Source organism: Acomys russatus, chromosome 2, assembly GCF_903995435.1.
Source record: "Acomys russatus chromosome 2, mAcoRus1.1, whole genome shotgun sequence".
Taxonomy (NCBI): Eukaryota; Metazoa; Chordata; class Mammalia; order Rodentia; family Muridae; genus Acomys; species Acomys russatus.
Genome location: NC_067138.1, coordinates 42,681,606 through 42,969,963, shown reverse-complemented (window position 1 = coordinate 42,969,963; position 288,358 = coordinate 42,681,606). Strand labels below are relative to the sequence as shown.

At 38.8% G+C, this 288,358-nt stretch overlaps 3 protein-coding genes and 2 pseudogenes across 6 annotated transcripts; 1 reads left to right on the top strand and 4 right to left on the bottom strand.

Annotated features, from left to right (window-relative positions):
• Positions 1–86: 86 nt before the first annotated feature.
• Slc7a13 (solute carrier family 7 member 13) lies at positions 87–13,409 on the bottom strand. The gene is made up of 4 exons (XM_051160623.1): positions 12,681–13,409; positions 7,874–8,005; positions 2,829–3,190; positions 87–370 (listed from the first exon to the last, which is right to left on the bottom strand). The coding sequence occupies exons 1-4, from the start codon at positions 13,369–13,371 to the stop codon at positions 116–118; spliced, it is 1,440 nt and encodes a 479-aa protein (XP_051016580.1). The 5' UTR covers positions 13,372–13,409; the 3' UTR covers positions 87–115.
• A 4,924-nt stretch (positions 13,410–18,333) lies between these two features.
• LOC127206855 (heterogeneous nuclear ribonucleoprotein A1-like) lies at positions 18,334–19,289 on the bottom strand (annotated as a pseudogene).
• A 112,012-nt stretch (positions 19,290–131,301) lies between these two features.
• Positions 131,302–278,183, top strand: Cpne3 (copine 3). Of its 4 annotated transcripts, XM_051160594.1 has the most exons (32): positions 131,302–131,385; positions 138,772–139,099; positions 144,579–144,674; positions 145,572–145,746; positions 146,908–146,962; positions 147,048–147,132; positions 147,248–147,376; positions 148,510–148,585; positions 148,685–148,756; positions 151,819–151,907; positions 155,771–155,930; positions 158,420–158,553; positions 158,656–158,796; positions 163,239–163,359; positions 166,925–167,029; positions 169,993–170,089; positions 170,887–170,955; positions 240,509–240,648; positions 241,404–241,583; positions 244,152–244,226; positions 245,759–245,830; positions 251,621–251,704; positions 254,569–254,658; positions 259,821–259,919; positions 261,172–261,258; positions 263,018–263,077; positions 263,575–263,708; positions 270,032–270,086; positions 270,164–270,215; positions 274,356–274,489; positions 275,472–275,708; positions 277,439–278,180. In XM_051160594.1, the coding sequence occupies exons 2-32, from the start codon at positions 138,819–138,821 to the stop codon at positions 277,547–277,549; spliced, it is 3,495 nt and encodes a 1,164-aa protein (XP_051016551.1). In that variant the 5' UTR covers positions 131,302–131,385; positions 138,772–138,818; the 3' UTR covers positions 277,550–278,180. The 4 variants fall into 4 exon arrangements, with proteins under 4 accessions (XP_051016551.1, XP_051016556.1, XP_051016562.1 ...); XM_051160599.1 differs by lacking the exons at positions 131,302–131,385; positions 138,772–139,099; positions 144,579–144,674; ... (9 more) ...; positions 158,656–158,796; positions 163,239–163,359 and having other exon boundaries at positions 166,979–167,029; positions 170,883–170,955; positions 277,439–278,183; XM_051160605.1 differs by lacking the exons at positions 131,302–131,385; positions 138,772–139,099; positions 144,579–144,674; ... (12 more) ...; positions 169,993–170,089; positions 170,887–170,955 and adding an exon at positions 223,957–224,092 and having other exon boundaries at positions 277,439–278,183.
• Rmdn1 (regulator of microtubule dynamics 1) lies at positions 183,321–217,451 on the bottom strand. The gene is made up of 10 exons (XM_051160613.1): positions 217,271–217,451; positions 210,299–210,416; positions 204,496–204,583; positions 202,857–203,016; positions 194,225–194,314; positions 189,845–189,900; positions 188,439–188,526; positions 186,874–186,904; positions 183,929–184,062; positions 183,321–183,425 (listed from the first exon to the last, which is right to left on the bottom strand). Exons 1-10 carry the CDS (start codon positions 217,397–217,399, stop codon positions 183,387–183,389), a joined length of 933 nt encoding a protein of 310 aa, XP_051016570.1. The 5' UTR covers positions 217,400–217,451; the 3' UTR covers positions 183,321–183,386.
• Positions 229,581–230,551, bottom strand: LOC127205670 (60S acidic ribosomal protein P0-like; annotated as a pseudogene).
• Positions 278,184–288,358: the final 10,175 nt, after the last annotated feature.

Sequence of the window (288,358 nt, the reverse complement as noted above, 5' to 3'; positions counted from 1 at the left end):
TCCCTGGGTACTTTTCTATCCGCCATTTCAGTTTCTGTAGTTCCCGTCTTTACTCTCCTAGCCTCCACTTAACCTTTCTGTGGAACATGCTACAGTTATAAAAGGCTATTCTTTTTCAATTTTCTACTTCCCATATGGGATCATCAGATGCATCAGGGATGCAAATATTAAACAGCAGCTGCAGAAAGCAAGTCAACTTTTGAAACCAAACCAGCTTCACTTTAAAGTGTATAAATGGCACATACAACAGCAGTCCACTGAGGAGGAAGAGGAACACATAGATGTAATGCATCTTTGGAGACTTGACAAGGGGAATCAAAACCAAGCACAGGGTGATGGCCAGGGCTGCCAATATTACCGGTAAAAACACCTGGAATGGAAAGATAACATTGAAGAAAGTAATCCACATGTGATGGCTGAATGTTCACAAAAGTAAAAATCATGTGAAGCTGATGATAGAAAGTGGGCTAAGTCAGCCTTTGTGTTAGGTCAGTTTTCTCAGGACTCAGAATGTCACAGTGAAAGGAAATGCTGGAGATTCCTCAGAGAAGGTGCTGGCTGGGGACTCATCAGAATCTACTTTTGACTCTTCCTGAGTGGAGATAGTCAGAAGCAGATGCTGAATAGTATGGTCACCTGCAGGCACAGGTGGTACGAAGGTATTCAAAATGAGTGTCTACACCCACCCACTGGGGCTCCAGGCAATCTGCTCTAGACATTATTTCAAATGGGTGAGTAAGTTAAGAGAAAAGCTTCTTTTCTCCTCTGTTAACCAAGTTATTATCAACAGTTAAATATTAGGATTGCATAGGTCTCACAAACTAACAAAAACAAAAGGAAGAGCAAATTCCTTGTCTGAAATAATCCTATTTTTGTTTTGGCCAAATCCTAAAGATTGATCCTTGGTACCTGGATTATGCTAGAAATGTAAACATGCAACACCTAACATTACAACATTATCCTTGATTTTTTTTTTTTCCCTCAAGGATCCAACTAAGTAGCTCAGTTGGCCTTGAACTCATAGTTTTCCGGCTCTGGGTTCCCAAAAGTCTCTAAATTAACTTGAATTATAGACATATACCATCTGGCTCTAGGCAATCAATTTTGAGATATCGGTAGAAGACATGAATCTATACTCAAATTATATGATATAGCTAGTTGAAATTTTGAAACTTTTTAGTGAGAGGGTTATTCAGTTGAGTCTTAAGTAACAGTTTCCTTTTAATTGTCTAAAGGCCATTAAGAAAGATAGCTCACCACCTCACAGATCATTTTTTTGTCAAATACTTGGGGGAGAGATATGAGCATTCATAATGGCAGATAAGAAATATTTAACCATTTGTTCTTAAAGTTGCCCTTACCATCCTTTTTAAGCAAAGATAAGTCAAATAATAATAATGTAATGATAGCTATTAATGTTGTGCCCTGGATTTTTGCATGCCTTCACTTATATAATCCACACAAGATTCTTAAGAGGCAAACATTAACTGTGTTCATTGTAGATAGGAAAGATATGTCAGTAGTGAAATGAGAGTAAGCTTAGAAAAGGATATGAGGAACTAGACATGAGCCCAAACTCTTAATGATTACCTTGTATTTCTTGATGTGCTCCAACTCTATCAAAATGCATAACTTCCCTGCAATTGTGCCTATCCACGGTATAAGCTTGGCTCAGAAAACAACAAAGAAGCAAAGGATTTTAAAAGTATACAGATGTGAAATTCAGAGGACAGGACCTCCCAGGAAGGTACTCCAAGCAGATAAGGAACACAGCCTTACACTAGATACACATGGGTGCTCTCTGATCATCCTCTGGTTCTCACTGTCAGTGCATTAGTTACCATTCACTGAGTGTCTAAATAGGTGACACCTTGCCTAAGAATGAGGATAGAGTTTCATTTATTTCAGTACCCAGAGAAGAGATCCTAACAAGGTACTTGAAATAAAGTCACGCCACAACGTGTTCTCAAATATCCAAGAACTTTGTGATGGCTGAATGGAAGAAGCAGAAGGGAAGACTTAAAAGAAAAGATAGTGGTACAAAGTTGGTAATGAGGACATCACTTCCTTTCACTCTAGGTTCTTATAGTTTATACTTAGTGAGAGTCAAACTCTCTAAAGAGACTGCTGACATTTGGATATTGGCTTTATTTTGTGCTATATGAGCTTTGACAAGTGGCATACCTTCTATAAACCCATTTCCTCTTCTCTAGTATGGGTATAAACAGGAAGTGGTGTCTAACTTTTCTAGGACAGAAGATTCTACAGCAAAGCTGTGAACATGCTACCAGGCAATCAAGACTATTCCATTATGTGCAAAGGCTCTGCCCCCCCAATAATATCCTCTTATGAAAGAATGCTCTTCTTTTCCATGCTATATTTTCTCCCCTCGAGTTTATAAGCAAAAAGTTGAGGAGAAGGAATCTGTTTATGATCTAAATAAATAAGCTAATATTTCAGGACAGTAAATATCATGTATGACTTGACTTTCTGTCTCCTGTCTATCATTTGCTATATCTGTCTTTACTGTAAAAGACACAGTGTGTGTAATAGCTATATAAGCCAGCTAGGCAACCTCAGGTCAAATGGCCTCCAGTGGTCTGTTCCACCACCCCAATACACCTGCCTTTCTCACTAACAAATCCTTACATTGAACCTTTGAGATTTCATATTAAGTAAAACCTATTCACCATGAACATGAAGTCCAGTCTCTATATTTGTTTCTCAGTTTCCTGAGTAACACATCTGCATTTGGCTCTTCTGAACATACTCTTCGAATACACAGTCATTTGTCTTATTTCAAATGGAACAAATGTGTTTATCTTTACCTTATATGGTCTGTGTAGATTCGGGTACTGGTACCTCAGTTTCAGGATTCCTAAAATTGTTAAGAAAGTCCAAAGAGAAACAACAAAATAGAGATAGTTTATCAGGTCAATTAGATTTGTTAAGATAATTGCAACGGATCCCACACAGACATCTAGAAGCACAGCTAGGAAGGGAGAGGAGTGAACATTAAGGGTACCAAGTACCAGTGGCAGCTGGCCTTGGTGGCTTGCAATATATGTTATTCTTGCTGTCTCCAATACATTAATCACAAGGTTGCTAAACAACGATGCAGAGATAGCAAAAGGAACAGTCCATGTGAACTGGGGGATGACCCTGTCAGTCCAGGTAAGAGCCACAGCATCTGCAGAGGAAAAAGCACACAAAAAGAGATGTATTAAGAAAGAGAATCTGATGATAAATCTTTAGACAATAATATTTCAAAGACAAAACATAAACTCTTAAATATAAACACACATATATATATATGAAGGGAACTTTGTTATTTCCTTTTTCACATTTAAGTATTATTTGGGTTTGTACCTATTTCAGCTCACCATACTGCATGAAAGTTTGGTTTTAGCCAGGCGTGGTAGTGCACACCTTTAATCCCAGTACTCATGAGGCAGAGGCAGGTGGATCACTGTGAGTTCAAGGCCAGCCTGCTCTACAATGTGAGTCCGGGACAGCCAAGGATACACAGAAAAACCCTGTCTTGAAAAACAAAAAAAAAAAAAAAAAAAAAAACCAAAAAAAAAAAAAAAAGAAGAATGGTTGATTTTATGTCTTTCCCAAAAGACCAGGAACTTTTTGAAGGCAAATAGCCCACATGCCTTTTCTTTAACATCCTTAATTAATTCATGGCCAGACACAGTAATAGTGGGTTTTCAATAAATACTTGAGAAATGCATTAGTTGTGTTAGGTGGAAAATTAAAAGTATGCTTATGAACTAAAATTAGCATATAGAATGCTGACAGACTTATCCAGTGTCAAAATAGCATTACTGACAGAGTATGAGCTGTCCCAAACCATAGCACCATATAAAATGAAAAAAAATGAATGTAGATTCAACACAGATCAAAATATTTATGATTCTGGAGACTTTTTAAAGCTATAGACCAATGGTTTTCAGGTAGATGTTACTTTGCTCTTCATGGATTGTGTGTCAATGTCTGGAGAATTGTGATTTCCTATAACTGGAGAGACTGGCATTCTGATGCGTAGCAGCCACAGATGCTGATAGGACAGTTTAAAAGAGTTATGTGGTTTAGGACTTTGCATATAGTGCAATGGCAATGTGCTTGCTTATTATATGTGAAGCTCTGAGTTCAATACTGAGGATTTCAAAACAGAATGATCCAAAATATTGATGGCATTGAAATTCAGAAACCTTGCATTAGAGAAAACATTACAGCGTGTTCTGGAGTTGTTTTTTCTGTCTTAAGGCCAAAAGAAAAAAGACCTTGTGAATCCTAACTCAGTGTGTCAGTCAACAAAAAAACCTACCAATAGATGGAATCCAAAAGAATTTGGAGGAGGGAAGTGAAGAAGTAGACATGATCAAAATACATTACATACATGTATGAAAATCACCAATAAACAAATATATCCATTATGAAAATCCCTCTGAGTCCACTTTGTACTATGGAAATATATGGTAAGACAGATGATTCTATCCCAGTGAAATAGTTCTGTTTCAGTACAGTGAGCAGAGCAGAGCCCAATGTTCCTGGGAAGTAGGTGTCCTTTGAGCTCATAATGTTGTCCACAGGATTTCAGATGAGTCACTGTTACATCAGAATTTTGATGTATAAGAAAGCTTAAGACTTTTAAAAATGTAACCAAATTAAAACACCATCAGTGGCTCTCATCCTTAAGACCTCAATTTTTTTTTTATTGAGACAGGGATTCTCTATTTATCTCTGGCTGTCCTGGAACTGGCTCTGGAGACAAGGCTGGTGTCAAACTGATAGATATGCCTGCTTCTGCCTCCTGTGTGCTAAGATTAAAGGTGTGCCCCATCATGCTCCATAAGATCTTAAATCTTAGCCAGTGCTTGTTTGCTAGTTGAGAAACAGGATCTTCATTTATCCCAGGCTGGCTTCAGTTCCTAAATGCTGAAATCACTGCTATGCACTGTCATGCTCAGCTACTACCCGTCACCTTTCTCGTGGATGCTATTCTACAACATTGGGTGTTATTGAAAAGTATCCCATTGCAGTTCTTACTTATTCCAAATAGGTCTTGTTGTTGGACAACCAGACCTCAACACACTATATACTTTCTGACATGTTTTGAAAATCTTTCTCCCCAACACTGCACAGGAAATTTTCAGCTTCTCAGTGGACATTCAAAACCATGATTTCTTACAAGCAGAGGTGGACTATATTCGGGCAGCTCTGCTCACACTAACTCTCAAAAATTAAATGTAATATTCCTGCATGATCTTTAGCACTATTCTGCAAATTTTGTCTCATTTTCAACTCCTTTCTACATTTTTATTCAAATTTTTATTATGCATGTGATATATATGTATATATGGTTTTTTTAAACGAATGAATGACATTGAACTCTATAAAGTTTAAAGTTCTTTATCCTCACCAAATTGTCATTCATGTGTTCCAAATGTAAATGCTGCTACTACTCTCTGATTCCGTTTCCAGAGTTTCTCTACAGTTTCTCATATTAGCCTATATAAATCATGTACCCTATAAAGAAAAAAAGCACTCACAGGCTCATCCCAGCTGAGTACCATTTTTCACTGGTGCCTTTCTGTTCTGCATGAAAGCATGGAGCTTTTTCCATCACTAATCCATCATAACTGTTGTCCCTTTCAGTGTCCATCACTTAATGGTCAATATGACCTTCTAAAAAAAACCTCAGAGTTGAATCAGGGAGGGGACAGCATAGGTAAAGTGCTTGCTGTGCTGCCACACCTGAAGACCTGACTTCTAACCCTGCAACTCACATGGCAGAAAGAAAGAGTAAACTCTTGCAAGTTGTCCTTTGACCTCCATGTGTGCAACACGATGCACATGCATATGCACACAAAATAAGTAAATAAGATGCAATTAACAATTTTAAGCAAAAACCCAGGATGGTCTATTACACAGAACTTAGCTGAACAATTCAAACTTATTGGATATGTTGATGGCCTTTAATACTGATGATATGATGGCCTTCCCTAAAGTTACATTTTTATATATAGTTCTGATTATTTTCTCAACTTGAATTTCTAATGCAGTCTAAGTACATGTATTAAAGCTTTAAAGTAATAATTCAGATTTTAGATCAACTCTGAGGATTATAAGCCTGAAAAAGGCAGCGATTAAAACAAAGTTTCAAACAACAGTAGAAGCTTCCCGAGTTTTCCATACAAGCTTTAAAACTATTGTGATAGCTATAAAATTGTTGCAATTGATATGATATTCCAGAGATTTTACAGTTCTTTAATAATCAACATATCCAGAGCACCAGCTATAGTCATATAGTCATAAAGAATGCCAAATGTAGTGAACTACAGCCTCAGTGTCACTGGCAAGTGGCCCTGACCACAATCATAGCTGCCATTATAAACCAGTGGTTTTCAGTCTGTGGGTTGCAACAGAGTTGAATGGCTCTTTCGTAGGCACATATAACAGAGATCATGCACATCACACATTTACATTACAATTTATAACAGTAGCAACATTACAGTATGAAGTAGCAATGAAAATAATTTTATGATTGGAGGGTCACCACACATGAAGAACTGGATTAATGGTTCTCAGCATTAGGAAGGTTAAGAAGCACTGCTATAAATGAACCCTGACAGCTCTGAAGTAGCTCATGAATCAGTGCGTTTGTCCAGGGCTGAACATGGTTTGTTCCCACAGAAGCTTGGTCCTATCTCATCTCTCATGCCAGAGATACCTAGACCCTTGATGAATCAAATCTGGTGTGGGAAACTACCTTGCAGCATTCTATGGCGTAGTCACATTGCAATTGAGTCAAGTCACTGGAGTTTTTATATTAAACCTACTCTGAGCTTTGAAGTCTCCCCAAGTAAACAATTGATCATCTTGGAGGAGTTGGGAATCCTGCACATCCTGATTTTACCACTGCAAAATATACAGTGCAATAGATTACCATATGATACCTTAGAAACGTGTGGTTCTAGGTCAGTAAGGAGACTTACCTCCATCAAATATTCACCAAAGCAAGAAGAAATTGCTCAATATTGCTTAGTCCAATGTTACTATATGACACATCTATCTCAGAAGGTGATGACTTGAGATGTGATGTTGGCATGAGAAAACAGCTAGTCTTCAATTTTCTCTGCTTTTCATTTAAAAATTTTTTTTTATCCCTTGACTCTGCTATTCATCTCTCTTTAAGAGTTTTGTGTTTACTTCTTTTTCGAAAAAGGTCTCTCTAAACTAAAGATCCTCCAACCTCAGCTTCTCAAGTACTCTAACAGGCTCTAGATCACAGGCAGGTAGTAGTATACCTTGTATATTCATTAGTTCTTTATTCTTCAATTTTGGCTTTAATCAAAATTTCAATATGTTTAGTGTCATTTGTCAGCATAAAATTTGGAGTAATTTGAGATAAATATCTATTTTACATATTAATAATGTTGATTATAGTCATCAACTAACCATTATTAGTGTTTACTTATTCACGTGTTAATATCCCTCATCTCAAATTTGTCCTTCTTAATGTCACATGAATTACTGAAAATCAAGCATTTATAAGTATTAATAAACATAGTTACTGATTATGCAGTATCACTACACCTGAGGTCATGCAAACAGTTTTGAATCTGTGTCACCCATCTGCATTATATATACGTTTTTCACATTATCAGAAAATGTATAATTATGGTTGAAATGAATCTCCCTTTTAAACCAAATCATACTTTCTCCATCCTGTTATTACAACATCATAAGTGGGTCTCTATATAGCACAATGAAGACTGTGCAGCCATCCTAACTGGCAAAGTGTCCTAACTGTACATAAAGAACTGCATTTTATCAACTGTCTTTGCTATTTGTGTATACAAACCTGAAGACAGAATTTCCCTGGGTGTCAGAACTGTCAGGTAGGAAATATTAGCCAGTAAATACACCATAGTTACCAGAGGCAGCGCTGTAAATACGGCTCTAGGAATTGTTTTGCTGGGTTTCTTCATCTCCCCTATAACGCATAAAAAAAAAATCAGACTTGGGAAAAATTACTTCTTAAACTTATTTTAAAAGTTGTACGTGTTTCAAAAACTGGACTGCATCATTTCCATTTATCCTGCTATAACACCCACACACTCACAGGCAAAAAAAACAAAAACAAAAAAAACTACTGCACACTGATCCATTTCTTAAGACACAAGTATTAGAGCTGTAGAGACAGGTCATGCAACAGTTTGATGGGTCCTTTTATTATTCTTGTTTCATTTGTAGCCTGGCTCTTTAAGAATACATCATCATGCTCTTTCTTGATAAAGTCCCTCTTCTTTTATGTGAAACATCTTTTCTTTCTTAGCTAACAATGTGGCTGCTGCTTCTCCTTCAACTCAGCAAAATCATTACCTCTTGGAAAGTAAGAGAGGAAATCGCTGGCCAGCAAGATCATCTCAATATTCATAGTTAAGTATTGAAAAAGATTATAGAGTCAGTTTCCCTCTTTTTGTTGTTTGTTTGTTTGCTTGTTTCATAATTTTTAAACCATTAAATCATTCTCTTTTTTTAAATTATTTCATTCATGTATTCACTTTACATCCCAATCTTAACCTCCTCCCTCCTCTCCTCCTAGTCTTACCCCCCTCCCTCTTCCCCTTCCCTCTCCCCTATTCCCCAGAAAAGGGGAGCCCCAACACAAAAACCCATCCCAGTCTATCAAGTGGCATCACAACTGAGCACACCGTCTTTCTCTGTGGCCTGGAGAAGTAGCCCCACCAGCAGGGAGTGACCAAAAAGCAGGCAACAAAGATCATGTCAGAGTCAGCCCCAGCTCCTCTTACTACAGAGAGTCTGTAGAGAGAAGAAAAACTGTAGGTGAGGCCCTCTCTGTGACAAGCTGGAGACTCAAGACAGGGTGGGCTTCTGCTAGGGTGTGGGGGTGACTATAGCTGAGACTCCTAGTAGCAGAGGTTATGGATACTGGAGAGGACACCCGCAAACTGTACATGAGTCCTAGTGGAGGGATAAGAGGACCAACCCATCCATAAAAACTTAGACCCAAGATTTACCCTTCCTACAAGATGTGCAAGGATGAAGATGGAGCAAGACTGAGGGAATGTCCACCCTAAGCTTGGCCCAGCCTGAAACCCACCTCGCGAGAGAAAGCCAACCCCTGACACTATTAATGATATCTGCTATGCTCATGATCGGGAGCCTAGCATAGCTGTCCTCTGAGAGGCTCCACACAGCAGTGGACCAAAACAGATGCTGAGACGCACAACCAAACATTAGTCAAGGCTCAAGGAGCCTTATAAACCATCCTTTTTAAAAACAAAAGCAGAAAACAAGTTTGGAGATGTAGCTCACTAATGAAGTGCTTTTCCAGCATGGAGCTAGCTGTTATAGACTGAGGAAGCATAAAAAGAGTAAGGAGTGAATAGAGATCTAATTTTAATTCTGCTTGCTACTTACTGCTTGTGGGCCTCTCATTGTTTAGCTTTTTGTTAGAAGTGGCTTAGTCACTGTTCCATTGTCATGACCGTGGTAAATCTTATAAAAGAAAGCATTTGCCTGGGTGCTTGCTTACAGTTTCAGACAGTTTGTCCATTACTCTCAAGGCAGAGAACATGGCAGCATGGCAGGATATCAGTAGGCATGGTGCTGGAACAGTAGCTGAGGTCTTTATGTCTTGATCCACAAGCAGAGAGAGGGAGTGGGAGAGAAGTAGGCCAGGCATGGTCTAAGCCTCAAAGCCCGCCTAGTAACACACTTCCTCTAACAAGGTCAGACCCCCTAGTCCTTCTAATCCTTTCAAACTGTTTCATTCCCTGGTGATTGACCATTCAAATATATGAGCCTATACCTTATTCAAATCACCAAAAGAAAAAATTATGATGCAATAAAATTTCAATCATAGTACCTTTTAAAAATGGTTATTGTTGGGCTGGATTATATCTCAGCAGTAGAACACTTGCCTAACATGTGAAGGACAAAATTTGACCCCCGGCACACACCTGTGCCTCCCCCAACAGAGGCTATTTTAATAGCTATGGTATTAGTTAAAGCTTGGAACAAGCAAAAGAGCAACTTTTAAAATTAACTATATTTTCTTCTGGGTCTTTTAGTTATTCTCACTACATAGTTTGTTTGTAGAAAGATGACAGATCATAATTTAATTTATAAGAGGCTTATATAATAAGAGGTCATTATTGTGACATTTTATAATAACATTCAAACAGACAGCAAATATCCTTGGGCTTTGATCTTGAAAGACAAGTTCTTCTGACACTATTGATCAGCCACTGATAAATCATATTTCATAAATAGGAGTGCTACATAGAAACCTTAAAACCTATTTAGTAAATTAACTTCTGCCATACTCATTGAGAGACTGCCAAATCCTAACTACTAACTTGACAGGGAAGAAGTAAATGCTTTTTGGTTTGGTTTTTCTTTTGAAACAGTGTCTTGAACCCATCATGAGGCCAAACTGGCCTTGAACTACTGATCATCCTCCTGCACCTCTCAAGTGATCGTCTTATAGGCGTAATACACCACACCTAGTTTTATGGAGTGTAGGGACAGAATGCACTGAAATTCCCACAGACTTTTGTTTATCTTCAGCTGTTTGGAAGGAGTTCTACATTAGTTTACAGATTATTAAATATTGTAGATCTTTCTTCATCTAATTTATCTAATTACAGAACAATAAAATGTCTCTAGCATCAAAACAAGATAAAATTACCTAAAAGTATATCTTTTCTGAGGTGTGTGCACACACATGAGCCTGCACACAATGTTACACAAACACATGTGCACACACACATATGTACACACACACACGTTCACTTATTTATACACACACGCACACACACACACATATAGACTCAGTTTAAGTCACAAACGTCAGCAGAACTATCCCAGCCTTCTTTTCCTACTCATTTTTTATCCCAATGTAAACTAACTTTTAACCACAAAGCTCATCATTAATATCACCCTTAACCAAGGAAGAACATTCTGATCTCTTCGCAGATTCTTCAACTTCTGGAACATTTAGGCTTGTGGAAAGCCCCCTCTTTTGGGAACATATGAGGGCTTATTCTTTATGATTCTTTAAGCCTTCTGTGCTTTCTTACTGGTTTTATTTTTTCTACCTACTGCAGAAAAGTTGACATTATCCAGTCATCCATCCCCAATTCTATGCTTTTCCTCATTACACTTGCTTGAACATTCTCACCCATCATCAAGGCCGTAAGTCATCAAATGAAAGCAGTTGTATGGTCTCTCGTCATTTCCTGCAGTGCCTTACATGTGCTCTCTCTGTTTCTGGTTTTCATTCTTACTCTTTAAGGCTGGGAAGGTTGTATTCTATTCAAATTGCTAGTTCTTTGCAGATAGTAACAATTAAATTGATCGTCTTTTCTACTCAACTTGCTTCTAACACATCGTTTCTTTATGGCTAGTATTAAATCCATATACAATTATTTGTTTTTAAGATAAAGAACTATACCAATATTAAGTCATGATAACAATTTTAGAGATTTAAAGAGAAAGTGTAGGGAGGAGAAAATATCTGCTATGGTTAGGAAGCAGGGAGAGAATCCATGAAATTAATGGGAGGTTTATTCAAGAGGCAAGCCCATCCATATTTAACATGAAAAATGAAAGCTGTCAAAGTAACTTTTAGGTTGATGGGGGAGTAACATAGATTAAAGAGAAGAGACTCTGGTGGTAAGAAGGCAGAGTTCAGAGATAGAGATCAACCTTGAAATCAAAAAGAGGAGGAACAAGTTTCTAAAGGGAAAAGTATTACATCGTGCACGAGAGCCATCAAGACAATTATGATTCTCTTGTGTTCAAAAACCTTAAAAGTGCCTAGTGCAGGTGCAAAGCAAAATCTAGTGCGTGGTGCTCTTCCCGGAGGTTCTGAGTGAGCAATGAAGCAGTGCTTCACAAGACACTGGCTACAGCAGCCCTGCACTGCCATGATAAACAAAAGGTCATGAAGCTACGGGAGAAATTTAACTTCACGTGTCCAGAGGGCCAGGCTGAGGGGTGAGGAGACGGGAGCCTCTGCTAGGCTCTGATGAGCATTGGTACTTATAATAATAAACTTTAGGGGGGTGCTTGTGCTAGGAATCCAACCTATGGTCTCAGGCATACTAGGTAACTGCTCTACTACTACTGAGCTATATCCCTACCCCATCTCCCAATTATATTATTATATGAGCCTTTAGTAACACATTAATCCATGAAAAAAATTTTCAGAACAAAAAAATGTGATTCTAAAAATAAATAAATGAAAAGAGTGAGTCACACCCTCATGTATCACAGTCATTTACCACAGCAGTATAGTCTGGTTTTATATTTTTCAAGGATCCACAGTTTCACAGGAGGGAAATCTGAGCATCCATACAGTAACAGAAAGAAAACTACATTAATCAGTGGCCTCATATTCCTGGTCCCAAGAAAATAATATGAAAAAGAGAAGTTTTTGTTTCTTTGATTGTTTTCATAGAGGTTTGAAATGGATTAAGTATGGAAAAGAATTAAGAGCAGGTGATTTAGGAAGTAAAAATAGAAGATCATTAAATTCTTTTTTATAAGGTGATAGTCAATACACAATGAAATATGCTCACTTCATACATGCAATATATCAGTCATGTCTTCATTTTCTCTGTGAGATTGATCATTACCTGCTACATATGTAAAACATGCCCCACCAGAAAATGCAAAGTATCCTTGGAAGATAGCTTCTATGAGCTGAGAGACATCTGGAACCTCGTGGTCGAAAGCATTCTGAAGTCTTCGCACATTCTCCTTCTTCCCTCTCACCAGTATGAACACCCCGCTAAAGGAAATGACGCCGAGTATGCCTAGCTTCAGCACTGTGCTCACTGTCTGAAGCCATGACAGCTCCTTCACACCACGAGAATTCAAAATCCCCACAATCCACAGCACCGCCAAGGCCAGACATTTTTTGGGTAGATTCGGGGCAGAGCAACTGGGATAGAAAGGCTGAATGCCATACTCCGCAAGTAGCAGAGCTTGGCTAGCAAGTACTCCTGGGCCCAGAAACAAGGCGGTCCAAAGTCTTAGGAATGCCATCACAGGGCCAAAGCATCTCCTGAGAAAATAATAGTGAGCCGCGGTGTATGGGAAGGTTATCCCGATCTCTGCGAAGCAGAGAGCACTGCTCAAGGACAGCACCGCACATGCAGCCCAGATACACAAGGAGATTCCCACATTCATGCAAGAGTACTGCAGTACTCCTTTGGGGGACACAAAAATTCCTGCCCCAATTATATTAATGATTAAAAAATTTGTCCCCCAGAAATATCCAAGTTCTCTCTTAAGCCGTATTTTCTTCTCTGTATCCATTGCCATTGAGAAAACTCAACAGTTTGTGAATGTTTCTGCCTACAGGATTACAGATGCCCTGAAATATAATTGCGATGCCCTTTTTGTTCTGCCTATTAAATATGGTCTATTTTCAATAATTAACAAAGTGTGTGTGACACATTTATGTAAAAAAAAAAATAGATTACCTGTAAGGGCTTATTTTGACCCTTCTTTTAATAATTATCAAAATAGGGCATTCAATTGAAAGGGAATTTTAAAGAAACCAAGGTTTTGGAAATGGGAATAAAGAACTTTCTTGTTGAAGCTGCAAAGAACTTGTCTATATTGTCTTCACTACATTCAAGGATAAGTTAAACTGGCAAGATTAAGTGGGTAACTTAAAAGTCACAGGGAAAGATATGGGGCAGAAGAAACTTCAAAGCTGAGAACCACTAGGTTTTTCTGTGGGTATTGTCTGTCTGTCTGTTTGTGAACTGGGTCTTGCTATACACCTCTGGTTGCACTGGGTCTTGCTATATATACAAGGCAAGGCTACCCTTATAGCATTCCTCTTGCTTCTGCCTCCATATTGCTAGAGTTACCAGCACGCATACTACCCAGGCTGCATGGCTACTTTAAAATAAGGGAAAAGATTAGGAAAGAAACATAATGAAAGTACATTGGAAAATACAGAGTAGTTTCAGTGAGTCAAGATGTAAAGTGCCTATAATATCAGCCAGTCAGGAGGCTCATGCACAAGAATCGCTTCCTCAAGTGTGACTCAAGGTCAAGAGCTCACGAGTGCAATGTGGCACCACCAGGTGCTCAGAAAGGTACAAGTGTTCATGTACTAGAAAATGAATTCTCAAAGTTATAGGTCAGTGGTATTGGGGAGAACCTTTGGAATGCGAGTCAGGTGAGATCGTGAAGGTAGAGTCTCATGACAATAGTCACTTCATAAGAAGAGAAAGAGACCCTCAGGATGATTTCCTCATCTTTCTTCCCATGCTATGAATGAGAGGGCCTTCTCTAAGTCCAGAACCAAGAGCCAAGGGCCAAATTCTTATAAATGACTTGGTTTTCAAAATAACAACAACAACAACAAAAAAAAAACAATCTAAGTTACTATTTAAAGATGAGAAATCCTTTTAATCAAGGAAGATTAAACATACTACAGAGATTGAAAATTAAATACCATCACATAAAGCCTAGAAGAATTTTTCCCCAGCCACCATGAGCTCACTCATTCCCCCCTACAAATTATTTATTACCCTAGTGAAATTTAACAACAGCTTCCTCTCCTCCATCTTTCCGTATAAGTGTCAATCATCTGGGCCTTCTTTGTACTTCATATTTTGTGTGGCTCCTGTATACATATGAATATTAATAAATGCACATAGTTTTTCTCCTTGTAATCCATCTACTGCCTGTTTCTTTCAACAGTCTTAAAGATTCAAATCTTCACTAGGAGACAAAAATATTCCCTTGCTCTACAAAGGTGCTCTTTTCTCCTTCCCATCTATTCTTTTCTTCTTGTTCTTGTTTGCTTTTTGTTCTGGTGCTGGGGATTTAACCCAGGACTTTGTGCATAATGCACACCCACAGCCCCATTGGGCTCCACTCCAGGCCCTGGCAATATGAATAAAGAATCATTCCACATGAGATAATCTGACAAGGAAACCTGGAAGCTTAGTTACTTATTTTAATAATTCACAGGTTGTGGGCAAAAGCTTACATTTTATAAATAATTAAATTTTAAATTGGGGATCTTTCTACTACTTGCCCTGAACTTCGGAATCTAGTTAAGTAATGTGAGTTTAGATTTTCAGTCATTCATGGGAAAATAAACTTTTTTTTTTAATGCATTCCTTCATGCTTTCTGTGGAACTTTCCAGATTAAGAAAAAGATGTTCTAATTTGTTTCTCTAATTTGCATACCTTCCAAGTGTGTTATTTTGTAGAGGGACACACTATAAATTTACTTTCAATATGCTTGACTCAACAGTAACCATTTTTCTAATCCTATGATTTTAAAATATTTATTACATAAAATTATGTTACTTAACTCTACCTTATTTTACAGTTATGGGTGAAGACATACAACTCAGCTAAGAGATATAATATTAAAATATAAAATGCTTTATATATTTATATATACATATATATAAACATAGGCAAATAAAAAATATTAACTGTTGTTTATATTTTTATATTTTGATTTGATTTTTTAACATAATGTGGTGGTTTGAATAAATATGTCCCCCATAGATTCATATGCTGGAATGCTTGGCCATAGGGAGTGGCAGTATTGGGAGGTGTGGCATTGTTGGACAAGGTGTGGCCTGGTTGGAAGAGTGTGTCATGACCAGTGTGGCCTATAGTACCAGCCTCCTGATATGTTGGCAAAGAATATGGCTGCTTTTTGTCCTCATTCAAAAAAAAAAATCTGACTGAGGCTGAATAGAAGTTTAATTAATTGCAGTTCCAGAGATTTCAAAACAAGCTGGTGTGGACTGGGTCCTGTGCTTATTAGTAGCCATGTTTATAAAGATCTATAATGAGAAGAGACACCAGAAAAATGGAGCTAAATCCTGTGTTCACAGAGATAAACAGATTAAAGAAAAAAATCAAATAAAGGGAGTTGTGTTCTCAGAGCAAGACTTCATCTAGCTAAAACTCCACTTCCTGAAAAGGGATTAAATAATGGTTTAGATCCAGGTGTTGTAGTACACACTTTTAATCCTAGCACTCAGCAGACAGAGGCATGCAGATCTCTGAGTTCAAGGTCAGTCTACAGAATATGTTCCAGGATAGCCAAACTTAGGCAAAGGAGGAAACCGTTGAAAACAGAAAGCTGGTGAAGATATAATAAAACAAAGAAGCAGGCAAGCAGCAGAACTTAGCAGCTTTAGCCACCTGATTCTGGCTTTAGAATCAAGGATAAAATAAAGAGGTTGTGGAATTTCCCTCTTTGACTCAGGAAAGCCACTGAGGTCCAGAATGTGTTAGGCATGTCCCTACAAGGAGGCCTAGAGAGGCCAATACATAAAGCTGGGAAGGCGAAGCTTGCATTGCATTGGAGACTTTAAGATGCTGGAAATGTCAAAGTTGTGGGGTAGTGTTGCAGGATTTTAGATCACACTATGAACCCCAAGACTGTACTGTTTACTGGGAGAAAAAAATATTTGTAGTTGTGGTGTGGTTCAGTGCTAGTATACACCTTTAATTCAAGAGTTTTCTGCTTGAATTAAATAAAACCAACCATAAGTCAAGAGATAGAGCAAGCAACCAGTTGACAGGTGACAGGGAATAAGCACAGGAAAAAAAAATCATAGAGAGTAAGAGGAAGTCAGGAGGATGGATAGAGAGATGCACAGGAAGTAAAAGGGAGAGACATTCAGTTTGAAGGGGATTTGAGACAGCATGTAGAATGAGCATTCCTTTTCTTTTGAGACATGGCTGAGGGGGAAGTTCAGCTGGGTGATTTCTCTGTATCTCTGAGTTAGCTGACGTTCACCCCACCATTTTGCTCCCTTGTCTTTATTGGTAAAAGTTAAATGTTTGAGTTTTGTTTAAAACAACAGCAACAACAGGATATCCACCAGGGAAATCCACTAACAAGCAGTAGAAAAAGCCCAAGAGAAAGAAGTATGTTGCTGTCAAAAGGAGTTGGAAATCTGACCAGCATTTTAGTATCAGTCCTGGAGATGCAGAGATTGCAGTTTGTCCAAGTGGTTTCAATCTTACTTTAGTCCAGCGTTCCCTCATGATGCTCCCTCTCTGTGTTCTGGAACACTAATGTATATCCTCTGCAAGAAAAGAACTTGAACGTTGGACTTTTAAATATTGTTGAGGCTGTGATAGACTACGGAGACTGAATGCATTTTGCACTATGATGCGGCTACAAGCCTATGGGGGTCAGGGAGTGGAGTGCAGTGGTTTGAATAGCTATGGCTCCCCCATAGATTCATGTTCTTGAATGCCTGGCCATAGAGAGTGGCACTATTAGGAGGTGTGGCCTTATTGGAGAAGGTGTGGCCTTTTTGGAAGAAATATGTCCCTGTGGAGGACGGCTTTGAGGTAATATATGCTCAAGCTATGCTCACTGTGGCCCAACATCTTCCTCTGTGCCCTTGGAGTAAGATGTACAAGTCTCAGCTCCTTCTCCAGCACCATGTCTTCTGGCACACTACCATGTTTCCCACTGTAATCGACCCCCAATTAAACCCTTTCCTTTATAAAAAGTTGCCATGATCATAGTGTCTCTTCACAGCAATAAAACCCAAACTAAGACATATATAAATTTAGTATTTGTTTTGGAATTTCATACAGTACACCCTGACCCCCTCTCACTTTCCGTTCGTTCCTCCTAGGTCCACCTTCCCAACCTTGTGACCTACCGCACAAAAAATACACCAATTCCAATTTGTGTTGCCTGTACACTCATTGGAAAATGGCCAAACTCCCAGTGGCTAGTTCCTTAAAGATAATCGAGTAGTTTCCCACCTCACCTCCAGAAGCCATCAACTATGAAGACCTACACTTCAGTATCCTTATCACAATTTTTAAGATCTCTCTTCAATGGCTTTCTGTCTAGATTATTTCTTTTATTGTGGGGTGTGGGTTGTCACAGAAGCCTTCAATATCACTCTCTTAAAAAAAAAAGACACATTTACTCAGAGTCATGATCAGACTATAACATTTAGCAACCAGCAGCATGGGTGAAAAAAGGTCTACAGTAAAACCCTTTGTTGGCATACTTTACACTTCCCACTGAACAGAAACTAAAATAACCTGTTATACAATTACCATAGTCACAAATACAGTCCTAGAGTTCTTTTTGCCCATACATCTGAATATTATCTACAAACATATCTTCTTTGTAGCAGCTAGGCCCTGCCGCCAATGTGTTTGTCCAAGTTCACAAATCTGTTGTAATCTCTAACTTCCCGATCACTTCTCTCACTCTCCTCTCCTGTTAAGCTTTGTTTCCTGTCTGTAATGTAATTAGAACATCCTGCCACTGCCACAGCTACTGCTGCTACTGGAACCTCCATAGCCACCTTGGTTTTGTGGTTTTGCAAAGTCCTGGCCTCCACCACCATGAAGTTTCTTGCCTCCAAAGTTTCCTCCCTTAGTTGGTTCCAAATTTGAAGACTGAGTGTTGTAATTGCCAAAATCCTTGTAGCTTCTAACACTTCCCAAATTGTTTCATCATTACCAAATCCATTATAGCCATCCCTGCTGCCACCATATCCACCACAACCACAAATGCCACCAAAGCCACTATGACCACTGAAGTTTTCTCCTTGACCAAAATTGTCATTGCCACCAAAACTGCCTCCATGCCCACCACCAAAGTTTCCAGGACCACTCTAACCTCTCTGGCTGGATGAGGCACTAGCCATCTCTTCCTTTGACAGGGCTTTTCTTACTTCACAGGTGTGGCCATTCACAGTATGATATTTTTGAATAACAGTCTTTTCCACAGAGTCACGGTCACCAATGGTGACAAAAGCAAAGTCCCTCTTCTTCCCACTGCCTCTGTCAGTCATGATTCTAATCACTTCAGTTCTCCCATACTGCTCAAAGTAGTCTTGTAGGAGATGTTCTTCAGTGTCTTCTTTAATACCACCAACAAAGATCTTCTTCACAGTTAAGTGAGCACCTAGTCTCTGAGAATCTTCTCTTGACACAGCTCTATTGGTTTCCACAACTCTTACAATCACCTTGAGTGGTCTAGCATTCATAGCAACATCCTCTTCCTCCACAGTGGCATATGTGACAAAGACAAAGGCCCTAGATCTCTTGGTGTTGGGATCCCTCATTACCACACAGTCAGTGAGTGTCCCTCATTGCTCAAAATGGCTCCTCAGACTCTCATTGGTTGTTTCAAAGCTCATCCCTCCAACAAACAACTTCCACAGTTGTTTTGGCTCCTCAGGAGATTCTGACTTAGACATGATGGCAGGGAGATGGGACCCTTCAGTGATGCTACCTCAGCCATGTCAACCACCAGGAAGGAGTTGTCTCTCATTTTTAATTTTGAGTCTGGAGTCAGTCATCAATACCACTGCAACAGAAGCATCCTTGCCCATAGCAGCAGCACAGCATGGACCACAGACATCAACAAATTCTCCTTAGGTAGTCCTGATAGTAGACATCAACACAGTCTCTGGAAGATGCATAGACCACAGACATCCACATGGCCTCAGGAAGCAGCCCAGGCTATGCACATCCACATGTTCTCTGGTGGTAAGATGAACCAGAAGCCTCAACATAGTCCTTAGTGGAAGCACAAGCTATGCACATTAATATGGCCCCTGGTGACAGCATGGTCCACAGACATCCTGATGGCCTCAGGGTGCAGCCCATGCTATGGGCATCCACATGTTCTCTGGTAGTAGTATGTATCACAAACATCAACATGGTCTCAGGCCTCAGTACACACCATAGACACCAACATGGTACCTAGCAGTAGCACAGACCAGGGAAATCAACATGAACCATGGATGTCAACACAGCACCTGACTATATTACAGATTATAGACATCATCCACATGAACACAGGAGAGAACAGGGACCACAAACATTAACAGGGCCTCCATTAGCAGCACAAATCATGGACACCAACATGAAAAAAACTTCAAGTCTCTGATGAAAGAAATTGAAAAATATATCAGAAGTAGAAAGATCTCCCATGCTTGTGATAGGGAGAATCAACATTGTAAAATAGTCATCTTTCCAAAAGCAATTTACAGACTCAATGCAATTCCCATCAAATTTCCAACACAATTCTTCACAGATGTGGTAAGATCAATTCTCAACTTCATATGGAAAAACAAAAATCCCAAAGTAGCCAAAACAATCCTGTACAAATAAAGATCTTCTCAAAGAATCTCTATTGCAGGTCAAAAGCTGTATTATAGGGCAACTTTAATTAAAAAAAAAAAAAACAGCATGGTACTGGCATAGAAATATGCTGGTTGATCAATGGAATGAAATCAAAGTCCCAGAAATAAACCCACATACCTATGGACACTTCATTTTTGACAAAGTAGCCAAACCCAATCAGTGGAAAAAATATAGCATTTTCAACGAATGGTGCTAGACTAACTGGATGTCTACATGTAGAAAAATCAAATAGACCCATATTTATCACCCTGCACAAAACAAAAGTCTAAGTGGATTAAAGACCTCAACATAAGACCAGACACACTGAATCTGTTAGAAATAAAAGTGAGGAAGAGCCTAGAACTCACCAGCACAGGAGACAACTTTCTGAACAGAACACCAACAGCTCAGGCTCTAAGGTCAACAATTAATAAATGGACCCTCATGAAACTGAAAGGCCTCTGTAATGCCAAGGACACTCAAGAGAAGGAAACAACAGCCTACAGACTGGGAAAAGATATTCACCAACTCTATGTCTGACAGTGGGATAATATCCAAAATAAATAAAGAACTCAAGAAATTAAACACCACCAAACAAATAACCCAATTAAAAATGGGGTACAGAGCTAAACAGAATTCTCAGCAGAGGAGTACCAAATGGCTGAGAAACACTTAAAGAAATGCTCGGCATCTCTAGTCATCAGGAAAATGCAATTCAAAATGACTTTGATATTTCATCTTACACCTATCAGAATGTCTAAGATCAAAAACTCAAGTTTTGATGCTGGCAAGGATGTGGAGAAAGGGGAGCACTTCTACATTAGAGGAGGGAGTACAAACTTGTACAACCACTTTGGAAATCTATGTGGTGCTTCCTCAGAAAGTTGGGCATTGTTCTACCTCCGCTACCCAGCCATTCCACTCCAGAGAATATACCCAAATGATGTTCTACAATACAATAAGGATTTTGCTCAACTATGTTCATAGCAGTTTTATTCATAATAGCCAGAATCTGGAAACATCCTAGATGTCCCTCAACCAAAGAATGGATAAAGAAACTGTGATACATTTACACCATGGAATATTACTCAGCTATCAAAAACAAAGAAATCTTGCAGTTAGCAGGCAAATGGATGGAACTAGTATATATCATCCTGAGTGAGGTAACCCAGACCCAGAATGACACACATGGTATATACCCACTTATAAGTGGATATTAGGCCAACAAAGATGTCCTCTGAGAGACTCAACCCAGCAGATGATCTGGACAGATACTGGGTTTCACAGCTGGATTCTCGGTTAAGAGTTACAAGTGGTATGGAAGAGTTGGTAGATGCAAGAATGGGGTGGGTGGGTGTTGTCAGGAGCTCCATAAAGAGTCTATTAAAGATGGTGAATCTGGACCCAGGGGGGCTGCATCAACTGGTGCACCAACCAAGGACATTGCGATCAGATAACCTAGACCCACTCTTCAGATGTAGCCAAAGGACAGGTCATTAAGGCAGGGGGAGGGGTGTCACACAGGACTGACTCTCACAGGAACTCTGGTGCCCAGCATTTCATCACTGCCCCTTGGTGGAGAGGCCCCATGGGGACATAGAGAAAGTGGACACAGTGTAGCCAGAAGAAACTTGTTAGACTACAGTCAGATAGTGGAGGAGAAGGACCACACCTGTCAGACGTCTAGGGGAGAGAAATAGGTCAAAAAAGGGAGGGAGGATGGGAACAGGAAGATAAGAATGAGGGGATTACAATTGGGATGTATTGTAAATAAATTATAATAAAATATTTTAAAGAAAGAAATAAAAGATCACTAAACATGATGAGAAAAAAAAACATTTTAAAGACTGTTTTTTGCCAGTTCTCTGAAGAATGATAAGCATTGCTTTGAGTATGAGGATTAATCTCAGTAATATAACTATTTTCACAGTATTAATTCTGCCAATTCATGAGTATGGGGAATATTTGTATCGTCTTTTGTCTTCCTCAGATTCTTCCTTCAGTGTCTCAAAGTCTTCATTGTAAAGATCTTTTGTCTTCTTTGTTGGATTTACCTCTAGGTATTGATGGCTGGTTTTTTTTTCCTGAAGCCATTACGAATATGATCATTTATCCAATTATTGTCATATAGAAAATTGCTAATTTTTATATTGATTTTATATCTGGATACTTTGCTGAAAGCATTTAATAAGCCTGAGCTTTCTGGTGGAGTCTTTACAGTCTCAAGTATAGGATTGTATTGTTTTCCTGTGTGAATAAGCACTTCCTTGCCTACTGGTTATCATTTTATTTCTTTCTCTTGACCTAATTGTTCTAATTAAGGCTCTGAACAGTGTCTTGTAGAGTTAGCCATGTATTAAATGTTTCCATCACCTCTCTGTAGCACCACACTGGAGTCCTAACCTTTAACACATGGTTCTTTGGGGGATTTTTCCCATCACTCCCTGGGGTAACTTTTAAGTCCAAACTCTAACACCTAATAATTCACCTAACTTAGTCATGAGTTTAAGCAGCAAGTCTCCTAGAAATGGGTACTTTATTTCTATAGCTATTATAATGAAAATAAAATGACACTTATTCCATTCTTTGAATAAAAGCCAACTTGCAATCATCACTAAGTAAAATAAGCAGTATTAGGTTGTGTTCAGCCTACCAAGAAAATGAAGACAAATGGTTTTTTCATTAACAATATGTGCTTCTTGTAGGTTTCCACCTACCCTTGCTGGAGGTGGGGTGGGGGCCTGATGGCACTCAAAGAAAGAATAAACAGGCTACCAAGATAAAACTTGATAGCTATGACCATATAGTAGGGGAGGAGGTCCTCCTCAGTCTTAGACCTAAGGGAAGGGAATAGGGTGAAAGCAGGAGGGAGGGAGAAACAGGAGGATACAAGTGATGGGATAACAATTGAGTTGTAATCTGACTAAATTAATAAAATTAAAATAAAAAAACAATATGTGAAGGTGGTCTTAGTGTTTTATTGCTTCGAAGAGACAATGGCCATGGGAACTCTTATAAAATAAAGCATTAAATTGTGGTTTGTTTGCAATTTCAGAGGTAGGATAGGTTGTAAGTCAAAAGTTTTGTGGCTGGGTTGGTGATCACATTTGTGTTTCTGTGGCCTATAAAGTGCTCTTCCGCACCATTCCACACCAAAGAGATTAGAACATAGGGGTGAGAGCTTCATATAGGCACCAGGTAGACTACTCCATGCTCAATAAGATGTGTGGGTGTTGTCATTGGCAGTGGGGTCTTACTGTCAGTTTCTAGAGAGAAACCCATTTGTATTAACAACTGCTTTGGCTGTTTGGGGATTTTCATTTGATCCTCTTGGCCAACAACTCAATTTCTTTCGTGAAAAATCATGCTAAAATTTGGTTCCCTAATTATATGTACTCTGTTTCACATGTCAAAGCATTTCTACACAAGAACTGGTGAAAATAGGGATCACCACATATCAATCACTTTTCTTCTCCCTTTCTGGCTTTACATACAGGTGCTGATCATTTTCCTAAGTGAAAGCTCATAAGAAATGTTCAATTTGGTCTTACTGAGAAGAAAGGAGTAGAGCTATCAGATTGTGTTTCTAGCTGAATGTTCTGCTAAATGCAGGATTTGGCACTAAGGCCCTGCTTTATAGAGAGATTTGGTAAAGTGGTGATTCTCTCAAATTCATGGGAATTCATTGGCCTCCCAAGACTCTGTGCAACCATCTAATTTTGACATTGTGTGGATTGTTTCCGTTGTAGTTCATTCATAAGAATGGCATGAGTTTGTTTGTTTCTGCCTCCAGAGAGAGTTGAAAGTAGCCTTCAAAGCTCAACCTCTGAGTTCACGAGAGGTCAAGCACACAAACCAAGAAACTATTTTGATAACTTGGCCTTGAAAGGATCAGCTTGGTCCCTTAGAGCTATTTAAAGCCTGCTTTTGGTTCTCAGATGACACCAGCTCTTCCAATTACAGGTTTGCAAGCCTCCCACTCCACAGCCAGGACAGTTGATGTCACAGCCAATGCCAGTCACTTTGAAAGGGGAGCCCATGTGCAACAGTATTGTCACCAAAATTATCATGCATGTATTAGGGAGTGTATATGAAATCTGCTTCCAAATTTTATATAACATATTTTCAGTGTAGTCACAGTTACCTGGATGAATTTGATCTATCAGAAATGAAATATCTTAAAATAAGGTATCTCCTGAGGAGCTCTCTTGAAAAGGAAGTTCTTAAGTTCATGAGTTTCAGAAACAGACTGTCTGTGACACATGGCACCAATTTCATTGTGTCTTGGTTTGTTTAACTTGAAATGACATTGATTGTATTAAGTATTCCATAGATTTGCTGTGAGAACCAAATGAGTTTAATAGTTTGGAAATGTTAAGAGCCATTCCCTGGGACTGAGAATGCATCAGTAGGATTCAGAATCATTAGTGTAATATAAAGATCCTGTTCTCCACAAAGATTTATTTCTATACATTCTAAAGGATGTAAAGCTATAACTTCTAATAAATGAAAATTGACATTGTTGTTTTATGTCACCATTGATCTCTTTTTTCTCTTTCTCTATGAAAGGTCTCTATGAAAAATGAAATGGTGAGTATGAAGATTTGGACTACAAATATTGTAAGGGCAAAATTTTATAAATAATGTCATTCTCTATAACTGAAATTATTTTATTCTCTAACTCAAATATCTATCTGTGCTGAAAATTTGTTCTCACCTATTCGAGGTATCTTAGTCACTTATTGTTTATAAAACCAAGATACATAACTCTCTTTACTCTCCCCATTTCACCCTTTCTTCATAAATAAAATTCCCAAGATTTTTATAGGTTTTAGAGACATTTACATTTGTGAGGAAAGAAGGATCTGTGTCTCTGTGCTGTCTTTTCTCTGGCATAATTGTATCTAGCATGGTGTTCTAGCTGCCTGAACACAATGGTTAACATGTTGTTCATACTCCCATGAATGACTCCTGCTGGCAAAACAGTCTATTGCCCTGGTGTGGCTTGTCCTGTAACCAGTGGTTAGAAACTGCTTTATGGGGGAGGGGACATTGATCACTTGGACTCATGAGATGAATAAAAGCAAAAGTCTGGCATCCCTGCCTTCATTTTGCATCTCTCTTTTTTTTAATCCTACTTTCTTTTTACAATGTCCTATTTCAGACCATTAAAGGCACCTAAAGTTCTCCTCTTTGTCCTTAAACCTCAAGTTACCATTGATTCCAGCAATAAATATGATTAATAGAGATCTTTATGACAAGAGACAAAAACTACCCTCAAGGAATGCCAGCCATAAAGGACAACCACTATTCAAATGAAGATAATTATCTAGGATGGCAATGCTGTGCTCATACTGGAGCCAGAGTGCTCTCCGCAAGCCAAACAAACTTCTTCCAACCATCCTGCAGAGTCAGAGCTAAGACAATATTGAACCAGATCAGCAGCTGACCAAGACTGCTAAGTTATGCCTTCCTTTTGCCCAATTTTTCTCTATGTAAACCTGAAACTAATGTGAGAGCCCTGAACACAGACAGATATGCCTACACCAAATCCTTTTATGTGTATTTCTCAATGTGGCAGTACTAATTAAATATCCTGTCTCTTCTTTTCACTATTACTCATCTATTTAATTGGCACATTGGGACACATAGCCATGCCTAGCCTTTTGAAGCTTCTAAGAACAGAGCTTTTGTTCCTCTGAACCTACTAAGAGTGTGGTTTAAAGATCCTGTTAATGGATTCCATAAGCCGTGGGGTTCTTGGCAAATCTTAATTCTTAGCCAGAAAGAATTTGGGTGAGAGGATGACTAGTTCGTGTTCACTTCACTCAAACACCTTTACTTCTGCTACAGCCACCTTCTGTTGGTGCTATATTGATAATTATTTCTTGCTACATATCATGTTAGCCTAATACCAGTAGTTTAATTGATTAACATGGATAATCTCCTTCTGCCACTCAGGAATTCAGAAGGAATTCAACTGGATGGTTCTAGTTTACGTCTTTTATGAGGTTTCAATTAAAATGTCAGTAGAGACTACAGTTATTTGAAAGTCTGGATGGCACTGGAAGGTCAAGTTCCAAGCACACACAGTCCTCCCTGGCAACTGACCAAAGGTCTCAAATCCTCACCTGTGGGCTTCTCTATAGAGCTACTGAAGGCAGCTAGCTTCCTCCTGACCAGACAAACAGCACAGAAAGGCACATTATCTTTCAAGGATGAGCTTTACATTCTAAACTTTAGATATTATCTCCCATCATATCCACCAAACTGGTGCACTGTGCAAGAAGATACAAGGCTGCCAACCTCATATGGAAGCTAGCACCATGGACGACGTCTTTGAGGTTAACTCTCACGGGAATACTATCAAGCTTCTATCCTTTCATCATTCCAAATGAGAGCCAAGACATCTTTCTGACCCCTAAACCCGTCGGACATGATATGGACTCTGAAATTTACTACCTGAGTTCTTTTTCTCTTTCTAACTTATTAACTACATAACTCTGGGCATTTTTATGTTTCTACTTCAAACTCTTCATGTATAAAATGAAGATACTGATCCTCACCACTAGCCTGTATGGTAGAATTATATAGGTAATTCACCAAAAATATCAGAAAGTCTTGTCACTGGCAACAGAAGATGCAGCTACATACTGTGAAGTGTGCAGCCCAAAGGGTTCTTTCCATGGACGTCCACCCAAGTGCAGCCATAACTTTAACTTATATGGTAGGGAAGACTTGAAGGATTAGTTAGTGTGAAACAAAGGTTGGTTTTATTAAGAAAAAGGTAGCACAAGCTTCGGGTTATCAATAGCATTAAGAAAAAGGAGATGTTTAAGAAGGAAAAAATAACATCTACTCAAAAGGACATATTGGTTGCTGAAAAAAATCATGACCAAGTGCCTTGAATATATATACGTATATATTCATATATATACACACACACACACACACACACACACACATGATTTTGTGGCTTCTAATGTTACCGTATTCAGAGGATATAATCTACACTTAAGTATAAAGCATGAAATAGCTTTGTGTGGCAAGAACCTTTACCTTTACCCACTGAACCACTTCTTTGGTTCCCCAAAATCAAATGAAAACAAACACTAATGAGAATGTGACTCTTACTGTGTAACTGCTGTGGTTGGAATGTAAAATATGTGTCTCAATCTTATGTCTTTGAATATTTGGTTTCCAGAAATTGGCACTTTTCCTGGGGGTGGAATGTTTAGGATACAAGGTGGGTAGCTGATATGGGCCACTTAGGGTCTGGCTGTGGCTTGTAGGCCAGTCATGCTCCAAGCCCCATGTTTCTGCTTCCTGTTCCCCAATGAAAAATGACCTTCTGCCCCAGCACTACTACAGCAGACATGTGCCAGTTATACCTAATGCCTTTCCACCTGACTATACCCATCATTAACAAATATTAATCATTATTAACATCATAAACTCCATTTTGCAATTCACATAAACAAGTGACATGAATACTTCTAAAATACTTGGGTTGCCCTAAGTAATAGAAATGAGAGGACCATTTTTTTTAAATTATCTCTTTTCAACATTAACTGAGTTTATGCAAATGAATACTTGGAGGGTGGACCTGTTGCGAGAGGAGCTAGTCACATGATTAGAGGGCTGTCTGCTGAAAGGGCCCAGGAATGAAAAACAATCTCCACCTTCAGTACACTATTTTGTGGGGGGAAATATCTACACCATATACTATGGGAGAATAGCTACTTAATTCTGGGACAAGCTCAGTCTTTTTCCATCTGCACCGTTTTATCATTTTTGCCTTTTATGAACTATTGCTCAAGCTTCAAAGACTTCTAGAAGTTCACTAGTACAGTACTTGCTTATCTTTTTATATCCCCCTAAGGATCTCCAGCTTGACCCGAAACTTATGTTTTCTTTCAAGTGACCCAGAAAGATTCTTTAGTTTGCTTTGCACTTGTTTCATGCCCTCTTCATTGCTTTAGTACTTTGTGAATATGATTTACAAACCAGTTGATGTCATTAATATCGGGACACTAGGGAAAACCCCTAAAACCAGAGACTAAACATTGAGGTCCTTGATGAACCAAAATCCCTTTAACTCTCCTATGGATACAGTCCTGTCTTCTCAATAAACTGGCCCTCATACACTGCCTCTCCCTGTGCCTAGTTCTTGTCAGTGACGGTCCACACTCTTTTTGTCTTTCTTGCATTCATAGTGACTTCAGTCAGTACTAACCAAGTGCTCCTAAGGATCTGTGTGAACCAGTCCATCAGGGACTGGTTTGTCTTGTATTTCCTCAGGTTATACTCTCTTTGTCTCAAAGATGTATCTGTATCATTGCACTGCTCAGTTTCTTTGCTTCTAGAGCACTCAGATTGGTGCTATTTGCCCCTATGCCTCACATCATTATGAGTTAGGTGGCAAGAAGCTCTTTCCTTTCTTTTAGAAAAGTCTCCCCCAATTTACGGAGTTCAGATACATAGTTATTATAGTTTCCTGTTCCGTGCATTTATTAAGGCCCTTGCATGCATGTTGCACCACTGACTCTTTCTTCCTCTGGATTAAAAGTTGGAGGTGAGGAGTATCTCCTGTATGTTTCTCTCTCTCTCTCTCTCTCTCTCTCTCTCTCTCTCTCTCTCTCTCTCTCTCTCTCTCTCTCTCTTCCTCTTTGCTGTCAAATGCTTCCAATGGTTTCTGAGGTTTTTCCCAGGTAGAGGTTTTTCACACAGACCAAACTTGTACTTTCCTAATAGTACTTTCTTGTATGTTTGTTTGTTTATTTATTTATTTATTTATTTATTTATTACTGCTTATACTGTATTCTACCTGCATGTAAGCCTGCAGGCCAGAAGAGAGCATCACATCTCTTTATAAATAGTTGTGAGCTACCATGTGGTTGCTGGGAATTGAACTCTGGACTTTGGAAGAGCAGCGGTGCTCTTAACCTTTGAGCTATCTCTCCAGCCCTGTTGGTTTGTTTTTGCGGTACTCAGATTTGAACTCAGAGCCTAGTGCATGGTAGGGAAGTGCTTTACCACTGAGATATACCCTCAGTCTCTAAATTTGTATTTTTCTTGCCATTGGTAAGAAATTAAGAGGTAATGTTTACGTCTATCTCATCTTTCCCCTTTTCCAATTTTCATGCCAAATCAGAGGCTAATGAAGAAAACAGCATCTGCATGTCTTTTCCTCAGTGTAATTTCCCTTACTTGAGCAAATTCAGACACTGAGGCCTCAATTACAGGTTTTATTCCCATAGAAAGTCCATGTAAGAGCCTACTCTGCCTGCTTACAATCCTATCACATGTGTGTTACTTTCAGGGACTGGAATACATTCCTTAGTCCATCAGTCATTTGGGAAAGCATCCCATATTTGTGAGATGACCACCATTTATCAAGGAGATATGACATCACATAGAATATGATGAACATCTGGGATTCTCTCAAAGGACATTCTACTCTCAGGAATTCCACTCCACAGAAAACATTCAACTGCCTCTATAAAGAGACACACTACCTCATATCACATAAAGAAAAATGTAGTCCCACTGAGATTACCTCAGTGTGTGTTCTGTGTTCAGCCTCAGTTACATGAGTCACAACTTATCACAAAAGCTATGAAACTTTCTTCCTCAACTGGTCTTTGGTTCTGTCATTTGGTTCTTGTTTGGTCACCAACTGTATTGTGTGACTGTTCCTGAGAAGCTATAAACAAATGTGTATTAAAAACAGATAGAATATCAACAAGAGATCAAAGAACCAATACCATCTGAGTCTAGGCTAGTGAACCAATGAATTTACTGAGATTACTTATAGGACCATAGAGTCCTATATACAGATGTATTGATGACTCAAAAGCAACGTCATCCCTGAAAAGCCCACACCAATATAAACAATGAATCAGAAAATCCTTCATACATGGAGCTCCCTGGAAGACTCTCATGCAGCCCCACCAGATAGTCTCTACTCCCCAGCAATTGTTGATTGTATTTCCAACCTCGGGGAGAGGCCTTGGGAATCATAACTTTTGAAGTATCTTGAGGCTTGCAAGATTTGTTTTGGGAGGGGGGATTCCTTGTGTCTTATGAGTTTGGGTCACTCTACCAGTGAGATGTTTCAATTCAGAAGAAATGGCTGCACAAAAATAGCTAGTTCAGACTACTTGAGAAAGCCTTAAGGTAATTTCAAAGTTACACAAAAGTTAACAAAGACAGCCAGGCAGGGGCAGGAGGGTTAGTTTAATGCCAACTTAGTAAGTTACAGTTCAGTAGGAGCTACATACAGAGTGGTGCTGCCAAAGTAGAAAGCGAGGAAGGGAGGGGTGAGAAATTAGGAAGGAAGAGAGGAAGCATGGAGAAAGGAAGGGAAATGGAGTGGGGAGAAAATACAAAGAGTTCAAAAAGTTGGTTTCAACCATCACCCAAATTCTTCAAAGAAAAATATTTTCTGAAATAAGATACAGAGGGAAAATTACAGCAATATGGGAAGAGAAAGGGGCCCCTTACTCCACAGTCTACTTCAGGCTTCTTGCCAGCTGAGAATGAAGAATCTGGCACAATTAGCAACATTTGCTGCGAAGGTTGCCAACACAGAGAAGAGTACTTCTTTTATGTGGAAATGTTTTCAAATAAGAAGGATTAAAATAGTGATAAACCAGATTTAAGGCCTGAGTGTATACAAATGGGATATGGGCCTGTTAGTAGCAACAGGCATTGAGACAGCTAAGCACCTTTGGGATCTTAACTCTGGTAAAACTTGATTCTTTGCTTCAACACAGAAAAGATTGATCACTTTCAGTATTAGCTAGATTGGAAGAGTTGGGGGTTTATTAGATATGTTTTTAAATAGATTTTAAGTACATGGGTTAACATACCTAGAGGCCCCTGGAAGAAAGTAAAATACACTACAGAGGGGCTGGAGAGATGGCTCAGAGGTTAAGAGCACGGTCTGCTCTTCCAGAGATCCTGAGTTCAAACCCCAGCAGCCACATGGTGGCTTGTGCCCATCTGTAATAAGATCTGGTGCCCTCTTCTGGCATGTAGGCAGAACACTGTATACATAATAAATAAATAAAGAAATAAAGAAATAAATAAAGAAGCCTTTCAAAAAATACACTACAGAGCATAAGTGTGGGCTTCCCTAAGAAAGAGTCATACTTCATTTTCTTTACAAGTGTTATATATAGGATTTGCGTGACTTTGGGCCATATCTCAAATAGATTGCTGAGGAAACTAAATGAGATTGTAGGGTAGTTCCTGAATGTTATACCTATAGATCACAGAGATGAAGGAAAGTAGGGTATCTTTAATGCAAACAAAGTTAATAGTTGTCCCAATGTGCCTTTTTTTTTTTTTTTTTTGCTTCACTAAAACACTGACAGAAAGCAACTGGGCAGTGGGGGAGGGGAAGGGGCACGGATTTATTTGGCGTACACGTTACAGTCCATCAGCAGGAAAGGCCAGGGCAGGAGCTCAAGGCAGGAATCTTGAGTGGGGAACTGAAGCAGAAATCGCAGAGCAATGTGGATTACTAGTTTGCTCAGCTCCCTGTCTTATACATCCCAGGTCCACTTGCCTAGGGATTGTGCCGCCCGCAGGAGGCTAGGCCCTCCTACACCAATTAGCAATTAAGAAAATACCTCATAGGTATGGCCACAGCCCAACCTATGGTCTAGGCAATTCTTCGGTTGAGTCTCCCTTTTCCCGGGTGACTTTTTAGATTTTGTCAAGTTGTCAGCTCATGCTGGGACAGTAATCTTGTTTGGGATTCCCTGAAAATGTCTGGGTAAGTGGTGAGACATGAGTTTCTCTGTTATCAGAACATAAGCTATTTATATATGAAAGGAATAGTCCTTTTGTCAGCAGCCTTCACAAACAAATATTAATCACAATGGAATTCTTGCTTCTCAAAACTCCAGTCATGGGCTCCTTTCCCTTTTCATGTCCCTCAATTTTTTTTGTCTTACTCTTCTGAGTATCTTCCAGGAATCCAGTAAACCAGAGATCGATGTTTGTTTACAGTGAAGATGCCTACTTCCCTTCCTGAAGCCCTGTTATCTAGAGTTCTGCGTTGTCAACTGTGATCTTCTCTGCTGTGCCTCAGGAACTACCTTGTAGTCTCACTGATGTTTCTGAATTTCAGAACTCACCAACTCCTATGATTGGACTCCTGTAAAGATTGAATAAAGACTCTCCTTTGAGAAACTCATACCCACCCCTTTGACTGAGTTTTACTCTTTCTCCTAGTGGGCAACTCTCTATTAATGACCACTCCATCCCCTCCATGTGTAAATCTATGTTGAAAAATGTTTCCTTTTCTTGCTATTTTGAGACAGGGTCTCACTTTGGCTCTGGCTGGCTGGAAATTAACTGCATAGTCCAGGCAGGCCTGAAACTCACAGAGGTTTGCCTGCCTTTGCCTCCAAAGAGCTGGGAGTAAAGTCATGGGCCACCAGACCCATCTTAAGATCCCTTTTAATAAACTCCAACTCTGCTTTATACTTATTCATCAAAGGTAAGGATCTATTTTATCTAAGAAGAGGTTTCCGAAAGGATCCTCCAAGGCTGAATGGGGAAGCAGCAGTTCTCCAGTCACCCCTGCCATCACCAACACTACCTATTTGTCTTATGTTGTTATTTGCTCTGTTTCTTTCTCATGTCTTCTTAAATATTTTATAAATACTTTTTGTATGATATGTATTTGCATTATATGTAAGTATAAAACATTGTCCCCCAATGTCTTGAAAGTAAGCTGCAGAAATAAAACCTTTCTCCAAAGATGTTTCAGGATTTCTCTACTACAAAGACAGTCTCTTGAATGACTTTACTAAAATTACCAATATTTTTAAATTAACTGAAAAAATACTAATGATGGCAGGTAGCATGCTGGTGAATTCTTAATAACCAGTTACTCAGACTTTTTCAAATTTTAAGACAGGAAGTTTCAAGGGGAGTATGCTGGAGAGCATGGGGGAATATTTGAAGACTAGGAGGGGGCTAGATGTCATATTGTCCTCAAAACTAAAAAAATTAGAATTAAAAATAATTTAAATAAAAATAAAGTCCTGGTTGGCTTTATCTGCTATTGAGATCAGTTAAGATCTAAACCAGTGGTTCTCAGCCTTCCTAATGCTGCCACCCTTTAATACAGTTTCTCATGTTGTGATGACTCCCCCAAATCATAAAATTATTTCATGGCTACTTCATAACTGCTACTTTTTTGAATCATAATGTACATATCTGATGTTCACAATATCAGATATGTGACCCATGGGAATAGGTCCTTCCACCCCCCAAAAGGGTCATAACCTACACACTGAGATCCATTGATCCAGACATACTCATGTATAAATTTCTTTTTGTTGTTGTTGGTTGGTTGATTTGGTTTGGTTTGGTTTGGGTTTTGGTTTTTAAAGACAGGGTTTCTCTGTGCAGCCCTTGTTCTCCTGAAATTTGCTCTATAGACTCAGCTGATCTTGAACTCACAGTGATCTACCTGCCTCTGTCTCCCCAGTGCTGTGATTAAAGAGCACATCACTGCCCGATTTACTTTCTTAAATAGCAGTGTTTGTGTTGTTTGTCAAGTGAAGCTTCCAGAATCCACTGACATTTTGAACATCCCAAACTGGATTTTCCGGATTTGACATTCACTACAGACGTATGTTCCAGCAGTGAGCAATCTAACTCATCCGCCATTTCCCACCAGTGGAAGTTGTGGCCTGTGAATTAGCATGGAAATCATCATAGTCTCCTGCTGTAATTCTTTCCTTGCTACCAACCAACCAGGCAGGCCAGTCGGAACTTGCAGGCACCAGATATGTTGGATTCTACACACGTCATACTCTGAGCTCTTGCTCAATACTACTATTTCCTATGACATAAATACTCCTACATGTTGCCAACTTCAAGGCCATGTCAGTAGACATGGAGTTGGCACAAGGTACTCTATCACTAGCTCCTATGATCCAGACTCGGCACACATTGAAAATGCACATTCTTATCAATACCCTGGATATAAAATTACAAAGCATTAAAGAAAAAGAAAAATGGTTCTGTTTGTGGAAATATTTTCTTTCTGCTTCATCTTCTTGTGTTACTATCCTCCTCTGGTATTAACTTTCACATAAGCACTGTTGTTTTTAAATAGAGGAAGAGAAAGTGTAGCTTAATGTCACAACTATACATAAAAGACCAAGATGTCTTAGCTGTAAAATAACGTTACATGTAACTTAAGCACATGATGAGGCTTTCAAAAAATTCAGACAAATGTGATATCTGGAGTTGAAAAGATGATGATCCTGCTATTCAATTATTTCCATTTGTAATTTTAAACACTTTATTAGTTCTTGGAGAATTTTGCACAATGTGTTTTGGTCATATTCATCCCTCCGCAAAGTCCTCTGGGATTTACCCCTTTCCCTGTCCACCCCTAAATTTATGTTCTCTTTCCTTCTCTTTTTATTCTCAAGTCCAATTTGTGCTACTCTTATGTTCTTGGATGTATGGCCTTCTGCAGGAGTGTGGTTAACTTACAGGGGTTACACATTTTTTATTTTGAGACAGGGTCTCTTTGTGTAGTCTGGCCATCAAACATATGCAGATATACCTGACTCTGCCTCCTGAGTGCAAGGATTAAAGGCATGTGGTATCTAATAGGGTAGCTCATAAATATATATATACATGTATATTAGATCATATATGTGGAAGCTTTTACAATAGTAGGCAGGTTTCCATATCACTTTTTTAAAAGGTCCTTAGGATTATTAATTACTCTCTATATTCTGTCCTTTAATATGCCCTCCCATAAACCACCCCAATTTAACCCTTTCTATTCCATTATTTCCCTTTAATCCATTATACCACTGTTATACTTCCATTCTCTTTAAAGCCATGGTCCATTACTAATTTCCTTACTGTTAGGGTATTCCAAATGAAAACACATATATGAAGATTCAAAACTGACATCCACAAATGAGGAAAGGCACATAATGTTTGTCTTCTGGGTCTGGGTTACCTTCCTCAGAGAGATTGTTTCCAGCTTCATACACTTACCCAAATTTTTCATAATTTTATTTTATTAACAGCTGAAGAATATTCTATTAGATAAATATACCACAGTTTCATTATCCATGCAAGGACTGGTGAATATCTAAGTTATTTCCATGCACTGGCTATTGCAGATAGAGCACCGATGAACACTGATGCGCTGGTATCGATCAGTATAGTGCAATATAGAGTTCTCTAAGTGTATGTCTAAGAGTGGTATAGCTGGATAGTATGCTAGATCTATTTGTAGCTTTTTGAAGTCCTTCAATCTGATTTCTTTTTTTTTTTCATCATTAATTTTATTTTTTATTACTTTTTTATTAATTTATTCATATTACATCTCGATTGTTAGCCCTTTCCCTGTTTCCTCCCATTCTTCCCTCCCTCCCACTTTCCCTCTTCTCCCCTCCCCTATGTCTGTGATTGAGGGAGACCTCCTCCCCTATATATGCTCTTAGAATATCGAGTCTCTTCTTGGTAACTTGCTATCCTTCCTCTGAGTGCCGCCAGGCCTCCCCATCCAGGGGACATGGTCAGAAAAGGGGCATAAGGGTTCGTGTGAGAGTCAGATCTCACTCTCCACTCAATGGTGGAGAATATCATGTTCGTCGGCTAGGTCTTGGTAGCGGTTCTAAGTTTACTGCCTATGTTCTCCTTGGTTGGTGCCTTAGTTTGAGGAGGACCCCAGGACTCAGATCTGCCTGTCATAAAGTTCTTCTTCTAGGTTTCCAGGACCCTGTGGGTCCTACTATTTCCCTATTCTTCCATGCTACTCTTGCCTAAAGTCTCAATAGGTTGTCCTCTCCTCTGACCCACTTTCTTGGTAAGTAAAGTTTTTCATGGTACTTATCCCTTGGACTAGTGTTTTGATATAAGTGAGTATATACCATTTGTCTCTTTTTGCTTCTGGGTGAACTCACTCATTATGGTAATTTCTAGATCAATCCATTTGTCCACAAATTTCGGGAATTCCTTGTTTTTAATAGCTAAGTAGTATTCCATAGTGTAAATGTACCACAGTTTCTTAGTCCATTCTTCTACTGAGAGACACTTAGGCTGTTTCTATGTTCTGGCTATTATGTATAAAGCAGCTATGAACATGGTTGAGCATATGTCCCTGTTGTGTGGTAGGGCATTTTCTGGGTATATTCCAAGGAGTGGGATAGCTGGGTCTTGAGGAAGCCCTATTCCCATTTTTCTGAGAAAGCGCCAGATAGCTTTCCAAAGTGGTTGTACTAGTTTGCATTCCCACCAGCAATGAAGGAGTGTTCCTCTCTCTCCACATCCTTGCCAACATGTGGTGTCATTTGAGTTTTTGATCTTAGCCATTCTGATGGGTGTAAGATGGAATCTCAGCATCATTTTGATTTGCATTTCTCTGATGACTAACAAGGACAAGCATTCTTTTAGTGTTTCTCGGCCATTTGATATTCCTCTGTTGAGAATTCTCTGTTAAGTTCCAAGCCCCATTTCGCAATTGAGTTGTTTGGTTTTGTGGTGTTTAATTTCTTGAGTTCTTTATATATTTTCGATATTAAACCTTTGTCAGATGAAGGGTTGGTGAAGATCTTTTCCCAGTCTGTAGGCTGTCGCTTAGTTCTACTGACAGTGTCTCCTGCCTTACAGAAGCTTCTCAGCCTCATGAGGTCCCATTTATTAATTGTTGACATTAAGGCCTGGGCTGTTGGTGTACTGTTCAGGAAGTTGTTTCCTGTGCCTATGTGTCCCAGGGTCCTCCCCACTTTTTCCTCTAACTGAATTAATGTCTCTGGTTTTAAGTTGAGGTCTTTAATCCACTTGGACTTGAGTTTTGTGCATGGTGACAAATAAGGGTCTAATTGCATTTTTCTACATGTAGACATCCAGTTAGACCAGCACTATTTGTTGAAGATGGTATCATTTTTCCATTGAATAGATTTGGCTTCTTTGTCAAAAATCAAGTGAGCAAATGTGTGTGGATTCATCTCTGGGTCTTCAGTTCGATTCCATTGATCCACCGGCCTATTGCTTTTCCAGTACCATGCTGTTTTAATTACTGTTGCTCTGTAGTACAGCTTGAGATCAGGTATGGAGATTCCTCCGGAGGATCTTTTATGGTATAGGATTGTTTTTGCTATTCTGGGTTTTTTATTTCTCCATATGAATTTGAGAATTGATCTTTCAATATCTTCAAAATATTCTGTAGGTATTTTGATAGGGATTGTGTTGAATCTGTAAATTGCTTTTGGTAAGATGGCCATTTTTATTATGTTGATTCTCCCGATCCACAAACAAGGTAAATCCCCCCATCTTCTGATGTCATCTTCAATCTCTTTCTTCAGAGGTTTGAAGTCTTTTTCGAATAAGTCCTTCACTTGCTTGGTTAGAGTTACTCCTAGATATTTTATATTGTTTGTGGCTATTGTGAAGGGAGTAGTTTTTCTAATTTCTTCCTCTGCCTGTTTGTCATTTGTATACAGGAAAGCTACTGACTTTTTTGAGTTTATTTTGTATCCTGCCAACTTGCTGAAGGTGTTTATCAGCTGTAGGAGTTCTCTGGTGGAATTTTGCTGGTCACTTATATACACTATCATATCATCTTCAAATAGGGATAATTTGACTTCTTCCTTTCCCATTTGGATACCCTTGATCTCCTCTTGTCAATCCAATTTCTATAGTGGCTATACCAGTCCATTGCTCCCCTCCTCAGTGAATGAGTGTTCTCCTTTCCCCACATCCATACCAGCATTGTCATCATCTTTTAAAACAGTTTTTCTCGATTGTTATTTTACATATATGTATGTTTTGCCTGCACATATGTCTATAAACCACATATACGCAGTGCCCACAGAGGCCAGAAAAGGATGTCTGGTCCCCCTAGGATGTGAGTTACAGATGACTGTGAGCTGCCATGTGGGTCTGGGGAGCCAAAATCCAGGTTTTCTGGAGGATTAGTCAGTGTCCATAAACACTGATCCATCTCTCCAGCCTCCCTCTGTCCCATTAATTCTAGCCATTCTAAATGGAGTAAGAAATCTCAAAGCAGTTTTCATTTGCATGTTTAGTGGCTAAGGATGTATAGCATTTTAAAGTCTCTCAGGATTTATATTTATTTCTTATTTTGAGAACTCTGTTTAGCTCTTTGACCCATTTTTAAAACTGGGTTGTTTATTTATTTATTTATTTATTTTGATGTTTACTTTTGGGTTTTCGTCTAGTTGTTCCTATATTTTAGCTACTAACCCTCTGTCAAAAATATAGCTAGGAATATTTCACACTTTCTATAGGCTGCCTATTCACTTGAATGAATGTCTTTTGCTTTATAGAAGCAAGGCTTTTAGTTTCGTGAGGTCCATTTTATTAACCACTGGTCTTATTTCCAGAGTCCAGATGGTAGCATGATGTGATGTGAAGACTAGAAATAATAATCCATGTTACAGTCTGAGAAATGTGTTTCATGCATGTTAGTAGCTGTCAGTTATCATCGTCACCATCTTAGGTAATTAGCATAAGCTTAAGATTACAGCATCTTTTCTGAAATGGTCCTTTCAGGAAATAAACATTTGACTAACAGTTTTCTGAACAAATAATGTTGTTATGCACCCATAATTTCTTTCAAAGTCCACCTTATCCTTTGATGTGTTTTTTAAAAACTTGAAAGGAATAAGGCTAAGGACTTTAAAATGGAAATTGTAAATGGTGGATTGACACTTTGGCATGGGCATCCATAGAGAACCACGTTAAAAAAAAAAAAAGTCACTTGCCATTCAATTAAGAAGGGCAGAGGGCTAGTTCATAAATGAGCTATTAATGGTTTCAAACCTGAAAGCATGACTAACTGCTTAATTGCTCTAGCAGACTCTATTCTCTCAAGTCAGCAAAGGCCTGTAAGAGGTGTCTGCCATGTCTCTAAAGAAGGTACAGTTTTGCCTTGGGACACTTGAATGTTCTGATTAAGTAAAGCCTGCAAGATGAAAAACAAAGTAACAAACTAGAAAGTCAGAACACATTACTGTTGGGTGATTTCTCAGTGAGCTGAGCTAGCAGAGATCTACAGACTGATGTGCTCGACACCTTCCTGATAATAACTGCAGCATTTTTCCTTCTAGGGGAGGCAGAGTTATCTGAGACCATCTTCCCTGTTGGTATTTCCAACTGTAGTTTCCCTTTCAGGGAAAAAATGAAGTTCATATTGTTATAAGCAAAATTTTTATTGAAATCAACATTCTTGTCTAGAGAGGTGGAATGTCATGCGTTGAGAACAGCAAAGATGCTTGGCTTGCAGCACATTCCAGGTACACCAAAATAAAGACCACTTTGTTCAGAAAGGTGACTGAAAATGAAGGTGCCAGGCCATGCTACAAGAATATCCTAATACAGATGATACATTCCAGAGGAACCTCTAGACACGGAAATGTGTTATTGATTCAAAGTAGCTAAAGCTCTGCTGTGAACAACTAAACACACTGTTGTGCATTTTACTGAATTTTCATGTAACAGGTACCACTCTCTTCTGTATCCCTTTAATATCTTCATTTATATCCATTATTTCACTTATTTATGATCCCTGCTATATATTCTGAACATTTTAAAGGCTACCTGTACTGTTATAGTCTCTGGAAACTTAGCACCTGCCTTGGATTCTCACATTGTAGCTCATCTTAATCGTCAGTCTGATTGGGTTAAGAAATGAGTAGGAGAGCAGTGACATGCATCTGAGGTGCCTAGGACAGATTTTCAAAGGCAATTAGATTGTAACGCCTCACTTTGCTCAATAGATCAGTCTCAATAAACATTTTCTTTAATAAGTGATGGTGAAGCATAAGAGACAGGGCTTAAAGAAGTAATTAGGGAGATGTTCTCGGGACTATAATTTGCCTTCGTCCCTTCCTGTACCCCTATTTCTCCAATGACTCCTCTCTGCTATAAAGTGCCTTGCTTTGTCCTGTGCTCCGTACTGTGATGAATCCTCAGAAACCATGAAAAAAATATTTATTCTTACAAGCTGCTTTCCATGAGCATTTGGTCACAGGGACACAAAAACCTAACTGAATACATAAGGTAAAAACATTGACTGAATAAATGAGGATACTAATATTTTCCGAAGTTTATTGACCTTGAGGTACAGCTAGAATCACAAAGGGGAAGTTCAAAGCAAACTGCTGAAAATGAAGGAAGCCAGACTAACAGGAGGAAGACAAAGATGAACAACACAGAAGAGTGGAGGGGGAGGAGTCATATCTCTCTGTGTTCATAAAACGTTGATGAGAGCAAAAGGCCCTGTGCATGATGGAAGCTGATTTAGAGACTGAAGGTGCATGTGGCATGTTATCAAGCTTAATATCAAACACAAGCGTAGATGCAAAAGTAGTTCTTGTAATTGCCAACTTGAGGAAAGTCTGTAGAGACAAAAATTCACTAATAATGAAAGCTTTAGTTTGTTGCATAGAGGTGTGTGAAGACAGAACCTTAACAATATTCTAGCTGATGCAGCATCTCATACATGTAATCCCAGCACCGAGAAGACAGAAAGAGGAAGATCTCGAAGTTGAGACTAAGCAGTATTGAAAAAACAGTAAAGATTATATTAGTGGTAGAAATTAAAACATCCTAAAAGATCTTAGATTGTTTTTATTTTAATCTAAACTTTGAGCCAATGAGATGGCTCAGCAGGTAAAGGTGCTTGACACCATAACCTTATGACCTGAATTCAATTTCTGAGACCCACATGGTAGATGTAACTGATTCCCATAAGTTATAAGTTTGTATAAATAAATAAATAAATGCAATTTTTTGTTAAATCTAGAAGTCTTAAATGAAGATGTTTTGAAGTTTATTAACAGAGTAAAGGCCTAAAGTGCAGTCTCCTTGGGGGTAAGACTGCTCTGGAATTCAGTAACTGTAGTTTATCTTTGGTGGATATATTAGTTTTTCATAAAACAATGAGAATTTCAGCATGGTGAAATTAAAATGACATCATATAGTTTAAGCACTTTAACAGCTTCTTTGATTCCACTTTTTATAGATTATCAATTACTTTGATTCCATTTTAAATGTCACTGTACAACTAACCTCATTCTTATTTTAAGTTTTAAATTAAAATTTAAATTACTTTAAATTAAAACATTTTTTTTTTGGTGCCTATGTTGGCAGTGTGTGCCTATGTGACACAGAGTACCTTTGGAGGTCATACAATAACTTTCTGCAATCAGCATCTTCCGTGAGTTCCAGGGATTGAAGTAAACCACCAGGCTTACTCTCCAAGCACATTTGCCTGCTGAGCAGATCACTGACCATCGAGGTACCTCTCGTTTATTGTTCCTATTCTGTACTGATCCTGGTGCTGGCAGGTCTTGAACACCCCTATGCACTGTCCAATCATTCTTTTCTACAAAATCACTGAAACCAGCTTTAGAGCAAAAGAAGATGGCCTTAAAGCTGTCATCATGTAGCACTCAAGTGACATGCCACCTAATACGTTTTTAACAAAAACTATGAGAAAAAAAATCCCACAAAATTCAGAAACAACAACAGATAATGCAGTGTGGTAAGGCCTCCTAACTATCTTGTTCTGATGCAGAGAGATACCTGGCAATAGTACATGTCTAAATGTATACACCCAACACTACACAGAGGTGAACACCAGCTGTTTGCTAGTCACACACACTCATGGGTCAGGGAAGAAATCTCAGTGAACCTTACAGTACTAATGAGACTGCACTCAGGAGCAGAATGAGGTAGCAAGAGCTGCAGTGCAGAGGGGTCAGGCTTGTTACAAAGGGATGGAAGGTCTCCTGCTTCCCACTTACAGATATGATTTGTTCATTTCAACAATTTTGCAGGCTACCATAGAGGAAATATCCACTAAGTGGAAGATTGAGTGGGGATCCATCTGGTCTAGATGAAAGAGGAATTGACTAGGTGAGGAGACCCACATAATGGTCATGTCCATTAAAAGCTAGAGAATTCATAGTCAGTGTGTTAGGATGCAGTCAGGCTCAAGGATGTCATAGGAGAACTTGAAATGTTAGGACTTACTCCTCTGCTCAGTAGAGTCAAATTCCTAAGAGTTCTCTGTTACTCTAATTCTTAGGTTTTGGATTAAGGTGAAATGATGTATATTTTGTCATAGAAATGAGTGATAGATAAAACAGGTCCAATAAAAAAATCAATCATGGGACTGAATCTATTTCGATGAGTGTCACTTAGCCAGAGAACTGATCTCAAGCCAAAAGTTACTCAGTTTTTTATTGTGATCACTGGTATGGGGAATGTGACAGTAGGTGCTCAGTTTTCCTCTGTGAGTGCTGACATGGCAAGCTGTGACAGAAATCATGGTATCTGTGAGTAAATCTGTATAATTTCCCTCCTGAGTACAGTTTTGCTCTGTATACTTAAACTACTTTACAACTACACAGAGGCCATGAAACTGAGTTTCAGCCAATGAAATATTACCAAGTTACAAATACCATTTTCAGACCCACATATAGCCTGTGTTTTCCTTTTTCATGGTGATCCAAATGGTCATTGCTGAAGATGGTAGGAGACAACAACAAACTTTCATGGTATTAAATCACCAAGGTTGAGAATCGCTTGCTATAAAAAATAGCTGACCCTGGGCAGCATAGCCTGGGCATTGTTGCAAACAGGAGGCACACTTTGCTTAGAGAAATTATTTTCTTCTATAACATTCTATGCCATAGATAATGTCTTTAAATTGTGTTGCAGAAAACAGTGTTCAGAAAAGTGATAAATAAAGGAGAAAGGAATGGGAAGATAACTTACTATGTTAGTTATTAGCTATTTCTTCTAAGTTCTCATATTGGAGAGAGAAAAAGGAGGCTTGTAAGACTCAGGACATAAAACTGCTCAGGAAGTTCCTGAAACTGGCAAGGTTTACAAGCCTCCTCCTCAAAATTATATATAAGCAGAAGAGCCTCTCCCTGGCTAATATGTCTGGAAGTTGTACAAGTATCTCCATAGATGCAGCTTTCCTGAATGGTCTTCCTTGGTAGGTTGGGCTTTTTTAGCCTGCACTTAACACTCATCTATCTTTGTCCTGTCATTACTTCTCTATCTCAAGTAAATAGATGTTTGTTCGCCTTCACAGGAAAAGTTACGACACAACATTAGCAAACTAAAAGAAAAACAAAAACCAGAACACATTGTGATGAAAAAGAACAGAAAGGAAATAAATGAAATTGTGATTATATGAAATCAACCAAAAGCCCAAACATTACAGAAAAATAAAGCTACTATTTTGCTATTAGAAGTGTAATGGCAGAGATGAAAATTACAAATATAAAGAAACATCGAAGAAATAATTTGAAATAGTCATCAATAAATCAGTCACCAAATGAAAATATTGGAAAGGATGTTGGTTATTAAAAGTATGAAATTTAAACAAATAAATATAGAACACAAATTTCCACAACCTCACAGACATTATTCTTAAGCTAGTGAATTTAATCCATGCAAAACAAACACACTCAGGAAATTACTCAACAAGGAATACCTTCAAATACTGATTCCAGTAGCCTCAGCATCCATTCAAACTAAAACAAAAACAAAATAAAACAAAAAAAAAAACCCAATGCTTCATTGAATAAACAACACTAATGCACATACTGGTAAAAATAATTTTCTTTTAAATGTATTCATGATGGCCCACTCTTCTCCTCTCTTCTCCTCTTCTCCTCTCCTCTTCTCTCTCTCTCTCTCTCTCTCTCTCTCTCTCTCTCTCTCTCTCTCTCTCTCTCTCTCTCAAACTTAAAAATAAAGAATTCTTAAAACAATGAAATATATTATTCTGGCTACTTTTATGTCAACAACTCAGCTAGAGTCATCTAAAAGAAAGAAATCTCAATTGAGAAATGTTTCCATAAGATTCATTTGTAGAGAGGTTTTTTTAAACTAGTGACTAATTGGGGAGGGCCCAGCCCATTGTAGGTAGTGCTGCTCCTTGGCTGGTGGCCCTAGGTTCCATAAGAAAGCAGGCTGAGCAACCCAGTGAGCAGCACCCTCCATGGCCTTTTTATCAGCTCCTGCCTTCAGGTTTCTGCCCTGTTTGAGTTCCTGTTCTGACTTCCTTTGATGATGAACAGGGAAATGGTAATGTAAGCCAAATAAACCCTTTCCTCCCCAGATGGTTTTGGTCATGATGTTTCATACAGCAATAGTAACCCTAAATAGAATATATATCTTAATTTATTTATTCATCTATTATGTGTGTGAGTGTGTTCATACTGGCATGCCTGCGAATGTGAGCTCCTGTGCATGTATGTGCTAGGCAAATGTGCTACCTATTCCTTTGAGACAAGGTCTTTCTCTAAACCTGGAGCTAAGATGTCCTTGGAAAGGCTAGAAGCCAATATGCTGCAACTTTCTCCTGTCACTCCATCCCATGCTCAAGAAGTGTTACTGTTTCCCACAGCATCAACTTTAATCAATACTGTTTAAATGGAAAGAATTACTATTAAGAATGACCCGCACCCCTCTGTTTGGTTGGATTTGGTCATTTTGTTTTGTTTTTCAAGACAGGCTTTCTCCGTGTAGCCCTAGCTGTTCTGGAACTCACTTTGTAGACCAGGCTAGCCTCAAACTCGGAGATCTGCCTGCTTTTGCCTCTTGAGTGCTGAGGTTAAAGGCGTGCGCCACCAGTGCCCAGCTAAGACTGATGAGTTTCATGACCCCTTTCTTTAAAATTAAAAGAAATCTTTTAGAAGGTAATATATTTCCAATTTTATCTTCCTTGAATTCATATGCATTTACATATAATAGTCTTTGTTTAGAATGTGATTGTCTTAAAATTACTCTCCCCAGTTTATAAATCTATGTTTCCACCTGATGGGAGAACTGACAGACAGATAAATGATAGGTAAATAGACAGACAGACAGATAGGCAGACAGATGATAGAAGGAAGATGATAGATAGATGATGGTGATAGCTAAAGATATAAAATGGTAGATAGATAGATATATTTATGGAGTAAAGTTTGTTTCGTACAAGTTTGCAGTAACTTTTAAATTTTTAAAAAACTTTTTCTCATTGCTTAACTTCTTTATATTATCCCCTAACATTAAAACAAAAAATAATACTATTTACAAACTTGTTTATTATACACCTTACACTGTATGTTTTGGAGTTATATCCTTGGGTATCATGATAATCCTAAACATCAACTTGACAGAATGACCTGGAAGATAGGTCTCTGGCCATGCTGTAGATGGTTATCTCGATTCCTGACCACAGTGAGTGGCACCACACCATTATTCCCTGGCTGGGATCCTGCAGCACAGTGCATTCATTGTCCTCTGTGTTCTGACCCTGGATGCAATGATCAGCTGCTTTAAGCTCCTGTGGCCTTGACTTTCCCATCATGGCAGGTGGTGTCCATGTCCCTGAACTGTGAGCGAGCAGAATAAATGCTTTCTCCTTTGAGTATCTCTTGTCAGGGTATCATGTTGCAGCAAAAAGAAAGACACTGAAATAGATGTATTTGCTGGTAAATTATTAAAGGATTTTTGTACAGCTTAAGACTACGTCCTTGCCAAGGCGGGCACACTTACAGTTGGGACTTCTTTTGATGGCTGTTGACCCTAGCAGAGTCTAGAAGAACTTTTTATATATACCATATCTGTTTTTAATCATTGTCAAATATTTTTGAAGTTCTTTACTAGAAAAACAATGTAAACTCAGAATATTTCAAAGAAAAAAGTATATAGAGAAAGTAAATCCCCTCAATGACAGTTCCCCATTTTTTACTTCCACTGTAACATTTCTTTTTATAGTTATATTATATCATGGGTCTCATGTTTAAGTAAAACCAATCAATCAAAGCTTTCAATGTTTGTTTTTATTTGTGACTTTTCATGATTCCAGCTCTTGCACACAGCAAGAATGTGGACTGAAAGAAAGAATTTGTAATCTAATGACCAAGTACCCTTTATCAAAACAGTCTGCTAAGTTACACAATACAAAATGTCTATTTGGTCTTTTGCATGACACGTACCCTTCAAAATGCATTTTATTTATATGTAGGCTTTCAGGAGCTTTAGCTACAAGTATAGAGTAACAAAATATATTCTCAAAGTAGTAATATTGGCCACTGATAATATTTTAATATACATGTTTTCATGATGACATACTAGAAGCAGTAGAACTTTAGTCAAGTAAATATATAATTTCATAAAATAAGTAGATAATAAGAGCCCTTAAAAAAGCAACTACTTAAAATTCAAAGTATATTCTCTTAACTAGGTAAAGTTTAAATTCTTTAGAGTATAAAATTTAAGGAAATAATTTTTATATCATTTCAGGGATTTGTTAACCATTTACATATGTGTATGAGAATAAGATGTGTCTTGTCACTATCTACTGATAATGTATAAAGATAGAATTGCATATATGGTTCACTGTCTTAAGTCATTCTTAACAATGTATGGACAAATGAGAATTCAAATCCTGAGCCACATGAACCATGAATCTTTTTTTTTTAATCCTTTTTCCCCACAAGCTCCTGCTTCTTCATGATAGTCTTAGCTGTGTTTTAAAATGTTATTCAAGAAAATTTATGAGCTGGGGTTGTGGTTCAGTTGTCCTAACAAAAATGTTGCCCTGGACTTGAACCTCAGCACTGCATAAAACTAAGTGTGTTGGTGGACTACAGTAGTCACAGCACGGGAAAGGTGGAAGCAAGGAACTCAAGAGTTCAAGGTCATCTCCTCACACAGAGAGAACAACTGGCTGGCCTGAAATAATAAGAGCCTGTTTCTACAATATAAAACATACTGTCTACATATCAGTTTCTGCTTCATTACTGCTGCATAAAAGAGCAAACTAATCTCAATGGCTTACAGAAACATTCTGTTTCTTGGATGCGGCAGAATGTTGGATCCTGTTTACACGAACATTCTGTTAGCCTGTGTCTTTTTATTGGGGAGTTTAGTCCATTGATGTCGATAGATATTAGTGACCAGTGATTGTTAGTTGCTTTTACTGTGGTGTTGGTGGTGATAGTGTGTTTGTGTGATTGCCTTCTTTTGCTTTTGCTGTTGTGAAGTTATCTATATTCTGTGTTTTCCTGGGTGTAGTTGATGACCTTAGGTTGGAGTTTGCCTTCTAGTATCTTCTATAGGGCTGGGTTAGTGCACAGATATTGTTTAAATTTGGTCTTGTGTTCTCCCTCTATGGTGATTGAAAGCTTTGCTGGATGTCGTAGTCTGGACTGGCATCTGTGGTCTCTTAGTGTCTGCATGACAACTGCCCAGACACTTCTGACCTTCATAGTCTCTTTTGCGAAGTCAGGTGTGATTCTGGTAGGTCTTTCTTTATATGTTACTTGACCTTCTTCCCTTGCCATTTTTAATATTTTTTTCTTTTTCTGTACATGTAATGTTTTGATTATTATGTTGTGGAAAGAATTTCTTTTCTGGTCTAGTCTATTTGGCATTCTGTAAGCTTCTTGTACGTTTAGATTCATCTCTTTCTTTAGGTTCGGGAAATTTTCTTTTATGGTTTTATTGAAAATATTTTCTAGTCCTTGGAGCATGGAACCTTCTTTTTTGTCTATTCCTATTATTCTTAGATTCCATCTTTTCATGGTGCCCTTGAATTCATGGATGTCTTGTGTCAGGAATTTTTCAGACTTAATCTTTTCTTTGACAGATTAATTGATTTCTTCAATTGTATCTTTTACACCTGAAATTCTCTCCTCTATCTCTTGCATTCTATTGGTGATGCTTATCACCGTGGTTCCTATTCTCTTCTCTACATTTTTTATATCCAGGATTTTTTGTTTTTGTTTTCTCAATCTGTGTTTTCTTTATTGATTTTATTTCCATTTTCATGTCTTGGACCATTTTATTTATTTCATTCACCTGTTTAATTGTATTTTCCTCCATTTCATTCAGGGATCTATTTTTTTCCTCTTTTAATGTTTCAAACATCATCATAAACATAGCTTTAAGGTCATTTTCCTGTGTTTCTGCTGCATTAGAATATCCAGTGTTTGGCGAAGGTTCTAGCAGATCTATATTCCCCTGGCTTTTGTTGATTGTGTTCTTATGCTGGCCTTTAGTCTTCTGTTTTTCCCTGGTGTTGGCTGTTAGTTTCTGGAACCTGCTCAGTTTTTCAGGCCTTTGTGAGCCACTGAGGTCCTGATGGTCTCCTCAAGACAGCTCCTCAAGAAACAGGAGGAATCTGAGGTTTGATTGCAGAAGTGGAGCACCTCTGGAACTGTGCTTTAGTAGGCAGAAAGCACAGCCCACCCCCGAGCCTGGAACCCTGTGCAGTACCTGGGCCTGAGGGTCAGCTGCAGAGAACCTGTAACTGTGTAGGCCCAGATCCCAGGATGTCCCCTTCTGCCCAGGTAAGAGCTGAAACAAAGGCTGGATCCGCAAGTATCTTGAGTTTGGAGCTGCCTCAGAGTGGCAGAAGTTTAGAGGAACACAAAAGGGTGCTGGTGTTTCAGATCCAGCCATGCTGCAGGTGGCTGGCCAGGCAGACACTGAACTCTCAGCTCACTCAGATTTGGCTGTGTTCTGCCATCTTGGGACCAGAATCCTGTGTGATCCTATTTTCCAGCCTATCTCCACTGGGGAACCAGCAGAGCTGTGGTTTGGAAGTTGGGATGCTGTACACACACACACACACACACACACACACACACACACACACACACACACTGCCTTCGGGGAAGCAGGAGAAATCTGAAGTCTGTTTGGAGAAACAGAGTGTCCCTGGAACTATGGATCCATTTTCAAGTAGGCAGACAGTGCAGCGGGCTGCAGGCCTGGCACCTGGGAGACAGCCAAAGGGGACCTGGAGCTATGTGTCCCCAGCTCCCTGGAAGTCCCTTTCTGCCTGGGGAAACTCCAGCTTCAGTGTTTGGGAATCAATGACTCACCAGACTCCCAGTCTCTGATCTTCCACTACTCGGATATGATAGGCACTCACCACTGCCATCCTGTGACCCCTGCTAGATGACTCTTATCCTGAGTATGGATTGGGTTAAGATTTTGTCTGCATGCATCATTCTACCTAAGCTGTGCCAGGACCATGTCAAATTAAAAACCAAGCATATTTAAAGCATCTGCACACCTCATGGTGATTGGCATGATTTGGTCAAAGCAAGCCACAAGGTCCCACCCAGTGTCATAAGATTAGTGAATTATACATCACCTGTAATGTGGATGGAAACTTTCTGGACACTCAAGTTATCATGAACTCATTCACTCAGGTTTGCGAATACAAAACTCAGCACCTGGATGCAAATGAAAAATTGAAAGCGCTCTCTCTCTCTCTCTCTCTCTCTCTCTCTCTCTCTCTCTCTCTCTCTCTCTCTCTCTTTCTCTCCCTTTCCCTCTCCTTCCCTCTCTCTCTCTCTCCCCCCCCCTCTCTCTTTCTCTCTCTCTCTCCTGCCTGTGAAAACTAATTTTATTCTTCTTCCCGGTAATCTGTAGCATATTGTTGGCATTCAGCGGCAATTCTGAATTAATAAGTATACAGAAGTAGAACCAAAAGGTATACCTTAAACTTTTGAAACTTAAAGTATGACCAAACTGGTCTTAGAGGCGACATTAGAAAAACAAAGTCAGAAAGCTGAGCATGGTGGTGCACACCTGTAACCCCACCACTCGGGAGGCAGAGGCTGTGAGTTTGAGGCCAACCTGGTCTACAAAGTGAGTCTAGGACAGCCAAGGCTACACAGAGAAACCTTTGGTCTTGAAAAACAAAAACAAAAAACAAAAAAACAAAAACAAAAAGTCAGGTCACATTTTAAACACAATTCTTGTATGACATTAAAATACCATCATATTCACAATGCATGCATACTTCACACTGGAGGTGAATTAATCATTTCTTATTCATATATAAATGCCTTTAATTTGGTTTATTCCACACCATTTAATAAATATCAATCCTGCTTTGGTGTGGGTAGCACATGTCTAGTAGAGCTAGTGGTTAAAATCCAACATCATCTATTCAGCACAAATTAAAAGCACACAAAGCTATAGAAATGATTAAAGCCTCACAGAAACCTTCTTAAGCCACTTAGACATTCATTACAGAGGAAACATGGAAGGAATTTTCTCTCAGTGTTTATTTCAAAAATTACTAATTCCCTCATGACTTGTCTTTTAGAACCTACCTCACCATCCTTGTAGATGTACATCTCATTTAATATGTTACCTTCCCTGAGAGTTTTGTGATCTACAATGTGTTCTTTGCCCATATTTCTTTGTTCCAATACAACCACTAAAATATTGCTAATTTAGACTATTTGTGTCTTTGTTTTTACTCACAGGAAATAAAACTTGCACAAAGAAATAAATCTTAGAACTTATGTTAATCAAAAAATAATAAGATATCTTTATCATCGGTCCTTTCAGCCTAGACACAGCAGAATAAATACTTTTCATGTGAGTCTGTTCGAAAGCTTTTAAATTACTCGTGTACAAGGAACATTTTATTTCAAGCTATACATGCTTCATGAGCCCACAGTGACTTGTCCCCAACTGTAGACATCATTACTACTGAAATCTGTGATGCCAAGAGAAGGTGAGAGACCTGGAGGCAAACTATCCGTGTACCAGCTCTACTAATGCTGCCTGTAGAATCTGGTACCGAATTGTGTTGTCCCTCTTCAGGACAAGACGAAGCCAGATGGTTTCTGCATAAGCTTTACGGTCAGCATGGCAATTTTCTATTCTGCTTTCTTTTCATATTATCACTCTGCCACGCCTTTCTTTTAGTTGGTATCATAGGAATAGCTGTCTCTTGAGGTCCCAGAATCAGTGTGATGTGGTTTCATCCTTCATTCGCTTTGGGAGACCACCAGTAACCTCAAAACAGCCGAAAAAGTCTCCTTTCCATTTTATCCTCCTCCATTTTCTGTCTACGGGCTCTGATTCAATTGATAGATGCCTGATTTTGCAGTTTGCTAGAGCTCTCTGAATGCCATCTTCTAGACTCTTGACTGGATTTTCTTCTTTTGTGTGAGTCTACAAGAGGAAATTTCTTGGGCTTGTGTAAACTTCCCTTTGGTTTTCTTCATAGTGCCCTCCCATTTCATATCATCAGAGACAACCTATATTACATCTATATTATAAAAATAGTATAAGCCCACTTCACAGAGGATGAAAATGACTCTCAAGTGAGTCAAAAGTCACTCACCTGAGCAAGCAGATGAGATGGGACAGACAGCACCCATATGTCTGTTCAGTTAGGGCACCAGCTACCAAAGTCAGAAAACTTTGACCAGAAAGATATTTGGAATGAGCCACTAATCTTAAAGCATAGGAAGCAAAGAACAGGAAAAAAAATGAAAACCAGACAAATGTTTAATCTCACCATGATCTTTGGAAACATGAAAATATTCCTATCAGCCTCGATTAGTGACACAGCTAACGTGGGAATAGCAGAAGCAATGGGAATGCAGCGGACTCGTAGGTTTTTTGCTTGGTTGGCTTAGGGTTTTGTAATAATTCATTGTTTGGGAATAAAAATGTACATCTCTAAGTAATTATTTATATTCAAGTTTTGATAATGTTTCTTTTGAAAATCCATGCCTGGACTAAGCCCTGGATTAGGGCTTGCTTATCGACTGAGCAGTCGTGTATCTGACCTGCTCGCTGGCCAGCTGCTTTCCCTCATTACTCTCATCTAATCACTCGTTGGGCAACAACGAAACCGAGGAGTGAATTCAGCATTTTGTCTGATCCAGTTTAGCCATGTGCTTAAGCTCTTTCTTTGAAACAGCTAAATGTACAAGTAATTACAGAAATTGTACAGAGGTCTTATGTCCCTTTTGCCCAGTTCTTATCAATATCTTATGTATGACATACAGTGTCATAGCAAAACTAGGGGTTTAGCATCAGCACACATGTGGATACTTCTATATGAGTTAATTAGACATGTACATTCATAAATACTACTTCAGCCAAAATACAAAATAGTTTCCTCACTGCAAAGTTCTCACTTTATAGCATACCCGCTCCCTTTCTCGCCCTCGCTATAGCCAACCTGGACAGCCATTAATCAGCATCCCCTCCCCATATTTTTTCACTTAAAGACTATTATCTAAACACATAAATGAGATCAGATAGTATATGACTTACTGATATTGTTGCTCACTTAGCATAAAGCTCTTTATATGTATCAAATTTTGTGTTTAGAAGTATTTCCTTTTTCTGCTAAGTCCTGTATATGGTATGGATTGTAATCAATAATGGTATTCTATGGAGATAGGGTGTTTAATTATTAACTCACAAATTGGCATTTTGGTTGCTTACACATTTTCACTATTGTAACAATTGCTGCTCTGAAAAACTGACACAAATTTAGCGTGAATAGATATTCATTTCTGTGGAACAAATGATGAGAAATTTAGTTGCAGGATGATTTTGTAACTGTACATTTAATTGTTTTAACAGATATAGCCTTAGCGAAATGACTAGTAAGGTTGAACACATATTATATGCTCGTCGCCTTTGTGTATCTTCTCAAGAACTGTTTTTATGTGTTTGGCTCATTTTCAGATTGGAATTGGTCTTTCTAACATTGGTACTTGAGAATTCTTTGTCTCTCCTTGATGAGTACATAGAATGCAAATGGCTCTCCCAGTCTGTAAAACAGTCCTTTCATTCTCTCAACAACGTCTTTCAAAGGGCAAATGTTTTTAATTTTGATACAGCCACTCATCAATTTTTGCTTTTATGAATCATATCATAGTATATTGTCTAATAGCTATAAGCTCTCAGATCTGAGAGTTTCACTTCTGTTATTGTCCAAAATTTTCACAGTTTATGGTCTATATAGGTCCACTATGTTCATCCTGCTGTGCTTTTCTGTAGAATACAACGTTTACATTTCTTAGTTCTTGAGAATAGTGCAGCAATAAACATGGATGTGCCAGTATCTCTATAGAAGGACCTAAAGCCCTGTAGATATAACCTAAGGTGGTATAGGTGGCTTGTGTGCTAATTGTATTTTTAATTTTTGTGAAACCTCTGTACTTATGTGTGCAGTATCTCCCTGGCTTACAACCCACAAATATAATATAAATATGACCTAGATTCTTCATATGACATATACATGTGTATATGTACATATAATATGAAAGTAGAAAAAAGATTATGGAGATAACAGCTTAAAGGGACGAGAAAGAAAAAACAAGAAAACACAATGGAGATAAATGAATTCAACATGATATATATATATATATATATATATATATATATATATATATATATATATATATATCCACACAATGAAATTTACTCAGCTATAAAAATATAAAATAAAACCCTCACATTTGAAATAAAAGAGATGGAACTGGAAAGTGAGATGGATTTTAACTAAATAAGCCAGATGTAGACAACCCATGTGTTTTTCTCTCATATGTGCATCTTAGATTTTAATTTTATATATGTATATACATGTGGGGGACTGAAATCATGAAATAAGAAAAAGGTTCACAAGAAAAAAAGATTTTAAGGGAGGACATGGGAAAAGAGAGAGAGAGAGTAATAGAATACAGAGAGAAAAAGAAAATAGACAAAGGGAAGACGTGGTCCAACTCAGGTGGAGCATGAAGAGCAACAAGAAAAAGTACAGGAAAATTTTGTCATGAAAACCATTCATTTGTATGCAAAATTTAAAACTAATTAGAATAACGAGGCAGATAAGCATTGTTAATATGTGGGGGCCTTGTCCATCAGAGGTACAATTAAAGGAACAGTAGACTGAGGTCCCCAGATCAAAACATTATTATTCAGCCATCAGTGGCCCTTGGACTTGAACTACAGCTGTCATGGGAGTTTCCCTGGAAGATAGGTATCTGTCATTGTCCTGGATAGAGCATCGATGGCAGCCTAGAGACAAGATTCCAGCCAAGGCGAGCTTAGTGAAGCAGGGAGTTGATGGGTTACTTGCAAGAACACGGGGAGGGGTTACCTACAGATGTCTCTAAAATACACATCACCAAGAAGCCAACATGGGGAAGAACTTCCTGAATTACATGTATTCAGGTAGCTCGTGGTGGTCAGGTGGTCAGAATCTCCTTATAGAATGTGAACCCTGTTTCATGGAGGAGCTCCTTGGTTACCTGGAAGTTCTACTGTCTTGGTCTTAAGTCATCCTCCTCTCTCCAGGGGGAAAACATTTCAGTTCAGAGGAAATAACTACCCATCAGCAACACTGGCTCATTGGTAGGGCCACCATGTTAACTGCAAAATCTGAAAATGTAAAGATACAGCTCTCTCCCTCTTTCTTTCTCTGTCTCTTTCTTTCTTGTTTGCTCATTCATTTCTCAATCTCTCTCTCTCTCTCTCTCTCTCTCTCTCTCTCTCTCTCTCTCTCTCTCTCTCTCTGTGTGTGTGTGTGTGTGTGTGTGTGTGTGTGTGTGTGTGTGTGTGTGTGTGTGTGTGTGTCTGTCTGTCTGTCTCTTGTTTCTCTCTCTCCCTTTCTTTCTCCCTGTTCTTGAACTGGGGATCAAGTCCAGGCCTTGTACATTTTCAGCAAGAACTCCACCACTGAACTATACATCTAGACCCAATATAACAGTCTGAAATATTTCCTGTGTGTGGATTGGGACCTGAGAGTATGCCTAATCACACAAGCCAATTATTTAAATGAATGTGTCTCAATATCAGAGCACTAGCCTTCTATATGAAAAGCCTTCAATGCCACACAAAAAAATAATATAACATATGTATCCCCCTATCCAATCTATCAACCACCTAATTTGTTATTACCTAGGAAACTTTACCTAATATGGATTATATTAACATATAATTTACTAAGTCTCTGGAGTTCATATTTTATGAATTCTATTAAATTGTAGAAACTACCTTCCTTTATGTCTTTCTACATTCTGCTATTTATAGCATAATTTTTGAACACTTTAAATTTTTGATTAATTAATTAATTAACTAATTGGCTGGGATTTGGCATTGTACCTGTGGGAGGTCTAGGAGTCATAGGAGCCAGTCTTCTCATTCAATCATATGGGTCCTAGGGACTGAAGACTGGACTCAGGGTGTCAGTTATAACAAACAAGTACCCTTACACATCTCTCAGGAGGTCTCTCTCTTCTCTCTCTCTCTCTCTCTCTCTCTCTCTCTCTCTCTCTCTCTCTCTCTCTCTCTCTCTCTCTCTCTCTCTGTCTCCCTGCTCTTGTGCTGGAGATCGAGTCCAGCCCTTGTACACTTTAGGCAAGAACTCTACTACTGAACTATATATCTCTAGCTTCAATGTAACAGTCTGAAATATCTCCTCAGTGTGGCCTGTGAACCAACCATAGCCACTAGTAAATTTAACTAGCTTTAGCTCAGCATTGTGTTTTTATTTCTTTTTTTAAATTAAGGTTTATTGTCTTTCTGTATGTGTGCGTTTGCTTGCATGATTTATTTACACCATCAGTGGAGGTGCTCGAGGAGTCCAGAGGAGGATATGAGATGCCCTGGAACTGCAGTCATAGTTGGTTATGAGTCTGCCTGGTGTGGGAGTTGGGAACTGAATACAGTCCCCTGCAAGAGCAGTAATCTTTTAACCAGTGACTCATCTCTTCAGCCCCATCATTTCTTTAATTTCTCCATGATGTTCAAGATGCTTCTTTTACTAAGTGGTACCGGCTTCTTTGTGTTGTTTCCTTTGAGTTGTTCTTCTAGGAATGATCTCATGACAAATTATCTTAGCTCCTCTTGTTCAAGTGCCTTGATATTCCCTTCACCCCTTATGAATGTTGTCACTGAGTTGTCTTTCTTTTCTGTAGTTGTCAAACATTGACCTATTTGCTTTTGCCTTCTGTAATTTTTAATGGGAGATTCACCATCAGTGATCTCCAGGATGTGGCATTTATCAGTGGTGTTCTCAGATCTTTACTTGTTTGTTGTTTCTGCAGATCTGACTGATGTGTTGGTGTGAGTTTCTTTAAGCTCACCTTGTTCCTTGACTGTCAGGCTGTCTTTGGCTTTCATGTCATTAATCTGCTGGGTTTTAACTGTTTGCTTGTAGCCATTATTTCCTTAATTGTGGCTACAGGCCCATCTTTTGTTTTAGCAACCATGATACAGACATCTTAATAGTTTGGCATCCCAGGAATTCTCTTTTTCTTGTATGTGTTTTTCTTTCTGTTCAGATTAGTCAAATCTGTTGTTCTGTCTTGAAGTTAAATTATTTTTTCTCTTTTTTCTCTTCAATCTTTTGGTGAGTCTATTTTCCCATTTTCTAATTTTTTTGTGTTTTGTTTGTTTGTTTTTTGTTTGTTTGTTTTTTCTTAGATTTTTGGTCTTTATACTTGTTAGTTCTTTTATTTCTTTTTTTTAACTTTTCTTCCATATGAATGTTTCTAATTTTCATTCATTTTAAGTGTTTTCTGTTACTTACTGAAGGGCGCTTTTTTTTTGAGATAATTCTAGCATCTCTTGTATGTCAATTTCAACATGATTGATTTGTTGCCTCACTCAGATTGACATCTTCTTAGTATGGTATGTAATTTCTTTAATTGAAACACAGATGTTTTTGTTACTATGCAATGAGACTTCGTATCTTAATTAAATTGTGTATGTCTATGATGTTGCTTTACTGCTTGAAGGGTTCTTTTGCTTAGAATTCCTTTGGTTCATTATGTCAAGTCTGAATTCTCCATTCAATCTCCAGGACAGCTCAGATGGGAAGGGCTTTCCCATCACTACTGGGTGGGAATGAGAGTTCAGGCTCCTCACCAGGCCATTCCTGATGCTGCCTGGCTAGGAGGAAAAACCAACCTCATTGTTTCCTACATGGCCCCCATTGACAAGTCAAGGGTCACATAAACACTATTGCTGAATGGGACCTAAAATCCAGAGTCTCCTGGGAAAGAGGAGAGCTGCCTCTTCTTGATAAGGGCACAGTGGAAATCCTATCTGCCTGCTGCTCTACACTCTCAGGGAGAAAGGAGAGGAGCTCTTTACTAGACAGAAAGTTCCAGTCGTCAAGCAAAGGGTAGGGACTTAGGGTGACTTAGGACAGCCTGAAGATTTAAAGTCGAGCCCTTGCTGGAAAGGAGAGAATGGGACTTTTGTGTTGTCCCCCCCTCCTTTCATGCCCCTCCACCCGTTCCTTGGTGTTTGGCTGGATCATTCCAAGCTTTCGGCATTGTTTCACCAAGATTTTCCTGATCATTGACTAAAACAATGAAACGTTTCTTGGGAGAATTTTTTTATGAGAACATTGGCATTATGGATTGCCAGCTTCCCCCAGGCTTCACTTTGACATATGTAATTCCCCTTTTCTCATCTGCATTTTCACTTTCACGCATCTGGTTACCTAGGACAGGGTAAGCTGACAGACTAACTGTGAAATTCCAGGAATAGTCAATTTGGCATTTTTAAATTTAATTTAGTTCTTAAAAGATTTATGTATGTGTTGGGGAGGAGGTATGTTCAGATTCCCTTGGAGGTCAGAGGCTCTGATTTATTTCTCTGGAGCTGATGGATATGGATGCTAGAAACTGAACTTAGCTCCCCTACAAGAGCAGCATCACTCTTAACTGCTGAGCCACTTGTAATTTAATGTTTGTATTTACACATTTATTACATGTCAGGCATGTGACAGAGAAGCCATCAAATGCTTTAAGGACAAGGTGAAAATGTAATAAGATATTGAGAGACCATATTTACATAACTTTTATTACAATATATTATTATTTTACTGTTGCTGCTATTTCTTACTGTACCTCACATATAAATTAATCTTTAACTTATGTATATACAGGAAAAAGTATAGTATATGCTGTTCAGTGATGGTCTCAGGCATCTTTTTTTTTAAAACATAATCTTCACACATAGTGAAAATTACTATATAAGGCAAAAACTTAACCCAGAAAACTTTTTTCTATGTCATTTCTGGGGTATAGAGCTGCTTCCTCTCTGGTTCAACTTCTGTGTCTTTCAGAACTTTTCTGTTAAGTATGCAATTCACATTGTTATAGTCAACACAAAGATGGTGTAAAGGATGTTACTTCATCTTCTAAGAAGCCGACATCCTCTGTTTAGATTTTTGAAGCATTGGACTATATTATAGGTCATACAAAGGCATTGTCTCAGCACAACCTGAAGACACTGAAATCATCACCTGGTCCCTCAGAAAATGAACATGTTTGTGCAATCGATCTCTAAAGGGCTACTTAAGTTAAAATGACAGCATGAAGACAGGCCCTGATACAATGTAACTTTGGCTTTGTAAGAGAAGGCTGAAACACAGACAGGCTGAACAAGATAGCCATGTGAGGAGACAGGGGAAAGTGATGCTCTCCAAGAGGGGAGAGGTTTTGATCTCAACAGGAACCAACTTTGTTGACACCTTTATCTTAGAGTTCTTGCCTCTAGAAGCCTCAGACTCACAGAGATCCTGCCTCTGCCTCCCGAGTGCTGGGATGAAAGGGCCTGACCAAAATGTTATTCTTTAATTTTCAGTGTTTTGTTATTGTAGCCCCAGAAAACAGAGACAGTACCATAGCATTGCAGCAAGATGCTGGCTTTGTTTAATATTAAAGGGAAAGTTCTCCATAATAAAAGTTTGAGTACTCATTTTTCTTTCTGTTCTTTTCCTTTTGACTTAGACTAAAAATTCACAATTGTAGCAGTCAACATATGTTCCCAGAAAGAATTACTTTTCTCTAGGGGAGATAGTCTTAAAAAGTATTTAAAAGTCAAAAATCTGGAAATTCGTCTGCTTTCCAATCTGTTCCATGGCATAATAAACAGAACCCTAAATGTATGAGGAAAGTACCCATGTGATACAAAGATGGATGGTTCCAGAAAAGAACTGAATCTAAGGGGAAATGTGGCTACAGTGATGTGTACACAGGCCCAAGACTGAACACTAAACAGGTAGAAGAACAGGAGCAATAAGGGAAAAGAGAGTGTAAAAAGGGGGGAAAGAAAGAAAAGAGAGTGCACAAAGAGAAAAGGTGCAATGTGATGGACAACGAGGAAGGAAAGACGTAAATCCTCTTCTTTGTTCACTAAATTGTACTACGGAACTCCATAGAATTTTCCCAGTCTTGAAATCTCTCTACTGTTTGACAATAATGTTTTGGAGGAAAAGTCCAGAGTGCAAAATGAAAGAATGCTTTGAGTGTTTATACAATAACACTCAGATTTGCTCAGGTCCTTTGCAGAGGTGTTCATGACAATCGTGTGGAATAAAACAAAACAGCAGCGGCAGAAGCTGTTTTCAAGTGTGATAACCTTTCAAAACTTGTGATGCATAAAACATCAGACAGACACTTTCCCCCTCAGTACTTGGTGTCAGCAATGGCAAACGTTCTAAGAATCCGTGCATATTGTTCTACGGTTTAAGTAATATTACTATGAAGAACAATTTATAGTGTCGACTTATGCTGAGTTGCCTCAGGGTCCCAGGAACCACCTTGTTTGCTCAGGTTCCATCAATGCCAGGAACTGAGAAAGTGAGTCTATCTAGAAAGAGCAGGATCAAGAATCATGGGCTGTGAACCTGATTAAGGAGGAATCGATTAATATGAGACCACCCATAGCCCAGGACTTAATGTCTTGGTACTACTGTAATCAGTCCTGGAAGATGGCAAAACTCAAGATCTGCACTGAACAAAGTGTGGATGTCAGACACGCCATAGACACTCAGAGGAGGGAAGGGAGTGTGCAGGCTTGAGGATTACTACGGACAGTTGGGAACCTTCTGAATTTCCGATCCAGAAAACCCCCAGTCATAAGGGAGCTTCATTCGGAACTTAGTACCAGCCAGTAGAAACTTAAAGTCCCTCTTGATTTTGTCTTGCCTTCAGAAGTGATAGAAGATGAAAACGGGGGAGGGAGGCAGGAAACAGGAGTCCCTCCCCTGGGCCTTCCCTGCTCTCTACATCCTCTAGTGAGGTGTGCTTCCGTCAGCCAAGTCTGCAGACTTCCAGGCTGTTGTTTCTGCTTCAAGTTTAGCACTTTTCTTCCGTGATCACCTGAAAGGGTGAACTAAAGTGCCCCTTTGTTTTGTTATTGTGTATTTGTACGATGCCAGGTTTTCTTCATTTACTTCAGTGGAAGGAACATATCTCAAAGGAGTAAACACAGAAGTCGATTTGACATTTCAGCTTTTTACTGCCAAGGTAAATATTAAATATGTTCACAAAAATGTGAAACCTTTTTTTTTTTTTTGAGACAGGGTTTCTCTGTGTAGCCTTGACTATCCTGGACTGGCTTTGTAAATTAGGCTGACCTTGAACTCACAGCGATCCACCTGCCTCTGCCTCCCGAGTGCTGGAATTGAAGGTGTGTGCCACCACGCCCGGCTTGTGAAACCGTTTTTGTTTGGAGAAACTATAATTTTTTTAAATCAATATGCTGTTTGTAATAATGTGTTTATTTTTAAAAACTTCCGTAATGAATGTTTTTTATTTCTCTTTTAACTTTTAACACTGCAAATATATGTGGATTTGTAAATATAACTCATGTTAATAAAAAATTGAGTTTGTTTTTGTTTTTGTTTTTAAGATAAGAGTTCTCTGATTAGGGATGGCTGTCTTGGAACTCATTCTGTAGACCAGGCTGGCCTCAGACTCAGAGATCTGACCACCTCTGCCTCCCAAGTTCTGGAATCTGGCCTCAAGAAAACGTTTGAAAGAAGTTTCCTTCACAAGCCTTTTGTTTGTTTGTTTGTTTTTAATTTTAGTGATGAGAATCAAACCCAGTCTTCACCCAGTTTTCACATTGGCTTAGACAAAGGTGCTTTTCCATGGAGCTACATCATAAACCCACAAGCAGAATATTTAAATTTAATGTATTAAGTTAGTGTGCACTCAGGAGGCAGAGGCAGGCAGATCATTGTGAGTTTTAGGCCAGCTTGGTCTACATAGTGAGTCCAGGACAGCCATGGCTACACGGAGAATCACTGTCTTGAAAAACAAAATAAAACATTAACATGAGAAGAGATGGGTTTCACAGTGTCCTCTACACATACACAACTTTAAAGCTAAATTCCACATATGAGAGAAAACATACTGTATTTGTACTTTTTTTTTTTTTTTTTTTTTTTTTGGTCTAGCCTAATTTGCTTGACATAATGACATTTGTTTCTGTGTTTTGCTGTAAGTGTCATGATTTCATTTTTCTTTATAGCTGAACAAAAGTCCATAGTATGTCTGTACTTGTGTACCATATTTCCATCATTCATCCATCTAAGCTGGTTCTGTTTTTTAGCTATTATGAGCAGTGAAGAAATGAATACGGATGTGAAGGCTTCGCCATGGAATGTCAACCTGGAGTCCCTCAGGCTATGTATGTATGTATGTATGTATGTATGTATGTATGTATGTACGTATGTATGCACATACGTACATACGTACATACGGATGCATATCTATTTTGGCTGATCTTGCTTGTCAAATTGACTGCATCAACTAAAATGCAAACTGCTGGGCCTTCCTCTGAAGGATTTCCTCGATCAGATTGTTTGAGGCAGTCCGACACAATCTACATGTGGGTGGCACTTTCTGGTGACAGACCAAATAAAAGAACATGAAATACTTTTTATCTGCTTGCTATCAATCTTGGCTTCCACATTTATCTCTCCTGCCGCTGAAGTAGTCTTTCACTGCTAATGAAACCTACTTCTTCCTATGTCGATGACAATCAGCAGCTCTCCAGGATTCTCCCAGGCCTCCAGGGCCAGGTTCATGGAATAAGCAATGACTAGATCTTGGGCTCTCCAGTGTGTGACAGCAATTGTTGGACTACACAGAGCACATCCTGCAAGACAATCTAATAAATTCCCTACACGCAGACACACACAAACACACACACAAACAAACACACCACCAGCACCACCAGCACCACCCTCACCACCACTAGTTTTGTTCTTTCAGAGATCCCCAACAATTGCCAAGGATTTTTCCCCATTCCTTAGGCTATCTCTTGACATTCCTAACTGTGTCTTTTGCTGAGCAGAAGCTGTTCATTCATGTAATCAGTTAGTCACCTCTAGGATTATTTCCTGTTCTATTGCAATCTTTTCCAGAAAGTCTTTTCTTTTGCCTATATATTGAAATCTTTTACCTATTTTTTTTTCTAGCAGTTCCAATGTTTTCAGACTTACATTATGGTCTTTGACCCACTTTGAATTGTGAAATTGTGAAAAGAGAGAGGTATGATTCTAGCTTTATCCATTGATATGGAAAAATCTACTTTTCTTAGCACCATTTGTTAAAAAGACGATTTTTCTCCAATGTCTGTTGATGACATCTTTATTTTGTTAAAAATTGCAGTGGCAGCAGCTATGTGCTTTTACTTCTGGTTCCTCTATTCCATTCCTTTGGTGTATGTGGCAAACAATACAGAACCATGCTGTATTGTTACTATAGATATGTAATATCAAATTTGGTGTCCCATGTCATGCCTCTAACATTTCACTTTCTGCTAAAGATTGCCTTTTATTATTCAGGATCTTTTGTGTTTCCATATCAACTGTATGACTGTCTGGTTTTTCTAGTTCTATAAAGGATATGAATGGGATTTTGGTAGGGCTTGCATTGACTCTATAACTAACATTTAGTAGCATCATTATTTTCACATATTAATTCTGACATAAACATAGAAGCTCTTTTCATCTTCTAGTGTCTTCCTCAAGTTATTTCTTCAGTGTCTTAAAGTTTTCATTGGAGAGATTTTTTTTATCTCCTTCATTAAGTTTATTCCTAGGCACTATTTCTCCCTGCAGATATTGTCAATGGGTTTTCTTTCCAATTTCTTTTTTGGTGAGCTCAAGATTGGTATATAGGAAAATTACATTTTCTATGTTTATCTTGCATCATGTTTCTTTATTTAAAGTGATTATTACTTCTAAAGAATTTTCTGGTGGGCAAGCAGAATCTTGAGCAGAAGGTTGAATGGAATTACAGCCTATGTGTTCAGTCACATCATGTCAATACAATTTCTGAGGTGAGAAAGTTGTTCTCAATCCATATGCATTTTCAAGCCCAGTATTTTAAATATATTTTATATCTTTTTATTAACTAGGTTTTGTCTCAGTTAACTAGTCTTACTTTATGCTAGCTACAATCAAGTCATGTTACATTAAGGCATTGTTAATATTCCTTTTTCCTCTAAGTTTGAGTCTGAATGACTTTGATTTATAATTCAGATTTTATTGTGAATTCCTACGCATGCATTGGTAACACCAAGGAACACATTAACAGGTGGGAAATATAATTAGAAAGCATTTTGCTCTCTCTGCTTTATTTTAAAGAAATAGTGCCGAGCGTGGTGGCGCACGCCTTTAATCCCAGTACCCCGGAGGCAGAGGCAAGCGGATCGCTATGAGTTTGAGGTCAGTCTGGTCTACAAAGTGAGTCTAGGACAGCCAAGGCTACACAGAGAAACCCTATCTCAAAAAACCAAAAAGAAAAAAGAAAGAAAGAAAAAGAAAAAAAGGAAAAAAAGAAAGAAAGAAAAGCAGTAAGTCGTGAGTGTGAGTGCCTAAACTCCTGATTACACGTTGACAACCAGTCATCAGACATCTGCTTAGACTGTATCCCACAGTGACAGGCTACAGCACTTAATCATCAAAGGATGGCGTGTACATCAATAGAACAATCAACACAACAGTATATGTATTGCTGGAAATATTTTCAGCCACATTCTAGAAGTTAAATCTTCCACCATTTCCTTGAGGGAATGCATATAAAAGGACCTCAGCTGTGAAATTCACACCACTCATGGCTTCCCGAGAAAACATGGATATGAAGTATCTCTACAGAAAGAACTTGAAAGCAGGAAATGTGTTGGGCAACTTTCTATAAATCCTTACTTATTCTATAATACACAATTCATCTTGAAATTTTATTTTATTTCTTTCCTTCCAGCACAAATTTTCTATTTATCAGTTTGATATTGTAATCTAGTTTATTTATATCTATTTTTATAGGCATGTGTTTCTTTGGAAGTTTTATTTACTATCTTTGGTAAGTGTAATTCTCAAAGTGCACGCACAGGTGCACGCACACACATGTACACACACACACACACACACTTTGAATTGAAACACTCAAAATATCTATATTTAGTAAAGAGACAATCATGTTCCATATAACATTTGGAAAACTGTATATGAAGAATTTGCAGTCATTTGAAAAAATAGCATATTTTAGCAAGTATTTAAACTTGGAAAACCTGGTCAAAATTAAATGTTTGACAGGTGCATTTGGAATGTTTAGCTTAGAGAAACATGAACTAACAAGCACAATTGTGACTATTTCAAGCATTTAACTGAAGAAGTTGTTAGACCTCATTAATTTATCATGCATTTGAGAAGGGTACAGGAATAGTTAGTTATCTTTTCTAAAAGTGTTAAAGAACTCCCCCTTTGAGGGATATAGTACATGCTAGATATGCCATAGACACACAAGCCCCTTTCTAACCCTGAAATACTTTGGCTCTCTACTTTTTCTATGTTATTTGGATAGCTTCTTCCCTGAATGTGAAACTCTGGCTTAATGAACAAAACTTTGCATCTGTGTCATACAAAATAATTTTGTCCTAAAAATTAGGAATGCTCTCCAAAAATAAAACCAATTTAAGGATGCATCCCCTTTTAAATTATGTACAACACAGTAATGCTTTCCTTGGAGATCTAAGAATATGAAAAGTCTGCACAAGTGAAATGAATTAACTTTTAAACTTAAGATGGTGGCACTAAAATTTTGTGAAGAGCAAGTGGAGTTGCCATCTTGACTAGAATTAGGGCTCCAGAGAGATTTCCAGAAAGATTTTTTAAAAGTTATTTCCGATAAGTTTTATGCAGAGTATGTTACATAGCTAATAGAGGAAGAAAATTAAACAGAAATAATGGAGAATCAGGAGAAGGCGCGTATAGCTTATCACCATCTGAACGTAAAGGAGCTGTGCCATGAGAAAAGGTGGCCCTCTTGGCAGAGGGAGCACTCCTGTGGCCAAGGAGCCAAGCAGAGGGAGTACTCCTGTGGCCATGGAGGCAAGCAGGACCAGCTGGCACTATCCACTAACCTGCACATGTCTAAGAAGCTCTGGTGGTCAAAGGCACTTGGTCTTCTTTTTAGCAAAGGAATGTGCTTTGTAGGGTGAATTTTGTGTAGCTATAAAGAATGCCTGTTGCCATAAACTATACAGTATGTGTTTGTGTAGTAACTGTAGATGTACGATCTAATTTCCGGGTAAAAGCTACAGAGAAATGCCATGTCCATGATTTTACCAATGATTCATCAGAGTGTAGAATTTGAAGAATTGATTCTCCGACATCTCAGGGAAGGAAGTGTTTAATAGAAACGTTGTTTTAGTTTTTGACACCGGTACCCTTTTGTTGCCTAGAGTGGCCTTCAACTTGCAGTCCTCCTGCTTCAGCCTCTGAGTGGTGGGATAATCGGTTTGTGATACAACCCTACTTCATTTCATCGTTTTGGTGACATGTAAATGAGGCTATATAGCTTTCTTACAATCTGTAGTCATATTTGTTAGAGGAATAGGAAGGGCTGTGTCTTTTTCAGAGGGGTACTATAAGGAACATAAAAATTTCCAAGGCAGTGTCTGTGTGTTAAGAAAAGTTATAATACTATCATCCCACACAGTCGTGTTTTCATTCTTCATTCATATTTAAGGTATTGTGTAAGAAATGTATGTTTAACTGGATTGATATAAAAATTTTCCTACTTAGAAAAATTTACACATTCAGTGTTTGTCTTTATACAACATAAAAGAAAAACTCAAGTTAATTTTTGTAATTTCATTAGTGTTTATTTTTATTGTTTTACATATGCATTTATGTTATTACACATATATACAATAAACTACCTGCAGCAAGAAGAACCATGGAGCAATGAGGAATTATATAAATGTTACATTCATAATATTTTGCCTATTTGTATTTGGCAACCTTGAAGAAAACATCTTTCCTATCTTGGTGTGTCTAAAATTCTGTATATCTGTCAGATTTATTGGGCTAGAAGGCTGAAGATGATGCTCCAACATTATGGAGAGTTTTGGATGACTGTTCAGTCAGCAAGCTGTCTCTGTCATTTTCTCATTTGGGAAGCTGATACCCTGCACTACCTGTATACTCAGGCAATTAATTTTACTCCTTCTCAAGTCTCTGATGGGGTTGAAGACCAGATAGCTGAGTTTTACAATTAAGCTTAGTTGTTTAGGGGTTAAGATGTTTTTAAGTCTAGATTAAGCTGATAATGATGAGATGTGATCGATATTTATTTACATTCAAGTTCATTTTAATTTTAACATGGTGCCCTCTAGCAAAATAAGCAAAAAATATTGATTGACATATATCTAAATTTGTTAAGATTATTTAGGATTATTAGGATCAAAGCCCAACCAAAATTAAGGCTATGTGACCAATATTATAGAAACATTTTTAAATATTATAAAAATATAGTTTTATATATATTTTTTATAACAATAAAGGAAATAGTGGTTAAATTAATAAAGAGAATGGGCTAAAATTAAGTATTTAGCCAACCTGATTGTCAAAGAATGCTTTTAGGCTTCTTTTATTAAGGATATAATTTCCTATACTTTTTTTCTTTTGTTTTTTGTTTTTTAAGTCAGGGTTTCTCTGTTTAGCCCTGGATGTCCTGGACTCGCTTTGTAAACCAGGCTGGCCTCGAACTCACATTGATCCACCTGCCTGTGATTACAGGAGTACACCACTATGCCTAGCCAATATACCCCATTCTTACCTTGTAGGAATTAGATTGATTAATCAATGACCTACTTTTAGAACAACAATGTTAAAGTTGAAGGGCCTGCTAAGCAAAGTAGAAGGAATTGAGGCCATGGAGCCAGCCCAATTATCAATGTTTCATTTGACAAATCTCTAGGCAGGAAAACAGCAATAAAAAGACACTAATAATGTCTTGGAGCTGACTATTATTTACAATTAGAAGAAAAATAAATATTAAATGGTGTGCTTTCAGGCTTATGCAGGAGTAGATAATATGAAGGGAATTTGAAACCCTGGCCAAAGTAATTATGCTTAAAGTTGGCCAGGAGAAAAATAAATCTCGAACATTGTTCTCCCCTTAATTTAACACTCTAGGGAGTCCGGGCTAAAGCATGCAACTTAGGCAACAAAACAAAACAAAACAAAAAAAACCAGGCAGATATTTCTGATATATAATTTGAAAGTAGCAAGCCCCCTCTACTACCCCAAAATATCTCTGCAGTCAGTCTCAGATTTTGTACCCCATAATTAGATTTTCTTTTCTTCCCTCTAAAAAGCTTTTGTGTTTGCTTGCCTTCTGGGACTGGAAAACACTCTTGGGGGAAGCAAGTGCATCAATTAACACTTTAGGGAGAATTGGCTACTAAATAAAGAAGTGAGAGGACTGAAGCCACAGAGAAGAAGAACACACTCAGAAAGAAAGGATACCTAAGACAAATGTTCACACTTGTCAGGCACCACTAGGGCTTTGCAAGTGATTGCGCATTACACGGTGGATAATCATAAATGTTTTCAATAGACTACATCTCATGGTACGGTGCGCCAACATGCTTACAAGGATAGCAGATTTAAAATTAATAGGTGAGTGGCTCTTAGATGCTTTAAAAGGCCTGTCTTCATTCCTCTAGACCTGGACTCAAGTTAGTTCAGGGGTCGTGGCATCCACACTTAAGTGAAAGACAGGGGTTTTCCTACATAATCCAGACACTTTTGATTTTAAAAGACGGTCTCAGTGCAAATTCTCAAATTCCACTTGGATTTGTCTTTTCTCTGTTAGTAGTATGAGTCAAGAAGGACATCTCGGAAAAGGGAGAGTGTTGACATAGCCTCCTGGCATGTGGATTGGATGGCCCACTCCCAAGCCCTCCTCTGGCGCCCAAAGGCCCCTTTCACTGAAGAACGCCTCCTTCTAGTGCTTTTAAGGCCCTCAGAATACCTATTCTAGCTGTTCACCCTTCACTTGGAAATAAACATAAGCAGTGGCTCCTGGGTATTAGGCTGAGTTCTCTACCCTCCCCTGGATTTAAAGGGCAAGGCTTCTGTGCAAGAAGGCAAATCCTACAAGTGAAGAGTGTCTCTTTGATTCCCACAAAGTTTCTCTTACTACCCAGCAGAATCTTTCCTAAGTTTGGCCAAGGTTAAACCCTAGGGAAAGGAAGTCTGGGAGTTTGCTCCAAAGAGACTGATTGATTATACAACCTGAGTTCTCAAATCCATTATCTGGTGTCCCTTAGAACTACAACAATAACAAGACAAAACAAAACTGAGCATCCATTAGGAACATATCTGGGTCTTATCTGATTAAGTGGTGAAATTCCATGATTTAACAAAGGTCTAGAGCATAGAAAAGGTGAAGAAAAAAACAAAGCAATAACACCCCATCCTGTGTTTTCTCTTACGAAAGGACCAGGAAGACACTAATATTTGGGCCCTGGAAGCACTGATGTCAAAGTTCAGTATTCTTCAGAGTTTGTATCCATATTAGTTACTTTTTGTTGTCACTGTAACTAAAACACTTTACAAAAACACTTGAAGGAGGCTTTATTACAGCTCACCATTTCATAAGGTTCAGGCCGTAGCTACTTGAAGGGAGTACCAAGGTAGAATATCACAGCCCCGGGACAGGGGGTTGTGGTAGAGGACAATTGTTCAGATGCTGGAGGGCAGGAAGCACACAGAGCAACAGGCAAGGGCCACGCCTCCTGATCCCTCTGCACACCCATTCTTTCAGCTAGGCCTCGCCTCCTAAATTTTCATGACCTCCCCAAAATGGTGCTGCTGGCTAACAGGGTTGAGCATTCAATACATGAACCTAGGTGAGGGTCATCTTAGTCAATTGTAGATTTTTTTTTTTTTAACCAGAAATAGAATGGCAAAGTTTATAAATGTATAATAAGTGAGTTGGCAGGCTTGGTTGTGCTATGACAACAAACAACGATAAGTATTAGCGACTTTAAGTGCTGGAGTGAAGCCTGGTGTGTACCACTTGCCAGCGTCTATAGATTCTCTTACCATGACAGGGAGAAGGAAAACGTTTCTCAGCAACCTTTTGAGATATAACCTGAGAGTCACCAAAAGACTGTGCGTGTGGCTAATGCTAAGACAATATTGCTTAGTCTTTTTTGGAGAAGCCTAGGATGACTCACAATTGAGCCATCCTACCTTTTTCCTACTCTCCTTTAAAAACACACGCCCCTACTTGGGTGTGTGGTACTTTATTCTGTGTGTCTCTTTTTCTTTTAACCCCCATGCTTAAGCCAATATTAAAACAACTTAATGAATTTCCAACTTCGTTTCATCATTATCCGACTAGTCCTGCAATTCTTTTTAGCACTGAAACCATGAACCCTGGTCTGGCCTGTCTGGAGACCCTAAAATTCTAAGGGAATTCCTCAGGCTGGTGAAGGTGGCCATGTGAAGTTTTGTCTCCATTTTCTCATAGCTGACAAGGTCAAAGAGTGGCTGCTAAGGAGTATCTCAAAGGATTCCAATTGATAAGGTAAAAGTCTAGAACACCAGGGTGCAAGAAGGTAGGTTATCTATTGTAAACAGAATTAGAAGTCTTGTTTGAGATTCCTAGAGCTTGTGTGGGAAAGGAATAAGGCCATATCTAAGTCACACATCAGGCCTTCAGCCTGGGTCGTTGCTTGAATTATTTATATTTAACTTGAAATATCTGTTTATGAAAGGAGTATTATTCCCATTTCAGGACGAATGCTGCTGATTGTGTTGGGGTTCAACATGGCTCTGGGATCAGAGGGCGGCTCTTCCTTTTCCTGTCCCCTTTTTTTTTCCCCATCTTTGCATTCTGCCTCACATAATACCTGTAGGCAACGGTAAAGAATTCTCACACATTGGACTTGGTAGTGTTTGATTGTATTCTTGGAGATGGGAGGCTCAAGCCTGGGAGTCCTAAAGTCAGCCTGGACTACTTAGCAAAATCTTGTTAAAAACAAAAAACAAAAACAAAACCCAAAACACCTAGGTGTGGAAGTAGAAACCTTTAGTCACAGCTCTCCAGAGAGGCAGAAGCAGGCAGATCTCTTTGAGTTGGAGACTAACTTAGCTACATTGGGTATCTATCTCAAAATAGGAAAGAAAAGTAGCACTGTTGGTGTAGAATTGTAAGGCCAGGATAAGCATATGGATACCAAGTTCAAAACATCTTAGGCTACAGAGTGAGTTGATGTAGCAAGCCCATCTCCAGATAAAACATTTAAAAGGAAGAAAAGACAAAGACAAAAAGCATGGGTAAATAGCTCAGCAGTAAATTATTTTTTAAAGGATTTTCTTTGTGTTTGTATGTGTTATTTTTTTCCCATTCTGGATGAATATACATAGTCCATTGTAGAATAGCAGAACTGAAGTGTGGAGACAGTTTGAAGCTCATGTGCAGTGTTAGGTGGAAAGGATTATACAAAGTGGTGAATGATATGACGAGTGGTCAAATTCTGTCTGCACCTCAAGGCTAAAGAACAAAGGCTTGGCTGGCATGAGTGTGGCTGTACAAGAGAAGAAGAGAAGTAAGTCAGCTAACACACCAGTTTCTATTCTTGCCTCTACTTTACTAGACTTCACATCAAATGAGGCCATCCTTCTCTGTCTCTGTCTCTGTCTCTGTCTCTGTCTCTGTCTCTGTCTCTCTGTCTCTGTCTCTCTGTCTCTGTCTCTCTCTGCGTCTGTCTGTCTGTCTGTCTGTCTCTCTCTCCTCCTTCTTTTCTTGGTATCTATCTTTATTTATTTCTTTTGAGGGGCATGGTTCATTCTCTTATTTGTCCCATGTGTTTTTGTTTGTTTGTTTGTTTGTCCTTATAAAGCCAGCTCTTTATGTTGACTTTGGTGGAGGTCACAGAACAGTGCTGTCAGGTCTAAACCATCTAAACATAACTCCTTTAAATTTTTCAAGTGCCTAATATTTTGTTAAACATTTTGAAGACCCAAACTAATAAGGAATAGAGTGGCTCCAAGTAGCCATATGAGGACCCTGTTGGTAGGGTGGTGGTTCTTTTACACCAGAAGGGATGCAGGTTATCTTTAAGGTTAGGTGGGAAAGGGCAGCACAGCTTCTCCATCTTTGCTGGAGCCTGTTTTTACAGTCTTGAGCTACCATGTAAGAAGTCTAAACAAATCTGTCCTGATATGAGGAAAGTTCAAGCCATACATGGAAGCCTAACGTTGAGAGGGAGCCTGCTAAGGTCCAGTAAAAAACAAATTACAAGACAAACATGTGAATGAGTGTTTCTACGGGCAATTCCAGATCTGAAGCATCAAATCAGCCTTGACTTCCATCTATTTTTTAGCTGAAATTCCATATATTATGAAGCAAGGACAAGCCATTCTCTCATGCAAGCCCTCTTCTTTTTTTTCTAGCTTACAGAAGCAATATCTATAATACACGGGGCTGGGGTGTGAGTGTTTTGTGTGTTTGTGGAGTACGCTTGTATTCCTGCAGGTGGGATAGAGAATGCTCTATTTGGAGGTCAGAGGCTTGTGTGGAGCTGTCTTCCTCAATCCCTTCTCCATTGTTTAGTTTTGGATACAGAGTTTCTCACTGAACATGGAGATCACTACTTCAGCTAAACTGGCTAGCCAGTGAGCCTGTAAGAGCTGCCTATATCTGTATCTTGGTACCGGAGCTGCAGGTGTTACACTGCTGTGGGGGCTTTACTTTGGGTGGTGTGGATCCAAACTCAGATCCTGATGCTTGTACAATAAACACTTTTTCTACTGAGCCATTTCCTGAGGCGTACACAGTGTTTTAAGCTACTAAGTTGGTACAGTTTTCATACGGCAATAATAACCAAAACATCACTGAAAGAAACAACACATCCAGACAGAAAAGAGGCATTTATTAAATGAAATTATTGTCTTTTCTTTTCTTTTCTTTTTTTTACTGTATTTTTCTTTTTTTTTCTCTACTTATTTTTTTTAATTTATTCTTGTTACATCTCAATGGTTATCCCATCCCTTGTATCCTCCCATTCTTCCCTCCCTCCCATTTTCCCCTTATTTCCCTCCTCTATGACTGTTCCTGAGGGGGATTACCTCCCCTGTATATGCTCATAGGGTATCAAGTCTCTTCTTGGTAATCTGCTGTCCTTCCTCTGAGTGCATGAAATTATTTTCTTAAAGATCTTATATTTTCAAAATTTTCTTATCAGCTGAAATGATAATCTTTCCAAGTTGTCATAATTACATTCAAGTCAGCTATATTTTTTTTGTGGCTTTCTCAGGATTTACAAAGAAGTTCTTAGGATAGGTTCTGTTATACAATCCTCAATATGTTTTTAGTTCTACCTTTTATATATGAAAAGTAAGATATGAAATATGCACCACACAATGGATATGATATGGAGAAGTTTATTATATTAGCACAGGGGGAGAAGGAAGGGCGACCCAGAGAGAGAGAGAGACAGACAGAGACAGATACAGAGGAAGCGAGAAAGAGACAGATAAGAGAGTAAGAGAGGGAGGTAGGAGGGTTTGTCCTTTTATATACTCCTGGACAGGGGGATACTCAGTGGCAGGTAGGCAATGACATCACAGGTTGTTATGCAAACTAGGGCAGTATCTCAGCATTCCTTTTTCCTATAATTAAAAAAATGAGGACATTGGATTGTATTTTATGTAAGGTAGGTTAAAGTATATAAATGTAGGTTCATTGAAAGCAGCTTTTGGCTGCCATGTAAGGGGAAAAGAGAGAAAGAGAAAGCAATAGCAATAAAATGTCCAGATGATATGGTGGAGGGGAAGGAAAAGCTCTGCTCTGGAACGTTCAGGGTAGAGGGCAATTTATGTCAGGCATGTCCTGCAGGAGATAGGGACCGAGGAGTGCTGGGGAGAACCTGGAGCTCTTTTCCTGGGTCTGAAGCAAACCATTTCAGCCTTTTGTAAATGGATAAGAGGTGAAGAAATCAATCATCTTTTACTGCTTCCTGCTGACAATAGGGTGGCAACAGGGGGCTAAAAGGCTGAAATGGTGGCCAGGTCTAGGAAGAGCAGGCTCTTGTATTCACTGTCCAGGGTCTGAGGACATCTGTAGCTAGGAGAGGCAATGTAGGTCCAGCTGGCATGATCTGTGAGGTTGAACTGGAGCACCTGTGGGTAGGTAGCTGCTTTGGCGCTGTCCTGGATGTTGAACATCTGGCATGGTACTGGAACATATATGTGGACAGAAGACACATTTAGTAGGTTAGGGAGAAATTCCCTTTCAGTGTACATTGAACAAGCAGAGATGGCAGTTTTGGAGTGAAGAAGAGAAAAGTTTGAATGTAGGGAACTTCCTTTAGAAAAGGTATGGGCATAACGAACTGCCTTCCATTTTCCCCAACTGCCCATGGTAGTTAAAAAGTCACATTTTAGATCTGTCCATGTTTGGTTGCAGAGCATGTAAGCTTAGCAGCCCTTAATGTGGGCATAGGGACTTTAAATTCTCCAGAAGGCATCCCAGAGGGGGGTCTGAAGGGACAGAGAATAGGCTGTTCCCATGGGGTGAATAGAAGTCAGTGACCTGTCTGGGTGCCCCTGCTCAAGGTTTAACTTGATGGGATTGGTACAACTGTTGCAGCAGCTTGCCAGCACTGGTCAGAGACGAAGGGTGTGGTCCAAGTGCAGAACCAGTTACCTAGCACTAGGGTTTCTAAACAGGAATGAGAGGGGAGGGGTGGGAACCATGCTGGCAGAGGGAGATCTCTCCCAAGGGAGAAGGTTCTAGATGAAGGGTTTAGATGTCGGTTGGCAAGAATGACAGGAAGCATTTTCCCCAACCAGAAGGGAAGATTCAGCAATCAATCAGTGTTGTATGCAAGAATGTAGCAATAGGGTAGTTAGGAGAGTCCTGAAACCAGAGAAAGGGGGAGGAATCCCACCCTCAGAGATAGGTGATAGGTGAGAAACTGAGGCTGTTGATTGACAGTACTTATCTGGGTTCAATTTGACCTGAGAGGTGGATTTCCTGTAGGGTACAAGAATCCTTTTAAATTTACAAAAGAGGTAAATTTTAAATATGTTAGCATCATCATTGTTTGTAATCTTCAGTGAAGCGCACATTGTAGGAAAAGGCAGTAGACATAGAGCACAGCAGAGGCTTGGGGAGAAAACTTTGTGTTCAATGCATGAATACTCTTTGAGGTGAGCTTAGGAAAGGCAGAAACCTTATGGGTCTTTTTGACATCTGTGGAACACTATCATTGGGAGGACAGAAATCTCCTGTAGAGCGGAGCATCAGTACACATCATGGAAGATGTCTGTCTAGAAGACTGGGTGTATAGAATTAAAGCACAACTGAAAACATTTTAAGTTCATATTTAAAAGACAGGCTAAAGGAAATTTAATATCTTGAGTTTGGAACTATGATAGGATCATATAGTGGAATAATTTTTGGGTTTTTTTTTTGTTTATTTTGTTTTTTTTTTAACCATAGTTAGATCAATAAACCAGAGCTCCATTGATTAGTGTCAAAATTCTAGACAGTTAATATAACAATAACATAGCAACAGGATAGCAACTGGAAGAAATAAAACATTCTTTAACATTCATAAAAATATTTCTTGGAAGCTTTAAGATATAGGTGAAATTGCTGTGGGCAGTCACTGCCCTTTAGCTAAAAGAATGGTAAAAAGTTGTATCTGAGACCTGTCTTTTAAGTCTGGTAATGAGGTAGACTGTATCTACACTTGACAGTTACAGTTTGGTCTCCTGCATATGGGAAGAACTGAAGCCTGCCGTGACAGAAGTTGGCAATGAGACTGTGTAGCCCAAATATGAGGTTAAAACAGACCTGCAGTACCATGGGTTTTGCGAGGTTGCTGAATCTCAGAGCCATCCATACTCCACCAGGTCAAGGAGCTTGAAGGGGTAGGTCTATAGCCCTTTTTCTGGTTGAACCTCCAGTGTCTGGGCACAGAGAACAAGCCTGCATATGAGCATTTTGACACCCAGAGGCCAGTCTGCCCACAGGTGGGGTATAACTTTTAGGCAGCTATGAGACTGGTGTCCCCTCTGGTTGCAGCATCTGTGGGACCAGTGTCCCCCTTTTGGCTGCATCGAAAACAGGTCCCTGGTGGAGCTGGCTCAGGCTGGATCCCAGTGGGAGAGAGCATCACAGACCTCTATTTCCTTGACTCAGAGCAGTGGCTAAGGCCTTGAGTATAGTCTTTTTGCTGTATTTGAGCCTGTCGGGAAGTCTTTGCTTGGGCTTTAAAGATTTTTAAATTGTTTTACCAGTTCCTATATGGGAGTTTAGGAACCATCCTCAGCCTTTTATTTACGTTGGCAGTGAGACCACAATCTATCTTAAGAATATTTAGGTAGACAAACTTTGTTTATAGTTTATCTTAATCATTAAAGACTAACTTTAGGTTTTAAGTCTATTAAGTTGGAGTCTTAAAAAAATATAAACAGTCCATAAAAAGAGAGCAGAACAGCTGTTTGTATGTTTAATAACATCGTATTTAGAAAATAAGGCTAAACATGTTTTAAGACAGTGATTTTTAGGCTTTGAGAATAAGGTAAGGAATGACAATCAAGTTCGAACATTGTAAACAAATGAAATGTTTCTAGAAGTATCAATACAGCAGAACATTATACCAAATCCATTGATCAGAAAGCCTGCAGGTGAATCCAGGGTAGCTGGTGACAGGAGGAACAGCATTTATTTATCTGTCTAGAAATTAGTAAAGACATAAGTTAAAAATAAAAACATTTTGAACCGGGGTAAAAATATAACTTTGAAAGTATAAAAGTAGTAATTAAGTAACCTTAAACCTGTAATTAATTGTTTCGTTGTCGACCAAGTAACAAAAGGCTGAAAAGACAGAAGCTGTACTTGGAGTTTAGTACGGATTTGAACAGGGCTGGGAGCCTTTAGTAAAGATAGTGGGCATAGCCACAATATTCCCAAAACAAAGATGGAGGCTAGACACGTGGTTGCTGATGAGGCACTAACTCTACATCTTAATTGTGTGATTTTTCCCAAAACAAAAATGGAGGCTAGTTACTTGATAACCTTTAGCCAAGATTGTGATGGGGCAATAGCTCTACTTCCTTTACTCCAAAACTAACATGGTGACTTGCTACGTGTTGTGTGCAGCCTGTACTAGAAAGATTTGAAAATGTTATCGGCTACCATGATGTCCAGCTTCGGTAGCTGCCAGCACAGGGGAATGGGTGGTGGAAGTGACCCCAAACCCCAGAATAAGATCCCCAAAAGGCTAAACAAAAACCCCAGCTCCCTAGTTGGGGGTCCCAGAGTGCAGCAGCAGTTGAGGCAGCAGTGGAGCTGCAGGAGACATGCATGCTGCCGAGCTCACCCAGATCAACAGAGTCTGGCCCAAGAAGCAGAGAGGGGAGGAACTCACAGAGGTGGTGGCAGGCTTCAGTGGCTGAGCAGAGTGCTAGGTGCCCAGCTCCAGCTGCTGCGCATTTTGAGAGACCAGGCAGGGAGCCCAATGTTCCATCCCAGAAAGCAGGGGGGCAGAGAGGGGAGGAGGGCGGGGGGGGCGGGGGAAAGGAGGGGGAAAGATACCCTTGGACAGGTGCTGCAGAGGGAGGGGGTAGCTCAGCGTGTGCTCGTAACACCACAAGGGCTAGTGACCAGTGTGGTCAGTGTGGTTGAGCCCTGGCTATGAAGTGGCAGGCTTTGGCCAGGGACACCTTCGGTAGACCCTGTGAGCTTTTTAAAGTATAATTTTAAATTTACTTCAGCAGAGAACGAGATCTGATGGCAGGCCTTGTGCTTCCCTGTGACGACAGCTGGGAAGTGAATGAGTCTTGAAGCTGCAGCTAAGCTCCCAAGACAGTAGTTTTGGAGTGAGAAAAGGGCATTAAAGTTTGGAACAAAAGGCAAATTATTGAGGGCAGTGTGGCAGGTATAATGAGCCTGATGGACAGGATCCCAGGCTAGGCAATTCTGAAAGAGCATTTTCTGCATGGGCCACCAATTTTAAATATGAAAAAGAAAATGAAATATGTGCCACACAACAGATGTGATATGGACAAGTTTATTATATGAGCATGGGGTGGGGCAAGAAGTAAAGGATGGCCCAGAGAGAGAGAGAGAGACAGAGAAGAGAGATCGAGACAGGTAAAAGAGCAAGAAAGTAAGAGAGAAAGGTAGGTAGGTTTGTCCTTTTATATACTCCTGGCAGGGGGCTGCCCAATGGCAGGTAGACAATGACATCACAGGTTGCTAGGCAGACTAGGGCAGTATCCTAACACTACTTCCTCTCTGAAACCTTTAGTGGCTATTCTAGACAAGTGCAATCTTCCACTCCCACCCTCTAACGGGTTTGCTTACAGCTTATCTTATCCAACAGATATGACAAGTCTGGTCCTAGCTTTGCTTCTTTGTATTATGTTTATTATCTATCTCAGAAGGTTGTAAATAATAGATGTTCAGTAAGTAACTACTAGTTGACTTACTCATTAATATAAATATAGTCACCATATTTTAAAGCTCATTATTTTGTTCTTCAATTTCATAAAATCTGTTCTGGTGTTTTGCTCTAAGAAAGAAAGAAAGAAAGAAAGAAAGAAAGAAAGAAAGAAAGAAAGAAAGAAATTGTATATAAAGTTATTGTGGGCCCCCCTTCTGTTGGGGATTGTCGACTACCAGTCCATGAAGAAAAGGGAAGCAGAGATGGGGGAAGGTAGGATTCAGAGGGCCGAGAGTATGATGGAATAATTTTCTGAGATCAGCTTCAGCGAGACTGCCCAACTTTATTTGGGGTGAACAAAGGCTGTATAGTTTTTGGAGAGTGGGTAGAGGTTTCCCAGGGTAGGTCTACACTATTGGCTGGGACTTGAGGTTCTAGGAATGCTTTATTTACATACTGGAAATTCCAGATACTCGTTGGGAAATATCTTATTGGGAGAACGGAAGTTGAATGGGCATTTTGAAACATTCTCCAGATGAATTCAGGCAGAGATAAAGAAGACCTCCTGCTGATGAAGAGAATCCTCCATTTTGTACCTAGCTCAGGATAGCTATATGGGCATGGCAAAACTGTGATCTTAAAATGCAGAGTCATCCAATAGTTATCACATTGTGTGTGTGTGTGTGTGTGTGTGTGTGTGTGTGTGTGTGTGTTTGTATGTGTTTCAGGGCTTATATGTGTGTTGGGTACCAGGGATCAAATCCTCAAGGCCTTGTACATACTAGGCAAGTGCTCAACCACTGACCTCCACCTACAGACCTTATCTTTGTTAATAGAATACTTTTTGTCACTTTGATCATGCCTTCTAAAGACATGTTTTCAGAGATGGTAATATTCAGGATAATAAGGAAGACTATAATACATGTTGGAAAGAGCAAGGCCAAATTTGTATTTATTCATACAATTTTCTAAGAACAGAAAGGAAATAGAGTGAGGAAAGGTGACTGACTCAGTGGAAGACAGCTTGTTAATTAGTAAACAAGCACTGTATACATATTGGACCACGTGGCTGTTATTCAAAGGGCAGAGTGCGTCAGCAATTTCATCTGTTTCCTAAAATAGTGTCCACTTACACTTCCCTGAGAGGTGTGTTTTACTAGCTGTGAGAGTTGAGGAATTTATTTATGGAGAAGAATTAGACAAAAGTTGGGCTTAAGGAGATTCAAAGCAACATCTCAGAAGCAGATAGGAGGAGGGAAGCATTTATGGCTGAGGGTTTGCAAAGCAGAAGCCAACAGTGAGGACAGTTAAATAAACCATTCTTAGAAAACTTGTATTGTCAGACTTGAGGACAGACTCAAGCATGCAGGGGTGAAGATCAATGCCATTTGTCTTATAGAAGTGTCTCACATGCAGGCAGTCTTACCAAGGATTGTCAGAATCATCACAGAGCACTGCAGTGTATGCCCTTGGCCCATGCCAGTGAATCCACAGTCTTTGTTTATTTGGTAAGTATTTACCGAGAACATAACAGGAGCCAGACAGTGTTTCTTCAGTGGACTAAGAACACAGAATTGGGGCAGGAGGGAGAAGCAGGTCAGTCTCTGCTCTAAAGAAACTTGGTTTCCAAGGATGGAGAAACAGACAACAAGCAAATAAATATGATTTTCAGATGATGATAAGTGGTATGAAGAAATTAAGCAATTAAGAAATGGATATTCAATAAGAAAATCCTCTCCAAGGTGCCAAAGTGGCTCCAGTAAACATCCTCACCCCACCCCCAGGGCTCTTAAGAGAATTGTGGGCCAGTCAAAGCCTGAAACTGCAGTCTTCCTATCTCTGAAGTTCCCCGACTGGTCCTGGAGCTTTCTCTGGCCACAAAATGTTTGCTATGATCCATAAACACTGATGTTGTCCAGTAGCTTGGATCTGTTCCAGTAGCTTGAGCCTCTCTCAGCACATACTCCTTGACTGAAATAACTGCTCCCTCCAAGCATGTCCTGATTTATGGTCGGCTTGTTTATTTTTCCTGATTGCTTTAATGCCATTGATATCAGATTCCGTTTAACCTTGAATTTTACCTCTTCCGTGCTACCATATCTGGAACATTCTGCTTGCTTTCTGAGACAAGTCAAATTGCTTGATTTGACCCAGGACTTTACCCTCTCTAATTGTTGGGACTTGAAGAGAACATGCTGGCAACATGTTTCACAAAAATGCGATTCTAGCAGAACGTGGTTCTGCCTTCCCTGTGTCAACACCAGGAATTTTGCCAGCATATTTATTCTCACAAGTGCTCTATTGTTTTTGTTTTTTGTGTCTTCCCTCTCCAGTGATGAGAATCAAATCTATGTGCTCAACTACTGAGATATGTTCTAGCCCTGTAGTGTCCTAGAAATCTATATTAGATTAGAAAGGTTTTTCAAGTCAAGGTAAGTGATTATATTTTAAGCATTGGTTGTAAAAGATCTTATATGAAATAACTAGATTCTAGGCCTGCTCTGCCAGTTTGCCAAGAAAACTTCATCAGTTGGTTTAAAAAAATGTCAGGTGTCTAGGAGGTACCTTGTGGTCAGAGGCAGGACAAACACAGGCAGCTGTGGGTACACATAGCTGACCAAAATCCATGAGGCCAGGTTTGTGGTCAGACTAGGAAAGAATTTGAAGGGCTGCATCAAAATGTTCATCACTATGACAACATACCTGAGAGAAGGGACTTAGCAGACACCAGGCTTATTTTCTTCACAGTATGAGATGTTTCAGCCCGTGGCTGCAGGTTCCATTGTTTCTGGCCTGTGGGGAGGCAATACATCATGTGCAAACTGTTCACCTCAGGCTAGTCTAGAAAGCTGCCAGGTGACAGGAAGTGTCAGCGGACAAGTCACATCTTTCCGAGGAGCTCTCATAATCAAGTCTCCACTCTGGGCTTGGATCTACTAGCTGAAAACAAAATCTTTTCTTTCCACAAATTTTAAAATGTTCAATTTTTAAACTGATTTCCAGAAGATACTAAACTGTTAACATTTTTTAAAAATATAATGTTTTTATAGTTCTCTGAGAGGTCTATATGTGTGTACCATGCATTTTGAACTTAACTGACCTCTCTAACTCCCAGGGACTTCCTAAATATTTCCCCCTCCCAACTTTATAATTCTTGTCTTCTTTAAAAATGTTAAAAATCTAACTCACTGGGTATAATTAGTACTACCTATGTATGCAGGAATGTGGGGTCATCCACTGGGATATGGGCAGCCAACCAGTGGCCACATCCCCAAATAAAAGTTACCCTCCCTTTCCCATCAGCTCCTAAGTGCTCCTCAGCAAGGGATGGAGCCTTGGGGACCCTCTTCACCATCTATACTAGAATTCTGGTTGGCTTGTTCTTATGCAGCTTTATGCTGGTAATCAAGGTTGGGAGTGCAGAAGTGCAGTGTCCATGTTCTCTCCAGGAGTTAGCCGCTCACAGTTCTCCTTTCTGCTCCCCTGCCCAAGCATTCTTCTTGCCTAGTCTTCCATGATGCTTGTTGAACTTTGAGGGTGGTAACTAAACACCTGAACTTTTAGGAGGAGAAGACACTTTCTGTCGATGTATGTTTCAAAATCATTTGCTTGAGAATCTCCAAAACCATTCTAATAGGTAAGGTGAAAAGAGGATTTACCTAAAGGATAAGTGAGAATCTTATTTTATCCAACTGCAAATAGTTCTTTAGAGCTTTGTAAATGCTGAAAAATCTCCAGAAAATTGACACACACTCTCTCTCTCTCTCTCTCTCTCTCTCTCTCTCTCTCTCTCTCTCTCTCTCTCTCTCTCTCTCTCCCCTCTCTTCAGACAATACTGTTTCTCTCCTCTGCTCCTTTTTGTAGGTTAATTTCTTTATGGAGCTTGGCTTCTTCACAAGGTCCTTGGTTTTTGTTCCTGGATGCCGTCCAGGCAACCTGAGAATTCAGGGCTGCAGTGGTGCCATTTCACTTTAGCCTGGCCAGATGCTGCCACTTCCACACCCTCAGCTCATCAGTGAATAAAACTTCAGGTCTCTTAGTTCAAATTCTTATGAGAGATAATCTTGAGGTTTGAGTTTATTCCCCTGTTTCCATGTGGCAAGCCTCTAGGGCTGGTGAGCTCGTGACCCTGTGGTGTAAATGCAGCCAGAGGTATATTAAGAGGGGAGGTTTGCTTGGACAGTGGGCAGGGTTAGCAGTGAGGCAGTGATTAGCATACAATGAAATTAGAAAGGGTTGGTGAAGTGACGAAACTCAGTGATCATCCACAGCAACCAAAGAGGCCTCATCTTATGCCCATCTTGGTAGGCAGTTGGCTGCAAAGCAAGTTCCTTTGTATAAATGTGTGAATTCTTGTCACAGGAACAGAATGTAGCTTAAAATTTATTCATTTTCCAAAGGAAAGTCTGATTGTAGACATGCAAAAGACAAATATTTTGAAAAATATTAGTAAACCAGGATTTGTATAGCAAAGCAGGAAGCAATAATGAACAAGGGAATGCTTCAAAAACAGTTTATGAGAAGGTAGAGTGCTGGCAGCCTTTCTTACACTTGTGCACACTGATTTTTCTCTCCAACATGCCCTGCTTCTATAAATCACCCTATTTTAATTGAAATCATAGTCACTTTTAAAGACCTTAATAATTGTGTTTAGAAAGCCTTCTCTGACATACTCTATTACCCTGTGTAGCCTTGGCTGTCTTGGACTCGGTTTGTAGACCAGGCTGGCCTTGAACTCACAGCGATCCGCCTGCTTCTGCCTCCCGAGTGCTGGGATTAAAGGCATGTGCCACCATGCCCGGCAACAGACTCTATTTTGATAGTCACAGATGATCTTCTTTCTCTTTGGTTAAAGATAACTGAAGTAGAAAGTCTATATGGTCAATAATCTTGTTTAATGCTTCCTTGAAGTTTCCATATCTATTACAAAAACTAATGTGGATTTTAAATCAGCATTTATTTATCAAAATCAAAGTTTCAAGTACACTGGCTAACAGTCTCTTTTCATGCAGAAATGAAGGCAAAAGTTTATGTATCTGGGCACAAGGTCAAGGTGCATGTTAATTGTAAGACACCCACAGTATCATCACTTGCATTATCCTTGTGATTTCTTCTCTGAATTAGCAGATGTACCATTAAGATTCTTTATGCCTATATTACCACAATAGGTGCTTTTATGCACCTGTATCAAAATAATAAAACATGAAAAGCAACTCTCCCTTTCCTTTTATTCATCCTATCAATATTGATAGTATACTACTTGCTACATATTAATTATAAATGTGATGTAATAAAGTCAAAAGTGGAGCTTGAGTGATGGTTCAGTCTGCAAAATGCTTGCCACGTAAACGAAAAGACCTCAGCTCAGATCCTGGGCACCCACTTGGAAAAGCCAGGTGCAGTGATATGTGCTGGTCATCCTAGCACTGGGAAGGTGGACACAGAAGGACCTTTGAGGCTTGCCAATTGATGAGCTCTAGTTTTAGTGAAAGACACTATCTCAGAAAACAAGTTAAGGAGCAATAGAGAAATGTTGACCTCTGACCTCCACAAATAAGTACATTGGCCTACAGGAATGTGCACCCACCCACCCTGCCAAATACACACTTTATAGTTAAAAAAACATTTTAGAAGCCTTGCATGTTTTTAAAATCTCCTATTAAGAACAATTATAAAAACATACATTAAGCAAGCTTTCACTGAAGACAATCTGGGCAAGGCAACTTACTCAGGAAAATAGTTCTTATAAGTAAATAAAAGGAGTAAATTAAATGATAAAAGTCTTAGCAACATCTTGAAGGCTTAGGATTTTAGTAATCTGCTTAACAAATATGTATTGGATCCACATAGAATGCCAGGCGGCTTATAAGATGCAGGAGTGAATAAGATAAACTCAGTCTCTGCCTCCACACCAGTGTATAGAAACTCACAAAGTGTCATAAGTCATGCAGGAGTTTGGGGTGAGGCAGGTCCTTCCTGGGTCCAGCTGTGCTTAGCCCAAGGACCTGGGATATCAGACACAGAAACCAAAGATTGACTTGAGATAATGGCTCCAGTAATGTTTAAAGATATGAACTTTCCTCTAGTCATAAGAAAGGCCAAAGTAAGCTTTATTTGTTAGAATTACAGAAAAGCAAGAAACTGAGGAAAATGGAAACTCCTGAGAATAGGAGAGGTGCCTGAGAGAGGGGGAAAAATAAGGTTTTGGTAATCTGTTTTGTTTTACGTTTTTGTAGGGCTATAACAGAAACTGGATAAAGGCTGAGTTAAGGGCTATGAGATTGTTGGTTCTCTGTATTACGATGGGCTGAGCCAAAGGAAGGCACACACGTTCTATGCTTGGCCTCTTGGCCCAACCAGAAAGATAACTGGTTCACACTCTATCCACTCAGTTAGGCCCAGTCAAAACTTCCTCTGCCTGTCTCTGACTTTTGCTTTATTGGCAGCTGTGACAACTATTTTCAGTTGTCATCTTGACTATATCTAGAATGAACTACAGTCCAGAAATGCAAGGCATACTTTTGCGAGATTTCTTTGCTTGGTCTAAAGTGAGTGAGTCCACTTCTAGTCTGGGCATTTGAGATCCGTGTGTGTGTGTGTGTGTGTGTGTGTGTGTGTGTGTGTGTGTGTGTGCTCTTTCTATAAGTTCTGCTACTCTAGAGAACACTGACTAATTAGATAAGCTGACCTTTAGACTATCTGCTGGCTGTTAGCTGTGTCTGGCATTGCCCTGGTCCACTGTGCAGGTGCCTCGCTGATGACTAATTAAACTAAGCTGTCTTTGTTCTCACACTTACATAATCAGCTTGTACTTTGACCATAGCAGAGATCTAACTGTATTTCAGCTACCAAGATACAGCCGCAGTCTTGCCTATAATCCTAGAATTTCGGAGACAGAAACAGGAGGATAAGGATTTTAAGGCCAGCCCCTAGCTATACAGTGAGTTCAAGTTTATTCTAGGTCACATAAAATCTTGTCTCCATGAAACCCCAAAAACAGAAAGAGGAAAAAGAAAGAGAAGAAGAGGAGTAAGAAGGAAGGAGAGGAAACAGAGGAGGAGGAGATCAGGATGGTTATTTCTTTTGAGTTTGTCTATGAGGGAGTTGATCTGTGAGGATTGGCTTGTGGGCCCAGGAGCATAGTGGGGGAGACTTCCTTTGAATGTGAAAGAGTACCATCCTTGGCTGGAAGGGCTTGCAATCAAAGAAGCACTCAGGTAACAGACATGAAGCAAAGCTGCCCTTACTTACTAGTACATAGGGAAGAGGACACTTTTCAGGTATAGGGAAAAGTAGACAGGTTGGTGCAGTTACTTCAGCACAGTGCTTGCTGGGCAATTTGGTTGGTGCCGGAGTCAGGTTGGAAGCCTCCTCATGCATTATAGGATGTTTAGCACCAGCCTCCAGATGGTAATCAAAACCACCTTCCTACGAAAGCACCAACACACACACACACACACACACACACACACACACACACACACACACACAACTTCAAGGCATCACTTAATTCCCCACAGATGAAAAACTGTCTTAGGTTGAGAACCACTGGGTTAACGTACTTTTTCTCTGTTGCTGCATATCAAGTTATGTCCTAAGATTTAGTGGCTCTGAACTATAACGAAGCCATCCCAGTAAATTCATTGTTTCTGTGTGTCAGGCACACAGATGGTACCTCTGAAGTCTTGAAGGATCCACTTCTCTGTGTCACTCACGTGGGCCTCAGGTCCTTCCTGCTCTCAGGCAAGATGCCATTGTTTCTTAAATGTCAGTTTCTTCTTAGGGCTGCTTAAGCACTTGGCACTTGGCAGCTGCTAGTGATTTGGGGGGACAGGGGCACATGACCCAACGTGAGAAGTGACAAATTCTGCTTTGTTACTTATGTTAGAACCAAGTTGCTAACTGTGGCCATACTGGAAGAGAACTAGACTCTGGTGTGTGACGAAAGAAGTGTCCACAAATTTGTAAACACATTTTTTTATTCGTAGCATTTTTAATTTAAATAATTCATTCAGATTATATCGAGATTGTTATCCCCTCACTTGTATCTTCCCATTCCCCTCTCCCTCTTTCACCCTATTCTCCTCCCCCAGGCCTGTGATAGAAGGGGACCTCCTCCCCTATCATCTGACCACAGCCCATCAGGTCTCATCAGGATAGCCTGTTTCCCCTTCCTATGAGTGCCACCAGGCGTGAAAACATTTTTTAAAGACCACTACTGATAGAGAAAAGTCTTTTGGCAAATAGAATAGAGAGTATCATAAAATGGAGAGAAAATAATTAGTATAATTCTAAAACCAATGCTGACTGACTGTTTAATGAAATTGTTAAGCAAGTAGAAAACAGACTAATTATATAATGTTAGGATGAAATGGATGTGCAAAGTCAAAAAGGAAACAAAAATGAAAGACAAAGGTTTCACCTAAATCAGTATTTTATTATATGAAGAACCAGTGAATGGTTATATAAAAAAGTGGACAATGATAGAACCACTAGAAGCATATATTGGCTCACATGGACTACCCCGTAATCACTTGGACACAGCAGTCTCATACAGTGACGTGGGGGAAATTGGTAATATTACAGCAGCTGTAGTTTGCTGAGTAGCCTATGTGTTAGATGGATGTAAGTTTGTATTTGTAGCAAGTCGTTTATTTTTTACTGCACCATGTAGTTATTATCCCTATGGTGATTTTCTAGCTTAGGTACAATCAGACCAAGGAACTCACATCTTGTGCATTAGGTGGCAGAGAGGCAAAGCTCTGGTTCAGGGTACTTTCAGAGCCCATACCAGCTGAATTCCTATAAATATTGAAGGGAAAATGTAAATATAAAATATAATGGTTTAAATACATCAACACATGTTCCAGTGGATCAATATAACCAGAAAACACAATTGACAGTGTTTTGTTGCTTTGATTTTTTTTTTTTAAATGAAAGAAGAGGTCCGTCAGGTAGTGTCTAAGGTCTAAGGTCTAAGGTCTAAGAGAATGTGTCTGCAGGGCTGAGCTGTGTTTTGATCCCAGCAATGTGTTACCTAACCCTACATTCCCTCTGCAAGGCAACTTGCCAATGTGTTTCAAAAGGGCTACACTTATTCATATTCTGTGATTACTTTGGAGGATTTATCATGTGACCGTAAACAAGGACATGAGAAATGATTTATGAAAAGACACTTACGACAGTGTTCATTGGAAACGAAGGAATATTCTACTAACCAATGTTTGATGTTAGGTGCCAACTTAGGGGATAGAAGAACCTTAGGAACTCCTTTCAGGGCCTCGGGGAAAGTCTGAGGCACTGAAGAAGTGAGCCAAGTGAGCCAGAAGACCAAAGGAGAAATCTGTACAAGGTCCCCAAGGAAGGGCGCACCCTGTGGTGGGCATTTGGAAGCTGCTACTGCTTTTGTTTAAAGAGCTCTTACAGCGAAAAGGTCCAGGAAATGTAAAGGCAACACTGTTTAAACACAGAGCCGTGACCACATTCAGTGATTTCCTAGCACTACAAACAGAGCACAGGAGCTTGAAGGTGCTCTGAGAAGCAGATATTCGTACAAGCCAAGGAGCCAGCGACTTTAACCAGCACTGACATGACGATCGGTCATTTGACAGAATCTAGAATCACCGGGAGATGGGCCTCCGACACTGCCTGTGAAGGATTACCTTGGTTGTGGTAACTGAGGTGGGAAGACCGACTTTAATTGTGGGCAGGGCCGTGCCATGGGCAGAGGACCCAGGACTGCACAAGACAGAAAAACACCACAAGCACCATCCTCTCTCTTTACTTCCTGACTTCTGATTTACTGTGAGCAGCTGCTTCAAGCTCCTGCTGCCACATAGGAGGCGGAGGAAAACCTGGTTTTGTATTTTATCATAGCAAGAGGAAGAGAAAAAAGACAAGTAAAACTGTCACGTACATTTTCGAGTGATTTTTTAAAATTTTTTAAATTAATTTATTCTTGTTACATCTCAATGTTTATCCCATCCCTTGTATCCTCCCATTCTTCCCTCCCCCCCATTTTCCCACTATTCCCCTCCCCTATGACTGTTCCTGAGGGGGATTACCTCCCCCTGTATATGCTCATAGGATATCAAGTCTCTTCTTGGCAACCTGCTGTCCTTCCTGATTTTTATGCCTTGGATGCGCATGCACTTAACTGATATGTGAAGTTAGGAGACAATAACTAATGTACCAGAGTGAAGAGAATGTACATTGTTTATTCAAGAGGTATTTACAAATACTCATGGAGCCTTAGTGTTGTATGGTATACTATTCTCCTTAGTATACTATTCTTTCAAAATTACAATAACAACAACAAAAGAGTGAATCAGAAAGGTGGTTTAAAATAACGAAAAATTCAGAACAGAAATTAAAGGGTGATTTTGCTGAGAAATTGTTACCTGAAGTTCAAGACAAATAATGGAGTAGTCTTTCTTGAAGAGAAGCCGGGAGTTCTGAACCTTTGAGACAAGAGGACTAGTAGGCTGTGGGGCGGGTGTGAGTCGTTTATGGAGCCTTGGCGAGGTGGTTGGCTAACTGAACCATTCATGCTGGAAGAACTTTGTCCTTTCTCTGAAGCAGAAGAGCAGGCCATATGGTGAGTAGTGTGCTCATCACATTGCTGTGTGACCGTTCTTGCAAGAGCAATGTAAATTACGAACAGTGCTTTTCCAAACCAGTTGACTCACTGTATAATGGAGTCAAGAGACCCTACCTTTCAGGATTGCTGTGCGGATTAACAGCACGGAAGCGCCTGTGTGCGCTTGCACCATTAGTAGCTTTGTTATTGGGCCAGTCTGGTGCCAAGTGAAGGGAACTATTTGGTTACCAACCCAAATAAAAGTCTTCTCGTGTGACCATTTACTAGTCTGATATTAAGTGAAGTCAAGGAGGGTTCACTCACAGCGTACTTTTACTGTGAAGAAGTGCCCTGAGGACCTTCCCCGAGGTTGGCAGAAAGCTCTGCAGCTGACTGGGCAGGTAGCTGCGGTTGAGAGAAGTCCCCACCGGCTTCCCGACGGCTGCCCCGCCCCCTTTCCGGCTCTGACCCCGCCCCCCTCCTCGTATTGGTTGGCGTGCCCCTCCGCAGGACCACCTCGAAGACCCGGAGGAGCGGAGCGGTCCTCAGGCGGGCTCGGCGCGCGCTCGCTGCGCATGCTCGAGGGCAGCTAGATTCGGGGTCTGGACCGGAGGCGCAGAGCGGCCCGGGCGGGGAGGCGCGGAGGCGCGCCTGTGCGCGGCACCGGCGTCGCGAGCACGCTTGCGCGCTTCCGAGGAAGGGAGGTGTAAGCCGGGGTGGGGTGGGGGGAGGGCCGGGTGTCGGCGCGCCAGGCGTGCGGGATCCGAGTGGCTGCGGGCGGCCTGGGCTGCCCGGCCGACGCCTGCTGCGAGATGGCGATCTTGGGCGCGGAGGGCTGAGGAGGCGCCGCTGCGGTGGCCGCCGGCCCCGGGAGCCGCAGCTTCGCGCGGGTAAGCACGGCGGGGCTCGGGAGGGCGGCCGGGCCGGAGTTCGCTGGGGTGGGGTCGCCGGGCTTGCCCCGAGCTGGCCCTGGCACCGGCCTGTGCGGGTGACACCGGAGCCCGGCGAAGTGTCTCGGTGACTGCAGTGCTCAGCCTCCTGGCCGGCGGCTTGCTAGCGTTCCTGCTTTCCTACCTCAGAACTGCTGCCCTGACTTTCACCCTGATCCTCCAGACGCGAGCCGGGACTCCAGCCCCTGAACGTCCTTTACTGACATGTTTTTAGCATTCAGGGCTTTTCACTGACTCCGCACCTCCTCTCACCAACACTCTTAAGTCTCCACCTTTGGTGACCTGGTAGGTGCAAGTGACCTTGCAAAATTTTCTAATCCTCATCTTGTGATTTAGGTCCTTTCCTTTAACTCTTTTTAAAAATTTTTACTATTGTTAGGAATAGTACTTTGTCCAGAGCCTTTACAGTCCTTAAAATGATCAGTTTTCAATACATAGGGACTGTATGGCCCTTTTCTTTTACTCATCCATTTGAAGTTAAAGTTCCTCTGCTCCAAGTGAAACCTCTTTATTACCAAAAAGAAAGTGTATCTATATACTTTTTGAAATATTTTACTCTTTCACCGTAAAATAACTCACAAATGCCTTCTTTTTCTATTAAGGTTTTATCTTTTTGAGTGCAATAAAGGTTAAGTTTCTACTCTTAAAAGGCTGCTACTTACAGTAATGAAAAACAATAATGCCAGAGTTATCTTCCAATCTCCATTTGATTTTTTTCTTTTTCTTTTTCTTCTTATGAAATGCCCATTTCACAGTTGTCTGTAGGTTTCTGCAAGAGTTTATGCTTGTGTATAAGTCCACTTGACATATCTCACCAAGTCTGTGTGTAACTGTTAGTAAAACTCACCTTTTAAAATAGAAAGACATTCTTTCATTTAACTGACTGGTTTTTGCTCTAAAGCAGTATACTTAGACTTGACTGAAAATTATCATTTTTAGATAACTAGTTAGTATTTTAAATTAAAAGATGATGGCCAAGTGTTGGAGCTATCGAAATTGAATTCGTGGAGAATGTGGCTTAGCTCTTTTGAGACATAGATTATCACCATTTTCGAATGTTTTGAAGACTACTTTTAAGACAGTGCTTTTGAAACCCAGGACATGGCTGATCAGATCTCTTGCCTTCAAAGAGATGGTAATCGCTTCAGTTGGCTGAATTTACTTCTAGTACATTCTTGCACAATTATTAAGCTCCAACTGCATTACAGTGTGAGCTATTTGGGGGGTGTCTGTAGATGAAATGATTAGCAGCTTCTGTCTTTACAGCCTGTGGGGGAGCTTTGTGTGTTAGGTTATATACAGATGCCTCTTTTATGTATGTGTGGCAGGATCTCACTACGTAGCCCAATCTGGCCTTGAACTTGTCATCTCCCTGCCTTAGATGTCCAGAATACTGGGGGAGTGTTCGTGAGAATGTGCCCATGTTCGTGCGTGTGTATGTTCTGTGCGTGCGTGTATGTGTATGTTTCATAAATATAAAAATGATCTCAATTCAAGTTCAGAGGCTAGCTCTCAGATGCGCGGAGGGGCTTCTCATTTTGAAGATGCTGTGTTAAATAAAGGGTGACTGGCTTTTCATCAGTAGGGTAAGGTAGTTGATGCAGAAGGATCTGAGAGGATTTGGATGGAGTCTAAAGGATTTGTTCTTAGGGTAAGAAAGCTTGAAACAAAAACCACACCAGTAACAAAATCATTTTCTTTTTGTTGTGCTTCCTTTGGTTTTGTTTTGAGACAAAGTCTCGCTGTGTAGCTGTGACTGGCCTGGAACTTGTTTTCTGTACGGACCAGGCAAGCTTTGGACACATCCCTCTGACTTCCAGCCCAGGAAGCACTCTTGGAATAAGAGTAACGTTAATGTCAGGTGGATGACTAGGTTACTAGGCAGTGTAGGGCCCACAGGTGATTTTTGAGTTTGAGAAACGATTTAAAACCGTTGTTTAGAAACATTAATCTAGTAGCATTCTGTAGTATGAATTGAGGTAGGAAGAACCTGGAGATTCATAAACCTCAGGATTTCCATCACCATAAGCAGCAAGGGTTTGAACAAGTAGGAAGGACAAGGAATGTAGGATAGAATTTGCTAAGCAGGGAAATGAAAGTTAAAATAATTGGCAGTGTAACTCAGTGGGTAAAGGTGCTTGCTGCCAAGTCTGGACTTAAGTATGGTCATAGAAACCCATGTGGTAGAAAGGTAATCTCCTAAAAATTGTCCTCTGACCCTCAGACTTGCACAGTGACACAAACATCCTCTTCCCCCCAAATGTTAATAGGTATCTCTCTCTGTCTCTCTGTCTCTGTCTCTGTCTCTGTCTCTCTCTCTCTCTCTCTCTCACACATACACACACACATGCACACACACACACACACACACACACACACACACACACACACACACCCTTTTTTTTTTTTTTTAATTTAAAGATAGGGTCTTACTGTGTAGCCCTGGCTGTCCTAGAACTCTGTAGATCAGGCTGGCCTCGAACTCATAGAGATCCACTTGCTTCTGCTCTCCTGAGTGCTGGGATTAAAGGGGTACACCACTATGCCCAGCTGGAATAATTGTTTTTTAGAAAATTAAAATAATGATTCTGATCCGTCCTGTCCATAGGGAAACTGGTAGTAGTATAGAAGTGTTATGCTTAGCATACCTGCATAAAGTTCATAGTCTTTTGGGGATTACTAGCCCTTGTTGAAACTAAAGAAATCTATTGGCCATGTGCAGACATGCCGATGTGAATTTAGGGGAGTCCATGAAGTACCCGAAGCTCCTGCATGAAACCATGGGCCATCTCCTGTGCTGGGGACAGCTTTCAGAATTCCTGGAAAGTTAATAACCCTGACTGAGGAAGTATATTGTTTAAGTACCTAGGAGCAGAGTGATGCACTGTGTTGTGGCTCACAGTCCACAGAGAATTTTATTCTATCAATTGTATTGCCTTTTATTTGTTGTTATATTATGGAACAAACTTGCCTAAGAGTTTAGTTCATCTGTCATGGGTCTAGTTGCAGGTGGTAGAATAGAACCTGGAGTTTGTTGGCAATGGTGTTTTTCTTTTCTGTATAAAGAGAAGAACACAACTGATTTACTGTTGATTTGGATATAGTTAATGTCTATTAAGTGGTCCCTTAAAGTTAAGAATTAAAGTCATTCCAGGAGATTCCTTCCAGTTAAGGTTTTGTGGTTCTTGGCTCCTAGGTTTTCATTGGAACATCTGTACTCATCTTTCCTTCTGTGTATTTGAGAACTGGTGAGACCGAGGGATGATATGGGTAGGTGGAGAACAGATAGCAATATCAGCTCAGACATTTTAATTATTACTGTCTGTGTGGCTGTCAGTGGGGGATCGAGGGAGAAGTGGTGGAGGCACTGAGTACCGGCGGAAGAGGAAGAAGCTCGAGGAGCATCTCAGGCTACTCTATTCCCATCTGCCTTAGGGGTGTGTATAGCGTAAGGAGCGCAATGGGGAGTGTTCAGGGAATTTTCTAAAACAGATAAGTAGCTAATTCTCACTAGGGTAGTTAAAACACAGTTTGCTTAGTAAAGGGCTGACTTCTCTGCACCCATATAAGATTGTTTCTCTGGTGAGAGGGATTGTCTCCCTGCAATTAGTGGGTCTCTTTTCTAATTATAGAAACTTTAACTTCATAATTATTACAAAGACTGAAGTTGTTATACTTTTCTTTGAGACAGGGTGTCGCTATGCTACCTTGGATAAATATCTTATCATCAAATAGCTAACCTCTAGTCAAGGATAAAGCAAGACTGCAAAGATGGATATCTTCTCTGGAAGAAATATGGGTTAAATGTTGACAACATTTTACTTTGGAAAATGTGTTGATTTTTATTTCTGTTTTTAAGATGAAGTTTGATTGTCTTATATAAAAGCATAGTCTTGGAAAAGTTTTATATTTTTATGTTACGTGATATCTTGATATTTTATGATTTTCACCATTGTATAGCCACTTTAGATATTACCCCTTCCATATATAAAGCTCTTATTTCACTTGGAATTCATATTTAAATAATTTTGGTGTGTAGATTATTCTTAAAGCAATATTTCAGTTAATTTCTAAGTTACAGTGAGGAACAGCATGTGTTAATTAAGGTTTGATCTTTCTCTCTCTCTTTCTTTCTTTCGGTTTTTTGAGACAGGATTTCTGTGTATACTTGCCTGTCCTGTCCTGGCTTTGTAGACCAGGCTGGCCTAGAACTCACAGAAATCCACCTCCCTTGCCTCCCTGAGTGCTGGGATTACAGGCATGTGCTACTGTGCCTGGAGGTTTTTACAGAATTTTTGTTTTGTTTTTTGTTTTGTGACAGGATTTCTCTGTGTAACCCTGACTACCTGGAACTCACTCTGTAGACCAGGCTGGCCTTGAATTTACAGAGATCTGCCTGCCTTGGCCTCCAGAGTACTGGGATTAAAGGTGTGTACCACCCAATGTACCCTGACAATCCTTGAGTGTAACACACTGGATGTTACTGTATATCAGACGTTGTGCTAGCTGGGTATAGTTTTGAGACAATTACTCACCATGCATATTCTCTAGAACTTAGAGCTTGGTAGAGTCAGTGTCGTCAAGAAAAGCACAGACCTGGTATTTGCTGTTGTTGGTAAAGTAAACTTAATGACACTTCTTGTCCTGTGGTATTTGGGCCAGTTATGAAGAAACACAAAGAGCCAGGTAGCATTGTCTCAGCGATCTCTTGCTGTGTACCAAACAACCCTAAGATCAAGTGACTGGAAACAACCGTCTTATTTGCTTTCGGGCTGTCTCTCTTGGGGCTCTTTCTGGCTTTGTCATAGCTACAGTGGCTGCATTCAACTGGCACTTCAGCTGGAGCTGTGCATAGTCCTCTCTCTCTTTGTAGTCCTGTATCTCTATGTGGCCTTTGCAACAGGGATGTGAGCTTTACCTTGCAATTTAGGGCTTTGAAGAGTATACAACAGCTCAAGGATCCAGACCTTCTTAGGGCATGTTCCTGGGACTGGTAGAAAGTCAGTTCTGCCTCATTCTGGTGAAATCAGAGGTTTGGCCTACAATGGGACAGGGAGTTCCTACATGAATTTGTCTCTGTTTGGGCCTACCTTGTAATGGATGATGGCAGGGTTTACGTAAGAACAGCATCGGTTATGTAAAGACACATCTTATAGAAAACTGTGTGGAAGCTAAAGCTTAGGCTGTTTACTGCCTTCCCCAGTCAAAAAATTGAGCTGGGCCTGCCAGAGGGAAAGGTGAGTCTAAAGTGCAATGACAGTACATTTGGCTTACTGCACAGATAGAAGCCCTTGGGTTTGTCCTTAGTTAGAAATGCAAAAGAGCTATGTAGTAGTTAATCTTCTTAACGTGTCTGAATCTAGAATCACACCTTTGGGTGTGTCTGACCTTGCTCTGGAAAGGTTTGCTTGTACAGGGAAGACACTGAATATGTGCAGCACATTCCAGGGTCTGGAGCTGTGGACTGACTGAACAGGAGAAGGCAAGGCAAGCACCAGCTTTCCGAGGCGTCCTGAGTTTGGGTGCAACATGACTAGCTGGGGTCTGGTTCTGCTATGAAGGACTGCCCCAAATTGACAAGATGCTTTTGCGAGGCATCTTGCCCACCACATGAGACAAGTAACTAATAGAGGCTGGAATGCAGCTCAGTCGGTATGAACATTTACCTGATATACATGAGGCCTGGGGCTCAGAGAAGCAGGGTGTTCTGCAGTTACCTCTGACATGTTAGGGTAGCAGGGAGGACTGACTGCTTATATTTGAGGACAATGGGATTTAAGAAAGAACAGGCCCCATGACTCCAGACTGATTCAATTTGATTTACCTAGTTTCATGTGTTGGGCACCCAAGTAGAGCATGATCTATGGTAAGCAGGGACCCATCTGCTCACCCCTTGTGATTAAGTGTGAGACCCAAAGGAAGAGAGTTGCTTGACCATTCTTGAGCAATGTGTACCTCATAGATCTATATTTTTGCTTGAAATATCTTGGAAAAAGTTGGTATGAACAGTGAGGGAAGGCCTGTATACTGAAGAGAACACTGTGTAGGATCCTAGAGTCTCCTGGAGTGTTCTCCGAAGGAGTGAAGCTAGTAGGCAGTGTTCCTTTCCTCCTCATATGTATGATAGTTGCTGGCTGGGCTTTTCTCCCTATTTTGATCCTACAGGCACTTTGTCTTAGTTTCCTAGCATCTTTCTACATTGTTCAAATTAGTTACTAAGTAATGGCACAATTAACTGGGAAAATGAATGTTTAGTTTTTATTACTTTGTATCTTAGTAGATTAGTGAAGTAATACATTTCATTCAAACAATTATACTCAAAACTCGCCCTTGAAGCCTAAGGCAAATAACCTTGCATGTTTCTGAATATAGTACATTGAAGGAGTTAGGTGGTTGAGTGTGCTGAGAAACAGGATTTAAGAAAGGCTGTAGTGCCGGCAAGAAGGATGGAATTATGTTAAGGTGTTTCTTGGCAATCTTTCTGCCCCTTAATTACTTGGATAGTTAAAAAATGTCCCAGTACTAACAGAACTCTATGTTTTGTAGTTTTGTTTAACTAAAGAAAACAGCTTCTTTGGATACCTGTTTAGCACACTTATAATTATTAAGGTGGGTGGAGGCAGACAGCTGAGTCCTGACTTGAAGCAGGATACTTTGGCTGTAAATCCGTCCTAACTTGCCAATCCGCCCTGCTCTTTGTATGTGCTAAGTTAGGGTATGGAGAATTAGGTAAGTGTGCTTTTCCTCTGTATGATCTTCTTTACTGTAGATGTAGGCAAGTTGAACCAGGCATGGCAGTTTACTCTGAGGCAAAGGCAAGAAGATTTCCAGCTTGAGGCCAGAGTGCGCGCACATGCCGCGTGCGCGCGCGCACACACACACACACACACACACACACACACACACACACACCTACCTGGCAGGGGGAAGCAAAGAACAAAGCAGACACACACACACACACCAGGGGGAAGCAAAGAACAAAGCAACCACAAAGGCAAAGAAGGGGGCAAAGTAGATTGGTCCCATCTTGCAGTCTTGGAGAACAGAAACTCTCTTGACATAGGAGTTAAAAGAGCCGTGGCTAGGCAGATCTGACTTCTGTCTGTGCTGTTTGCTTGCAGTGTTGCCTCAATTCCTTCATTTGTAAGATGGAAAGAATGCTTTCATTTCTGGGTTTTGGTAAGGAATAATTGACAGGATACTTATAAAGTGGGAATCATATTAGCTTCAATATTATAAGCCCATAAAATATTATTGCTTGTAGTTAACTATTAAGTTGACAGTTCAAACCAGTAGGCATTTTGCCATGGCCCACTCATTTTGTTAAGGACAGTGAGAGGCTAGTTTGGGTGTTTACAAAAGTGTATATCAAGTCTCTCCTCTCAGTTGAACAGATAAGTTATAAAAAGATTAAGGATTATTCTGGGAAGGATAATGACTAAACAGGCTAGCAGTTTATCAGTTGGCAATAATTAGGCTGCACAACTTGGGGTCCAGAACTTATTAACATCATCAAGTTAATGTGGTATAGACCAGGTGGTCAAGATGTATTCTCTAACAGTCATGGGGGGCGGGGGGGATGTTTGCTAAGCTTTTGGATTATTCCTGTCTCTAAGGGTCCAGGATGTTGTCTTGAAAAGGTGGTTTAGGAGTCTTAACTGTTGACAAGAGACCAATTCTGTAATTTGGGACCCTAACATGACTGTTTTTCTTAGTAAAATGTTCTTTACTATACATGTGAAAAGTAAATATAAAAAGAGCTTAATATCTGAACTTTCCAGATGTTTTAAAAGGCTTGAGATAATCGTCAATGATGTGGTACACACAAGCTGCGAAAGCTGATAGACAGGGCTTACTGCGCTGAGCAGGCAAGTGAAATGGTCCTGGCCTCCTTGTTTAAAAACACTGCCCATTCTACCAAATAAATTATTTTGACTGAAGACATTTCTTTTTCTTTCTTCTTTTTTTCTAAATGCAGTGTTGAAAGAGTTAAATTAGATATTACAATAATTTGTTAGATAGTCTTACTGGGTTTTACTTAGCTCAGACAAGGCAACTCAGAAATAGATACATTGATTGAAGTGTGTCAAATTTGGAATATGGGCTTTTGGATAGAAAGTAGGTTAACTGTGGGCGTGGTGTGTCTTTTGGGAAAAGGCCATTGCGTAGCATAAGAACATTAGCTTGAGAAGAAAATCATGAAAATGGTTTAAATTTCAAGTCAATGAAAATGGAAAAACACAAAGAAACGTCAAACTCTCTTTACTTGCTGGTGATGACTGCATATTTCTTTTGTCTCATAAGTGTTCCTCAAGTTTGTGACCAATAGGACCTCTAAGTTCAACCAGATTTAAATTTTTGTTTGTTTTGGTTTTTTGGAGTCAGTTTCTCACTATATAGCTCTCTCTGGCTGTCATAGAATTCACTTTGTAGACCAGGCTGACCTCTGCCTGCCTGCCTCTGCCTCTTGAGTGCAGAGAGTACAGACATGCACCACTACACCTGGCAGAATGTTTTCCCCATTTATTTGTCTTCGGTGTGAATGGGTGTTTTGCCTGCATGAATGTATGTGTGTATCATGTGTGCCTGGTGTCAACAGAAACCAGAAGAAAATATCTGATCCCCTGGAATGACTGTGAGCCACCATGAGGCTGCTGTGAACTGAACCTGGGTGCTCTGTAAGAGCAGCCAGTGCCCTTACTGCCGAACTGTTTCTCAAGCCCCAGTCAGATCTTTTAGTGTAACAGCAGACCTTCAAATCCAGGGCAGTTCCTGGAAAAACCAAAAATGTGGTTGGAATAAACTGAGGTTACTGCAAGCAAGTATACATCGTAGAGAGTAAAATGCCAAGAATGAGTGAGTTGGCAGTTCTATTGGAGGAGCCCATTGTTTTTGTGCTTGTTTTCAGTGAGGAGAAGGCAACAATAGACTGTTTCTTTTGGTCCTGTGACCTGTGGAATATGTTAGTATTTAGTATTGAGTATCCAGAATGCAAGGTATACAGCATATTTGGAAATTTTTTTCACATCAAACAAAAACTGAGGTCAATGAAGTTGGATTTAGGTCTGTCTGAGTTGACAACTGTTCTCTGTGTTAACTTACCCCAACATGCTTCTCTGAAACTAAAAATGCTACTTTGGAATTCAAGATTAGGAAATGTTCATGGTAGTGAAAATTGTGGCAAATTGGAATTTTTAATATATTTAGAAATAATCAGGAAATATCTTGGGGAACTTGACTTTGGTCGTAATAGCCTGGGTTCCTGTGCAAGGTGACAGAGTGTTAACCTAGTCAGCAGGAGTGGGTTTGATGCATATTCAGCCATTGTGTTCCTTTTCATATGTCAGCTCCTGTAGGCGCCAAGTCTTCAGGAACATGCCTTCTGCTGTTTCATGATGCAGCAGAAAGTCAGCCCTCAGTGGCTGCAGGCCCTGCACCTACAGATTCAGGCAAACTTGTACTGAAAATATTTGAGAAAAAAAATCTCTGTGTGTTGAACACATTCACGATCCCCCACAATCTCATCTTTTATTTCCAGAACTCTATCAAGTATTTTACATAGGATTAACATTGTGTTTTATCAGTAATCTACGGGTGATTGGGTTATATAGCAAGATGTGTATAATTTATACGAATATGTGCCATTCTGTTTAGTTGATACTACATCTGTGGATGTAGGTATTCCCCATGGCTACTTAAGAATGGTAGTATTCAGACAGTATTTTCTATGTGTTAGCCTGATATCAGTCTCAAAGTTTGAACTAAAGTTTTGGTGCATTTAGTCTTGAAAAAACATTTTTTAAGACTATGAAAAGACATTTTTTGATACTATGTAACATTTGAGTAGGAAATCTGTTTTCTACAATGGCCAATAAGGCAAGAAGAAAAATTATTAAATGTGTTATTTTTTTCTTTAAAGGTGTTAATATTTAACCATTCTGATGACATTATAGCATATTATAAGATACTAAAGAATAACACATTAGGAAAAAAGAAAGTACCTGGCTTCCAGTGCTGAATACTGTTTAGATGTAATACTTTGTACTTAGAAGTGAAGCTTAGTACCAGTGTTTTTAAGACCAAAAGGGAGTCTGAGCTGGGTATGCTGGCTCGCACTGTGGCTCCAATGTGCTGGAGGCTGAAATAGGAGGAACACTGCTCAGTTTGAGGCCAGCCTGAGCTTGACACCCTGTCTCCAAAAAACCCAAATAAAATAAAAACGGAGAAGGAGGAGGAAGAGGAGAAGGAGGAGGAGGAAAAAATAGGGAGCCACTTCATATATTAAGCATAGGAAAAATTGTTAGGCATAATAAGCAAAAAATTTACTGACTTGAAATGTTTTATGATGATGAGGAGAGTGGGGTTGATCAGGGAAGGAAGTCATAGCCACAGTCCTGGGTTTTTATTATTTGTCTTGGGTTTTTAACCCCTTTGGGCTAAAAACTGGAAGGGTTGCTGCTAAGATTGCCTTTCTGACTAGTGTTCTCTAGTAAGCAAAACAGGCACACTTTTTACATCCTTTCTTGGAAGGGAGTTAAGCTATTTTGTTTTGGGGAAGTTGGTTTAAAAAAAAATGAACTTTTTAAAAAATTCTTTTTATGGTGCAATATCACCATCTTGTGGTGTTCTAGAATATTGTTTTCAAAGTTTTCCAAACACGAGTATAATTTAAATATTCAATACCTTGTAGTAAGCCAAGGCCTCCACCACATCTGTATTTGGCAACTTTTGTAAATGAGGCTGTGAAGTTAAAAATAAAAAGTGTGATTGAGGAAAATAATAGTATAAAATGAAATAATTAAGAGCTAGATTAATGCAATAATGGGTGATTTGCTAATATTTCTTGTTTTATGAGATAAGTAGTATTTTCAGTGAAGTAATTCCAAACTTACAAAAAAAATTGTTTTCTGTCATTCATTTCTTATAATGTACCCTGTCTAAGCTATTTAATAGGGATTTCAACTTTGTTTTAATGTAAAATAATCCTTTCTAAGCTGATGACTCTTGGAGGAGGATTTTTTTCTTATTTAATTTGTATACTTATAAATAATTATGATGGTAATTTTTTTCTTTCCCTTGATATAATGTCTCATCTTTTCCAGGCTGTGCTTGAACTCTTCAGCTCAAGTGATCCTTTTAATTCAACTGGGGCAACAAGGGGAGGGAGGCACACTGTGTATGGTCATTCTGATGATGGCTTTGAAGGAAAGAAAAAAGAGTCAAAAAAGAAGTAGAAGAACAACGAGAAGGAGAAAGAAAGAAAGGGAAAAGAAAAGAAAACAAAGACAACACTATAATACAAAAAACACCTGAAAGACAGCTGGCAATGTAGGCCAGTGATGGAATGCATGCAAGGAAAGTCTCCGTGGTGTTGCTGCCAGTGTTCCTAGATGTAGAAAACCTGGGGAGCTGTTCCTGAGAAGAAAGGTGGTAGAGACAGCTTCTGTTGTGTGCAGGACAGGGCTCATCAGATCCGGAGGAGGGGTATTTCTAATGAAAAGGTTGAAGACTGGCAATCTCACAAGATGATGAGGTACTGGTGTGGATGTGAAGGCCTTACAGTGAGTGACCAGGAGCTGTTGTTTTGCGATGAGGGCCTGGGATGATGACTTAGAGTTTGTTAAAAAAATGTTTCTGAAAAAAAAAATGTTTCTGAGAGCTAAGAGAGACATTGGGTGTTTCTTTTCTTTTCTCACCACATCTCACATGTAGTTCCTGTGGTGTGATTTTGAGCCCTGCTTAGTTCGATGTAGCTGCTTTGTTGCAGACTTCTGTTAGTTTGAGATCCCTACAAAGAAGTTAAGTGCAGATGGAGTCATTACGTTGGTCACTAAGACTATTGAATGTCCCAGTTTTCACAGAACTGAGGAGTGAGGGAAGAACTAAAATGTGGATGGGTGGGTGGTCCTGGGCAATCCAGTCTACCTGCCTGAGCCTACCATAGCGGTCTTCTGAAAGACTCCACCTCACAGAACTTCAAAGCAGATGCTGAGACTCACAGCCCAACTGAGTGCAGTTTGTGCAGGGAGACTTATGGAAGAGTTGGGGCCTAGAAGGACCTGAAGAGGACAGGAGCTCCATAAGGAGAACAACAGAGCCAACAAATCTGGGCCCTGGGGGAACAGCAGAGACTGATGCACCAACCAAGGACCATACATGGAGAGGACCTAGACCTCCTGCTCAGATGTAGTTGATAGGCAGCACAGTCTCCATGTGAGCCCCATAATATGGAGAGTAGGGGTTACCTCTGACATGGACTCTGGTGCCCCCTGGCTGGGCGGCCATGCCAGCCTGCAGAGGAAGAGGATGCAGGCAGTCCTGATGAGACTTGATAGGCTGGGGTCAGATGGTAAGGGGTCAGGGCTTCCCCTTTTTGAAGACTAGGGGAGGAGGGGAAGGGGAAGGGGGGTAGGGTAGGATGGGGAGCAGATGAGAGAGGGGGCTACAATTGGGATGTAATGTGAACAAATTAAAAACAAGCAAACTTAATAAGAAAAACAGGCTACCTTCCTAACACTGATTTATAAATTTATTAAAATACCCACCAATATCTTTATAAATTATTTTTCTGTAAGTTAAGTCACATTCTATAGTTTACATTTTTATAAAATAACTTCTTTGTGTAATTTAGAGTTGCTAAATAGGGTATTAGGGAAACTGATAGGTTCATTCGCTTTTATCATTTTTACATTTGCTGAGTTTCAAATTTTGTGCTGTTAATACAATAACTGTGAGTCAGGATTCGTAACTTTTTAGTTCCCTGTCTTTGAGCCGAGCTTCTCTAGCACTTGATACTCCCTGCCCTGTCTGATTACTGAATTATTTCCTTTCTCTTAATATTGTCTCCAAAACAAGACTCCCTGTTGTTGAATCTGGACTTTGTCTCCTGCTGTTTTTCATTTGTGCCAGCCAGTCTTTACAGCTCACACCATCAATGCCTATGTCTATTAATTGATCCAGGCCTAAGGAGCCGTGACCGTACTTCACTGGCCTTCTAAAGCTTAACACTGTGCTGAGTGTATGCTGCATGGACAGACAATTCAGGTCATTCTAATCAGATTATTTTGGGGAAGGAAGTGTTGTTTGTTATTTTGTTTTATTGCTTTGACTTTACAATGGCATCTTGAAGTAAGCAGGCAATTAGATCCCTCTTCCAGCCCTGGCAATGCACTTTGTAATCTGAGCACTCAGATCTGAAGGCAGTCTGGCTACCTAGTGAAACCCATTGTTAGAAACAACAACAAACAACCCTTTCCTCATGTCACCCACTTCTTTTTGATGTTGTTTTTGAGACAGGGTCTCACTATGTAGCTCTGGTTGTCCTGGAACTCATTATGTTGCCCAGAATGGCTTTGAACTAACGGAGATCCTCCTGTCTCTGCCTCCTCAGTGCTGGGATTAAAGGCATGCACCACCACACTCAGTTTCTAAATGAGAGTTTGATAGGTCTGTAATTTCAGAGTACTAGAAATATAGTGTATTGCTTATATATAGGAAGGATTCTCTTTTATTCTCTGCAGTTAAATAATGACCCTGTGGCATTTTCAAAGAGTTGAACTAGACAAAATCAGCTGAGATATACCCTCTGTCTTTTTTTTTTTTTTTTTTTTTAACATAGTTTTAACCTAATCTTACTTGGCCGAATATCCATTTTGTTGAAAAGCTTGATGAAAGTCAATTTGCTATTTCTCTTGCTTCACTTATTCTCAGAGTTCCTGCATATGAATTGGCCCTACAGTCTCTGTCTTCTCATATCCTGGGTACCAAGTACTTCTGGGAAATAGTCACACCAACGTGCTGAATGTTGTCCCTGTGGGTTTATGAAAAAGACCTTATTAATATTGCTTAGTGATGGTTGGTCAGCACTCGTTCTTAGTCCTCTCAGTGATTGGTCCAGAGTATCTCCTCCGTGAGAAGCCTGTTATCATCCATGATTAATACCGCTGATATACTGACTCCAAATAGTTCTCCATTGATCTAAGCCTAGTTGTCTCTGAATCGGAGTTTTGAACAGGTTTTCTTTGAACACCATACTCCAAATGCCCAAGATGAAAGCTCTCTTAACTTCTCAAAATTAGAATAGCAACTAGGTTTTGATAAGTGGCTTCTTTGTTCCATGCAGCCACAGCCCTAAGATTAGTGTGTGCGGTGCCTTATTTACTCCTTCTGACAGCGCTGGGAGGATGGCTCTGCTCTTCTCGTTCTGCTCATACAGAGTGAGCTGTGCGCAAGACAGCTTAGCGCGCGACTCTTACGTCACAGGACGGGAAATGAAGTCCTCATCATTCTACTGCAGAGCTGGCTCTTGAAAGCTCTGTGATGGATTGTCTCCACATTTGCTCCTCTTCGTTCTCTGCTGCTTTGACAGTGGTGTATACTCACACGGTAGTGGAAAAAAAATCTTAGTTTCAAATTTAGTTTGAATTTTTTATTACTAACCCTCAGCTATGGCATAGTCCTCTGGTCTTACCCTTACCCCAGTACTTATTTCATGTTGCCAACGTGCTTGTTCATATAAAGTCACTCCTATGAGTGTAGCCTCACAGCTGCCCAAGTTATTCCAAATGCAATTTTCATTATTTAAGCCCCTCCGTATGTATGAGGATAAGCCTATGGTTTGGTGCACAGTGTAATTAGCATCTTATTTCTCTATTAGCTTCTTTTTTCCTCTTATTCCATGCCCTGCCATATTGTTTCTTCAAGAGTTGGAGAGTTACCTTAGTAGCAGCAGAGCTGACTGCTTTTGTAGAGTACCGATGTTCGATTCCCAGCAATGCGCAGGTCACAACCACGTGTAGTTCCAATTCCAGGAGCTGAAGGGCCTCTGGCTTCTGCAGGAACCTGCATAGATGTGCCACGTATATAAAAACATATTTTTAAGGAATGGTGAAGCTGGAGTGATGGCTCAGCCCTTAAGAACAATGGCTGCTCTTGCACAAGACACAGATTTTATTCTTATACACATCATTTTTTTTTCTTATTCTCTTTTGAGACATGGTAGCATCATATTCATAGAGATCTGCCTGCCTCTGCCTCCTAAGAGCTGGAATTAAAGATGTGTGGCACCATGTCTGGCACAAGTCTTTAAAAAAAGGAAAGAAAAAATTGCAGTTTAAATTACATTTGCCGACTATCTTTTCTCTGATGCCTCTGCTCCTTGAATGAAGGTTATCTACTTTCCTTGTGTGCTGCAGAGGAAGTGCTTAGCATCCTGTGTCACGCTGAACTGTTTGTGCTTGCAGGGTTGTCTCCTCACCGGACTATGACCTCCTTGACAGAAGAAAGCGTGTCTTACTCATCTTTGTATCCTCAGTGTCTGGGACAATTCCTGATACACAGTAAGTGATTAACCCTTTTAAAGTGACAATTATGTAGCTATTAGTCAAACTAAGTATATGTTGATTGTTAATTCTTATATGTATTTAGATCAATTAATGTATTTTATAAAAATAAAACTTCTGTAGGGCACACACCTTTAGTTCCAACACTTGGAAGGCAGAAGTAAGTGGATCTCTCTAAGTTTGAGCCCAGTCTGGTTTACACAGCAAGTCTAGGCAAACCAAGACTTCATAGTGAAACCCTGTATCAAAAGAAATAAATAAAACACTTAAAACCAGAGGCTCTGCATCTTAAGCACTTCCTGAGATTCAAACTTTGAATCATTTCATTATATTTTTCACTATGTATGTATTCTTGAGCCTGAGGATTGGAATGTGGAAGGTGGGGAAGGTTATATAAAACAAAAGGTAAAATAGGCAGGGTAATCAGGATAGAGAAAATTGAGCCGTCTTTTTATAGGCTGGCAGCAAGTTCCATCTAGGTAATGTTTTAAATTTACAAATTTCTTGTCAAAGAAGTAATCTAATGCATGCGTGTCTTTAGTCCCAGCAAATATCTGTCTAATGGAATCATTGTTTTTGTTTGTTTTTAACTCCACCTTCCAAATACCTGCTAGCTTGCGTGTCTGTCATACAGTGCCCAGAGAAAGAAGTAACTTTACTGGAAGACTAATTGAGTGAAAGCTATACTGTTCCTCTTGTCTCCATCATAGACTACAGACATCACATGTGATGGATTAGTGACTTAGCCTTCTTCTGTCTGCTTTCTTGAATGCAAATTACTGGGGCTTGGGCAATAGCTCAGTAAATAAAGCACTTCTCTCTAGGCATGGGGACCAGAGTGTGGATCCTCAGAACCAATGTAAAAGCTAGGCAGACTTGGCAGCTGCCTAATGCTAACACTAGGGAAGTAGAGATGGGATTGCCTGAGGTAAGCTAGGCAGTTAGACTAACAAGAACTGGTGAGCTTGGTATGTAGTAAGAGATGGCCAGAAAATAAAATGAGTGCAATTGAGGCAGGCATTCCAAGTCAATTTTAGGCCACCATATGCATAATACCACCTTCTCACATATCAACATACATACCCATGTGCATGCATAGCATGCACACATGCAAGAAAAAAAGAACATATAATTTGAACATGCCAGATTATGTGTTGTATATGGAAGCTAGTAGTAAACATAAATATTTGTGAGCCAACCATTTCAAAGTTAAAACTAGATCACTACTAATAGGGTTAAGGAGCTAGTGATTTCTGTACTCTACCTTCCTTTCTTTTTCAACCCAGGGGAAGCTGCCATGTTGTATTTGCTTTGTCATTCCCCACTCTTGCTTTGTGGTTCAGGCTGCCCTCAGATTTAAACTCAGACTCTTACTGCTTCCTCTTCTCCTGTGCCAGGATTATAGGTATATGCCACTGTGCCTGACTTTGTTTCTTTTTTAAACCAAGAAGAAAAATATTTTGAACTTATTTGTCTTAGTTATTTTTTTATTGCTATGATAACGCACCATGGCCAAGGCAACACATAAAAGAGAGTTTAATTGGGTTTATGGTTCAGGAGGGTTGGCAGATATGTTGGTAGAGAAAAGGCCTGGTGGTAGGTGACTGGGGTGACAACAGAGAGTGCAATGGGAATTTAAAGCCTGCCTCCAGTGTCACACCTCCTCCAATAAGGCCACAGCTTGGCTCCCAATCCTTCCCAAACAGTTCCACCAACTGGAGACCAACTCTTCAAACACATGAGCCTATGGGAGCCAGTCTCATTCAAACCACCACATGGTTATATCCATTCAATATGTTTTTTAGAGCTTGCACAAAGAATATTTTATAGGAGCATCAAATTTACAATGCTTATACATCTCAAGGCAAATATTGGAACATAAAAGCCCATACTGAAGCATCCCATTATGTAAATTATGTAAATTCAGACTTATAACCAGAAAATAAATGCAAAGAGTCAAGTGACAGCTTGCCATTTGGTAGCCTCTTTGGACCTTAGCAGCTCTCAAAAGTGCTTCAGTTAGTTTTGTGTTTGCTCTACAAGATTTTAAGGCTGTCATCCACAGTTACTTCTATTTTTTTATTTTCTTTTCCAGTCATGGGATCATGGTACTTTCTAAGAAAATTAGTAGCAAAAGATGAGTTCGTAGTAACTAACAAACAAACAAACAAACAAACACCCATTTTCTTCCTTTGCTCTTAGGATTTGTAGAATTTCTTGGTGACAAAGTACGAAGTGTTGATGTAGGGCTGAGTGGGAGGAATATGTTACCACTCAGAAGTCTTGCCTTTTCTCCCACTCACTGGTACATTTCTAAGACTCATTCATGTCATGGCCTACAGCTGTAGTTCATTGGCTCCTAATGCTCCTTAGTGCTCCATTATGTGAATTAGCCCAATTTATATAACAGTTTTTTGTCAATAGATGTTGGAATAGATTTAGATTTAGTTGTTTTTATTATGTAGGATGGTTATACTTAAAATAGAAGTATAAAAGTATTTTATTATAAAATTGAGAATTGCCCATAGAAGAGCACCTGAATGTTCAACTTTACAAGGTAATGTCAAATTGTGTTTCAGCAGGATTTTTCCAGTTTTATACCTATGTGACATCTATTAGATAGGTCTCCATTCTGTTTCTTCTCAAGGTTCAAGCTAATGCTTTGGATTTTTACTATTTTGAGAACTTTACAATGGCATCCTGTTGTCTGAAGTTATATTTTTTGATAGATGATGACATCCTACATTTCTTTATGTGTTTGTTTATTTTATAAGTTTCCTTGTCTGTGAAATTCCAGTCAAGAGTTTACCTGTTAGCTAGCTGTATTATCTTTTTCTTGTTATATGTAGATGACAGTGTTTGTATCTTGTGTGTACCTGCATATATGTGTCAGCATGCATGTTGTATGTACATGTGTGGAGACCAGAGGACAACTTAAGCTATTGTCCTGCGGCACTGTCTTCTCACCCAGCCCCTTTTTTGTTGTTGTTGATTTTTTTTGTTTTTGTTTTTGTTTTTGGCTTTTGAGATAGGTATTTCAATGGCCTGGAACTCACCATGTGGACCAGGCTGCAGCACCACATCTGATTGGTTTTTACATAGGTTCTAGGGATTGGGCTTAGGTCCTTATTCTTGCAAGGCAAGTACTTTACTGACTGATCTCTTTCTTCTCAGCCCTGTACACATCCTTACAAAGCTTCGATACTAATCTTTAATTAGATTTTGTTTTACAGGCATTTCCCAGCTTATAGCTTGTCTTTTGGTGTTATTCTCCCCCCCCCCCCCTTTCTTTCTCTCCTCTCTTGTTTTTCAAGACAGGGTTTCTCTGTGTAGCATTGGCTGTCCTGGATTCACTTTGTAGACCAGGCTGGCCTTGAACTGACAGAGATCTGGTGCCTCTTCCTCCCAAGTGCTCGGATTAAAGGCATGTGCACCACACCTGGTTCTTTATTCTCTTATGTAAAAAAGTTCATTACATACATTTATTTATGTGTGTGCACCAGGATATATGTCAAGTCCTGTGTGTAGGTCACAGGACAACTTGCAAAAATTGATCTTTTTCATCCACCATGTAGACCTCAGAGATTAAACTCAAGTCATCAGGCTTGATGGCAAAGATCCTTTACCTGTGGATCCATCGTGCCAAACCAGGAAAATTAGTTTCTATAGTTTTCTTTATGTTTTATGATAAAGAGATGTTCTCTGCTTGCATGTAATCCAAATATTGTTGTTTTTGTTTTTTTCTTCTCTTGGTTAGTAAGGCTTGTCTGTCTTGTTTAATTCTGCCTTAGAAGAAATGTAAAACAATCATACTGACATTGCTAGTTTGCATTTTATATTCACATTGGTAATATACCCTGAATTGTTTTTTTTAATACAAAGTGATAGGAAATAGAGATCCAGTTTCATCTTTTTTCATATTGATAATTTTAGGACCATTTACTTGTCTGCCTTCTGTTGTGATTTATATCTGCAGTTGTCGGGCTGCTGTCATGACAGGCTCCATAGGCGGTCATCGACACGGCAGTTATTTTCATCATTGTGGGCTGTAGCCTGTTCTCTGCTTTGGTTGCACTCAGGGCTTTTCATATCATTTTCAGTTTAGCCTGGGTTCTTTTCTTTGCTGTTAGCGGGGGCTGTCCAGTCAGGCGCAACCCACCCACTTTACCTGCTTCCTTATCCCTGGTGTTCAAGCTCCTGATCCTCACAGAGCTCTAATCTGGGACCCTCCAACTTCTTTCAGTTGTGTATTATTGCATCTGCCACATGGGATGTCTGTACATCCATTGTTCTTTTTTAGGGTGTTCTGTTTCTTCATCAGTCTTGCTAGCCATTTATTTACTATTGTTGTGTTGCTAGATTTTCTGGGAAATGAGAAAAAGTATCAAGTCTTTCCAGGTAGAGCACTGACAATAGATCAAAGAAACAGTTGCATCCAATTAGTCCAGCTTGATGAGCCAGTGAGTCCATTGGGTTTATTTTTAAGAGTATGGTTGAAGAACTTGAAAAATCTCTGTGGCTGTATGACACTAGCATAGGTGACAGCGCATAAAAGCTGTATTCCTAGAGCTAGCTCCCTGACCAATTTTCAGGCAGTTCTCCGTCTCATCAGTTGCTTGTAAACTTGGGGAGGGAACTCTTGACTTTTAAAAATGTCTGAATTTTTTAGTCTTATTTTCTAACCCTAACTTTTCTTAGTTTCTAGAGTCCTATGAACCTCCTTCTTTCCTCCAGTAGGGAATAGTTCAATTCAGAGGAAATAGCTAAGTGGTAGGTTTGTTTTCTAAGAAATAGCTTTTGTCTTTATTGATACTTTTTATTACTATTTTTTTATTTCAATATCACCTCCTTATAGTTTTCCTCAAGTTGATTATGCCTAAGTAACTCACAACTTCAAATTCTCTTTTCCTAGGTCACTTGATAAGACTGTATATACTTGCTTGTATGCAGAGCTATTTGATAGTCCACAAATTTTATATGTAATATTTTTTTATCATTCAGTTTATATTTATTTGAAAAATGCCATTATAGTTTATTCAATGAACACAATTCAAAAAAATTAGAAGTTGCTTTTAATTCTGTTTGCATTAGAAATTATCTTTTCATGTTAATTTTTAGTTGAACTTATTATGGTCAGAGAATAGGAAGCCAGTGAAGTTCAGTGAGATCTTCATTATTGTATTGCCACTTTATACTTCCTTTGAGTCCTTAAAAAGAATGCTTATTTACTAAGAATTAGAATAGATATAAACTTGATTTTTTTTACTAAATCTTTCTTTTAAAAAAAAAATTCATCTGTGATTAAATGTAAAAAATTTAATCTCTGCAGTGCTCAGTTAGTCAGTTTTCCTATAGCTTTTATAGTCTTTGAAGCTTTGTCATGCCACTACTAGATGATGAGTTTGACTTGTGTGTAGAGATTTGTTTGCTCTGAATGTGATGAGGGGAGGGGGGAGATTAGGAGAAACCACAGGTTTAGCTACTTAGAAGTTGAAGAGTAGTGAGTCTTCCTCTTCGCTGAGTGATTCATCTTCCGGAGACCTCTCACTCTCCTTCTTACATCCTCCCACAAAAGTGGCGAAGGCCCCAGTGTCAGATGACTCATTTCCTATCCATGTTCATTCCAAGATCTAGATTTCTTCACTTTGCCAATCTGGACACCATCATTCTAGTGGTTTACCTGACTGATACTTCCATTTCTCCTGCTTTTTTCACAGTTGCTCTCCCACCTCTTACTTTCCACTTAGTCATCAGGTGTTGTCCTTCACAATATAAAAGTTGCTGGACTGGATTGGGAGGTGTCAGCAGGAGTCATTTTACTAAGGAGTGATCTGAAGCATCATCTTTGAGTTTTTGAAAGGGATGTCTATTACTGATTCATGATCTGGGTCTTTGTAGGTAGTAAGGGGAAACGGCCCTCATATTCAAGTAACACATATGTATTATAATGAAAACAGGCTAAAAGGAAGGAAGGTTATTGCTAAAACAATTGAATTGGAAACATAAGGGATGAGAAACAAAGGGTTTACAGCTGAATGAGATAGCCTAGGAGACATAAGAAAAAGACACACAGACAGGCCAGTGTTGGTAGACTGGCAGGCTGTCTTCTGTGAAACTTGTCCCTGTCTCTGAGAATGTGTGCTGGGCACTATTGTTTTACATTTTCTTGCTTCTAATGCATCTAGTTATATAAAAGAGTAAGTAAAGTAAAGAAGAAAGCTTCTACTTATATCAGAAAGAGACCCAGACCTGACTTATAAATCAGGAGTTAAGAATACCTGTAGCTACTTTGTGATGGCTCTGAGGAACAAAGAGAGCTCAGTGTAATTGACAGCACTGAGACAAGACTGAAAGTAGCAACACTAGCCAGTAATTAATAGCTAGCAGACAGTCAAGGTCAACAGCTTATAAAGCTGGCGTCAGAGATGGACAAAGCATTATTCGGGGGAACTTCAACCACCCGTCACTAGTGAACTTCATGTAGACCCGACGTGGTCATCTCTTTGGTTGGGACATGGATAGAGCATGTGGGCCCTCCAGTGGCTCAGCCCGTGATAGCTCAGAGGACTAACCAATCTCATAGTGATTATCTTGGCTTTTGCCCAGTTTTTGCCATAGTTCTATAAAAACCACTAGACAAAGAAGTTCAATGTTTCCTCTTTTAGGATCTTTTTCTACTCTTTGGAGTTTCTCTTACTTTCCATTATTTTCTTAATTTTCTTCATTATCTCTTACTGAAGGTTGCTTTTGTTTTGCTTGCTCCTATGAGTGTCCATGTCTTTAATCATATTTGGTATGAGAGTGAACTCAGAAGGTACTGTTCCACGTTGGTCTTTGGTAGCAATGATTGTCTGGCATCCTATTTGCATCAAGCACAACTGTGGTGAGTGAACCTGTCACACTATAAAAAACCTTGAAATATTACTATTCCTATAATCATCCCATGGGCTACTGCCTTTGGAGTTCCAAATCTGATTGTGCCATCTGCCATAGGCATTTCAGTGGTCCATGCTTGCTCTTCCTACAGGAGACAAGTGCTTTTTCCGGAGTCATCCCCAGTATTTTAGTATTTACTGCCTCAGTCATTGTAGCAATCTGTATATCTTTTGCTTTCGTAACAATCATATTTGCCTTCAATTTTTTGAGAGCATCGCCTCTTCTAGGTTGAAGACTCATCAAAGCTAGTTTTGGCAGGATAGACTGTCCATTCTTTATCTGTTTAATTATCTTGAATTCAATCATGGCCAAAAGACTAATCACTTGTCCTTATCTTTGTCCTGTATATGATCAGCAGTATCAACTCACTCTCTTACTGAAAGATTTCATTGATGCTAAGAGCATCATTGAATCCTAGTCTTTAAATTTAATGTGTTTAATCCCAGCACTCAGAAGGCAGAGGTAGATGGATTTCTGCGAGTGTGATTTCAGATTGGTCTATATAGTAGTTCCAGAACAGCCAGAGCTACATAGTGAGACCTTGTTCAAAAAAGAGAAAACTGAAGTAATCAAACCTTCTGACTTCTCTAGGTGGCTGGGCTTATGTGGTTAATTGGTATTTAGTGGTCTAATGGATTCTTTAATGGATATACCTATCACATCTCAAATCAAATTCCCTAGAAAGCAGTGCACTGTCTAAATTTGTGAAGATGTCACTGGCTGTTACTGGATTCTTAAATCACCCATGGAATAACAGGCAGGATGTAGTCAGTTGGAGATGCCCTATACCTGCTGTCTTCATCACCATGCCAAGTGGTTGAGACATCTGCTCCTAGGCCAAACATTCTATTACTTCAGCTAGTTAGTTTGAGGAATATTTAGCAAGGAATCTATCAGAAAGTAGAATTCCCCTTGATTTATTTTCTTGTTTAAGTCACCATGTTGCGAGAAAAAATACGTACATTTGTTTTTAAGGCGTTCCACTTTGGCTTCATGTCTTCTAACTGAACTAAGCCATCTATCATTTTCCTTAGTAATGCTATTTTCTTTCTTGCTGGAACCCAGCCTTCTTATCTGTGTGTTTATTTTTACTTTCATTTTTTCAGTGTCTTTATTTTATATATTTCTTTAAATTTGAATCTGTTTTTATGTATTTATTCTATTTCTATATTTCTATTATCTTTCTTTATATTTTCTCTTTCTATATATAAAATTCTTAATTTGTGCTTTCTAACCTTTTGATTGATTGAATTATTTTTCTTTTATTCTGTAACTTCTTTTATAATTTGGAAACTATTATCCCATTTTTTTATGACCAACCTTGAAAATCTGCCAAGAAATCTCTATTGAATAATGTTCAACCACATTGTAGTACCTCTTGTGAGCAGTGATTTTATCTTTGTTCTAGTCTTCCATATTTAAGCTCTAATAAAAATTATAATAAAATATTCTTAATATTTTTAGATAATAGTTATACCTTTGCTTGTATGTTTAGCTTCTTTGTTCATCTTTCTGTTTTTAAACACTTCCGATCGTCCTTCGGATAATTGTATGAAACACATCCTTTTCATTTCTTGAAGTAAAGGCTTGCTGTTGATAATAGTTTTTTAAATTTTTCTAAGTAATTTTTCATGCCTTCTGTGTTCCCAAAGAGACTTTAGTGGCTATGTTATTTTAAAAATGTTTAGGTTTTTTTATGCGTGTGTGCCTGGTACCCATTAGAGGCCATAAGAGGCCATTAGAGTTCCTTAAACAGGAGTAACAGATGGATGTGAGCCACTGTGTGGTGCTGGAAATAAAACCTTTGTCATCTGCAACCACTGAGCCATCTTTCCTGCCCCTGTTAAATAATTAATTTTTATATCAGCTCAGTCTGTTCAAAGTGTCTAGTCTGCTTCTAAGCATCCTTGCTGCCATTGAGAATGTTATGTTACTTTCCTTTTTATTCTAATCTCTTTTCTTTCTGGTTAATATTAAGATTTTAATGCAAATCCTTTTATATTCCAAAGGTTTATTGCTGTGTATCAGTTTGAATTGTTAAATATTGCTTGTCTTTTTAAGACAATGCAGTGATCATTAACATTTGAGGTGTCTTTCATTAGCTTTGAAAACTAAGTCATTTTCTGTCTTGTTTTAATTTTTTATGCCTATGAGCTATTATTTTGTCTTAGTTTTAACCTCTGGTATTTTCCCTCTCTCCATCTTCTTCGTCCTTCTCTTTCTTCTTCTTATTTTTTTTGGAGGGGTGGGGAGAAGGGGTAGTTTATTTTGAAGTACTTTGTCACTGTACAGCCCAAGTTGTTGATTTTTCTCTGAATATGTTTGTTGATGCTCTGTCTTCAAGGACATGGAAAATAACTAACTCTATACTTCCAGTGTAGTTCACCCATAGTGAGTTCCTCCCAGAACACAGCATGAAAAAGAGAGGATAGGCAACTACAGTAGTGGAGTAAGACACACATTTCCTCAGACATATGATCAGGGTCAGCATTAACAGTCATTATTATGCTTCTAAAGTATATCCTTGATGTATAACTAATATAAATAAATTTATAATGATGTAGATAAGAATATTTTTGTGGTCGCTTTTTACTCCAGTCTTGCAACCTTATTTTCATAGTGAGAAATTTTGAAGAGATCCAAGTTTTGGACATTTTATAAGATATTTTAAAAATTAATCTCAGGCCCACCAAAAATAAGAGAAAGGCCCTGGGCTGTGGCCAGTGGTTGAGCACATGTCAAGAACCATAAAACAAAACCAAAGAAAATGTAGAGTAGTCGTAGAATGTTAACCTAGCATGTGAGAGGCCCTAGATTGAATTCATAGCACCTCAAAAAACCAACCAAACAAGAACAGTACAAATTGTAATAAATAGATATAGACAGAAATGACCCAAGGAAACACAGCAAGTACTAACTTCCTCCTCCTCCTGCTCCTCCTCCTCCTTCTCTTCTTCCTCCTTCCCCTCTTCTCCTCTTCTCCTTTTCCTCTTCTTCCGTCCCTCCTCCTCTTCTCCCTTCTTCTTCTCTTCTCCCCCTCCTCCTTCTCTTCCTCCATCCTCCTTCTCCTCCTCCCTCCTCCTCCTCGTCCCTCCTACTTCTCTTCTTCCCTTCTTCTTTTTCCCCTTTCCTTCTTCTTCCCCTTTCTTCCTTCTCCTTTTTCCTTCTTTCTTCCTTCTTCCCCCTTTCTTCATTCTTCCCACTTCCTCCTTCTTCTCTTCTCTTTCTTTTCTTCTTCTTCTCCTTCTTCTTTCTTTTTCTCCTTTATATTCTTCTTATTCTTCTTCATATTCTTCTTATTCTTCTTATTCTTTTTCAAGACAGGATTACTTTGTAGACCAGGCTGTCCTCTGTCTCCCTGAGTGCTGGGACTGAAGGTGTGTGTCGCCATGCCTTGCTACTATATTCCTTTTTAACTTAAAATTTCTTTTATGTGTATGAGTGATTTGCTTGCACCTATATCTGTATACCAAATTCATGCTTAGTGCTTTTGGAGACCAGACAGTATTGTTCTGTGTTTACTGGATTTACAGATAGTTGTGAGCTGCCATGTGGGTGCTGGAAATTGAGCCTAGGTCCTCTGGAAGAGCAGCACATGCTCTTAACTGCTCAGCCATCTCGCTAGTCTTGTTGTATTTTTTTTTTTTTTATGTGACACAATCTTTTTTATCGAGTCCTTGAATGGATCTTTTTCGAACAGGTAAAACCTAAGGAGATCTGAAACTTTTAGTTAATAATAGCATTGATATTTGTTCACTTACATGGCAGTAGGAGGTGGGGATGATAGAACAAGGTTAATTGATGTATACTAAGTTATACTTAGGATAATAAACGTAGGCTGCTCTGTAGGTAGCTATAATGTATTAGTTCAAAAAGCTAAAAGAAAAGACTTTATATGTTTTCACTCCCAGCCCCCAAAGCCACAAAAAAACAAAAACAAGATTATAAATATTTGAAGAGATAGATATGTTTACCCTGGTGTAAATATTTCACAGTGTATCTAAGCATCATATTGGGGCTGGAGGAATGGCTCTGTACCTAGGAATACTGGCTGCTCTTCTACAGGATCCAGGCTCAATCCCCAGCTTACAACATGACAGCTTACAACCACCTGTAACTTTAGTTCTAGGGGATCTGACACCCTTGTGACCTACACAGGCACTGCACAAATGTGGCACATACACATATATACAAACAAAACACCCACACACTTAATTTTTTAAAAAAATCACATTGCATTCTTAAGTCTGTATAGGTTTTAGGTATTATTTAGAATAAAAGTAAATTAATAAATAACAGGAGAAGTTGGTTGTAGGTTCTGTGTGAACTTGACCTTTTTAATTTTTCTGTAAATCCAAATCTATTATAAAGTAAAATATCTGTGTAAATCAGTTTTATCTGGTTGTTTTTCAAGCATATATTTGTATAGTTTATTTATTCTTGATTAGCCATACTGTATTTCATCCTTCATTGGTGAAACTAGAATTTAAAAGCATACAGTTGTAATTTTCAATGATCTTGACAGTCAAAGCTATTGTACTGGACTTGTAAGGACTCTTACTCAAAGCCTTAGATTAGACTGTCAGCTTAAGTGACTCCGTGACTAAATTGGAGTGTTCCCTGAGAGTGTGTATGCACATAGGCTGTCAGTGCGCTGAGGTAATTCTGTCATGAGTCCTCACAATGAGGTCTCAGCGCCCTTCGCCGTAAAGCAGGCCCCATTTTTGTTTCTTGACCACACACTGCAACTATCAGCACACACACCCAGGACAACATGTTTGTCTATATGACTTACCATTTATTTATTTATTTTTATTTATGTGGGGATGGTGCACATGCTGTGCTGTGCATGTTGAGGTTACAGGATAGCTTGTGGGATATGAGGATTGAACTAAGGTTGTCAGCCATGACAGCAGCTGTCTTCATGCATTGAACCATCTGCCCCACCATTTCTTACAATCATTTTAACTGCTTTTGTTTGTTTGTTTGTTTGTTTTAAGGCTACCATTTATAAATGTGGCATAGGCATGGTAATTTCCACACTTAAGAACATAACAGAACTGGGAAAATAGTTCGCTTTGAGTTGTGCAGGAAGTGTTTTATGTTAAAGCAGGAAGGGAGGTGTCTGTCATCTTCGCAATTGGGAAGCTGCTAGCCTGCACTTCTGGTTTACTCAGGTAATCAATTTTATTCCCTCTCAAGTCTCTGATGGAGTTGAAGACCAGATAGTTTAGTTTTACAATTAAGCTCAGTTGTTTAGGGTTTAAGATATGTTTAGGTCTAGATGGATGTTTTAAGATGATAATGACAAGATGTGATAGAGACTGATTTCTATTCAGAATTTTAGACTTACCAAGATAGGAAAGGTGTCAAGGCTACCAAATACAAATAGCCAAAACACCAGAATGAAACATTTATATAATTCCTGATTGTTTTGTGGTTCTTCTTGCTGTACGGAGTTTATTGTATATGTGTGTAATAATATAAATATATATGTAAAATATTTAATAAAAAATTATAAACAAACAAACAAAACATGGGACTCCTGAATCGGTGATTATATAGATCTCTGGTTCTTGTGCCTTCTCCTGGGGCTTTTTTCCTTCAGTAGGTTTCTCTTATCCAAATTTGATATAATGGTTTTTGTTTTATCTTATATTTTATTTTGTTGTTAACAAATAGAAAATTAAAAGAAGATAAGGAAAGGAAATATAGACCCCTTTGCAGTAATAGTTGGTACCCACAATTTTACACTTTACTAATGAGAAAAAGGCATACAAAAGCAAACAAGGATATTAAACTATATTATATGTAGAATGGATTCACAGATATTTACAGAATATTTCATGAAGAGAATGAAAACTATACATTCTTAGTAGCATATGCTACATTTCCAGAATAGACTACGTGTTTGAACATGTACCAAGTCTTGACAAATACAAGAAATTGAAGTCTTGACATATATATCATTGTTTAAATTGGGAGATAAAATCAAAAGATCAACAGTAAGTGAGTGTATGTGATGCATGTCATTCTGGGTATGAGTTACCACACTCAGGATGAGCTTTTCTAGTTCCACCCATTTGCCTTCAAATTTCAAGATTTCCTTATTTTTAATGGCTGAATAATATTCCATTTTGTAAATGTACCACAGTTTCTTTATCCAGTATTTGGTTGAGGGACATCTAAGTTGTTTCCAGATTCTGGTTATTATAAGTAAAGCTGCTATGAACATAGTTGAGAAAAAAAAAAAAAGAACATAACAGAATTGGGAAAATGATAAAGATAGTTGGTTTTGAGGTGTACAGGAAGTGTTTTATGTTAAAGCAGGAAGGGAAATATTTTATAATATATAGTAGACCAGACTGCTAGAAATTGAAAAAGCCTTCAATTTCCATTTTCCCCCCTTGGTTGATAATTTACATGTTCCATTTCAATTAATTTTCTTCTTTTTAAAGTTCATCCTCTTTTTAAATTCTTGAGATTAATATAAGGATATTTCTCCCTTCCCTTTCATCCTGCCAAAAACTCTTCCATATGTCTCTATATGTCAAAATTATGGCCTAATTTTTTTCACTAATTTGTTATTGCATGCATATATAATGAATATATAATGTTACTTGTATCTATGTTTTCAGGGCTGGCAATTTGATTTTTTTATATGAACATGACAGCTGATTGCTCCTAAGCAGATGTCATTCATAAGCCTGTTCTCTCAGCTGTATAACAAGAGCATTGACATGAATGAGGCCTCCATCAGAGATTAAGCAACTCTTATTCTGTTATGTTTGTGTCTACATATGCATGTGTGTATTCCAACACACAATCTAAGCAAGTGAAGAGAGAGTGATGATTTTAGAATACAGGTCCCTAAATTTAGAGAAAGGACTTAATGGAGCAGGGAAAGATAACAAATTGTGGGGAAAGCAAGATAAATATTAACATTCATTAGTATTTCTCAGTATTTTCTATAATATCCCACTTTATCTTTAGTAGGTCAAAGGTTGAGCCTTTAGATGTAGGATGTAGAAGAAAGCTGTAGTGAGCTCTGCTTTTTGTTTAATTTTTTAAACAAAACTTAAATTCCTTTTTAAGTATACAGTTTATCTTGTGCTGTGATTATTTAGAAGAAAGAATGCTTTCATTCTTAGGAGACTCACATGAAATATTCAAGAATGATGGAGATTTCAATAATATATACATGTATAATAAGTGTGTTAGCGCAATCATATATATCCATATGATCCTGGATTCTTAGTGCTATCATTTCCTATGTTGGTCAGATTGACTCAGATATGGTTAACTGGTCACACTCTTATATAATGTCATTATACTGTCTTAATTTTAAAGACAACTGAGAGCTTGTAATGGGTGTGAATTTTCATTGGTTTAAATGAACAATTTTAATCATCTTGAAAATTGTAATCTCCTGACACATAAACAAATTATCTTTTTTTTTCTTTCTTTCTTTCTTTCTTTCTTTCTTTCTTTCTTTCTTTCTTTTTTTTTTAATAGAGCCAAGGTGAATTTTGGGACATGGCCACTGCTTCACCAAGGTCTGATACTAGTGATAACCACAGTGGAAGGTTACAGTTAAAGGTAACTGGTAAGTGATTTTAATAATGGTGTAGCATTGTGATGGTTAGATGAAGGTGGATTTTGCATATATAATTAGGCCATAAGTGGTACTCTTGAAACACACACACACAATGAAGTTAGGTGGCACTGGGTTTTAGTGTATTGCCTACATGTTCTATTTTTTTTCCCTGCCTTGACCTTATTATCATTTTGTTAGTCTATGTTTTTGAAATAAAAATCACTTTGCAAAATCCTTGATCTTGATTTCACAATAACTTGAGTAATGAAAACAACTGCTTTTGACTACAGAGGAGGAGACAGTTCCAGAGGAACCAGTGCCTTTTCTTGGTAATGAGGATGCTAGTTGGGGGTCTTTTTTTTTTTAACTTCCCTTTTTGGTCCTGGAGATGGTAGCCAGGGCCTTGTGCATGCTAGGCAAGCATTCTACCACTGAACTATATCCTCAGCCCAGCTTACTTTGCTAGCCCTTTTACTTTTTAAACAATCAGGTACCTTCATGCAAAGTCCCTCTATTCTTGGAGTCTGGTAGTTGTCTATCTGGAAACTGAGAGAATCCATGACCTCTTTACTCTTGCATGTTCATGCCTCCAAAGCAAGCAGTCCATGAAGGAATGATCAGGAGGCCCCATAAAGATGGATATCATATTAGCAGCAGGGCTTTTATTCTGTTGCTTTGTAGGAGCAGGGAATGTGTTAAACTCTTTCACGATTGGAAGTTTAGCTGGGTCAGGTATTGCTCCTAGGCCACATTTTCTTCATCTAGTGCTAAGTAGGAGGCTTCTTAATGATGCTAATCTCCCCGTCTCTTCCAATACAAGTCCTGGTTGCATCATTAGATGTCCTGTTGTTCTTTCCCTCTCCAAACTGTATATTTTGCTTTTCCTCTTGCTCCTTTATCCTTTTTCATTGTAGACCCAAATAAGTATTTTAAATAACAGTCATGTCACAGATTCATTATTATGCTGCTTTGAAATAGCTTCTGCTAAAGAAAATAGCCAATTATGGCTTAATTTTTGCCTCAGGCAAGTCTTTAGGACAAGGGTAAAAAGCAGACAGATTCTTTGCAAGAATTTCACACCAATGCCTATTTGCCCAGTTGGTAATGTTGCTCTCCTCTGAAACCCCTTTTGAGCTGGGCTTTCGCTATCTGCAATGATCTCACCACTACTGCATTTTGAGCTCCTCCTAGGATGGCCCTTTAAGCTCTCTTACAGTCTTAAACTGCTTTTCTATTCCAAAGTACCAGGCTTTTCTACGTTTCTCCAAAAACTACTTGGTTTGGTTCTTCACAGCAACAGTTGCCTCTCTGGTACTACCTTCTGTATCATTCTTCTATTGCTGTGATAAAACAGGCCAAGGCGACTTACAAGAAAGCCAGTTCATTTGGGCTTATAGTTTTGGAGAGGTAAGAGTCCATGGTAGTGAGGAAAGCATGGCAGCAAGTGGCAGGTGTGGCATCAGGAGCTGGAAGATGAGAGCTAAGATCTTCAAATGCAAGTACGAAACGAAGAGATGTAGTTTAGGTTAGGTTTTCTGAGTCAAGGTCTAAGAATGCAGCTCATATCGCCCTGGAACTAACTCAGTAGCAAAGGCTAGTCTTGACTTCATGATCCTCCTGCTTCCGTTTCCCCAGGACTGGGACTACAGGCATGTACTACTACCATGTCCATCATTTTCTCTTTCTTTTCCTCTTTTGAGACAGAATCACTGTGGAGCCCTGGGGTGGCTTCATGATCCTCCGTCAGCCACTTAAGCACTGGACATAAATGTGTGCCACTTTACCCATGTCTCTTTCTTTATTTCTGCCTTAATCTATATGTGATTGGAAAAAGCCGACTTACAAGGACAGAGTGCTGTGCATATAGTTCTGTGATACAGTGCTTTCCTGGTGTATCTGAGGCTTTGGGCTCATCTCATCTTCTGAAAATGCAACTAGCCAGTCAATCAGTGAATATCCTAGAAGTAGGAAAACCATTATCTAAAAGTCAAACAGAAGGTAGTCCGTTGTGATGTGTTAATTTATTATACTGTGTATTTAAGTATAATAGCACTCAGAGATAAGTAATTTTCAGTATTATAGATTTTAAGATTTCCAGCAAAACAAAGTTTGAAAGATATATAAATATTACTTGGCTTAAAAACTTGTAAATTATATATATCTATATTATATATAGATATAATATATTTATAATTTATATAATTTATAAATTTTAAGCTATTGTGTTTTATGGTACCTTAATTATACTTTTAAAGTATATTGATTTTACATGTATGTACATGCACATATATGTGCCATGGTACGTATAGGTCAGAGAACAGCCTGTGGGTTCTAGGGAGTGAACCATTGTCATTAGGCTTGGTGCCTTTACCCATAGCGCTACCTCACTGGCCTTTCACTTCACTTTGAGTGTGTTTAGTGTTTGTGATGTGTGTTGTAAGTGATTTTTCTCAAGCATCTAATTACTTTTGGCCTAACCAGTTGTTTTTGGTTGTTGAATTTAAGTGTTACCACCTTACTTTTTCTATTCATATTTTCTTATATCACCATCAAACTCTCTATTTTCATTTTATAGTATATAAATTTGGAGAAATATCTTAATTAGTTCACATTTTATGCATATTTGTCTATTTTCTTTTGCTCTTTATTTGAATTTGAGCTCTTCATTTTTCTCTGTGCCTACCCTGAACACTCAAGCTCAGTAATTTGGTTGTAATTTTTGTTGAAAAACTATATATTAAATAGATATAATATAATAATTATAAATAATAAGATAATTTAAAGCTTGTATGTTAAAATTCCCAGATCTAAGAATATATCAAATCACTTCTTCTTCTGTGGTGTCCATCATTCAAGTTTTATGCTCATTTTCGTGTGGGCCATATTCATTGGTTACTAAAGGTTTTAAGAGACATTATGGGCCTTTTAAATTAAGGATCCCTCATCCTGTCTCTACAAATTTTCAGTATTTACACAGTGTTACTATGAAGGGCATTTTGAGTATAATACCAAGGTAAACCAGTAAATGGGAAATATAATTTATCTTATGGTTTCACTAGTTAGAACTCATGTTTAAAATAGTAGCATTCAATTGATTTAAAACCATACAATTAATTTTATATGTACGATTGAGCCATCATGTTACAAAATTTTATGAGATTTAAAAATACATTTTAAAAAATCTGTTGCAGGAGAATCTGTTACATTAGCAAATTTAGTGTTATCAAGCACTTTGCTAAATACAGGTACACAGTGGGTATATTTTGAGTGGATTTGCAGTTACCTCATTAGTAATAATTACTAATAGCATAGGTACAGTCACCATATTGGATTCTGGGAATTTGTTGATGATGATAGTGCTTTTTCATGCCTTCACTCACCAATCCTAAGAATTGGGTATTATTGTTCCCCTGTTTTTCAGGTGAGAAAATGGAGGGGCAGAGCCGTTAATTGACCTCCTTCAGGTCAGGATTCTAGTAATGGCAAAGTTAAAACATGAATCCAGACATATTACACTTGTACGCCTTAATGATCCTTTATTGTCTTCTCTTCCTTCTCTTTACATACACTGTGTGGATAGATAGGACCTGTACGTACCAAGGAAATAACTTTTGTTTGGAATGAAATCTTCTGTTATGGGAGTTTCCTTTGGTCGTGAACTTAGAGCAGCATGGAACATCAAAGGATAGGAATGAATTGTATTAAGACCCTCACAGTAGCACTTCAGATATAATGTTGAAAATTGTTGGCACTTTGTTGTCAATATTTTAATAAGCATTTGTTTAAAATATCTTTTGTTAATCTTTATGTGGTAATAGAGAGATATCTATTTCAAACACTTTACTTCTGACAAATGTATTTCATTGGTTTGTTTGGCTAGTTTCTCTCTGTAGGATGGAAGCTTATGTTGTTTTATTTCTTATTTTAATGGCTCGTGTGTGACACAGAGTCTTTTCCTTTGTTGTCTCAGACCCAGGATACTTACAGAAGGTTGGTTGTAGAAGTGACCATAATGTGCTGTTTTCACTGCCTGTAGTCAGTGATTTAGCCTAAAAGTGCACATTCTGTATTTGCAATTACAGTTGCATTCGTAAAAGGCACATGCTTAGGCTAAAGTAATTCCTTACTAACTTGGATAATTTAAACTTCTCTTCTTGTAAAAGGTTATGGCTATTCTTTGTTTCATGATGACATTTTGATTTTCAAGTTTTTCTTAATCACATAACTTTTGTGTGAAACTACTTTTTTCTAGGTAAAACACTAAATAATTTATAATATATGGGCCACAGTTATATAGTGAATACTATCTTGATGAAGGCATTTACTTTCCCTACAATCCTTGGTACAGTTTGAAATAATATTTAAATAGTAGTTAAAGAGAGAAACCATCCAGGTATGGCGCAGATGGCCTCTGTGTGGGAGACCGAGGAGGGAGGCTTGCACATACAAGCCTAACTTGGGTTACATAGGAAGAACTTTATCTCAAATATATATCAAAATATAATGCTGAAATCAGGTACCATTATGTTTGACAAGAGTGTAAAATGATGCAACCACTTTGGAAAAATAGTCTGGCATTTAGTTAACAGAGATTTACAGGGTTACCCAGCAGTTCTCATATGTCCAAAGTAAATGAAAACAAGTTCAGAGCAAAACTTGCACATGAGTGTTCATGGAAGTTTTAAGCACATCGGCTAATTAATCTGTTTTCAACTAACAGATTAGTAAAATGTGGTGTATCAATAATGGAATGATATTTACCAGAAAAGGAATGAAGTATTGATGCACACTACAACACTGACAAAACCTGAAAACATGTTAAGTGAAAGAAGGGAGTCATGTAAGACCTCACTACATGGAATTTCAGAATAGGCAATCTATACAGACAGATTTGGGGACATTAGGAGAAGATAGGAAAGTTGCTACTTAATGGTCAGTTGTTCTTTGGGTGAAGTAACAAATGTCTTAAAATTAATTTGAATATATTTATACTTGTTTGGATCTATTAAAATGAATGAATCATTCTTTTCAAATAGATGGATTATGTCAATAAATTGACTACTGAGAAATTAGATGGTTTCCAGAAATTGGTAGCTTCTTTTGCCAATAAGACATATACTAGAGATAGAACATTATTTCTGGTTTTATTGGTTTACTAGTAGGGGGAACTGTTTTTTGGTGTTTTGTTTTATTTTTAAATACATACACTCAGTAGTAATTATATTTTCTGTTAGTTTCTAGTGCCAAACTAAAAAGAAAAAAGAACTGGTTTGGAACAGCAATATATACTGAAGTCATTGTAGATGGAGAAATTAAGAAAACAGCAAAATCCAGTAGTTCTTCTAATCCAAAATGGGATGAGCAGCTGACCGTGTGAGTATTGTATGGAAAGGATGCAAAATCTTCAAATCACATGCCCTGAATCCTGTACTTTGTAGACTGATTTCAAGTAGTAAAGTTTTTTCTTTGTCTAAGAAAGAATTTAACATACGAAGAAATTTTTATTTCATTTTTCTCAAAGAGGAAGCACAGTAATTTTTAGTTTTGTTTTATAGACAACTATTTTACATGGCCTTTTTACTCTGATTGTTTGGTTTAGAAATAAAGTTAGTCATTCTTGGGCTTTGGCATTTTAAAGTAAATTTATACATGCAGAGCTCACATTTGCATTTAGTAGCAGCAGTCTGACTAATGCCAGTCATTCTGAACAGCTCTAGAAATGTGTTCCCTCAGGAGGGGCTTTTCTAAGACCTCAGGAAGACACTCGATGCCTATGTCGCTCAGTGCTTGCTAACCATAAAAGTCCCAAAGTACTTATCAAAGTTCTAATATATTTGAAAGTATTTGCTATTTCCATTTCTAATCCAGTTTACTGTTTTTTACAGTATTAAACTCAATTTATGGCTTGCAAAAAATCATTGAAATAAATAACTTAGAAGAATTAGCACACAGTGGTGACATGTTTATTTTTGTTATAATGTTATTCATGCAGAAATGTGACCCCACAGACCACCTTGGAGTTTCGAGTTTGGAGTCATCACACTTTAAAAGCAGATGCTCTGTTAGGAAAAGCAACAGTGGACTTGAAACAAGTGCTGTTAACCCACAACAGAAAATGTAAGTGGCTTTCTAACCTTTGTTTTTTTACTCTTAATTTTAGAGACTTTAAACATACCCTTCTAAAGTCCAATTGTGAAGTGTAGTGTTTATAAAGAACTTATAATTGTCAGTGGTTGCTTTTAGAACTGTGCTATGGTGTTCTGTAGGCAATAGTTTCCTGTTCTTTCTCCATGCTGTAGATCAGCTACCAGTATCGGTTACCAGTTACTGTCACTATTCACTATCTGCTTGTGTACATTAACACCTAATTCAAGTATGGTGGTATATGCCTGTAATTCCAGGGCACACTGGGCTGAGGCAGAAGAGTTGTGTCCAGGTTAGCCTAGGGTGAATAAATAAATAGCCTTTTCTCTCCCTATCCCAAAAGAAGACAACCCTTCCCTCATGAGTGCTGGGCCCCATATGCTGATCCTGTATACACCAGGCAGAGACTTTCTTCTTCAGTGTGTCCCTGGCCCTTGCGCATATTCTTATTTTCCTCAACAGTGTCAACTTTATTTAGATTAACTATTCTAGTGTTATAGTTTTTCAGTGATAACCAGTTCATTGCAAAAAGTATTGTAAAAAACCAAAACAAAACCAAACAAAAAAGAACTTACAGAGGGGCATAGAAATTAGAATTCTATTTAAAGATAACCATTCAATAATTTGTTCTTTTTCTTTTTCTTAAACATACTTTTCCCCTGAGCTTATCATATACTGCTCTTTAAAACAAACAAAACAGTATACTATAAGTACCAGGTTTCCTCGATTGAAACTTTTCTGGCATTGGGATTTTTAAAGTAGTTTAGACTATGGTAATGTTAAAGCTCTTAACAGTATCTACAGAACTTTGCATGTATGTACATAGATTTACAATTTTTTAGAAAGGGTTTTTGAATTTTATTAAATTTCAAATTATGTGATTCACTGAAGTTTTTTTTTTCTGGTCTTGTTGGGTTTTTATTGAAGAATTAGAATAGAGGCAATTTTTTTTTTCAGTTTCATTGCATATATATATATTTTACTATTGTGATCTATACAAAGTACATAAGATGATGAAAACAGATATGCCAGAGTTACATAACAATATGGTCAGTGTTTCTTAAAATCTTTAAATAAATTATTTCATATAGATATCAGTATAGCCTATCTTTATAAAATGTTGATAATATTCCTTTTTAAAAAAAAGGTGAGTCCATCACAGTTCTTTTTTTCTGCATATACATTTATATTATTACACATAAATAAACTACATACAACAAGATGAACCACGGAATAATCAGGATTTATTCATGGTGTTTTGGCTAATTGTATTTGGAGTCATTGAAGACTTAAAAACCAGAATTCTAGTTCATGTTATTTTTTTTAATGGAACACTTCTCATGTTTGAATGTCTCCCTGACTCAGGAACCCACTTATCTTCTTTGTATCATGCCACAAGTACTGCTGAAGAAAACACTAATTTAATTTTTTTTTTTTTACTTTTTAACTTCTGTGTATGTGTATTTTTATATAAGAATATGTACATGTGAGTTTAAGTGTCCAAAGAGGCCAGCGGCATTGGATTCTTCTGGTGGTGGTGTTACAGAGCTCAGACCCTCTACAAAATCAGTACACTTAATTGCTGACCATCTCTCCAGTCCAGGAATCACATGTGGTTTTCACATCATTATTTTTAATATTACACAGCGTTCAGCAATCAACCTGAAATAATGCCTTTGTTGACATTTGTGGGTCTTTGTGCTGATTGCTTCATCTTCTTACTTTTTTTTTTTTTTTTTTTTTTTTAATTCCTCAAAGGTGGGACTGAGGATATCTTTTTGTAGTGGAATACCTGCCTAGCATATACAAGGCATTGCCTCAGTATCCAGAATTGTAGCAAAAACAAATAAAAAGAAACTCCTAAATGTTGATTTGCTAGGTTAAGAGTTTAAAATGTTAGCACTTAAAGTAATAAATTGATTTTTTTTTTTAAAGGTTTCTTCACAAAGCCAGTTTAGTCATTGCCCGATTCCACAATGGCAGTTAATGCTATCTCTTCAGAGAACGAAATGATATGATCAAGAGATTAAAAATTGCCTAGGACATTTAGCATAGAGAGAGACACTCTACCCAATCCCTGCAAGTTTACCTGTTTGCCTACACCAGAATTGAATTGTCCCTGGGCTTTGTATCCCTCTTGTCTTTGACATAGGCTAGAGATGCCTAAGTGTTTAGGGAATCTGATTCCTGATCTGGTGCCCAGACCCTTTGAGAGGGAGAAATGTTAGAGTAGCAATAATTAAGAAGAATTTTCTGGCTAGTAGAATAGAATCTCTGACTTGGATGGAGACCTAACCTATTAGTTGAGCCTGCCAGTCACCCAGTAAGGGGACCATCCTCTCCCCCCCCCCCCGCCCCAAGGAATAAAGGCTCACCTTCTGAACAATTATCCTTTAATAGGATACAGTACCTTTCCTTCAAAAAGATTTTCCTTTTTGCTCTTATTGTCTCATTATTTTGGATGTTGATCAGAGCCTAAGGATGCTTTTCTGATACCTTGGGCTTTATTACCCTTTCTCTAAAACTCTGTCTCACCATGTTGCTGCCTGTTGCCATGATGCAGATACGTCCATGCTGATAATGCAAACAGTGTGGCCTTTCCCTTTTGTCTCCATTCCTCTACAAGCAAGTGCTGAGATTTACAGTTTCCTTGCCCTGGCCTGTGTTTCTATTACACATAAATAATAAAAAGGAGGACAAGGAGGAGGGTGAGGAGGAGGAAAAGTTCCTTCTGAAAGTCCACATGCAATTAAAGTATCTGATGCATTTTTTGAACACTAGGTGTTTTAAGGAAAAGAATATGTTACTTATGGTTTATGCTAATCTAATTATCTGCAATTGCATGACTTATTTTGGCCATGTCATTTGTCTACAGAAGTAGTAGACTTTGTAAGTGTACAATTAAAGATGATGTCAAAGTGTGGAACTTGGGAAAAAGAGTCACCAAACCAACCGTGAATAGAATCATCCTGTTGTAGTATGTACAGTCTCTACAGATTTAAATGCAAGACATTTCTTCCAAATGCAGCTGCCAAGTTCTGAGTGATCTCTAAAACATCTTTCCATATGTGACAAATTATTTTAAATTAGAGTTTTCTTTCTTTTTTTTTTTTTAGTAGAGAAAGTGAAAGAACAATTAAAACTTTCCTTGGAAAACAAGAACGGCATAGTGCAAACTGGTGAATTGACAGTTGTGCTTGATGGATTAGTGATTGAGCAAGAGAGTGTGACAAGCCGCGGCACTTCCCCACCCAGTAAGCCATGCTTAGGTGTTTTTAGTTTAAATACGAAAACTGACAAGCCGTATATAGAAACTGAGTTGCTTCCTTTCCTGATGTTTAGTAGAAATACAGCAGAATGGTGATGCCTTACATGAAAATGGAGACCCTTCAACAAGGACAACGACCAGGTAGAATAATTGTTTATTTTTTGTGACCACATGTTATAATATTTCCCAAGGATGAAGTTTGTGTTTTTACTTTACTTTATTTTTTTGTTAGCTCCAAATCCATGACCTTCCTGCTTGAGGCTCTTACTGTGCAGCTAAGGATAACTGGATGACCTCTAAGCTCTGCTCTTCCTGCTTCCACTGCGCAGGTGCTGGGGCTGCAGAACATGCCGAGCTCAGCTTAGACAGTTCAATTCCTTTTTTTAAATTTTTTTTTATTTTGGTTTTCGAGACAGGGTTTTTCTGTGTAGCCTTGCCTGTACTGGAATTGCTCTGTAGACTAGGCTGGCCTTGAGTTCAGAGATCTGCCTGCCTCACCTCCCAAGTGTTGGTATTACAGGCTTGTGCCATCACTGCCTGGCCAGAAATTTCAATTTTTAACCTCAATTTAGTATTTGTCATAAAATCTAAAAGTCTAGCCATGGCTACATTGAAAGGCCTCATATAAAAAATTATTAATAAATAAAAATTTAATAGCTTATATATAAAGATGGTATTTGTAAAGTACTTGGGAAAGAATCTTAAGATACTGTTCACTTATGCTATGGAATGTTGCCTCCTTCCCTTTGGAAAATGCCTCCTCACACTCAGTATTTACAATTTGCTGGTTAATAAGTCAGTAATGTGGGAGGGAGACTAATTGAGTTGGCATTCTCCTGTCGCTCACAAGCTAAATGCCCTATAAATTATGGGCACAGAATTCATCCTGCCGTTTCTTTTTCTTGTTTGTTTGTTTGTTTGATTTTGTTTTTGTTTTTTTTTTCCAGGGTTTCTCTGTGTAGCCTTGGCCATCCTGGACTCACTTTGTAGACCAGGCTGGCCTCGAACTCACAGCGATCCGCCTGCCTCTGCCTCCCGAGTGCTGGGATTAAAGGTGTGCGCCACCACGCCCGGCTCATCCTGCCATTTCAAAAGCTCCCTGGCATTCACAGTTTGCGAGGATTAAAACAGGCTCTGTTTTGAAACATGTAAATGGGATACATGTATATAATAATTCAAATATGGTGGAATTACAGTCCAAATATATAAAAATATACTCATAAAATTGACTCGGTACATCTGAAAAAATATGCTAGTGTAGGGCAAAGTATAGCTTTTTGACTTTGCACAGTTACTAATAACAGTAACTTAATTGCTGTTCGCTGCTTCTCCTCAAAGCACTTGAGTAAGCTAGACTCATGGTCGAGACACTTGGAAGGCTAAAACAAGAGGACAGGGAGTTTGATGCAGTCTGGGTAGTTCAATGGCATCCTGCCTCAAAACAAAATCTGTGGGAAAGGGTCAGGAATATAATTCCTTGGTAGCGTATTTGCTTACCATATACAGAGACATGGGTTTGATTCTCAGTACTGTCTTTTGGTTGGGGGCCTAGCCTTTAGTAGTTGAGCCCTCTCTCCAGCCACCCAGTACTGTTTAAAACAAGCTTTTGAAACTATGCTTTCAAATTGCTTATTTGCCTTAAGTAAACAGTCTCCAGATTATAATTTATACTGAGAAAAATTAATGACTGAAACAATGTAACAGGTTTAGATTAAAATGCATAAATGTGTAACATGTTTAAATTCTTTAAAGTACAATTTTAGATTTTCAAGGAGTTTAAATTACTACCACTTACAACTGAGTCCTATGTTGTACATAGTTGCTCGTGCCTGTAATGCCAGAGTCTTACTGCGAGTTCAAGGCAACTCAGAGTTAAAAACTAGCCTGGCCCATCGAGGAAGACCTCTCCTAAAACAAACAAGACCACCAAAACTATTACTGTTTTATGTTATAATAGCTCATCTTGTTTTTTAAAAGGAGTCATATGAGCCAGGTGGTGGCACACATCTGTAATCCCAGCACTCAGGGCGGCAGAGGCAGGAAGATCTCTGTGAGTTCAAGGCCAGCCTAGTCTACAAAGTGAGTCCAGGGTAGCCCATATGGTACTAAGATACTTTCAAAGGTCTTCTCTCACTTAAACTTGTAGAAAATGATTCTGGATGGCCAAGGAGTAATACATCCCTCAGAATTACTTAGAAATTTTGTTCAGACCTTACCTATCTTCGCTATTAAATACAGTTCAAATTTAGAATTAGTTTTTGGACATTTCATATGATTTCATGAGTCTTTGAAGCTACTAATACTCTTATTTAAAATACATAGTTTGAATAGTTCTTGAAGGCCTTGATATACTCAGCATATTTAGTGTGTCTGCCATTGTGGACTCTTTCTTTAAAGATTTATTTATTCATTATTATGTATACAGTGCTCTGCCTACAGGTATACCTATAGGCCAGAAGAGGACATCAGATCACATTAGATGATTGTTAGCCACAATGTGGTTGCTGGGAATTGAACTCAGGACCTATGGAAGAGCAGGCGGTGCTTTTAACCACTGAGCCATATCTCCAGCCCCACTGTGGACTCTTAAAATTGAAAATAGTGTAGTGTCATGTGGTAACAGCAGGCTGCATTTTTGTTCTCTGCTCTAGCACTCCCCATGAGTGTTAAAAAGTCAGCAATTTTTTTAATGTAAACTCTGCTGAACAATTATTTTGTTGTTTTTATTTAACTCGTTGAAGTAGACCCTTGTTCTTCTTTTTAAAGGCTGCCTGCTGAAAGCGCGGCTGGACTGGGCAACCATGTGTCAACCAGCGCCGTTGTTCTCCACTCAGGCTGCTCACATGTAGTGAACGGAGAAGCCACGCCTTCCTCCCCGTCTCAGGGCGCTGCCAGACCCAAGAGTCCTCCAGCTCCCAAGCCACTCACCTCTGAGCCCAGCAGTGACACGGGTAACCTTCACAGTCACAGTGTTTGAGGATGTAGCTAAGCTTGCATTTTCTTTATCATGCTATCATTCTGAATCTTCTGTTCTATAATACAAAGTATAAAATTATGGTACTTGAACTTTTTTCTAAGTTTCAACTCTCCTGGATTGTTTAAGAAGGTATGCCAAAAAACAGTTGAGAAATGACATTTTACTAAGCAAATGCTAACATGATGAAAGATTCTTGTGTTTTAAGGCACACGACACTGTTTAATTAGTGGCAATGTATATTTTTGAAAAAACTTGAGTGAATTCAGTGATTTGTTAGTAAAAGTTATTAGTGAATGGTCTTCAGCATATGAATATGAATTTCCCCTCCATAGGTAAATGTTAGAAGTGTGTACTGTGGGTTGATACAGCCATCTGAAAGTTTTAAATTTCCCAAAGGGAAAGCACATTGCTTCGAGGAAATGCCCCAGGAAGACTTTATAGTGCTTTTTGGATTGATCTAAAAATAGACCATGATATGGACAGCACAAAGTGCTCCATACTTCCAAGAAGGCAGATGCAACAACGAACCTTGTTGTTTATCTTTCATAAAAGAAGAGAGATATAACTTGGCAAAAGCCAAGTAAAATCCATCTTATGAAGGGTGACAGTTGATGGCTTCTAGCGAGTCCATTTTCTTTAAGGGTGTGGCCCCACACCCATGAGTATATGAGAAGCACAAATTGGACTCAGTGGGTTATTTTTAAACTGAAAAAAAAAAAGAAAAAGAAAAAGAAAAGAAAAAAAGGCACAAAGCTAGAGGGAGTACAAAGAGGGTGTTCCATCTGGGAAGTATAGGAGGCAAATATGATTAACATGTATTATATGAAGCTCTTAAGGAATTAATATATTTTAAAAAACTCATTCTGTAGCTAGACAAAGTCATACTTGGAGCACTTAGCTTCCTTTTGGGCCAATTTGAAAACTAGAATGTGCAGTCTTAAATATATGGTCTAAAGAAATAAATATAGAAAGATCAATAGTTGTTCTATATCAATACAGAACAGAGGTGTGTCTCAGCAGCAGGCTGCTTTAGAGTAAAGTATGGGTATAATACATTTTTAGCTTAAAAGGCTTTTTAGTTTACTAGGTAGTCATCCATAGGAAAAACCAAAACAAAACAAAATTTTTTTAAATTTACATCTTAATAGTTATTTCCCTGTGAACTCTTCTAATAGGTTATAAAAGTAAAATGACAAAATAAAAAGCCCAAACCTGTTCACTCACATACTACCAAGCTGGATGAGTTTGCTTTGAGTGGCTGTTGCTCGATTAAAAAATGGCATAATCTCTTATGGTCATTAGATGTCATGACCAATAATTTAGTCAATTCTTTTTTCATGAAAAGAATCTGATGATAAAAGTATGGAATGGTCACTTCAGAAAGGCCAGTTAAATGTATGAAATTTGAAGAATTTGCTCTTATTGCTGAAACATTTAGCTGTGAGTAGATTAGTGAAAGTATTTATTACCCTTAGCTATTGCATGTTTTAACTTTGGGCATATTCAGATGTTGATGAAATAGGAAAGAATTAACAATTAGCACTATAGAATCTTTTTTATATACTTTATAGCTTATTGAATATTTTATATACTCTGTATTGGGGATGAGTTCATTTTTTTACCTGAAGTTTCAGGATGAAAATAAAGCACACACATAGGGAGCTAGAAATGAAGATTCCATCACAAATAATGCTCTTGCATTTGTGAAATTATAAAGAAAACTAGGGAAGTCTTAAAAGTAGTAATGCAGTAATAGCCAGTATCTGCTAAATATCCACTTACCAGCCACTCTCACTATCAGTCTTTGGGATATGTACTAGTATTTTCTATTTGCTCTGACAGAATTGAAGTGTAGAGAGGTCACAGGAATTAATATTCATCTCTGTGGCTTTCAACTTCATACTACTTCCTGTTCACATAGTTACAGAGAGCGTCTCAAAAGGATGGTGCTTATCTTTTGTATTGAGATAGGCTTCACAAAATATTTGCCCAACCTTTTCACCTGCTCTGATTTTCCTACAAAATAATGTGACTGTCCTCATTCCGTGTAGTATAAAGGGCTTCTAGAACCTTTTGTGTTGGTAGCAACCACTTAGCTGATGTCTTTGTGTGATAGATAGCTCATTCCTTGCTAGTAGAATTAATTCAGATGTCTTTTCAAGAAATAGGTATTTCCCGTCCCTTTAAGATTAAGGTGCCAAGTAATATTCCATGACCCTTTTTGAGGAGGTGGATGCTGAGGATTGCCACATGGACTTAAAGATAGGAGGCAAACCCTTTATCATTGGGCTTCATTGCTGGACTCTGAAGTGAGCTTTTGCTATTAGAGTTGTGATGGTGAATGTGAGCTCCATATGCTCTCCCGTTCTACACTAAGTCTGCCAGATCCAGCTGATATTCCTATTGGGCTCATGAACTGGGAACTCTGTAAACCTTTTTTCTCCAAGAAATTACTGCGCCTAAACTAATATACCTGTAATTTAAAGCTTCTGAAATCACTAAAGATGTGTGTGTGTGTGTGTGTGTGTGTGTGTGTGTGTGTGTGTGTGTGTATAGTGATATTATAGAACTGGCATAATGCTATATGTATTTTCCACCATGACTGGCTTCTCAGTCAGTATTGGTGTGGTATATAATGCTGTTCCAAATTCCAGAACATGAATTCTGGAATAATTGTCTCCAACGGTTTCAGAAATTGCATGTGGGCCAATGCTAAGGAGGTCAGAGAAATGATAACTTCCCACCAGAGGTAGTACTGTACATGAAGACTTTTTCTCCTTCTTGATTAAGAGATTCATTTGAGAGTTTAGTTGGCATAAATATCTACTATAGATTACAGTGGGAAGATGAGACAGTGAAGAGTAGACTAACCCTGAAAAGAATAGACTTGTCCTGCAATGTGACAAAAAGTCCTTAAAGTTAACATCTCTATGTATAAAAGGTGACTGATAGTCTTAATTAATTGCCTTATAACTCAGTTGTAAAGGTTAAATGAGATAATAAATAAAAAATAGGTACCATAGTTCTTGAAAGTGGTATTTAAGAAAACTACTATATACCTCTCCACTTTAATCCTGTCTAACTTCTGGTATAAAATGACTTTTCCTAATATAATTATTACTTATTAATAAAAGAGATAAGTATGATTATGGCATCTTACAAACTGATTCTATAAGTGTGTTACATTTTTCCCACTTTTTTATTAAAAAGTATAAATATTGAGAAAAATATTGAGAGAAATGTACGGGAAGTCCCGTGTACTGGCCTTTTCTGGTGCTAAGTCCACATGAAGCTATAGTAAGCTCCCATTCAAGAACTGGTAATGATACTAGCCCAGAGTTTGTCACTGTAAGCAATTCTGCCTACTCACTTTGTGTGTGAGTACTTAATTTCTTCACAAATGTGGCTCATCTAACTGCCGTTATAATCAGATACAGAGCTGGGCCATTCCTACAGGGCTACCTGTTTTTCCCTTTATAGCCATATCCACTCTAAAATAGCAATTTTTTCATGTTGTAGTTTTAAAAAGCAGTAAAATGGTATCACGATCTATTTATGTTAAAGTAACAAAATATTCAAAACTGTGCAACTTTTAAAAAAGAGATATTTTAATTCTAGCACTTGGGGGGCAGAGGCAGGTTACCCCTATAAGGTCAAGGCGGGCCTTATCTATATAGTAAATTCCAGGCCAGCCACAGCTATGTAGAGCCTGTGGGAGTGGGGTTATGGAAGAAAGAAAGAAAAAAAAAGAGTGGTTTAGTTTACCTCTTTAGTGCACCACTTTGTAGTTGGAGAGTTCCCAGGCATTCAGTTCCTTTGGAGCTGTGGTGAGGACTTCTTGTTGTATACTGTCATGGCTGAAATATATATGAAACAGAAAGATCACCTGGTAGGTAGTCAGAGAACGACTAGGAGTAAGATTTAATGTTTTGTAACAGCCTGATCTCTTAGGTAGTGACGTGATGTCCATGAGAACTACCCCAGTCCTCCTAAGGGCAGCAGCTCCAATGACCTAATTGCTTCTCTCTCAAAAGAATGTTTTATATATCTATATACATATATACACATTTAAACTGTAACAAAGTCATAATAAGTAGAATTCAAATACTTTAGTACTTCTACCTTTTTTCTACTTTCTTTGAAAATACTGTAACTCCAAATGATTAGATATGTTTGTTAAGCCAAATCAAACTGGAGGCAGGTATCACATGCCTGAGGACCAAGCCATTTGGCTGAGGACAGCACAGGAAGATCTCTTGAGTCCAGAGCTTGAGGGTCTGAACAACTTAGCTAAATACTATGGAGCTCCTGTATATTGCCCCTACTACTGAGAGTTCTCCAGTGACATCATGCATATGGTATATTTGTTACAACCCGCAAACCATTATGAATAAATTCTTACTGACCAAAATGTCTGTACATATTTTTTTGAAATTAAACTATAGTTTAATAATGAAAAGTAATAATGATTTATAAGTATGTGTAAGTAGAAACTGTGGAACTGTATCACTTTGTAAGCAGTATCAGGTAGAAACACAGAAAGACAGAAATATACAATTTAATCAAGATTCATTTCTTGTGGCATACTGGTTTTGTGTGTTTTGAGAAATGCATAGTGGCATTACCTTTCTCTCCTGAAAAGTTTGACTACTGCGTTTCATTTCCTCTTCCGCATTCCCCGATAACCACTGACTTTTGTGTTGTCTCTGTACTACATTTCCAGAAGACCTTGTGGTTAGAATTGTGAAGCATGCAATCATCTCAGATTGAGTTTTTTCACTTCGCAGTGTCTATACATCTTAGATTCTTCTGTGTCCTTAGGAACTTTATTCTTTGTCATTATTGTAGTACCACCATTTGTTTATCCAGTCACCTGTTGAAGAAACCTGGTCTCTCGAGTTGTAAGAAATTAGGAATAAAGATTCCACCCACATTTGTGTTCAGGCTTGCAGTGTGGTCATAAGCATTGAACTCGTTAGGATTCACAAGTGAAATAAGTAGAGAGTATGATAGTTTGATTGAAACTGCCCAGTCATTGTCTTGACTGTGCTGTGCATTTGCACCAACAAGGAGTGAGAATTGCTGTTCCTCATTCTTAAATGATATTTTTACCTTTCCTAGTCATTTTATTTTTATCAATACCGCTTAGTATGTGCCATGATGATACATGCCCAAACACTTGGTGAGATTACAATTTGCAGGCCTGTGTGGGGTAAAAATAGACAAACAACAAACAACTCTTAGATTTTTTTCTTTTTTTTCTTCTTTTTGTTTTTTCCTTAGAGACCTTGAATATGATCTTGATGCTGAACTTAAGGCTCTTCATTCTGTCAACATATTATATTTGAATTTAATTTATTAGTTCTAATTTCTGGTTATTTATAACGTATGTTCTAAATAATCTCTTTTATATGAGTTTTACTCTTTACCTTCCAATGTTTGTGGTTTTCCAGTCTTAATTATCAAACATAATCAGCCATGTTGAATTGGATGTGATCATCCTCCTTTGCTCACTAGTATTTTATTGAATATTTCTTAGCTTGTATTAAAATAATCATGTTGCTTTTATCCTTTGCTCAATTCCCATGATACATTTCCTAACACAATTTGCTAATATTAAATTATCTTTGATTATGCATCATGCTGGCCTATGGTTTTGGGGATAATGTTTTGTGTGGATTCAAAAGCTTTTTTTCCTAGTGGAATATAACAATTCAAATAATGCAAGAATTATCTATAAACCTTAAAGAACTTTTTCAAACCTTGTTCATTCCATGTTTGAGGAAAACATTTCTTCTATTGCCTTTCCATTTCAACTATGATTGGTTATTTAAAGGGTCATTCATTTGCCTAACACATTTCGGACTATTGTGATAAAGTTCTATGTATCTCCGATTTTACTAATGATTTTGTTATTCTTTACAAACCTTGTCATAATTTTTTGGACTGTCCTAATCATAAAGTTATTGAGTAATATTTAAAATTCAGATTTTCAGACATTTCTTTACAAATGTCTCCTAATTGGGGGGAGGGATGCAGGAGGAAGCTGAGCATCCTTCACTCCAACCTTCTTTTTGCTGCTCAGCAGGTAGCCAGTGCAGCAGTTTCAGACCAAAGCCACTCATTCTGTCCCCAGCAGCCCCGTGAGCCAGTTGGAGGGGGTGCCAGGTGCAGAGCTCACTGAGAAGGAATTTTACAGTAGAGAAAATGGCCCAGTGCACTCCCAGGACTCAGCTGACGGTGGACACTGCAGCACATTTGGGTTTCCAGGGCCGTTTGTGAATCTACTTGTAGGATATGGCAACTATTTGGCAGTGGCATGTATAGGACCCATGCAGTACACCACTGGTGATTGGCAATCCTGCAAAACCCCACCCACTCATGGCCTAGCTCCCCTGCTTAATTTTGGATGAGTGCCCATGCTCTCAAAGCTTGCCACCCAAGCCTCCATCTCAGAGAAAATAAGGCTTACCTTGTTATAATCAATTTCCCACCACATGGATGGTGTCCATGGGTTGTTTCAGGGATACTCCATGGTCCTAGGATGTCTCCAAGTGGGCATTAATGAAGCAGTACACCGGTGTTTCCTCCAAGTTTCTAGGAAACAGAAAAATGAGGGACTTTTGTTTCAAGTAGCTCACTCACATGCAAGTCTCCCTTCTGTAGCACCACAAATATGTGCCAGGAAGTGCCGAGAACTCTTCTGCAGCTGCCTGCTTTGCAGATCTCACAAGTGTGCTGAGACTGTCAGTAAGTTTCAGCAGTAAGTTATTTTTTAAGTAAATGTAGAATGAAAGCTGGGCTTGGTGGTGTACCTGCAAGCCCAGCTACTCAGATGGCTGAGGCAGGAGGATATCAAGTTTAAGGCCTACATGGGCAACTCAGTATCAAAATGTTAAGGAAAAAAATTTAGAACAGAATGTTGGATTTTGCTATGTTTTCTTTTTTAAATAGTCCTCTATGGTAATATAAGAATTAATGCAATCATATATTTTTTACTGGACAAAAGAGTGAAAGAGATTTTTGTTTTTGTTTTTAGACTAGCTACCCCTTACATATAGGAGACTGAAAGTTGATAAGTTGGAGGTTAAAACATTTATTTTCCTAATATAGGTGTATCTTTTCTGAAGTTACTGTTGTTTGTATATATATGTACATTTTTATCATTTACCAACTTAATCTTAAAATTCCTAATATCTAATTTTTTATTTACCTGCTTTATTCCTAAAAAATGATTGCAAAGACATCTTGTTATTTCTTGTTCTTCAGTACTTGGTACATTGCTCAGTTTGAATAGGCATTAAAGAAGTGTAATAAATTGATTAGATAATTGGGCCATTTTGCTATTTTTCCCTTGTAGTTAATGGAGAATTATCTTCATCTGTCCTAGCTGATAATACATCCACCATGGGTACTCCACTACCATCTGAGGATACCACCTCAGCTTCCACTTGCACTAGCACCATCGTCCAAGAGCCTCCTGTACAAGAAGACTCGGCGTCCTCAGAACACAGTGAATGTATTCCCTCTACCAGTGCACAAGTGGGACCAGAAGCTCGGAGCCTCATAGAGCCTGACTCTGATTCCAGAAATAATTCTGTTTTTGACAAATTAAGGCAGCCAGAAGGGTGTGGGGAGCCTCTGCGACCACAGTCTGGAAATGCCAATACAGAATCTTTGCCATCGGGGTATGTCAAGAGAATGTTTTTAATGTTTGACTTTTATTTAAGTAGAAATTTTCTGATGAAGTATGACTATTGAATATTTATATGAAGTGCTTCTTTTACAAAAAAATTAAGTCTAGGGTCTGGAGAGGGAGCCCAGCAGTTAATAGTGCATACTGTTCTTACAGAGGGCTCAAATTCTGTTCCCAGCATCCATGTCAGGAGGTCCAGAATTCTGCTCCAGGATGCTGTGCCTCTGACCTCTGCGGACATCTGCATTCATGTGCATATATATCCACACACCCACGCATTGACATACAATACACATACATAAAGATCGTAAAAATAAATCATTATAATTTTAACTATAAGTTGGGACATTCATACAATTTATTTGCTGCAGTGAAGCTACTTTTTAGAGTTAAGAACAATCACTTATCTAGTCAAAATACGAATTGTATGAAATAAACAGACAAACCTGATGTGAATCTGCAAGACATCTTGACTTTATTTTCACTTTCTATAGTCGCGACCACTATACACTTGCTATACCTCCTGTTCTCCTGCTCTCCGTGTGATCGGCATCCCTGGTAATAGCTAGGCATCCATTCCCAGTACTAGTGAGTGCTGGTGACAGACTCCAAAGGACTCTATTGTAAGCCTGGATTTTTCTAATCTTAGTTTTTTTTCTAATCTTCTTTAGGTTTTTTGGTATGGTTATTTAACTCCCAATGCTTTTCTTTAAAGAATGATTCTTTATCTTTATTTAAACATGGCTTGCTTCTTATTTATTATATCTTTTTGCTATGGATGATAATCATTAATTATTTGTTCATTTTTTTCTACCTTCAAGACACAGGTTTAGACTTGATACCAATTATATACAATATAGTTTAAAAGTGCTGTTATGTAAATAGGACACTTGTCTTAGTTACTGTTCTGTTGTTGTAAAGAGACACATGACCAAAACAACTTATAAAAGAAAGTGTTCAGTTGGGTTAGTCTTAGAGTTTCAGAGGGTTAGTCTATGACCATTAAGAAGAGGAGCATTGCTGTAGTCAGGCATTGCCCTGGAGCAGTGGTTGAGAGCTCATATCTGATCCGCAAGCAGTGGGCAGAAAAAGAATGAGTAAGCCTGTGCCTACTGTGAGCTTTTGAAACCTCAAGGCCCACCCCCAGTAACACACCTCATTGGCCACACCTCCTAATCCTTCCCAAACAGTCCACTGGCAACCAAGCATTTAAATAGATGAGCCAATGGGAGCCATTCTCATTCATATTACCACAACACTGTTCAATATAGCCTACAGTAATTAAATATTGACTTGTAGCCTTTGAAACTACCCTAGCAGGCTCCGATTTGCCTTATTCATTTGATTGCTCATCCAGTATTGCGTTTTGACTTCTTTCCTGTTTTTGAAACTTGTTTTCTCAGTGCTTTTTCCTGGATTAGCTGGTTTTAGACTGTGATCTGCATGTGCTTTCCTAGTATATCTTATCATTTTAGTTAATGCACCTTTATGTGTAGGGCAGAACTTGCTGTTTGCTGCCTTCTGCACAGTTCTCTGGTGTTGTTGCAGACATTAATTTCCACCTCTACTTTAGAGTGCTTTGGAGTTTTTTGTTTGTTTGTTTGTTTTGGGTTTTTTTGTTTTGTTTTGTTTTTTGTTTTCTCTCATCTCTGGTAATTTACTCATCATGTAGCCTAAGTTGGCTTTGAACAGCCATTCTCCATAGCCTCCCAAAGTGAGGACATAGTGCATCTGTGATGTGGCCTGTGCTTGAGAGTCCATAAGAGGGCCTTGGCTGCCTTAGGGGAGAGAGAGGAGCGCCAGAAGGTTCATAACCAATCACTGTGTTCTCAGTGGAGTCTTGTCTGTCTTAAACCAATTTGTTTGCCACAAGGACTACATTTGAATGTTTTCTTTACAATTGTCTACATTCTATGTCCTGCATCAGGGGCAAACTAGTAAAGTGCTGAGTAGGAAAGAGTTTCAGGTTTGTGGCCAGGAGGCAAAATTAAGAATATTATTCAAGCACTGGCATAGAAAAGTCCCTCTGCCCATGGTAGAACACTATATACAGTGACTGTACTGGATCCCAGGTGCCTTCTCTGCCTCTCACAGCTGACATTTTCAGGTCAGAGAGCTCCTGATCCACTAACTGCCCAGAGAATCCCAGGCCCTTTTTCCTCTTCTGTCAGTGGGTCCAAAGGGAGTCAACTTGCTGAGCTGCCATTTTAGAGATAAGGTTCTCCCACTGAGACCTGAGAGTTGCCCAGAGTAAGCTCTGTAGCTGGTGACCAGAGTAGGTGTTCATCAATGAAAAAGAAGGTACTTGGGGTAGGGCAAGGTAGTGAAGGTTGCCTTGGCTTTGTCTACATGACCCACAGTGATACTCCACTGGAGTTATACCCATGCACCCCACACAAGTGCTGAAGCACTGGTGGACAAGATAACACAGTGGGTAAAGCCACACATACATTCCTGCATAACCACACATACAAATAAACAAATAAATGTAAAAATATTAAATTTGGGGAGGGCAAAGTGGTTGGAGTGAGAGACGGTTCAGTGGTTATAAACGCTTATGTTCTTTCAGAGGATGCATGTTGAATTTCCAGCACCCACATCTGGCATCTCACAGCTACCTGTGTAACTCCAGCTTCAGGTCATCAACATAGGCTCTTGTAAAAGGTCCAGCAGATAGTGTCACCATGACATTCTTTTCACTTTGGGTACCTGCACACTTGTGCACACATATACATACAGATACAAACAACATCCATTTAAATAAATATAATTTTAAAAAAAAGAGAGGTAGGCAGTCTATTCAGTTTCTTTATTCAGCAGAATTCTGAAAAATGTATGATAACCCACTACAGAGATTGTTTAGCCCTGATGTGTTTGTATTGATTTGTTTCTGATGGTAGCTTGTCTTATGCTGTGTGTAGAAAACAGGTCTTTTATGACAGATTGTTATGTAGTGCATGCTCTGTGAAATTCAGAGGAAAATCCAGATTCAGTGATTATTAACATTCCCCCCCCAAAAAAAACCCACAAGTAACTAGCCATTGTTCAAACAACAATGGTGCTATTTTGCCTTTGTGGCCTTTTAGACTTCTGTTGCCCCCAAATTCCATTTTACTGGGAACCCACTTTTCCACATGTTTTCTTTTTATTTTATGTGCATTAATGTTTTATCTGCATGTGTATCTGTGTAAGGGTGTCTGTTCTTGTAGTTATAGACAGTTGTGAGCTGCTATGTGGTTGCTGGGATTTGAACTTGGGACCTTTGGAAGAGCAATCAGTGCTCTTAACCACTGAGCCATCTCTCCAGCCCCCAGAACTTATTTTTAATCTCTCTGGAGAAGTATCACAATTACTAGCACACTTGCCAGATTTCCCAGACCTATGCATAGGTTAACTACTTATCTCTGCCTAAGATGATCCAAAGTTAAGACAATGGAACATAAAACATATCACAGAAGCACTTGAAGTGGCGCTTTCAAGTGCTGTAAATCATAAGTATTCCTAATTCATCAGTTTAAAACTATATATACATGTTATCTTGAGATGTCTGGTAATCAGAGAGTGGGAAATTGCAGGACACTTTACCTTACTTAGTATATTCATGAACTGGCATGGAAGCTGAAGTGGAAGCTTGCACATGTGCTTGAGTTAGCACCCCAAAAGAACTGAATTCAGGGCTGTTGTTAAGAAAGCTCCATGAACACACAGGGTCTTATAGAAGGGTCAGCAGATAGTGTCGCCCATGACAGGTAGTGCTGAAGATGACGACTCAAGGCAGTCTAAAGCTGGGCATGGTGGCCCAGGCTTAGTCCCATCTACTTGGAAGGCTGAAGCAGGAGGATCGGAAGTTATGCCCTACCTGGCCAACTTAGATTCACACTCAAAGTACAAAAATTTAAAGGGTTGGGGCTATGCATAGTTCAGTGGAAGAACACTTGTGCTGCAAGGCCCCAGGTTAGATCCCAGTACTGCAGAAAGGAAAAGAGAAGCAGAAGTTTTAAAGAAGTAAGCCTCTAGTCTTCCTCCCTGGAGCTGGCTCTGCTTCTCTGTGGACGGGCTTCTTTTCTGGCAACGCCAGGGGCATTGAAAGATTTGCTCTATGTCAGGATGGATGAGAACTTAATAAAGTTTCAAACATGCGTCCTGCCTTTCTCAGAGAAATCCTATACTGAGAACTAGGACTTCACCTTTCTACCCAGGAAATTAGAGCTAATGTCTAATCAAGACACCCTGCCCCCTGCCTATCACAAAGGCTGTAAATACCATGTTTTCTAACAAAACTACAATACAGTGTATCATATCAACCTTCAGTTAAACCCCATAAGCCTTGTTTTAGAACCTTGCTCATTAAATATCTGACGGAAACCTTGTAATACGAAAAGGGGACAGAAACAGTCAGGGTAGAAGAGGCTACTTGAGGGCTTAAGAGATGGCTCTGTAGTAGAAATACTCTCCCCCAAGCTGGGAAACCTGCACTCCCTGAGACTGCAAGATGGTAGGAGAGCGCCCCCACAAGTTCTTCTCTGACTTCCGTGTGTATCCAGCAGCTTGTGCACACATACACCCAGTAATGATGATAACAATAATGATTACTTGTTAAAATTCATTTAAAAAAGAAAGTGTTCCTTGAAGAGAAGAGACCACTTTAATGTTGTGGGAAGGTAAGAGTGAGCACCGCATGCACAGCCAGCTATGGAGCAATAGGAATGCTCCTGGAAGCGTAACTCAGCGGAAGCTTTAATTGATGAAGGGAAAGAAACTTGCTAGCAGATAGAGCAAAGATATAAATGTGTAGCATACCAGTCATGTTCAACCATTAGTTACAGTTTCATAAGCAGAGCTTCCAAAAAATGTGATCCATAATAAAATGTTAAGAAAAGTCAAATATAATAGGCAAAATTTTCCTTGGAGAAAAAAGACTTACCAAAACTCCTGGTGGTAAATGGAAAGAGACCTAATTTTAAATTATTCACTGTGAACACTTTATTCTGTTGTGTCCCTATGTCCCCACCCAAAGAAACTTAAATCCAGAGATTTTTTTTTTAACATTTACTGAATTTTGCGTTTGCACATGGGTGTTTTGCATACATGTGTATCTGTACACTACATGCATACAGTGCCTACAGAGGCCATCAGTGAGTGTCATCTCTCCTGGACTGGAGTTATAGATATTCTGAGCAAGCGTGTGGGTGCTGAGAATCAAGCCCAGGTCCTCCACCAACGCCTTTAACTGCTGAGCCATCTTTCCATCCCCCAGAGATTTTATTTTTTAAAGGACAAAACAAAGCAAGTTTTATATTAATGATGACAACAGAATTGTCAGAATCAATAGTAGAAGCTGGTAAACAAATTTACCTTAAGTATATTTAAGTATAAAGTAGTAAGTATAAAGCCTGCTTATAATGTTCTAGATTCTAGATTAGATTTCCTAATTTTTTTTTTTAACTTCTATTTTTATACTTTCATTACAGGTGGGAACAGAGAAAAGATCCACATGGTAGAACCTATTATGTGGATCATAATACTCGAACTACTACATGGGAGAGACCACAGCCTTTGCCTCCAGGGTAATGCAGCATTCTTATGTGTCTTTAGTTAGGTTTTTATTGTGTGTAAATTTTAAATTTATTTGGTATAATATCATGAATAAAAATTTAAAGATAGCTAGTCTCAGTGGCTCAGGCCTGTAGTCCCAGCACTTGGGAAGGCAGAAGGAGGGGGATCTCTGTGAGTTCAAGGCCAGCCTGGTCTACAAAGAGAGCTCCAGGACAGCCAGAGCTACACAGAGAAACCCTGTCTCAAAAACAAAACAAAACAAGACAAAAACATCCCAAGTGTTGGAAAATTACAAGCACTACACAGAACCTTGGAGCCTGAGTAGAATTCAGACACAGAACAGGGTATCTGATTTGAGATTACAAGAATGACACCCATGGGACACTTGGTATCTGCAGCTCACTGGTTTGGCTTTTATATGAGACCTTTGAAAGACTCTGGAAAATAAAACTGAAAAGGTAGGTAAGGACCTTCTGACAACATGCCAGAAAATTGTTCCTCAAGAAGAAACAAGGAATAAGTCTGTCTATGATAGAATAGTAGGGGAATTTAGCAAAGATAAATGCTTCATAGATTCATATGCTACTTTAAAGAATAAAATAGCCAGACATGATAGTACATTCTTGTAATCCTAGCACTTGGGAGGGAGAGGCAGGAGAATTGTGAGTGGAAAGCCAACTGGGCCCGTGGAGAGTACAAGGCCAGTGTGGTCTACATGGCTTCACCTTGTCTCAAAAGGCCAAGAACTGGGATGTAGGTCAATAGGCAGAGAGAGGACTTGCCTAGCATGCTTAGTGGCCTGGGCTCCAGCCCTAGCAATGCCAATAGGTAAATAAATAAAATAAAAATATATATGTTTTAATTTATCAGAGGATTACTCATTACTTCATTTTTATTATTTGTGGTAGTTGGGAAAGAAGAGTTGACGATCGTGGAAGAGTTTATTATGTGGATCATAACACCAGAACAACAACGTGGCAGCGCCCCACCATGGAGTCGGTTCGGAATTTTGAGCAGTGGCAGTCTCAGCGCAATCAATTGCAGGGAGCTATGCAACAATTCAACCAGCGATACCTCTACTCGGTAATTAACAAATACCACATGTTACTGTCATCTTTCTCTTACTTTGGTGGCTTTTAAAATATGTAGACTATTTCTGATAATGTATAAATAAATACGCATTCTTGACATTTTTTCTGGCTTTGGAATATTTTAGAATTTAGATTACGGTGCTCATCCTGTATATAGTAAATAAGAAAGTTTGTACTATGAGGTTTGTTTTGTTTCTGTGTAGGACTTTGTGTACAAGAAAATTTGGAGACAGGACAAAATTAGGTATTGGGTATGTGTCAGGTACTTTGTGATAAATAGCAGAATCGTCTTAAATGGATGCATGTTTAGTCACCTCAATAGAACACCAAGGCCAGGAAAACGAGTCATTCTGTGTAGGCATCGTCTGTTACCATGCATCTCGCCTGCACTGTCTGTTGTCGTGCACATCACCTGTGCCAGCTGTCGTCACGCATCTTGCCTGCTGCCTTTCCTCTGATTTCCGGAATCTCTGCCATGAAAAGGAAGAGTAAACTGAAAAGGGAGAGCTGTCCTCTAGTAAGCCCTGTACTTAGCAAGCCCCTGCACACCCCCTTAGCAGCTGAGCAAGAGATGTTCAATAAGGGCCTTCTGCTTCACTTCTCTGCTGATGACTTTATACTTCGCTCATCCAGACTCAGTGAACTAGTCCTTGTGGGTACATTGCTACCTCAAACCAGTACTTTATCAAGAAAGAAGCTAAAGATGGTTAATGAGTACAGTGAGCATTGTCTGTGACAGGAATATCAAATATTCATCAAGATGTGTACATATTACCATTGGATAATTATTTTGTAAAATAGTTGTACTATGATATTTTTTCTACTTTTGAAAAAAATCACATTGTCTCATTTTAATGGCCTAATTCTCTATATACTGTTCACCCATCTTCTCTTACTCCTTAGAACGACCAGGAAATTAAAGTATTGATATTAGTACATTATTTCTAAATCATTTACTAATAATTAAAGCAGCTGATGGCTACTCCTCATAATATTTTTACAACTTTATTTCTTGAAATTGTTGTATTCATATTCCTTCATCATATTTTTTAAAAAAAATTCTAACATATGACTGTTAAATTGCTCAGTATATTAGTATATTTCTAGCTAAAAATGCTATCTTACTTCTGTCCCCAACTGCTTTTTCAACCAGGCTTCAATGTTAGCTGCAGAAAATGACCCATACGGACCTCTACCACCAGGCTGGGGTAAGCTGATATGACATTGCTAAAAATATGTGTGAGGCATATAGGTTTCACGTTTTTATTAAAAGTTATTCATACTTTGTTTTAGAAAAAAGAGTGGATTCAACAGACAGAGTATACTTTGTGAATCATAATACAAAAACAACCCAGTGGGAAGATCCAAGGACTCAAGGGTAGGTGTACACTACAGGCTCAAGTCATCACGCATGTGTAGATGCATGGGCCGGTCCAGTGGGCTGGAAGCACCTAAAGCATGCTCACCGTATTATTGTGACTTTTATCTTTCAGCTTACCAAATGAAGAACCACTGCCAGAAGGCTGGGAAATTAGGTATACTCGGGAAGGTGTTAGGTATTTTGTTGATCATAACACAAGAACAACAACTTTCAAAGACCCTCGCAATGGGAAGTCATCTGTGTAAGTGGAAACCTGAAGTTTAAGATTGTTACTTAGTAAAGATAGGAGGTGTAGTCTCAAATGTTCCCCCAGATTTAGAAACATTACTTTGGCCAAGAAAACATACACAGGTAATACCCAACTGTAACTGGTTTTCCTCAATGTTATTCTAGAATGGATTTGTGGTATTTCATTTCTTAACTAAATAATATATGTACTATATATATTATTTTATATAATATGTATAATGTATGTATATGTATACATATATGAAAATATATGTATAATAATTACTACATGCCAAAGATTATACTTTGCATTTTAGATGCGTTAGCTCATTTTTATCTTCTAATAAGCTTTGAGAGAGATTATTATGTTATTCACTTCCTGTTTAGTTTTTTTTCTTTCAATGAGGCTCCTTTTCCCTTTAAAAAGTGGTAAACCATTTATTCCCTTAAAATGCACAATAGTTTACTTGTTCATTCTTGTCTATTTCTTTCATTGGTGAGTATTTTACCCAAAACAGTCACTTTTCCCCATGCTATTAACAAATAATGGTTTCACTGTCTAGAAGAATGCATAGCATTTGGTAAACTTTCTTGAAAGAGTGAACTTCCCTGAATGTGACATCAGAAGATAGCAGTTTATGTTCACTCTGACATGAAAGTGCTTTCTTCATCTGTTAAGACTCTTTCTAGGAGCAGAAGCAGGCTGCCTCATTGTGAACTGAATCTTGTATCTGCCTCTTTTCTCATTGTCAACTGAGTCACATGATCTGCATGTGACTTGCTGCAAGGAATTTAACTTGGCTTTGCTTTGGTTTTGTTCAGTTCAGGTTTAAGATGAGATACAGCTTTTCCCACCCATGTTTCCCTTATATAGAATCTTTGCCTTCCTCAGCTTTAAGAATTATGAGAGGTTCCTTTAAGTAGTCTGTACTAGCCCTTAGGACTTCAGTAAACTTAACAATAGACCTTTCCCAACTTGCAGTCTCCCTCTGTGTCTGTGTTCAGCTGCTGGGACTCAAGCCTCCATTGTCCTAACAAATAGCCTTGTACTTATTGCCAGCAAGTAGCTTTCCTTAGTCATATTACGATCTAGTGCACACTGTTTCATACTGAATATTATAGCTATCTTGTTTTGTTTCTCCTTAGAACTAAAGGTGGTCCACAGATTGCTTATGAGCGCAGCTTTAGGTGGAAGCTTGCTCACTTCCGTTACTTGTGCCAGGTACTACAGTGGTAAATACTTCTCATTTACAATCATGTAGTCTGATCATTATAAAATACATATGCTATGGCTTACGTGATATGTTATTTTTGTTTTTAGTCTAATGCACTACCCAGTCATGTGAAGATCAATGTGTCCCGACAGACATTATTTGAAGATTCCTTCCAGCAGGTAAGGAAGATATCAGAATGAAACAGAACTTCTTGTCTCATTTTATCCTGCACTTTTAAAGAGTTAAAAGGTTTTGAGTCTTTAGTAATTATATTAAATTTACTATGTTGGCTAGAGGCATACATAGAGGCAAAGCATTCATATACATAAAATGAAAGTAAACTTCACCCTGTAACAAGTCATGACTGTTGGCCAATTACTGGCAGTTTTCCCATTGCTTTTCTTTACTCCTCACAGCATCTCTGAGAGAGATCTCCTACCATCATCTGCATTTTATAGACAAAGGTGGCCGACTAAGAAGCAATCCTTCCATCAAGAATCTAGGTGTAGCTGGGTGTGGCATCACTTGCCTTTAGTCTCAGCATTCTAGAGGCAGAGACAGGTAGATCTCTCTGAATTGCTAGCCATGGAAAGCTACATAGTGAAAGTCTGTCTTAAAAAACAACAAACAAGGGCTAGAGAGATGGCGCAGAGGTTAAGAGTACTGGTTGCTTTTCCAAAGGTCCTGATTGAGTTCAATTCCCAGAAACCATATGGTGGCTCACAACCATCTGTAATAAGATCTGGTGCCCTCTTCTGGCAGGCAGGCCCACATGTAGGCAGAACATTATGTACGTAATAAATAAGTAAATAAACAAATAAACAAACATTGTATGCATAATAAATAAACAAGTAAGTAAATTAAATAGAAGACAAATAAATAAATAAAAAGAATTTAGGTGTATTCATACTAAAATAAAGCTTAAACAACATTTGGACAAGTCTGTTTTGACATTTACCTTGTTAGGATTTTATTACTTCAAACAGAAAAGCTTGTGAAAATCAAGTTTTAACTAATGAAATTAGATTTATAGATATAGAAAATTTGAATATTCCATTAGTAACTGTTATGTTCATTTTGACCTGTAGGTTTCACTGAGTCATGATCTAGCATGAGCATGTTGTTTAAAATGATAGCCCCCTTTTTTCTCCCCATATATGGTTGTTTTGTAACCATTTATGTGATCATCATTTTGAGAACCCTGCTCTTCCCTGTCTCCCTTACTGGAGTGTATACTTCATGAGAGTGTAGACTATTGGTTTACGTCACCTTTGTCCAGTACCGAGAATAGTACTTTTCATATAACAGTTATTCAGTAAATGATACATGAATGTAACATGTCTGCCTTTCTGTAGCCATTTGCAGAATATTATTAGAAACACAATAATCTCGTTTTAAAATGATGAAGTAGATAATTTTTCATAACCTTTCACTCTCTTCCAAAGCAATGTCTGTAACTTTCTTTGTACTTAAAAATGCTTCATTATTTTTTCATTAATTTTTTTTTTAATTTTTGAGATTATAGTTGCATCATTTCCCCCTTTATTTTGTCATTCCACACTCTCCCATATACCCCCTTTTATCTAATCTATGGCTTCTTTTTTTACTGTTATCACAAACACATGTGTATATATTTATTTATATTCCTAATACGTGAATACAATCTGTTTCTTCTGTATAGTGTTACTGGTGTGTATATGTTTTTATGGCTGACCCTATAGTATTATGGTTGGTGTACTCTGCCCTGGGGAAGACTATTTCTCCTGCTCTCAGCATTCCTTAGTCACCTAGGTCTTCACCTAGGATTGAGGCCTTAAGAACTTTTTGCTGTCCATATTATCATGTCCTTTGGTATCATTCTTGTTCTAACTCAGGGTTAGGCAGTCATGCTATATAAAGTAGTTTCTAACATTCTTAGGAGTAACATTCTCACAACAAATTCTCTGATTCTCTGGCTCTCAAAATCTTTCACTCCTTTTCCTGCAATGTTCTCTGAGTCTTGGGTATGAGAGTCATTTTGTAGATATATCAGTTGGGACTGGACTCCACAACTCTACTCTTTAATTGGTTGTTTTTCATTATGGTCTCTGACTGTTGCAAAGAGAACCTTCCTTGACAAGGGGTAAGAACTACACTTATCTGTGGGTATAAGGACAAATATTTAGAATTGTAGTTAGAGATTATGCTGGTTTAGTAAAGTGGTTATATGCTCTCTTCCAAGATCTACAGCTTTAGGTTTCTAGTGCCAAGCATGATGTCCCTCTTGTTGCGATAGTCTTAGGCCAATTAGAGAGCTGTTTACAGGTTACCACCAATGTATGCATGCCACTACTGCACCCTCCGCATTACTGTGCCATGCTGGTTGCTATTGTTTATCTATCTATCTATCTATCTATCTATCTATCTATCTATCTGTCTGTCTGTCTATCTCTTATTTATTTATTTGTTTGTTTGTTTGTTTATTTGGTACAGGTTAAAATGGAATGGTAATACTGAAGGGCTAGAGACATGTATATCATAGCCTCATTTTACTAGTTGTTAAGCTTTAGAAAACATAGCCAATGTAGCTGTTATCAAAACTGCTTTTGTGTATGAGTGACTAATTCTAAGCCAAATAATTGTTTCAAGTTTCCATGTATTTTTACAAATGACTTGTTCAGAGCTATATTTGAGTTGTTTTTAGCAAGTGTATATCTGAATTCATGTTAGTTACTATTTCACTTTTTCTGTCCTAAGTCTGTTTAGCTATAGGACTAAGCCCATAAATGCCTCTTAGGGAAGCCTATCACTGAGCTGCATTAGGACCCAGATCTGCAGTCTTGATTTATGGTAGGAGATACAAATTTTTATCCACAAGTAAAACATGCTTACACTTAACTTTGAGGAAAACTTATAGATTATGAAAATGTATTTTGATGCCATCCTCTTGAAACTCGAGAAGGGGACAGGGATAGAATATAATCTAGTTAGTAGCTTTCTGTATCAGACTTGTCCTCTCCTACCACCAGCTCACTGTTTAACTCTAGAAGGGGTAGGAGTATACAAAAGTGAGTCAGGGTAAACTTGAAGGAGTCTCCATTTTTAGTTAGTTTATGGAACAAACCAGAAGAACTGCAGAATCAAAGATGAAGTACAAAAATGTGTACTTTTGAAAAATACATATTAAATTTAAATTAAATTATTTTTGAAGTAACTTATGCAGTGTATAAATGTGTAAATTAATATTTTTATCTTCAATTAGATTATGGCATTAAAACCATATGACTTGAGGAGGCGATTATACGTAATATTTAGAGGAGAAGAAGGCCTTGATTATGGTGGCCTTGCAAGGTAAAATTAAAAGTTACTGCTTTGAAATAAGCCTATTTTATCATCTGCAGTGGATTTATTCTTTTTTAAGTGTCTGAATATATTAAATTATCCTTTTCAGTAGTAACTAGAGTTATTTTGAGTAACCATTATTACAATTATTTTTGCATATGCATGTGTGTATGGTGTGTGTGTGTGTGTACTTCATGAGTGTGATACCTATGTGTGTGCGTGGGTGTATGATATGTAGGGGTGTGTGCAGGTGCGTAGAGGCCTGAGGTTGACATCTTGTGTCTTCCTCTATACCTTTCTATTTTATATGTTTAGGCATTGTTTCTTCCTGAATCTAGAGTTCAACATTTGAGCTAGTCTGATTAGCCAGCCTTTTCTTGGATTTCCTGTCTTTACATCCCATGTCTTGGGATTACAGGTAGGTCACCATGACCACATGCCCAGAGCACATGGGTACTGGTGATCAGAAGTCTCGGGGTGTTCTGCCTACATAGCAGGTGCTTTACGCACTGAGCCATCATAGGGTCCAACCAGTATGATTAATCTTCTGTATATGCTAATACTCTTATCAAATGGCTGTACAGTATTCCACATATGGGTGCAGCATAATAATGGATTCAGAGAAAGTTATTTATTAGTTTTTCTGTCACAGCATTGAATGCTACTTTTATTTTTGCTTTTGTTCTGATCTGAGTTTATACGGAAAATGGAAATGTCTGCATCTACTGTATACACTGTTGAGTGGATATTTGTGAAATAGTTAATGAAAATCCCCGTTTCTTTGCTTTCCCCCTTTAGTTGCTTCACACAAATCTAAATTGGCACTTTTTAAAAACAAGTTTAATAGTTTCATTAAGTCTTCCTAACAATTCAGATTTTCATAGAATTTTAAAGAATTAGAGAATGATACTTTCAATTTAGCTGTCAGAATATAGGAACAAGTCACAACTGGTAGAAGTAGATAATAATAATTGATATGAGTTTGTCAGTGTTTACATTAGCATCTTTCTCTTCCCAAAACATTATTATAGTTTTTCAGCTACTCTTCATATTATTTGCATTGTGAGTTTTCCTCAATTTCAGAAATGCCCAGACATTGAAAAGAAAGGTACATATTAGAAATGAGAGAACATGGTATATTTTTTTCCCTCAGCGTCTGACTTGTTAACATTCACATTTTTTTTTTTTTTTTTTTTTTTTTTTTTTTTTGGTGGACCATTGTTTGTCTTAGTTTTTGGTTCCAGTTTTGCGTTTTGACAGTTTAAATGCATGTAATCATTTCTTCTTATGATTTTCTTACTAATTTTTGATTTGGTTCCTGCATTGGTTGGTTAGACTCATCGTCGAGGTGCTTAATCAGGAGTTCATTGGGGCGATATGGTCCTAAAGTTGTTACCTATTGGGAGTATTTTGTTTGTTGGTTTTCTATATAAACCACAACCTAACTAGAAAGAAATTTCTTGTGCAGCATTGTCTATCCAGCATTTTTAGGTACTGCTTCACTGTTGTTTTAGTGCTGAATGTGAGTACTATGAAGTATGAGGCCAAACCTGTGTCAGAAAATCTTCTCTGGGTGCCCATACGCTCTTTAAAGTTCATTAGTTTCATTGTAATTGTTTGGTCTTTTTTAAAGGACCATATTAAGAGCTTTAATTTCAGGGAAGTTTTTTCTATTTTATCTTTGAATATTTTTTTTCTGTTCTATTTGTTCTTTTCTTTCTTCAGGAACATCAATCATGGGTATGTGGAATCTCCTTTGTCAACACGTCTGTCCTCTTTTCTCTAATCATTTTGGCCCCAGTGCTTTTCCTGTTTTGGTTTTCTGAAGCCTGTCTTCATGTTACCGTTTGCAGGATTGCCCTATGTTTTGCTGCTTCTCATGTGATTTTTCTTCATTTGCTGTTTTACTGTTTTCTTCATTTTCTTCTTTAGGCCATGCTACCTCCTATGTGTTGGGTCATGATTCTTTCTGCCCCATATGTCTAGTTTGAGAGTGTGGAGCTTAGTTTGTGTCTCTTTCTAGTTCTTCTGCCTCTTTCTAGTTAGGAACCTCTCTTTTGTTTTGGTATTAGGGAAAAGGCTTTTGTCATACACAGCCATTCTTCTTTTAGATCAATGCAGTTTTCTCTGGTTTGCTGCTGTCTAAAAGTGATCTGAAGCTACTGGAAATTTTATTCCTGGTTCATGTGTGCGTGCATGTGTGCATGAGTGCGTGCACGCATGAGTGTGTGTGAGTGTACATTTAAACACATTCTTACTAGAATTTACTTGTCCCCAATCACAAAGTGAAGTTACTTAGTTCACTTACTATTTCAAACGAATAAGTGTAGAGGTGGCCCATGATGACTTAGGAAATTTCAAATTGCTTGCTAGTATTATATACATTACCTGATTGAGATGAAGAACTAAAATTGTGTCTTTTCTCGAGCCAGATGTAAAATTGTGTCTTTTCTCGAGCCAGATGTGGTGATAGCTTTAATCCCAGCATTTAGGTGGCAGAGGAAGACAGATTTCATTTGAGGCCAGCTCAGTCTGCTTAGCAAGTTCCAGGCCAGTCAAACCTACATAGTGAGATCCTGTCTCAAAAAACCAACCAACCAAACAGCAACAGTAACAACAATAACAACAATTCTGGCATTTCTTTAAAAACAGTATGCCCAAATTTCTGCTTTTACTGGTACCAATTGGCTAAATTCTTTAGGATAGTATCACTCCTCCTGAGAGACAGCATGTACCACTGTCTGCTACAATCATTATATGAAGACTAGGTTAATGTGCCTAGAAATTTTCTTTCCTTAAAGCCAATAATATGTATTAGCAGGTTCATAATGAAGAATGAGGATTTTGGCAAGGCAAACCCCCATGAACTTACTGATCACAGTAAATATTTGAGTTTGGAATCTTACTTTAGAACATTTTGTAAATGTTTATTTTGTGTTAAAAATACTAAAGTGAAACAAAATAGGTAGCTCAAAGTTAGTAAATATTTAGAGCATTGAAAGATTTAACTTTTTATTTTTAACATCATTTTGAATAAATTTGAAATATAATTTAAACTGTTCTATAAAAGCCAGCTATGCAGCCCTTAGGAACCTGAGACAGGAGGACTACTACAGACTCAAAGCCAGCCTGGGGCTCATGTCAAGTTCCAGACTCGTCTGACTTGTGTAGCAAGACCTTATCTCAAAAAACAAGACAAAACACCTTACCATTTTATAGCAGCGGAGTTATGTGCTGCAGTGTCACCACCAAATGCTTAGCTTAGTGGTGTGATCCATGGCTTAACATGTATGAAGTCCTGGATTCCATACCTAGACTCAGTAAAGTAAAAAGCATCCCTCCAAAAGAACCCAAAATATCTTGTTAAATAGATATTATAGATTGCCTGTTAATAGTCAAGAATACTGAAAAATATATAGACATGGCTTTTATCTTTGAGGTTATGTGCATAAAATATATATTCAGATTGTTATTGCACAGTGAACACAATGGCATATCACACTATCATTTGAAATTGCTTCAAAAATTGCTGCAATTAGAGTGAAGTGTGACTTGAGGAAAATTGTAATCTATATAGGTTGAATTAATCTTAAAGAAAGATAGCCAAATAAAAGTGTGATGTAGAAAAGAACATACACGTAAGAAACAGTGAGTTTGCGGTTTGACAGTGAAGGACCAGCAGGGTCTTTGAATGGAAACCCAGATCATAAAATATACATGGAGAAGGGCTAAGAAATGAGTGTGTCTGTGTGAATGTGCACACGCATGTGAATGTATGTATGAGTGAGTTATTTATTTATGGATCTATTTAAGACCTTTTAAATATCCACATATGTGAATACTAAAAATAATCTTGACTTATTTTCTTATAGAGAATGGTTTTTCTTGCTTTCCCATGAAGTTTTGAACCCAATGTATTGCTTATTTGAGTATGCAGGCAAGAATAACTATTGTTTACAGATAAATCCAGCATCAACTATAAATCCTGATCATCTTTCATACTTCTGTTTTATTGGTCGCTTTATTGCAATGGTGAGTGCCCAACTTTCAGTTATTTTATTTACATATTGCTGATTTCAAAAGTATTCTAGGGGCTAGGGAGATGGCTTGGTGGGTGAATTTCTTGCCAAACAGGCTCAAGGACTAGAGTTCAGATCCCCAGTGTCCTGCTTCTAATACTGATACTCAGAAGGCAATATTGGATCCTTGGAGCAAGCTGGTTAGCTAAATTAGCTGACACTGAAAGTTTCAGGTTTGATTGAGAGATTCTGTCTCAATATGGTGGTGAATAATTTAGGAAGACTCTCAGCATCAGCCTTGGGCCTGCACATACATATGCATATCGCATGCACTACATTATCCATTAACTCATTTAGCAAGCATCTGTAGAGAGCCTACAATAATTCAATGCCTGTTTCTAGATGCTAGTCGTAAAGAACAGTGACAAATGCTAGTTCCTATTCTTAGAATCTAAATTCTGTAAAGCGGAGTGTGGCGGGGTGTTGCTTTTCATTTAAGGGGTTAAAGGAGACCTCTGAAGGCTGAACATGAAAATAAGAGATGGGATCATATGGATACCTTAAAGAAGAGCATTCTAGGCTCATGAAACGGCGAGACAAGGCTGCAGGTTTTAGAAGTGCACATATGGGAGATAATATGGTGAGGAATGAGATTAAGAAGTACCATATAAGTATCATATAAGGGTTTTAAGTAGGTCAGTGTCATGAACTAAGTAACATCAATAAGAAATCCTCTAACTGTGGGACACAAAGATCATTTGTTGAAGTCATAGTGATTTGGGGTCTCTACAGTGGAGTAATAGATGTAAGAAGTGGTTTGGATTCAGGATATAGTCTGAAGTTAGAAAGAACAAGGGCAAGGCATGGGAGTAAAGTGAGGCACCAAAATGCATGGCTTGTAATCTGTTTGAAATTTCCATTTCCTAAGATGAGGCTTTGCTGGCAAGAGCAAATACTGTAGGTAAGGAAAATAACAATGTTGTCTTTCTTCTGCATTCAGGATGCCTATAGGCATCCAGTACAAGTGTAAAACAGATAGGTCTCCAAGTCTGGCGATAAGGAGATGTCCAGGTTGGAAAGAGGTATTTGGAAGTTCTAAGCACAGAGAGAATATCAAAAGCTCACGACTGTGTTAAGGAATAATATGGACAGAGGACTTAATGAGTATTTGTAAGCTGAGGAGATGAAAGGAGTGATAAAATCAATCAAAGGAAACTACCTGAAATTAGAAAGTCAAGTAAATGATTCCCAGAAGAAAATGGAAGAAGGAAGTGTGTTTCAAAGTAGAGACCATGGTTAACCCTTAAGCAAGGTGAAAAATGTTTGAGTGTTGGAATGGAAGGATTGGTGTATATTCAAACAGAAAATGTAAGCATCTGCTTCAGAAACATTTGTAGCACAGTATCATAGAGAGTTTGGTAACAACTAATAGCATTTTGTTATTGTAGCTCAGGCTGAGAGCCCGTGTGCTGGAATTATAATCAAGTGCCACCAAGCACAGCTGAGAACAAAGAATTTGATGAAGTCCACAAGGAGTATGGGAGCAAGAACCTTGAATGAAAGGGAGAAGCCTGTATTGCTCACAAAAGTGATACAGAGCTAGCTTATTTGCAATAAGAGTATGGGAACTCAGATGCTAATGGTGAGCTGACTGGGTGGACTACCCAAAAGCTCTCCTGGTTGCCATTGCCTGTGTGCAATAATTATAGTAAATATTTGAAGACAGAGGAGGAGCAGTGACTAGTCATCTGAGACATGGAAACTGAATGTAGTAAATAAATAATTCTTCCTCTGAGGTTCTGATCACCACTAGCTAGCTTGGCATATGCACTTCTAACATGTTCTACCAAGGTCCAGGCAGAGGAAATTTTAAGCTAATTTTTGTGTAAACTTGAGATTTTTTTCAGAAGTACAGTGGAGGAAGGTTTGAAGTTATGTAAGAGGATAATTTCAATGACTTGGTGATTGACTATAAGCTGAATAAGGGACTGGAGGCCAATATGATTGGTTCAATGAGTGGCTTTAGATATTCATGGGATCAAAGCTCACTGGTCCTTCTTCCTGTATTGGCGTTATGTGTAGGCACAAAGACACAGAAGTCCTGCAGATAAGAAAGGAATGTAAAGAGGTTCATGTGGCTTACCATTTCTGTGTCTAAGTTAATTATTAAAAAATATATTTAAGGGAGGGAAGAATGGGAGGATACAAGGGATGGGATAACCATGGAGATGTAACAAGAATAAATTAATAAAAAATTTAAAAAGAAAGAAGGAAAGAAAGAAAGAAACAAAACAAAACAAAACAAAACAAAAAAATATATATATTTAAAAGTTGGGGAAGTCATTTTATAGTTTTGAGTGTACATTATGTTTGACCTGTGCAGTGTTTCACTGCATACTTTGTTTTCTATACTTGGCATTTTTAGTATTTTAATTTTCATAATTTATACAATTGAGTAGTATTTCTTAATATATACGTAAGATGTTTTATTTTTCTTGACAGGCTCTATTCCATGGAAAGTTTATTGATACTGGTTTCTCTTTACCATTCTACAAGCGTATGCTAAGTAAAAAACTTACTATTAAGGATTTGGAATCTATTGATACTGAGTTTTATAACTCCCTTATCTGGATAAGGTTTGAAAATTTCTTTTTCAAAGAAGTATTTACTTGAAATCCACTTATATACTTTGTTTATATGCACACTCTCTCTTTCTTTTTTTTTTTTTTTTAATTCAGAGATAACAACATTGAAGAATGTGGCTTAGAAATGTACTTTTCTGTAGACATGGAGATTCTGGGAAAAGTTACTTCCCACGATCTGAAGTTGGGAGGTTCCAATATCCTGGTGACTGAAGAAAACAAAGATGAATATATTGGGTAGGTTGGTAGAGCTGATTGAACTCAGTCTGTAGAACTTACAGAATGTAGTTGGAAGTCTCCTATATACACACCCTGAATCTTACTAGTTTTTACCTTTTGGGAACTTCTCCTTAGGTTCTTTCTCTGCTAGGCCCAGATCCGTGTGCTCTAACACTGATCCACAGCTCCTGCTCCCAGTTTTCTAATAGGAGGATGAGTTTAATCATTCACATGCCCATTTGCAGTGTACATCTCCTTTTTGATCAGACCAGAAGCCATGAGAACAATGATGCTGGGAAGGGATTTTGCAATCTTCAAAATCTCATAAAGAGAAGTTTAATGTTCTTCCTCACATGTGAATTCTAGATGAGTGTGTGCACATGTGCGTGTGTGTGTAAAAGTGCATAAGTGCATGTTGGTACAGTATAACATGGACAAAGGAGAACAGGAAAGAGGAAAGGGTAACTGTTAGGTGATGATAATGAAAGACTGTAGATAACTGACACTTAATTCATGAAGGATATAAACATTTTTGCTTTTCTAATTCTGATTCTGCCAAGGACTTTTCATTTTTGGATGGTGGATAAATGCATGCAAATTTATTCAATAGTAAAAACATAACGTCCAGTGTGAAGCTTCCCAGCTTCAGGGTGGCTATTTGTATAGAAAATTCACAGAAATATATAGATTTGGGGTCTGGTGTAGATTTTTTTATTATAAAGTTTTTTATAATAAATTTTTAAAATTTATTATTTATTTACTTTACATCCTGGGTGTAGTCCCATCTCTCCTTACCTCCCATCCCCACTCTCCCTCCCTCTAATAAAATTGTAATTAAAAAAGTATTTTGCAAAGACTGTGTAGCTTCTCATTTACATATGAAGGGACTGAAGCTATGCTCGGAATAAGCAAAATCATGTATGGAAACTAACCTTTCACTGTCACTTCATTCCATGCTGTAATCCTGCTCTTTAAAAAAATTTATTGTTTATTTATTTTGGTTTTGCAAGGCAGGGTTTCTCTATGTAGTCTTGGCTGTTCGGAAACTCTGTAGACCAGCCTAGCCTTGAACTCAGTGATCTATTTGCCTTTGCTGCGATTAAAGGCATGTGGTGGTACAGTTTCTCTGTGTAGCCTTGGCTGTCTGGGACTTGCTTTGTAGACCAGGCTGACCTTGAAATGCACAGAGATCCACCTGCCTCTGCCTTCTGAGTGCTGGGATTAGAGTACACCACCACGCCCGGTCACATTCCAGTTTTTAACTTGTACATAATAACTGTTTTATTAGTATTTATTCAGTGTGCATGGTATTAGGTTTTATAAAGAAATTTCAAGAACTCATGGTCTTTGACTACATTCAGTCTTCCATTTTCTCCTCTTGGCCTTACTGCCGCCTTACTTATGCTCCTTCCCTTCCCCACCCAGTCCCTTTTCTGTTTTCATGTCACACAGGACAGCTAGAAAATTGGCTCAGCAGTTAAGAGCATTTGCTGTTCCTGTAAAAAACCCGGTTCGGTTCCCATTCACAACCATTTGTAACTTCAAGTCTAGGAGATCCTATTCTCTCTGTCGTCTGTAAGCGCCAGGCAGTCACATGGCACACAGGCACACACGTAGGCAAAACACTCATACACATGTAATAAACATACAGCTTTGAACACCAGGCATGGTGGTGCACACCTGTAATCCCAGCACTCAGGGAAGCGGAAGCAAGGCCAGCCTGGTCTACAACATGAGTTCAAGGACAGCCAAGGATACGCAGAGAAACCCTGTCTTGAAAAACAAAACAATACATCTTTGAATAGAAAAAATGGATTCACATATCTTTATAAAATCTTGGATTCACAAGTAAAAGGAAGCATGAAATATATGCTTTTCTGTCTGGTTTACTTCATTTAACATAATCATCTCTAATTGTACCCATTTTCATCAAGTGGAGACTATAATATAATTACAACATTTCCCTTTTCTCTTTCTTCAATCCCTCTCCCATGTACCCTGTTGTCTTTCAAATTCATGTACTCCTTTTTCATTAGTTGTCTTATGTGTATATGTATATACATGTATATTCCTAAATACTGTCTCTTTCAATTGTATATATATTTTTTTTCAGAGCTGTTTGCTATTGGATAAACAATTAGTATGTTCTTCTCTGAGAGTTGTACTGTTTTTGTTTTTACTAATTATCACAGCAACAAGCCAGAATACACTGGTCAGCAGTATATAAGGATTCTCTTTTCTCTCTTCTTTGCTAGAATTTGTTGTTTTCTTTGTGGTAGCCATTCTAGGGTGAGATGAAATCTCTGTGTAGTTTTAATTTGCATTGCTGTCATGACTAGTGATGTTGGACATTTGTATGTGTTTTTTAGCCATTTGTACCTCATCTTTCAAGAACCATTCATTAGACAAAAGTCATGTAGCTGTGTAACTCTAGTGCCTTTATTTTTATCAAATTGTTCTATATGTCTGATTTTGAGCTAGACCATTTGTTTTTCTGCCTGTGGTTCAGTATAAATTGAAATTGCCATGGTGATATACCTTCAGCATTGTTCTAGATAGCTAGGCTATCTGGGGTATTTTGTGTTTCCCTACAAATTTTAGGGACTTTTTGCTTTTTTTTTTTTTTTTTTTTTTTTTTTCAGTGTTACTGGAATTTTGACAAGGCTTCCATTCAGTCTGTATCTTGCTATTGATAGTATAGCTATGTTTTTTGTTATTGTTTTGCCTTTTGCTTTTAGGTTTATTTATTTGCAACAGAGTTCATTTCAGAGACAGCCCCTACCCCACTTACTAGGGGACCCACATGAAGACTAGGCTGTGTAGGAAATCTAGGTCCAAAGGATTGAAGGACCCAGAGGGGGAAAGAACTTCACGAGACCTACAGAGTCAACTAACCTGGGTCCAGGGGGGGCTTATGGAGACTAAAGCACCGACAACTAAGGAGAGTAGCTGTTTTCTTTTTTTTTTTTTTTTTTATGACGGAGTTTCTCTGTGTAGCCTTGTCTGTCCTGGACTCACTTTGTAGATGAGGCTGACCTAGAGCTCACAGTGATCCACCTGCCTCTGCCTCCCTGAGTGCTGGGATTAAAAGTGGGCACCACCACCTGGCTAGTGTAGCTATTTTCATGCTATTAATTCTGCTGCTCCATGAGTATGGGAGGGTTCCATCTTCTGTCTTCTGCAGATTCCTTCTTTAATGCTTTAATACTTTTCACTACCTTTACTCTCTTGATTAGAGTAATTCCTAAGCTTTATTTTTAATTTAATGACAGAATGGCATTTTTCTTGAGGAGTACAAGAACAGACCAAAGCTTTCTTTGACTTATGATAGTGATTGTTTTTCTTAATTCTTTTTTTGGTATGTTCATTACTGATGTATAGAAAATCTTTTAACTTATTTTTATAAAATTATTAATAGTTGATAAATATGTGTGTACTGATTTGTGCCTGTTACTTTCCTAAACACATTTATTAGTCCTAAGAAGTTTTTGTTGTGCAATCTTCAGCATTTGCCATATACAGAATCATATTCTTTGCAAACAGAATTAACATGACTTGCTCCTACTTTGACCTTTTGGTTTTTCTTGCCATATTACTCTGTTGAAGACTTCAAGTAGTATAGTACGTAAGCACCTTGTCTCATTTCTGCTCAGAAATGAATTGAAGTTTTTCCTCATTTACTACAATGCTTTTAGATTTTTCAAATAGAGCCTCATTATGTTGTCATATGAAACTAGGTTCTTCAGTGCTCATGTCTTTAAGGGTCGTACTTTGTCAAAGTCCTTTTCTCCATCTACTGAGATATCTCATATGATTTCTATCCTATAATCTCAGAGTCTGCTGAGTTTGTCTCTCATATGTATGTATTTATGTATGTCAGACTGTGTCTCCTTGTGAAGTTTTGACATTAAGTGATAACTGGCTTTGTAGCATGAGTGTGATGGACTTTCTTGTACTTTCTGGACTACTATGAAAAGCATTGATGTAGGTCTGCAGGTGTGAGTCCATAGAGACCTGAGCCATTTTACTTGGAAGATACTTTATTACTGCTTTGCTCTCACTGCTTTTTATAGATCCATTTAAGTTGTTTATATCTTCTTCATGTATTTATTGTAGGTCATATGTGTCAAGAAATGAATTATTCTGGATTTTCTTTAAATGAAATATGAGAAGGGTATATAATATAGGAGGCTTTGGGGGGGAAGAAAGGGAAGGGACAAAGGTTATAATTAAATTGTGATCTCAAAAAAATAAAAGTAACTAAAAAGATAGAATGAATGTATTAATGGAAAATAATGTTAACTTTAAAAGTCACATTTATGCATATATTCATGCTTGTTGTGTGCATATATTTAGGTTATATATTTGGAAAAGAGATGGAATTTAAAGCTTTCTTAGTGTTTTTGTCCCTTAACTTTGTATATAAATTACCTATTTTCAAATACTGTCTTTATTTTCAGTTTAATGACAGAATGGCGTTTTTCTCGAGGAGTACAAGAACAGACCAAAGCTTTCCTTGATGGGTTTAATGAAGTTGTTCCTCTTCAGTGGCTACAGTACTTCGATGAAAAAGAACTGGAGGTTAGGCTCTTTTAGTATATAATCATAGGGAATGCTGATGAGGGGATGGGTCAGTGTTTCCCCTCCCTTCCCACTCTCACCTCATCTCTAGTCTCCATGGTCAGTGTATTTGTTTTTGTTTTTAATTTATTAATTTATTCAGATTACATGCGGATTGTTATCCACTCACTTGTATCTTCCCGTTCCCACCCTCCCTTTCTCTTCCACCCTATTCCCCTGCCCTAGACAGAAGGGAACCCCCTCTCCCACCATATGACCACAATCTATCAGGTCTTATCCAGATAGCCTGCTTCCCCTTCCTCTGTGTGTCTGCCCAGCCTCCCCTGCAAGAAGTGATCAGATCGGGGGATGGCAAGAGCACCATGTCAGAGGCGGTCCTCACTCTTCCCACAACCATGGAGAATGAGCTGTCCGTTGCCTATTTATGAACTGGGGACCTAGGATTACTGCATGCATTATCTTTAGTTGGTGCAACAGTTGGTGCAGGCCCTCCTGGGTCCAGCTTTGATGGTCTCCTTGTGGGGTTCCTGAACCCTCTGGGTCCTTCCATCCTCCCATTCTTCCATACCACTCTCAGCACTCTGCCCAGAGTCCAGCAGCGAGTTTCAGCATCTGTCCCAAGACCCTCTGCTTAGATGTACTGGATAGGCAGCCAGTCTCCTTGTGGGTCCCATAATATAGGGAGTAGGGACTACTTCTGACATGGACTCTAGCCTCCTCATGTCCACTTCCCCCTTGCCAGGCCACAGAGGAAGAGGATATAGGCAGTCCACATGAGACTTGATAGGCTGAGATCAGATGTCAGGGGAGGAGGGCTCCCCTTTCTGAGAACTAGGGGAGGGAGGGAGAGGGTATGAGGGACGGAAGGTGGGATCAGGAGGCAACAAGGAAGGGGGGCTGCAATCAAGGTGTAAAGTGAAACTTTAAAAAAATATCAGTAGCTCTCCTGCATACAAATGACAGACAGGCTGAGAAAAAAATTAGGGAAACTATACCCTTGACAATAGCCACAGACAATATAAAGTATCTTTGTATAACTCTAACCAAGCAAGTGAGAGACTTGTATGAAAAAAACCTTAAAGTCTCTGAAGAAAGGAATTAAAGAAGATATCAGAAGATGGAAAGATCTCCCATGCTTGTGGATTGGGAAGATCAACATACTAAAAATGGCCATCTTACCAAAAGCAATCTACAGATTCAATGCAATCCCTATCAAAATACCCACACAATTCTTTGCAGACCTTGAAAGATCAATTCTCAACTTCATATGGAAAAACACAAAATCAGAATAGCTAAAACAATCCTGTACAATAAAAGATCTTCTGGAGGAATCTCCCCCCATCCATGATCTCAGTCTGTATTATAGAGCAACAGTAATAATCATGGCCAGTGTTCTGGTTCAAGACAAGGTCGTCTTCTGTGCAGACTGGCCTTGAAATCATAATCCCCCTGCTTCAGCCTCCCCAGTCTTGGTGGGCCAGGAGTACTCCACCATGTATGGCTTGTCTTATCATTTTACACAACAATGTCTGCACACTTTAGTACAATATTGATTCTTCTCATTTATCTAAGTATATGTGGCATTGGGTGTGTTTTATGTTCTGTGATGTTTTAAGGACAATGGTGTTACAAGGACCATATCATCAAATCGTTATCACCTGTTAGAAGTCATAAAGAGGGATTTGATCACGACTAATAATTTAGGGATGTTTCAGAAATCTTAATTTAGCAATGACTTACTTAAAAGATGAGATTTTTAAATGAATTACTAGTAATCCTGACTACATGTAAGTAAGGTTGTTGGGCATACACCGGAAGTGAGTTAAGCTGGTGGTGGTGGCACAGACCTTTAATCCCAGCACTTGTGAGGCAGAGGCAGGAGAGTTTCTGTGAGTTTGAGGCCAGCCTGGTCTATAGAGCGAGTTTCAGGACAGCCAGGGCTGCTACACAGAGAAACCCTATTGTGTGTGTGTGTGGAGGGGGGAGTGGATTTATTTACATAGAATAAAATACATACAAAATTTACCATCTTAATGATTTTTAATTTGCAGTTCAGTAATATTATGTATGACTGCATCATGATATATCAGGTCCTGGGAATTCGTCCATCTTATAAAATTGAAATTCATTAAACCTAAAGCCTTATGTTCCTCTTGCTTTATTTTTATTAAATGAGATCATGTATGTGTTTTTATGACTCTATTTCACTTACCATAATGTCCTCAATGTAGCATGTTTCAAAATTTTCTCCTTTTAAAAGTTGAATACTTTTGTCATAAATATGTCAGAAAAGGGTGAAATAATATTACTAAATACAAGTCACCTATACTAAAACCCCAAAATACTGCTCAGAAAAATTAGAGACTTGGGCTGGAGAGATTGCTTAGAGGTTAAAAGCACTGGTTGCTCATCCCAAGGTCCTGAGTTCAAGTCCCAGCAACTACATAGTGGATCACAACCATCTATAATGGATCTGATGCCATTTTCTGGTGTGCACAGAAAGCAGAACACTCTATACATAATAATAAATACATATTTTTTTAAAATTTAGAGACTTAATGAGACATGAAGTATGTTACATATTGGAAAGCTTGACATTGATAATATATCAATTCTCTCCAAGTTGATCTAAAAACACAATAGTCAACATCCCAGTAGAGTTTCATAAAAGCAGTGGTGAGCTCTTGGATGGCCAAAATAAGTTTTAAACAGACATACTTGAGAGATGTATATATTTTGATTTATGGCATATAAACAAATCTAGAAACAGCCCAACATGTATTGTCAAATTATTTTCAGTCGAAAGGGGAAAGCCATTTCAACAAATAGGATATCCATGTGAAAGAAAATTAACTTTGCCTCCTACCTCATCCAAAGATTACTTTTAAATGAATATTAAGTATAAACATGAATGCCTAAAATTAAGCCAAAAATAGTAGGCTAAATGAAATCCCACTTTGGATAGTCTTGGTAATTTCTCAGGTTATAAGGTTAAATGTGTATCTTCCCCATGCCCTAGCAAGTCTTCCATTTGGTGTTTACACAGTAAAATAAAATACATGCTTATACAAACACCGCACATGTTCATATATAGGTAGAAGTTGCTTACAGAAAAATTTTGATACTGTAAAGAAAACAGCCTTAACTTCATTCAAAAGCAAAAATTCTATTCTTTAAAAGATACCATTAAAGGAGAAAGAAAAGAAAAAAGAAGGAAGGAGAAAGAAAGAAAAGAAAGAAAGAAAGGGAGGCTAGGCTTGGTGGCAGATACCTGCAGTCCCAGCATTGGTAAGACAGGCTCAAGATTGCCAGTCTTTGGGCCTTTAGGCTAGCCTGGTATACATGGTGGATTCTAGGCCTTCCAGGACTACATAGTAAGACACTACCTCAGGAAGGGGGCGAAGGAAAACACCAACATACTGGTAGAAGCTACTGTGACAAACTAATCTATCCAGAATATATTTTTACAACTCCTATAAATAATAAATAGACAAAGAAACATCAACAGCAAAAACCCATAGTCTCCCTAATTGTTGTTGTGGCTGATACTGTGCTCCTTCCCTAGGTTATGCTGTGTGGCATGCAAGAGGTTGATTTGGCAGACTGGCAGAGAAACACTGTTTATCGACATTATACAAGAAACAGCAAGCAAATTATTTGGTTTTGGCAGGTATTTGTTTTGTTTTGTTTATTGTTATTGTTAGAGACAAATCATTTCATTTGTTTTCTCATAAAAAGTGGTTTTAAAGTAGTTTATTACTTTTGAGACATTGGACCTGTTTTAGCCTTCCAGTTCTCTCATTATTTTCTAGATGGAGTTATGAATAGTCCTTAGTGATATTACAAATATACTATGCATTCTCCATGCTTCTGGAAGTGAAGGACCATGGGGATTTGTTTGGCTGGTTTTGGATTTGTTCGGGCTGCACATTGAGATGGCGCCTACCTCAATAGCCCACGCTGGTCTTGATTCAGTGCTAGGATTACAGGCATCCTCCACCACATGTAACCAGGTGTACATTTTTAGTGATAAGGTCAATGTGGTTTTTAAATGCTTCTGAAGATGATCATATGCTAAAGAATTGGAATAATTCAGGCAGTATTATAAAAGATTGACTTTTTGTTCTTATGGTGTTTTGGCTTAAATTGATCTGGTAGGTCTCAGAACATCCGAGTCCACCATCCTAATATTTACGAGACACTTTGTTTTGCTTTGTTTTATACACTGAAGATTTTAAATCTCTAATCCTGGAATATTCTTACCAAAAGTATATTACTAACTACAACTCATTTGAGCAACTTAATGCTTGGACTTCTGTTCATTTTCACATTCACATGAAAAGCTAGGTTCTATATTATCATGAGGAGATTTCCAAAAAGGTACATCTTTTCATAAGGATGATTCCCATTAGTTTATTGCATAATATTTTAATGTGTTTCCCCTTCTGGAAACCTGTCTTAAAATATCTGTCAACATGTACAAGATACCATACACCAAAGTGCCTAATGCAACTGAGTTCTGTATGCCAACAGATCTCAAAGGTGTACAGGGAAGGAATGAATAAACTACAGTATGCTACCCTATGTGCTATAGGATATGAACTTAACTTTTCTAAAAGGTAAGAAGAGGAGGGGACAGAAAAAAGGGGGTTTAATAGTTTGAGGCCAATCTGAGAAGGCAGTTTTTAAAAACTAGCATCTGATACTCCTATTTACTCAGGAGTAAGTCTGCTTTCAAACTAAAACACCTGAGCTGGAAATCAAGCAGCGTGTGCATGGATGTTCCCCATTGTGCTCCTTCCTTACACATGTGCGTGTAAAGAACTTGGAAACTCAGTCATAGAAACCTAAATGAGTATTGGTATTTCTGAACTGTTTGAATTTGGTAAATGGTGAGGTTTGTGTCACAGCTTGTAATAAAGTGTGTTTCCCATATCTTGATGGAGTTATGGCATTCAATTCCACTGGAAGAAACCAGAGACTTGGCCTCAATTCCAGTTCAGGTTAGATTATTCTTACTACTTCAAAAGGAGGGCAAGAAGCATAGGAGCCAAGCAGAAGGGAATTAAGGTGAGGTTTTAAGGTGTGCAGCGGAAAGGTGTGTATTACAGCTGTCCATGGCATTCACAGCAAGGCAGGAAGTGATTTACTTCACTCAGTTAGAGTAATACAAACACTATTTGATTCCTTTCCTATGGCAACAAGCAAAGCAAAGGCAGCTGTTAATATCTCACAGCCCATTGTCCTAGTATTATCACACCTGCAGGCCACTAGGTCCCCAGGCATTCCAGAACAAAAGGTTAAATGACCCTTAAGGAATGGATGCCTGGCTCCCTATCATCGCTGAGGACCTGTGTAAATTATTACTCAGGTCTGAGCACTCTAATGACTGGGCCAACACAGTGCCGTCCGGTTACAGCTGGCTGTCACATTCCCACAACAGACTGTATGCATCTGTCTGGATTAGCAAAGCGTTTTGTCTTATGTTTAATTAAGGTGTTGCATTAGCTACTTTCTCATTACTATGACGAAATTCTTGACAAGAAACAACCTAAGGGCCGAACATTTTATTTTGACCACCAGTTTTAAGAGTCACAGCATGATGTAAGAGTAGCTGCAGCTTTGACCTTAGGAGCTTGTCATAGCTGTGCAGACCAGGAAGCAGAATGGTCTGCTTCCCTTTACTCCAGCCTGGGACTCCTTGGTGCATCCCACAACAGGGGAGGCCCAGTCCTTCAGTTCATGTTCTCTGGAAACACCTAACTGACACCCCAGAGCTTGTGCCTCACTAATAAGGCCTTAGGCGTTAATTAATCCAGTCAAGCGCATAATGGAATTAGCCACCACATGTGCAGTCCCTATTTCAAAGAAGCCTTTTGTTTTCAAACTGCCCTCTCAAGTTGCTGGTTTTCTGTTATATTCAAATCAATTCATTCATTATTTTACTGAATTTCCCTCTGGCATTCCTCTTTCAAAAGACCTTGTCATCAAACATGTTTTGAAGAGACATCTTTAGTAAAGGGCATAGAAAGTTTGAAAAAAAAAAGGTTTAATAGTAAAAAATAGCACAGAGAAAAGCAATGGGGAAATGTTCATTTATTTTTTGTAGCTTAATAAGGGGTAGTTGACACAGCTTAACGGTGGTTTAGAGTTCAGTGAGACCAGAGTGCAAATGCTCTACTTTTTAGCAGTTTAAAAAGACAAATTACTTAAACTCTGCGGGCCTCCCTTTCTTACATGTGTGGTGAGAGTACTAATGACTGCAGGGCCTTCTGCTTGTTGTGAAATCTAAGTAAATGAGAAACGCCTGGCATAGTATTCCCCTGCAGCCCTCAGTAAGAGACAAGCGTACCTTATAGACACGTTACTGTAGTCAAGTGGCTTAGGGTCGCCACGCTTCCCATTTACTTCCCATTTGTAATAGGTGGCAAAGTGGCTGGTTGTGGTGTCATGTGAGGGTTAGCTGAAGTGAGATCTACAGTGTACCTAAGTGGAACTACACATGTTTGTGCTTTATCGCTTGAACCAGTTTCAGTGTTAGTTTTTCAAAACATTTTCACCTGTTTGTTGTTTATTATTGATGAGATGTTTGCCATTATTTTATATTAAAGTACACTTGATTTTGTCATACAGTTTGTGAAAGAGACTGATAATGAAGTAAGAATGCGACTCTTGCAGTTTGTCACTGGAACCTGTCGCTTACCTTTAGGAGGATTTGCCGAGCTCATGGGTAAATGCAGATCCACTGCAGTTTCTCTGAAGTTAATTTTGTGATAATAGTTGTTAGACATGCAGTAGTGTTAAGTGTAATGACTAGTTTTGGGGGTTATAGGTAAGGTTTCTCTCATAAAAAAGAAACAGCCATTGGTACTGAAAACGTGGGTGTCTTGGCCACTGTGCTATTGCTGTGCAGAGACACTATGACCATGGTAACTCTTATAAAGGAAAGCATTTAGTTGGGGCTGCCTTACAGCTTCAGAGGTTTAGTCCATTGTCATGACAGAGAGCATGGCCAGAATCCAGGCAGGCCTGGTGCTGGAGGAGGAGCTGAGTTATACATCTGGACCCACAGGCAGGAGGAGGAGAAAGACTCTGAGCCTAGCAATGGCTTTTGAGACCTCAAAGCCTACCCCCAGTAGCACACTTCCTCTAACAAGGCCACACCTCCTAATTCTTTCAAATAGTGCCATTCCCTGGTGACCAACCATTCAAATCTAGGATCCTGTGGGGCCAATCTCATTCAAACCACCACAATTTGTGAGATAAAATGGAAGTGTCATCAGAGAGGAGATGACTAAGAGCTAGGGAAGGAAGACTGTGTAAAAAGAGTTCCCTTTCTCTCTGTGGATATAATTCTTACCTCAGTACCTCTGCAGCACCAAAAAGCTTCCCAGTGCAGAAGTAGATTATCGTATGAAATTGTCAGTTTACTCTGTATCATTCATATAACAACGTGATATGCTTCTGTTAGTTTTAAAGGACAAACCAGATAAACATTAACTTATCTTATGTTTTTGATTTAGGAAGTAATGGGCCTCAAAAGTTTTGTATTGAAAAAGTTGGCAAAGACACCTGGTTACCAAGAAGCCATACATGGTAAGTTTAAGAGTCCTAGACAGGTGAGGGCCAGAGAGGGTTTGGTTGTTGTTGTCTTATTTTGTTTTGCCTTTTTGGTAGCAGGTAAGAGCCGTTATAGTGACATATTTATTAAACAGAATTAGTTCTGTGACTAAATGCTCTGGAGTGAGTTGGTATAGCTTTAGTAGTGTGTCCATTGGTTCAGTGAATATTTAGAGTACCCATTATATAGCAAGTAGGATGGAATCACTCTTTGCATTTTTATGAAGTACTTGTAGGGCAGAAAAGATAAACAAATACCTAAAAGGAAAAGTGTGCTGTACAATTGGAGTGAATCTTCTATGGACTCAGATGATGAGACAGATTCCTTGGAAAGGACAATGTTTAACTTAAGTTTAATAAATAGCCTGCTATAAGAAAAAGTAGAATATTCTTGGAATAGATGCTGAAGAAAGCAACACCCCTGAATCAAGAACTGGAATTTGACTCAAGTGACTGGAACAAAGTGAGTCAGAAAACCTGAACATAATTGACTAACTTAGTGAGGCAGAAAATGTGAACATAATTAGAAACCATGATTTAGCCCATTTTATTCTTGTAATTTGGCCTTCCTTATAAGGGAAATTAAAGGTTTAAAGAACTAAAAAACCAAGTAATGGGCTTTGAGAGAAATCATCTAGTAAGAGTAACAGAGAAGTGCATGAAAGAGAATGCATGACTCCCACCACAGCTGGCAGCTTCCAGATGAGTAGGCCCTTCAGGAGCTCAGAGCTGTTTCCATCCTACGCCATGATTTGGCTTTTCATTGCCTTGGTGTTTCTATATGTGTAGAAACAATAGTGGGTAAATAAGTGCATAAAATAAAACAAAAGCAGGAATGCCAAGCTATTCCCTGATACTATAAAGTGGGCATTTATGAAGCACTAAATATTGTGTTTGTGAAGTCTTGATGTTTGAATGTATGTGTTTTCTCATATTAATATCCAAGTTATTGACATATATTCCTTATATAGCATGTGAATTTGGTACAGACGTCTTCATGCAAATACATCGTATACTTTGACCAAGTTAAATCTCTTCCTCGCCCCTGCCACACTCCCCATTATTCCCGTTCATTCTGAGTCTTGCTTCTACTTTGATGTCCCATACATGTGTACATGTGATATTTGTCATACTTTGCTTAATATGTTATTTGAATATTTTCTTTCAGATGACACAACTTCATTCTTTGAAGCAAAATATAATTGCTAGTCTACATATACACCTCATTTTCCTTGTAGGCTCATAGCATAGTTTGCCTTTCTGAATACTGTTGAAACACAGGCTACACAGGGTTCACTGTGGTCTATTGATTTAGAGACCTTCTTCACATACATACCTAGGAATGGCATGACTGGGTCATCTTGTGGACGTTATATTTTTAGTTTTTCTGAGAACTCTGCAAACTGGTTTCCATAGCAGATGGACTATTTACATTTCCACCAGCAGTACATTAGGGCCATCTTCCTCACATCTTTACCAGCATGTGTTCTTGTCTACAGGATAGCAATTCTGACTGGGATGACATAGAATCTCAGTGTAGTTTTGATTTGTATTTCTCTCATAGCTAAGTACAATTAACTTTTTTTTCTGTATATTTATTGGCCATTTCTTTATCTTGGGAACTGCCCATTTCACTAGTCCATTTGATTTGGTTGCTTGGCTTTTAGTATTTAATCATCCATATCCTCGTGTCATTAGTCAAATGCATAGCTGGCAAGTCTTTGCCCTGCTCTCTAGACTGTCTGCTTATTCATTTGTTTCTTTTGCTATGCAGGTTTTGTAAATTCATGGGACCTATTTTTCAATACTTGGTTTTACTTCCTGAGTTATAGGACTACTTTTCTGAGCATCCTCTCTATGGAAGTATTTTCCTTTGCTTTCTCCTAGCCGTTTCAATATTACATTTGATGATAAACTTTAAATTAATAGGAGGTAAAGAATAAAGAAAAAATTATTTTTCTATACATGGACATCCATTTTCCAGCACTATTTGTTGAAGAACATATATTTTGTTTTCTAGCATGGATTTTTTTTTTTTTTTTTTTTTTTTGAATCTTTGTCAAAAGTCAGTTGGTTTTAGATGTTTGGATTTATTTCTAGGTTATTTATTTTATTGTGTTGATCTGTTTTGTTTTTTGGCTTTCTAGTATAACTTTGAGTTGGGTAAAGTAGTATCTCCAGCATTGTTCTCTTTGGTCAGGATTCCTTTGCCATTTGGGATCTTTTGAAACAGACTATAAGAATCACCATAGAATGTCAATGTCCTTTAAGTACATACCTAAGGGATGGTCTAATATGCTTTCATATAAATTTTAAGACTAAGTTTTCTCTGTGTAGAATGCCGTTGGAATCTTAATGGAGAATGCATTGAATCTGAATATTTCTTTCAGTAATATGGTCATTTTTACAATATTAATTCTACTAATCCATGAATATAACTGGTCTTTCTCTCTTTTGGTGTCTACTTCTCTCTTGAGTATTTTAATAATTTTGTTGTAGAGGTCTTTCACTTTTATCCCCAGCTTTATTCATTGGTGGGTTTTTGTTTTAAAACTATTGTGGATGGGGGTGTTTGCTTAAGTTCATTCTTGGCAAGGTCATTCTTGGTGTAGAAGAAAGCTATCAATTTTTATGTTGATTTTGTGTCCTGCTACTTTCAGTGTTTATTAGTTATAAAATCTGGTGTTTACGGTCTCTGACATAAAGGATCATACTGTGCAAGTATGAAGGTATCCCACTTCTTTTCTTTCCTATTTGTTTCCATCTGTTATTGTTTTAGTTAATACTAAAAGAACTATATAAAATAAGAGTAGGGAAAGTAGACATTCATTTATCTTCCTGGCTTAGTGGAAATGGTTTGATTTGTTTGTTTCCTGCTCACTTACCACAATGTTGATTATAGATTTGTCATGTATGTCCTTTTACTATGTTGAAGCACATTGCTACAATTCTTAGCCTCCTCAGGGCTTTTATCTTGAAGTGATGTTCTACTATCAAAAGTCTTCTCATATTGGCCTTTTCTATATCCATTGATATGATCAGGTGACTTCTGATTTTGAGTGTATTACTATGAGGTAATAAATGACTGATTTGCATATTTTCCATCATTCTTGAATTCCTGAAATGAAACTCAGTCATAATGAATGTTTTTCTCCAATTTTCCATGTATGAGTTTTTGCCAGTATGGGTGTCTGTACTTCATGTCTGTGCCACTGGAGGCCAGAAAGCATTGGATCCCTAGGAACTGGAGTTGCAGATGGGTACTAGGCACTATGTGAGTGCTTGGACATGAACCTGGGTCCTCTGGAAGAGCAAACAGTGCTTGTTACTGTTGAACCATCTCTGCAGCCTCATAACTGAAATTTTTGGTGTTTTATTCAATTTGATTCACCAGTACTTTCTTGAAAACTGTTACATCAGTGTTCATCAGGGATAACATCCTATAATTTTCTCTTTTTTTGCTTTATCCACTTTAGGTACTACTAGCCTTATAATATGAATTTGTTCAACTCCTTTGTGTTAGGGAGTGTTTTGAGGAGTGCTAGTATTAGTTTTGTTTAAAGGCTGGTGGCATTTAAACTTTTTTTAAAATGTGGGCAACAATGGTTACTGTTTTATTCTACTTAAGATGCTTATAGCCGCCTGGTGTAATTTGTATGGTGGTAAAAGTATTAGCTTAACAGGTTTGCGTTTTCATTGAAATAAACTTGAAAGACATGTTCAGAAAACGTATTAATTTAAAAATGTCCTTCATTGGGGTGACAATATTAAACATAAGATCCTGAGGTCAGTAACTGAAGAAAATAGAGCAACAGATCACTCAAGAATGATCAAGGGCAAAGAAATAGAAGGTCACGGCACTATTCCTCATCCATATGAATACAATGAAATAAGTCCTCTAAACCAAAGCCTTAAGTGAATGAAGCACAACCAAAAATATATATATTAAGAAATTCAGATATGTTACATAGCTGACCAAGGTGTGCCTCAGAAACAGAACACTTTTACTATTGGCTTTAGAGGAAACGACATGTTGTTGGATTTCAGTTATGGAAAGAGATGAAGAGTTAAGACTACAAGAGACTGAAAGCCGTGAAACAAGCTCAGACCAAACCCAAAACTGTCTGAGATGGGGTTAGGATTTAATTCAAACAAGGGAAAATAGAAATCAGTATTCTAATGAACAAATGGATAAAAATAAGTGATCACAATGACTTTGATTTGTAACAATTTGTAATAACTAAGGTAAACAGTGATCTCATCTGTGATGCATTAGCCTTAATGATTTTCAGTAAGATGGGCCATGGTGTCCTACTACTGTCATCTTTATAATAATGTAGCAGCTTTAAACTTCACTAGATTTAGAATAAAAAGTTTTTTCAGGTTACATGGAAAATACATGGGCAAGTCTCTTCCCTTTTTAAAGACAGATTAGCAAATTTGATTTTGTCTATTTTGAGTACATCAGACTCAAATCCAGACCTAAAGAACAGTACTTTGGTATTTATAGAAGCACCAATAAAAAAAATGAGTATGTTTTATTAACACCTCCGTTCTTTATGAAGCAGCACAAATATAATGGCCAATTTCTTGAAACAGATCTCTTTGAAGTATTTTCAAGTAATCCTTTGTCTTGGTTTTCAGCATAACATTCACTAAATTAAAAATTTACTAATAATCCAAAAATGACTGTGCTTATTTTAATCTAGTGCGGGAAAACTGTCAGTTGTGATAGAAAGGCTAAAATAGAAGCAAAGAGCTGTGTGAGATGCTGTAGGCAACCTTCTTAGAAGAGGCTCTAGCATTTAGGCTGGTTGTTGGTAAACAGATGAGACATTCACATGGAGGGTTCTAGGCCAAAGAGACAAAGCACATGACAATAAAGAAGAGTGTACACTGTTAAAAAGTATAAGCCGACACTAGCCTTCCATCTGTCATCCTGAATCTTCTGTGGCTTTAGCAGCAAAGGGTTCTAAGCGTGCTGTAAGCTAGTGTATCTTTTTAGCAAAGTGCCTAAGGCAGTGTTGTAAAGCAGCATAGGGTTGAGACAGAGAAGTATACACAAGCGTGTAATGAAAATAGAAATGATCAGGACTCACAAAATAGGGTTAGTAGAATGCCAGAATTTGGCAAAGGGGTGTCTAAAAGACTGTTGACTTTGCTATATGACTATACTGAAAAGAGAAGCTTTTGTTCCTAACTTCAGTTACCATACAGTCTTTCTTTCTTGGAGCGGAGCATAGTTTAAAATGAAGGCAATCAATATATGGTCTCAATTGCTACCAACAATACATTTAAATTTAATATGAAGAAACTATTATGTTAATGATGGCTTGCATAACTGTTGAAATTGGCTACCTTTTCTTACTTTATGAGCTTTCCTAACTTGCATGGGCCGGGGAAAGGGCAGATACGAAGTGTACAATAAGTAAATGAAGGTACAGAAAGGTTTTGAATCTTTCCTCATAGTTTCACTAAACCACTGAATCCACAGGTACTTGGGTCTAGTGAAGCTAGTCAGTACTGTATTTTAGAAATTGAATGTTATTCTTTTTAAGTTTTAGTATTTTTATTTTCATAATTCAGCCTCAGACAAGAATTGATGTTAGAAGGACCTGAAAATGGTCAGTTTGTGGATTAAAATATAATATGGTGAGATTATTTAAAGAGACAAAAGTATGTATGTATTCACTGACTATCTCTATCAGAACATAAAATCTATGAGAGAAGAGACTTAGGATTTCCATCACTGTATTATTGTATTGCCAGCTATTGGAACATCTTCCATACAAAACTTCTCAGAAAACAAATAAATAATGAATGGATGGATGAAGTTAATTCTTATGGAGACTCATCACCCATGACACAGAAATAGCAAAAGGAAACTGATTTTTAAATCCAGTCATTCTACATATTGATATTTGTAATTCTGTTATCCTTTGGCAAATATGTAGATATTTTGTCTTAAATTTGGATAGCTTCCTCTGAAATTTAGGTGGGTTACTATGCTAATTACTATATTAAATTATTAGGATACCTTTGGCAAAGTTTTTAAATATATAATATTAAGGTTTCAATGTGCTGTTAAAGAATACTGTATTAGAAATCTCTTCAGTTTATTTCATTGAAAACGTCTGATTTTGTTTTTGTTTTTGTTCAGTTTTAATCGCTTGGATCTACCACCATATAAGAGTTATGAACAACTAAAGGAAAAACTTCTTTTTGCAATAGAAGAGACAGAGGGATTTGGACAAGAATGAATATGGATTCTTGTCTTGGAGGAGCTCTTGCATTTAAATACCCCAGCCAAGAAAAATTGCACAGATAGTGTAAATAAGCTGTTCATTCTGTACAGTTAATTTTCTGAACCTCTCAAAGTATAAATGTTTTCCGTTCTTCCACAGAAATATGCAAAACATTTCATCATTTTCTACTTTATTTATTGTTCCCTTGAAATGACTGACCAGGAAAAAGATCATCCTTAAATTTTGAAGCAAGAGAATTTATTAAGAAATCTATATCTATATAAGCATATATGACCATGGCTCTAGTTTTATAGAGCACCAGGTGTATTAAACATGGCAACTATTCATTCACAGAGTTCTGAATTTGCTTTGCCTTGTTTCTGTTATCCAGGGGGGAAGTGCAAATGTTCCATGTTCTTCTCCCTAGGTGACATCTGATTGTGTTTAGTTGCATGTCTGTTCAGAAAGGTATTTAGGGCTTAGGCCAACCCTTACTTTAAGTGTATTTTTTAAATGCTGCTGGCTTTTCTGAAGACAAATACTCCAACTTACTGAGTTGTTCTAAATGAATAGTAAAAAAATCCATCATTGTTATATCAGTAGATGCAGAAGTCCTGTAATAGATCAGTAGTTGCAGGGGCAGCTGGAATTGAGCTGCTGAGCAGCAGAAGTCTAGTTACATGTTACTTTGGGGTGTTGGCTATTTGTGGAAATTAAAAGAATCTGGCATTTCTGTACTTAACATTTTTAAACTTCATGTAATGTTCTTCAAATTTAATTAATAAATTGATAGTTTAATACGTAGGGATATATAAAAGGTACTGAACTTTGCCGCTTTTGTGCTCAAGGTTTAGTTTTATGAAATCAGTGATGTAATTAAACTAAATCGATTTAAAAGCTGCAGAAGTATTTAAATGTCATACTAAGAACTTTCTATTAGTGTTTGAATATCCCCCTTTCAAATTCATCAAAATTGTTTCTAAATCCAGTAGGTAGGTTAAAAAAAAATCCTTTGTGACCCACTTTATATAGATAAGTTTTTCTCCAAATAACATTGATTTTCATTATAAGGGCATTCATGGTGATGAAAAAAAGTAAAATCTAATGTGAATGATACTGCTACTTTTAGCAAACTGGGCTTCCTAATATAAAAAATTTTTCATTTTTATTCTTTCAATATACACTGCAAAGTTCATTAACATACCATTTTGTAACTACGAAATTCACTTAGAATTACAACTTCTATCCACTAGTTGAGGATTGCCACGATTTTATTTTTCTACATAGATTATGTTCTTCAGTTTTATTCAGAATTCAAAACAAACAAACAAAAAAACTAAATGAAAGCAGTAGTCTGCTTAATTGAACAAACTATAGAAAATCTGGTTATTTTAAAGCTTAAAGAACTTTGAAAATTCTAATATATGATAAGCCATATAGTAGAAGATGGACAGCCTTCAAGTCCTACATAAATTATTCTGTAAAATAATAAACTTGCTATGACAGAAAGTATTGGCTCTTATTCAGTGGAGATATTTGAGATGGCCATTTTGAAGATATGGTTCAAGGTGGCTTTCAGGTGGGATTTCAGGGAGCTGATCCTTTTGTTAAGTTACCTTGCATTAGTAAGAGAACTCACAAGAGCAAAACAGTTTTCTGGGGAAGACTAATTTGCAGACCTCATCAGGTTCTTCTATTCTTTCATACCCAGTAGTTAACTACTCGATAGTGACCATAAAATGTCTTACAAAGATATGATCCACCTCCTGCCTTCACTCCTTCCCATCACTTTCCGGAACTGGACCCACTACACCAGGCTCACTGAACAGAGTCAGAGAAAATGGGAGGTGAGGAAGTCTCAGAGGCAGGCTAATAATGATACTTATTTATAGTGACAATTCCCAAAATCACCAATAAATGAGCCAAGGCTATGGGCTATAGGTTTAAAACAGTTTTACCAATCAGCTCAGTCATCTGTCTTTGGAAAAGAAGCTACTATTTCATTTTTTGTTTTGTATTTTATATTTTTTTCTGTGCTTCCTAGGCAATTGAAAATGAAAATATTAATATTTTCTCTGGTTGATTTCAATTATCCACCTAATTCTTCTGAAAACTAAGTAAGGTGTTGTATATCACTCCATTGATGGACAACCTCACTCGTGTCTGGAGTTGAAAAAGACGCTAACTAGTAAGCCGCTTCTGAACTGAGAAAGCTCCTGACATATAGGAGGAAGCTGTAACTGGGTTTCCCTGAATCTGAAAATTCTTACAATTGCATGCCCTGAGCTGTCACATTAGGAGATTCTGGTTCTTGAAGAACCGTGTAGATGTTCTAGCTAACAGGTTCATTTTCTGAAAGAAGGCCTAGCCTTGCCCTAGTCATGGTTCCTGCCCTGCAGTGTTCTGAGTAAACTGATGGCAAACAAATGTAGTTTATGTAGGCTTATTGAATCCTAACATTTAATTAAGCATAACATGATCTAGTAAACACTAAAGTAGCAAAACAAATCAGTTGTTGAAACATGAAATAAATGTTCTCCTGTGACATACCCTACTTTTCATAATCTGTTGAGCAGAGAAATCAAGTGTAAAGTCAACTGGGAATTTGATACAAACCTGAAAGTTCTATTTCCTGAATTCTAAACATTCGACTCCAACATTAAGCCAAGCAATACAATTAAGATGAGGATGGTATTTCTTTTTTCTTTCTTTTTTGATTTTTGAGACAGGGTTTCTCTGTCTAGCCTTGGCTGTCCTGGACTTACTTTCTACAGGCTGGCCTCAAACTCACAGAGACCCACCTGCCACTGCCTCCCTGAGTGCTGGGATTAAAATTATGCACATCACGTCTGGCCTTTCTTTTTAATACTAATTCTAGGTCTTTTTCAGAACCATTCTTTTAGTCCTTATGATTAACTTGGTGCTTTGTTTTCATTATGCTCTTTTAAAGAAGATATAAGTCTAACAGCCATGTCATAGCATCCATTGCCTGTTGATAGGCCACACTGGAAATTTTGTTATGGGAAGGGAGCAACCAACAACCAAAAAGACTCCTAGCTTTCCCAGGTTGTGCTCAGAAGCCTAGGTTCCCCTGTTCACTGCACCACAAATAAATAAGCCTGAATTCAGGTTTCATACATCCTCAAAGATAGGAGACAGACTTAAGCAGAGGAAATCACCAATTGCCTGTGTCTATAGTATGGTTAGCATATACAATACTACAAGCTCTGTGTGCATGGGGAAACTAAACTTTTCAAACAAAACGGAGGTCTGGGATGCACACAAAAACAGAGTCTCATGGGAATTTTACAAAAGGACATGTAATGGCATTAAAGGGTATACTCTCTGAGCAGTGGTCTCACATTTGGGTATGCATCAAGAACCAAGGTGAACAAGGCTCCTGGAAGTCAAAACAAAGGCTGAGAAAGTACACAGAAGCCTGTGTGCTCCTGCCATTTATAACACAGGGAAAATAAGTACACATAAAATCTTAGGTCATTTTTACTTACTAGAATATATTCACTATACAAAATAATGGGTTTCATTGTCACATCTTCACATATGCTCTCACATGTCCAGCCCACCATTACCTCCTTTCTCTTTTCAAGAAATCTGCCTTCTACTTTGATGTCATTTTTTTTGTTTTTTAAATTTGGATCCACTTGCAGGATCCATCTGAGTTTATATAGCCTTAACAAGATCATCTTCAGTTCCATCCCTTTGGCCGCAAATGAGGTAATTTCATCTTTTTTGGCTAAATAAAACTGAGTTGTGAATATATACATTTTCTTTGCAGTGATTCCATAACTTGTTTTTAAACATGAATGAAAACTGCCTTTATTTTTAATAGCTACAAATTAGAAAAAAAGTAAATACCTAAAAGGTTACTTTTTTCTAAGAGTATTGAAATAACAAATGTATAGCAGATCAGTTGTAGGGTGTGTTAGGAGTGTGAAAGGGCCGGAAATGGCTGGGTTTGACTACAGCACTAAACCTCTGAAATTAAACAATTTGTATCTGCCTGTGGTAGAAGTTATAAAAATCTATATTATAAAGTCATTAAGAGGTGAAGACGTCTAAAAGTCATAAAATCTAAATTAAGGTCTACAGATCATTCCAGTATATTTTTTAGTTTGGTGTTATACCATAGTTACATGTTGCCCAAGTGCAAACAGGAAGATGGGTATTCGGAACCTGCTTGTACTATATTATGTATTTCTTGTGAATCTTAAATTTCCTATTAAACATTTTTACATATACATTTATATTATTACACATATATATAATATACCAGCTATAGCAAGAAGAACCATGACACAAGAATCTTAATTATTTTAAAATAAAGGTCTATAAAACATCAGAAGATAGAGTCCCCCAATCCATAAAAGTCTTTATTGCTGAAAAATACCTCATTTCACAAAAATAACTTTACAGAAAAAATTTTGTGTGTGTGAGTGCTAGGAAATAATTCCAGAGCTTTGTGCTGATAACAGAAATTATACTTAAAAAGCCATTCTAAAGAATAAATCTACAGAAGCAACTGGGATATACATATGGTAAAGGCCTTGCTTAAGAAGTCAAGGCCTTGGATCTTAATGTTAAAAAAAATTTTAAATTCTTTAGCATAGTACTATTAACATAAATTAGATAGATAGACTGGGTATGAAAAGTAGCTCAAGTTCATAACTAGACAATGAAGATATGAAGTGACTGTTGACAGAATTCGGGGGGAGTGGAGAAAAAGATGACACAGTAACAACAAAAAACCTCATATGAAGATAGTTATCATGCTTTTAAGCAATCAAACCACCTAAAGCAAAACAAAGTATCAAAAATGGAAATGAACCTAGAAAATGAAACAGTAATTAATTTCAAAGTCATGAATATGAAAGCCAAAGAAGATTGAATATAATTAACTGGAGCCCTAGACAACGAGATGGAACATGATCCTCAGGCTGATCTGGATTGGAGGACAGTTGCTAATAATCATACTGGCCTCTCCAAAGAGTCTGTGTTGTAAGAGGTGGGGAGAAATTTTCTGTATTAATATCATCTGTGCTGCAAGTCAAATTCTGGTCTCAAAAAGCAGGGTTTTTTGGACAGTTAAGGAATTCTAAGAGTGTCGTCTTATGAGGTGATGTGACAGGTGTGATACTGTATTTGTGTTTGCTTTGGAAGATATTCTGAGAAGCAGCTGAGATATTTAAGAGTATAATAACATCTGCAATTTCAAAGATATAAAAATATAATATAGCAAAATATTAATAATACCTTAAATCCAAGAATTAAATATATGTCCAATGTTTATGTTTGAAAGTTTACATGGTCAAACAGGAACAGCATGCACGTACACATTTTGCTGTAATTTATTATAACATTACAATTCTTGTGTGATTTTGGGGAAATATACCCATGCATAGTCTCACATTCATTCAGTGTAAGTGGCATCCAAGCTCCAGTTGTTGTAAAAGTGTAAATTTACAGTGGTGGCACATCAGATTCAAATGATAATGCCCTACCTAGTAAATATGTCTATTTCCTTTTCATCCTGAAATCTGTGTCCCTCCATTCTATAAAGGATTACAATTTGTCAAGTGACAAATTCAACCCATCTATGATGCTGTACAACATTTGAAAAAGAACATTGTTCCATAGGATTTTTTCTAATTCAGGTTGGCTCTAAGAAACATCACTTCAGTTCTTTATACCAGGAACCCTCAACATCATAAACACCTAATTCCCATTCTACCATAGCAACTTTCAATCAAATGCAACGTGAAAATCATTCCCTTATATGCCCCTGTTCACAAAACCTTTTGAAAACCTTTCATTGTGGTGCAATCAACACTTACATATCCCATACCATTTTCTCCTATTGTTCTGAATTGAAAACGTCTGTCTGAACCAGGGAAATGTACTGCTGCCACTCTTGGGGCAATGTGGCACTTTCTTTTACCCACTTTTTTTTCTTTTTTGTGAAAAAACCCAGAATTTTTTTTACATTTATTCTGTAAAATGGTCACACATAAAAGAAATGGGGGAAGCCATACAGTCATTATGATGGTTAAGAAATGGGGAAAGCTATACAGTCATTATGATGGTTAAGGTGTCATCTTTGTATTAGGTATGTTGTTGCCTTCTCCAAAAAGTTCTCAGTTCTTGTCACAAACCTGTAAGCAACTGAGCAGCTTCTGTCTGTATCTAAAGTGGAAAAACACACATTATATATAAGTAGCGCAGCCTAACTTATAAAACTTAAGTTATAAAATAAGAGTTTCAAGATAACGAAGACGGGACATATAAGATCATCAGATGAGACTCCGAGAGCACTCTAATTGGTATCCTTAACCTTCCGCAGCCCACCCCAACCCTGTTCCCCTGCAGTGTCAGACACTGAACCACAGCCTTGTGCATGTTAGGTAAGCATCTATGCCTGAGCTGCTTGTGTTTTAGAAATCACATCCAATCAGATGTACATTCTAGATGTACATCAGCTTTACATTGCAGCAAGCAACTTATAACATTTGGTGACAGTAACTAAGAAGTTCTCACGTTAAAATATAAAGGTTCATATACAAATGAGCACTCGAGCTTTCCATAGTACAGTGCATTTAACAAACATGCTTTTAACGAAGTTCTCAGTTCATTTATTACTAATGCCTCAATGAAAGCCTACCTGCCTTACTTTATTACAGATATTTTACCTGTTTGTCTTCTTCTGTGTGTGCTGGGTAACCTTTGGCTTTTGCCAGCCAGAAAGCAGCGAGCTTTTTGTTGTTTAGCTTCAAGTATGTCTTTCCTAAAAGCAGCAAGTTTTTGCTGTAGAAGTTTGGATCCACTGTATATAAGAAGGAGAAAAAAATCAGCTCCAAAGAAATAGTGTTTTTATTTTTATAGATTTAATGTTTTGTCTAAATTTTAATAAAATTCTATGGTTAAAAAATGATCAGGCTAATGCAATTCTCTCTCCTCTCCTTCTCTCTCTCCAACCTTATCTCAAAAAAAAAAAAAAAAAAAAAAAAACCCTAAGATAATTATGATGTATTAAATGTACTTATGGGCTGTGTACATTATTATACCATGGTCTCACTTTAAAGTATCTTCATGCTGATAAAACATGAGCTGTTTTCTTTTTAAACCCCCCATCATTACTGTATTCCAATTGTCTAGAACAATGTAGGGGAAATAACATATACTTAGTACATCTGTTCAGTGAGTGAGGGAATGCATGGATGAAATCATGGCTAACATAAATTCTCAACATTTGCTAAATATCTTCTATACTTAGGCACAGAGAGAAACATAAACGCAACTAAATGCTTTACCACATAGAAACTCCAGAGTGCTACAAGAAGCCACATAAGAAAACAACTAATTGAGAGTTAAGTATCTTGGAGGATGAGCAGCGTTTTAAGAGAAAATTGAGAATTTTCTTGATTGAGGGAGAAGTGCACACAAAGCTAGGATTGTGAGAGTAGAATAGTGGTAATCAGAAGCTGGGAAGGGGAGGACACAGGAAGGTTAGATGGGGGTGGGTGTCACAGAATACAGCACAGTAGGGAAATATTTATAACAGTTTACTATATATTTTTAGAAGACTTACAAAACTTGAGTACTTCCCAAAATAAATATGATAAATGCATGAGATGGAGAGAACTACTTTGATTTGATAATTATATCTTATATGAATGTACTGAATTACCAGTGCTCCATAAATATGTACAATTTTATTTATGTTAAATAAAAAATAATTTTCTAAGAAGCCTGTGAGTGAAGTATAAAGAATTCTCTAACTTACTTTGGAGAGACACAGTTCTGTGTAGTCCAAGTGAGCCTGGAACTTACTAATTCAGTGTAACTCAGTGGCACAGTGCCCTAGCCTCCTGAGTGCTGGTAACCACAGACATGCACTGCTATACTCAGTTCTGATTTCACTGAGTCTTCAGTTTCTTTCTAATAATCCGAGCCTTTCTGTAGGCCTGGAATGGGTCTTAGAAATAAAACACATGCCTAGCATATACCAGGTTCTAGAATAAAGCCTATTTTTTCTTGGATACAATTTATGATTAACTGCATTTGTTTAAAACTCAAGATCATTTAGTTTCTTTGATTTAATCATTTTGTGGTTAAGTACGCTGATTTATGTATCCACGTCCTCATCCAAGAAGTAGGCCAAGTACTTTATGTGACTCAATGGAAATGTAGTCATGACCCAAAAGGGGGAAAAGTCCAATTCACCCATACACACAGCCTTACACAAACATCAGAATAAGGAGGCTGGTATTGGAGGTGTGAGTGACACAAAACATGAGAAAGACTTCTGGACCAGAGCCTGGCAACCTTTAACTAAGAGAAAGTTACTGCTCATATAAAGTCTGCGTGTGAGTGCAATCACCAAGGACTTAACCCTATGAGCAGTCACAGCTTTATTCAAGGCCGCCAACTGTTAAGTGTTTTAAGGTCGACTTTTTGCTTTATAATTATAGTTTTAAACCCCTTTGATCTCATTCTTAGATTCATATTCATGATATGTAAAATAATGTGACCAGGAAAAATATCGATAAAAGGAAGCAGTGAACAAAACCAAATTACAGAGATATTTAACATTCAAATAGTTCTTTAAAGTTGTTAAAATTATCACTAAATTGCTTAAATTTATGTAAATGGGATTCAATAAAGAATATGTCTTAGTTTTCTGATATAAGGAATTGTGCATGTATCGCATGCCTATAATTTCAGTGTTTGGAAGTTGAAGCAGGAGGATCCATACTTTGAGGCCAGCTTGAGCTATATAGTGAGAACTATCAAAAAATTAAAATAAAAAGTATTTGGAGTGGCTTTTATGGTACAGTTAGTCACAGACATGTCTCATTATAATTGTTTCTTCTAGTTCTTGGGACTAACCTGAGGGCCTTGTGCATGTCAGCAAAACCCTGTGCCATTGAATTACAACCCCAATGCCAGCATTTTTGTTAAAAGGGGGGAATATATAGGACAGGCAATCAACAGTGTTATAGGAGTAGCCATTTTCTAATCTAAACAAGAAAAACATCAAACTCTTTCACATGGAATACAATATTCTGCAATACACTAATAATTAACCTGGTTTAAATAGTCTTCATTTAGGTACTTCTAATTAACTATAAAATATCCTGTTAGAAAGACAATTTGTCAGAGCCTCCTCATTAAAAAAAAAAAAAAAAAAAAAAAAAAAAAATTACATTAAATGAAGGTAACATTCCAGAATTGGAGCTCTGAATTAAGTGCAATTCCCATTTTTAAAAAATAATAATTAGAGAAAGATTAGATGCTCATAAAAAATAAGTTAAAATGTGAGGCTGGAGAGAGGACTTAGTACTTAAGATTACTGTCTTCTCTTCCAGTGGATCTGGGTTTAAGTCCCAGCACCAACATGGCAGTTCACAACTGTTAACTTCACTCCCAAGGGGACACCTACTTCTGGTCTCCTCAGAGACCAAACATAACATGCAGGTGGAACACACATACTCCTAATTTTTTAAATATAATTTTGTTTTACATTATCCAGTGTGAAAGATACAACAAATATATATTAGTCTTGATTTAAGATGTTTTATGACAATCAGCATTTAGAGAGTATTATGTCATATCTGAAGTAAAAGTGTCTCACCTTGTTCTGCTCTGTGAAAGTACCTCAGGGCCTGTTAAGAATACAAAGAGTACAAATAAAATGGAAAGAATTAGACTCAGTAACTTAAAAAAAAAAACCTTACATTTCTTTAAGACATATTCCTACTATTAAAGATGGCAGAAAGTAAATGATTATAAAACAAGTTCAACGGGAAAAGGAGCATAGGCTGAATATAACATTATTAAATCATTGAAGACTAGGATTTTAATAATGCGAACTACTTCTAGTAATATCTGGATGCTACTCAGAATTTATACCAAACTAACCTGGCACAGAGTTAAATTGATCATGCATAATTCAGCTATTACCTTCAAGTCATGACAGTCACTTATAAGACAAACTACATATAATTAAATGGTGAATTCATTAATATACTGCTTATACTTTGTTAGGTGTGTGGTGTGTGTGTGTGTGTGTGTGTGTGTGTGTGTGTGTGTGTGTGTGTGTTGGCTTGGTTTTGCCTGGGAATGGAAATAAATCAGGTCTGTGACTATCCAATTGTATACCATGAGTTCCCAGGGGCAAACAACAACAAATACTCCTTACTATGAGAGGAAAGTACTAGGGTGACTTTTTTTTTTTTTTAAGTTACCAGCTTCCTTACATTTTGAACATTAGGTGACTAAATAAACTCAACACTCTCCACTCAACTGTGGAGAATGTCCTGTCCATTGGCTAGATCTGGGTACGGGTTTGAAGTTTACTGAGTGGAGAGTGGGGTCTGACTTTCACAGGAACTCTGGTGCCCCATATTTGACCACATCCCCTGGAGGGGGAGACCTGGCGGCACTCAGAGGAAGGACAGCAGGCTACCAAGAAGAGACTTGATACCCTATGAGCATATACAGGGGGAGGAGGTCCCCCTCAGGAACAGTCATAGGGGAGGGGAGTAAGGGGAAAATGGGAGGGAGGGAGGAATGGGAGGATACAAGGGATGGGATAACCTCTGAGATGTAATATGAATAAATTAATAAAATATAAAAATAAATAAAATATAATAAAAATAAATAAATAAACTCAACACTTTTATCCAGTAGTCTAGGAAGGGAGTTCAGGGGGTAAGACCCTGGTTCAAACCCCAGCACCCAAAGTGTGTGGGCTTTAAAGCTTATATACAATTCTTTTAAAATTTTACTTTTATAGGAAAAGAAAACATCCTTTAAAATATGAAGAGCCTTTCACACTCAAGGCTTTTTTCTTAATCTTTACATGTTCTTCCTCCAAATGTTTTCAATATATACATAAAACTCTCTGGGTAATAATCACTATATTCTTATTCTGTTTTTTGGCTTCTATGTGGTCTATTTTAGCCATGAGCTACTTTAGCTCACAATAGACCAGAATTGTCAGCCACTCACCTAAACAAGAAAAAAAGCACTCACCAGTCCTGGACTGTAAGTATTAAGCCTTTGTGATATTGTTGAATTGGATCATTAAAACTCGCTCAAGTCCCTCACAGAATCAGATCTCCATATCTGTGGACACTGCAGAATGGTACTGTAGTTAAGAAATCGGTACTAACTTAAGAAAGGGCATCATACTACCTCCTCATAGGTGGAAGTAGGAGGATTTGCAAACAGCACTTTAGCAATTCTTCTTTGATACCAAGGCATTTCAGCAAATGTATAGCACCTACAAGGGAACAGATGACATTATACATGCAAATTGTACCTTTTCTACTAAGAAAACTGAACATCTTAATAGACATTGTATAAGGAATCTACTATATATTTTTAAATAATTTAACCTTGATATGATACACAGTTAGTATACACATTGAATGAAATATAAACTGAGCTGATTCAGGAGCTGTGTTCACTTTATGACTAAATGTAAACAGTAGTGGTCATTTTATGCCAGGTACAGGCCAGTATGACAGTTTCTTCTTTGTCTCTTAGAACAACTAAGTGATACAGGATCAGTATTACAATTGTTTGAAGTTTTTTTGAGACTGAGTTATGTTATTTGTACCCCAGGCTAGCCATGAACTTGTAATCCTTCTGCCTTATCTTTGCTGTTGAGTGGCTTATATCTTGCTTACTACTAGTTTTGACATAAGAAAATTCAGAATTCTTTTTAGTGATAAAACTTAAATGAACTATGCATGAATAACAATAACAGCTGGTAAATTTATGCATACTTTAAAAAGGGTGAAGTAGATGATAAACATGCAAAAATATTTACAACTTTCTGAAGAAAGAAAAAACCATCTGGGATCTTTGACTAGGTGCTGAGCCCCTTGAGGCATAGATTGTTTCACATGTTTGCTTAGTGATTAAGTGGTTGTCCTTTGGTAATTATTAATCTTCAGTGGGTAGCTTATTCTGAAAACTTGTGTTATTTCTTTTGATAGCAAATACTTAAAATATTTGTATGCCCTCATACCAGCAAAATAATTACTCATATTGGACACAAGGTCACATTGAAACTTGAAGAAAGATTACATAGTTTTCCAGACTAATCAAATCTCAGTCTGATGTATCTCGAAGAAACAACAACTTCCTGTGGCGCCTACTACTACTGCAGTTTTACTTAGCATGGTAAATGAGTCTTCCCTAAGAAAGGAAATAAAAATGTCTACAAAAGAATCTTAAAGTCTTTTTAGTTTTCCTGGGCTCTTTTATTTTTCTGGTAGTGAAAAAGAGGGTTTTGAAACGGGGTCAAACCATGCTGCCTTGAACTCACTACGCTGATGAAGATAAACTTGAACTCCTGATCTTCCTGCCGTTATCTAAGTGCTGCATTACAGCCATGTATCGCCATGCCTGGCTACTTTTATTATGTTCTAGCAATACACAAATGCTATTTAGTGATTTAATACTCAACTCTGTTAAATAGTTTTTTAATACTTTATTTTTGCTTTCATGTAAATTATAAATTAAAGTGCTTATACATACTATGAAATAAGGTCACACTAAATAGGACAGAAACATTGGTGAAATTTTCTTACCAAATACCCATAAGGTGAATTGATGTAGCATCTTTAGGGTTCAGCTCAATTGCTTTCTGTTAAGAAATAAGAAAATCTAAACACCAAAGAAAGCAGTGAATAAAAAAAGAATATTATACCGTCATTTTAAAGATGGTGTGTGTGTGTGTATGTGTGTGTGTGTAAGTAAATGTCATATATGTGCAGGTACCCATGGAGGCTAGAAGAAGGTGCTGGGTGATTTGAAGCTGGAGCTACAGGCAGTTGTGAGCTACCTAATGTGGGCGCTGGGACTAGGTCTTCTGGGAGAGCAGTCTCTGCACTCAACCACCAAGCCATCTCTCTAGCTCCAAACGTGCATTATAATCAATAACAGCCTTTTCCCTCATGATATACTTTCCCTCTCTTCATTGTCCGGACCCCATGTGTTTATAAGTATTTAGGTGAGAGGTTAAAGTTAGATGTCTCCCCAATCATTTTCCACCTTGTTTTCAAAGACAGGGTCTTTTACCAGACCTGGAGCGCAAAGCCTAGGTAGACCAACTGGCCAGAAAGCCCCTCGATCCTACTGCCTTTCCTTTAGCCCTTGTTGGAATTACAAATGTACCCTCCATACCTAACATTTTACATGGATCTTGATAACTAAACTCAGGTCCTCATGCTTGCATAGCAAGTATTTTAGAGACAGCCATCTCCTCAGCCCCATATCCTTTTTAAAAAAATATTTATATTATTTTTATGAGCATTGGTGTTTTGTCTGCATGTATGTCTGTGTGAGGATGTCAGATCTCCTGAAACTAGCGTTATAGACAGTTGTGAGTTGCCGTGTGGGTGCTAGAAATTGAACCTGGGTCTTCCCAAAGAGCAGCCAGGGTTCTTAACTACTAAGCCATCTCTCCAGCCTCTAGTCCCATATTCTTAATTGCTTAAATTTGTCCCAAGTTATTTTACTATTGAAGACTTAAAGATATATTTTACAAGTTTCAGAAATTTATATAGGTGAGAAAACCCATAAAATATACAAATTAATCTAATTTTGAAAATAGTTTAATAAAGTACAGTTTTCACTGTTTCTTCAAGATAAAAGGAAAGATAAATAAGTCCCTTTTGTCAAATTTTAAATGAATATTGAAAAAAGTCTTCCTAATATTATCTCCCCCACAAAAAAAACTTACCTAGAAATGAGGTTTTTTTCAAATAAAAATTTTGTTAAACTTTCCCATGTATGTCAAAGGAAAAGTAAAAATTGTATTTATTCACAGAAGTTAGCATACATAATAACCTTTCTATTTACTACATCAATTATTATAAAGCACATATTATAGAATAACTTTAAAGGAGTTAATACTCCTATCTGCTAGTTTATTGAATAACACTAAGGAACTCTCACAGATTAATGTTTATTCTGATTAAATATTTTTTAATTGAAACCTAATTTAAGCCCACATATAGTGATATATATTTATATATAACTTATATATGTCTGGTGATGTGTTAACAAAATTTCAAATATCTGTATTGTTTAAGACCATGACTCACTATGTAGACAGACTGTTGGGAGTCAAATCAGAGCTCCTAAGCAAATTCTGTATTCTTGCTGGAGCTAAGTTTTTGCTTTTATAAAAAATTGACTTGGAGTATAGTTTAGTGATAGAGTCTTTACTTGGCATGTTGGAGACTCTGAGCTTGATCCACAATGCCACAAATAAGACAAAGGTGAAAATGTCCTATAGTATAATGGTGAGAATGAAATAAGCCACAAAATGTGTTTAGCAGCAGTGTTTTCTGTTACAATCTGTTTTCACTTTTCATAATGTGGTAAGAGGTACTAAGACTTGATGGCTGTGGTAGAGACAATAACAAGAATAAGGCTAGCCAGGTATGTCTTGGTGGAAACTGTCTGTTAATTATGAGTAAGCGTCAATACAGACCTTACTTTTACTGCTTGAATACACCAGTATGCTTAACAAAAAAAGTATTTAATTAATTAGTCTAAGACAAAAGTCTCACTTTGTAGCCCCGAATTGTGAGATTGCAGTTTTACTACCATTTCTAGCATAAATTTACTTTCTTTTTCAATTATGTTTGTTTGGTTGGTCTCACATAGTTGATGCTGGCCTCAGGTTTACTGTAGTAGAGGATGACCCTGAATTTCTGGTCCTCTGGCCTCCATTTCTGAGGTGCTGGCATCACAGGCTTTCCTAGTTTTACGCTGTGGTGGGAAGTAAAGCCAGGGTTCTGTGCATGGTAACCAAGCGCTCTCCCAAGTGATCTGCATACCTAACCGTTTCTTACTGCAGAGCTTGATAAAGGCTGCTTTCAAATACGGACCTTCACAGTCCTTTCTGTCATTAGTTTGTCATCCAAAATCAACTCAAAGATGTTAATTTCTTACAATAATGGAAATAAAATATCATTCCATATGTAAATACTAAGTATAGTCATATTTAGCATATTTAAACATATTTGAAAGCTTCTATGAAGCACTATAAATGCTTTACAGCACTGAGTCACACATAGACATCTTCGCTCTTTCTTTAAAACCTGAAAAATACTCACTAAAATGTTTTCTGCATTTTTTTCATTACTCATCTTGAAACTCATGTTACACGCTTAAAAGTGGGGTAGTGGTGGTAAATAGCTCCAGAGCACCATGGGGAGGGGAAGGGACTCCAGAGGGAGGAGTCCCTTGTGTTACATACTTGTATATTCTGAAATACAAAGTAATAGTACTGTATTTTACTGAATCCCAGGTACCAAAACCAGTACATTGCCATGTGTATATGCCTAAAATCCAGAAACTGTAAGGCTGATTTAGGAAGACCATGGATTTGAGGCCAGTCTAGGTTACCCAGCAAGACCATGCCTTAAATAAATAAATAAGAATATAAGCAACCAAATAAAAATCAGTATGGCACATAGTCATTTTATATATCACTTGAAAAAGGAATGGAAGGATAGCTCAGCAGATAAGAGCATATACAGCTCTTGCAGAGGACCTAGGTTTGGTTCCCAGGACGCATGTGGCGGCTCAGAACCATGTGTGACTCCAGTTCCAGGGGTTCTGACACCCTCTTCTGACCTCTCTAGGTACTGCATTCTGTGGTATACATATATACAGGCAAAACACACATAGTATCAAAGAAAAATAAAGAATATACCTTCCAATTCATTCTACATGGTACCACTAACTCTGTAGTGCAATCTGAATTCAGATATATTAAATATGAAACATGTAAACAAATTGTAAAATGCAGTGATACTTGTTTAAGAAGTTAGGTGTCCTGATTGCTAGTCCAATGTTATTTTTCTCTAGTAATTATATAAGCTAGAGACTAGGATTTCTGGTTGTAAGCTCCTGAAGAGTTGGTATGTAGCAAACCCAGCCCATTCCTACCTGTGCTGTTTGTTGTACCTGTGTAGTTTTGAGATGATTTATACTAATAAAAGATTTTTAAATGCTGAACATTTTGTGGTAGTTTTGTTCTATGTGTGAGAATTATGAAATAGTGTGCAATTAGAATATGAAATGTATAGATTTAAATGTAATTTTTTACCATTGAACAAAGTTTACTAAAAACAAGTAAATTCACTTTAGGAAGAAAATTGAAACACCATAAAATACACAATAGTCCTAAACAAAATTATTACTACTAAAAGTGGTGTGTCAATTGTATTAGTCTGTTATATTTTAACCATCAGCATTCAAAACCTTCTTCACAGAAACGGGCTCGACTATAATAATAAGTTATAATTATTTTGAGATAGGGTCTTTCTGTGTAGCCCTGATTGTCCTGGAACGCTCTCTGTAGATCAGACTAGCCTTGAACTCACCGATATTTACCTATCTCTGCTTCCAAGTACTGAGATTAAAGGCATGTACCACTACAAATAGCAATGTTTTTAATTCAATAGGATGTTATCAATTGTGCCAAAAATGCTTTGAATAAGTTTGCACCTAGAATTTTTCTTTTGAAACATTTATTCGTGAAGGCCATCTCCCATCTTGTGGAGAAGCTTGTGCTAGACCACTAAAGCACAGGACAAGTAAAGAGAAACTAAGATAAATGAGAGGCCATCCTGAACCTCCCAGTCCTGGCTGAGTAAAGCATATAAATGTCCTTAGCTGTACTAAGCAAGGCAGAAGCACTAATTCACTAAATTGACTGAGAAAATTGGAAGAAATAATGAACTATTATTGCTCTATCCCACTGGGCTTTGGTTTGGTTTTTTAAACAAGATAGGTCTTGTTCTGTTTCCTCAGATGTGCCCCTAGCCCCTAAGCCCAAGCAATCTCATGCCTGTGCCTTCCAAGAAGTTTTACGCTCCATAAACAGTAATTGGTAACACACCCACTCAGAAAAATATTAGCGTTTTAAATTCATGAACTTAAATCAGTACCTCAAAATGTTCCTTGATAATGTAGGAATTTGCAATCTTAGCCTTGATGCCTTCATAATCTCCAACATCACTAATGCAGATAGCATACCACTACAATTAGGAAAAACCAAAGGTGAGAATACTGCTCTTCATATTCCATCTATTACAAAGAAAAAGTTATATGAGTACTCCTCAGTCATTGCTCTCATTTAACAAAATGTTACTGAGCATAATGATGAATTAAGAGCAAAAGACACACCAGGTGTGGTGGCGCATGGCTTTATCTCCAGCACTCAGGAGGCAGAGGCAGGTGGATCTCTGTGAGTTCAAGGCCAGCCTGGTCTAGAAAGAGAGTTCCAGGACAGCCAGGGATACACAGGAAACCCTGTCGGGGGGGGAAAAAAAAAAACAAAAACAAAAAACAAACCAAAACAACAACAACAACAAAACACAAAATAAAACAAAAGATTCAAATAGAAGCAGACATGACCCTCTAGGAACTGAAGGATAGAACACACTTATAGAGACCTATAACATAAGGTAGAAAGTGGTGAAAACTAAGACATTTGTGAAATATAATAGAGAAATAACATCTGAGTATACATTTAAATCAATTTGTAACTGAATGATTCATTTTACCTGCGCATCTCTTTTTCAACACCTGTATTGCTACAACTACCAACTACACCTCATTTTCATAGCCACTGTTGGAGCCAAACTGAGAGTCTAAGTTTCTCTACCAAGAACTACATGTAAAATACTTAAATTTCATAAACTCAGGAGCTATAGAGAGCCACAAGGTTTAGGGTAGGGTTGGGGGTAAACGTCTGCAGTAAAAAAATATCTGTGAAATCAAGCTAGTTTTTCTTGGGGATCAAAAGGACCTGCCTTTGAATTCTGTGCAAACAACAGTTTCATATTGTAAATATTCATTCCCTCTATGTGAGCTATTTCTATAGAATCCTAACATATACAATAAAAAGATATGAATTTCAATTGAGATGTAATATGAATAAATTAATAAAATTTTTAAAAAGATATGAATTTATTTAAACCTACTTCCCACAGTAACTTTTTGTGTTCTGACATGTTTACTAAAAATAAGATGGTACATTTTAAAATGCACACATATACACACTGTAGACTATTATCATTTAGTCTCCAATGTTAACCAGTTGTACAAATTCAGTTCATTAGAAGGGTTACACGGGACTTTAAACTTGGTGCTCTGGTCTTCTCCCACATACCACTGCTATCTAATAAAGTAATCTCTTATGAGGGGCTAGGGGTATTGCACTATCTTGTGCAATCTGCTATACCAGAAACAAAAAACTTTTTTTAAAAAGGGATTTATTTTATGTGTATGAGTGTTTTGTCTGAATGTATGTCTGTGTATCATGTGTGTTTACCATGTGAGGTCACACAGGTTGTCAAATTCTCTGAAACTAGAGTTATAGGAAGCTGTTGGCTGCCATGTACTGGAACTAGACCTGGGTCCTGTGCAGGACAAACAGGTATGCTTAACCACTAAGCCATCTCTGCAACTTCCAGAAAGTCTTTTATGCATTTATTATTTATACATAAAACAAACATGGTGGTCCTTAAGCATTTTCTCTGTGATTATCCTGGCATTTATAAGAGTATTGCTTAATGCTTATACTACTAGCAAGGAATGTTAATTGGTGTCTTTTATTTCCATATCTATACATTTTAATTTCTAAAATATCCACTATCTGCAATAAGTTTGCATTTAAACTTCTGTTATTATTTTTGTATGTCTATGGTGTATGTCTAGGGATGTGTGAGCAGGCTTGTGTGTGGCATGGAATGAGTATGGAGGCCAAAGGACAACTTTGGGGGGTTGGTTCTCCTTTCTTTTGGGGACTATAATCTCTGTTTCCACTGTTCTCCTACTCTAGGCTGGCCAGCTGTCAGCTTTATGGAAATTCTCCTGCCTCCACCTCCCACTTCACCATAGGAGTGCTGGAGTTACAGCTGTAGCCACCCGATCTGGCTTTGCCTCAATTACAGGAAGAACTAATCTAGCTGCTGCTCTAGTTCTGCCTAACACACCCAAAAGCAAACACCCAGAGTACCAGCTTGCTCCTGAGTAACTCAGCCATGTCTGAGAGCCCAAGAGTAATTTTAGTAATACTTATAGGAGGAAGGGCAAGCAGTAGAGTAACGCTCCTAGAGGTTTCTTTCCTCACAGAAATATCAATTTGAATAATTTGAACCCAAAAATCCCTTACATGAGCTAAGGGAATAAAGTGATGAGATGACAGCACCAGGCTTTAGCTTTCTAATAAGTACTAAAGAAGGCAGAGGGAGAAAGCTGCCAGTGTATGACACCCCCAGTTCCAGGCAGCATGGCATGGAGAATATCCATCCTGTTTGGTTAGAGGAGACAGAAGTAATCAGTTGAAGCATTTAGATTTATAAACCAGTACCAGAACTGCCAAAGGAAAAGCCATTACTTCTTAATGTATTAATGTAGTTATTACTTTATTTTTATCTCTCTGTTAAAGACACAAATGGATGGATATTATCAAACCAAAGAAAGACAATGAAAGTTATAGAGTCTACTATCTCTAGTGAATAGGTGGCAAAAGTCCTCCAAGAAAATACTACCAATCAGTCCAACAGCATATTAAAGATTATGTACAATATGAATAAGTGACCAAGCAGGCAGTCTCCAAAGCAGGATTCTTCTCAGAGATGAAAGGTCGCTCCATGTACATAAATTATTATGTAATATAATACAACAACATACAGAAATCATGACTATTTGGATAGCTACAGAAAAACTTAACACTCATGATAAGAACTCTGAACAAACTAGGTACCACAACATCATTACGGCCCTATCTAACAACTCCACAGTAACATCACATGGCATAGACAGAAGTTTCTTGGATATACTATTCATATTTGAACATAAAGACAATGTATAAAGAACTAAAATTAAGCGGGGTATGGTGGTGCATGCCTTTAATCCAAGCACTTGGGAGGCAGCAGCAGGTGGATCTCTGTGAGTTCGAGGCCAGGCTGGTCTACAAAATAAGTCCAGCACAGTCAAGGCTACACAGAGACCCTGTCTCAGAAAAAAAAAAAAAAAAAGAACTAAAGTTAATAGCCAGCAAGATGGCTCAGCAAATAATGACACTGGCCACCAATTGTGCCTGATGTCCTGACTTCAGTCTCTGAGAACAACAAGGTAGAAAGAAACAAACTGCCTTCTCAGGCAGGCAGTGGCATGGCCATGTGTATGCATGAGCACACTAGACGAATTTATTTTTTTAAATAGGAACTAAACGGGGCTGAGAGATGGCTCAGCAGTAGAGAGTACATGGTGCTCTTTCAGAGGACCCAGGTTCAGTTCCCAGCACCAAAGAAGGGCTTAAAACTTCTAGATACAGGAGATCTAGTACCCTGTTCTGGCCTCCTCAGGGTAATACAACATGTGACACAGAAATACACACAGGCCAAACATTCATACATATAATTTGAAAATAAAGTATTTGTAAAACAAAATAGGAAAAATATGAGAATAAGGATTCAGTATACAAAATATCAATAATAAAAAAGGAACTCAAGGCTAGGGGTGGTGGTGCATGCTTTTAATCCCAGCACTTGCGAGGCAGAGGCAGGCGATCACTGTGAGTTTGAGGCCAGTCTGGTCTACAAAGTGAGTCTAGGACAGCCAAGGCTACACAGAGGAAATCCTGTCTCAAAAGAAGAAGAAGAAGAAGAAGGAGGAGGAGGAGGAGGAGGAGGAGGAGGAGGAGGAGGAGGAGGGGGAGGAGAAGAAGGAGAAGAAGGAGAAGAAGGAGAAGCAGCAGCAGCTAAAAACAAGTTTTTGAGGTAAAAATACTGTGAAAGACCTAGGTGGAATAACAGGTACATGCCTGTCATCATAGCACTAGGGCATATTTCTCACCAGCAACCATGAGTGCTTGTTTTAAGGGGACTTGGCTGATGTAACAAAACAGCATTCACTGGGTACATTAAACAATACAACCCTATTTCTCATATTTGTTGCAGAGGCTAGGAAGTCTAACACCAAAGTGACAGTAAATGTAATCAAAGTAATCAAAGATACATAGGAACCAAACGCTATGTACTAATGAAATTGACATCTGGCATGAAGTTCTTTGCTATAAGCTATTATTCTAAAGACATATGGGATGAAGGCTAAGCGTATGTATGTGGTACGTCAGGTGAACAGTACTAGAAAGAGATGGAGTGGCTAGAGTGATAACAGACAAGATGGACTATAAGACCAAAACTGTACAGATGAAAAACACAGTCAAGTAGATGCAACAAGTATAGAAAAATACACATAGCACAAGCTTGAATATCCAAAACTGATAATAAGACACTGAAAAGGAAAAATGGATCATTCAACTATTTCAACACTCCATGTTCAAGAAAGGATTAAAAAAAAAAAAACCAGCCCAGAAACATATTTGAATATTGAAAACCAATTAGACTTGACACATACAAAACACTCAAATCACCTGAATATTTAATGTTTTAAAAAAATGCTAGCCCCATGCTGAGTTGACAGGGAAGTGACTGTAGATGCATTGTGCCCTCCCTACACCAGCCTCTCTGCAAACCTAGGCCAAATGTCATGGAAAGATTCTGAGTCTTGGCAACCATCAAACCTCTAGCTACAAAGCAGAACCTCACCCAGTGGAAACCTGGTCTGAGCCATACCCTGGGAGTGAGAATCACTAGGTCCTTGGAAGAAATGACAAACAGAGGTAAGTCCTTCAAGGTACTATGTATTAAGGCATACTACTGCAACATTTGCTCACAACCCTGTCCAATACCTGGAGACTGAGACACACCTCTAGTTATAAGACCCACTGCCTAATCAGCACACTGTACTCTGGTTGTGATGCACACAAAAAGCTGGCTAAGTGGGCACTCAAAAGGGAGAGGCCATCCTGTTCTACAAGGTGAGTCCAGGACAGTTAGTACACAGAGAAACTCTTGTCTCAAAAAATAAACAAAACAAACAAAAAACCAACCTCCCCTCCAAAAAAAAAGAAAAAAAAAAAAAAAAACTAAATAACTGGCTAATCAACAGACTACACTTTGTGGTTGTACATACAATACAAACACCAATACCCAAAGAACATACTACAAAGGCTATGTTCCATGGCAAGTAGTCAGAGAAGGAAAAGCAAGACAGCGAAGAAACAAGATCTGCACCTACACTAAAACAAATGATGACATTGAGATTATGCACATGCATTCAGTCAAGTAACTGTTGAGCATCAGTTCTCAACCTGTGGGTTTGTGACACCTTTGGAGGTTGCATATCAGACATCCTGCATATGAGATATTTATATTACCATTCATAACAGTAGTAAAATTACAGTTATAAAGTAGCAATGAAACAATTTATTCTTGAGGGTCACCACAATACAAGGAACTGTATTAAAGGATAGCAGCATTAGGAAAGTTGAGAACTACTGGCACAGAGAAAACCTCCACCTGTGCATATGCCAGAGACTACACTAGACACTCCGCATCTACTATAAAGCAGCTGAGTGAATAGAGCTGACTATACGGAGACAGTATGCAGCCTGGACATTTACACGTGATCAGGGACACTCTGCCCCTACACACACACAAGGGACTACACAGGCTGCACCTGTACTCATGAAGGACTCTATAGATACAGACACTGTATACTATCTAATTTTTTTCATCTTCTCATTCATCCCTTCTCCCTTTTTCTGTGGAGACAGTATTTCCCAAAGAACCCACGCGTCCTGAACTGGTAGATCTCCCTGCTTCAGCCTATCAGGCACAGGGACGGTATTAGGTTGTATGGGTGCCAAGTCTCTATTCACTCCACTATTCATGCTACCTGCATAAAGTGAGGACATGACCATTGTAAGGTATGGTTGAGGGGAAGGTTTTTATTGTAGATGAGGGAGAGTACAGCCAATGGCATCTGGAAAAGTCCAGAACAGCAAAAGTACTTACTATCATGAGCATGGCTCATAGACTGAACCAGGCTATGAGAAGAGAGGATGAGGGAAGCAAGAGACTTAAACAGGAGAGGGAGAGGGAGAGGGGAGGGAGGGTCCAAGAGAGCAAGGTTATATAGGAATGAGAAGCTGAGAAAGGAACCCATGAACTGGAGTAATTTAGGGTAGGGGTTGGGTAAGAAGAGCTGAGAGGAACTAGGATGTCAGTCAACATGAACCTTCCAGTCAGAGAGCGCCTACAGGCCACCAGCATGCTCTTTGTTATGCTAATAGGCACCACAATTAGCCATTCACCCTGTATTTCTTTTTGACTTGACACAGCCTTACCTCTTTTTTTGTTATTTCCTCTTGTATCATTTCTCATTGTTCTTCTTATACAGATTACTAGGCTTACTCATTTTATTTTCCTTCAGTCCTACCCTGGCAACAAGTGCTTTAATATATACTATAATATCCTCATTCTTTTAGTCTCCTAAAGTTGCTGGAGTTGAAGTGGAAGTTGGCTTGGCTTTAGGCTATTATTATACTTTCTACAGGTTGTAACCATCTTGGAATGATTCATGTGAAAAAGGAAGTGTGTAGGAGGAGAGTGTGCTCAAATCACAGGGTCCACTGAAACTGTCTTTATACAGGCCCCTAAAGCAAGTAAAAGGGAGTCAATTAGAGATATGGGTGGAAATAAAATAGGTGACAATAAGAGGATAATTAGTGTAATTTCATATGTACCTGTGAAAATGTCACAGTGAACCCCTTTTATATAATATATACCAATTTAATAAGATTTACTGTTATAAGCAACACACTTGGAAAAATAATCATTTCAATAAATGTCAATTTTTAAAAGAATAAAGACTGGGCTACAAGAGATGGCTCAGCAGTTGAGCACTGGACTCTCAGCACCTAATCTGGGGGCTCCAGCTCCAGGAGGCACCAATGCCTCTGACTAGGATACTAAGGTACCTGCACTCACTGGAACATATCCATATACAGACACTTGCATGTATACATAATTTAAAATGCAGATCATAAAGCAAAAAGATCTTATCTGATGATAGTATCTTTCCCTCAAAAGCCTGGAGTAAGACAAAGATATTGATTCCGGTCACTACTCTTCAACACTACATGTAAGATTCTAGCCAGGGAAATTGGGGGGCGGCGGGAGCGGAAAAGTAGTTTAAAAGTATTCAAATGAGAAAAAGAACATAGAAAACAGAATTTACAGATGATATCATCTAATCTGACACCTGTAATAAAATAAATGCCTAAGAAATAAATAAATAAATGCCTAATAGAGCCATTAAATAAGTTCCAAGCAAATGCAAGACATAAAATCAAAATGCAAAAATGGCCACTTTTCTATATACCAGCAATAATCTCAAAAATATTTCAAGCAAACAGTTAAGAGGATTAAAAATATTTGAGAGGGCTGGAAAGATGGCTCAAAGGTTAAGAGCACTGTCTGTTCTTCCAATCCTGAGTTAAATTCCCAGGCAACCACAGGGTGGCTCACAACCATCTACAATGAGATCTGGTGCCCTCTTCTGGCATGTAGGCATACATGCAGGCAGAGCACTGTATACATAAAAAACAAATCTTTAAAAAAAAATTTGAGAATAAATTTAACCAAATTAAGTCAGCAAATGTACTTTAAAAACACAAAACACTGTTGACAAACATTAAGGATATAAATAAATGGAAACTGGGCTAGAAGACTTAATTATTATCAAGATAACAATACTCCTCAAATTGATCTACACTCAATGAAATATAGTCCCAACAAGATGATTAGTAATTCTTACACAGAAACTCATATAAAAGGGGCTGAAAAGATAGCTCAGCAGTTAAGAATACATCTTGCAGAGGACTTGGGTCTATTTCTAGTACCCATGTGGTGGTTTACAACTAACCTTAAATCCAGTTCTAAGGGACCCAATTTCCTCTTCTGACCTCCATGGGCACCAGGCATGCATGTGGTAAACAAGCATACATATATACAAGCTAAACACTCATACTTATAAAAGTATTTTTTTAAAAACTGTTTTTCAATTTAATTCTTAAAAGAAAGAATATGTCCTAATCCAAGATACCAATGATTTTACTGCCAATCTCTCTGCATTACTGAAAACCTGCTGTACACCAGTCACGAGATGCAGCAGCTAGTTAATGAAAATCACAGTGGTTCCCACTTTCACAGTAGCTATTCCCTCACTGCCGTGTACACCAGAAACAGAGTAAGGAAAATGAAACACAGAAAGGTAGGGCATTTTGGGGTTAGTTCAAACACGATCTCACAATGTAGCCTAAGCTATCCTGGCACTCTCCATTCTCCTGCCTTTGCTTGCCCAGTGCCAAGATTACAGCTTTATACCAACATGCTCAGCATTAAACAGACTATGTCAAGTGCTTGCTATACTACTACAAATAAAGGTTAGTAACTTTTGTTTACTACGATTTGTTTAAAGACAGGCACTCACAAAAGGAATTCATCAAGCATACTATCAGAGTTCGGTTACCTATTCAAACTCAAACCCTGTCTCTAATCCTTTAAAATAGAACATTTTTCCCTTCCATAAATTACAGATATTAGGTAAGTAGAGACCAATGTAGCTTTCATCACACAACATGTTTATTAACTGACTCACCTTGTGAGCAGCAAAGCTTGACTTGTTTTTCTCTAATGCTCTTTTTGCATATTCTAGGGCCTCATACACCAAAACCTTTTTTTCCTCTTCAGAAGTCTTACCAAGCTGTGCTACGTCACGTGATGCTCGTGCCAACCGCCACAGTAGCTCTGCATCTTCACTAATTTTAGACAAGATATAAAACTGTCTTATTCACACTGAAAAACTGTTAAAAATCACAACACTAATGACAGTTCTTTCCAGTGAATTACAATATATCAGGTATCATATAAGAGGCATTATCAATACTATTATGTTCCTTCATAAAAGCCCTTATTTGCTAGAATCTATTGACAATTTACAAATTATTTGCAAGTATTAACTTATCAGCATATAATATCTAAAACACTCACTTCCTTACAACATAATTTTGCACTGCGGTTCTCTGAACACTTGCCCTCAAGCTCAGCATGTAACATGAGGCTTGATTTATTAGCACTGTATTTCATATAACTCCTACATGGCTCAGACAGTACCATAAAATACGTTAGCCTTATGAACAGGATCAGAACCCTATAAAAATGGAAACGCCGAGTCCTTTGCCCCAAATATACCTGGCAAACAACCGGTGTGTAATAGTCACTTACTTGTATATGAATGAGTGATTGAATATATTCAATCTCAAATTAAATCCTAAGTTTCAGGAACTGTTATTTAAAGGCAATCATATAAAACAAAAGATGGCCAACAAATAAAAATCACAATTGATAAAAATGTTTGAACCTTGAATTACTTTTTATTAAATATGTGTGTTTAAGTAGAATTTATCTTTTCCTCTGTTAACAAAAAATAGCAATTCACTTTAAAATGTTGAAGCTAAAGGTATCAGCAGTGTGCTTATTATTCTGTTACAAGGAATAATTACACTTTACTTTTCAAAGAAGCAATGTAAAATGCCAAAACAGCCAACTCATGAAGACAGACTGAAGCAGTAAAGGCTGATTGTACACACACGTATCAACTAAAGTTGATGGGATTGGGGCAGGAGGGCTGGCTTTCAAAACTATGGATAAAAATCAATAAAAAGCACCTGAATATTTCCAGAGTAGGAGGATGAAGCAAATACCTGGAAATGTCATTAGCCTTATTTGACTTACAGAGTTGAGGTTTTTATGCCAATCCTTTGAAAGAGTACACACTGACATTCTATACAAAACATGCAGTCTAAAAGCAGAAGACGGAAGTGTTTGTGTTTCTTTGAGAACTCTCTCTAAACAACACACTGCCATTCAGTAGTGTTATAGAACCATCGTAAACTCCAGCAATTAATATAAATCTTAAACCAATTAGGAATTACTTTTTTCAAGAAATACAGATAATGAGAAAATGCATATATTTAGCAATACTTTTATGAAGCAAAACAAAATAGAAAAAATATTTCAGCATTCCAGTAAAATAAGAGCAATATTTAACAAATCAATGACATTAAATAGCACTTCTCAGTCATTTATTTTAAATGATGACTTACTATAAACTGAACTCTAAGAAATACTATTTGGAAGAAAAAAAGTTATACAAAAGTTTTAAGAACACAACCATTTTAATATTAACAACAGTTTCTGAGTTAATCTCAAACCGAGACAAATCATTCATTGCTTACCTTTCCCTGTACTGTGTAAGCAGCTGATAAAGCTTTTCCGTTTCTCCACTTTCATATAGGTAGTCTGCTTGCTCAAGTATTTCCTCAACTTCCAAAATCATAAAATGAAAATAAAAACATCACTTTTATATATATTAATATAATCAGACAAAGAAACTATCTTTACATCAGAAATTCTGAACCATCTACATAAAAGTACTGCAGCAGTAAGCATGAAGCAATTATAGTAAGTAATCTACTGAAACTTAGAGGGCTTAAGACACTAAATTTGATGAATAGGGTGATTTATTATGAGGAATTTATGGCACATAAACCTGCATAGTCTTTCTGCTGCTAATTAGTTAAGTACCATGTACTTTAGGACATAATAATATAGAAACTGGAGCAAGTGCTCAGGGCTTAAGGCTAGAGTTTGCTTTCTAGTGCATCTCTGCCTCACAACCACCTATAGCTGTAGAGTGTCAGATGCCCTCTTCTGTCTTCCTTGGGTAAATGTTCATATATAGTCCCCCTTCTAAATATTTATATATACTCTCTTTTTCTCTGTCTTTTTCTCAATCCATCTAGCTCCACGCTCTTTATTATATATTGTAGTGTAATACATTATTCTATATGTGGTTTTAAAATATGTGTAATGTCTTTTTCTAAAACAGAATTCTGAAAACTACATGAAAAAAATGCAGTTATAGTACTACAGGCTCACTCAGGTACTCAGGTACTCAGGTACACAGGTACGCAGGTAGGAGCATGCAGACCAGTCCATGTACATTATCTGAAAATCAGTTGTTGTCTTATTTAATATTCTGCACTATCTTGAAAAAATTAAAAATAAGCCATGATGCTGACATAGATACTACATTCTATAAAACAATCGAAGCTTTTAGAGTAAATTACTTTCAACCTAAATTATAATATAGTTATCTTGAGATGATATAAGAAACACAAATATACAGGGAAATCTTAAACTTGACCTAAAATGAATATATACCAGTTCATAACATTTGTGCAGTTTTTTTCCAAAAAAAATGCCAATGGTATGAAATATTTGCTAGGTCACGTTGGCTTTTCAGTTTTTCTTGTGAAATGAACTGTATCACTTCAGAGTCACCAGGACAAAACCAAAATACTGCTTAAATTTTGATCAGGGACCGAAAATTTTCATACTTCTGTGTTTTCTTTATAGAGAGCTTAATAACTGGAAAATATGCATACTGACAGTCAAGGACCAATGGAACATCATCAGTTAGATCTCAGGCAAATGTTTCACTCCAATTCTTCTGTCTCAGAAGTACAGAAAACACAATTAGAAATACTAGGAAATATTACTTAAGTAGTACTGACTATCTATAGGTTTATTCATTCTTGAAGAGTAATGTTTCAAAAGTATGAAAGGAAGGCAGGTAAAGTGATACATGGAGAACATTTAGGTTGCTCACTTGTGACTAACTCATCTTCAAGTCGTTTGTGAGTAAGCTTCCACCTGCAGGAGAGTAGTATGCACACAGTAATCTAGCCCACCGAGTTTAAATGTAGCAGGCCATTCTGATGCTCTAGTGTTTCTTTGGTTCTGGATATTTGCTACCATCTTGTGGTAAGAACAGAAATTGCCATTAAGAAAGAATTATAATTCAGTCTTAGGGTAGTGGTTAAGTATGCCTAGCAGTAAAGAGCCAAGTACTTACCTAAAAAAGAAACTGATATGAGAGGCCCAGAAAACAAGCTCTGGTCGGTATGAATTGGCATATTATCTTCTATCACTTTTGTCAGTATGCCATAGGACAGAAAATAGCCATGAAGTCCAGCCAGCTCATTATTAGAGAGGATTACACAAAGGCAAGCAGCCCAGGAAGTAGGCAGGGTTCTAAGGGGAAGCCACCTTGGAGACCAGCAACACTGATTTCTTTGCTTCTTTCCTTTGATAATTTCTGCCCATTGGTGTATTGAGTGTATTTTATTTTCTTCTTCTCTACTACCTTAAAATATATTCTGTCTGTTCTTTCTTTAGTCATTGGAGTTGATCTGAATAAGAATGGTCCCCAGACATTTGAATGCTTAGTCAACAGGCAGTGGCACTATTTAAAAGGATTAGGAAGTGTGGCCTAGTTAGAGAAGTGTCACTGGGGGTGGGTTTTGAAGGTTCAAAAGCCCAAGCCTGGTGCCAGTGTCTCTCACTTCCTGCTGCCTGTGAGTCTATGCGTGCTGCCATGACGAGAATGGGCTACACCTCTGAAACTGTAAACAAGCCCCAGTTAAATGCTTTCTTTTATAAGTTGCTGTGGTCATTCTTAATCTTTCCACATTTATGTTGTATTTGACCCTGGGCACACTGCCTTTAGTCACCGCTTGGGAAGTAGAGGTAGTTGGACTTTTACATAATGAGTTCCAGCCCAGCCAGAACCACACAGGAGAATTCCGACTCGAAAACAGAAAAGAAGATAAAAACAATGTCTGATGGTAATCACTGCCCTATGGAATATAACTCTGACCTCTAGCCATAGTTTCCTGATGCTCACTTTATTGTTTTCTATTTTTAAGTCTGTCTTTGCTGTTTTTGTTTATTCTCACAGTATTTGGGATCAGCCCAAGGCCTTGCTGGTGCTAGGCAAACACAATACCACTGTGTTACATACTCAGCTCTTTTATTTTTTCACACACAGTCTCTGTGTAGCCCGGGCTAGCTTCAACACTGGATCCTCCCACACCAGCCTCTTTTTAAGTGCAGGAATTACTGTTTTGTCTTTAAGTCAGCCTTTTAACATTTTTCTTTCTTACACTCTGTGCTTGCCTGAATTTTCTATATAATACCTTTTTGCTTTTGGCTCACTGTCATACTGCTATTAGAACATACTATCCTGTGTTCACTACTTGAATAGTCCATATTTATTAAAAATATTTTTAAAAAACCATCTCAACTTTTTTTTCATTATTTCCTTCCTTTTATTCAGTATTAGTTTTCTGATAGTCTCTTCTAGTATCTTACAATGGATGCTTTATTCTTTGAGGATTATTTAGATATAAATTATCAAACATACTGGATTTTCTTGGCTAATTTCTTATTGTTGATTCCTATTTTGTTACTGCAGGACTAGAAAATATGAATGAATGAGTAATTTTCTTAGTAGTACTAGTGATTAAACTCAGGACCAAGACTAAATAACTTTTCTATCATGGCCTTGTGCTGATTATTAGAAAAAAAATTAGGCTTTCTTTGTTACCAAGTACACAGTACCTTTTTCCTCTTGGGTTTATTTTTTTAGGTAGCTTAAGAAGCCCAAGTTGTTCTTGCACAAAAAAAAAAAAAAAAAAAAAAGTCAGCCCTATGAGGTCCAGAATGTTGTGCTAGTCTCAAAGATGCTGAAAGGGCAGGCATGCACTAAATCTTTGTTCAAGTATGTGGTATTTTAAAAAATATTCCACAAGAGCTTGTAAACAATGCATTCTGTTAATTCATATTGATCTAATTGACTAAGAACCATCAGTGTGTTGCCCCAAATTTCCATATACTTGGATATGCTGTATTATTTGATCCACTGTTTTGTTTTGTTTCTAGAATTTTGTATTTTTTGAGTCTTAACTACTGAGTTGGCTAGCCTGGAACTGAAAGAGATTGCTGCTCCACACCTTGAGAGCTAGAACTAAAGATGGGATTTACTGGGTTTGTTGTTGTTGTTGTTGTTGTTTTAAGCAGAATTATCTTGCCATGGGTAGGCTCTTCTACATATAGAGTTATAGGCCAGCCAGGGCTAAATAGTGAGACCCTGTTCCAAAGCAAACAAACAAAATCCCAAAGTGCAGAATATAATCAAACAAAAGCCAAAAAGCTGAATTAGGCTTTCATTAAAATATATATGTACTGCAAGGGAGAAAAATGAAATGAATCAATCCTACCCACTGCAATACTAATGATACACACACACACACACACACACACACACACACACACATGTATCTCCTCACATCCCAGCTCCTGCCTGCCCCTCAGAAGGTAGAGAAAGAGAGTAATGGGGTATCCTCCCATACACCTGCACATCTGCTACCACACATGCACAAAGCTCATGGGCCTCAAGAAGCCCTGTATTTGTCTAAAAACAAATACATGGGGATTTTTTTACTCCCTAGACAGGGTCTCACTCTGTAACCATGGTTGACCTGGAAGTCAGCAGGTATACTAGGTTCGCCTTGAACTCACAAAGATCTACTTGCCTCTACCTCCTGGGTGCTAGGAGTGAAGGTATAGGCACCACATCGGACTTCAATTATCCATTTTCTTAAAGACAAGATAGTCCCACATAAATGAACTAGACAACCAGGTTTTTTGTTTGTTTGGCTGGTTTGGAGTTTTTGTTGTTGTTGTTTTGTTTTGGAGACAGGGTCTCATTATATACCTCTGGCTGTCCTGGAACTTGCTATGTAGACCAAGCTGTCCTGGAACTCACAGAGATCTACATGCACCATCGTGCCTGGGCCTGCCAACTAGTTCATAATAACAACCTCAAGTTCTTGTATCAGAACATTAAAAGAACATCAGTTCAGTATTCAGTACTTCCCTTCCTCAACCACATTCTCCTTTAGGGTTACAAAAGAGTCAATCCATAAATTGAAGTTGTATTTCTCTTAGATACTAAAGGTTTTCCCCTTATTATGTAAACTGGCTTAGGGAGTCTCAAGTCTTAAAAGTGTTCAGTTTCTTTTATGTCAGAGAAGAGATAAACTAAAATTTTCCTATATTTCAATCAATTATCTGATAATGATACCAAGCTGCATTCTACTTGTAAATAAAATATTCCCCTCTCCACGTTCTAGACTAGATATCTGCTTTATTATATCTAGAGTGTAACATTTTGGCACAGAAAAGTAAGAGAATCATTTTATCCTTCTAAAACAGAGGTTGACAAACTTGTGCTGTCCATACCTCTAGAGTTTATAGGTTGTGGGCTACCCATTGTCTTTTGCTATCCTGTTTTAGTCTACATATACAACGCACTTTTACACTATTCAAAATGTAAAACAAAAATTCTTAGCTCAAAATTTCTACAAAGAGAGCTGGTGAGACAGTTCAGTATACAAAGGGACTTCCACCAAGACTGACATGTTGAGTTTGATCCCCTGGCTCCACAGGGTAAAACAAGAGAGTTCTCAACAGTTTTCCATTGACTTCTGCTACCATGCTGTGGACACCCCCACCAGGACACACAGGAAATTAAATAATATATCTAATATTTAATAAATAATATATTGAATATAAATATATACTCTTGACTGGCAGAGAAGGACAAATAATACTGTTAGTTTCATTATGTATTCAAAAATAAGCTGATGACAAACTCTCAAAAGCAGGGGGCTAGCTCAGGCAGTGAAGAGCTTCCTGTATAAGCATGAAAACCTGATCCCTAGCAGCCATATAAAAAGCTGATTGTGCAATTACAGATCACATCTGTAATCCCAGCACTGGGAAGCAGAGCTCCAGGTTCAGTGACTTCTGTCTCAAAATATAAGCCGGAGGGGCCTGAGAGATGGCTCAGCAGTTAAGAGGATTGGCTGTTCATATGGAGGTCCTGGGTTCAATTCCCAGGACCCACATGGTGGATCACAATGGTTTGTAACAGTACCCCTATAGGATCCGATGCCTTCTTCTCATGTGCAGAGGTATGCAGACATAACACCCACATACATAAATACTAATATTGAAAAAGGTGGAGAGGTAAAGAAGAAGGCATGACCTTAACCTCTGGCCTGTGTATATGTGCACAAAGGCACCCACCCACCCACAGATAAATCCTCAAGATCTCTAGCGTATGCTTACCTTTGGCTGCAGCATGAACCACAGCAGCCTGAGAAATGACTTGATAGGTTTCAAAACCCAAATAAGATAAGGCTGAGAAAAAAAGGCCTCTCTTGAAAGATCTCGTGTTTCCTATCACCTACAGAAAATAATACATTAATATTATGAAACTCAAAAATCATAAAGAAATTGTCACCCCAAGCAAAGCATATTAATTTTCTCCCACCTCTAAAGCAAGTAATTATAGAATGCTGGAAGCTTAAAAAAAAATACCAACTCTTTAGTAAAACTATTTCAAAACTTGCATTCAGTATATCTTAGTAATGGAAGTAGTAATTTGTCTAAAGGTCAGTTATAGACTAGGAGTGTAACTCAGGGGTAAAGCATCATGCATTAGGCATCTCGTTCAAGACTCAGAAAGTCAAAATGAATGAATGAATGAATGAGTGAATAAATGAATGAGTGAACATGGCAAAAATTATTCTTTATGGAAATCTTTTACAGAGACAGGTGTACAATGATTGTATGGAAAAATATTAATAAGTTTATAAAATAATTCATTGATACCTTAAACCGACACATAACAAATGCTAATTTGTGCTTGCTTCAACAGCACTTATAATAAATATTGGAACAAATACTTATTACAAATATGCTAAAAAAATATAATAACTATTACACATAGAAATTACATACAGCTCTCAGTAAGCATATTGTCCAAAGACCCCACAGGTTTTGAACAAATTATGAATAATAATCATATTTAAGGTTGGTATGGTAGCATGTGCCTATAATCACAGTGCTCAGGAGGTAGAGGCAGGAGGACCAGGGAGATATTCAAAGGCTGTCTGAATAACAGAGTTGCTGAGTTCCAGGTCAAGGCCAGCTAAGGGTAGACCTGAGGCCCAGCCTCAAACAACAAAATACACAAGCAGACTTGGAATTAATTTACATGGTCATAACAGATTATTGAGAGCAATTATAAGGACAAACACATATCACTCCTTCCCCATTCTATTACTTTCCTATTTAACTGTACTATTTTCCCCTTTATGTCAAATCAATTGATCAGCATTAAAACAAGCATTGCTATCTTTATTGAAAAATAGCCTGTAATTTTTTCTCAATGTTTTGTAGACAGGGTCCCACTATATAGGTCAAGCTGAACTTGAACTCCTGACCCAGATAATTTTTTTCCTTCTGAAAACAACCTTGGGTAGGATATGTGACTCAGTGGTAAAGTACTCTCAGCTCTGAAAAAATAAAACACCACACTTCCCCTTGATTTCAAATTTCCTTTAAGTCTCTATTCCCAACTCTTCCAAAAAGCTCTCTTATTTTCCTGTTTCCACTTTCTAGTTCCCATTTTCTCTTGAACCCACACAGTTTATACTGTTTTTTTCTTTTGGTAGCCCAGGCTGACCTTGACCTCACTGAATAGCTGAAGCAGACCTTCAACTGATCACCTGCCTTCATGGTCCAAAAGGACAGGCCTGAGCAATCTACAAATTCACTTCTAAACAATGCACTCCACAAATGGCATTCTAGTTAATGGCACCAAAATGCTGGCTCGGTGCTACAGAATGAGCTCCCTTTTCTGAAGTGCTGAACAGAAATGTTTCAGGTGATACTATGTTTTTCTTTCTCAGAAATTAATTTGTGCTTTTTATATAGTTTATAGAGCCTGTAAATAATTTTATGTAGTATTATCTCAGTGTGCCTGTGTTTTAACTTAACCTGTCACATGAAATCAGTGTGGAATTTCCATTTCTATGGCACTCAAAATGCCTTGAGTTTTGAGGCATTTGGAGAGTTGAATTTTCACTTACTTCTTTAATCCCAGCACTGGGGGTGGGGGGCGCAGAGGCAGGATCTCTGTGAGTTCAAGGCCAGCCTGGTCTACAAAGGGAGTCTAGGACAGCCAGGAATGTTACAGAGAAACCCTGTCTCGGGCGGGGCAGGGGACTCTATAAACTGTGATCAATTCCGAATTCTCATTGTGCTTTGCTATATCAACAGCATTTGAAAGCCAACTGTTTCCTCTTAGGAAAAAGACATTATAAGAATAAAAATATACAAGTTGTGAGCTGATTTAAAATTTAAAACCAGCTTTATTGGAAATTTTACATGTAATAAACTACATACTTAAGGGTACAATTTTAGGATTTGTATAAACTGGGGAAAACCATTTTCATCACCACAATCAACATAATAAATGTACTATCAACCCAGAACTACCCTCTTTGTAATGCACGTTCCCAGCACTGATTTTTGCTACTTTTAAACATTTCAGTTTGGTTTTGAAATATTTTCTTAGGTTTCTTCCTTCTCTTAGTCCATCTCTGTTGTCTCCTTACCTGTTTACATCTAGAGCTTAATCCCAGATCTCTTTTTTTGTATTTGTGACCTTATTTCCTCTCAGTCTTAAGTGCCAGATTTGACCAATTCTACCTCTAGCCTGAATATCTTTTCTAAACTTGAGAATCACTCAACACTCATCTGTTTCCAGATGAAGTCTACTATGAATTTCATCTCTGTTTCCTCTTCCTTGTTCTCTTTTCTATTTGTTTTGTTTTTGTTTTATCTGTTTTATTTATGTATATAAGCACTGTGCCTGAATGTATGTTTATGTACCATGTGCATGCGTGGTGCCTGCAGAGGATACATGGGGGTGTCAGATCCTCTGGAACTGGAGCTACCAAAGGTTGTAAACCACCATGTAGGTGTTGGGAGTGGAAACTGGGTCCTCTGAAAGAGCATCAAATATTTTAGCAATAGCTGCTGAGCTATCTCTCCAGCATACTTGTTCAGTTTTTAAAAGCAAACCAAAAGCCGCTGACTCATTTAGATTTTTCTCCCAATCCATATTTAATCCACATCTAAACTTCTGCAATGGTCTTAGACAAGAAAATGGAAAATATATTCCAATTTGCTGAATGTTCTAATGAGAATGAATACTCACAATATTAGTACCAGTGAATTCAAATGAACTGCAAAATAGTATTTCATTTTCTGAAAGCATTATTTGTAAAGACAGGTTAGTGATGTAGACTAGCTTATAGAATCTTGCCTAGCATGTAAGAAGCCCTGGGCTGGATCTTTAGCACCATATTAACTGCACTAAGTGGGGGTGCTCTTGGAATCTCAGTACTAGCCACAGAGGTGAGCACAGGAAGATCAGGAGTTAAAGATCATCCTTGGCTACATACCTGGACATATAAGAGCTTGTGCTTAAAAGGAGAGAAAGAAAGCCCAGGTGCAGTGGCCTACACCTATAATCCTAGCACTCTGGGAGGCAGAGGCAGATGGATCTCTGTGAGTTCGAAGCCAGCCTGGTGTACAGTGAGAGTTCCAGGACAGCCAAAGCTACAAAGAGAAACCCTGTCTCAAAAAAAATCAAAAGGAGGAGGAGGAGAAGGAGAAGGGAAGAAAGGAAGGAAAGAAGGGAGGGAGGGAAGGGAGGGAAGGGAGAGAAGGGAGGGAAAGAAAGAAAGAAAGAAAGAAAAGAAGAAAAGTTAGAGTGGGGAAAAGGGTATGCCAGGTTCATAGGTACAATATTGGTACCTGAAAGGAGGGAAAGACCAAGATTTTTTAACATTCATTCTTAGCCTATTAACCAACAGATACAGAAGTAATACACAACTTTTTTTTTTTAATGGGGGGATGCATGGCCACTGAGTAACTACATTTCTCACTGTAAATTCCTAAAGTGACAGTTCATCATCTGAGTTCTTATCAGTTTGATTAATGTGAAGCAACCCTTTATTCATCTCTGGAAAAGTAGGTGAACAGGATGTTTTTCTACTTAAAATCAAAGACCTAGAAACACTTCCAAGATACTAACTTTTAAGAATGTATCCAACAACTAGAATATGCTACTTCACCTAGTACCTGTACAGTAGCATGTAATGCTTTTCATAATGAGTTTTTTTATTTAATTTATTCAGATTACATCTTAATTGTTACCCCCTCCCTCCCATTCCTCCCTCCCTTCCTGTTTCACCCTATTTCCTTCCCCTAGGTTTGTGACAGAAGGGGACCTCCTCCCCCACCATATGGTCACAGCCTATCAAGTCCATAATGAGGTTTTTAAATTCACTTTACATCCTGATCATAGCCCCCTCCCTCCCTCATAGTGTGTTCTTTAAAACAAACAAATAAACAAACAAAAAAATCTCTTGAGGAAGCCATAGAGATAATTTAGCAGGTAAAAGGCAGAGGTCACCAAGGCCTTGGGACCTGAGTTCAATCCCTGGGACCCAGAGGATGAGAGGAGAAACACATTCCCACCCGTTATCCTCTGACCTACCTCCAATGTGCACTCTTAGCATGCATTCCAACACATTCACAGAAAGTAAAATACAACAACAACTTTTAAAAACAGTCCCTGTAGAAAAGAAATATGCTCTCAGACATATTTTAACATGAATTTTACCAACTTTAAAGTCAGAAGTTATAAAACAGAAAACAAAACAAACAAAAAAACCCAAAATCTAAATGGAAAAAAATGCTACCATTCTTCCTCTTCTCTAATTTTTGCCATAGTTTTTGCCTCATAAATAGCAGAATTCCTCTGTGATGGATCCAAGGCCATCTTCCTGAAGTAATATTAAATACTTTCAATATTTTTCCAGGGTTTATAAACATAACTATATATGATCTGGGCATAGTGAGGTTTGCCTTTAATCTCAGCACTCAGGACTCAGGGACAGGTGGATTTCTGTGAGTTCGAGGCTAGCCTAGTCTATATAGAGTTCTGGGCAAGCCAGAGCTACCAAGAGGAATCCTGTCTCAAAAACAAAACAAAACAAAACAAAAGCAAATAATTGCCTGCTAAAAGTTCCTATGTATAGCCGGGATCTCAAGAGGTAATTGGCAGGCCTACTGAGTGAGTTACTTACTTATCCATGTGTCAGCTTGGCCTCCTAAATAATCCAAAATGTAACTCATTTCCCCCTTTACCCCTCAAATCCCTTTAAGCAGTCCTATCTCACTAAGTAGTACCACTACCCATTAGGCTGTTTCAGCTAGAAACTAAAAATTTCTCCTTCACTCTTCTTAACCTCTTCCTGTAATTCTATATCTTTAAAATTCTTCTAATTCATCTACTTATTTACATTTCCACTAAAGGTCAAGCCACATTTCTTACCTATCCTACACCACTATCTGTCTAGCATTCACTCTTGCATATCCATTCTGACCGTACACTGATATTTTTTCAGTGAAAATCTATTCAAATGACTTCCTTGTTCAAATGCCTTATTTGATTTCCTATAATCTTTAGACTAAAATCAGAAATATAACAGTTCATGAGGCTTTTAAAATTTGTACTTATTATCGTGTGATGTGAGTACAGATGAGATGTAGAGGGCAGAGAAAAATTTTGGGGACTAAGCTCTGTCTTCCACAGTAGGTGAGAGGACTAAACAGCACAGTCTCTAAGGCTTTCTGAATCTGGTATCAGAAGGCAGTTCATCCCCTCTCCTTACATGTACTGTGGACTTACAGACCTCCCTACTTTCAAGAGTACGTGGCAAAACAACCACAAAATCGACACTCTCTCAGCGATTCTCTTTAACACCCTGCCCATGCTGCAAAGAGTCAGCAGCAATGACAGCGAGCAACAGCAGCTGTGTGGAGAAAATATCTGCCCACCACTGCCACTTGAGAGTGTGAAAGTTGAACTTTCTCCTATCCTCAGAACCAGAGCTTTCAAAACAAACAACAATAAAGAGCGGCTGGAGAGAACTCACTGCTTAAGAGCACAGGCTGCTCTTTCCGAGGACCTAGGTTCAATTCCAAGCACCTATGTGGTAACTAACAACCATCTATAACTCCAGTTCCAGGGGGATCCCCTCTCCTGGCCTCCACCCACACCAGGCATGCATTTGGTACACAGACACACATGCAGGCAAAACATCCATACTCGTAAATTAAATTTTAAAAAAGAGGGAGGGGGAGAAGGAAGAAAGGTTGTTGGCTTAACTTTCACACCTGGAATACCATCGCTCAGAAGGCTAAGGCAAGAAAATCACCTGGGCTACACTTCAAACTCAAGGCCAGCCTTAGGCACTTATGGAGGCTCTGTCAAGGCAAACAAGCAAGCAAACATGACCACAAAATACAAAACCCTGAGATTTTAAATGAGACCTCAACAGTTGAAAGCCTGAATATACCTCCTGAGAGAGCTTAAGCTAGTCACTCAATTAAGCCATACTTAGAATCCTGACCTACACACACCATGGATAATAAATGTTTGCATAAAGCAGATATTTGAATGTGTATGTGAGGGGTTAAAATAACAAAACAGTTATGAGAAATATATCTTAGGGACTTATGTCATCCCATTTCAAGAATAAAGAGGGTCTTGGCCAGTTTAATAAAATTCCAGAACTGAGACAGTAAAAAAAAAAAAATTTCTCAACAGCTTTAACATGGATAGAAAACAAACCAAACAAATTCAAAGATAATTACTGAAAAAATAAATTCTCTTATTTATTGAAAATTTCAAAATAACATTACAGACATTTTTGCCCCCAGGTCTTAGGCAAAGGCTTATAAACACTGAGCTTATTTCTTTTTTTACTATTTACTTTGAGACAAGGGCTCCCTAAATTGCCCATACTAGCCTTGAACTGGTTTGATATCCTAAATTGACCTTGAATTTGCGCTCCTCCTTCCTAGGACTCTCTAGTAGCTGGCACTACAGCACTGAGCCATTGGGCTGAGCTGTCTGAGGTAATAAATAACCTGAGTTCTGTAACTCTTGGTGGCTTTGCTGAAAGCGAGTTTCTCAACGGTCTTGCACCTTCCTGTGCTATTTTCGGACAGGAAGGGCAGGGAGGACGCATCCCTCTGCCGCAAGGCCAGCTGTCTCAAAGGAGGTTTGCAACGCGGACGCTCCAAGAAGGTCTGGCTGGCCAGGAAGCCGGACTTCCAGACCTGGAGATGGGGGGCACCCCCGACGCCATGCCGAAGAAGGCAGCGGGTTACCTCGGAGCCGCGGAACCCCCGGGCGCCACAGTGCCCACGGCTGCCCCAGGTCCTGGCCAGCTGACAGACGCTCTGCTCGGCTCTGCGACGCAGCGGGAGAAGGCGCCACAGTCCCGAGGACAGCGCCATGACTGACACCTCACCAGCTAGACCGAGCACGCGTTAGGGAAGTTGACCGCTCGGGGAGGGGCGAAGAAAAAGGCATCTCCGGAACCGTGTTCCAAGTCTCAGCTAGCACATCCGCCACACCTACAGCTTCCGGGTCTCCGGGTTCCAAAGACCGGAAGTCGGGGGCGGGACATTACGCATGCGCACAGCAAGCTGCTGTAGGGGAGAGCGAGTTCTCAGGCCTTGGACAGCGGTCTGTTGTAGATTTTGCGGGCGCTTTCCCCAAAAGCGGTTTTTCTATAATTCTCCAAAATCTTCAACAGTGAAGTCAATCTTGGCACTTGTGGTCCTTTTTGAAAATAAATACCTGAATAAATTAAATTGTCGCATAAGCCGGGCGGTGATTGTGCATGCGTTTAACCCCCACCCTTGGGAGGCAGAGGCAGACAGATCTCTCAGTTTGAGGCCAGCTTGGTGTATAGAGTGAGTTCTCAGCTAGCCAAGGCTACATAGAGAAGCCCTGCCTCGAAAATCAAACAGACAAATAAATAAAGCACATAGAAGGAGAGTGGGAAAAAAAATCTAGAGGTTGGACGTGCTAAAGTGGAGGACCTTACCAAAAACACGAAGAAAGCAAAACCCCACTGGGGCTTAGTGAAGAAATACTAGGAAGAGAGGGAGCTCGGCCAGAGTGCAGTGTTTTCTTAGCCTGCATGAATCCTGGATTCAATTTCCAGCTCTACAGAAGACTGGTGTGGTAGCACATGCCTACAATGCCGGTTGGAGAGGTGGACACATAAGCAGGAGATCGTGGTCCTCTTCAACTACGTAATGAGTTGTTTTATAATTAAGATATAAGAAATAATATACAAGACAATAAGATAAGATATAAGGTATAAGGTAATAAGGTACCAGATGCCAGATTGTACAGGAGTTTATTAAATGAACATGGAGAGAGAAGGAAAGGGGGAGGGGTACCCCAGAAAGAGACAGAGACAGGAAAAGTAAGAAGAGAGAGAGGGAGAGGGGGGAGTAAGGGGGAGAAGAGAGACCAGGACGAGGGCTTGTCCTTTTATATAGCCCTGAGCAGTGCCAGGCCCCCATAGCAGGTAAGCAATGACATCACAGGTAGGCAGACTGAAGCAGAATCCTAACAAGTTGGGTGCTAGCCTGGAACCTGGGAGACCCAGTCTCAAAAAACAAAAAACAAAAAACAAAAAAAAAAAAAAGAAAAAGAAAAGAAAAGAAAAAGTAATTGTTATAATCCCAGCACTTGTCTTGATTTTAAGGACATCCTGGGCTTCTTAGTGAAATCCAGTCTATCCTGATCTACAGGATATGACTGTTAGACCGCATTTTTAAAAATTACAATAGCTATTCCAGGGCTTTCCTTGGTAGGGACTCATAAAGACAAAAATAGGTTATATTCTAGAGATAGCAAAAACTCAAATTTTATTTTACCTTACATTTATTGCCTTAAATTATTTAGATGCCTGTTTGCTAAAGATGCTATTGCAGTGCTGGGACCTTTCATGCCTTTAAGCGTTATTAACTCATTTAATCATCATTAAGTGTGGATAGTATCTGCATTTTATAAATTAGGAAAGTGTGCTTCAGCACGAGTTTGAATTCTCCAGAGTCACTCATGCTCATGAGAAAAGTGATAGAAGTGGTATTCAAAGCAAGGTTCCCAGCTGCAAAGACATAAGACATTGCTTTTGCTCTTACATCATGTTTATGTCAGTGATAATGGAGAAACATGTCTGCAAGCATTGCACTAAACTGTGGAGAATCTACAAGACACATTCCCTTTGGTTTGTTTTTAAGGGAGGTGGGGGAGAAAGGGAGAGTGAGAGGGAGACAGAGAGAGACAGAGAAAGGACAATCTCTGCACTCGGAACTAGAGTCATAAGGGGTAATTAATTGCTGAGCAATCTCTGCAGCCCCCATGTTCCAGTTCTTATTACAGATTTTATTGTATTGATCTCTAGTTGTCTCCAAGATAGACTATAATTTTATGATAATAACATATTTATGCATATGTCACAGCATCATTGTGCCCTTTATAATAAATACATGAATTTTATGTGTCAACTTTCATAGATTAAATAGATGATAAGATACATTATATTAATATAATAAAAATATTAAGATCTATTTTTAAATAGCCTTCTTAACTTCTGTTGGCTCCTAGTCATTTCCACACAAGGAACCACTTTTACATATCTTTACTACAGGCTAGTTCAGTCAGGCTAAATAATATGTATATATCATGGGATGGCATGGTCATTCTGACATACTATTTTTGATATCTCTGCTACAATGAATTCTGTTTTCATGTGTGCTGTTGTGAGTAAAGCCAGAACTGTGTGCAGCTTAGGAAAGTTCTCTATCAGCCAGCTGCATGTACAGCCTCACCAATAATAGATTTCACTGGACATACTTATGCTGAAAAACTTGTTTACCTGAAATGCAGATTTAGGTCAGCATCTTAAGTTTGTCTGGCAGCCAACTTTACTTGGTTTTTCCATGGTTAGGCACCATTACTTTAGAGACTGGAGATGCAGCTGTTGGCAAAGTGCTTGCCGTGTATGGATAAAGACAACATATTCAAGATCCCACACTGCCTGTTTCCCTTGAGTCAACTCTGGTCATGCACTTTTTGTTTGGTTGGTTTTGGTTGGTTTTGGCAGAAACACTATGTGATATATCCTTTCCATCCCTTCACATACTGAGGCTCTTGATATGATTTTATGCTATTATTGGCAAGATGTGACTATTTTGTGTGCATGGTTTTGAACCTAGGACCTTGCACATGTGAGCTATAGTCCCTAGCATGCAATGGGATCTTTGTAAGAAATACATAGAGGCTGGGCAGTGGTGACACACACCTGTAATCCTAGCACTGGACGAGGCGGAGACAGGTGGATCCCTGTGAATTTGAAGCTAGCCTAATCTACAAAGAGAGTTCCAGGGCAGCCAAGGCAGCACAGAGAAAGCATGTCTTGAAAAACCAAAAAAAAAAAAAAAAAAAAAAAAAAAAAAAAAAAAAAGAAAAAGAAAAGAAAAGAAAAGAAAAGAAAAAGAAAAAAACAAAAGAGCTGGTGATGTAGCTTGATGGTAGAGTGTTATTATGTAAGAGGCCTTGGGTCTGATCCCTAGCCATGTTGTGGAAGGGAAATAAAAAGTAGATCAGAAGCTTGTTCCCCTCCTTACGTTTGTCGTTGGCACACTGTCCTGGCACACAGAGACTTCCTATCTGCTCTCTCTTCCATGTCTCTTTGGCTTCACGCCCTGACTCCTCTCCTTCTCCCTATACGTCACATGCATCTCAGGTAAGTTTCAGGCCCACTGTCTTTTTTATCCTACAAATGAGCTGCCGGCTTTATTGACTACACGATACTCCCTCTGCCAGGACTCCTTCATAGTCCACTGTCACATACTTTCTTCCTTTCCCCATATGACCAATCTATTTCTTAACTGGCTAATTTCAATTTCTCTTTCCATAATTGGTATGTCACTTCCTCAAGGACACTTCTCTTTATTCCTGCAAAATATATTTTCATTTATTAATTCATAATTTGACTTTTCCTTTTGTGATTATTTGCTGTCTGCCGTATATTTTGGAGGGATTGGTAACATAAGGCTTTATTATACTGTAATCTCAATGACTCTGATTTTTTTCAGTTATAATAGGGCGCAACCCAAATTTTCCATTCATTCAATAAATATGTATCATGTATATGTAATGTTAGGTCTCAAATCCCAGACAAATGGCTAACTGAGGTACCTATTTAACATATCAAAGTAGATGCTGGGGGCTAGGTTCTCAGCAGCTACCAGTTTCAAAGTCATCCTGGCTGGCATATCCAGGCCCCCTGCCCTAAATTCTACAGGCCAGGGACTGGCTGGGCCCTACCCACCCACCCTTCATTCCCTCAGTTTCTCTTCCCTATGTAACTCGGCCATTTGGGCTACTCCCTTCTCTTGGTCTCCTGGTTTTCTCTCTTGTTCTCTAGCTCTTGCATCCCACTTCTCTCATGACCCTTTTCAGTCTGCACACTTCCAGATGCCCCTGGGTGTGACCTCCCTCATAGCTACAATAAGCCATACCAAGGCGAGTTGTGTCTACTTTTTCCATTAATGTAATATGCCTCCTACTGTTCTAGTAATAAGAAAAGTTGAAAATAATTGTAAAATACTGATGGTATATATACTGATGGATGTTGGCGAGTGCTAAGAAGATGGAGGAGAATGGGCTATAGATATATTTCTGTTAGACCTTTCCATTTCATTTTCTTTGTTTTTTTTTTTTTTTTTTTTTTCCATTTCAGTGTTAAGTATTGAGCACAGTGGTTTGTTCATGCTAGGCATTTAGTTCTGTATAACTGAGCAATAATTACCTCAGCCAAACATTGCAATCCTAAACTGGATAATGCCCAGAGAAGTCCTCACTCAGAACTTTTGAATTAATATTCCAAGAAGCGAGTCATAAAGATCTTTAGGGACAAAGCATTTTGTGTAGAGTATAAGAAACATGCAAATTCCTGCTCTGGAAAGGCACACGGAAATTCCATAACCAGCAAGCAAAGAGGAGGAAGTGAGAGATAAAGATCAGTGATAAGGTGGATGACCACTAGTGTGGTTTCTCATTGACACTGTAGAAACTTTGAGTGTTTTCTGTGCATTACTAGGTCAGATCTAATTTACATTTTATGCTGTGTCTCTCTGTGTTGAGAGCAGACTAAAGGGGAGCATGGTGGGCCTACCTGGGGCAACCTCCTTGAAGGAGACAAACTCTCCTGCTCCCGGCAGTTATCAGTTGCCGCAGCTAAGAGTGAGACTTCATGGCCCTCGGCCCTTTCTATGCAGAGAGTTTGTCTTACTTGAGCTGTGGCAGGAACCTTGTGCATGCTGTCAAAATTGCTTTGAGTTCATGTTTAAAACTGCCCAGAAAACAGTTTCCTTGTAGCCACTCACTGTCTCTGGCTCTCACATTCTGCTCTTTCTGCCTTCTTTAATGATCGCTGCGGGAGGGCTTGGCAGGGCGTGTGTGTGTGTGTGTGTGTGTGTGTGTGTGTGTGTGTGTATGTGTGTGCGCGCGCGTGCGTGAGAAATGTAGATGTCCCGCTTAGGGGTGTGCTTTACTGAGTCTCATTCTCTGTGCTTTGGGCATTTGTGGGACTCGGTGTTTGTTAGTCACTGCTGCAAACGGACGCTTCTCTAATGACAGTTGAGAGATGTATTAATCTATGGGTTTAACAATAAGTCATTAGGACTTGGTTTAATACTCTGTCCATTTAGCAGAATAATAGTAGTTCTTTCCTAGGGCCTATAACCTGTCTAGGTGTAGTTTTTCCTCTGATAACTGTCCCAGGTATGGGTTTCATCTCCTGGAGTGGAACTTAAATCCAACAGAAAGTGGTAGCTTATTTATTCCCTTGCCATTCCTGCCACTGTTGCGCAGGGGGCATGCCTTTCCAGGCTGGTCATTACTGTAGCTCACAGGGTTCTCCGCTGTGTAAAATTGAGATTTCTTTTCCTCTCTGGTAGAATACATATCACATTCCATTCTTCGGCAGTTTCTCTGGAGTGCTTCCTCCCACCGCTTTTTTTCTCATCAATTGAAGTGGACTAACTTCTTGCCAGGTTTGTGGTAACTACTGTTTTTTTGTCTTTGTTTATTGCTATCCCATTCTTGAGCAAACATTTTATGTTTTCATGCTGTAGAAGATGTAGCACTGAGTGAGTACCCATCACCACATGCATTTTGAGATTAGTACGGGCTGATGACTTCAGGCAAACATAACTACTTATCTATCACATTTCATGTTATTCCCTTGTTCCTTTCTCACCTATGGAAAGGTACACGGCACTAAACACTTTAATGATGTTTTGTGATGAATAAATGAAATTAAGCATGTAAAATTACTCTGGGAGTGTGCACACTAAAACCACTCTACTGAAGAATGGCTAAGAGCTGGCATTTCACTGCCTGGATCTGTTTTCTTTTTCTAAAATAAAACAAATACCTATGTTCTAGGCCTAAACAGATTTTATTTGTATATGACTGGCAGTACTCATAGCTGATAGCTAACAAGACGTGTGTGAGTATATACATCATTCTTAAAAATGCCCAGAAAACAATTTCTTGTAATCACTCACTGACTCTGACTCTTACATTCTTTTCTTTCTGCTGTCTTTAATGATCACTGCTGGGTAATCATTTATTTTATATGTATGAGTGTTTTGCCTACATGTATGTATATAGGCCTGCAGCTCTTGAAGGTCAGAAGAGGAGGACTGATCCTCTGGAGCAGGAGTTCCAGATGTTTGTGAGTAGCACGCAAACTGGGAACTTGTCAAGAGCAACAAGTACTCTTAACCTCCGAGCCCCCCAGGTCTCGTATTTTAATGCCTAAAATCAAGTACGAGTTTTGTAAGAAGGCTTAAAATGTCAGTAGCTAGAGGCGCAGCAGTGAAAACTGGAGTGAAAATGGGGTAGGGAACATACTCATTACCAAAATCAAAACTTCACTTTAGTCCCTCCCATCAGCTCCGCCCTCGCCCCAGCCACGCCAGGACTCCGCCCACGAGTCCCGCCCCTCTGCGGTCCAGCCCTCAGGTTCCAGTAAAACCTCCTCAGTGCTTGCCAACTTGCGGTTCTCTCTCCTGGGTTTCCACCCACGCTTGACTTCATCGGCAACCTCGCGCGTGAGTGCCTGCCTTTCCCCAGCTCAGGAGTTGTGTGGCCCAGCCCGAGTCTGCGGCCTCCCGGGAAGCGGGCTGGTCCGGGTGCAGAGCCTCAGGGCCCGCTGGGCCCGGACGCTGGAAGTGCTGCGCCGGCTTCCGGTGCCCACCTCGGGGGGCTCCCGAGGGGCGCGCGCTGGGTTCCGGGCCGGTTCAGGCTCCCCGGTCAGCCTGGGGCCCCGCGAGCGTTTCCTGGGCCGGCGGCCCGCGCACCTGGGCGGGCGTGCCAGAGATCCGCGTGCTTCGCGTGAAAGGGCAGGGTGGGGCAAAGGGTTCCATGCCCCTAAATCTCGGTCGGGCTCACCGGGGAAAGACTGAGGAACCAGACTAACCGGTCGTGGGGCGGGGGGCGGGGGCACGGTGGAGGGGACGCTTCGTGGTGTGGGAAAAGGTGATACGGAATTCCGTGCAAAGCCAGGACTGCATGAAGTCCTAGCAGCTCCAGCACCTCTACTGGCTTCGAAAGTCTGTCCAGTGGTTTGGGCTCAGTGCATGCGAGGCGTGGAGGAAGGGCAGTGTTTCTCAGTCAGAAGCTTAGTGCTGGACCTAATGCACTTGACCGTGCTCTCCAACTTTTGCCTCTTTCTGTTATCTGTGGGTGCCTCAGAATAATCAGAGAGGGTGGAATGGGCTTAAATATAGCCATGGGCTGCAGTGATCCACGGTCACGTTGCTAGACGGTTTTATACATGTTGTCACACAGCAAGCTTGAATGGTACTATTCTCATTTTTATTTTTCAGGAAACAGATTAATTTAAGTAACTATGCTCTTGTGAAGTGGTAGGTTTCGATTCAGGTCTGTACGGTTTTATAGTACACGATTTACAAAAGCAAACGAACATTTCCTGATTAATCTGTCTAGTTTCAACTATGTTCTGAGGTTACCTGTCTAAACTTGGGTAGGATACTTAGCCCTTTAAGGTGTGTTTCTACATTTGTAAAAACAGATAGAGCACTGCTCTGACATAGATTGCTATGCCGTTAGGATTAAGAAAAATATTTGTAGATCACTCAGCGAAACGTCTGGTACATAACTAATGATAAGCTATATACACTCGCATACATCTTGTTCTTCTATATCAGCTGTCAGAACTGCCAGTCATATCCAGATAAAACCTGTTCAGGCCTAGAACACAGGAAGAGGGAAACAGCAAAGCTTAGGAAATGGGCGCAGAAAACAGGCGGCATATGACAGTAGTTGTGGTGATGAAGCCAGTGGCGTCTCAGGATTAATCTGCTTTTCGGGGCCTTATTTTGCTTTTATGAGAATTCTTTTAAAAGCCAGTTCCTTTAGGGTGATGAACTGGAAAATATACCCCATCGAGCTTAGAGCCCAGACTCCAGGATTGGTCCATACAGCTCTCTAAATGAGGCAAAACCGAATTACTGGCTTCTACAGATTACAAATTGTCTGGCACAGAAAGAGAATGATGTATTTTCTTTCAGAATCACTTCTCTCTGATCTAGCCCCCAGAGCTGAGGTTCTAGAAATGGGGGAACAAAAGAATTCATTTCCTCTAAAGGCATGTTGCTAATTGTACATCTCTTCTAACTTTACTTAGAAATGTGAACATTTATAGACAGTGATCTATAAAATAATGCCTTTAGTCCCAGCACTTAGGAAGCAGAGGCAGGAGGATCTCTGAGTTTGAGGCCAGCCTGGTCTACAGAGTGAGTTTTAGCACAGCCAGGGCCACACAGAGAAACCCTGTCAAGAAAACAAAAAGAAAAGAAAAGAAAAAAAAGAATGCTATTACATATTTTTAAGATATTTAATGGGGCTGTTGATGTTGCTCAGTGTAAGGGAACCTTGGGCTAAGTCCTCCGACACTGAAATAAACACATAAAATTAAATAGAATATTTATGAACATTCTTCCAATGAAATTTCTCCTGAACCTGGATCTGCTCAGGCACTCAGCTTATATTGTTCTGATGCCTTGTCAGTTCTTCTTACGCTTTTGTACATGGTGTTTCTTGCCATCGTTAGTTGCTGTCCCTGGATTTTATTTATTACTGTTAAACTACCTTTCTCCCCCAAATTTCCTTCATCAGTGATTTAAGTATGCTTGGCAACCAAGTTAAGAAAGATAAGCTGGGTGTGATGGTGCACACCTTTAATCCCAGGCAGAGGCAGGTGGGTTGCCCTGAGTTAGAGGCCAGCCTGGTCTACAAAGGGAGTCCAGGACAGTCAAGGTTACAAAGAAAAACTCTGTCTTGAAAAACCAAAAAAAAAAAAAAAAAAAAAAAAAAAAAAAAGAAAGAAAGAAAGAAAGAAAGAAAAGAAGAAGAAAGAAAAAAAACCCGATAATACTGGATGTGAAAAATGATTTCGTGACATTTTGACCTTTAAATAGTCATAGCAAGCCTCTATTCTTCGTCAAAGCATGATCTCTCCTGTGGATCTTTTAGGAAGAATCAATAGCACATCCATTAGCTCTCAGCATCGTGAGGAGCCCAAACTATTGCTGTCAAGTCCTTTCTGTTACCTTTATCTTACAAGCTAACTTCTTTATAGTGACTCTTTTCTTTATGTTCTTAAATTTGTCTGCTGCCTAGGTTAAAACCTAAATGAGTGAGGTAAAAGACTTGTTGAAAGTTGCAAAGAAAGAGGTTCAGTGACCACTTATCATAGATTTTATTTGACATCAAGTTTTGTATACTGATAACCAACTGAACGTATATACACATTTTGATAAGACTCTGATAACTATATTTAAACCATAGCTGTTGCTAGATTGTGTGCTGATTGACATCGTTTTATATATAACAGCTTAACTAAATGGAATCAGAACCTTTAAAAAGACATGAAAAATAATGAGAGCCCTGTCTCCAGGATTGGTCCGTACAGAAGCTCTCTTATGAGGCAACACTGAACAGTGAATACCGTGGTGCTCACACTTAACCAACTTGCATTAGGTAGATAGCACATTGATACAATTTCTCTATGAGAAAGGAATATTACACAGTTAGTTTAGTAAACCATTTTGAAATATCTTATGAAAGGGATGTATTATGTCTATTTCCTGTAAAAATTACCAACGCGACAATGTGGGTGTAGTTTATAGTCTCATCATAGTACTTTAGCTTTTTGTTTTGCTGGTTTTTTTCTCCCCCAACTCCCAACTTACTTTCTTTTGAGACAAGATTCCTCTGTGTAGCCCTGGCTATCCTCTGCCTCCCCTTGAAATTAAAGGAATGTGCTATCACCATCCAGCCTTCTTTCTTTTCCTTTTAATTTTTTCTTTTTCTTTTTCTTTTTCTTTTTTTTTTTTTTTTTGTTTGTTTGATTGATTGGTTTTATTATTTTTATCTTTTATTTTTTGAGATAAAGTATTATTGTGGCCTGGTGGAAAAGCCGTATAGACAAGGATGACCTCCAGTGCCTGCCCCCACCTCTCAAGTGCTGCCATTACCTGTATATGAACTCATCTGCAAGTACTTAAAATACTAAATTTTTGTTTTACAATTCCTCTAAACATTAAGACGATAATCACTATATATTTGCATTTGCAACTGTGAAAAAGGGTGGGGGTTCATTTCCCTCTGGTTAGGGGATTTTTTTTGTTTTGTTTTATACAGGGTTTCCCTGTGTTCTAGAATTCTCTCTGTAGACCATGCTGGCCTTGAACTCACAGAGATCCTCTTGCTTTTGTCTCCCAAGTGCTGGGATTAAAGGTTTGTGCCACTACCACCTGGCTTGGACTCATATTTTTTTTTTTTTTTTAAAAGAAGTGAAAATCTGAATAAATATTTCCTGACGATATTTTCAAAAGAAGTGTGTAAAATATCTAAGTGTGCAGCACACCGGCAATCTTTGTTTTCCTGCTTCACTTTCCTCTGCAGCATTTATTGCCATGTAACATGCTGTTAATTCCACCCAGCTCTTTTGCCTTTCTATCGTGCCATCATGCTAATGCAAGAGCCTAATTTAGTCGATGTTGGTTCTCTAACAATTCAGAATAGTGCCTGACACGGGGCAGGTGACCCACAGGGATTTGTTGAATCGGGATTGAATGAATAATGGCTATTAAATGTTAATGATTGGGAAATATAAAAGCACTTGCCAGAAAGTTAAAAAACAGCTGTGATGCACATGGTGATCGATCATGAATATTCTTGAAATCAGAGAGTGTATAAACATCTCCATAGTGTCTGTTCAATATATAATCATTTGTTCATGCTGGGAATGCCAGCACATGGTCTATTATCGAGTGCCACCGTTCATGCTGTAAACTTTCAAACTTTGAGAAGGAAAGCAGTAGTTGTTTTAGTTTTAAACTGACGGAATGTGTTTATTTGGGGGTAAGGTCTGAGGCTGGCCTGAAGTCAGTTCCTCCTACTTCAAGCTTCCTGAGTGCTGGGGTCCTGGCATGTAAGACCATTGGGCCAAAAAGAACTTGTGTATCATTGCTCACTCTGAACTAGAGAGGCACTATGTGACAAGTGAAATGCTGAGCTTACACAGCAGAATGGTCCGTGTACCCAGCTAAGAAGGGAAGATGGGGAGCCACATTTAAAAGCATGTGTGCAGAGTCAAATCATAGTTTACTAGGGCAGGTGGGAAGCTCACAGGGAGCTTCGAGCAGAGGAGTCTCATAATGGACTTGAGTTTCAGTAGATCCCGTGTCTGCGCACGTTATCCACACTTCCTGCTACACAGCTGGCCCACAGCTTTCCTGCATCTTTACCTCCCATTGCTGACAGCTGATTACCCTGAGGTAGTGAAGTAAAGGTGGCTTGCATCGTTGGTGTGCATTTTACGGCCAAGTGTGCTAAGACTGCTGGGTTCCTGGAGTGAGACAACATTGAGGCGCCGACATGGGTTCTTATAACACCTCCGTTAATTGTTGTTCTTACAGTGTGACTAAATATGGGACAAAAGCAACTCCAGGAGGTGTACAGTCCATGGTGGCAGCCCTGGGAGGCGGCTGGTCATTTTACACCCAGCCTCTATCAGGTGCCAGTGTATGCTGGTGCCCGCTTTCTCTTTTGTATTCAGTCTGAGACCCCAGCCCACGGAACGGTCTCATTTGGAGTAGCTCCTAGACACTCTTTGTAGCTCTGCCCTGAAGCGTGTCTTTGAGGGGTTTCTAGATCTCATCCCCTTGACAGTCAGCACTAACCATCAAATTCCCAATGGCCTTCCTGATCTGCTCCTTCGGTGCTTTCACTTTAGAGTCAGTGACATTTCTGGAATGCATGTACATTGACCAAGGGGCAATGCTTGGAATGTATGTCAAGTGAAACTGTAGTAAGTTTCCTACTTGCTCTGAATCGCTCATAGAATAATGTGTTTTCAAGATTTTCTAGACAGTTTAAGGGAGAGCGTAAGTTGGTAGCTAAGTTTGTGGTAATAAGGACAAGATAAAACCATATGTACTTTTTTTTTTTCTAAGAGAAGAATGCCCTTTATTCCCGTGTTTCTCAAATAAGCTGGCCGAATTGGTTGCTTTGAGAGGTGATTAGTCAAAGAGACCAAATCCCAGTTCCTCATCTGATTCCTCAGAGTCTTCCTTGGCTTCAGCCTTGGCTGAGGCTGCAGCAGCAGCAGGAGCAGCAGTGGTGGCTGCAGCCACAGGGGCAGCAACCACAGATACAGATGGGTCAGCCAAAAAGGCCTTGACCTTCTCAGCAAGAGGGAAGGTGTAGTCAGTCTCCACAGACAAAGCCAGGACCCTCTTGTACCCATTGATTATAGAGTATGGCACCGAGGCAACAGTTGGGTAACCAATCTGCAGACAGACACTGGCAACATTTCGGACACCCTGTAGGAAACGAGAGTGCAGAATCTGCTCAGTGATGTCAAGCACTTCAGAGTTATAAATGCTGCCATTGTCAGTCACCTGCTGAATGATCAGCCCGAAGGAGAAGGGCAAGATGGTGGGCATGCTCAGCAGTGTGGCCTCGCTGGCTCCTACTTTGTTTACAGTTTTTATCAGCTGCACATCACTCAGAACTTCAATGGTGCATCTGGAGATTTTAGTGGTGACGCCCAAAGCCTGGAAGAACGAGGTCTTCTCAGGCCCCAGACCCATGTTCTGGGCTGGCACAGTCACCTCACAGGGGGCGGTGGCACCAGCACGGGCAGTTGGGGGCACCTTATTGGCCAGCAACATGTCCCTAATCTCAGTGAGGTCCTCCTTGGTGCACACAAAGCCCACATTCCCCCCGGATGTGAGGCAGCAGCTTCTCCAGAGTGGGGTTGTTTTCCAGGTGTCCTTGCTCATCAGCACGACCACCTTCCCTTGCAGGGACATGCGGATCTGCTGCATCTGCTTGGAGCCCACATTGTCTGCTCCCGCAGTGAAACATTTTGGGTAATCATCTAAAAGTTAGATGATCCTAAGGAAGTAGTTGGACTTCCAGGTCGCCCTGCCTTCCCTGGGGATCACGGCAGTGCGTCGGGGATTGCCACGCAGGGTTTAAAGATGATGTCACTCTAATGAGGACGCCTGGAGAGAGCCATATGTACTTCTTAAGTTACTGATCTAATGCAATGTGAACAATTTTTTTTAAGTTGGTTTTGTTGTTTTGGTTTTGGGCATAGCGTTTCTCTTTATAGCCTTGGCTGTCCTGGACTTGCTTTGTAGACCAGGCTGGCCTTGAATTCACATAGGTCCAACTGCCTCTGCCTCTCTGAGTGCAGGGATTACAGGTGTGTGCCACTGCACCTGGCTAACAGTTTTCTATTAGTGGGTTTCCTCAGTTCTTTGTGTCCAGGTGCCATCAGCAATCTAAATGTCACTACTTAGATCCTACATCAGGAATTTGAAAGCCTTTTAGGGAGGTAGCCTTGCACATGAAGGATATATTCTGTAATCTCTTAGAAAAAAAGTTTTGTTTTCGTATTTTTGTTTGTGTATATGTGTATGTATGTGCCTGCTGTGTGTGTATGGATGTCCACAGAGACCAGAAGAGGGTGTCAGATTCCTCGGAGCTGGATTACAGGCAGTGGTGAACCTCCTGTTCCTTTTCCTGCCATGAGGTGTCCTGAGAGTTCCGGACTGAGATCCCATAGGTGTAGGAGAACTCACTTCCTTGGGTGGCACTGGCCTAGTGGGCAGGGCCTGCGTTGAGTGTTGGGGTGCACTGCTTTTTTCACACTATTTGTGAGTTTAGTCAATTTCAGACCAAGGTCCCAGAATAGTTAGGGTTTTCATATTCATATCTTAATAGCTTTGTTGATAGTGGTTGATGGAGGCTGAGTTCGGGCACCTTCATCCTTTCCCAGACATTTCTCCTTTTTTGCTGTTATATTTTTCTCATATTTTCAGTTTCCTTTAAGTCCTTGAGTAGCTCTTCCTACACAAGGTCTGTATTCGCTGTGATTACATCAGAGTGAAAGAACACAAAGGGGAGAGATGTTGGGCCTTATGTAGGGTATTGAGTCAACTGTGAGCTTTCATGCTGGGAAAAGCAGGCCTGGAGAAGTACAGCCCCTGTGCATGTGACCAGCATTGCATGTTTGATCCACAACCAGGGTCTGTCTGGTTTCTTTGCTTCTCCAGGGACCCTTCTTGCTTGTTTCATATTAAGATGAAAGCAGTGTTCTCTTCTCTGTCTTGGGTGATTTTATACTTGACATTTCTCATTTTCATTTCTCCTATTGTGAGTCAAGGGTAGAAACAGCAGTCAAACAGAAAATAATCTTTGGCGTCACTTTCTTTTTATAAAATCAAATATTTATTTCTTTCTTCTTCTCCTCCTTCTTTTTCTTTTTCTTTTTCTTCCCCATCCCCTTTTTTTTTTTAAGACAAGGTCTTATGTATCCCAGGCTATACTTAAACTTATTGTCCTTTCACTTCTCCATCCCAACTACTGATATAGGCTTGTGCCACAACATGTAGCTTTAAATTCTCTTAATTATAAGACTTTTAGTCTCAGAGTCTGATTGTTTGCTTATTTATTTTGATTCTGGAGGTCTCAGGTGTACAAGAACCAAGCTACAACTTATAGCCCGAATCTGGATTTTAAGTGTAGTATGTAGTACAGTTTGGATCTTAAAAGTCCCCCATGATCTTATATGTTAGAATCTTGGTCCTCAGGGCATCAGAGGTGAGACTTTAGGAGGTGGTTGGATTACAGGTCTCTGAATGGGTTGCAACATACATACATGCATACATACATACAGACATACATTATTTACTTATTGTTGTGTGTGTGTGTGTTTTCAGATGGGATCTTACTATGTAGTTCTGGCCATCGTAGAACTCATTATGTAGACCCGGCTGGCCTCAAACCAAAAGAATCTGCCTGCCTCTGCCTTGAGGGATTTATACACTTACTAATTCATAGCTTAACTGGGGCATATATGTGTACATGCGTATGTATAAATGTTTGTATATGTGCAGATGTTCATACATGGTGTGTATAGAAGCCAGAAGTCAACCTTAGGTGTTTTTCCTCAGATGCTGTCTGCCTTGGCTTTATGGACACAGGTTCTCTCACTGGCGTGAAGCAAGTAGAGTAGGCTAGCTCACTGAACTGGCTGGTCAGTGAGGGCCAGGAGTGCATTTGTCTCCACCTCCCAGCACTGGGGTTACAAACCAGTGCCGTTGCACTTTCCTTTTTCATGTGCTTTCTGGGGCTGGCACTGAGCTGCTCCTATCTTTCCTGGCAAGCACTTTAACAGCTAATTGGTCTCTCCAGCCCACTTACGGGGGCTTTGCAGGAAAAGCAAACCTCTTCTCTTTGTTGTCTGGAAGCCAATAAATGAGCAGTATTTTTCTGCTAGTTGTTTCTGTCTTCATGGGATGTCTCAGCACATGCATGCACTCACTCAGGCATGTATGCATGCACCCCAACTAAACAAACAATCCATCCATCAGACTAAGAGGCCATTGGCTATACTTGTGAAACCATGAGCCAAACTACACCTTCCTTCAAAAGTTGAGTTTTCTCCAGTGTTTTGTCACAGGAAGAGAAAGTAGACTGTCAGTTCCTGAGACTAAGTATTGCTGCTCTAAGATGGTCCAGTGTATGTGCATGGTAAACATGTAAATTTGCACATGCCGAAGGAAAGAGGAAAGGGGGCTGGAGACTCTTGCAGAGGACTCAGATATGGCTCCAAGAGCTCACAAGATGGCTCACAAGCCTTTACTCTCAGTTCCAGGGGATCTGATGCCTCTTCTGCCTCCACTAGCACTGCATGCGCATAGTCCACTTATACATGTAGATAACTCATATCAATATAAAATAAGATAAAGATAGAAACGGGGAGGGGGAAAGAACCACTGGAGAGATGGGTGCAAGGTTAATAGCACTGGCTGCTCTTCCACAGTCCAGAGTTCAATTCCCAACAACCACGTGATGGCTGACAACCATCTATAATGAGATCTGATGCCCTCTTCTGGCCTGCAAGTGTTACATGCTATACATAATAAATCTTTAAAGAAATAGAAAGAGGAAAAGCCTTTCTTACTACTAAGCAATTTATAGGCTAATGGACTCTCCTAAAGAGGAACTGCTGTATAAAATATAAGCCATTCCACTCTTTGATAGACTACTGTTATTCCTGTTACAGTTTAAAAAAGATGTTAACCATTACAACTTAAATATTAGCTTTATAATTTTAAAATTTTTATTAAGTTATTTGTTTGCTTTATATCCCATCCCAACCTAAGGTTCTGCTCTCTCCTGTCCTTTCTGTCCCTTCTTCTAACATCTCCCCCCCCACCACACACACACACAACCACCCTTCCTCCCTTTCTACTGAGAAAAGGGGAGGCCTCCTATGTATAACCACCAGCCTTGACATATCAAGTTGCAGTGAGACTGGGCACATCTTCTAATTTTTGTTTGTTTCTGTTTTTTTTTTTTTTCCAGGATAAGGTTTCTCTTTGTAAAAGCCCTGGGTGTCCTAGGCTGGCTTTCTAGACTAGTTTGCCTCTGCCTCCCGAGTGCTGGGGTTAAAGGTATGTGCCACCATGCCCGGCATGCACCTTCTCCTTTTGAGGCTAGACTAAGCAGCCCAGACAAGAGCCCTTTTCTCTTTTTAGGGCATGTCCACATTTGCATGTTTACCATGCACATACAGCTGGACCATCTTAGAGCAGCAACATTTAGTCTTAGGAACTGACAGTCAACTTTCTGTCTCTGCGACAAAATAGGTTATAGTTCTTAAGATCCTATTTCACTACTCATTTGTGTCATAAATATTTTATGTGATATGTTAACAATCACATTATTATTATACCAAGCAGGTATTAATTAAAGACACTTTAATGCCCTGGGAGCATAAAATATCTGGGTTGTAGTGTTGGTCTTTGTATTTATTAGGTTAGTAACCTTAGTAGTATGTAGTGTGTGTGTGTGTGTGTGTGTGTGTGTGTGTGTGTGTGTGTGTGTTACATAGCCTAGACTGACCTTGAACTCTCTATATGACCAAGGACTTCTTTGAATTTCTGATTCTCCTGGTCCTACTTCCTCAGTACTAGATTACAGGTTTGGGCTATCATGTGGTGCTGGGAACTAAACCCATACGTGGTAGGCAAGTAAGTACTCTACCAACTGTACTGTACCCAGTCCTCATCTACGTTTTTAAAAGGAATTAATATTTTTTATTTGTTTGGCGATTGATTGTTTAGGGGTTTTTGAGCCTTGAAACTGTCAATGTACTAAGAATGTCTAGGCTATTAGTTTGGCACACTTCTGGGTGCGCTTGAGGGCATCTCCAGAGAGGGAAGATCCCCCCTGAATTAGATGGCGGTGCCCAAGGGACTTGGGACCCAGGTGTATTGAAAGGGGAGGAAGGAGTAGAGCACAGACTCCTGCGGTCTCCAGCCACTCGCTCCATGTCTGCTGCCATTGTGATGTTATGTCTGGTCTCAACATAACAGGCCTATAAGACCAGGGACCAAAACCATTATCTTTGTTTGTTTTGGTCTAATAGCACATTTCTTCCCTTCCACGCTTATCCACCCCCTCCTGGAAAATGAACTCTGATAGCAACCTCTCTTTTTACTTAGAAATGCATTATGACTGCCTGGCAAATGGAAAAAATTACATAATCAAAATAATTTTTTTCTCCTTTTAAATTGTTTATTGCAAAACACTAACAGGAGGATTCCACAGGGCATGGTAGTGGCCATATACTTCAGATTTTTTTCTCCAGCTCCACTTCCTGTGTTAATTTTCACTTGAGTTGCATAGTCTTGTTATGGTTCAGGAATAGCCACATACTGACCACTCAAACAAGACTCAGATTGATGGAAGTTTATTTGAAAGCTGAACAATAACTGACTGGTCTGGGCCAGCAAATTGTGACATTGGTAACAAGATCTGACCAGTCAGGGCCGTGGTTCGAATTTTTGGAGTCAGACTGTGACATTGGTCTGTTTCTAAGGTAGGCTTTTTCTAAGAAAAATCATAACCAGGGAACGACCAGGTAACCAGATGGGAAGCAAGGGGGAGGGCAGCGTTACATCATTTTGATTAGCTAAACACAAGAGAATCGATTTTACCCTAGCACAATGTACCCGGGGGGGGGGGGTTGACAAAGCATTATAAGCTGATTGGCTAGAATTTAGCTTAGGGGAGCTCTTGGTGGGCCTTCCGGCTGTCTGGGTTTAGTAAGTAAGGTTCATAACAGGATATTTCAGCCTTAACTCTAATAGAATATTATTTATCTTTAATCCATGCAGAACATGCACTTATCATCTATTGCTGTATCCTAAGAGCAAGCACTGAACCGTCCTGGTTTCAGGCACCTAGGGCCTGAGACCCTGAACCTAATTTCACCTTATAATCCAAATGGAGACTCGGAGTCAACATGGTTTCTGATATGCTAAGAGCTGATGTTAACAGAGGATCTACAGTCATGCTAGGAACTAACGTAGGTCTCAACAGAGGGGCTGTAGAGCTTAAGCAGGTTACAACAAGTTGTGTTATATTGGCCCAGAGGGCAAGCTTTGGGGAGAATGGTGGCTGTTCAGTATGCTCAAAGATGGTGTTAGCCAAATATCTCATCCAGACTGTTTGGTATTCTCTCTATGATCCTGTTTAGGAAGAAAACATGTGGAATCTTCTTTTAGTTGCTCACATATTCTACCGATTGATCATTTATTGCAGAAAAAGGACCTATTTTTTATCTTCAAAGAATACAGAACATTTGTTCATGTCTCCCATTATGGTGTGTGCATGAATTACGCTGTTTTCTTCACATATCGTGTATCCAATAGTTACTGGAATGGAAGCCAAGACTGTGTGAATGTTCATATTAGCAAAGTTCTAGACCCAAACGTTTATTCAGTATTTTGCATTTGCCATTCAGCATGTGGGTTTCTGGAGGCCAATGACTTAATGGCATCGGGAGGCGACAGTCTAACTCATTTGGGGGCATGGTGAGAGTGCTGTTTTAGAGGGGATCTGCTTCCTGGCTGCAGCGCAGTGATATAACTGTCTGCAGGTTACTAAGGAGTTTGCCTTGCCAGCATGTTGTTTGAGTAGCTTATGTTTGAGCATACTCAGGAGAGAAAAAGATACTGTTTTACTGATATGTAGCACCTCTGTTGTGAGAATGACTTTGTATGTAAATACTCGGATTCTTGGTTGAGTTCTTCTCATCCTTAGAAACATAAACCTTTTGGATTGGTAGTAAAGAATTTTCTAAGCCTTGAGCATGCTGATCTTTAACAATGTTCTATTTGTGAGCATGCAACTTACTAGACTCTAAACCTTACGCAAAAGAAAAAAATGATATTTTTGTCTTTTTCACAGATTCTTTGTCTGAGATGAAAAGCAATGCACTTGGCACGTTCTAAATTTAATTTACCTCTTTGTAGGTATCTAGGCTTAGAAAGTTGAAGTGTGGTTTACATGTGGTTACATGTGGATCCAAGTGCTAAGTTGAACTCAGGTGTGCATTCTTTTCTATTTGATTTGTTCTATCTTGATGTAGCCTAGCCTGGTCTTGTACTTGTGATCTGCCTTCCTGAATACTGTGAATGTAGGTAGGTAGGTGTTTACCGTCACACCCAACTCTCAAAATTTGATACTGTTTTCCAAAAGTGTACCAGTCTTACTATGAGAGTGGCCTGAATTCAAGGGGGGCATTTTAACATGTATTGGCATAATCAGGAAAATCACCGTGGACTGTAATAATAAAAAATAGGAAACGCAGGATTTGAAAGGATCACACTGTGCGTGGAGGCACACAGTGCTGACATAACAGTAATAAACATTTGAAAGGATCACACTGTGCGTGGAGGCACACAGTGCTGACATAATAGTAATAAACATCTGTATACTTTTTTCCACCTGCTGGTCTTTCGAGACAGGGTTTCTCTGTGTAGCACTTCCCATTCTGGACTCACTTTGTAGACCAGGCTGGCCTTGATCTGCCCGCCTCTGCCTCCCAAGTGCTGGGATCAAGGCTTGCGCCACCTATGCCCAACTCACTTGTATACGTGCTTGTTTTTGTTTTTTCGAGACAACGTTTCTCTGTGTAACAGCTCTGGCTGTCCTGGACTCACTTTGTAGACCAGGCTGGCCTCGAACTTAGAGATCCATCTGCTTTGGCCTCTGGAGTTCTGGGATTAAAGGCGTGCACCACCAGGCCGTCTCATTTGTATACTTTTTAAATATAGTAACTCATTCCTCCTGGGTCAGTTATTTACATTGTAGTATAGAGGAAACTGATGAGGATCTCGCCTTGGTCACATAGTAGGCCTTAGATGAGATTCCAGATATGTGATATGTGGCCATGAACAGGAGGGTACTCAGGCTGCAGTGCTGAATATAATAGATGGAGAGGAGGAAAGTAGACCTGCATATCCTGATATACACAGGGAAGAGGTGAGGCCTGTAGGTTCACAGAATACTGTACCAATTAGCTGCCTGAGCTTTGAGAGACTTAGGTTAAACATGAGCAGTTGTGTATGTAAGATAACACCCTTAATTTATACTTGGCATCTCAGGGGAGAAGGAAGAGTTACTAGTTAATGGATTTAGGACCAGTTTCCATTGCTAACTTATCAGACTTCTAGGATGTAGATATTTTCAAGTTTACTGTTTTTGTGTTTTGCCTCTTTTTTTTTCTTTCCTCTTGTGTTTTATTTTCAAGCACCCCTCCCCTTTCGTTAATTCTCAATTTAAGGTAAAGGTGAAAATAAGCTATTGTTATGTTAGCAGAGTGATGGAAGTGTTCCCTAATGCTGTATTACAGACTTTTGGTCCACCTGCTTAGCGCTCTGTTCTGTTGGACCCTCTGAACCCGTCCGGTCTCCTGACAGCTTTGTTCTTCTTCATGTAGTTCACTTTGATGTCACATATTTTGGTGTCCTTTCTGCCTTCTTGTGTCCCACGTTTTCCTGTGTTCATGTTATCTGCCTCTTTTGTTCAAGTTGGACCCTTCAAAGCCCAGGCAGGGTAGGTGTGCCCCACACAGTGAGCTGTCCTCCATCACCTTCTGCAGCTTCTCCCTGCTGTTTTATCCTCCTCCGTGTACGCCGTTAAAACTATAGTACGTAACTGTTCTGATACATGTTAAAATGAAAGAAAACCAAACAAAACCCAGACCATCAAAGCCAAATGCAATTTTGAAAAGGATGCAGTAGCTTTAATATTATTGTAATATCTCTAATATTATTGTAATATCTCTGGACAGAGAAGATAGGAGGCAAATTTGAGGTTTGGGGGAACTGTCATTTCATAAGACGTTCTCATGTGAAGGTGAGCCTCATGACTTTCTTCTTAAAAATAATTTTCATCTATATTAAGACCAACCTCATTATTCTCAGTGTCCATAAATTTAGAAATCCTATATGCTGGTACAGATTTTTAACATGTGTTGAAGGTTGTTGCTGTCTTTAGCAAGTAAACAGTGGGGCTAGAAGGATGCCTCTCAGTCTGCGCAATAAAGTGCTTGTTTCTCAAGCGCGGGAACCTAAGTTTGGTCATCTGTCCAGCACCCAGGTAAAAAAGTGTCTGTGACCCTCGCTGCCAGGGAAGGGAGCTAGCTTACTGGCTGGCCAGCCTAGCCAAATGAAGTAGTCTGGGTTCAGTGCAGACACTTGATACTGACCTTTGACCTCGAAATGCATCCTCACTGGCACACACATCCACACAAGCATTCATACACAAGTAATTAATGAGTTATTCTGAAATTGTCGAAGGATCCTACCCTCTCTTGCGACTGAAGAGGCATTTTACCCAGCAAATAAAAGCTTCTGCCATTTTAAATATTAAGCATGGTGCTGAGTGGGCTTATTCCTGTTGACCTAAAAGCTCAGCTAAATTCCCAAAGTAGAGAGTATGGAGCACTCCAAATGCAAAGGACTTTTGGAAGAGAGTGCCTTCCAGCCCAGGACCTGCACTACCACTGCTAGGCAGCTGGCTCTCTTGCCATCCAGTTAGTGAGTATAGTGCTAAGCTCCTCTTCTCGGTGCTAGCATGATACCTGCAGTCCAAGGAGGAAAGCACCTCATTCTTTCTGAAGGCTACTCTGCCCGGCCCCCCCCCGCCCCGCCACCTTTTTCTTAGTTTTTTTCAAGACAGGATTTCTCTACACATAACTCTGGCTCTCCTGTCACTCAAGCTGGCCTTGAACTTAGAGATCTGCCTACCTTTGTCTACTTTCACAAGGCCAGCCCCCATCAAGTGCTCTGCTGCACCCCCAGTCCTGTTCATGTATTGCTTGGTGGCTAAAGAAGGGAGGTCTGTGGAAGGTAGACTGACTGGTATTCCTTGGCAAGCCCTGGCAAGTCAGCCACAGTATTGCTGAGCGCTGCTTGTGAAACCTCAGTGGAATCATCTAGAGCTGATGCCCAGGTTGCACCTTAAACCACAGAGAAAAACAGACAAATAGCAATACATCATCAAACTGCATGTGTAAAACAGCTGCCAGAAATGAGTAGGGGAGCCCAGTTGAAAGTCCAGGAAGAACACCTCCCTATATGACATTTTGGCTTCTCATTCTCACTGTAACTGTTGGTAAAGGTTTGCCTTCTAGCTGTTTATAAGGGTGGAGTGTTTTTAATACCTCCGGGCATTTACTTTTCTCCTTTCTCCCTGTCACTTGGTTGACGGTCTCAGGGGACACTTGATAAATATGCTTGAGTTTGAGAATTTACTCTCAGAGCCAGCTCTAAACAGAGCATGACAATTTACCAATGTGTTTTGTAGTACGCAATGTAAGCAGAGGATTCATGCATTTTTAATTACTATCCTGAAAGTATATTTTGCTGTTAGATTGTGAGCAGGTTTCATGCAGTGGAAGAATAGAGTAAACTGAAGACCCCCAGCCCCAGGAGGCTCCAACAGCAGTCCCACTCAAGCACAGCTCCTCACTGAGGCCCTGCACACAACTGGCCTTAGGAACTCAGCTGTGCACATTAAGAGTAGCATGTTCCTCATACTGTTTCTCATTGCTTCTCCCACAGCTCAAGACATGGCTGCGCAGTGTGTCACAAAGGTGGAACTAAACATTTCCTGTGACAACCTTTTGGATAAAGATGTAACATCCAAGTCGGACCCTTTATGTGTGTTGTTTCTGAACACAAGTGGTCAACAGTGGTATGAGGTAATATTAAGTAATTTTGTTGAAGAGCGGTCAGTATTTTTTTTTTTTTTTTTTTTTTTTTTTTTTTTTTTGGCCAATGTTGAGTTTATTTTAAAATGTTAAAAAATAATACTACAGGACTGGGGAGATGCTTAGAGGTTAAGAGCCCTGGCTGATGTACCTGACGACTTGGGATCTATCCCAGCACCCACATGATGGATCAGCCACTTATAACTCCAGTTCCAGGAGATCCAACAGCTCTTCTGACCTTTCCAGGCACTGTAGCCTTGTAGTACACAGAAGCATGTGTAGGGAAAGCACCCATTCACAATAACAACAACAGCTCTGCACCATCTCATCTCCTAGTGCATTTTTTTTTTTTTTTTTTGACACATTTGTCCTTGGTAGCACATTTCTACATGTACATAGAGACATTTCCAAAAGATAAGTCATAAGTAAATAGGCCAGTGAGGAAGCTCAATGGCTGGATGGCCAAGCCAAGTAATTTAAATTTGATCCTCAGAGCCCATGGGGTAGAAGGTGAGAACTGACTGTTCAGTTGTGGGCTCATCTCTGCAAGTTGTCCTCTGACCTCTACATGCGTGTCATGGTGCCTGTGCGCGCCACACATACATAGATTTTAAGAAGAGACATTTCCTTTAGTCTTCATGCTTATGTGTAACTTTATTTAGTACATAAAGATGTTAAAAACCTAAGTACTTCTTGGATCTAAAAAATCTTTTCTTTTGTTTTTTTTTGGTGGGGCCTGAGTATAGGTTGAACGGACAGAAAGAATTAAGAATTCTTTGAATCCCAAATTTTCTAAAACATTCATTATTGATTACTACTTTGAAGTGGTTCAAAAATTAAAGTTTGGAATTTATGACATCGACAACAAAACAATTGAGCTGAGTGATGATGACTTCTTGGGGGAAAGTGAAGTCACGCTTGGACAAGTGAGTATTCGAGGCTTTTTACTTTGAGCCAGCTTTTATTTTGTCTGAATGATTTTTGTTGGTTGGTTGGTTGGTTGGTTTTGTTTTGTTTTTTGGAGATAGCATAGCATGTCACTACTTAGCAGTGGTTGGCCTCATATTGAGTACTGATCTCTTTAAGCAGTTATTCCTGCTTTCTCAGCATCTACGTTGCTTGTAACACTAAGTTCCCACTTTTCCCTGATACATCTTTCTGCTTCAGCAGTGACTCTTTCCTACCTGGATCTGAGCAGTGAGCAGTGACTATGACACAACCTCTATGCTCTGTCTTGAGATTTTTCTTCACCAGAAAAATTAGGCCACTGCTTTTGAATTCGGCCTCCCCAACATTCTGAGGGCATGGGCAGAATGTGACCAGATTCCTTGCTAAAATACAACATTGCTAGCCTGTAGCTCCATTTGTGATAGAGTGTTTGTTCCCCTGTGAAACCTCATGGACCAGGCCTCTACTGTTCACATTTCTCTCAGTGGCCTGGTTTTCAAAATTGTCTCCCTGATGGTCCACTGAGTATTGCCTTTAGCATTCTAGGGCCTGGTGTTCCTTCCTTCCTTATTTCCTTCCTTCCTCCCTTCCTTCCTTCCTTCTTTCTTTCTTTCCTTCCTTTCTTCCTTCCTTCCTTTCTTGGTGTTTTGAGACAGGGTTTCCCTGTGTAGCCCAGCTGTCTTGGAACTCTGTAGACCAGGTTGGCCCTGAACTCAGAGATCCGCCTGCCTCTGCCTCTTGCGTTCTGGGATCAAAGGTGTGCGCCACCACGCCCGGCATTCTAGGGTTTTTCTAGCTCCACTTTTCACACTCTTTTACAGTCTTGTCATAGATGAGATCCAAAGACTTAGGGGACACAGGGCTGAGTGCATCACCGCAACGGCCCCTCTTAATCACCATTGTTCTGAGATAGCTAGTTTCCCATGGCTGTCATGAAATACTTGACACCAGATTTAAGGGGAAAGTGTTTGTTTTTCTTAGGGCAGGGCTGATTTTGTGGCTCATGGTTTGAGGCAGGGTGAATCATTCATTTGCCTTGTAGCTCCCTCCTGTAGTGGAGATGGTAAAACCTTTGAAGATTCTTCATGAAACAAGTAGGTTTCTTGTGCTTTTTTGTTTTTTGTTTTGTTTTTGTCTTCTTGCTGTGACTAAATGCCTGACAAAAGCGACTGAAGGCAAGGTTGATTCTGTCTCACAGTTTGTTTGCTGCTATAGCTGTCATGGAGGGGAGTCACGGCAGCAGGGCTGAGGCAACTGATGGTGGGCATCTGCAAGCAGGAAGCAGAACATGCTGAATTCTCAGCTTGGTTCCAGTGTAGGACCTCAGCTCATGAAATGATGCTGCCTGCATTTAAGACAAGTCTTCCCACCTCAGTTGTGTGTAGAAACTCTCTTAAGGATCTGTTTAGAGCTTTGTCTTCTAGATAACTCTGGATCCTATCATGTCAATACTCACTATTCACTGTCTCTCAAAAAAAAAAAAAAAAAGAAAGGAAGGAAGGAAGGAAAAAGAATTAAAAAAAAAAAAACAAAAAAACCCACTGTCCTTGCTTCTGAGAGCTCAATATAGTTTATTGTGTCAAGTCATTTATTTTCGTGTTCTGACAAGTTAGACAGCTCCTGGTCCTGACTTCCCAGCACTGCCCTCCGCCCTGTTCCACCATGGGAAGCTTTAAATCTCCCTGTCGCCATAAGCCTCTCTGACCTCTTTGACTTCTTAGAGCCCTTTCCTGACCTAGCACTGTCTATTGTGTCATTTTATTATTTAGTTGTCCTATTTTCTGCCTTCGTATATGATGAGCATGTTTACCGGTACTGGTTTGTCCTTTTGCTCCTAACTCTGATTTATAAAGAAAGGTTATGATCTTTGTATAAGTTGAGAAGAACACATGGAAGTTAGAGTAGTTTTTTCAGTGAGTTACAGTTATTCTTCAGAGTGGCGTTGCTGAGTTTTATTTTCCAGGTTTGAATTACTTGGCAGTCCTAATAGTTCTTGTGTCTTAAGGGCAGCACGGAACTAACCAGTTAGGCTGTTCATGAGTCGTTTTTTAAAAAAGAAGTAGAGCCATATTTATTAATTTCAGAAAACATCATAATGTGGCCAAAATTCTAATGAGTTTAGTAGACAGCAGTTTGAAAGAGCCTAGACATACTATATATTTTCTGGAAGTTCTGTGCCAGTTGGGAAATTGAATCACATTTATTGAGTATTTCGAGGCCCACCTTTAAGACAGGGGGTTTCAGCTCAGTGTTCTGTGTAAGAGATGAAATTCTGCCCCCTCTCCCCCCTTTCTGAGGAAAGCTAAAGTTTTAAGTAGTGAGTAAACAACCTAATGGCTATACTGATAGCGTCTGCCAGAGTGAAGCTCTGGGAAGTCTTTTCAAGTGGGTTTTAAATGTGGAAAAGCATTTTAAATGTCTTTAAGGGATGCAGTTTTAATGTTGCTTTTTCTAATGACTTTAAGTGAACTCCATATCCAACTTTTTATTTTAAGTATGTGGCTTAACAACTTATGAGATGAGGTATTACTTTCTGCTTTTGACAGATTGTTTCCAGTAAGAAGCTAACTCGACCATTGGTGCTCAAAAATGGCAGACCTGCAGGGAAAGGGAGTATTACGGTAAAGATAAGATAATCAAGCCTAATAATACGGTGCATGACAAGCAAATAACCCACAGCTGCGTCCGACCAGTGGACCTTGAACACTGCATTCCATTCACCCTGGCCTGTCATCAGAAATGGAAACAATAATGACAACAGAAGACAAAATGAATTGTTGGAACTCCTTCCTTCAGTTGTTTTAAGTTGTCCACTAAGGTCAAGTGCACCTCTTCCATGAATTCATCAGTTCCTAAGTCAGAGAGGAAAAGTCTAGTAATCTGAATGGAATTAGTTCAGCTCTCTGCAAAGGAAACATGATCCTCTTAGCATGACAAAATCTTTCCCTGATAGAGCTTACTCTGAATGGATAATATAACATAGCCATTGAACCAGGCCTAGAGTCTGGTGGTGCATTCCTGTTGGGTTCCTGCTATTCTAGCACTCCAGAGCCTGAGGCGAGAGAATCACCAACAGTTCAGGGCCAGTCTGGTCTACGCAGTGAGTTCTTGATTGGCCAGAGCTAAATAATGATGCTCTGTCTCAAAAATACAAAACAACAGCAAAGCCAAACAAAAACTCAGTCTTCTTCATCACACCTTCCTGTCCTTGCATCTGCTGCACATCCTCACACCCAAGGTTTCCATTGCTCATTACGACCTATGAGCAGATGAATATGTATGCTTCATTACGCTTTGGATTTCCAGTTATATGATAACAAGCTTTTGAATACCTTACCTTGTAGTGTAAGGTGCTTCAGCAGTGATAGTATTCTGACTAGTTTTCTGTGGCATGGAAGCCTGGTGGTGACAACTGTCAAGTACATTTTTTCTCAGCTCTTTGTCTCCATCTTAGATTTCAGAAGCACAAGAATATTTAGACTATTGGGACGGTTGACTTTTGTACTACAGAGAACTTTATCAATAGTCAAGATACTGTGGCTTCACTGGATTTCCACAGAGAGGAGCAATTCTGAGCCTTAGTTTCTCCCCTGCACCCCTCCCCTCTTTTTTCCCCCAGACTTTGCTATAGAGGAGGCTAAAAACAAAGATAGTTGAGCTAGCCTGGGAATTGACTTAGGGTAGAGTGATTCTTCCAGTTAAACTGGATGAAAAGCCCTGGGCTCGTATTTGAGTTTAGAGTTCTCTAGATAGGATTGATTTATTCCTTCTCAGTGTGTGCAGATGTTTAGCTGGTTTTGTATAAAGGGTATCCTCCAGTCTTTCATTTTTCTATGGAATAGTTTAGAGAACCACATTTTTTTTTCCTGGTCATTACTGCTACCTTTGAACATTCTCAACCATACCCACCGTGTAAATATGTTTACAACACGTTGTTCAGTAAGTTCTATATACTTCATCCCTGCTGTACACGCTTCAAACATGGCTTACCAAGAAACCACACTTAAAAACAGTTCTGTAAATAGTTCCGTGTTTGTTTGACTTGAGTCACATCCCGGATTCAGTCCCTCGAACTGCACATAATATGCGATAAAAAGAAAATGCTTAGTTCATGAATTCTTCCTTTACTCTCACCTGCTTTGTTTACTCATAGATTTCAGCAGAAGAAATAAAGGATAACAGAGTGGTATTGTTTGAAATGGAAGCCAGAAAACTGGATAACAAGGTAGGTAGATTCTGTGTATTGTACAAGGATGTCGCCCTTTCTGCAGCACTGACAGCTTTCGGGACACTAACGATGCAGTTAGCATGAACTGTTCATCTGAGCACAGCATTTACTCTCCTCCCTCCTTCTCTGAGCTCTGCTTAAACTGCACCTGTTTCCCTTCAGATTTTTCATGAAGATGCAATTAAAGATTACACGTATACAAATATTAATGTGACAGTGAAGTTCAAGAAAATATTTGAATAACATTTAGGGGGAAAAAGCCTGTGTTTTATTAATTATGAGTCAGTTATTCCTTTTGCATTTCAATACTTGAATACATAACAGTATACAGTGTTCTTCACCATTTTTGTTTACCTTGGAACTTAATTTGAAAGTATCTTAAGACTAGTTTCCAGAGCCTTAAAAGTTAACATACATACATTAAAAATACGGTATTGCCATCTGTTGTGATGTACACTTTAATTCCCAGCATTTGGGAGGCAGAGGCAAGAAGATCTCTATGAGTTCAGGCCAGCCTGGTCCGCAAAATAAGTTCTAGGCTAGCCAATACTACATAGTGACAATGCTACCCTGCCTGAAAACAAAACAAAGTTAAAAAATAAAAAAAAAAATAAAAAAACTCAACAAACAAAATCATCTGAGAAAAACCATGTTCTGCCACCTATTTCAGACAATTATGATTCATGGTGAATTTTGTTTGTATTCACTTTATCTCTTTCCAGATACCATGTCATTTTGCACTCAAATATTTTGGCATGTTTCTAAAGATCCCTTTAAAGTATAATTATATAAAGTAGCTAATATAAGTTTTGATCTATAAATTCTTCTTTGCTATGTTGTTCTTGCCATCTCTCCCTCACCCTCCTTTCTTCCTTCTATACCCCATGTTCATTCATCTGTCTATCCATATAGTGAGGGAACAACTTCCTTTCTCCTATAGAAGTTTGTAAATTCAGCATATAGCTAAATAAATTCCTACATCATCATTTCTTATACTTTTTTCTTGGTTTCCTGATTTTAGTAAGCTGACCTGATGGTATTTTAAATTGTTGGCAAGACAATTTTCATCCGGTGTGGTGTGTAACTCCATCAGGGTCTTAATACTGAGTTTTATATTTAGTACTTTAACTACTATTGATAATAGCTATCTATATATGCTATATTCTTACAGCTCTATGAAACAGTGATATCCTTATTCTACCAGAGCTTTATTTCTTTTTTGTTGTTGTTGGTAGATATGCTCTGTTTTTATTATTATATGAACTCATGCATATTAGTTGTTCTTAGTGGCTTCAAAATCCAAAGAATTTTACAAAGGAAGGAGGGAAGGAAGGAAGGAGGGAAGGAAACCACATGGTAATATACTTGAGTGTTGCTGTCTGCTAAACCACATGGTGATAATTATGCCTGCTTGACCTGTCCTCTGTTGCCAGGATCCTAGTTCTTTGTATCCTTTTCAGTTGCTAAACAACTTTGCACATCCTGAAATTCCTATTCTGCTCTTGGTCATTCCTCACTTTTTTGTCGGCTTTCAGTTTTCAGTGGACAGAAGACCCCCTCCCCCTTTTTGTACCATTTATATTCATTCCCGGGATTTTTTGTTGTGTCTATCCTCATTGGGTTACCTAGGGGAACACAAACTGTTCTTAAAGTTTTTTTTTCTTAATTATTTTATTATGTTTCTTTTTTTAACATATACAGAGCATTATTTCTTAGTAAGAATGCTTCTACAGAGAGACATTTTACCCCAAACTAAATACTTCTCTTTTTGTATTTGAGCGGTGTGCTATTAGATTTATTTATTTTAATTTATACGTGTGAGTGTTTTGTTTAAGTGTATGTGTGTGCACCGTGTGTGTGCGTGAGGCTGTGGAGGTGTTCAGATCACTAGGAACTGGGATTGTGGATGGTTGTGAGTTGCTGCGTGGATCTTGGACGTTGACCTGGGTCTTCTGCAAGCGCAACAAGTGTTCTTAAGTGCTGAATAAACCATCTATCCAGCTGCAATATTTATCTATTTTGAATTATATTCTATACAGGAAAGACAAAGCATTTGATACTCTTTGTATACATCTCTTCATTTCCGAATAAGTTGGTTCCCTAGCAACTTCTAGCATAAATAGGTATCTGCAGATACCTGGTCTGTTTCTGTCACATGGCATGATGTTCCAGGCTAATTTATTCTGATTTCTGTCGAAGACTTAGTTACGGAGTTATGGGCGTTTCCAGCTCCTCTACTCTTTTAAAAGGTTTTCTTCCTATTTTTTTTTAACTTCAAACTCATGACTGTCCTCCTGCTTCTGCCTCCCAAGTAATGAGATTATAGGCATGAGACACATTGCCAGAGAGAAAAGGCATTTTGTTTTGTTCTATCTTATTTTATTTTATTTTTTTCTTGGAGACAGAGTCTCTTTATGCAGTCCTGGGGCTCACTCTATAGACCATGCTGGCCTCAAACTCACAGAGATCTGTCTCTCTGCCTCCCAAGTGCTGGGATTAAAACCCTGGAAATTTTATTTATTTTTAAATGAGACTAAATGGCCAGGTGTAGTACCAGCAGTCAGAAAGCTGCCTCCTGAGTTTCAGACCAGTTCAACTACATAGTTAGGCCCCCATCTCAAAAATATAAAAAAAGGGCTGGAGAGGTGGCTCAGAGGTTAAGAGCACTGCCTGCTCTTCCAAAGGTCCTGAGTTCAATTCCCAGCAACCACATGGTCGCTCATAACCATCTGTAAAAAGATCTAGTGCCCTCTTCTGGCATGCATGTGTATGTTCAGGCAGGACACTATACATAATAAATAGAAAAATACATAAAAAGAACTAAATCATTTGTTCAGATAATTCCAATTCAAATATTGACTCAGGGATTTACTTTTGTTATTCTAGCTCTATTTACTTACGCTGAAAGTCACAATTCTTAAAGTTATTAACATAATCTATCACCTATCATTTTCCTCATTTAATTTCTAATAGTTACTTATACCTGATATAAGTAACAATATTTATACTATAGTTTGAGCTAACGTATATGTATTCTACTCAGATTGTAGAGTTAAATTCTTACACTTTAATGAAATGCTTAATCTCTCACAGCGACACAGTTTCATTTTGCACTTTTTATTAGGCATTGCTTTAAAATTTTTTTTATTTAAAATTATGCAAAAATTAGGTGATTGGTTCAGTGGTCAAATGCTTGCCTAGTCTGTGTGGCTCTGGTTTAATCTTCAGCACACATAAAAAGAAAGAACATTGCTACTGTAATGTAGCCAAGTGTAGTGGCAATGTTTGCAGGGCACCTGGGAAACACAGATATTACAAGTTTGAGGCCCTCTGGGCTACATAGTGAGCCTCCTGGCTCTAAATTAATAAATAAATTTCATGGTTTCAAGTCTAAATCTATAAAAGAAAGTATATCCCAAAGATTTAGCTTTTCTTTCTTTCTGTTCTGTCCCACTCTTGTTTCTTTCCTGTAAGCAATACTTTTAAACATTTATTTTGTATTTATATTAATTGTATTGATATAAATTCATCCATCAATTTTCAGTAATATTACTAATTATAAATCAGTAATATAAATCACTTATTGATGATTATAAACTAACAATAATTATTAAATAATTATAATTAAGCTATAACTACTTATGATAACTATTAAGTTTATTAATTTATTTATATTAATTTTTTGAAAATCTTGAAAATTTGCATATGTATGTATGTGCACATGTACACACATATATACATGTATATACACATATGCATGTGTGTACACATAAACATATGTGCCCATACATACATGTACTTGTATGTTTGTATGTATTTTATATATATTTATAGAATTCTATTTGGATTTGTATCTATATTATTTAATCCAACCATTAAATATATCTATTTTAGCAGGTACATACTGTTTACCACTCTATTTGGCAGTGCAAACCTGTAAGGGTGAGGCCTGAAAATGAGGTGGATTAAAGTCTCATGTAATAGCCAATTTTATTTAAAGAAACAGATAATTTATATTGTGAGGGTTTTTGAGAATCACATTAATAAGGTTTTCAATCACCAGGACAAGCCACAAGTAGCAAAAACATTTTTTTTTCCATAGAGACATCTGAATAACAGTGACTGAAGTAAACTCATTAGTATACAACTGGGTGGAGCAGGAAAACACGTTCCAAGAACAGTTTTGTGGCTTTGATGAAACTGAGGACACAAGACTTGTTTTCCCGCAAGCACTCAGAATTTCTTTCAAGTGCCTCCATTCTTGGATAGTAACTTTTTTCATCCTGTTTTTTATTGTAAAATATCCTAGGAGTCAGTCAAAACTTTTACTTCTTATATTAATATTAATATCGACAGCTTCATGAACTTTCAAACAAGGACTGCACTTTGACCTCTTAAATGATAAAAAGTGTGCTTTGCCTTTCCTGTGAAATTATTTCCAGATAAGTCACAAAACATGTAATTTTTTCCCAAATTTAACTTACTTGTTAAGACTCTTATCAATTGTATGAAATGATACCACAAAAGTCTTATTTCATTTACTTAAGATTGTTAGAGGTGAGGGTAAAAAAAGTTCCCTATTGTTTTTGTATTATTTTCACTGTACCAAATATGTTGTTTAACATTAAATTTGCTTAAGAGAGAAATAGTCCTATCATAGGTCTTTAGAGAAAAATATTTTATTATGTGTATGTGTTGAGTGCCTGTGTATATGTGCACGTACTTTGTTTATGACTGGTACCCACAGATGCCAGAACAGGGAGTTGGAGCCCCTGCAACTGGAGTGTCAGGTGGTTTGAGCTCCTCATGTGGGTGCTAGGGACTGAACCAGGGGTGTCTCAGTAAGCTACAGGTGCTCTTATCCACAGAGCCATCTCTCCAGCCCTATCTTATGTCTTAATTAAATACTGCGGCTAGCTCAAGACTATATAAACCATGACTAAGTAAATATATACACTAACTAAATAAAAAAATTAAAAAACTAAATAGTGACAAAGCAACATGTATTACTTGAGGTACGAAGAAATGCCATTCTTCTTTCAAAGTCTGTAATTAATATGAACATAGAAACATTTGTTTCAAAGTGAAGAGCAAAGCAAGGTATGATCATCTACCATATTGCTCATGGAATAGTTTGTGCATCATGCCAGTATTTTATCTGCATCTACTAAAGACAAGCACCTCACTGTGCATAAACCTTGTTTCGGAATATTGTGGTGAGTTATAGAGGGAATAGAAGACACAGTTTGCACTTTTGATTTCTATCGTATACTGTGTTTACCTCTGCTCCTTTGGGTGAAGAAAATACATGTTCACTGTTGGTGGAAGGGAGTCAGACATGGAAGGATGAGATAAGTTAATAAGTTAATAATGAGTTAATAAGATATGTGACCCTAGGAAAATTATTAAAGCTTCCATTCGCTTTTTCTCATGGCTGACTGCCTCTTCTGTCATAGAGTTGGTTTGGCTAAAGCTTGGGAAATCATTTATGTACTTAATACTATGTGAATGGAAAGTTCAAATCAAGCCAAACACATTTTATCAGCATATTTTTGAGTACCCTGGTTTTGATACACATGACTATTCACCACAAGTGCCTTTTTGTAGTTCTCTCTCGCACACTTCTTCAGATCTGTAAGTTGGTGACAATGGGATTGATATTTGGTACCAGTATATCTCTACTATGGAGTTGTAGCTATGTGGTTGTATAAACATACACATCAACAGCATGTTTAAGGTGCGTTCATACAGGGTTTAGGATTGTGAATGCCGTTTGTTTAAATGTAGGATCTGTTTGGAAAGTCAGACCCATACTTGGAGTTTCACAAGCAGACATCAGATGGTAACTGGCTGATGGTTCATCGAACAGAGGTAAGTTCTTGAATCTAAAAGTAGAATGGTAGTTTCCTTTGGTGTTATTTTAATATTTTATAATATATTAAAATATATATAATATAATATATATTATTGTTGCTGTCGTTTTGTTTTTTGAGACATGGTCTTTCTACAGAACTCTGGCTGTCCTGGAACTTACTGTGTAAACCAGGTTGGCCTCAAACTCAGAAATTTTTTAGTTCTTTTTCTTGCTGTTGTTTTGTTTCTTTGTTTCAAGACAGTGTTTCTGTATGTAATAGAAATACACACAGAATAGCCTGTCCTGGACTTGTTTGTAGATAAAGCTGGCCTTGAACTCACAGAGGACCCACCTGTCTCTGCCTCTTGAGTGCTAGGATTAAGGATGTGTGGTACCCATTTCCCAGCAGTGAAAATACTCAGTTTAATTCAGATTTATATGCAGTCAGAGATATAGCAATATGCTCATTTTTGCTAACCTTTTTTCTTTTAAAAAAGAGATACTACCATGCTTGTTTTCATTTTTGAAAAATGTTAAATTATATAAAAGAATACTAAATTTCTTGCTCTCCCCTACACAAAATATACTCTTGTGAAGCCAGTTTTCTTTTTCTTTTGGAAAACCATCCTAATGTAAACTACAAGCATCTAAAATCCCTTTAAATGTTACATCAGGCAGTTTTAAGGAGGAAAAGCAGCCAGCCAGGAGTAGGGATACACAATTTTAATCTCAGCATTCTGGAGACAGAGTGAGCCATCTTTGTCTGGATAGGCCTGGCAAGCCTCATCATGAAACCCTGTCTCAAAAGAATAAGGGCATGCTGTATCACTGGGCCTCAGGGAATCACTACTGACTTACTAATGTAATTCTGTGTGCCATTCATGCTCAGGTTTCCTCAGTGTTGAATGCATTTTATATAATTACATTTTGTCTAGATTCCTCTGAAGGCTCAGATTTTACATTTTTTATTAGGCTCTGAGTTATACTCTTCCTCCTTTTACCTGCCTATGCTTTCATGCTACGAAACGGCTTGCATTATGGAGACTAGAATGAATTCTTTCTTGTGTTTTCTCACAACTAGATCCACACCAAATATTATGTCAATAACACTCCATATGTTCCGTGTTACGGTGCTCAGACTGCATAATACTGATGATGTCAGGCAATTTGTTTAAGCTGGTGACCGTATGACCTGAGAATCAAAGTCCTATGTTTTCTATTTGTAATTTATCAGTTGTGTATGGTGTGATGTTTTGAGACTGCATGAATTACTTTTCTCAAGGGTTTTGCCCAGTGGTTTCATCAACCATTGATAATCCTTGCTTTAATCAATTCTATTGGGGGTCATAAAATAGTGATCTTTGGTTTCCTCTGCTCACCACTTTATTAATTACTTTTCTAGTGCTGTAATAAAATGCCATGATGAAGGCAACTTATTGAAGAAAGGCTTTATTTGGTTTACAGTTTCAGAGGGATAAGATCTCATTAGGAAAGAGTAGAGGTGTGGCCACTGGAGCTGGAAGCTGAGAGCTTACATTTGAACCTCAAGCAGGAAATAGAGAGAACGAACTGGCCATGTTGTGTGTCTTTGAAACATCAAAGCCCAACCCCAGTGACATCACTTCCTTTAGTCAGGCTACACCTCCTAAACCCACCTGAACAGTACTCCTAACAGGAAAAGAAGTGCCCTTGACTTGGAGACATCTTGTTTAAAGCACCAGAATCCTTATGCCTGCATTAACAAATACCCTTCTTTATCATCACTGCAAACTCATAAATTGTCAGGACACATTAATATTACTTGTACAAGTCAAATCATATTTGAGGAGCAAGTCCTTCCTCACAGGCATCCCAGGTTTTATAGCATGAATAGAATTTGTTTATATTTTCTTCTGTTTCACAGTTAAAGGGAACCATATCTTTGAACTGAGTTTTACTATACAAAGTATGTAGACACCAAGATCTGAGTGCTAGACCTATTAATCTATACTAGGATGTCATACCTTTCAGTCTTTTCAGTGGCCGTAGCTAAGAAATATTTTCATATGTCTGCCTATGTAATACTGAAATTTTGAAATTCAGATTTAATTTTCCAGTTCATGCTCAAAAGAGTAAGATTAATCTTTTTAACTTTTCAAATGCATATGGTTGTTTTACATGCATGCATGCATGTATGTCTGTAAACCCATGTCCCATGTGCGCGCAGTGCCCATGCAGGCCAGAGAGGACATTGGATATTCTGGAACAGGAGTTACAGATGGTTGTAAGCCACCATGTGGGTGCCGGGAATCAAACCTGGGTCCTTTAGAAGAGCAGTCAGTGCTCTGAACTGCTGAGCTATTTCCCTAGGACCAACAGGTCATTGTATCCTGTTCTGGTTTTTTTTTTTAGTCTTTTTTGTTTGTTTGTTTGTTTTGTTTTGTTTTTTTGTTTTTGTTTTTCGAGACAGAATTTCTCTGTGTATTCTTAGCTGTCCTGGACTCGCTTTGTAGACCAGGCTGGCCTCGAACTCACAGTGATCCGCCTGCCTCTGCCTCCCGAGTGCTGGGATTAAAGGCGTGCGCCACTACGCCCGGCTCCTGTTCTGTTTTTTAATCCTCTGGGACTGCAGTGAACTGCCTGGTTTCCAAGACTCCACTGACTACCATTTCTAAGTACACATTGTTATTAGCTATTTAGCAAACAGCTTCTTTACTCAGAATGTACTACAATTGGACAATATATTATGTTACGCATATGATTGTAAACTATGCTACAAATTTTTCTTGGAAATAATTGAATGAGAGTTTGAGAGATGAGTGGTGAAAGTATAGCAAGAGTCTAGGAAAGGCAAGAGCAAGATTGGTGAACTGTGTTCTAATGGATCCTTTATTCTTTATAGGTTATCAAAAACAACCTGAATCCTGTGTGGAAGCCATTCAAAATCTCTCTTAACTCTCTGTGCTATGGAGATATGGACAAAACCATTAAGGTAACCTGAAATTACTACACATGTACTCTGTAGTTTTCTATGGGATTATGTCCTGATAAAACCATCATGAATAGAAATCGTCATAGATTAGACCAAGGTGTAGTTTGGTTAGAGCACTGTTGAGTGATCTTGAGGCCCTGTGCTTATTTGGGAAGACAGACACAGAGAGAAAGGAAGGAAGGGAGGAAAAGGGAGTGTGGGAGGAAAGAAAGGATGCTAAAAATGCATTTAATATACCTACCTTACCAAATTATGGTAACCCAGTACATGATTAACTGTTTGTATGTACCATGGTGATGCTGTGGCAGACTGGCAGGTTTGGCTTGCTGCCACTGCCCAGCATTATAAGAGAATCATCGCATGTTACTAACACAGGGAAATACTAAAATTAAAAATCCATGCAGTGTTTACTGGATGGTGTAACCTTTACACTGTTGTAAAATCAAAAACTCGAGTCACAGTACAATTCAGTATGTGTAACTCCTGCACATACAGGCATGATGACCTATCCCCTAATGTGTAAGTTAGCAACATTACAGGCATACAGACTTGACTGGGTTGTCTGATATGTTGACTTAATGCTTAAGTGTACAGCATGATTTTCATTTTAACCTCCTTTAAAAAATAAAATGTCCAGCCAGGTGGGAGAGGCCCATGCCCATAATCCTAGCACTCAGGGAGGCAGAGGCAGGCGAATCTCTGTGAGTTCGAGGCCAGCCTGGTCTACAGTGAGAGTTCCAGGACAGCCAAGGCTACACAGAGAAACCCTGTCTTGAAAAAAAAAAACCAAAAATAAAATAAAATGTCCAGCTTAAATGTCTTTTTTAAAAATAAGATTCCTTTGCTACACAAAAGAACCTTATAAACTACATTCCTTGACTATAGTTTATCCTTTGGACATTAAAGCAGAGGTTTGTTATTCTGAGAGCTCAGAATCTTCCTGTTATGCAGAACAGTGGGACAATGGAGGCATTGTAGAGACTAGGGGAGGCAGTTCAAGTCTCCACAGTTATTTTAAATGATTTTATTTGTAGGTATAAACAAAACAAAACCCCAACCTACCAGCCAGTGAACACACAGAAACTTAAAACACTTTGTGTGTGTGTGTGTGTGTATTACACCAAGACACACCCACCTATAAGTGAGTTCTATCCTCAGGCCCTAACTGAGCTGTCTCCTTAGCCCTAGAGTCTGCCATAGCACAACTCCTTATAGAAAACTGTCTTACGTTTACAACTCAACAGATGAAGGTTTAGTTGATGGTTTTGTTATGATTAATAAAGACAGGAAAGATGATAGGAAACCGCATACAGTTTAGAGTCAGACCAAAGCTTATATTTTGATTAATCTCTTTGCCCGGGTAAAGGATATTGAGCAGGTCACCTAACTAACACCTTTGCTAATAAAGTAGATAGTAATTTTTAGTGTTTAAGAGGGTTTAAATAGAATATTGAAAGTGAAAGCACTGTAAACTGAAAAAACAACAGCAGCAATGCAAGCCACTTAATTTCTGAGCTTTGGGAGAATTTTCCCCTGGTTTATAGAGAACTTAAAAAAAAAAATTAAATGTGATTTGTATGGTGTGTCAAAGAGCAGTGAAAATATAGGCATGATATAAATATATAAATATACTATGAATTATATAGGTTATAGAAGTAGTTACAAATTCTTAAGACAAATCAAGTCTGTGCCTTGACTGTTTGTTTTTGACAAATTAACAACAAAATCATGTTTCTAAAACATTTTTTACTCACAGTGGCATGCTTGCAGGGCCAATTTGTTATAGTAAGTAAACTGATTTTCTGAGCTTCTTCTGATAAATGTCTTCATTATTAAGTCTCTCAGTTTGGTTTTAGTTATGTACACTTGGTTCTCCACATCATTGCTCACATTTGTTCTCTAGTTCTGTATTTCTTTGCAACATCAGGTAGTCAAACATCGGCAATTTATATACTATTTGGAAATTATTTAAAGCATGGTAAAGAATTACAGAGCAGAGAATAAAGCCAAAATCTTCTGTGGTTCCTTTACTCTGTTGTCACTCTAGCATGTATTATTTTTAAAAGATAAAGAGAATAAGAGAAATATAATTATCATGCATGCTGCCACCTTGCCTAAATGGGAATGCATTTTGTGGTGTGTATTTTTCTTTTTTACATATATACAAATGTTCTTATGTATATATGCCTACATTTAAATTTCATTAGTTCTTCCAATACTGTTACTTAAAAAGTAAATAGTACCAGTGTTTAAATTCTTGAAAGAAAAAAAATGCTGTGAATTTTTTTCTTACCTCGGCCTTGGTCTAAACATATTTCAGCATTAACCATGTTGTGTCTGTCTTTGAAAGGACAGGAGGGAGCTTTTCCGTTTACTTCCTGTAGTGAGTAATCAGAACTCAGAGTGTAAAAACGTATTTTCTATTCTTTAAAGTTTTCATTGGTCTAAACTGTTTAACATTTTAATTCTGACTACGGTCTTACTGAATCTTGGCCTTGCTAAAGTTTTACTCGGCTCACATATAAATTGATGTTCTTTCCATGGAGTCTAAGATGTACACTTTCATTTTTTCCATAATTTTAAGAATATCTGCTAAAAGTGATCTCATTTAAGAATTAAGATAGGTTGTTTTCTGCCTTCTGGAAACAAAGCTTCCTTTAGGAAAAAAAAAATCAATTATCTTTTTTTTCCCTCTTGACACATTAGGCCATTGGTTCAAGATTGGGTATTGAATACGTATGGCAGGAGCCAAACTGTTAGACTTGGCAGAAATATCTATAGGGTATCTCCTTAAACAAGGCCCATTGCAATTCTTGAATGTTCCTGTTTTGATTGATTGACTGATTGATGTGTTCCTGAAGGATAATGAAAATACAAGAAATGAATGAAAGTCTTCCAATGTCCTGAGTAGTTTTATGTTAGCTTCACCGAAACTAAAGCCATTGTGGAAGCGGAAACTCACTCCAGCAAATGCCCCTACTAGGTTGGCCTGTGGGCAAGGCTGTGTGATGCCTTTTCTTGAGTGATGAATGATGTGGTAGCGATCAACTCATTGTGGAAGGTCCCCCCCTGGGCAGGTGGTCCTGGACTCCATAGAAAAGCAAGCTAAGCAAGCCAGTAAGGGGAACTCTTCCATGGCTTCTGCCTCAGCTCCTGCCTCCCGGTGCCTGCCTTGTTTGAGTTCCTGTCCTGACTTCTTCTGATGATGAACAGTGATATAGAAGTAAGCCCTTTTCTCCCCACATTGATTTTAGCCCTGGTGTTTAATGACAGCAATAGAAATCCTAACTAAAGCATCCAGTTATGAAAAGCAGTCAGTTGTTGTTTTAAATGAAAATCCCAACTCATTCTATTTTACTAATGAAGACTCAGGAACCAGATGCTGTGGTGAAAATCTGCTAGCTCAGAGAGGCAGGGAAAGCATCAGCTGACTTTTCTACTTAGCTGATGTCCCAGAAGGAAAAAGACCCAAAAGGCTCACTAGCTCAGCTGACAGCCCAGGAGGAGAAGGCCACAAGCTTACTAGCTCAAAGCCCAAAAAGCCAATGGCCAAGGAGCTGAAGAGCTCAAAAGCTAAAGAGCTAAGAGTCCAAGAGTTCCTTCTACTTCTACACATTGTCTTAAATACCCTCAACTCAGTCCCTCCTATTCTTTAATCCCTGTCAGCTGGTTTCTTGCTCCACCTCTTGGCCTAGGCTTAACTTTATTAAATTCTATGTACAGAAAGCTCTTGGAGTAAAGGTGTGTGTTAGGCTTTACTGCACAAAACAAAAGACAGGTTTCTTCAGTTCACAGTCTCAGGGATTACAATGGGACCAAATATCCTGCAACAGTCAGTGTGTTGAACTAAAAAGAAAACAGTCATTCTGCCAAATGGACATGTAAGACTCCTTAGTACCTTATACTTTGGTGGTCACTGCATGTTAATGAAGGCTGGAAGCCTGCTGGAGCTCTCCCTGGGCAAATGCAAATTGCTTCTTCTTAGAATCCCCTGCTTTGCTCAGCAGAGGCAGGCTGATCTCTGAGTTTGAGGCCAGTTTGGTCTACAGTGAGTTCCAGGACAACCAGGGCTACACAGAGAACCAAACAAACAAACAAAAAAACCCAAACCACCCTCCAATCAAAAACAAACAAACAAAACCAGAGCAAATAGGAAGTTTCTGGTTTGAAGCAGTCTGCAGAAGTGTCTTTGTCATGAGTGTCTTTGTCATGTCTTTGGTCTCTGTTGGTCATCACACAAGATGCACCATCTGTTGTCTTTGTACTTAACTCCTTCAATTTTCTTTTCTGCAATATGGGAATAATAGTACTTCTTTTCCATTCTGCATACCTCTGGGGTCTATTTAAAGACTGTGTGTGCACTGTATACATAGTAAGTACCATGTAAATGGAATGATGTGTTGAAATTATGTAGCATGATGGAAATCTTGTATTGCAAGTTCACATCCCTGGAGTTGATTTCTCAGCTTGCTTTGAATACATCAGATTAGTAATAGTTCACAGCACCTTACTTTCCCATGGGAAAGTTCTAGCATTCTGGTATTTACTTTTTCTTCCATCTGCCATCTAACACACACACACACACACACACGAATGACAAACAAAATAAAACCCCAAACACCCTACTCAGAGCAACCTAGTATGGCTACTTCAGTGAACTGACTGTTCCTGCCCCAGAGTTTTCCCTTGGGCTGTAAGATTTCCAATGTGACTATCATGTCTAACTCCTAATTACAAACGCAGCTTCCTTGGGTTGCAACTGATGAGACTCTAAATTATCTAGGACTTAGTTTTATCATTTTAAGCTGCTAGGATACTTGCTTCTGGCTTTTATACAGTGATAAATAAAGCAAGTAAAAGACTAGAAATATTTGCATTTAGCCTTCTATCAGCATCTACAGAGAGCACAGGAGAGGAGCTGGGAACTGCTTCCTCTGTGAAATGGAGTCCATAGTTGGGATTTTCATCTTGCGTGATGTAGAGACTGTTCTTGGGATAGCTCGGGATTGAACATGCTTCAGCGTTGCTTTTTAGTTAGTTCCTGTTCTCCAGTTAGATACTGATATTAAAGTATTTTGCTTATCTTAATTAAAAGGTACCTTTATTGTACTTTTAATAAAACTATATTGATCTTAATATATTTTCATTGTTTTTAATTCCAGGTAGAGTGTTATGATTATGACAATGATGGATCACATGATCTCATCGGAACATTTCAAACCACCATGACAAAACTCAAAGAAGCCTCCAGAAACTCACCTGTAAGTTACATCTTTGCAACTGTGTAATAATTGATATTTGTTTAACATTTCATGTTTTTCTTTGGCGTAGCAATTAATTTGTACAATATAATATTGTATATTAGATAAAGCCCTAAAATCTAGAAATTTTATTTAATGATCATCCAAAATTCCTGCATAGGATATGTGTGTTACTAAGTGGACACCATGTAATAGCCACCAGTACTAGGTGAGGATTCCAAACTACAGGAAAGAAAGCAACACATCACCAGGAGTAGAAGCAGCTTTTCTTCTTATATCCTGCAAGAGAAAACAGTGCTTTGCCTATATAGAGAAAACAGCATGATAAGATTCCGTAGCAGGTGCGAGTCCCGCATGGCTGGCTAAGCAGGGCACTTATCCTGTAGGCTACGTGTGTACCCTTCCTGTGCTTCCATGGAAGGACTTCACCCCTCCCTGCGAGTATCAAATACTAAAACACAGGGGTAAGCCCAAGAGTCACTGATGCACAGGTTTAAGTAGTCATCGATTCTGAAACCTGCAAAGGTTTTCTGTTGTGGGGTATCAACCAGCGAAGACTGATCAGGCATGGGTTTAAGCCAATAGAAAGTCTTTATTGGGTGCCTGGGAACCACACTGGCTGGTCAGGATCCCAGTGTAGCCCTGAGCCTTTCTCAGGGTGAGCTTTTAACCACAAAAAAAAAAAAAAAAAAAAAAAACCCTGAGCTGACACACTTCAGTTAACAAGAACTGTTAGGCAGAAACCGAACTACAGAAGCCAAAAAGCAAGGTTAATACATTTAGAGACTTTCTCAGAGCTGTGGACTTTGATGGATTAGGCCTTTGTTTTCATTAGGCTGATGGTGTTATCTATGTGCTGAGTTTTATAGCCTGAATGATACCATTTTGAGTCAGTTGTTCAGAGATCGGGGCCCTATTACATTTCCACATAGACAACAAAGCCCAGCAGGCACCATGTGGAGTGCATCTTTTGGTTTTATATATATATGGCTCAAGATTCATGCACATAAGACTGCGTTTCTTGTCAAGTTTATATTTATAAGTTTAATTTTTTTGTGGGCACAGGATTGGGCTTTATGTATTTCTTTTTTTCTTTAAGCATGTTTTTGTTTTGTGTTACTAATATTAACATTTAGTTTTCTTTTTTTTTTTAAGATTTGATTTTAAAGGCAAAGGTTGTTCATTTAAATTCATTTTAGTAATTTGACTACTGCTAGTAAAAAAAAAACCATTTCATCTTCTCTTCCCATAGGTTGAATATGAATGCATAAATGAAAAAAAGAGACAAAAGAAAAAAAGCTACAAGAATTCAGGTGTTATCAGTGTAAAGCATTGTGAGGTCAGTTACTTTGGCCATTTGTAATGATATCACTTTCTGAGGTTTTTTTGTTTTTGTTTTTTTGGGGTCGTGGTTTGAGACAGAGTTTCTCTGTGTAGCCCTGGCTGTCCTGGACTCGCTGTGTAAACCAGAGTGGCCTCGAACTCACAGCAATCCTCCTGCCTCTACCTCCTACTTTCTTTTGTTTGTTTGTTTGTTTGTTTTTTGGTTTTTTGAGACAGGGTTTCTCTGTGTAGCCTTGCCTGTCCTGGACTCCCTTTGTAGACCAGGCTGGCCTCGAACTCACAGCAGTCTGCCTGCCTCTGCCTCCCGAGTGCTGGGATTAAAGGCGTGCACCACCACGCCTGGCCTTAACCTCCCACTTTCTGAGTTCTTGTGTCAGTATGGTTTTCTGTCAAGTAAGTACTTGCTCTAAGCAGCTGGGAATCATATGAGCATCTGGTCATCTTGGGGGAAAGAATAGAATTTGAGATGGAAAAGAAATTTTCCAAGGTTTGAAAGCTTTTTAAAAATATTTTTAGATTTATGTATATAACTGTTTTGCCTGTATATAGATGTGTGTACTATGTATGTGAGGTGTATGCACATGTGAGCAGTGTCTAGAAGCCAGAAGAGAGTGTTAGGTGTCTTGGGTCTGGAGTAGATGGTTGTGAGCATCCTTGTGGGTTCTGGGAACCAACCCACAACCTCTGCAAGAGCAGCACCTGCCCATTGGCAACTTCTTAGCGAAAGACAAAGTATGATAGCTTTCTGTTGTCTTAGGAAATTGAGATTTGACATGGTCTGACCAAGTACATATATCCTGGGTATAATTTCTTCATAAACAGTTATAAATGGTGGGGAAAAGCCAAGTCTCTCCCGCTGAAAGCATGTTTTGATTTTGTTATTAATTTTCTAAGTCTTGATTACTAAATGTTTGTTAATACTGGCAGTATTTTAAACCTATTACATAAAACTTTCAGTGATTACATTTCTTCTTTTGCCATTGATACTTCAAACCTTTCTGTTTTTAGTCACATGAATTTTTTTGATGTTTTTATTTGCATATATTGCTTTACTATAATGGGTTTTATTATGAAATTCTCATACATGTATGTAATGCATTTTGTACAGGTTTACCATCCCTCTTCGCCCTCTCTCGTCCTCACACTCTGTTGTACCTTCCTTTTCCCAACTAGTCCTGCTTTACTTTCATTCTCTCCCCCTCCCCCCTTTCCCATGTGTGTGTGTGTCTGTGTGTGTGTGTGTGTCTGTGTGTGTGTGTCTGTGTGTGTGTGTCTGTGTGTGTGTGTCTGTGTGTGTGTGTGTCTTTGTGTGTCTGTGTGTGTCTGTGTGTGTGTGTGTGTGTGTGTGTGTGTGTGTGAGAGAGAGAGAGAGAGATACTAAGACTGACTCAATTACTGTGGTTAGGGTTATTTACAGGAACATAAGTAGCATACCTGTGGTGACACTTGAAGAAAATGTTCCCCACTCCCTCAGCAATCATTAACAGGCTATTAATTCTCAGGAGGGGCCTCACTTTGTTAGCCCTTACCTTGATATTTTAACCTCAATATTGCTGTACTTAGGCTATAGTAAACCTTTATGAGTCCTGACATTTAGGGGAGAAGTTCTGTATGCTCGAGTGTGAGATTGATTTCCACATGTTTATGTCATGTGCTATTCAGCTTACAAGCTCTGAAGTGTATATGCCAAGGAGCCTTTTGTTTCTCTTGTGTAGTTGAAGAGTTTGGTTTTAACAGTGTGTGTTTGTTTTTAGATTACTGTAGAATGCACATTTCTTGACTATATCATGGGAGGATGCCAGCTGAATTTTACTGTAAGTAACACTGAGCTTTCTAACCTAGGTTGTTAGTTGTTGCCCACCCCACCTCCATTTTGCAGCATTCTTTTACTACTAAGTTGACTTTCCATTGAAGTTTACACAATATTTAGCATCACTTCCTCATGGACCATGTAGGTTCATCATGGAAATTTTGCCTTAGTTGATGAGTTGATGAATCATCTCTCCCAGTTTAGGGAAAACAGATATGCATAAAAACGGTGGTTATTCTGCAGTAATTTAAGGAATAGAAAACGAACATAAAAAGCACTCCTTAAATATGGGGTCACTCATACAGTGAATGATTTGTGATTCTTCAATCTAGAAAGAGAAGAACAGGTTGTTGTCATGGTGAGGTCTGTTCAGTTGTTTGTAGAAATGCTGTGAGCATTTGTTAGGAAATGGCAGTAGTAGGGTCTGTGAAGAGTTCTTGGACCTCAAGCTCAAGTAGCCCTGCCCTCTCTTTAGTAAAAACTGCTATCCTTTCTTGGTAGGTGGGAGTGGACTTCACTGGCTCCAATGGTGACCCCAGTTCTCCAGACTCCCTGCATTACATCAGTCCTAATGGTGTTAATGAGTATCTGACTGCCATCTGGTCTGTGGGATTGGTAGTTCAAGATTACGACGCGTGAGTATGACTTTGGAAATACTGAAGCACACATTTCATAATTTCTTAGAAAGGACCCTTTCTGTTTCAATAGCTAGTGTTGTAATAGAGGTGGAGGGATGAGAACGATGGAACAATGCCCTTTCTCAGACTTCTTTCTTTATCTCTTTGTGTTTTCCATTGATCTCTTCACTTTTGCTGTGATTATTTATAATGTGTTGTATATAGCTTCACCATTTAATGGTTGACAGAATTCAGCAAGACTCATTTGTTTGATCTCATTTCCTTGGAGTTTTAATCATTAGAGTCAGTCTAGATAACATAATCTTGTAAACAGTAGTAATCATTTCTTAGCATGTGTCCATGATCTTCTTGACAGTGACATTTTTATTTATTCATTCTAAGGAAGGGTCTCACTGTATCCCTCCCTGGCTTGGAACTCAATATGTATACCAGCCTGGCCTTGAAATCCCAGAGGTCTCTCTACTTCTGCCTCCCAAATGCTAGAATTAAGGAATTTCATAACCACGTTCTGCTGAAAGTAGTCTTTTAATTGAAACTTCTGACAAGGCTAAAGACCACCTTAACCTAAAGATTGCTGTAAAATATTTAAATGAATTTTCAATATTTAGAGTTTTGAGTAGTTTTGGGGGCTTAGTATATTTTGAGTGGTAGAGTCAGTACCAACCTATGCAAAAATCCTGGGTCCAATTCTCACACCCACTAAAAATATAATTAATAATAATAATAGATTTCTTTTTTATTTTTTTATATATTATTAAACATATATACAATAAACTACCTATAACACGAAGAACCACAAAACAATGTTACATTCATAGTGTTTTGGCTATTTGTATTTGGCAGCCTTGAAGAAAACATCTTTCCTTTGTTGGTACCTCCAAAATTCTGACTGTAAATCAGCTTCAATCCCATCTTGTCATTATCAACTTAAAACATCTATCTAGACCTAAAAACATTTTAACCCCTAAACACCTAAGCTTAATGATAAAACTAAACTATCTGGTCTTCAACCCCATCAGAGACTTAAGAATGAATAAAATTAATTACCTGAGTAAACAGGGAGTGCAGGGAAACAGTTTCCAGAATGAGAAGATGGCAGAGACAGTTTGTTGTTTGCAGTTTGCAGTCACCTAAAACTCTCTATAATGTTGGAGCATCATCTTCAGCCTTCTGGCCTAGTATATCTGACAGACATATTTGTGAGGCAGGCACTATTGAGGACTTGCTTACTTTGTCTTGGTGGAGTTTGGCTGTCAACTCTGTCTGCATCCAAGCTTGCCTATTGTTAGGCAGAATTCTGTCTGTGGTAGAAAAGAGGGCATTTTGCCCAGTGGCTTACTTGCCATATATGAAGCCATCTCCATAAGCAGATTCTTTGATGCTTAGCATTTTCTTTAAGGTAGGCTGAGTGTTTCCAGGAGTTAACCTGTCTTATTATCAATGAATCTTTAAAACAATAAATCTTTAAGTGCCATACTCTGTAGGTCTCTGAGGTTTTTGAAGACCTTATCTACCTATTTTACCTTATCTTTTATAGAATCATATCTATCTGTTACACCTAGGATGTATATTCTTGTAATAAAAATAGACTAATAATTGACATAACCATGATTTGATCAACTAACAATTAACTTGTATAACTTACTTATCCTTAACAGCCTGCAATAGCACTTTCAAAGTGTTGGAAGTGAACTTTATATTATAATTTAGTTGTATGGGCACAATACCTCATATTAGGGTAGAAGTATATGTAAAGTGTATGAAGAATAATCTTAAATTTGAATTCTATACCAATGTATTAAAATTAAACTTACTTCGCATCTGTATACAAAATTATATACCAGTAAATTAAAAATAACCTTGAAGTAACAATTGAGACCTTAAGTTGAGGAGTAGATTCACATATTGACTTTTTCTCCTACCATCCCTATTATTTTTATATTTCCCCCTTCTTTCTTTTCAATCCCTATCTCCAAACCTAAGAGTGGACCATAAAGGAAAAGAGCGATATCCCTGAATCCAGCCTGTTTTCTCTCTCAATAAGACAAATAATAACTTCTAACCAACTCAAAATGAAAATAAACATCTATAGCTCAAGAAAGCAACCGAAAACCTACCCAATCCCCCTTAAGGGAAATGAGGTGTCATTTTCTTAAGGTTTCTTCTGGCTGATTTGGGACAAATAATACCTTTGTAGAGGCCCAAATAAAATTGGGGAAAATGGTTAAACAAGCTGGGAATAGTATTTGTGGTCCAGTTTCTAAATGTTGAGAAATTTCAGGCTTAATTAGAATCCCGCGTGAGACAGTCTGAAATACTGGACCAATTGGGATTGGAAGCTTTCTTTGAAGCTGTCCTGTTCTGATGAGGAGCAGCAGCTGAAGCACTTGGTACTGGAACATGAAAGATGCAGGATGTCTGTGTCCAGCATGCTGAGAGGAATGCATCCTGTCAGGTCTGATCGAGTATCAGCGTCTATTTTGTTGTTGTTGTTCTGAAAACATATAATTTCTCACAAGCATTATACAGTCCTAAAATTATAAATGTATGAGGTGTGCGTCATGCACAGAACAATTAAAGCTGGTTTTCTGTTCTTTGTATGAGCAGAAAAAAGACATCTGTAAATCTTCATTCATGCGATAGAAAGAATGGCATCTAATAATAAATCACAGGGATTCTGTAACCAACAACAAGCATAATAGATTTCTTATAACAGCTAATATGTACCAGAGACCATTTTACTGCTCTAAATAGAGGATGAGCCATAGATGGCAATCAACCAGTCATCACAGAGCCACTCTGAAAATGGGACAAGACTAGACTAATTTCACACATGAATTCTTAGAAACATGTAATGAACAAATTCAAACCTAAATGAATGCATTTTTAAAAATTAGAAAGTATCAGAAAAAGGGACAAATACAGAATTAAGGGGAAAAAAATCAACTTTTTGCTAGCCAGCAACAACAAAATTATTATGTCAATAATTAATTAAATTATATTCACTAAGAGTATAGTGAATAAAGGTCATAGTGCACATTATAATTGAATACAAATTTTGTAAAAGATCTTGGATTTTTAGAAAAGTAAACTAAAAAAATGTACTGAATAATTAAGAAGAAACCATATTTAATGGAAAGACAAGTCTTATGGTATGATGTAAAATGAAATTTCTCTCAGAATTAGTCAGTTTAAATCAGAATGGTAGACCCCTGACAGAAAGTCTTAGAGTTCTCTAGATAGAAGAAGGAGCCAGAATCACCCAGCCATTTTTCAAAAGGAAAGAAGGAAGGGAGGGAGGGAGGAAGGAAAGGGGAGTTTAAATTTGCTCTAGCAGTTTCTTTTGTTTGGTTCTTATTTTTAACTTTTAAAGTATTTATTTTAAAGGATCTACTGATTTTCTCTTGTGTGGATGAGTGTTCTACCTGTGTGTGCAGTGTGTGTGTGCCTGGTGCCTGTGGAGGTCAGAAGAGGGTGTGGCGAATCTCCTGGAACAGGCAGTATGAGGGTGTGGGTACTGGGCACCAAGCCTGGGCCCCCTGCAAGAGCAGTGATTGCTCTTACCCTCTGACTGGTCTCTCAGCCCTGCTTTAACAGCTTTTAAAACTTATTTCTGTGATCAAATGGTGGGGGAGGAGGTCCACTTCTGTTAGAGGTCAGGAGAGGAGAATACAGTGGGAGAGGGAGGGAGGGTGGGAACTGGAAGACAGGAGGGAGGGGATAACAGTCAGGATGTAATGCCAATACATTATACTAATTAAAAAAAATTACTCCTTTAAAAAAAAAAAAAAAAAACAGGGAAAAAGTAACAACTGATTTCCAAGCTTGAGTATAAAACTATACTTGATCATTTGAACCAAGCATGCAGGCTAGAAATAATCTGAATGTACACACATGTGACTTTAGTGAGAATCGCATCCAAAATGAAGGGATTGTACCCGCACCATATTGCGTAAGAGTGAAATTTGAACCTGGGTGTGCTGTACACGACTTTAATCCTAGCACTCAGGAGAAAGGCAGGTGGTCTGTGAGTTTGAGGCAGCCTGGTCTACGTAATGAGTTCCAGGACCGCCAGGGCTGCACATAGTGAGACCCTGTCTGAAGACATTGACAAAGACTTGAATTTGAGTCCACGGTTCATACCTGTAAATTATGTTAAAACTCAAACACTATAAACTTGAAAAGATTCTCAACTAAGCAGCCTCACAAAATAGCAGTAGCGTTGTCGCCTGCCATTCTCAGTTTACGGCTTCTAGTCCTGGAGCCACAATCCCTGGGGCTTTGTAGACAGCAGGAAGAAGAGACAGGAGCCCACAATCCGTGAGGCTCTGTAGACAGCAGGAAGAGGAGACAGGGGCCCACAATTGCAGGTGCACTCCCTCTTGGGGCATGCATGATTCAGATGATGCTGAAAAAAAAAGTCTTGTATTCATGTCTCCGCGGGCCAGAACCTGGCCACCTGGCCTCAGCTGGCTCCGAGAACTGGAGGTGAAGCCACAGTCCAAGTGTCAGTTAGCAAAGGAGGCAGTGCTGCTGGTGGGGAACAGCTGTTTCTTCTTTTTCAAGAAGTTTAATACCAAAAGTAAACTTGAGAATTCTTAGGAGGGAAAATATATGATTGGCTTATAATTTGCAGTGTATATAGCTGGTAAGACAATAAAAGCCGTAATCTTGGCAGAGTTTTTATGTGTTCAAATTCCTTAATGTTAAAGCCCAAAAAGGGGGGTGTAGAGATGGCTCAGCAGGGAAGAGCGCTTTCTGTGAAAGTAAGAGAGTCCTGAACTCAGATCTCCAGCACCCACAAAATAGCTTCATACGGCCCTAGGAGCCTATAGTCAGTATTACAAGAGACTGGTGTTCCCTTTGGGTGTTAATAAAAGAATTTACAAAGAAAATCTGTGAACATTTCTAAATAACGTTACAGACAGACTAGAACAAAATTTCTAATATCACGTGGGTTCAATCTTTAATGGAAAATAAGCCCCAAATATTAGGAATTAATACAGGATGAATGAGGTGATTGTGCCTGCTACCATACCTGACAACCTGAGTTTTCCTCTGTTCTCCACATACGTATTGCCACAAGCATGTAAATAAATAAACGTAGTAAATAAGCCTAGAGACTGTTCCCATAGAAAACAGTGCATCCAGTTGTGTTGGCCATTCATCGGTGTGGCTCTGGGAGGACGCCCAAACCCTGAACAACTCAGGACCAATTCAAGTGTTACACACCCAGGTCATACTCTGTGTTCATAAGCCACAGGCTCCAGGTGAACATATGTTTTCTTGGAGAAACTTCAAATTTTTATAATATATGACTTTGCACAATATTTCTATGGTCAAATATGTGAATATTCCCATCAAGTGACATAAGTAAATGCTGTAAGTAACTTTATTATTTCAGGTCAGGTTTTACTTGCCACACAGTCTTGTTTCTTGAAAAAGAAAATAGAGGTTCTCTTTTTTGGTGTGTGGGGTGGGGCTTCTTCATATTTGTTCAGGGAAATAATGCACAAGGTTAAAATAGAAAGTAGTAGGTTCTGGGACGAATTTTATGTCTTCATTTAATGTATGTATGTGTGTATTAGTGTATGTCTGATGTATGTGCAGCACGTGTACTCAGGGACCTGTAGAAATCAGAAAAGGCATTAGATCTCCTGGAACTTGATTTGCAGATGGTTCTAGCCTCAAGATTCGTGCTGGGAATTAAACCCAGGTCCTCTGCCAAAACAAGGCGTCCTCTTAACCACTGAGCCGTCCATCTCTCGCCCTACAGATTTTATTTTTATAAAAGGTACATATAGGGCTATAGGGAGATGGATCAGTGGGTAAGATCTCCTGCTGTGGCAGCATGAGGACCTGAGTCCAAATCATTACGTTCATCTAAGAAGCCAGATGTGGCTACTGCAAGGGAGTAGAGATAGGCAGATCACCGGAGTTGCCGCCTTCTGTCCGCTGCAGCAACACTGTCTTTCGAGGCATCAACAGGGAACGTGATAGAGGAGACACTGTGCATCCTCCTCTGGCTTTTGATAGGCACAGGGGAGTGTCACATAGGTAGCGCGCACACACACACCTGTGTACGTTATTTGCCCTTTTAATGCACAGAAAACATTTAAGATGGGAGTTTTTCCAGTGTTAGCACTGGCGTGTAGTTTAGGGAGTGCTAGGTAATTTTTTGTTTGTAATTTTCTATGACTTTGAGTTTTTAAAATTTAAGCACATATTTTTATTTAAATAATTATAAACAGCTTTTTTTTTTTTTTTTAAGCAAAAGTTGGTTTGACTTGTTATCTATTTTTTTTTTTTTTTTTTTTTAGTGATAAGATGTTTCCAGCTTTTGGCTTTGGAGCTCAGGTGCCTCCTCAGTGGCAGGTAAAATGAAAGCTCCTTTTAAAAGCTTTATTCTGGACTAGCAAACAGGCCTCAGCAGCCCTTTTTTCTTTTAACAGGTGTCTCATGAATTTCCAATGAACTTTAACCCCTCGAACCCCTATTGTAATGGTAAGTAGAGCTTCACTCACCCTTGTCTTTTTCTTGCTGGGTAGAACTACATTTGATTTCTAAATACCAGTTTGAGACACATTTAACTTACTGTTATATATACTAGAAAAATCACCCCAGCTTGGTGACTACGGTGGTAAAGATAATTACGAGGTGAATCAATATTATGATGAAAAGTAAATCCTTCTACCTTAAGAATCTAAGTAGAACAAAACCGTTCACCATCTTCATCATGAAAGTGAAGGTATTTTCACATGCGAATTGACTATAAAGAAACCCCCCATAAAATGAGTAGTTCAGTATCAAAGACTTCTGAGAGAGCTATCAGAGAAACAGTGGTTCTTCTCAGATAAAGTGTCAGTCTTCACACTTCTTGCTGCTAGCGTGGTATTCTCTCAGTGGATAGGATGAGACCAGAACAGAGAGCTGAGCTCCCAGCACATCTTTGTAGACAGCGGGCAACCGGCCTTTGTGTTTCCTTTCAGTTTTTTACTTTACATTTCAGATGAACAAGTGCTTCCTCATTAAAAATAATTTTTTGAAAAACCACATTAAACAAGCAACCTATACTCCCAAGGCTCTTACTGAATTATGTAAGACCGAGTGTTTTGGGGAAGAAAGGTGGGTGTGGGGTTGGAGGTGTTAATTTAGAATTCTAGGTTCTTAAGTTGATATCCTGCAAAGGATTCCCTTTAGACTCCACAAAGTGCATAGCTTCTAGAAGGAAAGGTCTTCCTTCCTTCTCTTTGGAAATAATCACAGGGTGAAAGAGCACGGCTTCCCTTCTGGGGGCTGTTTTCTTTTTGTTCTAAGTAAGTCAGTATTTTCTTGAGACACTTTTGGTACATGATTGTGACCCCTTTTATTTCTGGATATTTATAATTGAATTTTTCTTTTAAGATTAGTGTATGTGTGTTAATATGTTAATTTTGGTATCTGATATTTTGTTTATAAATTTTTTTATAATAAAGTACATAAAGACATTTCTTGTTAAAAATAAAATAAGTAATATGTTTGGTGCTTACCTAAAATTGGAATAGTTTTTGGAAAATAGATGACATATTATCTGAAACTCATTTTAGAAGTTTATTACTTTATAAGTAGTGTGAACCCATTCTTGGTCTGTTTATCAAGCACATAGCCGTTTCACTTTTGGTTTATAGACTAGAAAAACAATCAGTTTGCTTGTAGATCAAGAAATGCTACATAGAAAAACTACAGCCTTATTTTAAGATATCAAAGTTAAGTTCCCTTTTAAAAAAGACATTATTGAGCCTAGTTGCCTAGGTATAACGTTTCACTTGTTGCTTTAATGCTAGGAAGGTTTTCAGTATAATTCAGTTTTAGGTGAGTACTTGTAGACTATATTTGTGAAGAGATTAGATTGTTAAAACCTTCAGAGAGCAGAGCAAGCATAATAATACAAACTGAGAAAATACTTCATCTTCATCAGTGCTCTAATGCTGTGAAAGAGACATCATGAGCCCAGCAGCTCTTAGAAAGCATTTAATTGGGGCTTGCATATAGTGTCAGAGGTTTAGTCCATTATCCTCATGGTGAGGAGCATGGTAGCACATAGGTGGTCATGGTTGCTGAGAGTTCTACATCTGCATACAAAGGTAGCAGGAAGGGAGAAGTAGTTGAGAGTTCTACATAGAGATCTGCAAGCAGGAGGAGGAGGGACACTCTGGGGTGGGCATGAGCGTCTGGAACCTCAAAGCCCACCCCCAGTGACACTTCTTCCCACAAAACTATACCTCCTAATCCTTTCAGATAATACCATGCCCTGGTGACCTATGGGGTCATTCTTACTCAGACCACTGCAACTATTGTGGCTGAAGTTACATGCTCAGCTTTTCTACTGTGGGTTTCATCGCAGTTAATGATGCTGCTAGTCACGGTTACTATTATTGCTATTACTGCTAGACCAGCTCCTAGTTACAGTATCAGTTTATACATGCAAAATCACATCTCTGTGTGAATTGTTCTCACAGGTTGCTCAAGACTACTTGTTTCTGAGTTTAGTATGACCAGAAGGACCAAAGGACTTTCTTGGAACTCTTAAAGTTTAAGAGGAGAAAATTGGTGTTCTCCTCTTGTCCTTGTTGATTTAAACCGAGAAACAAGATTTTTCACAGGGCTTGGGAGATAAATCAGTGAGTAAGAACACTTGCTGTACGGACATGAGTACCTGAGTTCAAATCGCCACCACCATCTAAAAAGCTAGGCATGGACTGCATATCCCTGCAACTCCATTGGCGAGCAGAGACAGGTAGAGCTTGAGAATTCATTGGCTAGCTAGGCTAGCCAAAATTATGAGATCCTACAGTCAGGTAAAAGGTGGCGAGCAATGATGGTCACCTGCTGGCCTGTTCTGCTCTCTGTGTGGCATGCACAAGTGTGCATAACTGTACACATACTTGTGTGTCCCACACATACACACCACATATTAAATAAATAAAAATTAAAAATACACTAAAGTAAGAAAATAAACTTTCTTTAGAAAGGACCAGAGAATAGTTTGTGTGGTTTCAGAACATTTGCCTGCATCCTGTGCTGTCAGAGGACAGAATCAACACATGTAACTAGGATACTCATTTGTAGACAGTGCTTTTCACCAAGGATACTAGCCCACTCGCCAAGCTATGATGTTCTAACAGAAATGTCTCTACATCTAAATGACATTGGCACATTTGTTCGTTACTCATTTGACTTGTAATTAGATCACAACTGTTTTCCTTCTTTCCTTCCTTCTTTCTTTCCTTCCTTTGGTTTTTCCAGATAGGGTCTCTCTGTGTAGCCTTGGCTGTCCTGGACTCTTGTAGGCCAGGCTGGCCTTAAACTCACAGAGATCTGACTGCCTCTGCCTCTGCCTCTGCCTCTGCCTCTGCCTCTGCCTCTGCCTCCCTGAGTTGCTAGGATTACAGATGTGCGCCACCACACCCAGCTTCATATTTCTTTTTAATTTTTTTTTTTATGAAACAGGATCTTGCCATAAGCCTGGGCTATAAACTTGGAATCTTCCTACCTTAGTTTTCTGAGTATTGGATCTATCACTACACCCAGCTGTCCAAGTTACTTAGCCTGTCCAACTTGCTATTAATTAATTAGACTGGGAGGCCTGAGGCTAGTTTTCAGTTTCTACAGAAAAATTAAGGAAAAAGCCTATGTTCGAATATTTAGAATTAATACTATCCACTATACCTTGCTTGCCCCTTATTATATCATCTAATTAATTAGACTTAATCAGTTTTATTACCATACATTTTTATAGAACTTTATAGAGCATGTGCAAATAAGCGTTCCACTCAGCAGTAATTTTTTTTTCTGCTTATCAGTTTTAAGTGCTGCACCTTTCCCAGCAAAAACACATTAAAATTAAGCATAAAGTTAAAGTTAAACCTCAAACCCCTACCCAGATCTAGCCAATGGACAGGACATTCTCCATAGTTGAGTGGAGAGTGGGGTATGACTTTCACACGTACTCTGGTGCCTCATGTTTGACCATGTCCCCTGGAGGGGGAGACCTGGTGGCACTCAGAGGAAGGATAGCAGGCTACCAAGAAGAGACTTGATACCCTATGAGCACATACAGGGGGAGGAGGTCCCCCTCAGTCATAGTCATAGGGGAGGGGAGTAAGGGAAAAATGGGAGGGAGGGAGGAATGGGAAGATACAAGGGGTGGGATAACCATTGAGATGTACTAAGAATAAATTAATAAAATAAAATTTAAAAGTTAAAAAAAAATTAAGCATAAATATAGCAGTCCTATCTGAGATAAGAATGCATGCTTTCGGTTCGGCGAGACTGTGTTGTAGCTTTTTATAATGAAGCTTAGCCATGAAGAATTCATGAATGTGGAACTTTTCCTTAGTCAAGCCTTGCTTGATTTTGGTTTTGGTTTTGTTGTTTGCGTTGTATCTTTTTTTTTTTTTTTTTTTTCTCTTTTGTTTTGTGTTTGTGACGTGGACTCACTATAGTTAAAGTGATTAAATACTTCTACCCCAGACTCCCCAGAGCTGGAATAATAGCCATTATTCACCGACCCATTATGTATATAACTGTGTTCCCATTACTGTCAGTTAACAAATAATATTGGAGAATTTTTAATACTGCTTTTTTTTTTTTTTTTAAATCTAGGAATCCAAGGCATTATAGAGGCTTATCGGACCTGTCTTCCTCAGATAAAACTGTATGGACCAACTAATTTTTCTCCAATTATAAACCACGTGGCCAGGTTTGCAGCTGCAGCCACACAACAGCAGACAGCTTCTGTAAGTGCTCTAGGCTTAGGAACAGGAAGGACAGGGTTGGCACTTCTTCCCAGTTGCCATACTGTTGTTTATCGAGTTTGTCAAGATACTACATCAAGAACAAGAAATGATGATGTATTCAGTATTGGTTTGGGAGCAGTATCTGTTGCAATTAATTATCACTAAAACAAAATAGTGCTTGCTTTTACAAATATATTTACTTAGATTCAACCCAAAAAAAATTTTTTTAAAGACCAACCAAAGGAACAAAGGCTATTACTTAACTTTTAGGAAAGATACTTCACGTGAAGGTCTTTGAGTACTTTTATCAGTTGCTGGTGTTGTGTCACTTACACTACAGAGGTTTGAACTTGCTGACCACTACTAGTCAGATGTTGGGTACCAAATCTCCTAAGCTGTAAGGACAAGCATTGTGGGGCGCCCCCTTTGTCCAGGTATTGAAACTTGGGTCGGAGAAAACACACTCACAGTTCTAAGTTACTCTCAAAAATCTCAATGTTGTCTTAAGTTTAACTGTCCCAAGAAAATGAAATCCCAATTTTATATGACATTTTACTACTATGGAAAGTTTCATCACAGAAGACAAACTTTTTAAAGCAAGTGCTATAGCTGGGCAGATAATCCTCCTTCAGAAGGTTTGGAAGGAGTTGCCATTTGCTCCCTGCTCCAAGCTCTGAAATGTTCAGGGCTTCAGTTTAATGAGTGTTTATTCCTCTACTTGCTTGAAAGGTTTATCTACGACATTTAGATGTCTTCTGTGTATTTTTCCAACCTATTCTGTGGTGTGTTGCTCTTCTAATGAGTGTTCAGTTTTTGTAAGAGTGAGTGCCTGTCATCAAAGAATTAGAGAGTATTTTATGCAGATGGTATCCTAGACACAGGCCGGTAAGTAAAATGAGTTGAGAGAGACAGACTCATTAGACCATTCCTCTCACTGTTTAACCTTGACCTGCTCAGTAGATGTGTTTTCTTTTTTTGGCAGCAATACTTCGTTCTCTTGATCATCACCGATGGTGTGATCACAGACCTTGATGAAACCAGACAGGCTATCGTCAATGCTGCCAAGCTGCCCATGTCTATCATCATTGTCGGAGTTGGCGGAGCTGACTTTAGTGCCATGGAGTTTCTAGATGGTGATGGTGGAAGTCTTCGCTCCCCTTCAGGCGAGGTGGCCATAAGAGATATTGTTCAGTTCGTGCCTTTCAGACAGTTCCAGAATGTGAGTACCGTTCTTTCTGACGTAAACACAGATCTTGTGGATGGTATTGCTTTTGCATGAGAGTTCTGATTTGGTTGGGCATTTTTACATCTTTTGTGCTTTTGCTGTAATTGTATGATAAACTATTAAAATGATATTGTGAACATGTTAAGTTCTTTCTTTTGTATTACTTGCTTTCCTCGTGGCTATGAAATATTACCTGGCAAAGGCAACTTGAGGAAAGAAAAGTTTGCTTTGGTTAATAGTCCCTTGTGGTGGGAACAGCATGAAGGAAGGACTTTAAGGCAGCTGTCACAGTACATCTATAGTCAAGAAGCAGAGAGGATGAATTTGGGTGCCGTCTTACGCATGTATTTGCTGTGATAAGACACTGGCCTACACTAACGTGGGAAAGAGATTTTATTTTGCGTACACTTTCTTACCACAATCCATTATCCAGGAGAGTCAAGGCAGGAACCTGGACGCACTAACCAAAGCAGATGCCACAGAGGGGTGCTGCTTACTGGCTTACTCTCATGGCTTGCTTAGCCTGCTTTCTTATCGAACCCAGGACCACCAGTCTAGGGGAGGCACCACTTACAAAAAAGGTTCTATATAAATGGAATCATACTGTATATGAAGTAAAGGATTGGCCTTTGGTTTTTTTGTTTTTTGTTTTTGTCTTGTTTCTTTCATGTAGAATTATTCTTCTGAGAGTCACCTGTGTTGTTGTATGCATTCCTTTTCGGTTCTGGTTGATTTTTGAAAACTTGAGATAGCCTCCGTGCTGACTCGGAATCCCCAGAATAGATAGACCAGGCTGACTATTTTGAGAGGGCAGAGAAGAATTTCATGTATAATGCTATATGAAATACAGTCTTCTATCCACATTTTTAAGAAACCTATATGTGAATGTTTTAGCAGCGTTATGCATAATAGATAAGAGCTGTAAACAACTCAGATGTTCTTCAACAGGGAAAAGATTAGCAAAACAATGGTACATCCATAGCCTGGGATACTTATGAACAGACTTTTAAAAGTTTCTGGTGTTTTAACAAAGGCAGATAGTGTTACACGAAGGTTGCTTGGGAAAAGAAGGATTCAGAATTAATTCTGTTTAAACTTAGGCCACTCCTGTAATCTCAAACTGTGTTTCATATAGGATTGTTCATTAGATTGTTACATGCTCCTTTCAGAATGGTGACTGATACCCAGAACTTTTAAAAATTATTTTATAATATTACATTGCATATAGTAGTCATGAGATAACTAATAAACCTTTGTGTGTCTAACATAAAGTCTTTAAGCACAAACCGAATAAGCTTTTAACACACTGACTTTCAGAAAAGGAGAAAAGATAAAGATACATTAAAAAATAGAAGGCCATAGGTAACATTGGTTGCCTTTTTCTTATCATGCGGATTGCTCCTAAGGTACACGCCTAGGGACTGGGAATTGCTGCATTCTAATGACTGCTGAGTTATCTCTAGTATTACCAAACAGCAGATAATCAGTCAAGTGTGTCTGTGTGTGTGTGTGTGTGTGTGTGTGTGTGTGTGTGTGTGCGCGCGCGCGCGTGTGCGCAATCCCAGCACGGGGCAGACAGGCACGAGAATGGATAGCTCAGGGTCATACTTAATTACAGAGTGAGCGAAAGGCCAGTTTGTGTTACATGAGACACACAGGAAACACCTAAGCAAGCTAGCCGATGTCCAGTTTGTATAGTGACTATGATTTTGTTTTTCCTTAAGGCTCCCAAAGAAGCACTTGCTCAGTGTGTCCTGGCAGAGATTCCCCAGCAGGTGGTGGGCTACTTCAACACATACAAACTCCTTCCTCCCAAAAATCCAACTGTGAAATAGAAGGAGCCAGTACAACCACAGGATTCATAAGCTGTATGGAGCAATGGCATTTCCTACACAGAATGATGTGTCTGCCTTCTGTGCTTTTCACCCCCAGCGTTACTGATATAAACCCAGGGTTTTGTATATATTATATCTGTTTAAAGCATACATTTTATACTTTTTGAAGTGGACCAGAGCAAATGAATCAATGAATTCAATGATTCTTAGTGATTTATAGAAATTAAAGAGTGTTATTTGGAATGGAATCTAATGTGGGAAAAGTGGAGTTTGTTAGTTTGTTGTCTACTTTCTATAATGAAAATGCCATTTTTAAATGATGCCAGTAAAGCAAATGAATTACAGGACGATGTGTGTGCACGTTGCTATATGGTTTATAGTAAATATTTTGCAAGCCAGCGTCTGTGTTTGTGACTGAGAGCTGCTTAAGTTAAATAGTGCTGAACTTGTGCCTATGACTTTGTGTTCTGTTCCCTTTCTATGCTGCAATGCTTTCGTATACAAAACTGTTTTCATATGGGTCTTTATGAAAAGCATTGGGCTTACTTAGATTTTAAATTGTACAATCAACCAGTGGAAAGATCTTTGAGGAAAGACATTTTTATTTGCTCTTTGAAATCTTTTCTTTTCACTGTGAACTGTTGTGCACACCATGGTCAGGTTCAACCTTTGCCTTACAGAGTAAACAAGACACTCAAGCTTCTGTCGACGTACAAATGATAGGTCATGCCAGAGGGTACATGATTAGATCAGAGAAAAGTAACTAAGTGATTAGGATTGCTTTATTCACTAAAGGTTTGAGGACCAAATATTTCAGATGAAATATCATGGTTGCAGTCCAGGCATGGCGGCACATCATCCTGGCACTTGGGAGGCAGAAGGTCACTACAAATCACCCCACCTACATACACAATGAGTTCCAGGCCAGCCCACTACACAGTGTTTCAGAATAACAAATAAAAGCAAATAATTGAGAAATCCATTTCTTCTAACAAGTGACATAATTGGGAGAGGTCATTTTCATTCTTTCTTAGCTAAGGTCCTTTGCATTGATTTGTATAGGTTTATTTAGATTTTTTTCTTGTCTTTTACAAATACTATTTTTGTTTTCTTTAAACTTATATTTCTAGTTATTTATTAACCAGTTCCATTTTTCATTTCAATAATGTACTATTTCCTAAGTTCAGAATGTATTCTATTAAGCATAAAACCTGATACAACATTTTTAAAAGAAAAAAAAAAAAAAAACCCAACATATATAACCCCTTTTCTAACTGCTACATTTCGATAGAGGGCCTTAATAGGCTTATTTTGAAGAATGAATTATCTTAACTTTACCCTTTGTGCTTAGTGAGCACACATTTTTAGAATAGATTCTATAACATTTGCCTGATGATCTGAATGTCAGATACTTTTCCTATCTATGTAGTGGTCAATTATCACTAACAATTTAACATTTAGAGTTGTGTATTCATCACATATTCTTAAGTGGATGCCCACAGTACCTCTCAGTGGTCCTTTCAGTGTTACCGAGTCCCTGCACCACTGCCTGAGTCTTTGTTCTCTGGGGTCTGGCTCAGGAGATCTACTTGTCTTGTTTGCCCAGCCGAGTGGGTGGTTGCCTCCGTCTCATATATGTAGCTGGCGTCTGGATATGTGCTGTTAACCTGAAGCAGTGCACCTCTGTAGCAGGGTTTCTTAAGTTTATTTTCACTTCTAGTTCTTTCACCCAAGAAATTTTTATGCAACCCCAATTTTATAGGTATTTAAGATAGATGTACACACAAAACATTGCAGACAAACAGAATGAAATTTATTTTAGGTGCCTGGAGAGATGACTCAGGGTTAAGAGCACATATTACTCTTGCAGAGGACCTGTTCGTCTCCAGCACCTGTATCAGGCAGCTCCAGTTTCAGGGGATCTGGTGCTCTCTTCTGTCCTCCATGAGCACACACACACGCACACACACACACACACACACACACACACACACACACACACACACACACAGAGAGAGAGACGGAGAGAGAAGGGGTAGAGGGAGGGGGGAAGGGGGAGAAAGAGAGAGAGAACAAATCTATGTAACAATTTTTGTTAGACTTACAACTTGGCCATCTATTAAAGGTGAAAGCGTATTTGCCTACTCTCCAGGTGGATATGCTTCCTTGTTTTTTTACAAAAGAATTAGATCTCAGCTGAGTATTTGGTATTGCAGTACAAAGAGCATCTTTGATATACTTCAGATTTGTTTGATATTTTGATTTTATAATCAAATGTCATAAATATGTTTAAGGATGTTTCAGAAGTTGGAAATGTCTTACAGAGTCTCTGTATGTTAAGTGGTAGGAGAGGCCTTCTTGTCTCTGAAGCAGGCATCGCTGGATTGGCTTAGCCCCAGTACTCAAAACTGCAGGCCCTTCATCTTGCAGCCATCTTGTTTCTGCCGTTTGGTCCTTAGCAGTTTTATATTCTGGCTTACCAGAATTGTTTCCTTTTAAAATAATTTTTTTAAGTTACTTATCTTGATCAGGTTTTATAGATTTGTCATTATTCATAAGAGCTGTGATTCTGGCAAATTAAAGTAATGCATACTTTTCTGCAGTTTGCAATAAAAGCATTTCCAACTTCTAGATTATCATTATAAGGTTCTTAGTTTCAGCACTCAGCTTCATTCCATACTATTTTATGTTTTGTACCTAAATATTTATCTTCCTTGTTGTACCATTATTTGAACAAATGCCATTCCATCTCAAAATACAACCAAAATAAAAATCACCAAATTGACCTTTATTCTTCTGTAACCACGTATGAATGTGGTCATGCTGTACACAGATGTATGATTTCTCACGTGCATTTGTTCAGAAATAGTACTCGAATGGGCCCAGTCACCTCATCTTCTTTAAAGATTGTGTTTAAGATTGATTTTTTTTTTTTTTAAAGACTTAAAATTTTAAGTCTTCTGAGGGATTTACAAGTGTTCACTTTAGACAGTGCTTGGTCAGCTTTTCCAAAGCATAGCCAGGGTCTCATTGATGCTTGTGTTGCATTTTGACATGCGTTGCCCTCTTCGTTTCCTACATTTCCTAGGAAGCTATCTTCAGGAGTGCGTTCTAGTCTATTTTTCTTGAAGATGTAAGATAAGCTAGCAGCTGGGTGGAAGTTGCGATCAGTTGTAGTGGATGCCATATGTCACAGGATGCTCATAACTTACTAATTCAGGATTTTATGCTAAATATATCTTCAGGACAAGTTCCCTTTGAATAAAGCTACTTCTTGATGTAACGTGGCTGTTTTATTTTCGTTTTTATTTCTCTACAACTTACCAATAGGAAATGAAGCTGGGGGGGCGGGGTAGCTCAGTGGGTAAGACCATTGCTATGTAAACGTGAGGACTAGAGTTCATGCCCCTGTACCCATGTAAAAAGCCAAGCGTGGCCACACAGGCTTTAACCCCAGTAATGGAGGCCACAGACACGGCCTTGCTGGGGCTTGCTGGCTACCAGCCTAGCTCAGAACTGGCAAGCTCCAGGTTCCGTGAGAGGCTCTCGCTCAATGGACTAAGGTAGAGAGCAATAGAGAAGGACACTTGGTGTCCTCTCCCCCCTGCACAACTTATTCATACACTCATATACCATACATACAAAAGAAATATAATAGAAAAGATAGAAGTAAATAAAAAAAATTAGTCCAATTTTGGGTGCCATTAAAAAAAAAAGGCCAGGTGCAGTGGTGCATGCCTATGATCCCAGCACTCAGGAGGCAGAGGCAGAGACAGGTGGATAGCTGTGAGTTCAAGGCCAATCTAGTCTAGATAGCAAGTCCAGGACAGCCAAGGCTACACAGAGAAACCCTGTCTCAAACAACAACAAAAACCACAGATCAGGCATCTAGAGAGGGCCCCTGCTGTGTCATAACATGGTGGAAGGGCAGAGAACATGTGAAACACTGGGGGAAACTGGGCTGTTGTGTCAGGAACCCACTTCCATAGCCACTGGCCTGCACCTGCAACAGAAGCATTATCCATTCAAGGGAGCTAAGAACTGAATGGTACCTGATAAAACGGTTAAGCAGGTGGTATGAAGCCCTTTGAGAATGCAAACAAACAGACAAGAAATGGCCAGTATGAAATGTTTTAAGTATGCCAAAAGTGGCATTTGTTGAGTATAAGATATGAGAAAAGGTATTCAAGGAAGGGAGAGATGAAAGAAAGCAAATGGTGGGGTTCATCCTGGGAGCCCCTCTGCAGACAGGAGGGCTGGGTCTTAGGGTAACGGTAGCAGGATAATGTTGAATAGGTTTCAGGAGTGGCATATTTGCAATTTGGAAAGACTTGGAGGGCCTTACAGTTTAGTCATTGTCACAGGCCCAGAGCTCCAGGGCTCTAGAGAACTGTGTTGCCAAAGCCAATTCAGGCCACAGTGCCACACAAACCAAGGAGTTGGCGCCACCACCTTCTGGTGTGACCAGGCTGGTTCTGGGTCTGTTTCCAGATTATCTGTGTTGCTGCAAGCCTTTCCTCTGTACCAGGTCATTAATTGGCTCCACCTCATCTGTCCCTGCAATGGCTCAGAGGCTGGTACACACCTGGTAATTACACAGAACTCTATCTAGAATTAAGTCTTGCTTATGACAAGATCATCACCCTGTCACTTGTCACTAATCATCACTGTTTTGACATATTCCCCCAGAAAAGTCACAGGAAAGTTTGCAAATTACCTTGGGGACTGTCTTATGTGTGTTTTCCCCAAAGAAATGATGGACAAGGCACTTCAAGCAGAGCTTTGTCTCTGTACTGCTTGGGCAAGGGGAAATGGATCTTTGATTCATTAGCAGGCTCACAGGGCACCAGGTTTAGAAACAGCATCTGCTCTTGAGAGCCGGACTCAGAATTCCAGGAGCTAGGGAGCTCTCAGGGGTTCTCAAGAGGAAGAATGGATAGGAAATCATCTGTTCTCCTCAACCATCACACCTGCCTTAGTTTCTTTCCTATTGCTGTGAATAGACACCATGACTAAGGCAATTTATTTTTTAAAAATGTTTATTAGACCTCATGGTTTCAGAGGTTTAGAGTCCATGGTAGCAGCAAGTATGGCACTGGAGTAGTAGCTGAGAGCTAACATCGTGATCCACAGCCTTAAGGCAGAGGGAGAGCCAACTGAAAATGGCAAGGGATTCTGAAACCTCAGAGCCCAGCCCCTGATGGCACGCCAATGAGGCCATACCTAATTCTTTCTAAACATTTCCACAAACTAAAGACCAAGTACATATATATATATATATATGTGTGTGTATGTGTGTGTGTATGTACACACACACACACACATGCTTATGGGAGTCATTTTCATTCAAACCACCATCCTGTGAAAAGTATTAAACTTCCTCTTGCATATATAGTTACCGAGTAGCTCCCTACTGGTAATCAGTAAATGATTCTTTTGAAGTAAGATTCTGATACCTCCAAAGCTTATGATTTAATAAGGAAATGGGGGTTTGTAAAAACAATGCAGAAATAAGTGAAGTCCTCAGTGGTAGGGGTAAGGCTGTTTCTTCACACTTTCAGGCATTTATGGGTAACCACAAATGGCCTTTGAGAGACAGGGCACATCCTTTGCCCCATCCGCACTGTGGACACATTCCCTCACACAAACTCAGGTCATTAGCATCTTCATTTGACCCAACCCCATGTGGCTCCTCTCTACAGTTCATATTTTGCCTCTTATATCCCACTTCTGTAGGCTCAGTTTTCTTATCCAATATATTTTATTACAACTTACTAACTGAGCGTACGGTCACTTATAATGCGGCTAACCAATATAATAGGAACCGAGGATTAAAGAACACAATAACAGAACTGTAAGGATATCAGTTCTGAGGAACAATTGTCCTGGTGTAATCAGCAGGATTTCTTCTGCTGGAACCTGGAGTAACAAGAACCCAGAGCCTCAGCAGGAGCTGGAGCCACGAAGCCTTCCCTCACGCGGTTCTCTCTAGGAGCATCTCGATGAACAGCCAAAACTATCTGATGTCTCCAATAGGCCCCGCCTCTAGTTTTTGGGTCATTTTATATATCTCCTCCCAGAGTCTGTTCATGGGCTCTTTTCAGCTGGCAACAATCAAGCTCCCGCACGAGGTGGTCGGTCTTCTAGTGGATTAATATCACCTGTTTTCTCACAAAACCATTCCGATCCCACACTTGGGATCATAAAAAATATGTTTATGTCTCCTTCACACTTCTCTCCAGTGCCCCAAACCCCTGCTTTCTCAGAAACTAGGTCATTTTTTAGTAAATTCCTTATATTGATGTTTTACTGAGCTCTTGCATTTTGTAGTCCTAACTAAAACCTGCTTTTCATAAAGAACATTATTTTACCTCTTCTGCAGCCCTGTCAAGTACAGGCTTATCTCCTCTTCCTGGTTTTCTTTTCCTTTCTTTCTTTCTTTCTTTCTTTCTTTCTTTCTTTCTGTCTTTCTTTCTATTTTGGTTTTTCAAGACAAGGTTTCTCTGTGTAGCCTTGGCTGTCCTGGACTCACTTTGTAGATCAGGCTGGCCTCAAACTTACAGTGGTCCACCTGCCTCTGCCTCCCAAGTGCTGGGATTAAAGGCGTGCACCATCACACCCAGCCATCTTCCTGATTTTCTACCACCAGTGGTGTGACCTAGCTGTCCCTTCTGCTCTGAGATAGTTTTTCTCCCTTTAAGCTCTCCAACTTTGAATGTTAATTATAAGTTACAGTATATTCCTCTTTCTGGTATACTCTTACCCTATAGTCTAAACTATTTAGTAGTATAATAAACCCCACCTCTACACTTTTTAAATTTTATTTTAAAATTGTGTGTGTATATGTGAGTATATTCATGTGAATGAAAGTGCCCTGGAAGAGCACAGCAGGACCCTTGAGCTGGGGTTGCACTCTGTTAGGAGCTGCCCGATATGGGTGCTGGAACTAAATTGAGGTCCTCAGCAAGAGCTGTACACACTTTTAACCATGGAGCTCTCTCTCTCCAGCCCCTTATTCCAAAATACACATATCAAAAAAAATCTTAGTTTTAGGTTTAATATTCCACTTTACAATAACAACTTACTTTCCCTTATATTCCTTCTGGAGCCATAACTCTAACACATCTTTATCCATCAGGGTGCTGATAGATAACCTGTGTTCCACACAGAAGGCTTGGAGTGGATGTAGTCAATAGCCTGGTGACCAATGCTATCTGCAGGGCAGGTTACACCTGATTCCACCCGACTGTTATATTTATTTCAGACTCTTCCTCTCTAGTCCTCTATCTTGAACACTGCTTCTCAGTCAGTAGAACCCATCCTTACGGGACATGTCACGTGTACTTTACAAATGGAGCAGAGGGTGGTTAATAGACTAGGTGACCTCTGTGCTGTCTATAGGGGCAGCCATGTCTGGCTCCCCCAGGCTTTTATGTTTATCTCAGTGACTCTCCCTTCATCTTATCTTGAGCATTGTTTCTTAGCCAATGGAACCCATCTTTATGGAAGAAGTCATATGTTTTGTAAAGAGCCTCAATGTAATCATGTACTGAAAGGATTGAGTTAATTATTGTACAGAAATGTTTCCCCAAAAGTGTGCTGTGCTTAAATGGTCATAAAATAAACTGTCCAGTGTCAGTCTCTAGACGTTCGAACCAAGACCAGCTTCTGAGTCACGTTGAACCAGATTTCCTTCTTGTCTCACACGAATTGTCACTCTGGCAGCCCTGGTATTTGCAGAGAAATCCTCCCGCCTCTCTTGCTTTTTCTATATTATCCTATGCAACCTTCCACACCTAGGTGAAATGCCAGAACACTCATGTAGGTCTCCCATACCTTCCCATTGCCTTCGGTAAGCATTCCTGCACTGAGACCTTGTTTTCACAACTTAAGGCAAAGGTGAAAAGAAACTATTAATATGTTAACTAATTGACAGAAGTGTTCCCTGACATCGTAGGTACAAACCTGTAATCTGTCCATCTAGTGCTCTGGGCTGTCTGGCCCCTCTAAACCTGTTCAGTCTCCTGTCAAGACAGCAAGGATTACATAGCAAGAGCCTGTCTCTAGAAAGACGGGGGGGGGGGGGGGGGGGGGAGAGGGTGGATACCAGAGAAAGAGAAAATATAATTAAAGAAACCAAATAATGGGAGAAGAGACTCATATATAAACAATGATAGCAGTTACTTGTTTTCAGGAGATCCACCAAGTTAAAATATAAACATCTTTTTGATTCAGTATAAGGAACCTAATGTGAAGGTGACGGCTGTGACACCTGTCAGCTCATTGATCGCTAGATAGGTAATTGTCCTCACTCTCCATTATATGTGTGTGTGTCCGTCCTACAGTTGTGCCCTTGGTAGAAGAGGATGACCTTCTCTGATAGAAAAGGACTCTTCCTCTGCACAGGGTAGATGATCTTAAACCCTCCTTGAATCTCCCAAAGAGCTCTCAGGGCAGGAATACTGAAGGCAGTGGGAAGGTGTGGGAGAGCCGGCCACATAGCTGTTTGGCATTTCATCTGGGGGTGAAAGGTTGCAGAGGGTATTGTAGGAAAAACAAGACAGGCTTGCAGGGAATTATCAGTGGCAAAAGACAGTAGGGAAAAAGACTAGGCATTGTTAGGATAAAGAGTGTGTGCTATGATAGTCATCGTTTCAGAAGTAAATCTTTTTCCTCACTCTTAGAAATGTGACATTTAAAAACTATATTACTTCTTTCATGTAGTCCTATTTTTGGTGAGGTCTGTGATTAGTCCCTTTCTGTGGGACAAACAGGAAAAAGTCACAACACAGCAGGCTTGGTCATTATTTGACCCCAAGAAATGTATTTTTTTTTTTTAACTAGAAAAAAGTCCTTTCAGAATGAGCTACTCCTGTCAGTTCATGGTGTTTCCATTTGAAAACCAATGTGTACCTTTGCCTTTGGAGTCTCCCATACTCTTACAACCCATAATACAGGATTCCATACTTATTAAATGAGAATGTGAGCAAGAATCTGAACTTCCTCTCATGTTTCTGGTTCTAGAGGCAGCCACAAGGTATTTAAGGCTGGATGTGAGAAACCGCACCACCAGTCTGGTTAATAACCCTTAGGAGGCACCACGTGCTTAACTCTGCGTTCCTGCAATTGCCAACAAAAGAGATTGCTCAGACGTTTGTCACACCATCATGTACAATGAGCAGAGGTGGGAAGGGACTGAGAGGGGGACTGTGACCTCTCAGGCACTTCTCGCTTTCCTCATCCCAGGGAGTTATTGTCTAGAAATGTCAGGTTGTATTGCTTAATGACGCTCATTTATTTGACCTTTGTACCATCCGTTCTAGTCACAAAAGTTATAGTGTGAAAAATATAGCCAGCCATAAAATTTCATAGGGGAAAACATCAAATTTTACTACAGCGTTATGGATAAGGTGCGTAAAACATGAATCCCAAGTGTCTTTGGGTTGATTAGATGTAATAAATTACAGAGTGGAGTGGTGATTAATAGCTGCTAAAGATTTACAAAGAATTCTCCTAGGAAGACAACAGGATTATTGCAGATATAGAACAGGTTCAAATTATAGAAAGTGCAAATTCTCCTTATTGGAGTTCTGTGTAGCAATTTTTATCTAACATGTAGCCAACATGAATCAATCTGTTGCATATTAGTCTGGTATTATTTAATATCAGTATTAAGCCAGAAGTGGTCCCTAGACTCCGGAGCCGGAATCATGTTCCTCCTGCAGTTAGATCTTGGAGCTTTGGACCCATTTATCCTAACTTCTGTGGACTACGCTATAAAGTAATCTCTACTAGAAAGTTCTTCTCACTATTAAATGAAAGAATCGTTTCCTTATTTTTCAACATGGTTTGTGTATACGGTTGCAAGATTTAGCAAACAAAAGTGCAGGACATAAACTAAATTTGAGTCTCATAAGAAAGCCTATAAAATTAGGCCCGTTAGAAGTGTGGCACAGGCATGTCTGTACCCCGAACTATTCATCAAGTATGGAATATATATATATATATATTTATTTATTCTACTTATTTTTATTAATTTATTCTTGTTACATCTCAATGGTTATCCCATCCCTTGTATCCTCCCATTCCTCCCTCCCTCCCATTTACCCCTTACTCCCCTCCCCTATGACTGTGCCTGAGGGGGACTTCCTCCCCCTTTATATGCTCATAGGGTATCAAGTCTCTTCTTGGTAACCTGCTATCCTTCCTCTGAATGCCACCAGGTCTCCCCCTCCAGGGGACATGGTCAAATATGAGGCACCAGAGTACGTGTGATAGTCATACCCCACTCTCCACTCAACTGTGGAGAATGTCCGGATTCTATATATTAGGACAACTGTGCCAGAGTGATAGATGGCAAACTACACTCAGTCCTCTCAGCCCCTCAGGACCTAGTTGTTTTGCAGTGTGGCTCTTCAGTCCTCCTATCAGGAAGTAGTTACTGTTTTCCACCTGCTTGAATCTGGGCTCGTCTTTCATCTAGAGTGGTGACTTACTACCCTTGAATGTGGTAGAGGGGTTGACGTACCAACCCTGAGTGTAGGCTTTAGACTGTTCTCATTTCTGCTTTCATTGTGTCTTTGGTGCCCCGTACACCTGCCAAGCCAGGGTCAACCTTTTTCGAGAATAAATGGGAAACTACTTGGATTAGAAAAAGAAGCCCTCTCATCTGAAATGGTCCTACTTCAGCCCACCCCAGTCAATTCACTTAAGTTAAGCCCAAATGGGATGGAGGAATCATCCAAAGTGATTAAAGGCATGACAACAAAAGGCAGAGTGAGGCTTTTTATGATGTTTTGGGAGAGTGAA

Bases quoted from the DNA above. Each gene is read 5' to 3' on its own strand.
- Slc7a13 (XM_051160623.1), bottom strand. From the start codon at position 13,371: ATGGCAATGGATACAGAGAAGAAAATACGGCTTAAGAGAGAACTTGGA. The intron at 8,006-12,680 runs GTAATGATCAAT...TATGCGTTATAG, and splicing joins ATGTTTTACATATGTAGCAG to GGGAGATGAAGAAACCCAGC. The intron at 371-2,828 runs GTAAAGATAAAC...TTTCCATTCCAG, and splicing joins ATCTACACAGACCATATAAG to GTGTTTTTACCGGTAATATT.
- Rmdn1 (XM_051160613.1), bottom strand. From the start codon at position 217,399: ATGGCGCTGTCCTCGGGACTGTGGCGCCTTCTCCCGCTGCGTCGCAGA. The intron at 186,905-188,438 runs GTAGTATGATGC...TATTCTTAACAG, and splicing joins CTACTTCCACCTATGAGGAG to GCCCTGAGGTACTTTCACAG. The intron at 184,063-186,873 runs GTGAGACACTTT...TCTTATATACAG, and splicing joins CTTTCACAGAGCAGAACAAG to TGGATCCAAACTTCTACAGC.
- Cpne3 (XM_051160594.1), top strand. From the start codon at position 138,819: ATGGGTACTCCACTACCATCTGAGGATACCACCTCAGCTTCCACTTGC. The intron at 146,963-147,047 runs GTAAGCTGATAT...ACTTTGTTTTAG, and splicing joins ACCTCTACCACCAGGCTGGG to AAAAAAGAGTGGATTCAACA. The intron at 263,078-263,574 runs GTAAGTAACACT...CTTTCTTGGTAG, and splicing joins GATGCCAGCTGAATTTTACT to GTGGGAGTGGACTTCACTGG.